This window comes from Bufo bufo, chromosome 1 (genome assembly GCF_905171765.1).
Source record: "Bufo bufo chromosome 1, aBufBuf1.1, whole genome shotgun sequence".
NCBI classification, from domain to species: Eukaryota; Metazoa; Chordata; class Amphibia; order Anura; family Bufonidae; genus Bufo; species Bufo bufo.
The window spans coordinates 722,397,123-722,685,480 of record NC_053389.1 but is presented as its reverse complement, the minus strand read 5'-3'; the positions used below and the strand labels follow the sequence as shown (position 1 = coordinate 722,685,480).

General features: G+C 45.3%; 2 protein-coding genes across 2 annotated transcripts in view; both read left to right on the top strand.

The window, feature by feature from the left end:
- Nucleotides 1–78,302, top strand: part of BLM (BLM RecQ like helicase) — a 128,405-nt gene extending 50,103 nt beyond the window's left edge. Inside the window, exons 9-22 of the mRNA XM_040414371.1 lie at nt 16,486–16,604; nt 31,443–31,556; nt 35,843–35,941; nt 39,552–39,700; nt 48,712–48,818; nt 58,719–58,879; nt 59,006–59,201; nt 61,862–62,052; nt 63,271–63,406; nt 63,497–63,696; nt 64,453–64,648; nt 77,549–77,671; nt 77,764–77,971; nt 78,084–78,302. Of these exons, the coding sequence (XP_040270305.1) occupies nt 16,486–16,604; nt 31,443–31,556; nt 35,843–35,941; nt 39,552–39,700; nt 48,712–48,818; nt 58,719–58,879; nt 59,006–59,201; nt 61,862–62,052; nt 63,271–63,406; nt 63,497–63,696; nt 64,453–64,648; nt 77,549–77,671; nt 77,764–77,971; nt 78,084–78,264 (2,180 nt within the window). The 3' untranslated portion in view covers nt 78,265–78,302. The remainder of the gene's footprint in view (nt 1–16,485; nt 16,605–31,442; nt 31,557–35,842; nt 35,942–39,551; nt 39,701–48,711; nt 48,819–58,718; nt 58,880–59,005; nt 59,202–61,861; nt 62,053–63,270; nt 63,407–63,496; nt 63,697–64,452; nt 64,649–77,548; nt 77,672–77,763; nt 77,972–78,083) is intronic.
- Nucleotides 78,303–136,737: 58,435 nt separating this feature from the next.
- WDR76 (WD repeat domain 76) lies at nt 136,738–277,475 on the top strand. The gene is given in 26 exon segments (XM_040415662.1): nt 136,738–136,875; nt 140,277–140,549; nt 147,295–147,498; nt 147,810–148,034; nt 149,383–149,616; nt 152,216–152,476; nt 159,333–159,500; nt 169,493–169,610; nt 169,694–169,824; nt 209,097–209,186; nt 209,491–209,540; nt 236,900–236,990; nt 239,675–239,701; nt 243,328–243,432; nt 243,528–243,566; nt 244,618–244,773; nt 246,925–247,074; nt 248,731–248,734; nt 250,075–250,213; nt 250,215–250,245; nt 250,247–250,287; nt 250,884–251,152; nt 275,708–275,953; nt 276,227–276,556; nt 277,023–277,253; nt 277,465–277,475. Coding segments are annotated over 25 exon segments (3,552 nt in total). The 5' UTR covers nt 136,738–136,875; nt 140,277–140,348.
- Nucleotides 277,476–288,358: the final 10,883 nt, after the last annotated feature.

Here is a 288,358-nt window from a genome sequence, read left to right as displayed (position 1 = left end):
TTGTTCGATGATCACGCTTCAGAAGCTTTGCAATTTTAAGAGTGCTGCATCCCTCTGCAAGATATCTCACTATTTTTGACTTTTCTGAGCCTGTCAAGTCCTTCTTTTGACCCATTTTGCCAAAGGAAAGGAAGTTGCCTAATAATTATGCACACCTAATATAGGGTGTTGATGTCATTAGACCACACCCCTTCTCATTACAGAGATGCACATCACCTAATATGCTTAATTGGTAGTAGGCTTTCGAGCCTATACAGCTTGGAGTAAGACAACATGCATAAAGAGGATGATGTGGTCAAAATACTCATTTGCCTAATAATTCTGCACGCAGTGTATATCGCATATCGCACATGCTTAAAATTATATCGCAATATAGATTTTAGGCCATATCGCCTACACCTAGTCCAGACGTTCCATAAAATGTGGAATGCATGCAGCTTTTTTGGCGTTTTTATTTTTTTTTCACGTGGTATCGAGTATCACAGTACTTTTTTTATGGTATCGAAATTGAGTCTAAATTTTGGTATCGTGACAACCCTAGGTAAAACATTTCTTTTTATTTTATTATACCGTAATTATATGTATTTTAAATTTGGCGACTAAATTTTTTAGGTTAGGAGCCAATGGCTCCTTGATATTTTTTTTTGTCTGGAGCCCTGCTCTAGATATGCAAAGCTGGTAGAGACCTATACCCCAAAAGACTCACAGCTGTAACTGCAGCAAAAGGTGGTCCTACAAAGTATTGACCCAGGGGAGCTAAATACAAATGCATGCCACACTTTCCAGATTTTTATTTATTAAAACTTTTGAAAAATCATTTTCTTTTTTTACTTTACACGTACTTACTACTTTGTGTTGGTCTACCACGTAAAATCCCAATAAAATACATTTAAAGGGAGTCTGTCACAAGTTTTCATGTTTTGGACTACTAGTTCTTGTACACGCACACGATTATAACAGTACCTTTCTTGTTTTTGTCCCATCTAGTAAGGCCTTATGCACACGACCGTATGTATTTTGCGGTCCCCAAAGAATATGGATGACATTCGTGTGCATTCCGTATTTTGCTGAATGGAAGTTTTTTTTTTTTTTGCGGACCCGTTGAAATGAATGGTTCTGTATGCGGTCCGCAAAAGAACTGAACTGACACAGAATGAAAATACATTTGTGTGCATGAGGCCTAAGGCTGAAAAAACGAGTTTTTAAAGTTATGCAAATGAGGGCACGATGCAGTGTGCATGCTCCAGTTAATACCACAGCTCGCTGTCCGCTGCTGGTGAGCCACGGCATTAACTGGCGCATGCCTGTTGCACACGGCTGTGCCTCTGCCCATAGTGGGCAGAACACTGCGCATGCCTTGGCCCGGCGGGCGTGGCAGACGAGAACTGAAGTGTATGACGCAAGCTCATTACGGGGCGGGCCAGAGAATACAATGGGGAGGGGTTAGGCGTGTAGATCGCTAAGAGACCTGGGCACTTCCAGCCAGAACACTGCCCCTCATTTGCATAACTTTACAAACTACGTAATTTTTTCAGCCTTACTAGATAGGACAAAAACAACAAAGGTACTGTTATAAACTACCCCTTGCTTATGTGATATTGAATCTGGGCAACTTGCTTAGCAAATTAATATGTAGTTGGAGAGCACCAAAACCTCAAATCCTGGATAATTATTGTATCGTGCAAATCAAAATTAGTCGCACAGAGGGCATTACCATTTAACCCGTAGAGGACCCGTGCCGTACATGTACAGCACTGTGATCGGGCGGGTGCAGGGAATGCGCCCGCCCTATCCACGGCAGGGGTCTGGCAGTCACTGATAGCCGGACCCCTGCTGCATGCCGGCGCATTAACCCTTGATGTTCCGTGGTCAGCGCTGACCGCGGCACATGCGATGTCCTCGCGGGAATCAGAGCGGCCATCGGGTCCCTGTGTTGCTGTGACGGGGACCCGATGGCATGGAAGGCAGCGTGATGCCTACCGGGGGAGAGCCTGTGAGATCCAGCCCCCTGGATCTCACAGGCAGGAAGCTGTATGTGTAAAGCACACTGTATTACACTTACAGCCAATGCATTCCAATACAGAAGTATTGGAATGCATTGTAAAGGGGATCAGACCCCCAAAATTTGAAGTCCCAGAGTGGGACAAAAAAATCAACTGAAAAGAAAGAGTAAAAAATGTATTTTTATTTTTTTACTTGAAGCTTTAAAAGTATCCTTTTGCCAAAATAAAGGAAAAAAGTTTTTAAAAAATAGGAGAAAAAAGAAAAGTACACATATTAGGTATCGCCGCATCCGTATCGACCGGCTCTATAAAACTAACACATGACTTAACCCCTCAGATGAACGCCCTAAAAAAAAAACCTGCTAAATAAACCATTTTTTGGTCACCTTACATCACTAAAAGTGCAACTCCAAGCGATCAAAAATGCGTATACCCACCAAAATAGTACCAATCTAACAGTCACCTCATCCCACAAAAAATTAGCCCCTACCGAAGACAATCGGCCAAAAAATAGAAAAAACAATGGTTTCAAAAATGCTGTTATTGTGTAAAACCTAAGTAAATAAAGTGTATGTATTAGGTATTGCCGCGTCTGTAACAACCTGCTCTATAAAAATACCACATGACCTAACCCCTCAGGTAAATACCATAAAAAAATAAAAACGGCCATTTTTTGTCACCCTACATCACAAAAAGTGTAATAGCAAGCGATCAAAAAGTCATATGCACCCTCTAACCACTCTAACCGTCACCTCATCCCGAAAAAATGAGCCCCTACACAGTCGCCCAAAAAATAAATAAAACTACGGCTTTCAGAATGTGGAGACACAAAAAAATCTATTTTTTTTCAAAAATGCTTTATGTAAAATTGAAACAACCAAAAAATTGTCATATTTGGTATTTTCGCGTCCGTGACAACCTGCTCTATAAAAATACCACATGACCTAACCTGTCAGATGAATGTTGTAAATATCAAAAATCATATGTACCCTAATATAGTACCAACAAAACTGCCACCTTATCCCGTAGTTTCCAAAATGGGGTCACTTTTTTGGAGTTTCGACTCTAGGGGTGCATCAGGGGGGGTTCAAATGGGACATGGTGTCAAAAAACCAGTCCAGCAAAATCTGTCTTCCAAAAACCGTATGGCGTTCCTTTCCTTCTGCGCTCTGCCGTGTTCCCGTACAGCAGTTTACGACCACCTGTAGGGTGTTTCTGTAAACTACAGAATTGGGGCCATAAGTATTGAGTTTTGTTTGGCTGTTTACGCTTGCTTTGTGACTAGAAAAAAAGGATTAAAATAGAAAATCTGCCAAAAGAGATAAAATTTCAGAATTTCACTTTATTTTTCATCAATTCTTGTGGAACACCTAAAGGGTTAACAAAGTTTGTAAAATCAGTTTTTAATACATTGAGGGGTGTCCTTTCTAAAATTAGGTCACTTTTTTGATGTTTCTACTCTAGGGGTGCATCAGGGGGTCTTCAAATGTGACATGGCAGCTTAAAATTATCCCAGTGAAATCTGCTTTCCAAAAACCATATGGCATTCCTTTCCCTCTACGCCCTGCCGTGTGCCTGTACAGCAGTTTGCGACCCCATTGCGACCACATATGGGGTGTTTCTGTATACTCCAGAATCGGGGAAATACATATTGAGTTTTGTTTGGCTGTTAACCCTTGCTTTGTAGCTGGAAAAAATGGATTCAAATGGAATTTCTGCCAAAATAGTGACATTTTGAAATGTTATCTCTATTTTCCATTAATTATTGTGGAACACCTAAAGGGTTAACAAAGTTTGTAAAATCAGTTTTGAATACCTTGAGGGGTGTAGTTTCTAAAATGGGGTAACATTTATGTGTGGTTTCTATTATGTAAGCCTCACAAAGTGACTTCAAACCTGAACTGGTCCTGAAAAAGTGGGTTTTTGGAATTTTCTGAAAATTTTTAAGATTTGCTTCTAAACTTCTAAGGCCCCTTTCACACGAGCGAGTATTCCGCGCGGATGCGATGCGGGAGGTGAACGCATTGCACCCGCACTGAATACTGACCCATTCATTTCTATGGGGCTGTGCACACGAGCGGTGATTTTCACGCATCACTTGTGCGTTGCATGAAAATCACAGCATGCTCCTCTTTATGTGTTTTTCATGCAACGCAGGCCCCATAGAAGTGAATGGGGTTGCGTGAAAATCGCAAGCATCCGCAACCAAGTGCGGATGCGGTGCGATTTTCACGCACGGTTGCTAGGAGACGATCGGGATGGAGACCCGATCATTATTATTTTCCCTTATAACATGGTTATAAAGGAAAATAATAGCATTCTGAATACAGAATGCATAGTAAAACAGCGCTGGAGGGGTTAAAAAAAATAAATAAAAATCATTTAACTCACCTTAATCCACTTGCTCGCGTAGCCTTGCATCTCCTTGTGTCTCCTTTGTTGAAGGACCTGTGGTGAGCATTAAATACAGTTACAGGACCTTTGATGACGTCACTCCGGTCATCACATGGTACGTCACATGATCTTTTACCATGGTGATTCACCATGGTAAAAGATCATGTGACGTACCATGTGATGACCGGAGGGACGTAATCACAGGTCCTTTACCCAGGTCCTAAAGAAAGGAGACAGAAGCAGATGCCGGCTGCGCTATCAGGTGGACTAAGGTGAGTTAAACATTTTTTTTTTTTTTACCCCTCCAGCGCCATTTTACTTTGCATTCTGTATTCAGAATGCTGCTATTTTCCCTTATAACCATGTTATAAGGGAAAATAATACTATTTACAGAACACCGATCCCAAGCCCGAACTTCTGTGAAGAAGTTCGGGTTTGGGTACCAAACATGCGCGATTTTTCTCACGCGCGTGCAAAACGCATTACAATGTTTTGCACTCGCGCGGAAAAATCGTGTGTGTTCCCGCAACGCACCCGCACATTTTTCCGCAACGCCTGTGTGAAAGAGGCCTAAGCCTGCTAACGTCCCCAAAAAATAAAATGGCATTCCCAAAATGATCCAAACATGAAGTAGACATATGGGGAATGTAAAGTAATTAATATTTTTGGAGGTATTACTATCTATTATAAAAGTGGAGAAATTGAAATTTGCAAATTTTTCCAAATTTTTGGTAAATTTGGCTTTTTTTTTTTTATTTTTATAAATAAAATAAAAAATTTAACCACTTAAGGACCACAGGTTTATACCCCCCTAAAGACCAGGCCCTTTTTTACAAATCGGCACTACACTACTTTCACCGTTTATTGCTCGGTCATGCAACTTACCACCCAAATGAATTTTACCTCCTTTTCTTCTCACTAATAGAGCTTTCATTTGGTGGTATTTCATTGCTGCTGACATTTTTACTTTTTTTGTTATTAATCGAAATTTAACGATTTTTTTGCAAAAAAATGACATTTTTCACTTTCAGTTGTAAAATTTTGCAAAAAAAACGAGATCCATATAGAAATTTTGCTCTAAATTTATAGTTCTACATGTCTTTGATAAAAAAAAAATGTTTGGGTAAAAAAAAAATGGTTTGGGTAAAAGTTATAGCGTTTACAAACTATGGTACAAAAATGTGAATTTCCGCTTTTTGAAGCAGCTCTGACTTTCTGAGCACCTGTCATGTTTCCTGAGGTTCTACAATGCCCAGACAGTACAAACACCCCACAAATGACCCCATTTCGGAAAGTAGACACCCTAAGGTATTCGCTGATGGGCATAGTGAGTTCATAGAACTTTTTATTTTTTGTCACAAGTTAGCGGAAAATGATGATTTTTTTTTTATTTTTTTTTTTCTTACAAAGTCTCATATTCCACTAACTTGTGACAAAAAATAAAAACTTCTATGAACTCACTATGCCCATCACGAAATACCTTGGGGTCTCTTCTTTCCAAAATGGGGTCACTTGTGGGGTAGTTATACTGCCCTGGCATTCTAGGGGCCCAAATGTGTGGTAAGGAGTTTGAAATCAAATTCTGTAAAAAAATGACCAGTGAAATTCGAAAGGTGCTCTTTGGAATGTGGGCCCCTTTGCCCACCTAGGCTGCAAAAAAGTGTCACACATCTGGTATCTCCGTATTCAGGAGAAGTTGAGGAATGTGTTTTGGGGTGTCATTTTACATATACCCATGCTGGGTGAGATAAATATCTTGGTCAAATGCCAACTTTGTATAAAAAAATGGGAAAAGTTGTCTTTTGCCAAGATATTTCTCTCACCCAGCAGGGGTATATGTAAAATGACACCCCAAAACACATTCCCCACCTTCTCCTGAGTACGGCAATACCAGATGTGTGACACTTTTTTGCAGCCTAGGTGGGCAAAGGGGCCCATATTCCAAAGAGCACCTTTCGGATTTCACAGGTCATTTTTTACAGAATTTGATTTCAAACTCCTTACCACACATTTGGGCCCCTAGAATGCCAGGGCAGTATAACTACCCCACAAGTGACCCCATTTTGGAAAGAAGACACCCCAAGGTATTCCGTGAGGGGCATGGCAAGTTCCTAGAATTTTTTATTTTTTGTCACAAGTTAGTGGAAAATGATGATTTTTTTTTTTATTTTTTTTTTCATACAAAGTCTCATATTCCACTAACTTGTGACAAAAAATAAAAACTTCCATGAACTCACTATGCCCATCAGCGAATACCTTGGGGTCTCTTCTTTCCAAAATGGGGTCACTTGTGGGGTAGTTATACTGCCCTGGCATTCTAGGGGCCCGAATGTGTGGTAAGGAGTTTGAAATCAAATTCTGTAAAAAATGACCTGTGAAATCCGAAAGGTGCTCTTTGGAATATGGGCCCCTTTGCCCACCTAGGCTGCAAAAAAGTGTCACACATCTGGTATCTCCGTATTCAGGAGAAGTTGAGGAATGTGTTTTGGGGTGTCTTTTTACATATACCCATGCTGGGTGAGATAAATATCTTGGTCAAATGCCAACTTTGTATAAAAAAATGGGAAAAGTTGTCTTTTGCCAAGATATTTCTCTCACCCAGCAGGGGTATATGTAAAATGACACCCCAAAACACATTCCCCACCTTCTCCTGAGTACGGGGATACCAGATGTGTGACACTTTTTTGCAGCCTAGGTGGGCAAAGGGGCCCATATTCCAAAGAGCACCTTTCGGATTTCACAGGTCATTTTTTACAGAATTTGATTTCAAACTCCTTACCACACATTTGGGCCCCTAGAATGCCAGGGCAGTATAACTATCCCACAAGTGCCCCCTTTTTGGAAAGAAGAGACCCCAAGGTATTCGCTGATGGGCATAGTGAGTTCATGGAAGTTTTTATTTTTTGTCACAAGTTGGTGGAATATGAGACTTTGTATGAAAAAAAAAAAAAAAAAAAAAAAAAAAAATCAGCATTTTCCACTAACTTGTGACAAAAAATAAAAAATTCTAGGAACTTGCCATGCCCCTCACGGAATACCTTGGGGTGTCTTCTTTCCAAAATGGGGTCACTTGTGGGGTAGTTATACTGCCCTGGCATTTTCCAGGGGCCCTAATGTGTGGTAAGTAGGTAAATGACCTGTGAAATCCTAAAGGTGCTCTTTGGAACATGGGCCCCTTTGCCCACCTAGGCTGCAAAAAAGTGTCACACATGTGGTATCGCCGTATTCAGGAGAAGTTGGGGAATGTGTTTTGGGGTGTCATTTTACATATACCCATGCTGGGTGAGAGAAATATCTTGGCAAAAGACAACTTTTCCCATTTTTTTATACAAAGTTGGCATTTGACCAAGATATTTCTCTCACCCAGCATGGGTATATGTAAAATGACACCCCAAAACACATTCCCCAACTTCTCCTGAGTACGGCGATACCAGATGTGTGACACTTTTTTGCAGCCTAGATGCGCAAAGGTGCCCAAATTCCTTTTAGGAGGGCATTTTTAGACATTTGGATACCAGACTTCTTCTCACGCTTTGGGGCCCCTAGAATGCCAGGGCAGTATAAATACCCCACATGTGACCCCATTTTGGAAAGAAGACACCCCAAGGTATTCAATGAGGGGCATGGCGAGTTCATAGAAATTTTTTTTTTTTGGCACAAGTTAGCGGAAATTGATATTTTTAATTTTTTTCTCACAAAGTCTCCCGTTCCGCTAACTTGGGACAAAAATTTCAATCTTTCATGGACTCAATATGCCCCTCACGGAATACCTGGGGGTGTCTTCTTTCCGAAATGGGGTCACATGTGGGGTATTTATACTGCCCTGGCATTCTAGGGGCCCTAAAGCGTGAGAAGAAGTCTGGAATCTAAATGTCTAAAAAATTTTACTCATTTGGTTTCCGTGAGGGGTATGGTGAGTTCATGTGAGATTTTATTTTTTGACACAAGTTAGTGGAATATGAGACTTTGTAAGAAAAAAATAATAATAATTCCGCTAACTTGGGCCAAAAAAATGTCTGAATGGAGCCTTACAGAGGGGTGATCAATGACAGGGGGGGTGATCAATGACAGGGGGGGTGATCAATGACAGGGGGGGTGATCAATGACAGGGGGGTGATCAATGACAGGGGGGTGATCAGGGAGTCTATATGGGGTGATCACCACAGTCATTGATCACGCCCCTGTAAGGCTTCATTCAGACGTCCGGATGCGTTTTGCGGATCCGATCCATCTATCAGTGGATCCGTAAAAATCATGCGGACATCTGAATGGAGCTTTACAGGGGGGTGATCAATGACAGGGGTGTAATCAATGACAGGGGGGGTGATCAGGGAGTCTATATGGGGTGATCACCACAGTCATTGATCACGCCCCTGTAAGGCTTCATTCAGACGTCCGGATGCGTTTTGCGGATCCGATCCATCTATCAGTGCATCCGTAAAAATCATGCGGACATCTGAATGGAGCTTTACAGGGGGGTAATCAATGACAGGGGGGTGATCAGGGAGTCTATATGGGGTGATCACCACAGTCATTGATCATGCCCCTGTAAGGCTTCATTCAGACGTCCGGATGCGTTTTGCGGATCCGATCCATCTATCAGTGGATCCGTAAAAATAATGCGGACATCTGAATGGAGCTTTACAGGGGGGTAATCAATGACAGGGGGGTAATCAATGACAGGGGGGTGATCAGGGAGTCTATATGGGGTGATCACCACAGTCATTGATCACGCCCCTGTAAGGCTTCATTCAGACGTCCGGATGCGTTTTGCGGATCCGATCCATCTATCAGTGCATCCGTAAAAATCATGCGGACATCTGAATGGAGCTTTACAGGGGGGTAATCAATGACAGGGGGGTGATCACCACAGTCATTGATCATGCCCCTGTAAGGCTTCATTCAGACGTCCGGATGCGTTTTGCGGATCCGATCCATCTATCAGTGCATCCGTAAAAATCATGCGGACATCTGAATGGAGCTTTACAGGGGGGTGATCAGGGAGACTATATGGGGTGATCACCACAGTCATTGATCATGCCCCTGTAAGGCTTCATTCAGACGTCCGGATGCGTTTTGCGGATCCGATCCATCTATCAGTGGATCCGTAAAAATCATGCGGACGTCTGAATGGAGCTTTACAGGGGGGTAATCAATGACAGGGGGGTGATCAGGGAGTCTATATGGGGTGATAACCACAGTCATTGATCATGCCCCTGTAAGGCTTCATTCAGACGTCCGGATGCGTTTTGCGGATCCAATCCATCTATCAGTGGATCCGTAAAAATCATGTGGACGTCTGAATGGAGCTTTACGGGGGGGTAATCAATGACAGGGGGGTAATCAATGACAGGGGGGTGATCAGGGAGTCTATATGGGGTGATCACCACAGTCATTGATCATGCCCCTGTAAGGCTTCATTCAGACGTCCGGATGCGTTTTGCGGATCCGATCCATCTATCAGTGGATCCGTAAAAATCATGCGGACGTCTGAATGGAGCTTTACAGGGGGGTAATCAATGACAGGGGGGTAATCAATGACAGGGGGGTGATCAGGGAGTCTATATGGGGTGATCAGGGGCTAATAAGGGGTTAATAAGTGACGGGGGGGGGGGGGGTAGTGTAGTGTAGTGGTGCTTGGTGGGACTTTACTGAGCTACCTGTGTCCTCTGGTGGTCGATCCAAACAAAGGGGACCACCAGAGGACCAGGTAGCAGGTATATTAGACGCTGTTATCAAAACAGCGTCTAATATACCTGTTAGGGGTTAAAAAAAACACATCTCCAGCCTGCCAGCGAACGATCGCCGCTGGCAGGCTGGAGATCAACTCTCTTACCTTCCGTTCCTGTGAGCGCGCGCGCCTGTGTGCGCGCGTTCACAGGAAATCTCGGCTCACGCGAGATGACGCCTATTGGCGTTATCGTAGCCTGGGGGAGCCGCCGCAATGACGCCTTTCGGCGTTAGCGTGGCGGCAAGAGGTTAAACTCAGTTTTATCACTGTCATGAAGTACAATATGTGAGAAGAAAACAGTCTCAGAATGGCTTGGATAAGTAAAAGCATTTTAAAGTTATTCACACATAAAGTGACACTGGTCAGATTTGCAAAAAATGGCTTGGTCCTTACTAATACCCTGAATCCGAAACTGACCTTATTAAATGTGCCTGTGGCTCTATTAGCATATAAAACAGGTTTTTATAACCTGTCACTCACGTACCAAATGTGTCCAAGGGGGCGTCTCATCATGCAGGGTGCCCGGCTGCAGCCGCCTTCCGACTAGAAATCGCCGGCCTCCCTTTCGATAGAGCCGCCTCCCTCACCTCAGCGCCGCCTCCGAAATCGTCCGCTCTCCTCAGCCAGATCCCGCGCGTGCGCACTAGGTATAACCTGATGCGCCCATGCGAACTCCTGGCAGCGGCCTCGTTGAGTGAAGTGCGCATGCGCCGGCCGGCGCACTTCGCTCAAACCTGCCTTGACCGCCCTATTGCAGCCATCCAACCTCTGACAGCCGGGTGCAAAGCTGTTCGGAGCGCACAGGCTGCTTTTCTACAGAGGCTCCCTTTTGATCTATTTCAAGTTATACCTAGTGTGCACGCGCGGGGTCTGGCTGAGGAGAGCGGACGATTTCGGAGGCGGCGCTGAGGTGAGGTAGGCGGCTCTATTGAAAGGGAGGGCGGCGATTTCTAGTCGGAAGGCGGCTGCAGCCGGGCACCCTGCATGATGAGACGTCCCCTTGGACACATTTGGTACGTGAGTGACCGGTTATAAAAACCTGTTTTATATGCTAATAGAGCCACAGGCACATTTAATAAGGTCAGTTTAGGATTCAGGGTATTAGTAGGGACCTGGCCATATGTTTAGGTTATAGGCCTCAAATCTCATGACAGAATCCCTTTAAGGTGAAAAATGGCAGGGTCCTGAATGGGTTAAAACTTAACTTTTAATAATAATCAACTAAGGCTACTTTCACGCTAGCATTTTTGCTGGATCCGGCAGGGTTCAGCAAAAACGCTTTCATTACTGATAATACAGCCATCTGCATCCGTTATGAACGGATCCGGTTGTATTATCTTTAACATGGCCAAGACGGATCCATCCCCATTGACTTGCATTGTGGGTCATGATTGATCTGTCTTGCTTCGCATCCCAGGACAGAAAGCAAACAGTAGCATGCTGCGGTTTGCTCTTCGGTATGAGAACGGAACGGAATGCATTTTGGAGTATTCCCTTCTGTTCAGTTACGTTTTGTCCCCATTGACAATGAATGGGGACAAAAAGGAAGCTTTTTTTTTTTCCCGGTATTGAGACCCTATGCCGGATCTCAATACCGGAAAATAGAAACTCTATTGTGAAAGTAGCCTAAGCGGCTTAGATTTGGGGTGAAAAGTAGCTCACATATCTGAGCCTCTTAGGCTACTTTCACACTTGCGTTCGGGGTTCCGCTTGTGAGTTCCGTTTGAAGGCTCTCACAAGCGGCCCCAAACGGATCCGTACAGCCCCAATGCATTCTAAGTGGATGCGGATCCACTCCGAATGCATCAGTTTGGCACCGTTTGGCCTCCGTTCCGCTCAGCAGGCGGACACCCGAACGCAGCTTGCAGCGTTTTCGTGTCCGCCTGGCCGTGCGGAGCCAAACGGATCCGTCCAGACTTACAATGCAAGTTTGACGTTGACACAATATGGTGCAATTTCAAACGGATCCGTCCCCCATTGACTTTCAATGTAAAGTCAGGTGTCCCTATTAACCAGCTCAGGACCGCCGTACGCAGGATTGCGTCCTGGCGGCGGCCCTGCTATTCTGGGTGGACGCATATACGCGTCCTCTCGCGAGAGGCGAGATTTCCTGTGAACGCGCGCACACAGGCGCGCGCGTTCACAGGAACCGAAGGTAAGTGAGTGGATCTGCAGCCTGCCAGCGGCGATCATTAGCTGTAGATGCGTTTTTTTTTTTTAACCCCTAAAAGGTATATTAGACGCTATTTTGATAACAGCGTCTAATATACCTGCTACCTGGTCCTCTGGTGGTCCCTTTTGCTTGGATCGACCACCAAAGGACACAGGCAGCTCTGTAATAAGTAGCATCAAACACCACTACACTACACACCCCCCCCCCGACACTTATTAACCCCTGATCACCCCATATTAGACTCCCTGATCACCCCCCTGTCATTGATCACCCCCCTGTAAGGCCTCTTTCACACTTGCGTTGTCCGGATCCGGCGTGTACTCCACTTGCCGGAATTACACTCCGGATCCGGAAAAACGCAAGTGTACTGAAAGCATTTGAAGACGGAACCGTCTTCCAAATGCTTTCAGTGTTACTATGGCACCCAGGACGCTATTAAAGTCCTGGTTGCCATAGTAGGAGCGGGGAGCGGGGGAGCGGTATACTTACAGTCCGTGCGGCTCCCGGGGCGCTCCAGAATGACGTCAGAGCGCCCCATGCGCATGGATGACGTGATCCATGCGATCACGTGATCCATGCGCTTGGGGCGCCCTGACGTCACTCTGGAGCGCCCGGGGAGCCGCACGGACGGTAAGTACACTGCTCCCCCGCTCCCCGCTACACTTACCATGGCTGTCAGGACTTTAGCGTCCCGGCAGCCATGGTAACCACTCTGAAAAAGCTAAATGTCGGCTCCGGCAATGCGCCGAAACGACGTTTAGCTTAAGGCCGGATCCGGATCAATGCCTTCCAATGGGCATTAATTCCGGATCCGGCCTTGCGGCAAGTGTTCCGGATTTTTGGCCGGAGCAAAAAGCGCAGCATGCTGCGGTATTTTCTCCGGCCAACAAACGTTCCGTACCGGAACTGAAGACATCCTGATGCATCCTGAACGGATTACTCTCCATTCAGAATGCATTAGGATAATCCTGATCAGGATTCTTCCGGCATAGAGCCCCGACGACGGAACTCTATGCCGGAAGACAATAACGCAGGTGTGAAAGAGCCCTTAGGCTCCATTCAGACGTCCGTATGTGTTTTACGGATCCGATCCATGGATCCGTAAAACACATACGGACGTCTGAATGGAGCCTTACAGGGGGGTGATCAGGGAGTCTATATGGGATGATCACCCCCCTGTAAGGCTCCATTCAGACGTCCGTATATGTTTTGCAGATCCGATTCATGGATCCGTAAAACACATACGGACGTCTGAATGGAGCCTTACAGGGGGGTGATCAATGACAGGGGGGTGATCACCCCCCTGTCATTGATCACCCCCCCTGTAAGGCTCCATTCAGACGTCCGTATGTGTTTTGTGGATCCGCAAAACACGGACACCGCGGATCCGCAAAACGCATACGGACGTCTGAATGGAGCCTTACAGAGGGGTGATCATCCCATATAGACTCCCTGATCACCCCCCTGTCATTGATCACCCCCCTGTAAGGCTCCATTCAGACATTTTTTGGGCACAAGTTAGCGGAAATGTATTTATTTTTATTTTTTGTTTTTTGTTACAAAGTCTCATATTCCACTAACTTGTGTCAAAAAATAAAATCTCACATGAACTCGCCATACCCCTCACGGAATCCAAATGCGTAAAATTTTTTAGACATTTATATTCGAGACTTCTCACGCTTTAGGGCCCCTAAAATGCCAGGGCAGTATAAATACCCCACATGTGACCCCATTTTGGAAAGAAGACACCCAAAGGTATTCCGTGAGGGGCATATTGAGTCCATGAAAGATTTTAATTTTTGTCCTAAGTTAGCGGAAAGGGAGACTTTGTGAGAAAAAAAATAATATAAATTCCGCTAACTTGTGGCAATTTCCGCTAAAAAGTTCTATGAACTCACTATGCCCATCAGCAAATACCTTAGGGTGTCTACTTTCCGAAATGGGGTTATTTGTGGGGTGTTTGTACTGTCTGGGCATTGTAGAACCTCAGGAAACATGACAGGTGCTCAGAAAGTCAGAGCTGCTTCAAAAGGCGGAAATTCACATTTTTGTACCATAGTTTGTAAACGCTATAACGTTTACCCAAACAATTTTTTTTTTACCCAAACATATTTTTTTTTATCAAAGACATGTAGAACAATAAATTTAGATAAAAATGTATATATGGATGTCATTTTTTTTGCAAAATTTTACAACAAAGTGAAAAATGTCATTTTTTTTGCATAAATTTCGTTACATTTCGATTTAATAACAAAAAAAGTAAAAATGTCAGCAGCAATGAAATACCACCAAATGAAAGCTCTATTAGTGAGAAGAAAAGGAGGTAAAATTCATTTGGGTGGTAAGTTGCATGACCGAGCAATAAACGGTGAAAGTAGTGTAGTGCAGAAGTGTAAAAAGTTGCCTGGTCATTAAGGGTGTTTAAGCTAGGGGGGCTGAGGTGGTTAATATACCATCGGATCGGAGTTTTCTCCAATCCGATGGTATATTTTAACTTGAAGCGTCCCCATCACCATGGGAACGCCTCTATGTTAGAATATACCATCGGATTTGAGTTAGATCGTGAAACTCAGATCCGACAGTATATTCTAACACATGGTGATGGGGACGCTTCAAGTTAGAATATACTAAAAGAACTGTGTACATGACTGCCCCCCCTGTTTTTAACTCATTGGTGGCCAGTGCGGCCTCACCTCTCCCCCCCCTTCCCCTTAGTTAAAATCACGTTCCGAATCCCCCATCACTGGTGGCCAGTGCGGCCTCACATCCCCCCCCCCCCCCCCCCCCCACTAGTTAAAATCACGTTCCGAATCCCCCATCATTGGTGGCCAGTGCGGCCTCACATCCCCCCCCCCCCCCCCCCCGCCACTAGTTAAAATCACGTTCCGAATTCCCCATCATTGGTGGCCAGTGCGGCCTCACCTCTTTCCCCCCCCAGTTAAAATCACGTTTCCCCATCATTGGTGGCAGTGGAGAGTTCCGATCGGAGTCCCAGTTTAATCGCTGGGGCTCCGATCTGTAACCATGGCAACCAGTACGCTACTGCAGTCCTGGTTGCCATGGTTACTTATGAATTTTTAGAAGCATTATACTTACCTGCGAGCTGCGATGTCTGTGACCGGCCGGGCGCTCCTCCTACTGGTAAGTGAAAGGTCTGTGCGGCGCATTGCCTATAGCACAGACCTGTCACTTACCAGTAGGAGGAGCACCCGGCCGGTCACAGACATCGCAGGTAAGTATAATGCTTCTAAAAATTGCTAAGTAACCATGGCAACTGGGACTCCGATCGGAACTCTCCACTGCCACCAATGATGGGGGAACGTAATTTTAACTAGGGGGGGGGGGGGGGAGATGTGAGGCCGCACTGGCCACCAATGATGGGGGATTCGGAACGTGATTTTAACTGGGGGGGGGGGGGGGGGGAGGTGAGGCCGCACTGGCCACCAATGAGTTAAAAACAGGGGGGGAGGGGGGGAGGCCGCACTGGCCACCAATGAGTTAAAAACAGGGGGGAGGGGGGGCGGCCGCACTGGCCACCAATGAGTTAAAAACAGGGGGCAGTCATGTACACAGGCCACCAATGATGGGGGATTCGGAACGTGATTTTAACTAGGTGGGGGGGGGGAGAGATGTGAAGCCGCACTGGCCACCAATGATGGGGGATTCGGAACGTGATTTTAACTGGGGGGGGGGGGGGGGGGGGTGTGGCCGCACTGGCCACCAATGAGTTAAAAACAGGGGGGGAGGGGGGGAGGCCGCACTGGCCACCAATGAGTTAAAAACAGGGGGGAGGGGGGGCGGCCGCACTGGCCACCAATGAGTTAAAAACAGGGGGCAGTCATGTACACAGTTCTTTTAGTATATTCTAACTTGAAGCGTCCCCATCACCATGGGAACGCCTCTGTGTTAGAATATACTGTCTGATCTGAGTTTTCACGAAGTGAAAAATCAGATCTGAAAAAAATAGTTATGCAAACGGATCTGTTCTGAACGGATGCAAGCGTTTGCATTATAGGAGCGGATCCGTCTGTACAGATACCAGACGGATCCGCTCCTAACGCAAGTGTGAAAGTAGCCTTAGTCGGTTATTATAAAAAGTTGTTGAACAACATGGAAAGTAACTGACATTATTTAAGCTTTGGGGAATGAGGTTGTAAGTTGATATAATCTGAATTTTTTTTCAGGTGGCGGGAAGAGTTTGTGTTACCAGCTGCCGGGCTGCGTGTCCCCTGGTGTCTCCATTGTCATCTCTCCCCTCCGTTCCCTGATAGTTGACCAGGTCCAGAAGCTTACCACTCTAGATGTAAGAATTTTAATATATTTAATCCCATCTGTGTGTCTGTGACTAAGAGGATCAGTGTAATATGCTAATACAGGTATACTAATGGCTAGAGTTGCATCCACTTAAGTGATCTGGTGTATCACATGATCTCTGTCAAGTGCAGAAGTCATGATCCTTTTCAGACCCGGCAGACAGGGATCAGGTGATACAACTTATGAAGAAGGTGCATCACATGCTTTCTTTCCAGACCCCCATGTTTGCCACTTTGGTGGTCTTTAGTGGATGCAGTTACACTTGTTACATATTTTATTGCATCACACCTATGCTCTAAGAAAATATGAAATTTAACTTTGAAGAGTTTGCAGATGTAATCATCGATTTTTATGACATTACATTGGGGAATATATCATGAGAGTAATATTTGAAATCAGCTTTCTCGCCCAATTCCTTGGGGGACACAGGAAACCTTGGTATAGCTCATCTCCATAGGAGGCGTGACACTAAGTGAAAGACTGTTAAGCCCCTCCTCCAGCAGCTATACCCTCAGCCTGGAGCGAGCGACTACCAGTTTTTTGCTTAGTGTCAAGGAGGCAAGACACTCTCTGCACTGCAGAGCTGTCTTTGCTAAAGATTTTATTTTTTTCTCTTTTTATTATTTTCAACTCTTTTCCCTTTTTCAACAGGGACAACAGAGTCGCAAAGACCTCTATGTTTTCCCGGGGTTGAGCTGCGCCAGTGCCGGCTATCCGCACTGCTGCCTCCCCCACAGAAGAAAAGGAGGACCAGGGCAGCCCAGCTCCCCTGCATCCCGCCAGCACAAGGGTCGCCCGCCTGCAAGCCCCTCTCCAGCTTCCTGCCACTTCGGTACCAGTGGCTGAAGGGGCGTCCCTGCTGGATGGACTGAGGGTGAAAACGTCGACTGGTGAGGTGGCTATACAGCCGTTCTCCTACCCCCCCCCCCCCCCCCCCCCCTCTGTTAGGGTTCTAACTTCTGTGTTCCCTCTGCCTAGCCTTGTCACATTACAAGGCTTACTGTCGGCTTCCCCCCTTTGTGTGTGGAGCAGGACGGAGCGGTGCTCGTGGGGGAGGGTTTACTGCACAAGTTTACCTCAGGTGCTGCGGCCATGTGGGGCCGCCTTTTGTTATCTCGGCCAGTGCTGCCGCTGTGTTCAGATGCCGGCTGACTTCTCTTGCCGGCTACCGGTGTGTCATTCGCCGCCGGTGTATAAGGAGGTGGTCGGGGGGCAATATTTTCTCGGCGGCATATTTGTTTGAATCGCGCGCGCGCGAAAGTTCCAGCGGGGGGCGGAGCTTCGTTCCGCTTCTCCTGTACATGTTAGACATTCAGTCGGGGGTGCGGACGTCTTCTTCCCGCTCCTCGCTGGCCCCGCCTCCTCTTCGTGCCAGCCTGCTCTCAGGACGGATCGTTTTTACCTCAGGTGTTGCCGCTGCTGTTGCCTCTGCTGTTGCCGTCCGCTCCCACTGTGACCTGGTAGGACTGTTGACCCCTTCTAGCTCTGCACCCCTCTGACCTGGACGCTTTTATATTACCTCAGCCAACATGTCTGACCCCTCAGCGCCGGCCGGTCCTTGGTATCACACCTGCACCGCATGTAAGGCGCCCCTTCCTCAAGGGCAGCCTGACCCGCATTGCTCGGCTTGCAAAGCCCCATTACAGGGTCCGCCATCTGTTGTGTCACCCCCTGGCCTCTTGGATCCCCCTGACTGGGCTAGATCCCTTTCCCAGGCTGTGGTCAGCCTCTCTAACGTTGTGGGCCGCCTTGCAGAGGTATTGCCCTTATCGCAGCCGGATATTTCCCCTGCTGGGCCCTCCGGGTTCGCTATCTTAGCTGACCCGTCTGAGTCCCTCTCTCCAGGCGACACCTCCAGAGCCCGTCAACCCCAGAAGCGGTCTAGGGCGGAGCGCCTATCATCCTCGGATGCTTCAGTATCACCCCCAAGGGTGCGCTCTCAGTCGGACCCTTCCTCGATACAGGATATGCCCTCTGAAGGGGAACTAGTTGATTCAGATTGTGATATGGACTCGGCCTTGCCTTCAAAACTGGCTTCTGCTGTGGGCCATCTTATTAACAATATTCGTGATACCTTTAAGATTCACGATGATCCTCCTAATTCTGAAAAAAAAAAAAAAAAAAAAACAGTGTTTCCTTTTTTCGCCATAAACAGACGTCTGCAGTTTTTCCCCTCCACACTGACTTCTCGTCGGTGGTTTCCAAGGCCTGGGCCCGCCCTGATGCCCGTTTTACCCCGCCTAAGAAGTTGGATATCTGTTATCCATTCCCGGCGGATTGCATTACAAACTGGGCGTCACCACCCAAAGTCGACCCCCCGGTGGCCCGTTTGGCAAAAAGCACGGCTATTCCCGTTGCTGATGGCTCTTCCTTACAATCCACTGAGGATCGCCGTATAGAGGCCATTACCAAAGGTATCTTTGCAGCCTCCGGTTCCGCCCTCCGGCCGGTCTTTGCTTCCGCTTGGGCTGGAAAAGCGGTTTCAGAGTGGGCTTCTCAGCTGGATCAGGAGCTTGAATCCGACGTCCCAATTCAGGACCTCCGTGCTCTAGCCCAACTTATCGTTCAAGCCGGCAAATTCGTCTGTGAGGCATCCCTTGATGCGGGGGCTCTCATAGCCCGTTCGTCTGCCCTGGCCGTTTCGGCCAGGAGGGAGCTTTGGTTAAAGGTTTGGACGGCGGACTCCACGTCAAAGCGGTCTCTTACTGGCCTTCCCTTTACTGGTTCTCGATTGTTCGGGACCCGCTTGGATGAAATCATATCCGAAGCCACGGGGGGGAAGAGTACGCATCTTCCTCAATCTAGGACTAGGACCACCACTCGAGGCCGTCCCACTTTTTCTCGCTTCAGGTCTTCCCGCAGGGCTCCCGCACCTCGCACCTCTTCAGGTCCATCCCCTAACTCTGTCCAAGACAGACGTAAGAAACCTTTTTTTCGGACCCAGCCCTCCTGGCGCAAGTCACAGCCTGCTCGCCCTCCCGCGACCAAGCAGAACACTACCTGAAGGTGCGCCCCCACCCACCCGGGTGGGGGGACGTCTCTTCCTGTTCAGGGACTTCTGGCAGGCGCACGTCTCCGACGCCTGGGCTCTCGAAGTTGTGTCTTCCGGGTACAAACTCGAGTTTACGTCCCTCCCCCCAGTTCGGTTCTTTCGCTCCCGGGTTTCCCGGGATCCCCAAGGGGCGGCCGATTTCTTTACTGCCACTCACACCCTTCTGGACAAAGGGGTCATCGCTCCGGTTCCCATGGAAGAAAGATTCAAGGGGTTCTATTCGAACCTTTTTGTGGTCCCCAAAAAAGAAGGCTCGGTTCGTCCCATTCTGGATCTAAAACGGTTAAACCGTTTCCTTCGTCTTCAGCGATTCCGGATGGAGTCTCTCAGGTCGGTGGTGGCCTCTCTGGAAAAAGGGGAGTTCCTGGCCTCTATCGACATCCAGGACGCCTACCTTCATATTCCAATCGCTCGGTGTCATCAGTGCTTTCTGCGCTTTGCAGTGGGGTCCGACCACTACCATTTCGTTGCTCTCCCCTTCGGGCTGGCGACGGCCCCTCGCGTTTTCACAAAGGTCCTTGCCCCTGTCCTCGCCTTACTTCGTTCCAGGGGAGTTTTTCTTCATATTTGGACGATCTCCTTATCAAGGCACCCTCTCTGTCACTGACATCCGCCAGTGTGGACCTCTCGCTACAAACCTTACGCCGGTTCGGTTGGATTATCAATCTTCCCAAATCCGCTCTTGTTCCATCCAGGCAACTGATCTTTCTGGGGATGCTGCTGGATACAGATGCAGCGGAGGTTCGGCTTCCGTCAGAGAAGCGCCAGCTCCTTCATCGGTCGGTTCGGAGCTTTCTGACCCACCGCCATCCTTCCTTCCGGTTCAGCATGCGGGTCTTGGGACAGATGGTGTCCTGTTTCGAAGCAATCCCCTACGCGCAGTATCACTCCCGCACCTTTCAGACTGCCATTCTGTCCGCATGGGACAAGTCCCAGGAAAGTCTGGATCAGCACTTTCCCCTTCCCCCCCAGGTTCGCTCCTCTCTCCTCTGGTGGTTACGGACCCCTCTCCAAGGGAAGTCCTTCCTGCCGATAACTTGGTTGGTGATTACCACCGATGCCAGTCTGCGGGGTTGGGGGGGGGGGGTGTTTCCTCCTCGGTCCGTACAAGGCACTTGGTCTCCATCGGAGTCCAAACTGCCGATCAACGTTCTGGAGCTGAGGGCGGTTCTCCTTTCACTCCGGCATTGGACTTCGCTGCTTCAGGGTCACCCTGTTCGTGTCCAATCGGACAATGCCACGGCTGTGGCATACATAAATCATCAGGGGGGCACTCGCAGCGCGGCGGCGATGAGGGAGGTGTCTCTAATCCTTCGCTGGGCGGAAATTCATGTTCCAGCCATTTCGGCCATTTACATCCCGGGAGTGGACAATTGGGCGGCGGATTTCCTCAGCCGGACGACGATCGACCCGGGCGAGTGGTCTCTGCACCCCGACGTCTTCGAGTCTCTTTGCCTCCGTTGGGGTCGTCCGGACGTGGATCTCATGGCCTCCAGATTCAACCACAAGCTTCCCACCTTCATGGCCAGAACCAAGGATCCGGACGCTTACGGCGCGGACGCGCTCGTCCTTCCCTGGACGGAGTTCTCTCTCCTCTACGTTTTTCCGCCCCTGCCTCTTCTTCCACGAGTCCTTCGGAAGATCGCGGCGGAGGGCACGCCTGCGATCCTAATAGCCCCGGATTGGCCTCGTCGTCCTTGGTACGCCGACCTTATGTTGCTCCTGGCAGACGCCCCCTTGCCTCTGCCTCTAAGAGAAGACCTCCTCTCTCAAGGGCCGATCTTCCACCAGCATTTAGGGTCGCTACGTTTAGCGGCGTGGCTATTGAGACCGCGGTCCTAACGCGGCGGGGGTTTTCTGCTGACGTGGTCCGTACCATGATTCGTGCGCGTAAACCGGCTTCGTCCAGGATTTATTACCGAACCTGGCGGGCCTATTTGAATTTCTGCGAGACCTTAGATGTTCATCCCCTTCGGTTTTCTCTCCCCACGATTTTATCCTTCTTGCAGTCTGGTCTGGACTTGGGTTTAGGTCTCAGTACCCTAAAGGGTCAGATCTCAGCGCTTTCGATCCTTTTTCAGCGACCTCTGGCTCCGCTCGGTCCAGTTAAGACTTTTCTTCAGGGGGTTGCTCACTATGCTCCCCCGTATCGCGCTCCCGTTCCATCTTGGGATCTTAATGTTGTGCTGACGGCTCTCCAATCTTCTCCTTTCGAGCCTTTGCGCAGGGTTTCCCTTCACTTGTTGTCTTGCAAAGTTTTTTTCCTCGTTGCCATCACGTCTCTTCGGCGTGTGTCTGAATTGGCGGCACTTTCTTGCGTAGAACCCCTCTTGGTTTTTCACCAGGACAAGGTGGTTCTCCGCCCGGCTCCGGATTTCCTTCCGAAGGTGGTGTCCGCTTTTCACCTGAATGAAGATATTGTCCTTCCTTCTCTGTGCCCGTCCCCGTCTCATCCTCGGGAACGGGATCTTCACCGTCTGGATGTTGTTAGGGCTCTGAGGATCTACTTGGATGTAACTAGACCCTTGCGGCACTCGGATTCTCTATTTGTGGTTCCGGAGGGTCCGCGCAGGGGGCTGGCGGCATCTAAAGTGGTTATTGCCCGCTTCATCAAGATGGCTATTGCTGAGGCTTACCGTGCTAAGGGCAGGGAACCGCCCTTTGGTGTTACCGCTCATTCTACCAGAGCGGTCGGGGCTTCCTGGGCTCAGCGAAATCGAGCTTCGGCTGAACAATTGTGTAAGGCGGCCACCTGGTCTTCTTTGCACACTTTCACCAAGTTCTACAAGGTGAACACTTATGCATCGGCGGATGCTGCTTTGGGCCGCCTGGTCTTGCAGGCGGCGGTGCCTTAATGCCTATGGTGCTTTAATTCATCTTGGGTTGTGGTCCCTCCCTATTTGTGGACTGCTTTTGAACGTCCCAAGGTTTCCTGTGTCCCCCAAGGAATTGGGCGAGAAAACGAGATTTTTGTATAACTTACCAGTAAAATCTCTTTCTCGCTCTTCCTTGGGGGACACAGCACCCACCCATTGTTTTGGTTACCCTGACGGGAGTTTTGACTTGGTGTTAATTTGGTTGATCCTTGCCTTTGTTTTAACTACTTGGGCACATAACTGGTAGTCGCTCGCTCCAGGCTGAGGGTATAGCTGCTGGAGGAGGGGCTTAACAGTCTTTCACTTAGTGTCACGCCTCCTATGGAGATGAGCTATACCAAGGTTTCCTGTGTCCCCCAAGGAAGAGCGAGAAAGAGATTTTACTGGTAAGTTATACAAAAATCTCGTTTTGCAGGAGGTTGCAAGTCTTTTTGCAGTTTTATAAAAAGTGCAACTCCTTAAAGGGTTTCTGTCACCAGAATTAACCCTATTAAACGGCGATGTGCTAATGTCAGCAGATCCGAACTCTCCTATTTTTATGCTTATGGGTGCCCCGTTTACTGCATGATTTTAATTTTGATATGCAAATTAGCCTATAGGAGCTGGGGGGGGCAGGGCGTGCCTTGAGGTGGGAGAATGGAGTCTCTAGGAGCAGGAACAACGCTCCCCCTGCTCCTAGAGCCTAATTTGCATATCATCAAAGTAATAATTGTGCAGTAACTGGGGCATCCATAAGCACAAGATTAGGAGAGTTAGGCCCCTTTCACACGGGCGAGTATTCCGCGCGCATGCGATGCGTCAGTTGAACGCATTGCACCCGCACTGAATCATGACCCACTCATTTCTATGGGGCTGTGCACACGAGCGGTGATTTTCACGCATCACTTGTGCGTTGAAGATCGCAGCATGCTCCTCTTTGTGCGTTTTTCACGTAACGCAGGCCCCATAGAAATGAATGGGGTTGCGTGAAAATCGCAAGCAAGTGCGGATGCGGTGCAAGATGGAGACCCGATCATTATTATTTTCCCTTATAACATGGTTATAAGGGAAAATAATAGCATTCTGAATACAGAATGCTTAGTACAATAGCGCTGGAGGGGTTAAAAATAAATAAATTTTTAACTCCCCTTAATCCACTTGATCGCGCAGCCCGGCTTCTCTTCTGTCTTCTTTGCTGTGTGCAGGAAAAGGACCTGTGGTGACGTCACTCCGGTCATCACATGATCCTTCACATGATCTTTTACCATGGTGATCGGGGGGGGGGGGGGTTATCGGCGATCGCAGCAAACCGCAGGTCAATTCAGACCTGCGGTTTGCTGCGCTTTTAGCCGATTCTGATCCCTGCAGTTAAAATGCCCGAAATAAAGTTTTATTACCCCCCCCTGCACCCCTGAATGATATTATGTGGGCGGGTGGTGCAGGGGGGGTGTCGCGGGAGGCGGGCGGTGCGGCAGGCGGGATCACGATCCCCCGCCCGCCTCCCCTTTTAATAATCGTTGGTGGACAGTGGTTATACCAGGGTGTCAGCACATTGCTAACACCCTGGTATAAACGGCTGACATCGGTGATGCAATTCTCAGCTCAGGGAGTACCCTCCCTCTCCTATCAGGGGGCTGCGGTGCCTTTGCAGCCCCCCGCTGGGAGAGGGAGAGAGCCCCCAGACAGCCCCGTCCTTACCCTTCCCCGTCTGCGCAGTTGTGGCTACAACTGAGCAGACGGGGAAGGTTCCCATGGCAACAGGACGCCTTCTCAGGCATCCTGCTGTCCATGGTGCTGAACAGATCTATGCTAAAGGCATAGATCTGTTCAGACAAAGTGTAAGTAAAATACAGTACAGTACCCTATATAGTGTACTGTACTGTATTATACAGACATTAAACCCACTGGATCTGGGTCTGGGTCAAAAAAATGTAAAAAAAAAGTTAAGATTAAAAAAACACTTATCACTGAATAAAAAAATAAAATAAAAAATACACTACACATATTAGGTATCGCCGCTTCCGTAACGACCTGATCTATAAAACGGTCATGTTACTTTCCCCGCACAGTGAACGCCGTAAAAATAAAAAAATAAAAACTATGAGAAAATTGAAATTTTGCCCACCTTACTTCCCAAAAAAGGTAATAAAAGTGATCAAAAAAGTCGCATGTACGCCAAAATAGTACCAATAAAACCGTCATCTCATCCCGCAAAAATCGTACCCTACCCAAGATAATCGCCCAAAAACTGAAAAAACTATGGCTCTTAGACTATGGAAACACTAAAACATGATTTTTTTTGTTTCAAAAATGAAATCATTGTGTAAAACTTATATAAATAAAAAAAAAGTATACATATTAGGTATCGACGCGTCCGTATCGACCCCGGCTCTATAAAAAATATCACATGACCTAACCCCTCAGATGACCACCGTAAAAAAATAAAAATAAAAACGGTGTAAAAAAAGACCATTTTTTGTCATCTTACGTCAGTGATCAAAAAAGTCATATGCACCCCAAAATAGTGCCAATCAAACTGTCATCTCATCCCGCAAAAAATGAGACCCTACTTAAGATAATCGCCCAAAAACTGAAAAAACTATGGCTCTTAGACTATGGAGACACTAAAACATTTTTTTTGTTTTAAAAATGAAATCATTGTGTAAAACTTACATAAATAAAAAAAATTGTACACATATTAGGTATCGCCACGTCCGTTACAACCTGCTCTATAAACTTACCACATGATCTAACCTGTTAGATGAATGTTGTAAACAACAACAACAAAAAAAACGTGCCAAAAAATCTATTTCTTGTTACCTTGCCGCACAAAAAAGTGTAATATAGAGCAACCAAATATCATATGTACCCTAAACTAGTACCAACAAAACTGCCACCCTATCCCGTAGTTTCTAAAATGGGGTCACTTTTTTGGAGTTTCTACTCTAGGGGTGCATCAGGGGGGCTTCAAATGGGACATGGTGTCAAAAAAAACAGTCCAGCAAAATCTGCCTTCCAAAAACCGTATGGCATTCCTTTCCTTCTGCGCCCTGCCGTGTGCTCGTACAGCGTTTTACGACCACATATGGGGTGTTTCTGTAAACTACAGAATCGGGGCCATAAATAATGAGTTTTGTTTGGCTGTTAACCCTTGCTTTGTAACTGGAAAAAAAATATTAAAATGGAAAATCTGCCAAAAATGTGAAATTTTTTAATTGTATCTCTATTTTCCATTAAATCTTGAGCAACACCTAAAGGGTTAACAAAGTTTTGTAAAATCTGTTTTGAATACCTTGAGGGGTGTAGTTTCTTAGATGGGGTCACTTTTATGGAGTTTCTACTCTAGGGGTGCATCAGGGGGGCTTCAAATGGGACATGGTGTCAAAAAACCAGTCCAGCAAAATCTGGCTCCCAAAAACCATACGGCGCACCTTTCCCTCTACGCCCTACTGTGTGCCCGTACAGTAGTTTACGGCCACTTATGGGGTGTTTCTGTAAACGGCAGAGTCAGGGCAATAAAGATACAGTCTTGTTTGGCTGTTAACCCTTGCTTTGTTAGTGGAAAAAATGGGTTAAAATGGAAAATTAGGCAAAAAAATGAAATTCTCAAATTTCATCCCCATTTGTCAATAACTCTTGTGCAACACCTAAAGGGTTAACGAAGTTTGTAAAATCAGTTTTGAATAACTTGAGGGGTGTAGTTTATAGAATGGGGCGGTTTCTATTATGTAAGCCTCACAAAGTGACTTCAGACCTGAACTGGTCCCTAAAAATTGGTTTTTTGTAAATTTCTGAAAAATTTCAAGATTACAAACTTCTAAGCCTTGTAACATCCCCAAAAAATAAAATATCATTCCCAAAATGCTACAAACATGAAGTAGACATATGGGGAATGTAAAGTCATCGCAATTTTTGGGGGTATTACTATGTATTACAGAAGTAGAGAAACTGAAACTTTGAAATTTGCAATTTTTTCAAAATTTTTAGTAAATATGGTATTTTTTTATGCAAAAAAATTAACTTTTTTGACCCAATTTTAGCAGTGTCATGAAGTACAATATGTGACGAAAAAACAATCTCAGAACGGCCTGGATAAGTCAAAGCGTTTTAAAGTTATCAGCACTTAAAGTGACTCTGGTCAGATTTGCAAAAAATGGCCAAGTCCTTAAGGTGAAATAGGGTTAAAGGCGATCAATTTTTTTTTTTTGTAGTGTTATTTTTGCATTGTACTCTTTTTGAGCCAAAAATAATTTTTTCATTTGGTCTTTATTAAAAAAAAATTGAATTTTTTCTCTGTATAGCTTTAATATTCTGTAGTAGCCTGCTGTCTGTTTTCACTCAGTACTGTCAGGCAGCTCAGCTGACGGCTCCTGATCTCTGACCTCCTAAACACTTATTGTAGCTCAATTATCTTACTGATAAGAATGTGGCTTAAATAGGCATTTTTATGACCTTTTAGTAATTAAGAGATAAGGTTTATTAGATGGCTGAGGAAGCACCATTCACACAGCTAGACAAACGGTTAACCCTTTGTGACAAAACGGCTCAATATTTTTAATAAAGACCAATTGAAAAAATGATTTGTACCTCAAAATAAATTAAATGCAATCAAAACAAATTGTGTACATAGCCTTTAACCACTTCCCGCAACTGTAACGCCGAAAGGCGTCATTGCGGCGGCTCCCCCAGGCTACGCTAACGCCAATAGGCGTCATCTCGCGTGAGCCGAGATTTCCTGTGAACGCGCGCACACAGGCGCGCGCGCTCACAGGAACGGAAGGTAAGAGAGTTGATCTCCAGCCTGCCAGCGGCGATCGTTCGCTGGCAGGCTGGAGATGTGTTTTTTTTAACCCCTAACAGGTATATTAGACGCTGTTTTGATAACAGCGTCTAATATACCTGCTACCTGGTCCTCTGGTGGTCCCCTTTGTTTGGATCGACCACCAGAGGACACAGGCAGCTCAGTAAAGTAGCACCAAGCACCACTACACTACACTACACCCCCCCCGTCACTTATTAACCCCTTATTAGCCCCTGATCACCCCTGATCACCCCATATAGACTCCCTGATCACCCCCCTGTCATTGATCACCCCCCTGTCATTGATCACGCCCCTGTAAGGCTTCATTCAGACGTCCGCATGATTTTTACGGATCCACTGATAGATGGATCGGATCCGCAAAACGCATCCGGACGTCTGAATGAAGCCTTACAGGGGCGTGATCAATGACTGTGGTGATCACCCCATATAGACTCCCTGATCACCCCCCTGTCATTGATTACCCCCCTGTCATTGATTACCCCCCTGTAAAGCTCCATTCAGACGTCCGCATGATTTTTACGGATCCACTGATAGATGGATCGGATCCGCAAAACGCATCCGGACGTCTGAATGAAGCCTTACAGGGGCATGATCAATGACTGTGGTGATCACCCCATATAGACTCCCTGATCACCCCCCTGTCATTGATTACCCCCCTGTAAAGCTCCATTCAGATGTCCGCATGATTTTTACGGATCCACTGATAGATGGATCGGATCCGCAAAACGCATACGGACGTCTGAATGAAGCCTTACAGGGGCATGATCAATGACTGTGGTGATCACCCCATATAGACTCCCTGATCACCCCCCTGTCATTGATTACCCCCCTGTAAAGCTCCATTCAGATGTCCGCATGATTTTTACGGATCCACTGATAGATGGATCGGATCCGCAAAACGCATACGGACGTCTGAATGAAGCCTTACAGGGGCGTGATCAATGACTGTGGTTATCACCCCATATAGACTCCCTGATCACCCCCCTGTCATTGATCACCCCCCCCTGTCATTGATCACCCCCCCTGTCATTGATCACCCCTCTGTAAGGCTCCAGACATTTTTTTGGCCCAAGTTAGCGGAATTATTATTTTTTTTTTCTTACAAAGTCACATATTCCACTAACTTGTGTCAAAAAATAAAATCTCACATGAACTCACCATACCCCTCACGGAAACCAAATGCGTAAAATTTTTTAGACATTTATATTCCAGACTTCTTCTCACGCTTTAGGGCCCCTAGAATGCCAGGGCAGTATAAATACCCCACATGTGACCCCATTTCGGAAAGAAGACACCCCAAGGTATTCCGTGAGGGGCATATCGAGTCCATGAAAGATTGAAATTTTTAGAAAAAAAATTAAAAATATCAATTTCCGCTAACTTGTGCCAAAAAAAAAAAATTTCTATGAACTCGCCATGCCCCTCATTGAATACCTTGGGGTGTCTTCTTTCCAAAATGGGGTCACATGTGGGGTATTTATACTGCCCTGGCATTCTAGGGGCCCCAAAGCGTGAGAAGAAGTCTGGTATCCAAATGTATAAAAATGCCCTCCTAAAAGGAATTTGGGCACCTTTGCGCATCTAGGCTGCAATAAAGTGTCACACATCTGGTATCGCCGTACTCAGGAGAAGTTGGGGAATGTGTTTTGGGGTGTCATTTTACATATACCCATGCTGGGTGAGAGAAATATCTTGGTCAAATGCCAACTTTGTATAAAAAAATGGTAAAAGTTGTCTTTTGCCAAGATATTTCTCTCACCCAGCAAGGGTATATGTAAAATGACACCCCAAAACACATTCCCCAACTTCTCCTGAATACGGCGATACCACATGTGTGACACTTTTTTGCAGCCTAGGTGGGCAAAGGGGCCCATATTCCAAAGAGCACCTTTAGGATTTCACAGGTCATTTACCTACTTACCACACATTAGGGCCCCTGGAAAATGCCAGGGCAGTATAACTGCCCCACAAGTGACCCCATTTTGGAAAGAAGACACCCCAAGGTATTCCGTGAGGGGCATGGCAAGTTCCTAGAATTTTTTATTTTTTGTCACAAGTTAGTGGAAAATGCTGATTTTTTTTTTTTTTTTTTTTTTTTCATACAAAGTCTCATTTTCCACTAACTTGTGACAAAAAATAAAAAATTCTAGGAACTTGCCATGCCCCTCACGAAATACCTTGGGGTCTCTTCTTTCCAAAATGGGGTCACTTGTGGGGTAGTTATACTGCCCTGGCATTCTAGGGGCCCGAATGTGTGGTAAGGAGTTTGAAATCAAATTCTGTAAAAAATGACCTGTGAAATCCGAAAGGTGCTCTTTGGAATATGGGCCCCTTTGCCCACCTAGGCTGCAAAAAAGTGTCACACATCTGGTATTGCCGTACTCAGGAGAAGGTGGGGAATGTGTTTTGGGGTGTCATTTTACATATACCCATGCTGGGTGAGAGAAATATCTTGGCAAAAGACAACTTTTCCCATTTTTTTATACAAAGTTGGCATTTGACCAAGATATTTATCTCACCCAGCATGGGTATATGTAAAATGACACCCCAAAACACATTCCTCAACTTCTCCTGAGTACGTAGATACCAGATGTGTGACACTTTTTTGCAGCCTAGGTGGGCAAAGGGGCCCACATTCCAAAAGCACCTTTCGGATTTCACTGGTCATTTTTTACAGAATTTGATTTCAAACTCCTTACCACACATTTGGGCCCCTAGAATGCCAGGGCAGTATAACTACCCCACAAGTGACCCCATTTTGGAAAGAAGAGACCCCAAGGTATTTCGTGATGGGCATAGTGAGTTCATAGAAGTTTTTATTTTTTGTCACAAGTTAGTGGAATATGAGACTTTGTATGAAAAAAAATAAAATAAAAAAAAAATCATCATTTTCCGCTAACTTGTGACAAAAAATAAAAAGTTCTATGAACTCACTATGCCCATCAGCGAATACCTTAGGGTGTGTACTTTCCTAAATGGGGTCATTTGTGGGGTGTTTGTACTGTCTGGGCATTGTAGAACCTCAGGAAACATGACAGGTGCTCAGAAAGTCAGAGCTGCTTCAAAAAGCGGAAATTCACATTTTTGTACCATAGTTTGTAAACGCTATAACTTTTACCCAAACCATTTTTTTTTTACCCAAACATTTTTTTTTTATCAAAGACATGTAGAACTATAAATTTAGAGCAAAATTTCTATATGGATCTCGTTTTTTTTTGCAAAATTTTACAACTGAAAGTGAAAAATGTCATTTTTTTGCAAAAAAATCGTTAAATTTCGATTAATAACAAAAAAAGTAAAAATGTCAGCAGCAATGAAATACCACCAAATGAAAGCTCTATTAGTGAGAAGAAAAGGAGGTAAAATTCATTTGGGTGGTAAGTTGCATGACCGAGCAATAAACGGTGAAAGTAGTGTAGTGCCGATTTGTAAAAAAGGGCCTGGTCTTTAGGGGGGTATAAACCTGTGGTCCTTAAGTGGTTAAGAGTTGACATGATACTTTTTTGTGACACAGATTTTAAGTCTGCACATGGAATTATCCAAGCCATATGCGCTACATCATAGATCCCCACTGGAGGCATTATACATGGAGTTTAACATGGAACACAAGCTAAAATCCATGCTAGAAGTTATCATCTAAACATACCCTCACCTGGCCATACTCAGTGACCATTTTCAGTCAGCATACTTTGGTGGTATTGCTACCCAAACGCCGTTTAATGAGCTGCAGTACCAGACACTACCCATTGACTGATGTGGCAGTGTTTTTGAAAGGACCTTGCCAGGTTGTTCTAATACTCAACAGAAAATCCTGCTAATGTTTGGTACCAGTCATTTCAAAAACAGAGTATGCAGCAGATCTTTGTGTCTGATGATGCTTCCCAGCAATGGGCAGACACTTGTCACCCTCTGTTGAAATCAAATGCCTGTTCAATCGAGTTGTGTGTCATATGAGTAGCAACGAATGCATCTAATGTCTGTGGCTTACTTGTAAATAGGATATTCAGATTCTTTTCATTTGAAACTGCAGAATGGTAAAGACACACACGGCCCTGATTTAACTTAATATCATATTAACTGTTAGTTGGTTCTATCTAGATTCCAGCCACGTATCTTACTGGAGATAAGACGGATGCCGAAGCTTCCAGTATTTACTTGCAGCTCTCCAAAAAAGATCCAATTATAAAGCTGCTGTATGTTACCCCAGAGAAGGTAAGTATATGCCAGTAAATATATATGGCAATACAGTAGAATAACTTTATTTTGTTTTTATTATTATTTATAACAGTTTAATGGGTTTAGTATCAAATACATAATCAGTATCTGATCTGGAGGGTTCCAACACCCAGAATCGCCACTAATTAGCTGTTTGAAGAGACTAGTGAGCGTTCTGGCCTCTTCACAGCTCACCAAGTACAGCGCTGTACATTTTATAGTTGCTGCTCTTGGTACTGCAGCTGAGGTCCATCCACTTGAATGTGACTGAGCTGCACATAGGCCATGTGACCGATGGATGTGATATCAGTGGCCTAGGAAGACAGCTGATCAGTGTCACAGTCCCTCAGGTGACTGTCAGGAGATCGAGGAAACTGGCTGAGCGTGGAGGAATGTAACAGCCTCCTTGATTTCTCTTTATTCAGTGTTGATAGGGTTAATGACCACTTGCCTTTTCTCAGCTGTTGCTCAGTGGTCATCACTTCTACCCTTGATAGTCTGACCCCACCCTTCTGACTGTGGTAGATGGCTTCATTTGGGTTTGGCTGAGCTGGTGTGAGTTTGTCTTTGGTGTTCCTGCTCGTCCGTCTCTACAGAAGTTAAGTGTCGCGTTTGTGTTTGTTATATTCCCTGTTATTTGTATCTGGGCCTGAGCCAGAGACTTCCATTTGTCTATCTGGGGAGGAATGGGCGGTCTTTGGTCCTAACCTTTTCCAGGGCCTTATAGGGATATAAAGGCTTAGGTATCCTGCTTATAAATAGTCCTACCTTCAGGGTCTGTTCATATTGATAGGTAGTTAGCGCCCGGATTAGGGTTGTTTAGGAGGTGACCTGTTTCTTCCCTAGGTTCCAGGCCCAGTTACTGTTCCCCCTTCCCTCCTGTATTCAGTGTGGAGTTTCCTCCCCACACTGATCGTGACAATCAGATATTGATGACCTGTCCTGAGGATAGGCAATCATTGTTAAACTCCCTGAAAACCCCTTTAATATAGATGAATAAGGCTGTTTTCACATCTGCATGGTTCATGTCTGCATCCGTTATGAACGGATCCGGTTGTATTATCTCTGAAATGGCCATGACGGATCTGTCATGAACACTATTGAAAGTCAATGGGGGACCGATTCATTTTCTATTGTGTCTGAGAAAAAAGGATCCGTCCCCATTGACTTTACAGTGCCTTGCAAAAGTATTCACCCCCTTGACTTTTTTCTTGTTTTGGTGCCTCACAACCTGGAATTAAAATGGATTGTTTGAGGATTTGCATCATTTAATTTACAGGAATTAACCACAACTTTGAAGATGGTTGTTTTTTTTTTTTTTTTTAATTGTGAAGCAAACAACAAATAGGACAAAATAACAGAAAAAGTCAATGTGCATAACTGTTCACCCCCTTAAAATCAATACTTTGTAGAGCCACCTTTTGTGGCAATCACAGCTCCAAGTCGCTTTGGATAAGTCTCTATGAGCTTGCCACATCTTACCACTGGGATTTTCGCCCATTCCTTCTTGCAAAACTGCTCCAGCTCCTTCAAGGTGGATGGTTTGCACTTGTAAACAGTAATCTTTAAGTCTGACCACAGATTTTCTATTGGACTGAGATCTGGGCTTTGACTAGGCCAGGGATGGGCAAAACTGCGGCTCTATAGCTGTTTTAAAACTACAACTCCCAGTATGCCCAGTCTGCCTACAGCTATCAGCCTACATCAGGGCATGATGGGATTTGTAGTTTTACTACAGCTGGAGAGCCGCAGTTTGCCCATTATTGGACTAGGCAATTCCAACACATTTACATGTTTCCCCTTAAACCACTCAAGTGTTGCTTTAGCAGTGTTCTTGGGGTCATTGTCCTGCTGGAAGGTAAACCTCCGTCCTGGCCTCAAATCACGCACAGAGTGGTACAGGTTTTGCTGAAGAATATCCCTGTATTTAGCACCATCCATCTTTCCCTTAACTCTGACCAGTTTCCCAGTCCCGGATGGGGTTCTTTGGGTGATGTGATGTGTTGGGTTTGCTCCAGACATAGCGTTTTCTTTGATGGCCGAAAAGTTTAATTTTTGTCACGCCCTGCCCTGTGGGTGTTCTGAGGAGATCTGTTAGAGTTGCTGCACGTGACTCGATTTGACAGTTTGTTTTGTTGTGGGTTTGAACTGAATCCCACCTCCTCCCCCCAGGTGTTGTTCTTTAGGTAATTGGTGAGGCTATTTATTCCTCCTTCTCCCTATAGCCTATGCGGGTTTTAGTTCTGCCTTGTGTGAGCTCTGGAAGTTTGGTGGATCGTCTGCTCCAACACATCTCTAGATAAGTCCTTTTCCCTTTTTCCTTCTGTGTCTGTTTTTACTAGGCCTCTAGGGTGACGCTAGCTCCTTCGGTTGTTGAAGAAGCTGGGTGTCTCTTTCCCTCTTCCCTACAGCTGAGGGTTTGGTTCAGTTTGTTAGTCTTAGGTACGTGGGCATGTGTATATCTACTATTGAGATATGCACATGGGCATAGCAGCTTAGGGAAAGTGTTTTAGGGATTTCTTGGAGGTTACCCCTTTTGTTCCCTAGCATTTGGGGCCTAGTCAGTTGTTTTGTTTGCCTTGTCGTGTTCTGTTTCCTTCCCTTATCTTACCTACCGTGACAATTTTAGTCTCATCAGACCAGAGCACCTTCCTCCATTCATTTTGGGAGTCTCCCACATGCCTTTTCGCAAACTCACAACGTGCCTTTTTGTTTTTTGCTGAAAAATATGGCTTTATTCTGGCCACTCTGCCATAAAGCCCAACTCTATGGAGCGTACGGCTTATTGTCGTCCTATGTACAGATACTCCAGTCTCTGCTGTGGAACTCTGCAGCTCCTCCAGGTTACCTTTAGGTCTCTGTGCTGCCTCTCTCATTAATGCCCTCCTTGCCCGGTCAGTGAGTTTTGGTGGGCGGTCGTCTCTTGGCAGGTTTGCTGTTGTGCCATGTTCTTTCCATTTCGCTATGATAGATTTGATGGTGCTCCTGGGGATCATCAAAGATTTGGATATTTTTTTATAACCTAACCCTAACTTGTTCTTCTCAACAACATTGTCCCTTACTTGTTAGGAGAGTTCCTCAGTAGTCTTCATGGCAGTGTTTGGTTAGTGTTCCCTCTTGCTTAGTTGTTGCAGCCTCTGGGGCCTTTCATAAAAGGTGTGTATATGTAATGACAGATCATGTAACACTTAGCATCGTTTCACTAATTATGTGACTTCTGAAGGTAATTGGTTGCACCAGAGCTTTTTATGGGCTTCCTAACAAAGGGGGTGAATACATAAGCACATTCCAATTTTCTATTTCTAAACAATAGTTTTATTTATATTTTTTTTCTCATTTTAATTTACCAACTTAGTGTTCTGATCCATCACATAAAATTCTGATCAATAAAACATTGAACTTAATGCTGTAATGTAGCTAACAAAATATGAAAAAAGTCAAGGGGGGGGGTGAATACTTTTGCAAGGCACTGTACATTGTGAGTCATGACTAATACGTCTTGCTCCGCACCACATCGCGGACAGAAAAACGCGATGGGGATGCAACCAAACTGAACGAAATGCATTCTGCTGCTCTCTGTTTCGTTCAGTTTTGTCCCCATTGACAATGAATGGAGACAAAACGGAAGCGTTTCCCTCCACTATTGAGATCCTATGACTGAGCTTACTAGCGGAAAAAACGCTGGTGTAAAAGTAGCCTAAAATTCAGTTATGTAAAAGCATTGTCCAGCTTTTTTTCTTTTCTTTTTTTTTTTTTTTACTTTTTAAAATTTCAACCCCAGCCTGCTGTATCTGGGAAAAAAAACGTTCTCCCTGCAACTCTGTTCTGGCTTCCTTCACTTGTCTTCAGTCACTGTCTGTAAACTTCCAGATGCATGGTGTCAGGTCACGTGCGCCATGACTAGCCTCAGCAGTAACCTGTCTCCATGTTGCCTGTGACCCGTCAGAAACATGTCACTTGGGGGCACATCACCGCTGAGGCCAGTTATTGGCTGCAGCAGGACATGTGACCCAGTTTATCATGAAGTTTACAGATGCACACTGGAAGACTAGTGAAGGGAGCCAGAACTGGACGGGGGGCAGAGGGTGAGGTTTGTTTTTGTGTTTTGTTTTTTTGTTATATATTTATTTATTTTTCTGTGGGATGAGACAGTAGATCAGTTGATCGCAAGTCCAGCTTCAAACTGAATAGAGGTTATCATGGGGAGACACTGGAAGAAAAAAACTTTGTGTCTGAACCCTGTATTGTTTATGTAAAAAAGTTATTTTGTGTTTTTATCAAAGGTTTGTGCAAGCCCCAGGCTTATCACCACAATGGAAAACTTGTATGAACGTCAACTGCTGGCACGATTTGTCATTGATGAGGCTCACTGTGTAAGCCAGGTAAGCTATGCTGTGCATTAGGGCTCATTCAGACGACCGTATTGCAAATTGCAGTCTACAATACACGGGCACCGGCCTTGTGAACTCCGTGCTGCGGATGCGAACCTATTGACTGGAAGAGCTGAACAGATTGATATATACACTTATGGGAAAATATTCTGTATACAACCTGTAATGTAGTCATTTAAATTCCTGCTCATTCTGGGCTTTGAAGTCCAAGAGATGGTCCTATCAGTGATTGACAGCCTTCCCTCTATGACTGTATATAGAGATAACTGTCAATCACTGATAGGACCGCCTCCTGGACTTCAAAGCCTAGAATGTGCAGCAATTTCAGGGCTCCAGATGGCGACCAAAATGGTCGCAAATGCGACCTAGAATTGCTAAATGGCTTTGTAGTCTTGTCGCTATTTGCGCCTAGACCCGCTGCTGCTCTGCCGCTTTCACAAACTGACATGGCACGCGCTGCTCTCAGCGCGTGCCATGTTCTCAACAACACAGGGGAGGAGGCGGCAGTCCCTCCCCCGTGTACTGCTGCTGCCACCAATGGGCTGATGGCAGGGAGGAGGAGGGGAGGGGCTGTGGCCACTGCTCCACCAAAGAATATGGTTTATGCTTAATACAAACGCAGGCTGCGGGTGCTGGACATATCCCATACCCGGCACCCAGCCTCTATGACTGCACGTTGCGATCCGCCGCTATTAACCCCTCAGGTGTGGCATCTGAGGGGTTAATAGCGGACGATCGCACAACCCCCCCCCCCCCTCCCTCCCAACCCCAGTATTATAAAGTAGAATCATTTGTGGCGCAGTGCGCCCCCATCCCCCCCCCCCAAGTATTATGATTGGTGGCAGTGGCAGTTACGATCGGAGCCCCAGCAGTGTAAGCCTGGGGCTCCTATCGGTTACCATGGCAGCCAGGACGCTATTGAAGCCCTGGCTGCCATAGTCTGCTCCCTGCTGCTGTGTGCACAAAGCACAGAGCAGCAGGGACAGTGTGAGGTCCTATTCACCCTGATAAAGCTCTATCAGGATGAATAGGACAAGGGATGAAAGATCCCAGGTTCTAGCCCCTAAGGTGGTAAATAGGTATTAAATAAGAAGTAAAAAAAAAAAGAAACACCAAAATATTAAGTTTAAATCACCCCCTTGCCCAATTTTACATATAAAATATAAACAATAAAAAAAATTGCATATCGCCACGCCCGAAAAAGTGTGAACTATTAAAATATTTAAAAATATCTCCTATGCGGTGAATGCAATAACAGAAGAAAAAAAAGTGCTATTTGTCTTTTTTCTTTTTTTTTTTTTGACATCTTGTCCCGACAAAAATTTGGATCGGACTGTTCTATTATGGTCCAGACGTTCCATAAAATGTGGAATGCACGTGGCTTTTTTTTTTTTTTTTTTTTTTTCCCGCGTGGTATCGAGTATTGCAATACTTCTTTATGGTATCGTTTAAGCCCTAGGTTTTTTTTATTTATTTTTTAGTTTCAAAAAACATTTATTTGGTTTTTGAGAAAGTAAGCAAGAAAACTTACAGAATAAAAAACTTTCAAATGAAATACAGAAAGAAAAATAGGCATTCAAGGCATATATACACTTATTCAAATATCAGTATATTCATAGTAGATGAAGTTCCGTCAAACCCAGGTGAGGGCAACAAGTATCAGAGAGGAACCCAGACATCAAGTGGGACTCGACAAAAAAGGTCACAAGGAAATACTGTAGCGCAAATCTGGGGCATAGGAGGAGGACAGCCAAGGATCCCAAACCCTTTCAAATGAACAGAATGTGTCGGTGCGTATGGCAGATGGTTTTTCACATTGGAGAATTTTGTTAATCCTGTCGAGCACCATTTGGAAGCTAAGAGTATCCGTACGCCACTTAAAGGCTATATGGATCCCGGTAGCCATCAGTATGTGCTGAGAAAGTTTAAACTTGGCAAACGTCAGCCAATGTGGTTTATCACCCAATAGGCACAAGGGGAGTGTCATAGGGTAGTTACATTGTAATACTGTAGACAATAGTGTGGTTGTTTGGGTCCATAGCCGTCTTACAATCGGGCAAGTCCACCAGATGTGGAGCATAGATCCCTCATCCCCGCAGCCTCTAAAGCAATTAGGAGAAACCTCCGGGTAGATACGATTGAGTCTAGTAGGAACCATATAGGTTCTGTGGAGTATTTTAATTGAGGTTTCAGCCAATGTGACCTGCCAGGATCCTTTTGTAAGGGTTTGAGATCTTTGATACCATTTGGGGAATGAGGATTCCTGTTGCATGTCCTCCTCCCAGGCCTTCATATAGGGCAATTTGACCTCTTCAGGCACGTAACAAAGCAAACCATAAATGCGAGAAAGTAACCCCTGTCTATATAGGGAATAGGTAATTGATCGCTCAAAAGGGGAGAACGAGATGTTCCCATCTGACGCTTGTAAGGACTTTAAGAAGGAAAACACTTGATTCATACGCATATATTCCCCAGATGGTGGAGAGTGAACCTCCTTGAAGTTGTCAATTGATAACAATTTACCTCTAGATAGGAACTTGTGAAGCGAACATAATCGATTGTTTAACCACCATGAGAAGTTGCGATGTTGTAGACCCGGGTAGAACAGTGGATTTCCTAATAGATAAACTAGGGGGGAGGGCTTGGACTGAAGATTATTCTTAAATCTAACAGATCTCCACAGGAGCAGTGAGTAATGTGAAAGTAATGAGGACGATTTTATAGTATGCGGAATGCTGCCAACATTCCAGATCAAAGCTCTCCAGGAGTAGGGGGAGAAACTAGAGGCCTCCATTTCAATCCACAAAGGATGTAGTTTCGGGTCTAGATGGGTTAAGAACATTTGGGCTAATCTAGCAGCTTTATAATATTTTATAAGATCAGGGACAGATAACCCCCCCACTGACCTGTGCCTACACATAATAGATTTGGCAATGCGAGTTTTTTTTTTTTTTTTTATTATGCCGTAATTTTATGTATTTTAAATTTGGCGACAAGTTATAATTAATCTTTTCCCTAAACTATTCATCAATCTGCTCAGCTCCTCCTTCCTCCTGCTCTATAACATGCTGGCTGCCTTCAGCTCAGATACCATGTTCAATGCAACAGGTTCCCTTTTTTTTTTTTTACGCACTTATACAGCGCTGTACAGACATTAGCATCAAGCTGTCCGCAATGGGGCACACAATCTAAGTTCCCTATCAGTATGTCTTTGGAGTGTGGGAGGAAACGGAGTACCCGGAGGAAACCCACGCAAACATGGGGAGAACATACAAACTCCATGCAGATGTTGTCCTTGGTCAGATTCGAACCACCGTGCTGCCCAGTCCCTTTAACCAAAACCACCTGAACTCAGCATTTTTTTCCCCCAGATATATTAGTGCATATAATGTCCATCATTAAAATAAAAATATTAAATATGCCATTTAATTGGCAATTATTAATTACAATTGCTGAAATAATTTCCTTTGAAGCAGTTAATTTGCAATCAACACATTCACTATGTAAGTTTCAGTATGCAAACACTATGAGAAGAAGGTAAAAGGTTTTACAATTTTCTCACTTTTTTTTTTGTTTTTGTTTGCATTTTTGTATCCAACAGTGGGGCCATGATTTTCGTCCAGACTACAAAAGACTCAACATGTTGCGTCAAAAATTCCCTTCTGTACCAATGATGGCTCTTACAGCAACAGCAAATCCCCGTGTCCAGAAAGACATTCTTAATCAGCTTAAGATGACCAGACCTCAGATGTAAGTCTGGCATGAAGTGGATGTTGTGTGTGTTAAGGTGAATTTACACGTGCAGAGGTGAAGGTGCTTATTTAAGTGGAGGTGAAGTGCTGCATTTATATGTGACTATCACCTCCACTGTATGAGAATGAGCGATGGCTGTTGCGATCACTCGGCCTCATACAGCTGTATTGTTTCTGGACAGCAGATCTCTGTTTAGACAGCACGATCTACTGCCCAGAAAAATGATAATCTACTCGTCTGCACGAATGACAATTTTACCCAATGAAGAGGAGTGTTGAAAAATATCTCCGTTCAAGGAGTACGGTCACGCGAGGAGCGATCCCTTCCAATCAGTGTTCTGGAGTTGAGGGCGATTCTGCTCTCTGCGGCATTGGGCCAACCATCTCAGGGGTTGTCCGGTGCAGGTTCAGTCCGACAATTCCACGGCGGTGGTGTACATCAATCGCCAGGGCGGCACCCGGAGCCCAGCAGCAATGACGAAGACGTCATTGATTCTCAGCTGGGCGGAGAAACATGTCGGCAGTTCACATCCCCGGTGTCGACAACTGGATCGCAGACTTCCTCAGCCGGGAGCGTCTCGATCCTGGCGAGTGGGCTCATAACCCGCGGCCATCTGCGAGAGGTGGGGTCGGCCGGATGTGGATCTCATGGCCTCACGGTTCAACAACAAGGCTGAGGACTTTGTCGCGCGGCCTCTTCCTCTCATTCTACGTCTTCTCTGAAAGATCAGGTCCGAGGGACTGCTGTCATTCTCGTGGCCCCAGATTGGCCGTGCAGGGTGTGGCACCCATCCCTAGTCCCCCTTCTCACCGATTAACCTTGGCATCTTCCTCTTCGGGAGGACCTGCTGTCGCAGGGGCCGATCTTCCACCCGAATTTAGGGTCGCTACATTTAACGGCATGGTTGTTGAAGCCGCCGTACTAAAGCTTGTAGGTTTTCGGATGCAGTGGTCTAGACCATAATTCGGGCCAGGAAGCTGTCGTCTTTCAGAATCTACCACCGGACCTGGAAGTCCTACTTTAGTTGGTATGAGCAGCGACAGCCGTCTCCCGTTCGCTTTTCTTTGCCGCGTATCTGGTCTTTTCTGCAGACGGGCATGTATTTGGGGCTGGCTCTCAGCTCTCTCAAAGGGCAAAAGTCGGCTCTCTCCATTCTTTTTCAGTGGAATTTAGCTTTGCTTTCGGCGGTTCGGACTTTTCTGCAGGGGGTGGCACATGCTGTGCCCCCTTTCCGGCCTCCGTTGGGTCCTTGGGATCTTAATCTAGTGCTAAGCTCTGTCCAGTCTTCACCCTTTGAGCCTTTGCAGCAGGTGTCGCTGCACTTCCTGTCTTATAAGGTGGCTTTTTTGGTTGCAATTACTTCTATCCATAGAGTGTCGGAACTCTCGCTTTGTCATGTCGGTCGCATTTCTAGATCCTCCATCAGGATAAGGTGGTCCTTCGCCCTGTGCAGTCCTCCCTGCCGAAGGTGGTGTCGGCATTTCATCTAAATGAGGAGATTATTCTCCCTTCATTTTGTCCGGACCCGTCTCATCCTCAGGAGCAGTTGCTCCATACCCTGGATTTGGTACGAGCCGTTCGTGTCTATCTGTCCCAGACGGCATCTTTCTGGTGAACGGATTCCCTGTTCGTGATTCCAGAGGGGCCAAGACGAGGGCTGGCAGCTTCAAAGACTTCCATTTCCCGATGGATTAGTTTGGCTATTGTAGAAGTGTACCGTCTTAAGGACTGGGCCCCGCCCTTCCGGATGACTGCTCATTCGGCACGGCAGTGGGGGCCTCTTGGGCGGTACATCGCAGGGCTTCAGCCCTTCAAGTGGGCAAGGCGGCTACTTGGTCGTCTTTGCATACTTTTTCCAAGTTTTATAGAGTGCACACTTTTTGCGCATCAAATCAATACCGCTAAAAAAGTATTGATTGGGTATCGATAATTCGATACCCGCTACAACCCTAGAGTGCAGTACTCTACTATCTTCGTCAGTCCCATACAAAGTGATTGTAGCAGCAGGGCACATTCTTTACCAGTTGCCTCATTCATTTTGGATTATGAGTAGAGTTGAGCGAACACCTGGATGTTTGGGTTCGAGAAGTTCGGCCGAACTTCCCGGAAATGTTCGGGTTCGGGATCCGAACCCCATTGAAGTCAATGGGGACCCAAACTTTTCGGCACTAAAAAGGCTGTAAAACAGCCCAGGAAAGGGCTAGAGGGCTGCAAAAGGCAGCAAAATGTAGTTAAATCCCCTGCAAACAAATGTGGATAGGGAAATGAATAAAAATAAAATAAATAAAAATTAACCAATATCAATTGGAGAGAGGTCCCATAGCAGAGAATCAGTCTTCATGTCATAGATGAGAATCAGGCTTCACGTCACCCACCACTGGAACAGTCCATTGTCAGATATTTAGGCCCAGGCAGAGGAGAGAGGTCCCATAGCAGAGAATCTGGCTTCATGTCATAGCAGAGAATCAGGCTTAACGTCACCCACCACTGGAACAGTCCATTGTCAGATATTTAGGCCTAGACAGAGGAGAGAGGTCCCATAACATAGAATCTGGCTTCATGTCAGCAGAGAATCAGGCTTCACGTCACCCACCACTGGAACAGGCCACTGTCAGATATTTTTAGGCCCCGGCACCCAGACAGAGGAGAGGTTCATTCAACTTTGGGTTGCCCCGCAATATAATGGTAAAATGAAAATAAAAATAGGATTGAATGAGGAAGTGCCCTGGAGTACAATAATATATGGTTAAGGGGAGGTAGTTATAAATGTCTAATCTGCACAAGGGATGGACAGGTCCTGTGGGATCCATGCCTGGTTCATTTTTATGAACGTCAGCTTGTCCACATTGGCTGTAGACAGGCGGCTGCGTTTGTCTGTAATGACGCCCCGTGCCGTGCTGAATACACGTTCAGACAAAACTCTGGCTGCCGGGCGGGCTCCAAGGCATAAAAGGCTAGCTCTGGCCACGTGGACAATTTGGAGACCCAGAAGTTGAATGGGGCCGAACCATCAGTCAGTACGTGGAGGGGTGTGCACAGGTACTGTTCCACCATGTTAGTGAAATGTTGCCTCCTGCTAACACGTTCCGTATCAGGTGGTGGTGCAGTTAGCTGTGGCGTGGTGACAAAACTTTTCCACATCTCTGCCATGCTAACCCTGCCCTCAGAGGAGCTGGCCGTGACACAGCTGCGTTGGCGACCTCTTGCTCCTCCTCTGCCTTCGCCTTGGGCTTCCACTTGTTCCCCTGTGACATTTGGGAATGCTCTCAGTAGCGCGTCTACCAACGTGCGCTTGTACTCGCGCATCTTCCTATCACGCTCCAGTGCAGGAAGTAAGGTGGGCACATTGTCTTTGTACCGTGGATCCAGCAGGGTGGCAACCCAGTAGTCCGCACACGTTAAAATGTGGGCAACTCTGCTGTCGTTGCGCAGGCACTGCAGCATGTAGTCGCTCATGTGTGCCAGGCTGCCCAGAGGTAAGGACAAGCTGTCCTCTGTGGGAGGCGTATCGTCATCGTCCTGTGTTTCCCCCCCAGCCACGCACCAGTGATGGGCCCGAGCTGCGTTGGGTGCCACCCCGCTGTGAACATGCTTCATCCTCATCCTCATCCTCCTCCTCGTCCTCCAGTAGTGGGCCCTGTCTGGCCACATTTGTACCTGGCCTCTGCTGTTGCAAAAAACCTCCCTCTGAGTCACTTCGAAGAGACTGGCCTGAAAGTACTAAAAATGACCCCTCTTCCTCCTCCTCCTCCTGGGCCACCTCCTCTTCCATCATCGCCCTAAGTGTTTTCTCAAGGAGACATAGAAGTGGTATTGTAACGCTGATAACGGCGTCATCGCCACTGGCCATGTTGGTGGAGTACTCGAAACAGCGCAACAGGGCACACAGGTCTCGCATTGGAGGCCCAGTCATTGGTGGTGAAGTGGTGCTGTTCCGCAGTGCGACTGACCCGTGCGTGCTGCAGCTGAAACTCCACTATGGCCTGCTGCTGCTCGCACAGTCTGTCCAGCATGTGCAAGGTGGAGTTCCACCTGGTGGGCACGTCGCATATGAGGCGGTGAGCGGGAAGGCCGAAGTTACGCTGTAGCGCAGACAGGCGAGCAGCGGCAGGATGTGAACGCCGGAAGCGCGAACAGACGGCCCGCACTTTATGCAGCAGCTCTGACATGTCGGGGTAGTTGCGAATGAAATTCTGCACCACCAAATTCAGCACATGCGCCAGGCAAGGGATGTGCGTCAAATCGGCTAGTCCCAGAGCTGCAACGAGATTTCGCCCATTATCGCACACCACCAGGCCGGGCTTGAGGCTCACCGGCAGCAACCACTCGTCGGTCTGTTGTTCTATACCCCGCCACAACTCCTGTGCGGTGTGGGGCCTGTCCCCCAAACATATGAGTTTCAGAATGGCCTGCTGACGTTTACCCCGGGCTGTGCTGAAGTTGGTGGTGAAGGTGTGTGGCTTACTGGATGAGCAGGTGGAAGAAGAGGAGGAGGAAGCTGGGTAGGAGGAGACAGGAGGCAAAGAATGTTGCCCTGCGATCCTTGGCGGCGGAAGGACGTGCGCCAAACAGCTCTCCGCCTGGGGCCCAGCCGCCACTACATTTACCCAGTGTGCAGTTAGGGAGATATAGCGTCCCTGGCCGTGCTTACTGGTCCACGTATCTGTGGTTAGGTGGACCTTGCCACAGATGGCGTTGCGCAGTGCACACTTGATTTTATCTGATACTTGGTTGTGCAGGGAAGGCACGGCTCTCTTGGAGAAGTAGTGCCGGCTGGGAACAACATACTGTGGGACAGCAAGCGACATGAGCTGTTTGAAGCTGTCTGTGTCCACCAGCCTAAATGACAGCATTTCATAGGCCAGTAGTTTAGAAATGCTGGCATTCAGGGCCAGGGATCGAGGGTGGCTAGGTGGGAATTTACGCTTTCTCTCAAATGTTTGTGAGATGGAGAGCTGAACGCTGCCGTGTGACATGGTTGAGATGCTTGGTGACGCAGGTGGTGGTGTTGGTGGTACATCCCATGTTTGCTGGGCAGCAGGTGCCAACGTTCCTCCAGAGGCGGAGGAAGAGGCCGAGGCGGCAGCAGCAGAAGAGGTAGCAGGGGGAGCCTGAGTGACTTCCTTGTTTTTAAGGTGTTTACTCCACTGCAGTTCATGCTTTGCATGCAGGTGCCTGGTCATGCAGGTTGTGCTAAGGTTCAGAACGTTAATGCCTCGCTTCAGGCTCTGATTGCACAGCGTGCAAACCACTCGGGTCTTGTCGTCAGCACATTGTTTGAAGAGGTGCCATGCCAGGGAACTCCTTGAAGCTGCCTTTGGGGTGCTCGGTCCCAGATGGTGGCGGTCAGTAGCAGGCGGAGTCTCTTGGCGGTGGGTGTTCTGCTTTTGCCCACTGCTCCCTCTTTGTCTTTTGCTACGCTGTTGGCTCGGTCTCACCACTGCCTCTTCCTCCGAACTGTGAAAGTCAGTGGCACGACCTTCATTCCATGTGGGGTCTAGGACCTCATCGTCCCCTGCATCGTCTTCATCCCTGACCTCCTGTTCAGTCTGCACACTGCAGAAAGACGCAGCAGTTGGAACCTGTGTTTCGTCATCATCAGAGACGTGCTGAGGTGGTATTCCCATGTCCTCATCATCAGGAAACATAAGTGGTTGTGCGTTATTGCATTCTATGTCTTCCACCGCTGGGGAAGGTCTAGGTGGATGCCCTTGCCAGCAGAGTCTTCAAACAGCATAAGAGACTGCTGCATAACTTGAGGCTCAGACAGTTTCCCTGATATGCATGGGGGTGATGTGACAGACTGATGGGCTTGGTTTTCATGCGCCATCTGTGCGCTTTCTGCAGAAGACTGGGTGGGAGATAATGTGAACGTGCTGGATCCATTGTCGGCCACCCATTTGACTAATGCCTGTACCTGCTCAGGCCTTACCATCCTTAGAACGGCATTGGGCCCCACCAAATATGGCTGTAAATTCTAGCGGCTACTGGGACCTGAGGTAGTTGGTACACTAGGACGTGTGGCTGTGGCAGAACGGCCACGTCCTCTCCCAGCACCAGAGGGTCCACTAACACCACCACGACCATGTCCGCGTCCCTTACTAGATGTTTTCCTCATTGTTACCGTTCACCACAATAAGAAAAATATTATTTGGCCCAATGTATTGAATTCAAATTCAGGCCTTTTTTTTTACAGACACCTGACACTATCTGGCTATCTATTTAGGTACCGTATTACACTAATACAGGCACAGCAGTAATGACAGATTTAGCTGAATATAAATTTGAGGCCTATTATTTAGGCGCTGGGTGACAGGTATACGTTTACGGACAGAATTAGACTTGGATCTGCACAGTAGCGTGTGTGTGAAGTTATTGAGAATTACCCGATCAGCACCTTGAATCTAATATACCCTTTTAGGGATAGATTTAAAGTAGGCCTGATACAGCAGAAACCACTAATTTAGAGAATTGCAAAATTGGGAATTGTATTTCAACCCAGAACAAAAACTGTGCTTTGACGGATACTAAATAAGGCTTCTTTCACACTTGCGTTCAGAGCGGGTCCGTCTGGTATCTTCACAGACGGATCCGCTCCTATAATGCAAACGCTTAGATCCGTTCAGAACGGATCCGTTTGCATTACCATGAACAAAAAAAAAATGATGTTGTTCATGATAATGCAAACGGATCCGTTTTGACTTTACATTGAAAGTCAATGGGGGACGGATCCGTTTGAAAATTGAGCCATATTGTGTCAACTTCAAACGGATCCGTCCCCATTGACTTACATTGTAAGTCTGGACGGATCCGTTTGCCTCCGCACGGCCAGGCGGACACCCGAACGCTGCAAGCTGCGTTCAGGTGTCCGCCTGCTGAGCGGAGGATAAACGGTGCCAGACTGATGCATTCTGAGGGGATCCGCCTCCACTCAGAATGCATTAGGACTGGACGGATCCGTTCGGGGCCGCTTGTGAGAGCCTTCAAACGGAGCTCACAAGCGGAGCCCCGAACGCAGGTGTGAAAGTAGCCTAACTTGACCAGCTAAAGCAATAATGACAGATTTGGATGAAAATAATTGCACAGTAGCGTGTGTGTGTGAAGTTATTGAGAATAACCCTATCTGCACCTTGAATCTTATATACCCTTTTAGGGATAGATTTAAAGTAGGCCTGATACAGCAGAAACCACTAATTTAGAGAATTGCAAAATTGGGAATTGTATTTCAACCCTGAACAAAAATATATCCTTTGCCAGACAGCAGACAGTATTACAATTGGCTGGCCACAGCTGAAACACCAGATTTAGGGTACTGCTATTTTGGCAATTGTATTTCACCCCTCAATAAAATAGCAAGCACAGCCAAGCCCCATATGAAGAATATAGCCAAAAAATAACCACACTATTGATGGTTAAATGCACTTGGTGTGACAGCTTGCCCCATATGTAGGATATAGCCAAAAAACAACCACACTATTGATGGTTAAATGCACTTTGTTACAGGCTCAGCTTGCCCCTGATGTAGTATATGGCCAAAAAATAACCACACTATTGATGGTTAAATGCACTTGATGACCGCTTGACCCTGATGTAGGATATAGCAAAAAATAACCACACTATTGATGGTTAAATGCACTTGGTGGCAGCTTGTGCTGGCGCACCACAAGACACAAAATGGCCGCCGATCAACCCAGAAAAAAGTGAATGAAAAATGCTCTGGGCAGCCTAAAAACAGTGAGCAATTGAATAGCAGCAGTTCAATGATCCACAGCTGTAGATCGATCACTGAATGAAGTCTTTTGGAGGAGTTAATCTGCCTAATCTCGCCCTAACGTCGCAGCTGCAACCTCTGCCTACACTTGTATCAGCAGAGTGACGTGCAGCGCTACGTGACCCAAGCTTATATAGAGGCTGGGTCACATGCTGCACTGGCCAATCACAGCCATGCCAATAGTAGGCATGGCTGTGATGGCCTCTTGGGGCAAGTAGTATGACGCTTGTTGATTGGCTGCTTTGCAGCCTTTCAAAAAGCGCCAAGAAAGCGCCGAACAACGAACCCGGACTTTTACGAAAATGTTCGGGTCCGTGTCACGGACACCCCAAAATTCGGTACGAACCCGAACTATACAGTTCGAGTTCGCTCATCCCTAATTATGAGATCTCAGTTTTCATGATCAGTGGGGGTCCAAACCAATCTATTAGTTATCTCCTCTCCTATGCATAGGACAAAACTTCTTATAACCGGAAAACCCCTTTAAGGACACTGATTTTTATTTCTGTTTTTCATCTCTGTATTTCAAAAGCTGTAATTTATTTTATCTTTCTGTCGATGTAGCCACATGAAGGCTGTTTTTTTGCAGAGAGAATGTCACCTCTCCTGACATGTCTATTTTAGTAACTACATTACCTATGCAATTACAATTTTAGAGCATCTGTCCATATAACTCTCTGATGTGCCTCTGTTATTCCTGCTAGAAGTTTATGGATGAATTCCCAGCAGTCTTCAGTGAGGTCCTGATAGGTGTTGGGGTGGGGTGTATCATACCGTGTATATATGTGTATGTGTATATATATATATATATATATATATATATATATATATTATATTTATTAGATGCGTAAAGGAGTTGTCAAGCTGTTAATATTGATATGACCTATCGTCAGGATAGGTCATCAATATCTGATCGGCAGGGGTCTGACACAGCACCCCATGCCGATTAGCTGTTTGAAGAGGAGGCGGCGTGCCATGTAATTCAAGTACTCGCTTCATTCAAGTGAATAGAGCGAGTGCTTGTAATTGCACTTACGCCACCTCTCCACTGGAGACGAGATATAATGTAATGACAAGGAAGCGCCTCTCGTATGGATCGTTGCCTCCTCGTCTCGCAACAGATCGGCGGGGGACCCGGGTGTCAGACCCCCATCGGTCAGATATTGACCGTATTTAACCATTTTAGTGTAAACTATTAACAAATTGTGAGATTTATTGTATGTGTTATTTATTTCAGATTTTCAATGAGCTTCAACAGAGACAATCTTAAGTATGAAGTTTTACCCAAAAAGCCCAAGAAGGTGCCTTTAGATTGTGTGGAATGGATAAAGAAAAATCACGCCAGTGAGTGTCACAATAACAATGTCTGTGATACAAAAATGATTAAGTGATATTACAGTCTCTAGTAGGCCTGCACGATATATATCGCCAAAGCAATCGTATCGCGATAATCGCCGATTGCGATTTGGCCGACCCAAAAATGCTGCGATTATTTTTCGCTTTATAAGACGCACTGTGCGTCTTATAAAGCGATGGTTGACTTTTTACGTGGCTGATACTGATGTTTCAGCGGCCGCTATGCTGCACAGCACGGCCGGCGATACATCAGTTACAGTGCGGGGAGGGGGTAGGGGCTGGAGGCAAGTCGTGGCGGGCCCCGCACACATAACTGTCTATGTATGCAAAGTCTTTCTTTACTGCTAAAACAATCGCTCTCCTATTGATAAAATCGCCAGACTCTGTACTCACTATGAATGCACTGCATCGAGCGGGCCGGCCGGCGCATGACTTCAGTCAGTCGTGCTCCTGCTTCATTAATGAAGTGGGAGGAGCGAGACTGACTGACTGAAGTCATGTGCCGGCCAGCCCGCTCGTTGCAGTGCATTCATAGTGAGTACAGAGGCTGGTGATTTTATTAATAGGAGTTTATCAATAGGAGAGCGATTGTTTCAGCAGTAAAGAAAGACTTTACTTACAAAGACAGTTATGTGCGCGGTTTAGGACACATGAGGGGACATTAATAAAGTAATGCTATGACACATAGGGCCATGAGGGGGACCAGCATAATATGCTATATGTATGTCATCCACACATATAGCATCTTACACTGGTCCCCCCCCATTGGCCCTATGTGTCATAGCACACATCCCCCATAGCAGTGCCATCCAAAGAATCCCCCATAACAGTGCCATCCAAAGAATCCCCCATAACAGTGCCATCCAAAGAATCCCCCATAACAGTGCCAACCCAAAAATCCCCTATAACAGTGCCATCCAAAGAATCCCCCATAACAGTGCCATCCCCAGACCACCATTAGTTCAAAATCCACCAAAAGCACACCTGGTTCAAAATTTTTTTTTTTTTTTTTTTACTCAAAAACCTAGGTGCGTCTTATAAAGCAAAAAAATACAGTACCTGGGTGACGGGTCATGGCAGGGGCTCCTGTGGCAGCGTCATACGGGAAAATCCAAGCAAATAGACCTCTAGCACAATTCCCTTAAAATATCGCATCGCATATCGTTATCGCAATTTTTAGGGCCCTAATCGCAATCGCACAAAATTCAATTTCTCGCCCATTCCATTGGGGGACACAGACCATGGGTATAGCTTAGGCCATTACTAGGAGAAGACACTATGCAAATAATAAAAAACAGCTCCTCCTCCACTGGCTATACCCCCATGCTCCAACAGGAGGACCTCCGTTTTAGCTTAGTGTCTGATAAGGAGGCTACACTCCTGCTCCTGCAGGGTTGTCCCTGTAGTTTTGTCTTCTCCTGTTAGTTTTTTTTTCTAAACAGAGGACGCAGGGTCGCATGGTGCGTCCCTGGTCTCTCAGTGGAGCGAGCGCCTGGGTCGAATGACCGTCCCCGGCTACCTCCCCTTACCCCTAGAAGATAAGTGGAACCGGTCTCGACCTGCAGCTCCGGTGGCCTACCAGATCCGGGGTCACCTAGTCCTGCCCTCTATCCAGTGCACTGCCACTCCTTGTGCCAGATGACTGAAGAGGTGACCGCCTGCTGGTCCGGAACAGAGGGTGAAGACTGCAGGACTCAGATAAGTACAACGGCTCTCCTGCAAACTTCCTCTCCCCCCGTGCTCACACTGTGACACGGTTCTTTAGGGCTTACCTGTGGATCTGGGAGGGCCGGCTGGTTGAGAGGGAGGAGGGATTCCTTCTTGTCCCATGCATCCTGGAGGTGGGCACCATTTTCGGAGTCGGGGTCTGCCTTTTTTTTTTCTTATTTCCCGTGCGCGGGTTTTTTTCCCCACAATTTTTATTTTCCTGCAAAAAAAAATTTCCGCTATTTTTTTTAACGCTATTTTTTTTAACGCTATTTTTTTCACGCGATCTGTGACACGTCTGGGGGGCGGAGCCTATTGCGTCAGCTTCGGCTCTTCCGCTTTGCCTCAGCGCCTCTCCACGCTTGACTGCTACTCCAGCTGTTCACAGGTCACGGTAGGACAGGCAGTGTTCTGCAAAACGAGACCCTGACTCTGGGATTGCCGCCATCATGCCTAAACCTGGGGCCCCCCAAAAATCGAAAGCGACACCTCAGGTCCCACTGGGATCTTGTAAGGTCTGCTGCTTGCCACTGTCGGTTACAGGCTCCTGTGACTCTTGCCTTGCCTCGGGACGGGATCACCCACCTCCTCCTCCCCCTCCACCAAACCAGCCCAGTCCCTCCTCCGCCCCTTCGGAGCCCGCGGAGCCCTCCTGGGCCTCTGCCATAGCTAGGGCGGCCGCCGACTTGGCCCAAGTCTCGCGCGCGGCCATGGCCTTTATGGAACACATGGCAGCCACTGATCCACCGCCTGCGGTGCCTGTGGTTAGCACCGCTCCAGCTCCCGGTGTCCCCCACAGAGGACGCTCGACCGTTAAGAGGCAGCGTACGCAGCAGCATCCCTCCTCGGATGGCTCTGCTTCCACCCCTCGCCTGGAGGCGTGTTCAGCCTCTCCCTCTCGCAGGGATTACAGGTCTGAAGGGGAAAGGTCCGGCTCGGACGAGGACACTGAGCCGGAATCCTCACCTAAGCTCTCCACCATGGTGGCAGACTTGGTCACGGCAGTACGTGACACCTTTGACATTCAGGGGGAACCTCCTTCTACTAGTAGCCAGGAATTCCCCCTCTTGCACTCCAGAAAACCGGAGGCAGTCACATTCCCCATTCATGGCGAGTTCGCCAAGGTCCTTTCTAAGGCTTGGGAACGCCCTAATCACCGTTTTTCTGCCACAAGGCGCATGGATACTCTCTATCCTTTCCCGGCAGATAACGTGCAGCAGTGGTCTTCTCCTCCTAAGGTCGACCCGCCGGTGGCCAGATTGGCTAAGAATACGGCAATACCAGTCCTGGACGGGTCCTCCCTACAGGACTCCGTTGACAGGCGTTTGAACTCTCTTTCCAAAGCCATCTTCTCTCTGGCGGGCACAGGTCTGCGGCCGGCGTTCGCCTCGGCCTGGGTAGCAAGGGCGCTTTCGGTGTGGTTGCAGCGCCATCATCAGGACCTCGCGGAGCAGGATGCCTCTGCAGACACCCTAAACTTCATCCTCCAGATGTCCCAGGCGACAACATTCCTCTGTGAGGCCTCATTGGATGTCAGCACTCTCTTTGCGCGGATTTCGGCCCTCTCGGTCGCGCAGTGCAGGGAGGTCTGGTTGAAGGTCTGGGACGCCGACGCTTCCTCCAAGCGCTCCCTCACTAACCTCCCCTTTGCGGGCTCCAGGCTTTTCGGGGCTAAGCTGGATGAGATTATCTCTGACGCTACGGGGGGGCAAGAGTACACACCTGCCCCAATCTAGATCTAAGCGTGCCTTCAGAGCTCGCCCATCTGGCTCTAGAAACCAGTCCTTTCGGCGCTTCTCCTCCTCCAGGTCTGCGACAGCCCCTCCGGCGGCTCTCAGGACTCCCGCAAGAAGCCTTCCTTTAAGCCTCAACCTTCCTGGCGCCCGCGGGCACAGTTCCAGGGGAGTTCTGCCCGCCCCGCGATTCCCAAGCAGTCCTCCACCTGAAGGGGCGCCCCCACCGCTTGCCGTCTGCTCTCCTTTCAGCATGTCTGGAGAGCTCACGTTCAAGACGCCTGGGCCCTGGAAATTGTAACTTCCGGTTACAAGATAGAATTTGTTTCCAGACCTCCGGAACGTTTCTTTCCGTCTCGTGTTCCAGGGGATCCGGCCAGAGCCTCGGCCCTTACAAGCGCTTTCTTCCCTTCTGGTCAGGGGAGTAGTTGTCCCAGTTCCTCTGGAGGAACAGGGGGCAGGTTTCTACTCAAATCTCTTTGTAGTGCCAAAGAAGAAGGGATCAGTGCGTCCGGTCCTAGACCTGAAGCTGTTAAACAAGTCCCTGCGGGTGCGGAGGTTCCAGATGGAGTTCCTCCGCTCCGTTATTGCTTCTCTTCTTCCAGGGGAGTTCCTCGCGTCGGTGGACATTCGGGACGCCTATCTGCATGTCCCTATCGCAGAATCTCACCACAGGTTCCTGCGCTTCGCCATTGGCGACCGCCATTATCAGTTCGGCGCCCTTCCCTTTGGGCTGGCGACAGCCCCGCGGGTATTCACAAAGATCTTGGCGCCGATCATGGCGCTTCTCCGTACCAGGGGCATATCTCTGCTGCCCTACCTGGACGACATTCTGATAAAGGCTCCCTCTCGTCCCCAGGCCGAAGACAGCGTCAGGATCACTGTTCAGACTCTGCAACAGTTCGGCTGGCTGATCAACTTCCCGAAGTCCTCTCTCCATCCTTCCCAGAGGGTGACCTTCCTAGGGATGGTTATGGACACTACTGCAGCCCGGGTATTCCTCCCGGATTGCAAGTCCTCGCGGATACGGGAGTCGGTGTCTCGCCTTTTTCATTCCCCGTGTCTCTCCATCCCGGGAGTGCATGCAGGTTCTTGGGCTTATGGTGGCCTCCTTCGAGGCAGTCCCCTTTGCCCAGTTTCACACTCTGCCTCTGCAGCAGGCGATCCTGTCCTTCTGGGACAGGACATTGAGGGGTCTGGACTCTCGGATCCGCCTTCCTCCTCGGGTTCGCATGGACCTAGAGTGGTGGCTGTTCCCTCAGAATCTGACATCGGGGAAATCCTTCCTCCCAATCTCCTGGACAGTCGTCACCACCAATGCCAGTCTCCTGGGTTTGGGCGGCGTTCTCCGGGCTCGGACGGTTCAGGGGGTGTGGTCAGAAGTGGAAGCCTGCCTTCCGATCAACATATTGGAGCTCAGAGCAATTTTCCTCTTTCTGTCTCATTGAACCCCCCTCCTAGCGGGTCTCCCAGTAAGGATCCAGTCGGACAATGCCACAGCCGTGGCCTACATCAATTATCAGGGCGGAACCCGCAGCCGGCCGGTGATGCAGGAGGTGAAGAGGATCCTCCAGTGGGCGGAGGCTCACGTTCCAATATTGTCTGCAGTGTACATCCCAGGGGTCGAAAACTGGACGGCGGACTTTCTTAGCCGCAACAGGGTGGATCCGGGAGAGTGGTCTTTGCATCCGGACGTATTCGAGGACGTCTTTCGCCGTTGGGGCCGCCCGGACGTGGACTTGATGGCGTCCAGGCTCAACAACAAGGTTCCCACGTTCCTGGCCAGAGCTCGGGATCCGGAGGCGTACGGGGTGGACGCTCTGGTGTCTCTCTGGCAAGACTTCGCACTCCTCTATGTCTTCCCACCACTGCCTCTACTCCCAAAGGTTCTTCGCAGGGTCGCGGCAGAAGGAATCCCGACTATCCTCATCGCTGCGCCTGGTTCTCGGAGGTCACTCGGATGTTGGCGGACATTCCGTGGCCTCTTCCTCTCAGGGAGGACCTGTTGTCCCAAGGACCTCTCTTCCACCAGAATTTACAACCACTTTGTTTAACGCCGTGGCTGTTGAGACCACCATCTTGATGAAGAGGGGTTTCTCGGACTCTGTCGTGAAGACCATGATCAAAGCCAGGAAACCAGCTTTCTCCCGGATATACTATCGTACCTGGAAGGCCTTTCTCGCCTTTTGCGAGAAGATATGCGTTTTTCCCCTTCATTTCTCCGTCCCAGTGGTCTTCTCCTTTCTCCAGTCGGGTCTTGAGATGGGAATGTCCCTGAGCTCTCTGAAGGGTCAGGTCTCTGCTCTGGCCATTTTCTTTCAGCGCTCTCTGGCTCTGCTAGGTCCGGTGAGGACCTTCCTGCCGGGGGTGGCACATTCGGTCCCTCCTCTGCCCCCCTGGGATCTGAACCTGGTTCTGTCTTCTCTCCAGGCCGCTCCTTTTGAGCCCCTGAGGGACATTTCCCTGAGTTTTCTCACCTGGAAGGTGGTCTTTTTGGTGGCCATCACCTCTATCAGGCAGGTATCGGAGCTGGGCGCCCTTTCCTCTAAAGAGCCCTTTTGGTCTTCCACAAGGACAAGGTGGTACTGCGCCCTGTCCCTTCCTTTTTGCCCAAGGTGGTCTCCGCCTTCCATCTTAATAAAGACATAATCCTGCCATCCTTTTGCCCCACCCCGGCGAACCCCAAGGAGCGCGCTCTCCATTCTCTGGATGTTGTCCGTGCTTTACGGGTGTACCTGTCGGTTACTGCCCCATTTCGGCGCCTGGACTCCCTTTTTGTGGTTCCCGAGGGGCCTCGGAAGGGTCTGGCGGCCTCCAAGGTCACTGTGGCTCGGTGGATTCGGTCGACTATTGCCATGGCCTATCGATCCTGGGGTAGGGTTCCCCCAGCGAGGGTTACCACGCACTCCACCAGGGCGGTGGGGGCCTCCTGGGCTAGGCACAATCGAGCCTCTACATCACAACTTTGTAAGGCGGCCACCTGGTCGTCCTTACATACCTTTTACAAAGTTCTACCAGCTGCACTCTTTGGCGTCGGCTGATGCTGCTCTAGGGCACAAGGTATTGCAGGCTGTGGTCCCTGTTTAACCGTTGGACGTTTTCCCTCTGGAGGTGCTGGTCTTCCCACCCCATGGACTGCTCTAGGACGTCCCATGGTCTGTGTCCCCCAATGGAATGGGCGAGAAAAGGAGATTTTTTGTGAAACTCACCTGTAAAATCTTTTTCTCGTCTTTTCCATTGGGGGACACAGCTCCCACCCATTCTTGTCTGTTGCAGGTGGGGTTGGTTCTATTCTAGTGGGACCTTATGGTTAATGGCCCGATGGCAGTGTTCCTTGGTTCTGCTCCTATTTGTTCAGCATGGGGGTATAGCCAGTGGAGGAGGAGCTGTTTATTTATTATCCTAGTAATGGCCTAAGCTATACCCATGGTCTGTGTCCCCCAATGGAAAAGACGAGAAAAAGATTTTACAGGTGAGTTTCACAAAAAATCTCCTTATCGTGCAGCCCTAGTCTCTAGTCTTATACACATTTTATATTTTCAGTGCCATATTTCACTTCCTATGGTACAGGTAAGGACACGTTCACATATAGTGATTTCCATTGTTATATAACCTTATAATAATGGAAGTGACGGATCTGGCACGTAACTGAAACCAACGAAGACTATAACGGGGTTTGTTTGGTTTCCGTTCACGTGGCTACTTTCAGCTGGAAAAAAAGTCCTTCATGCAGGTCTTTTTTTCCCGCTCTCTTAGGCAGAACAAAGTCTTTAACGCAGATGTAAACAGTCCATTAGGGTATCTGCACCCAGTGCAGATTTCTATACAGAAAATATGCCTGAAAGACGCATTTAAATCTGCACTTTTTATCGCAATGTTTATGCATTTTTGTTGCATATTTTAGTGTGGATTTTCTCTTTATGTTAACAACCCCATTAACCCCTTCACTCCTGATGACATACATGTAAGTCGTCGGTCCGGTCTTTAAACATGGCTCTCGATTGCGGGCGCCATAGCCGCGGGTGGCTGCCTGCTTCTTATAGCAGACACCCGCGGCTCATGTCCGCAACTGGCAGTAATGCCAATCGCGGACATTTATCCCCTTTTCGGTTATGCTCCGGCTCCCCCGTGTGACGATTAAAGGAGCCGGAGTGTGTGCGCAGCAGCCCCTGTCTTTATGAATGACAGGAGGCTGCTGCATACTATGGAGCCCTTGCCTGTAATTGGGCTCCATAGGAAAGTAGTAAAATCATCATAGACTCCAATGCAAGTGGAGTTTTCTACAAAAAAAATTAAGTGGTCAAAAACACCCCAGAATGGTATCAATGAAAAGTTCAGCTCCCCCCGCAAAAAATGAGCCCCCATGCAGCTCCGTACACATAATTACAAAAAAGTTATAGGGGTCAAAAAAATGAAACAGATTTTTCCCACTTTTTTAAAACATTTTTATCACTATCAAAACTAGAAAACTATACATATAAGGTTTCTCCGGAATTTTGCAATTTCACCCCATTTGGAATTTTTTTCCCGCTTCCAACTACAACATATGCAATATTGATGGAGTTGGAAAGTACAACTTGTCCCGCAAGAAACAAGCCCATATATAACCGATAACCATATTAAAAAATGTATCACAATAAATTCCCGTTTAAAAGAAAAAAACACGAGACGTTATACTGTATGGGGGCAGCCACAAGGAGACGTTATACTGTATGGGGGCAGCCACAAGGAGACGTTATACTGTATGGGGGCAGCCACAAGGAGACGTTATACTGTATGGGGGCAGCCACAAGGAGACGTTATACTGTATGGGGGCAGCCGCAAGGAGACGTTATACTGTATGGGGGCAGCCGCAAGGAGACGTTATACTGTATGGGGGCAGCCGCAAGGAGACGTTATACTGTATGGGGGGGGGGCACAAGGAGACATTATACTGTATGGGGGCGGCCACAAGGAGACGTTATACTGTATGGGGGCGGCCACAAGGAGACGTTATACTGTATGGGGGCGGCCACAAGGAGACGTTATACTGTATGGGGGCGGCCACAAGGAGACGTTATACTGTATGGGGGCAGCCACAAGGAGACGTTATAATAAAGTCTTGTGGCCACAGGCCACCATACATACAATAATACTTTACAATATACTTTTCCAGCGGCTGCCTCGCTTGTGTGCTCCAATTCTGACATCAGATGTCGGTGGGCGGAGATTTGAATATGGAAGCAAGGAGGAGGGAGAGCCAGGGGCGGCCCGCTGCGGGAAGTAATAAGTTTGTAATTTTGTCATCGGAGCACACGAGCGAGGCAGCCGCAGCAAAAGTCTCTCCAGAGACACCCAGTACTCACACAGAGTTCGCCATATAGAACCGGCACAGGTGGGTGACGGACATTAATGTCAGATGGTGGCTGGAGTCTGGAGACTTGACTTAAGGGAGGCGGAGCAAGAAGGAGCCAGGAGCGATTGGAAGTAATGTTTGTACTCAGCGCTATGCAAGGTGCAGGGGCGGGCGGACGCAGATTTAGAAGCGGTCAGCGCACATGACCGCTTTGATGTCACAAAATACTGCAGTAAATAGGAAACGGCGATATCGCCATATCGCTGTTTTTTTTAATACCGCGGTATATCGTTATACCGGTATATCGCCCAACCCTAATATGGCTATGTGAACAGACAAATAAAAAAAAAATTATGGCTCTGGGAAGGCAGGGAGCGCAAAACAAAAACTAAAAAAAATAAAAATAAATAGACCTCCGGGGGTGAAAGGGTTAAAGTCTACGGGGAAATCGCACAAATAATTTGTACACTGCAGATTTTAAAATCCACACAGGTCAATTTCCACACAGAATAAAAATTTAATGTGTACATGAGATTTGTCAAATCTCATTCACTTCGCTAGTACTGTATTATGTTGCGGTTTTTCCACACACTAATCCATGTGGAAAACCACACATAATCTGCATCGTGTGCAGGCACCCTTGTACTTAGTGTAAGCTTAGTGTATGTTCCTGTTCCACTAAAGAAACAAGAGAGAAGTGCTAAGATATGATTTTATAGAAAAAAATTATCAAATATTTATCTAGTGAGAGTGGAGTTCTCATCAGAGCTGTTGCCCACCTGTAGCAATTGTAATTTGGGAAATATTTAATGTTGCTGCGGCTCTTTTAAAAAATATAAACCGTTACTTTTGATGTTTTCTGCTTCAGTATGATTTAGATTAGTCGCTCTAAGGGTCCATTCACACGTCTGCAAGTGTTTTGCGTTCCACATTTTGCGGACTGCATATGGCCGGCCCTGTGATAGAAATGGATAGAACGGAAGTGCGGATGCAGACAGCACACCATTGAAATTAATGTGTCCGCACCCATTCCGCAATTTACGGACGTGTGAATGGACCCTTAATATACATTCTTAAAGGTACTTGTGTTTAACGCTTATTATAATTTTCCAGATGACTCTGGGATAATTTACTGTCTGTCAAGACATGAGTGTGACACAATGGCCGATACCCTGCAGAAGGAGGGCCTGTTAGCTCTGGCCTATCATGCTGGGCTCAGTGACTCTAATAGAGACTACGTACAACATAAGTGGATCAATCAGGATGACTGCCAAGTAAGTCTAGATTGAATTATGTGACATAAGTTCCCAGTATGAATTACCCTTCTGAAATTTTTTTCTTCACCATATGAGTACCTTTTGGTTCCTACAGTGCTTTTGTTCCTCTTCCTTGTCTCTTAGGTGATCTGTGCTACTATTGCTTTTGGAATGGGCATTGATAAGCCAGATGTAAGATACGTTATTCATGCTTCTTTGCCAAAGTCTGTGGAAGGATATTACCAAGAGTCTGGAAGAGCTGGACGAGATGGAGAAATTTCCCACTGTCTTCTTTTCTATAGCTACAGCGATGTAACAAGACTCCGTCGAATGATTCAAAGTAAGCATGTTATTTTTAAAAATTGGTAAAGTTAAAGGGGTTGTCCCATCTCAACATTGATGGCATAGTGCTAGGATCTGCCACAAATGTAAGAGAGGTGCAGGTCCCACCTCTATCTCTAGAACAGGCCTCCTGAAATGGAGGAAGATCAGTGACCACACTCCATTCACTGGCAAGTGAATCTGAAAATAACTGAGCACTGCCTTGCAAAATAATTGTGGAGCCCCAGTTATGGGTCTTCAACACAGTGAAAGCCAGATATCCCTCAAAGGAAGGAAAACCGAGCAAAGGGGTGTCCCCATTACAGAGATCACCAAATCCACCATATTAAGTGGCCCCTATGTCAAGATACCGCTCTTTTACAAGCTTTAAGGATAAGCCAGTTATCCATCCACAGACAGCTGTTTCGGGGTGCCACCCCTCATCAGTGTGGAGTAGGATTCTGGCTAACCGGGAGCAATGCCTTGGAGACTACTGTTTGAGCACTGCCTTGGCTATTTCTGGCAGTGCCATAGTGGAGAATGGAGACATGGTTGCACTTTAGTGGCTCTACATTCACTTCTATGGGACTTCTGAAAACAGTCAAGCCCGCTTGCTCAGCTATTTTTGGAAATCCGATAAGCAGTGAATGAAGCCTTTTTTTTTTTTCTTTTTTTTTTTTTAAACTTCAGAGGCCCTGTCCTGGAGATAGGAGCAGGTCCCAAATTTAACTACAGCTCAGCTCCCATTTACTTGAATGAGAGCTGAGCTGCAGTAACTTTGCACGGCCACTACACAGTGGACCGAGCTTTCAGCTCCGTTCTCTGTATTAGTTACGGCACTGGCGGCTGCAGAGAACAGCTGATCTACGCTGATCCACTTAAAGTGGATAGGGCTGAGCTGTGCTACGAAGCTCAGCCACTGTACATTATAAGTTGCTGCACTTGCTAAGCGCTGCTTCCTTCTCAAAACAGCTGATCGGTGAGAGTCCCACATGTCAGACCTTAGACCCCCAATGATCTAAGATTGCCGTTATGGATTCCGCTACCATGGACCATAATGGAATTCTATGAAGGCATGCAACACGGAAGCCTAGAAGAGGCATTCTGTATTGCATTCTGTCATAAGAGAAGTCTATGGCCAGCACAGACTTCAATTATGACGGAATGCAATATAGAATGACTCTTCTAGGCTTCCGTGTTGCATGCCTTCATAGAATTCCATTATGGTCCATGGTAGCGGAATCCATAACGGAATTCTTAGATAACCCAAACCTTGTATGCCGAACTTGAAAACACAAGCTCGCTCATCTCTAGTCAAGTACGTTTCAATAAATCTCTGCCATTTACTGAAGAATCTTAGTTGTTTGTTCTCTATGTTTGAGTCTCCATCCTCTCTCTAGATACAGGTCCTTCGTGATTTGTTCCACTACTAGATGTATTTCCTGCACCGTAGATATAAACCAGTTCCTCAAGAAACACTTTTTTGCCACCATCAGTACCACGTGTCCTATGCCTGGGATGGAGGGGGCGTTATCCATTGAACCCTTGGGTATAAATCCAGAATGAAAGAGCACCATGGTCTCTTGGATTAGGCCCTGGAACTTAAAAAACTTTCCCAAAAAAATGCTAATGTGGGACATAACCACAGGCCGTGCCTCAAGTCTGATGCCCTCAAACCACACCTTGGGAGTTTTGTCAGGTAGTCCAGTCCAGTTTGGCTGAGTTATAAAGGAGATAGAAAACACTTTTAACTTTAGAGACACGCTGCACACTGGTTGCTGCTGCCCTCACTGCCTTTTTCCAAGCACACACACACACACACACACACACGAATTATATGGGGCATTATGAAAAATATAAGCATTCCTTGGACCTGTGGAAGAAAGATGGATTCATTAATACCTGTCCGCTATGCCGCCATCCCTGCTCCATCCACACAAGCTGTGAACTCCTCCACTTGGGTCCTGACTGGACCAGATAGTAGTAAATGCAGCTGAACAGGGAAAGAAACACATTCATCGGCATTGGCAGCTCGCCGGATGGGTAAGTATAAACTAAACCGTCTTTCATCCACAGGTCTGAGGAATGCTTGTATTTTTCATAATGCCTGGAGAACCCCTTTATTCACATAGTGGCATATGTGGATGCACATATTTAGTTAAAGATGAGTGTGCTCAGGCTCTTTTTACATTGTTAATTTGTTCTAACTTTTACTGTTTAATGCTTAAAGGGGTTGTCTAGCTTTTTGGACTTTCACTACCAGCCTGTTGTACCTGTTGGGGGGGGGGAATCATACTCCTCTGCTCTTCACTCTCCGTTCAGGTTCCCTTCAGCGATCTTCCATTCCCCATCCTGTAAACTTCCAGTCAGATGTGGTTACGTGTATCCTCTCAGCGGTTACCTGTGCCCAAGCAACATGTGACCCAGCAGTGATGTATTACTTGGGGGAAAACATCACTGCTGAGGTCAGGCATTGGCTGCAGCAGGACAATTGATCTCCTCCATCATGAAGTTTACAGGATGTGGATTGGAAGACCATTTTAGGGAGCAGAAACAGAGCGGTGGGGAGGAAGTGACTGTTTTTACACAGGTACTACAGACTGGTGTTGGAATTTTAAGTCTGGAAAAACTGGACAGCACTGGTGAACGTTGTTAATATTAATTATCTTTTTCTTTCAGTGGAAAAGGATGGAAACAGTCAGACAAAACAGACACACTTGAATAACTTGTACAGCATGGTGCATTACTGTGAAAATGTGCTGGAGTGTCGACGCATGCAGCTTCTTGCTTATTTTGGTGAGAATACATTCAATCCAAAGTTTTGTAAGGAGAACCCAAGATTTGCTTGTGACAACTGCTGCAGAACAACGGTGAGAACTTCAGTTACCTCTTTTGATCTTTGATGTTTGTTATATGTTGCCTAAATAAGTGAGTGCTGGATTTGCTCATTCTGTTGAAATGGTTGGGTTATATAAACAAGCATTAAGTACTGAATCCTAAAAAAAATTTAAAAGTTACTGATGTATTAATTACTGGAAATCCGAGAAGATTACTGTATTTTCTGGACCGTAAAATGCAATTTTTAGCAAGAAAAAAGTACATCTTATAGTCTGCAGTCAGGGTGGTCCAGCAGTGCCTTCGTTGATCATCTAGCAGAGCGCTCATTCAGTGATCTGCCCATCCAGTGAGAGAAGTCTGCGTCTTCACTTCTCTCCATGCCCAACCCCGATATGTATGATATCAATGCAGGAGCGAAGGCTGAACTGATCATTAAGCAGATGCAGCAGAGGACCTCCCCAAGCTGCGAGATGAAAGCTCTGTACTGTAAGGGCTTTCCATGATGTCACCGGTGGGTGGGGACAGACGGGTAGTGCAGGAAAGGGAGTAAAGATGTACCCCTATGTCTGTGTGTGTGAGAATGCATGTAGCAGTGCATATCTGTCTTTGTGTGCATGTAGTACAGCTGTGTTTGTCAGGTGCGTACACGGTAATGCTGTGTGTGTAAGTTACTGACATTGGCCCCTCCACTTCACCAGGGAAAACATGCTTTTCTAAGTTTTTGTTGTCTAAACCTGGGGTGCGTCTTATAGTTCAGTGCACCTTATAATGTGGAAAATACGTTAAATAATAAATTGTAAAGTTGTAAAAACTGAACCTCCCCTCTTGGTTCTTTATCTAATTTTTTGTGTATAGAGGGAAATCAGTAGCAGTTACCCCAAGCTACATGCATAAAGCTGGCCATACATTAGGGATTTCAGACAGCTGTTTTCTAAATAACTTGTCCTTCATGGTTGGTCAATCGATCTCTTGTGGTGATTTGTAACCTGGTTTGGGATTTCATACGAGGGTGCAGATCTGTTGTTTAGCATGAGTGGCTTCTCTACTGCAGCAATCCCAAAAAATTCCAACATGGTAGATTAACTTTTCAACAGGTATCAGCCATTAGTCGGCAAATGGTTAGTAAAACGTGGTCTAAATCCGCCTTTTCAGCCTTCCAAAATACAGTGTATTGCCAGCATAACCTGATTCACAAAATATGTTGTTCAGGTAATTGGTAAACTGACGGCCGTCTTTGCATTGCATTTCAGGAATACAAGTCTAGAGATGTGACCGACGAGGTGAAGACTATTGTGAGATTTGTCCAGGAGCACTGCACTTCTCAAGGAAGAGGGAAGGGTGTCAAAAATCGCTTAACTCTTAACATGATGGTAGATATATATTTAGGTAGGTATCCTGGACATTACAGACTATCCGTGTTTGAAACAGAATTTCCTAAGCAGAATGTATAGTTAATCTTTTTCTTTCTCATACCAGGGAGTAAGTCTGCAAAAATCCAGACAGGAATATTTGGAAAGGGAGCAGCGTATTCACGCCACAATGCAGAACGGTTATTCAGGAAACTGGTTCTGGAAAGGATTCTGGATGAGGAACTATATATTACAGCCAATGACCAGGCTGTAGCATATACAAAAATTGGAGAGCGGTCTCAGGCTGTGCTGAATGGGTTCACAAAGGTATGCAGTGCTCCAGACCCCAAAAAAATACCTAGTAGCCATTGGCTCCTGAACTGAAAAATTTAGGAGCCAAATTAAATTTTTAGTCTCCAAATCGAAACCGAATAAAAATTTTGGTATTGTGACAACGCTACGCCGATCACGATAAAAAAAAATTTGATTCTCTTTCGACACCATAAAAAAGTATTGCGATACTCCATACCATGCGGGGAAAAAAAAAAAACACCAAAAAAAGCCACGTGCATTCCGTATTTTATGAAACGTTCGGGCCATAATAGAACAGTCCTAGCCTATTTTTTGGGGTGACAAAAAAAATGGTGAATCGCGTGTTTTTTATTTATTTATTTATTTCTGTTACGGATATTTTTTTTTAGAATTTAATAGTTTGGACTTTTTGGACGCAGCACTATGTAATATGTTTATTTATTTATTGTTTATATATTTTATATGTAAAATTGGGAAAGGGGGGTTTAAAGTCAATATTAGTGTGTGTTTTTTTTTTTTTTTTTTTTTTTATATATACCCGACCTCCTATAGCCGACACCCGCGATCCGGTGCAGTTAACCCATCATGACGCCTGCCTGCCCCTGTTAAAGTGCAGAGGGCACAGCAGTTTCAGGTTACACAGCAGCTGACCAATGCCAATTAACTTCTGAGAATAATTTATAATAATTGGACTAAAAAAAAATCACTTCTAGTTATATACATCTGAGATCTGGTCTGCAAATAAAACATTTGACCTTCAACCACTGACAGGTTCAGTTCCAGGACACCGAAAATGCCAGCAGCCTCAGGAAACAGAAGGCATCGGTCATGGCAGCTACATCCCAGAGGGAGGAAATGGTCAAGAAATGCCAGGCTGAGGTGACAGAGCTCTGTAAGCGTCTGGGAAAGATATTTGGCGTGCACTACTTCAATATCTTCAATACAGCGACCATCCGTAGGATTGCAGGTATGGCATGGTGTAGTGGCTTATGTGAAGCATTCTTCCAGGATGTTACTATCTTCATGAATCATAACATAAAGATTTGGCCACATTATGACAAGATTGTTCGATAAGGGCCTTGAACTATTTACTCCAATACAAATATTTTTCTAAAATAATTGAGTGTATACTACAATGAATGAGAAGAATTTTGACGGATGAATGATAAGATCTGACATACCATTGTTCTTAGCACCATAGACAATGGGTACATCTGTTGGACAGCCAAAAATAGCAAAGGTTACCTATGTTCCATGATTAAATATTAATGCATTCTATAAAATCACACAAAACATAATTTCACTGATTCCTATTGACTGGCCTGCACAATAGCAGGAATCGCCACCCTGCTTGTGTGAGCTACTGAGCATGTGCGACTCTCGGCGCTGGACACGTTATGAGCAGGTAACAAAAGATCACCAGGGGCCTTCATGACAAGCATGGGTTGGCATAATCTAGACAGAGAAGCGTTGTTTTCCCTTCCATCCACCATGACGGCCACAAGTGAGAGATGACCCTTGACCTCTGTAGGGGCAGGAATATACAGAGAGAGTTTAAATTGCCCCCACCCCTCCACACCCTCAGTGTTATTCCTGCTCTACGGGGTAAGCATACAGAGAGAGGCCTCCCTGTGGGGAGGTGAAGATTCCTATGCTTTTTTACCGTCATCATCCCCCGCTGCCTTCCTGCGGCAGGGGCTAAGGCTGGGCAGTGGGGGTAACATGGACGCTCGCTCTGGCTCATGCTCGGGCCTGCGCTCCTTTCTATCGCGGTCCTCCTTCCACTTTGAGGTAGGAAGCAGACCGCTGATGGCGAATCCACGTGGGACGCGCGTGCATGCTGTGAAAGCCGTCACTGCATTGATCCTCCGGGCTGACAGGTGGGGGAGGCGGAGCTACATCGCAACATGTACGCCAGGAGAAATGAAAGTGGTGCTCATGCGGCTCAGAGGCAGCATCTCCACCACTATGTCAGCGTCTGAGGCTCCAGCATCCTGTCAGGAGGGCCCTGATCCCTCTCTGGCTGCACCTTCAGTGAGTTCCCCTATGGGGAGTATGATTTTTCTTACCTGTATGTTTAATGGGTTTTCCAACTTGTGATATTTGGTTGCTCTTCTCTGTTCCCTAGGGAGCAAAGGAAATAAAAGCTAAATCTTGATCTCTAAAGTGCGCTACTTGTGCCAAGAGACTACCAGATAACTACAAAAAGAAGTTATGTAACGTCTGTATATCTGACATCTTAAAAGCAACCATCTATCTTTTCCGAAATAAAATCATTTATCCAAGAAGAAATCAGATCTTCCATGGCCACTTTGAGAGCCCCTAGCCCTCCTATCCCGCCAAGTAAGAAACCTAGACTATCCGTTCAATCCTCCTCTGAGCCAGAGGACATTGATGAGGATGCCTCCACCTCTAGACAGATTTTTGAGGAGGACCTTATTTCGGAAGGAGAGATCATGGAAGATAAGACATATTTCTTCTCCTCAGATCAAATGGAAGAATTACTCAAAGCCAGAAGATCTACAATGGGTATTGAGGATATCCCTAATCCACGTACAGTACAGAATTAGATGTTTGGGGGTTTACGTGCTAAAAAATCAAAAGTATTCCCCATGAATGAAAATATTAAGGATATGATCCTGTATGAATGGATCGAATTGGGAAAAAAGGCTAGGTGTATCAAAGGAATTTAGGAATAGGTTAAGGTTTGATCTAGCCAAATGTAAGATATTTGATGAAATCCCCAAAATCGACGTTCAGGTGGCGAAAGTAGTCAAGCAAGACGGCTTTACCATTTGAAGATTCTTTGCAGTAAAGTGATCCGATGGAACGCAAAGCGGTGATGTTTTGCGTCAAGACGAATATTGCAGCCACATCTGTGGCTAGAACTATGTATTTCTGGTTATCAGAATTGGAGGAGCATCTAAAAAATAAGACTCCCAGGGAAGATATTATAAACTCTATCCCACTATTAAAATCCGAACCGCTTTCCTGGCTGACGCATCGGCTGAGTCCGTACGTTTTTCCGCCAAGGATGCAGCTTTATCCAGTGCTGCCAGAAGAGCCTTATGGATGAAAGCTTGGTCAGGGGACAAGGCCAAGTTATGTTCAATCGCCTTTTCAGGTGAATTTGTATTTGGGCCAGTATTAGATAAAAAGCTGCCGACAAAAAGAAGGCGTTTCCGGAGGAGAAAGATGCTAAAAAGAGACCCTTTCGACCATTTTCTTCCCAGTCTAGACCCTATAGAGCAGGGGTGTCAAACTCAAATTCATCGGGGGCCGCATCAGCAGTTTGGTCACCCTCAAAGGGCCGCTTGTATCTGTAGGACTATGTGTCCACTCTTTATTATCATAAATTATTGTCACTGCATTCAATTATTACTGTTTTTTGAAATAATGTAAGTAATAACTAGCTCTGAAAGAAGAAACATAGTCAGAATAATGGCAAGTAGATATTCAAATGTACAATTATTGTACAATTTATTGAAAAATGATTTTTGGTAACAGACAGTAATTTTTTTTTTTTTTTAAACATCTGTGGATGACTGACACTGTTATGGGGGGATCTGTGGATGACTGACACTGTTATGGGGGGATCTGTGGATGACTGACACTGTTATGGGGGGATCTGTGGATGACTGACACTGTTATGGGGGGGGATCTGTGGATGACGGACACTGTTATGGGGGGGATCTGTGGATGACGGACACTGTTATGGGGGGATCTGTGGATGACGGACACTGTTATGGGGGGATCTGTGGATGACTGACACTGTTATGGGGGGATCTGTGGATGACTGACACTGTTATGGGGGGGGATCTGTGGATGACGGACACTGTTATGGGGGGGATCTGTGGATGACGGACACTGTTATGGGGGATCTGTGGATGACGGACACTGTTATGGGGTGATCTGTGGATGACGGACACTGTTATGGGGGGATCTGTGGATGACTGACACTGTTATGGGGGGATCTGTGGATGACTGACACTGTTATGGGGGGGATCTGTGGATGACGGACACTGTTATGGGGGGGATCTGTGGATGACGGACACTGTTATGGGGGGGATCTGTGGATGACGGACACTGTTATGGGGGGATCTGTGGATGACGGACACTATGGGGGGATCTGTGGATGACGGACACTGTTATGGGGGGATCTGTGGATGACGGACACTTATGGGGGGATCTGTGGATGACAGACACTGTTACGGGGGGGGGGGGGGGTCTGTGGCTGGCAGTGTTATATATGTGCCATCCACAGACCCCCCCCCCCCCCCACCCCATAACAGTGCCATCCACAGACCCCCACCCCTTAACTGTGCCATCCACAGATTCCGTGTAAAACCCCCCCCCCCAGTATACAAATATAAAATGTATTATTAAATTAAAAGTTATTAAACATGCCCCCCTCACTCCTGATTGTACCGTTTATCCTAATTGCTTGTGTATAATGCCGGCAGGCAGGAGGGGCGGCCGGCGCGTCACTCACTGACGTCACTTGCCTGCGCCGCCTGCTTCATTCATAAAGGAGGCGGTGCAGGCACGTGACATCAGGGAGTTACGCTGCCGCCCGCCCGGCCTGCCTGCTTGTAAGCTGCCGCGCATGCGCTGAAGAGGCGGCTTTCTTGTGTAAAAAAATAAGCGAGAATAAAAGGTGAAGGCCGGCGGCGGCTGCGCGGGCCACATGACGAGGTCTGGCGGGCCGGATTCGGCCCGCGGGCCTTGTGTTTGACACCCGTGCTATAGAGGGAAGGTTAAGACAAGTCGGTGGATCTACAGTAAAGGAGGCAAAGGTAGGGGGTTTATCCTCAATCATCAGAACAACCAAGGAAACAAACTGACGCCAGAGTAGGAAGAAGGTTGAAGAATTTTCTAGAGCGATGGACTCTCGTCACATCAAATCCCTGGGCCTTAAACATCTTAGCACCGGGTTACAAGATAGAATTTTCTTCAACCCCTCCAAAGAAATTCACCATTACGACCCACAACAAGGGGGTTCATGAAAAGATCTGGCAGGGGGTTCAGGATCAGATTAGGGGTTATAATAAGGGTACCAAATGCCGAAATGGGCAGGGGTTTTACTCAAGACTCTTCTTAGTCAAAAAACTTGTAGTCAAAAAACGATTCTTACCACACAATAATAAATCTAAAACCCTTAAACAAATTAATTGTGTACAGGAGGTTCAAAATGGAGTCAGTGGCCTCTACCATTGCCCTGATTCCAGAGGGCACCTTTTTGGCCAATCCATCAGGCTTCTCAGAAGTACCGGTACTTAAAGAGGACCTTTCACCGATTCTTACCCTATGAACTAACTATACAGATATGTAGAGCGGCGCCCGGGGATCTCACTGCACTTACTATTATCCCTGGGCGCCGCTCCGTTCTCCTGCTATGCCCTCCGGTATCTCCGCTCACTAAGTTATAGTAGGCGGAGATACCAGTCCCTAAGTTATGGTAGGCGGAGTCTGCCCTAGCGCTGGCCAATCGCAGCGCAGAGCTCACAGCCTGGGAGGTTATTTTCTCCCAGGCTGTGAGCTCTGCAATGCGATTGGCCAGCGCTAGGGCAGACTCCGCCTACCATAACTTAGGGAACGGAGATACCGGAGGGCATAGTAGGAGAACGGAGCGGCGCCCGGGGATAATAGTAAGTGCAGAGAGATCCCCGGGCGCCGCGCCACATGTCTGTATACTTAGTTCATAGGGTAAGAATCGGTGAAAGGTCCTCTTTAAGGTTTGCGGTAAGAGATCCCAAAGGTTCCCTCCACCACTTTCAGTATGTTGCACTTCCATTTGGCATATCATCAGCCCCAAGGACCTTCACCAAGTTGGTGGTGGAAATGGCGGCGTTTCTACGCAGAAAGGGAGCAAATATCATCCCCATTTAGACGACTTTCTAATAATAGGAAGCTCAAAAGAGACCTCCAAGGTAATAAAGGATTTTATAGGCACCCTCTCAGATCTGGGCTGGTTGATGAATCTAAAAAAATAGGATTTCTGGGCGTAGTGTTAGATTCTGAACCCAGGACAAGATAAGATCCCTCAAACAGAAAATAACAAGGTTTCAGAACACTCACAAATGCTCCATTTGAAAGGCGATGAGTCTGCTAGGTATCCTTACCTCTTGCATAAATTCAGTCCCATAGAGTTAGGCCCACACCAGAACCATGCAATCATGGATCTTAAAAAACTGGAACAGGAAACGTTCGTCCCTGGATAGGATAATCAGCATTCCACCTGCAGTCAAAATAGACCTGAACTGGTGGAGAGAGGAAGAGAAACTTCTTCAGGGCACAGACTGGCTCAGGACCAAAGAGGTTCAGATAATGACTAATGCCAGTGCTTCAGGTTGGTGAGCAAAGGTAGGAAGCTATTACTTCCAGGGAGACTGGTCAGTCATAAAAAAACAGATCTTCAAATTACAGAGAACTGTATGCAGTCCTTATGGCCCTTACAAAACCTTTTAAAGAACAGACATCTGAAAGTCCTTTCAGACAATATCACAACAGTGGCATACCTAAAACATCAGGGCGGCACAAGATCCAATCCTTTGGCAGAAGTAGCAAGAAGAATATTTTCTGGGGCAGAAGAAAATGTTCTCTCCTTAACGTCTGTTCATCTGGAAGGGTCAGAAAATCTAGAAGCGAACTTCTTAAGTCGGCAAACTTTACATCCAGGAGAATGGAATCTAAATCGAAAAAAATTTCAGGAAAACACGTCCAGATGGGGACTGCCAGAGATAGACCTGTTCGCCTCCGGAGAGAATGCTCAGGTCTTTAAATTTTGTTCTCTAGACCCCAGAGACAGACCTTGGGCAGTGGACACCCTGTCAATAAGATGGTTCTAGGACCTTGTTTGCACATTTCCACCTTTTCCACTGATTCCTCGCCTAATACAGAAGATCCAGCAGGAACCAACAACAGTAATTTTCATAGCTCCTTACTGGCCCGAAAAAAAGGTGGTTCTTGGCTCTGAAACAAATGACATCAGAAGAACCATAGAAAATACCCTTCCAGGGGGAGATCCTCTCTCGGGGGCCAATAAAACATCCAAACCCACAGATCTACGATCTAGCTATCTGGATCCTGAGAGCAAGTCACTCAGAAGACAGGGTCTCTGAGTAATCCTTACTCTCAAAGCAAGTAGGAAAAAGGTTATATCGGCCATTTATCTTAAAATATGGAAGAGGTTTTGCAGTTGCTTGGGAGAAGAACATCCGGACACCTCTTCTCCACCCATAAATAAAATTCTAGGTTTCTTGCAGAATGGGTTAGACCCATGATTGAGGCCTAGCACCCTTAAGGTCCAGATATTGGCTCTAAGCACATTTTATGATACAAGCCTGACTGAACACCGATGGGTAAAGAGATTTGTTAGGGCAGCCTCTACACTAAGACCAACCTTGTCTTCTAGGTTTCCTCAGTGGGATGTTAACATTGTATTAAATGGTCTGACTAAGCCCTCCTTCTTCCCTTAGCAGAGATTTCTATCAAACACCTGTCCTTCAAAACTGCTTTTCTGATGGCCATAGTAAAATTCTGGCACTTTCCTGTAGAGAACCATACCTGAAGGTTTTTGAGGACCAAGTAACATTGAGGCTAGATCCAGGGCTCCTCCCCAAGGTGGTATCAGATTATCACCGTGACCAGAAAATCGTTTTACCATTTTACAATATCTAGAAGTTTCTAAGACTTTTTAAAAAAGACGATAAAATTTTACCAGTTCGGGGGACGAAACATGGGAAAAAGCTTTCCAAAGCCTCTATAGGTTGCTGGATTAGAGCTACTATAGGTTGCTGTTACTCCCTTGTCCTATGGGTATTAAAGCTCACTGTACCAGGGTAACTGCCTCTTCGTGGGCAGAAAAAGGTGTCTCATTAAACCAGATTTGCAAAGCGGCTACTTGGTCAAGTGTTAACACCTTCGTTATACATTATTGCCTTAATCTTTCCGCCTCCGCAGATTTAGCATTTGGCCAAAAAGTACTGCAGGTGGTTTCCAACCCTATGTAAATATTTGTTAGTTCTCACTTGTGGCCGTCATGGTGGATGGAATGGAAAACCGTAATTAGACTTGCCAGTAATTCCTTTTCCTTGAATCCACTATGACGGCCCAGATATATTCCCCCTCCCCCCAACCCCAAAAAACAACTATAAAAAAAAAATATATAAGAGTTTAGTATAACGTATCTGTGACAAACCACCCGCCAATCCTGTCCTACTATGCCACAGTTGCCACTAGAGACTTCTGGAGGCTAATCCACTGTGAGCACAGTAGACGTTTAAGATTGGTTGGTGTGCCCATACATGATACAATCGGAAAAATAAAATTATCGATTTCACGCTGGAAATCAGATTCATTTGCTGCCACCACTCTTCGTATTGAATCGGGGTGAAGAGACCCCGGCTAGCTAATCCTAAAGGGAAGAAACGGTTATTTGAAACCTAGCTAACCAATTAACAATTTAGGAAAATAAGACAATGCGGTAGTATGTCTCCTCTGAGGACAGAGTACTTAGCATAAACCAGATAATCAAGGAACAAGGGCAAAACTGGAACGATGCAATTGTTAGTTTTATTCTAAAAACTATACACAAAAAATATATACATTAAAACTGACAGATAAATATACCTGCCAGTCGAACAGATTGGTTGGATAGAAATAGGTAAGAGGTGGAAGGGAATAGAATGTCTAAGTTTAGAATTACCGTGGTATAGTCCAGTAAAAGATGATGGCGGGGTGCCCGTGTCCAGCGGGCGGTCGTGATGTTAGTCGACGTCAGATGGTAGGTGAAGGACCCAGGACCTGAGTGTTTCACAGTTTTTACCCACTCTGAAGCGGGGAGTGGTTATGACCCGTACAGGTCCAGCCTTGTGTAATTAGAACAGGGGCAGTCCTTTGCCCCATAGGGAGAAAATCTGGCAGAATCTTTGCTTTGCCTGTTTCTCCGTACCCATAAGTCCAATCAAGAAATAGAGTTTATATTTATAATCTGTACAATTATACGCATCATCTGATACTAAATATAGTGTGCCTAAGAACCTTTATATCTCAGAGCGGGAATCTCTGATTTGCCCGTGGGTTTCCTGGAAGGTGGGTTATAATAATCTGAACAATTCCTGAAGAGATTATTTATTTTGTATTTTCCTATCCTACGAAATATGAGGGAAATATGGGAAAATATGAGATCTATGGAATGGAGAGTGACTGCAAGGTCACCTTTCTCCCTGTATCATCCAGCTGTCTGATACAGATCTGTCTTTTTTTCTTTTGAAGTGCTCTGACGAGGCTTAACCACCTCAGCTCCCCTAGCTTAAACACCCTTAATGACCAGACCACTTTTTACAATTCTGCACTACACTACTTTCACCGTTTATTGCTCGGTCATGCAACTTACCACCCAAATGAATTTTACCTCCTTTTCTTCTCACTAATAGAGCTTTCATTTGGTGGTATTTCATTGCTGCTGACATTTTTACTTTTTTTGTTATTAATTGAAATTTAACGAAATTTTTGCAAAAAAATGAAATTTTTCACTTTCAGTTGTAAATTTTTTTTTTTAAAAACGACATCCATATATAAATTTTTCTCTAAATTTATTGTTCTACATGTCTTTTGATAAAAAAAAAAATGTTTGGGTAAAAAAAAAAATATGGTTTGGGTAACAGTTATAGCGTTTACAAACTATGGTACAAAAATGTGAATTTCCGCTTTTTGAAGCAGCTCTGACTTTCTGAGCACCTGTCATGTTTCCTAAGGTTCTACAATGGACAGACAGTACAAACACCCCACAAATGACCCCATTTCGGAAAGTAGACACCCTAAGGTATTCGCTGATGGGCATAGTGAGTTCATAGAACTTTTTATTTTTTGTCACAAGTTAGCGTAAAATGATGATTTATTTTTTTTTCCTTACAAAGTCTCATATTCCACTAACTTGAGACAAAAAATAAAAACTTCCATGAACTCACTATGCCCATCACGAAATACCTTGGGGTGTCTTCTTTCCAAAATGGGGTCACTTGTGGGGTAGTTATACTGCCCTGGCAATTTAGGGGCCCTAATGTGTCGGAAGTATTTTGAAATCAAAATGTGTAAAAAAAAAATGACCTGTGAAATCCTAAAGGTGCTCTTTGGAATGTGGGCCCCTTTGCCCACCTAGGCTGCAAAAAAGTGTCACACATCTGGTATCGCCGTACTCAGGAGAAGTTGGGCAATATGTTTTGGGGTGTCATTTTACATATACCCATGCCTGGTGAGAGAAATATCTCGGCAAAAGACAACCTTTCCCATTTTTTTATACAAAGTTGGCATTTGACCAAGATATTTATCTCACCCAGCATGGGTATATGTAAAATGACACCCCAAAACACATTGCCCAACTTCTCCTGAGTACGGCGATACCAGATGTGTGACACTTTTTTGCAGCCTAGATGCGCAAAGGGGCCCAAATTCCTTTTATGAGGGCATTTTTAGACATTTGGATCCCAGACTTGGATCCCAGAAGGTATTCAATGAGGGGCATGGCGAGTTCATAGAAAAAAAAATTTGGCACAAGTTAGCGGAAATTGATTTTTTTTTTTTTGTTTTTTTTTTCTCACAAAGTCTCCCTTTCTGCTAACTTGGGACAAAAATTTCAATCTTTCATGGACTCGATATGCCCCTCACGGAATACCTTGGGGTGTCTTCTTTCCGAAATGGGGTCACATGTGGGGTATTTATACTGCCCTGGCATTTTAGGGGCCCTAAAGCGTGAGAAGTCTGGAATATAAATGTCTAAAAAATTTTACGCATTTGGATTCCGTGAGGGGTATGGTGAGTTCATGTGAGATTTTTTTTTTTTGACACAAGTTAGTGGAATATGAGACTTTGTAAGGAAAAAAATATATATATATTTCCGCTAACTTGGGCCAAAAAAATGTCTGAATAGAGCCTTACAGGGGGGTGATCAATGACAGGGGGGTGATCAGGGAGTGTATATGGGGTTATCACCCCCCTGTCATTGATCACCGCCCTGTAAGGCTCCATTCAGACGTCCGAATGTGTTTTGCGGATCCGATCCATGTATCCGTGGATCTGTAAAAAACATACGGACGTCTGAATGGAGCCTTACAGGGGGGTGATCAATGACAGGGGGGGTGATCAATGACAGGGGGGTGATCAGGGAGTCTATATGGGGTGATCACTCCCCTGTCATTGATCACCCTCCTGTAAGGCTCCATTCAGACGTCCGTATGTGTTTTGCGGATCCGATCCGTGGATCCGTAAAAAACATACGGACGTCTGAATGGAGCCTTACAAGGGGGTGATCAGGGAGTCTATATGGGGTGATCAGGGGTTAATAAGTGACAAGGGGGGGGGGTGTAGTGTAGTGGTGTTTGGTGCTGCTTATTACTGAGCTGCCTGTGTCCTCTGGTGGTGGATCCAAGCAAAAGGGACCACCAGAGGACCAGGTAGCAGGTATATTAGACGCTGTTATCAAAACAGCGTCTAATATACCTGTTAGGGGTTAAAAAAAATCGCATCTCCAGCCTGCCAGCGAACGATCGCCGCTGGCAGGCTGGAGATCCACTCGCTTACCTTCCGATCCTGTGAACGCGCGCTCCTGTGTGCGTGCGTTCGCAGGAAATCTCGCGTCTCGCGAGATGACGCATGGATGCGTCCAGGAGGAATGAATCGACCGCCTCCAGGACGCATCCGTGCGTTAGGCGGTCGGGAGATGGTTAAAGGGCTTCTGTCACTCCACTAAACTCTTTTTTTTTTTTTTTTGTCTCCTTAAAATCCTTATGCTGCGATTTGTCAATATATAGGGCTATTACTCAGTTTGGTTTAGTAGTTATATAAAATAACTGACTTTTATAATATGCAAATTACCTCTCTAGCAGCAGGTAGGGCGGATACCTGCTGCTAGCAGCCGCATCCTCCATTCATAATGACGCCCCCTCCTCATGTTGATTGACAGGGCCAGCGGACGCGCTCGTTCTCTGACTGGCCCTGTCTGCGTTTTAAATCTCGCGCCGGTCTTCAGTTGGCGCAGGCACACTCAGTGGAGGACGCTCACTCGGCCGCTCCATCCTCAGTGCGCCTGTGCCGATGATGTCACATGTACACCCGATGCAGGCGAACGAGCGCGTCTGCTGGCCCTGTCAATCAACATGAGGAGGGGGCGTCATTATGAATGGAGGATGCGGCTGCTAGCAGCTGGTAGCCGCCCTACCTGCTGCTAGAGAGGTAATTTGCATATTATAAAAGTCAGTTTTTTTATATAACTACTGAACCAAACTGAGTAATAGCCCTATATATTGAGAAATCGCAGCATAAGGATTTTAAGGAGACAAAAAAAAAAATGAGTTTAGTGGAGTGACAGAAGCCCTTTAAGGTGTGAGGATTCCTGCTGGGGTTGGAGCCGCTCCGACTACAGAAAGGGAGTTTTTATGAGGTTCTGTCAAGAAAATACCAGATTGATGAGTACTTAACCTGGCATGGGGGCAGGAAGAGTCTTTTTGGCAAGGAGGTGCTAATTGTACCTCTGATCTGTGAGCTGTGCTAGCAAGGGTGAATTAATTTGGGTTAAAAAAAAGATTTTAACTCTGTGTACAGGCGAAGGCTCTGGTGACTTTAAAACCGTACGCATTCGCGATTTCTTCGTGTTGCTGAGATCGCGAATCGTCAGTATCTATATAATATCTAGTTGGGTGTGAAGTAATACTCAAATGGGGACACGCATAGATTGCTCACCTACCTTGGTAATTTGGAAGAACACTGAGGGTGAGCTGGGTTGGGGGCAATTTAAACTCTGTGTATTCCTGCCCCTACAGAGGTCAAGGGTCATGGTGGATTCAAGGAAACTGAATTACCAGTAAGTCTAATTTATGGTTTGTTTGTTTTTAATTCGTTCCCATTGAAAAACATGAAGAAAAATCCCTTTTAACTAAAGTTTCTCAAGGCCAATGGCTTGTGTCAATAGAATAATGGTTTCGTTCTCTTTATATGTAATGCAGTTTTTGGTCTGTTAGAGACAGTGTGGTGTTATGTCTCTGAATAATCAACAGCGCTTCTTCCCACACTTTGATGTTACCGATTTCTCAAGAATGTGCAGTTTAGGAGGTGCAGTCGTCACTGCATCAACTAAAGATGCCCACATGTCTCAATCTGCATTTACACAAGCCAATAATCGTCCAGATTATCGGGAATGACCGTTCCTGCGAACGCTCATTCCCGACAATCTGCCCGTCTAACTGTGCTGCCGATTACCCGATGAATGAGCGAAACTCTTGTTCATCGGGTAATCCTGTCGTTCATACAGGCACCACTGATCATGGCTTCTGGGCAGCAGATCGTGCAGTCTAAACAGCGATCTGCCGCCCAAAAACAATGATTCTGTATGACGACGAGGGATTGCTATAGTGATACCTTGTCTTCATACATGTAAATGCAGCAGTCTCCTTCACTGAACGAGACTGTCGGGAAGGAACAATAGGCTGCAGAATCGTCCCGTGTAAATCCAGCTTCACTTTCTGTCAGCAATGTACCTGCATGTCCCTTGAACTATTGTCCTCTCTTTTGTGCCTCTGGTGCCAGCAGTGCTGCAGAGTTTTGCTATGAGAAGAGGAAAGATTTACATTGCTGTGACAGACTGCGAGAAGACGAGTGCTTCTGATATTCTAGAAGAGCTCCTTACCAGTCCTCTGGACTACCCAATTTCTCAGACTGAGGGCATCTGCAGACCAGTAGTATATAGTGAACCTGTCAGTGAACACACCACAAGGTCTTGGTAATTTCTGTAATAGGATTGGTTGGTAGCTTTTGTGCTCTTTTCAAATACAACATCCCATTCTGAGGGTTTCCACCTACTTGTGCATTGCAGAATCCCTGTCTCCAGAACCTGAAGTTTTATTACAGATTGATGGGGTGACCGAAGATAAGCTGGAGAAATATGGCGCTGAGCTAATAGATGTTCTACAAAAGTACTCCGAATGGACGCTTCCAGGTGCGGCCTTTAGTCTAATGCAGACGCTTGCATTTTCTCTATGCATTTCGGCGACATTTTAACTAATTTATTTTTCAATGTTTCTCTCGCAGCCGAGGAGGTTTCCCAAAAGTCCAGTGGGTCAGCAACCCACACTACCAGGATTTATCACAGCGAGGAGGATGAGGAGGATGCAAAGACAACTTCCTCTTATTTTAAATCATCCCGTAAAAATGGCACAAAGAGAAAAAATTCCTCATATGCTCATAAAGCCAAGAAAAGAAAAACGTGGGGAGACGGTCAGCAGTCCCGTGCCAAAAGGTAACTTGTACATAGCGCTGTATCAGATGGGGAAGGGGGCTCCTACCTGTTTTTGTTCACAATTTGCAGTAAATAATATTCTGTCCTTGATGTTTTTTTGTTTTTTTTTCAGCAGTGGTACCAATGCGTCCTACGGCAGGAATAAAGCTGCTTCTGCTAAATCAAGCAAAGGACATAATGTAGATTACAGCAGTGGATCTAGACAAGGGGCAGTGAACAAACCTGGCTTCATGGCAGTTCCTATGCCCCAGAACAACCGTCGTTTCCTGAAACCCTCCTACAGTTTTCTTTGATATTCACATTGTTTGTTAATACGTTTATTTTTTATTGTAATAAATATATATATATATATATATTTGTTTTTTTTTGCATTTTAAAAAGTTCAAATATAGTTTCTGGTTTATCTATAACACACAGCATTGTGTATTACGGACCCCAATGCGGAATTATATTGTGCTTTCTTATTGTTGAGTCTTGTGTGCTGACTGGGGGAGACCATTGCATGATATATGTCTCCTGCGGTGCATGCTGTGACTTATTTCAAATCCACATGAATGCATTACCAGCCTTGTCAGGCTCTTTATCACTGGTGATACACTAACTACCATGTGTCACATACATCTATGAGATTCACTGTTTATACTAAGCGTCTCTGCAGTCCTTCAGTGCCATATGCAATACCCTTTCATATTGGGTTTTCACTGTTTGCTTCTCAATGGCCAAAAGTTAGTTGTCCTAGAATATTTCCTTTTACAGGTGTTTCTTTATTCCTATAGGATGTATCCTAGAACGACATGTTAGTTACCTGAGGCCATATGAGGAGAAACATCCACACAGTTTACTATGCTTATCTTACAAAAAATTTGATTCCAGAAGTCTGATCTTAGGGACTGGGGATGGTCCGTGTTTGCTGACCTATGCAAGGTTACATAGACTGCTACATACAGTACGAGTACAGACACTGCAGATCCTGCTGTGATTTGTTGTGGATTTCACATTATGCATTCTAGAGGGTGAAATCCGTGGTGGAGGTTGACAATCTAAAAATCTGCATTGCAAGTAAATTTAAATTCACAGAAATTTCTGGGAGCAAATCTGCAGCATTCACTCTGCATGTGGATGTACCTTTAAAGTGCAATTGTAGCAAATGACCAACTACCGCCTTTGTTCATTTTCTTAGTCATGTGTCGCCGAAACCTGCTGGGACGTCACTATAGAAATTATGCAAAAGACTTCCAGTACCACGCCATCCTGTACAAATGGAGATATTTGAAGGGGTTATCCAGGAATTTGATATTGATCCTCAAGATAGGTCATCAATATCAGATCTGTTGGGGTCTGACTCCTGGGAGACCTGCCGATCAGTGAGCACTTAGACCTCTTCCTAGGCCAGTGATGTCACCGTACATCACTCACATGGCCTAGGTGCAGCTCAGCCCCATTCAAATTAATGGGTCTGAGCTGTAAAATCAATGAAATGCCACTATACAAGATAAGCATTGTGCTTGGTATGCTGTGAAGAGACCACTCCTGAGGATAGGCCATCAATATAAAATTCCTGGATCACTCCTTTAAGCAGATTTAGAATAGCATATGGCATGTAAATTATGCATTTTTTTTACCAGATATACAGACATCAACTTGTATAGAAAAAGGTGTCCGCTCAGCAGGAAAATCTGGGGTCTCAAACAATTCAGGAGTCACAACAATTAAGCAACCAGAATTTTAAAGGCTATGAACACCTTCGGGGCAATTTTTTTTATGATTGCATTTTACTCATTTGGGGCTATAAATAATTTTTCAATTGGTCTTTATTAAAAATGGTCAACTGTTCTGTCACAAAGTGTTAACTGTTTTTGGTTGTGTATATTGTACTTTCACTTTGTGCTTGTGTAATAACCCTTATGTCTAAATTACTTGTCCCTCAAAAACGTATTTAAGCCACATTCTAAGGCTGCTTTCTCGCCCATATTCATTGGGGGACACAGGAACCGTGGGTATAGCTATGTCCTCTAGGAGGCGTTGACACTAGATAAAGCTGTTAACTCCTCCCCTGGCAGCTATACCCCCTCCAGCCTGGAGAGAGAGCTTCAGTTTTTTCTAGTGTCAATAGGAGGCAAGACCTCCCTGCTCAGCAGGGTAGCTCCTGAAGATTTTTTTATTTTAGTTTTTTATTTTCCTTTTCAGTTGGGAAACAGTGGTCGCCTCGCCTCCCTGTTCTCCTGGGGGAGCACACCCGCGTTGGTCCGCCACGCTGCCTCCTTCCCCATAAGAAGACAAGGTGCCTCCTTCCCCATAATGCATCCCGCCAGCAGAAAGGTCACCTAGGTCCGCCAAAGAGAAGACCCTCCCGCCATACCAGACTCCTGCCACTCCAGTGCCAGCTGCTGAGAAGGTGACCTTGCGGGTCCACTTAGGGAGGGTGAAGATGAGGTGAGTACACTGGATTAGGTAAGTATTTTTTAACCCTCTTCTCCCTCCCTCTTTGGTGGCAATAGTTTCCTAGGGTTGGGCACCAGGAAACAGGCTCGAGGCTTTATTTATTGTAGCACCAGGACCCCCTCTCACTTTCCCTCTAGACTGACGGCTACGCAGCCACTTAAGGGGTTAATAACATCCTGGCAGGCGCTGCTTAACTCATCGGGATGCCGTGCGCAGGGGATCAGTGATTCCGGTGCGGACCGGGAGCTGGTGTCAGGTGAGTGCGCTGCCCTCTTGGCCGGCCACGGTCATGCACCGTTGTGTCCCCGGCCGGTCCCGCAGCTACCACCAGGATCCACCCTTTTCGAGAGCGGGCACCAGGAAGCGCGGCTCCGGAAGGAATTCCGCCCCACGATCTTCCCAGTCCGGGGTGGGCGCAAGCGGCCGCTCTCTGCTCACGGTCCCTCTGCGCCCCGGCTGACCGACAGCTCCCGGTTGCCTGTGCATGAAAGCTTAGGCCTGGACGCAGCTTCATCCCCTGCTGCGGACCGGGAGCATTTACTGGTCGGACAGGCAAGAAAGGGAGCAGAGGATGCTCCCCACTCCCCTATATGTGATCTGCTGGTGTCAGGGCACTTAGAGGGTTAATCACTTCTCTAGGCAGGCGTACGCTCTGGTGCGGATTCTTTCCACCTCACTTTCCCTCCCCCACAAGCCGATGGGCCCCGCCCCAGGTCTTCAAGACAGCTTAACCCCTTCTGGCCAGCCACCTTTTGAGGCCGGCACCAGATTATCTGAGCATCCTATCTCCAGTGCAATGTGCCTTAACGTTAAAACAGTTAACCTCTTCCTGCCTCTCTGTCCACTTGATGCTGGGCATCCTAGTTTCATAAAAAAGAAAAATGCGCGTTCATATGGGCCCCCCTCCTCAGCCCTCATCACCGCAGGACCACCCTGTCTGTGTTATACCAGGCTGGGCCCGTGTCCTATATCGGACAAAGGAGGACCTCTCATATTTCCCAATCTGCCCTATAGGGTCGTTGGTGGATAATCCTCCACCTGTGCAGATCCAGGGAGGACAGCGGATGTATTCCCAATCCACCCTCTGGGTCGTGTGGTTGATAGTTCTCCAGCGCACTCCAGTACAGGACCTCTGGATTTCCAATCCGTCCTCCGGGGCCGTTTGGTTGATAATTTACCTGCATGATCCAATGCAGAACCTCTGGAAGTTCCCACTCCATCCTCCGGGGTCGTTTGGTTGATAAAGCTCCACCTACGCAATCCGGTGGATGGACCTTTAGATTCCCACTCCACCCTCTGGGTAGTTTGGTTGATATATCCCCACCGGCATGGCCTACAACTGCCACGGGCAAGTTTCTGAGAGGTAGAACTGCGCGCAAGCGGGCCAGAGCAGAACATTTTCTCCTCGGTCACCTCCACACCCCCAAGGGTCCCGCTCAGATGCACTCCATTCTGGAGAGGTTCGGGGGGGGGGGGGGGAAATCAGTGATTCAGGCTCTGACTCAAATCTGTTGCAATCTTCCAAGATTGCATCCACGGTAGCCAGCAGTTCTTGTTGTCTGCATTACCCCCTTTCCTCAGGCGGAGTATTTGCACAACTGCTGCATACAATACTTACCTTAGGCATTACATCCTTCCAACTAACTGCTAGAGCGCTGTTTTCAGTGACGCCCGTAGGCGTTTCCCCTTCCATAGGGGACGGAATTGCATTTCCACTGGGTACAGTACGTACCGTATGCATTAGCCTCTTCCATAGGTGGTGTTATGGCATTATAACCGGTTACAGTGTTTACCGTAGGCATTACCCCTTCCTTAGGTGGAGTAATTGCACTCTCACAGGGTACTGGATTCGCCATATGCATTACCCCCTTCCATAAATGGCGTAATCTCTCTACCGTTGTATTCAGTTCCTGCTGTATGCATGACCACTTCCGCTAGCAGTATTTCCATAGGCAGAGTAATTGCACTACTACAGTTACAGTACTTGCCTTATTTATTGTCCCCTGCCGTACGTGGACTAAGTACAATTACACTGGTTTCAGTGCTGGACGTATGCATCCCCCCTTCAGTAGGTGGCGGCATTGCATCTACACTGGGTTCTGTACCTGCCGTATGCATTAGCCTTCTCCCATCAGCGTGCTTCCTGTTGCATTTCCCCTTTCCACAAGTGATCTGCTTACAGGGGAATACCTAAGCATCTTGGGTTGCTGCAGTTCAACTACGCCATGGCTCTAGATGCCTTAGCTTCTTTCACAGTGGGGGCGTGGCAACAGTCGATACCTGCAGGTGCCGGTGCTCTGCATCTGTGGTGTATGGGTGCCGCCAGTGGATACGGTAGCTGTTTCCACATGAGATCCTTCTTATCTTTCGGTGCTGGTTGGAGCATGGTTGTGACATCCTATGTCTTCTCAGAGGGGTTGCTTAGCAACACTTATGTGTCCTAGAGACCATTCATCCCCATGGGCCTCCTCGGTTCCAGTAGGTCATGATATTGTCCTCATCAATACGTAGTGCATACGCCATTGCGAATAATATGGGGAGTACGTTCCAGCGAGTCGAGTGTTCACTGACTCTGTAATCCCCCTCAGCTGGGGGTTCTGCCCTGATGCTAGCTTGATGTTGCTCCTGTTCAGAGCCCTTCCAAGGTAAAGTGTTTAAGGCTAGCTCTACTTAACTGGGGCAGTATGGTACCATGACTTCTACGGGATAGCCTCACTCCTCCCCCTCAGTTTTGCGCCAACGGGGAAGCCGCTGGCTACTTCTGGGGGAGTGGTATTTGCATTACCACTACATACTATGGTTCTTACTGCACAGCTCCTTCGTCAGGTGGCGGATTCTTCTAGCACTAAATTGGTGGCCTCTACGGTGTGGCCCCTCCTCCGCTGGGGTATGGGCTAGCGACGCAGTTGTGGCTCCCCTTGCTTGGCTTCCTCCTCAGGCGGAGTTTTGGCACAGCCACTAAATGCCTGGTTGCATCTGCATTTGCACGGGGTATTCTTTTGTGGCCTTCTATTCCAGAGTTCCGGACCCGGCTGGTGGACTGTGGCACACTCTACATCTCTCCTTCTACAGGTGAACCCTTCTCATTGGTCCTGGGTGTGCTACCTGTATCTACATTACCACTCTTAAGACATGACTAATGTCTAGGTCACGTCAGCCCTTTGGTGATCATACTTTCCACCGCCCATTCCGTGGGTAGGCTACGAGACTCCCCACACCAGACTGAGCGGGGTTGCTGTCACATCTTGCCACACTGATAGACGTTCCATTCCTGGAACGGAACACCCTTCTATTTCTTCTTCCCCCTCGAACAGACCCTGCCTTACGAATTTGATAAATATATTTTCTTTTTTCTTAGCGTGATTAATCACCGACAAATTGGACTACTTTCGATTGAATTTTTTTTCGATGACATAGAGTGGATTCGATTTATTTAACCACCTCAGCCCCCAGTGCTTAAACACCCTGAAAGACCAGGCCACTTTTTACACTTCTGACCTACACTACTTTCACCGTTTATTGCTCGGTCATGCAACTTACCACCCAAATGAATTTTACCTCATTTTCTTCTCACTAATAGAGCTTTCATTTGGTGGTATTTCATTGCTGCGGACATTTTTACTTTTTTTGTTATTAATCGAAATTTAACAATTTTTTTGCAAAAAAATGACATTTTTCAGTTGTAAAATTTTGCAAAAAAAACGAGATCCATATATAAATTTTGCTCTAAATTTATTGTTCTACATGTCTTTGATAAAAAAAAAATGTTTGGGTAAAAAAAAAAAATGGTTTGGGTAAAAGTTATAGCGTTTACAAACTATGGTACAAAAATGTGAATTTCCGCTTTTTGAAGCAGCTCTGACTTTCTGAGCACCTGTCATGTTTCCTGAGGTTCTACAATGCCCAGACAGTACAAACACCCCACAAATGACCCTATTTCGGAAAGTAGACACCCTAAGGTATTCGCTGATGGGTATAGTGAGTTCATAGAACTTTTTATTTTTTGTCACAAGTTAGCGGAAAATGATGATTTATTTTATTTTTTTTCTTACAAAGTCTCATATTCAACTAACTTGTGACAAAAAATAAAAACTTCCATGAACTCACTATGCCCATCAGCGAATACCTTGGGGTGTCTTCTTTCCAAAATGGGGTCACTTGTGGGGTAGTTATACTGCCCTGGCATTCTAGGGGCCCAAATGTGTGGTAAGGAGTTTGAAATCAAATTCTGTAAAAAATGACCAGTGAAATCCGAAAGGTGCTCTTTGGAATATGGGCCCCTTTGCCCACCTAGGCTGCAAAAAAAGTGTCACACATCTGGTATCGCCGTATTCAGGAGAAGTTGGGCAATGTGTTTTGGGGTGTCTTTTTACATATACTCATGCTGGGTGAAAGAAATATCTCGGCAAAAGACAACTTTTCCCATTTTTTTATACAAAGTTGGCATTTGACCAAGATATTTATCTCACCCAGCATGGGTATATGTAAAATGACACCCCAAAACACATTGCCCAACTTCTCCTGAGTACGGCGATACCACATGTGTGACACTTTTTTGCAGCCTAGATGCGCAAAGGGGCCCACATTCATGAGGGCATTTTTAGATATTTGGATCCCAGACTTCTTCTCACGCTTTAGGACCCCTAGAATGCCAGGGCAGTATAAATACCCCACATGTGACCCCATTTTGGAAATAAGACACCCCAAGGTATTCAATGAGGGGCATGGCGAGTTCATCGAATTTATTTTTTTTGGCACAAGTTAGCAGAAATTGATATTTTATTTTTATTTTTTTCTCACAAAGTCTCCCTTTCCGCTAACTTGGGACAAAAATTTCAATCTTTCATGGACTCAATATGCCCCTCAGCGAATACCTTGGGGTGTCTTCTTTCCGAAATGGGGTCACATGTGGGGTATTTATACTGCCCTGGCATTCTAGGGGCCCTAAAGCGTGAGAAGAAGTCTGGAATATAAATGTCTAAAAAATTTTACGCATTTGGATTCCGTGAGGGGTATGGTGAGTTCATGTGAGATTTTATTTTTTGACACAAGTTAGTGGAATATGAGACTTTGTAAGAAAAATAAATAAATTTCCGCTAACTTGGGCCAAAAAAATGTCTGAATGGAGCCTTACAGAGGGGTGATCAATGACAGGGGGGTGATCAATGACAGGGGGGTGATCAGAGTCTATATGGGGTGATCACCCCCCTGTCATTGATCACCCCCCTGTAAGGCTCCATTCAGATGTCCGTATGTGTTTTGCGGATCCGATCCATCTATCCGTGGATCCGTAAAAATCATACGGACATCTGAATGCAGCCTGACAGGGGGGGTGATCAATGACAGGGGGGTGATCAGGGAGTCTATATGGGGTGATCACCCCCCCTGGAAGGCTCCAGGGAGACGCTTGTATGTGTTTTGCGGATCCGATCCATCTATCAGTGGATCCGTAAAAATCATGCAGACGTCTGAATGGAGCTTTACAGGGGTGTGATCAATGACAGGGGGGTGATCAGGGAGTCTATATGGGGTGATCACCACAGTCATTGATCACGCCCCTGTAAGGCTCCATTCAGACGTCCGTATGCTTTTTGCGGATCCGATCCATCTATCAGTGGATCCGTAAAAATCATGCGGACATCTGAATGGAGCTTTACAGGGGTGTGATCAATGACAGGGGGGTAATCAATGACAGGGGGGTGATGAGGGAGTCTATATGGGGTAATCACCACAGTCATTGATCACGCCCCTGTAAGGCTCCATTCAGACGTCCGTATGCGTTTTGCAGATCCGATCCATCTATCAGTGGATCCGTAAAAATCATGCGGACATCTGAATGGAGCTTTACAGGGGTGTGATCAATGACAGGGGGGTGATGAGGGAGTCTATATGGGGTGATCACCACCGTCATTGATCACGCCCCTGTAAGGCTCCATTCAGACGTCCGTATGCGTTTTGCGGATCCGATCCATCCATCAGTGGATCCGTAAAAATCATGCGGACATCTGAATGGAGCGTTACAGGGGGGTGATCAATGACAGGGGGGTAATCAATGACAGGGGGGTGATCAGGGAGTCTATATGGGGTGATCAGGGGTGATCAAGGGGTTAATAAGTGACAGGGGGGGGGTGTAGTGTAGTGGTGCTTGGTGCAACATATTACTGAGCTATCTGTGTCCTCTGGTGGTCGATCCAAACAAAGGGGACCACCAGAGGACCAGGTAGCAGGTATATTAGACGCTGTTATCAAAACAGCGTCTAATATACCTGTTAGGGGTTAAAAAAATCACATCTCCAGCCTGCCAGCGAACGATCGCCGCTGGCAGGCTGGAGATCCACTCTCTTACCTTCCGTTCCTGTGAACGCGCGCGCCTGTGTGCGCGCGTTCACAGGAAATCTCGCGTCTCGCGAGAGGACGCGCCGGCGCGTCCACCCAGAAGAGCAGGGCCGCCGCAAAGACGCAATCCTGCGTACGGCGGTCCTGAGGAGGTTAATATCGATATATTCGATTAGAAAATTTTTTGATGTTATAATGACCTTTTGTTTAATGAGGGGGAGGAGCTTTCTTGATGACGTCAGTTCCTTTGTGTTTCATTTATGTATAAAAAGCCTGAAAGTAAGATGTTTATTTGCAGTCTGATGAAAGCACATTAGTGCTGAAACGCGTCACTATGCCATTGTAATATGTGACCAATAAATCATTTTCTTGATTTACATCTCTGTGAAGTGCCGGTCTTCTCTATTACTACGTTTGTTTGGACGCCATTCCACGGACACGTGCACCGCTAATTTCTCCAGGTAGTGCCGCCCTGCTTCTCACCAGAGTCCCACAGTTCCTGTCCCCCCCAATGAATATGGGTGAGAAAAGGAGATTTTTGTATAACTTACCAGTAAAATCTCTTTCTCGCTCTTCATTGGGGGACACAGCACCCACCCAGTATTGTTGTTCGACCACAGTTGGGCAGTTGCTGGTTTGAACCCCGTTGGGTCCTTTGGCATGGTTGGTGTTCCATGTTTTTTCTTTTGTGGGCTTGCTTCTCCTACTGCTTGTACACAAACTGAAGCTCTCTCTCCAGGCTGGAGGGGGAATAGCTGCCAGGGGAGGAGCTAACAGCTTTATCTAGTGTCAACGCCTCCTAGAGGACATAGCTATACCCACGGTTCCTGTGTCCCCCAATGAAGAGCGAGAAAGAGATTTTACTGGTAAGTTATACAAAAATCTCCTTTTCACACTAGCGGTTTTTGCGGATCCGTCATGGATCTGCAAAAACACTTCCGTTACAATAATACAACTACATGCATTCGTCATGAACGGATCTGGTTGTATTATGTCTTCTATAGCCATGACTGTTCCGTCTTGAACGCCATTGAAAGTCAATTGGAGACAGATTTGTTTTCTATTGTCAGAGAAAACGGATCCGTCCCTATTGACTTACATTGTGTGTCAGGACGGATACGTTTGGCTCTGCTGCGTCAGGCGGACAGCAAAACGCTGAAGGCAGCGTTTTGGTGTCCGCCTCCAGAGCGGAATGGAGACTGATCTGAGGCAAACTGATGCATTCTGAGCTGATCCTTTTCCATTCAGAATGCATTAGGGCAAAACTGATCCGTTTTGGACTGCTTTTGAGAGCCCTGAACGGACCTCACAAACGGAAAGCCAAAATGATAGTGTGAAAGTAGATTGCTATTCGGAATTAGTGACTTTTAAAAATACCTTTATTTTGTTATAGTGCGGGTATAGGTATGTTCATACCAAAAAAGGTGTACTACAATTTCAAAAGGATTTATATATAAATTTCTTTTGACAGGGGAGTAGTGACCCCTGGTAAACACATATGCTAGTGACACAGAAAAAACTGTCAATCGATTCAGGCGGATCGAGGATCAAATTGAAAAATAGTACACGGTCTGAGGAGGGCAGGGCAGACAAGATGCTTACCCTAAAAGCCCTAAAAACTGCTCAGCCCAGGGTAACCCCCTGATGGTGGAGGTTCCCTGTCCCCGAACCTAGGACTGTCAAATCCCTAGATTAACCCTGACCAGGGAAAGATAATGGAAATACAGTGACAGTATCAAAAAATAAATGTATATATACCGGAGGGGACCGGTGGTTCAGATGACCAGGGTCACCACCCCTCCTCTCCGGAATTCAAAAATAAATACAAACAAGTGGGTGGCAGGGGGTCCAGATGCTCTGGGGATCACCATTCCACTCCAATACACAGTACGCACGTTTTAAAATATGCCCATCTTATAACACAGACCTCAACGCGTTTCACCTGTATACAAACAGGCTCATCAGGAGGTGGGTAAACATTTGGACAAAGTCCAGCAAAGATGTAGATGTGACCAATGATACAAAAATGACAATATAATTAAACCGATACTTAGCTATAGATGGTCAATGGAGGGAGCGTAGATATAGTATTACCAAGGGCAAGATAACTACATCAACACGTGATACCTAGAAAAAAATACGTATAAAGGGGACACTTCAGTATAAAATAAAATAATATAATCAGTCACAGCTCAGTAGATAACTCTCAGGAGATTTAAGAAGTATAGCAAAACTTACATAGTGCTGGTGCTGGCCAAAACTCCCCCAGTAGCCTGCTTTGGGCCCAGGTAAGGTGCCAGTCAATATAGAACCCATTTATAGGGTCTGGTCGATGCGTCCGGACGCCGGAAAAAGCACTTCCGGTCTCCTGGAACGCATAATGGAACGCATAGGACTTCCGGTCTGCGTCACTTCCGGTGCCGTGGAACGCATCGTGAGCCGCATAGGGCCCGATGCCGGCACCGGAGGACAGCAGAGGCCGTGCTATCAAAGCAGAATTGGTCATAGGGGGTTTAGATTGGAAGAACGGCCAGTATGTTAACACTGAGAGTGACGGCTGTGAGTAAATATGTCCGAAATAAAACTGTGCTAACGGATCAGGAAAAATATACCCTGGGGGCACAGTTATTTAAAGAAACCCACAGTAACAGCCTCCAAAAAGGACAGACAAGAATCACAGAGCAGACAGTATATATAGGATATCAATCATGATGGATGACAACCTGCCTCTTTATTAATATTGATAAAATTTAGGAGGTAACAGGTAGTATTTACAGATATGGGGGAATCAGTCTTGAATATCCCCCTTTTTTTTTATAAAATGTGGTGCTTTTCGCACTGATCGGCACAGAGACCATGGGTCACATACCAGTGATACTGAGAAAATAAACTTACTGAGGAGCGTCATGGATTTAAACACAAGACAAGGAGGATATTAAATAAAGCATGCGAAATTGAGTCTTTCATTGAGACCGAGGGGGGGACTGGGATTGGAAACGGTAAATCCAGGAGGACTCCTTTTGAAGAATCCTTCTGTCCCAGTCGCCCCTCCTCTCAGGAAAGGGGACCACCTCCAACACCGAGAAACGAGCAGAGCTCACATCTCCTCTGTGGCAATTATTGAAATGATAAGCCACCGGGGTATCCTTTAATTTTTTAATATCGTTCAGATGTTCACAAATTCTTCTCCGTAATTCCCTCTTAGTTTTACCAATGTAGTCGAGGGGACAGCTACATTGGCAAATGTATACTACGCCTTTGGTTTTGCAATTGGCGAAGTCACGAATCGCAAAGGATCGTTGAGTTACCGAGCAAGTTATTGTTTTAGATGGGTTTATGAAGTTACACGCTTTGCAGGAACCACACTTAAAGACACCAAGGGGCCTACGGTCTAGCCATGTGCCTTCTCTCTTTGGGCCTTCATAATGGCTATGGACTAACCGATCTCGCAGGCTTCTCCCTTTACGGTAAGTTACCTGCGGATAGTCCCTAATTACCTGTGTGAGGTCAGGGTCCATAGTTAAAATTGCCCAGTGCCTTCTAAGTATAGACACCACTTCACCATTACCAGAGTCAAAGGTAGAGATGAGACGTATCAGGTGGTCGTCTGTATCTCTCAATCTTGGTATCAGGAGCTCGTCTCTTTTCTTCGACTCTGCAAACTGAAAGGAGTCCCTAAGGATCCTGGCAGGATAACCCCTTTCACTCAGTCTCTTCCTGAGCTTTGCTGACTCTTGATAGAAGTTGCCTCCCGACGAGCAATTTCTGCGGACTCGCAGATATTGTCCCCTTGGGATACCCTTTTTGACCGCGGTGGGGTGATGGCTCTCCCAATGGAGGATACTGTTGGTTGCCGTGGGTTTCCGAAAAACAGATGTATTTAAGGTACCCTCTACTTTACTCACCACCACGTCCAAAAAGGTAATCTGCTCTAACTGGGTTTCATAGGTGAAGCTCAGGCCGATCTCATTATGATTGAGGGTATCAATGAAACTGTGGAAAGCTGGAATACTTCCTTCCCAGATCAGGAAGACATCGTCTATATAACGAGTCCAAAAAGAGATGTTCTCACTCCACCATGGGTGCTGATCTGGGAAGACGACGGTATCCTCCCACCAGCCCAGGAGGAGATTCGCATACGTGGGGGCACAGGAATTCCCCATCGCGGTCCCCCTGAGCTGGTGGTAGAAGGAGCCCTTAAAAAGGAAAAAATTATGTGTTAGAATATATTCCAGTAGTTGCAAGATGAAACCATTATGTGCACTAAACTGGGTTCCTCTCGTATTCAGATAGTAATTCACAGCTAAGATTCCCTTGTCGTGTGGAATCGAGGTGTAAAGCGATTCCACATCGATGCTCGCCAAAATGCTTTTCGGATTTATCGTGAGGGTTTCAATTTTGCGGAGAAAATCCATTGTATCGCGGGTGAACGATGGAAGGCTAGAGACTAAATCACGGAGTACCTTATCTAGGTAGATTCCACCGTGATGCGTCAGGGAGTCGATACCCGAGACAATGGGACGCCCTTTCAAGGGGTGTATCCCCTTGTGGATTTTTGGAAGACAATAGAAGGTGGCCGTTTGAGGGGTTTTTGGAAGAAGAAAATCAAATTCAGTCTTACTGATGACACCCTGTTGAAGACCCTGACCGAGGATCCCAGTAAGGTCGGTACGGAATACCTCCGTCGGGTCCGCAGGGATTTTTTTATAATTATTTTTGTCGTTCAGTAAGGTCAAACACATGGATTGATATTTGTGGTGGTCCAGAAGTACCAGGTTCCCACCCTTGTCTGATTGTTTGATAATCAGGTCCTTGTTATTTTCTAGGTTCCTCAGAGCCTGGAACTCTGATGCCGAGAGGTTTGAATGAAGGGGCATGCCCTGTATTTTCTCGATATCGGCAATAACAAGGCGTAAGAAAATATCAATATGCTCCGTACTGACCGGGGGTGGCAACCTAGTACTTCGTGGCCGCAATTCAGTAAAGGGGCCTTTTCCTGGGACCCTGGTTCCCTCTTCGCTGAGTTCCATTAGATTTTGGAAATCTCCGAAATCATCAGGGTTAATTCCCAGGTCCAAACATGTTTTTTTGTTGTGATTTTTAAAGAATTTATGCCATTTCAATTTTCTGGCAAATAAATTCAAATCCTTTACCCAGGTAAAGGTATCATGTTTGGTTGTCGGCACAAAGGACAGGCCCTTCTGGAGTAAAATGGTCTCAGCGGGGTTCAGGTGATACTCTGACAGGTTAATTACCTGCAGCTGATCAGTCAGTTGTTTCGACTGCGGTCCCTCAGTTGATACGCGGCCTGGCCCTTGGCTAAAAAAGAAGAAGAAGAGGAAGATGAGGAGGAAGCTGATCCTTTGCGATTCGTGACTTCGCCAATTGCAAAACCAAAGGCGTAGTATACATTTGCCAATGTAGCTGTCCCCTCGACTACATTGGTAAAACTAAGAGGGAATTACGGAGAAGAATTTGTGAACATCTGAACGATATTAAAAAATGAAAGGATACCCCGGTGGATTATCATTTCAATAATTGCCACAGAGGAGATGTGAGCTCTGCTCGTTTCTCGGTGTTGGAGGTGGTCCCCTTTCCTGAGAGGAGGGGCGACTGGGACAGAAGGATTCTTCAAAAGGAGTCCTCCTGGATTTACCGTTTCCAATCCCAGTCCCCCCTCGGTCTCAATGAAAGACTCAATTTCGCATGCTTTATTTAATATCCTCCTTGTCTTGTGTTTAAATCCATGACGCTCCTCAGTAAGTTTATTTTCTCAGTATCACTGGTATGTGACCCATGGTCTCTGTGCCGATCAGTGCGAAAAGCACCACATTTTATAAAAAAAAGGGGGATATTCAAGACTGATTCCCCCATATCTGTAAATACTACCTGTTACCTCCTAAATTTTATCAATATTAATAAAGAGGCAGGTTGTCATCCATCATGATTGATATCCTATATATACTGTCTGCTCTGTGATTCTTGTCTGTCCTTTTTGGAGGCTGTTACTGTGGGTTTCTTTAAATAACTGTGCCCCCAGGGTATATTTTTCCTGATCCGTTAGCACAGTTTTATTTCGGACATATTTACTCACAGCCGTCACTCTCAGTGTTAACATACTGGCCGTTCTTCCAATCTAAACCCCCTATGACCAATTCTGCTTTGATAGCACGGCCTCTGCTGTCCTCCGGTGCCGGCATCGGGCCCTATGCGGCTCACGATGCGTTCCACGGCACCGGAAGTGACGCAGACCGGAAGTCCTATGCGTTCCATTATGCGTTCCAGGAGACCGGAAGTGCTTTTTCCGGCGTCCGGACGCATCGACCAGACCCTATAAATGGGTTCTATATTGACTGGCACCTTACCTGGGCCCAAAGCAGGCTACTGGGGGAGTTTTGGCCAGCACCAGCACTATGTAAGTTTTGCTATACTTCTTAAATCTCCTGAGAGTTATCTACTGAGCTGTGACTGATTATATTATTTTATTTTATACTGAAGTGTCCCCTTTATACGTATTTTTTTCTAGGTATCACGTGTTGATGTAGTTATCTTGCCCTTGGTAATACTATATCTACGCTCCCTCCATTGACCATCTATAGCTAAGTATCGGTTTAATTATATTGTCATTTTTGTATCATTGGTCACATCTACATCTTTGCTGGACTTTGTCCAAATGTTTACCCACCTCCTGATGAGCCTGTTTGTATACAGGTGAAACGCGTTGAGGTCTGTGTTATAAGATGGGCATATTTTAAAACGTGCGTACTGTGTATTGGAGTGGAATGGTGATCCCCAGAGCATCTGGACCCCCTGCCACCCACTTGTTTGTATTTATTTTTGAATTCCGGAGAGGAGGGGTGGTGACCCTGGTCATCTGAACCACCGGTCCCCTCCGGTATATATACATTTATTTTTTGATACTGTCACTGTATTTCCATTATCTTTCCCTGGTCAGGGTTAATCTAGGGATTTGACAGTCCTAGGTTCGGGGACAGGGAACCTCCACCATCAGGGGGTTACCCTGGGCTGAGCAGTTTTTAGGGCTTTTAGGGTAAGCATCTTGTCTGCCCTGCCCTCCTCAGACCGTGTACTATTTTTCAATTTGATCCTCGATCCGCCTGAATCGATTGACAGTTTTTTCTGTGTCACTAGCATATGTGTTTACCAGGGGTCACTACTCCCCTGTCAAAAGAAATTTATATATAAATCCTTTTGAAATTGTAGTACACCTTTTTTGGTATGAACATACCTATACCCGCACTATAACAAAATAAAGGTATTTTTAAAAGTCACTAATTCCGAATAGCAATTTATGTTTAACTCTTGTGATAAATTAATCCAATAAAAATCAAATTATTAGGCAATTATATAGTGTGAAAGTAGCCTTAACCGTAAGATAGGAACTGTGCTTTAAAGAGATAGGATCAGAGATAAGGAGCCTTCAGCTGAGCTGCCTGATAGAACAGAGTGAAAACAGACAGCATGCTACTAGAGAATCTCAAGGCTGTACAGAGAAAGGGGCTCATCATTTTTTTTTTTATTAAGACCAATTGAAAAAAATGGCAGAATTTTTTTTCCCCCCCAAAGGTGTACATAGCAAGCAAAAAATTGACAGGGGAGAATTGGGGGAGGGTCAATATAGAGGTTGGAAAACCCCTTAACGCATTATGCCATGCATGTACAGCGGGGAATGCTGTGCCAGACCGCACTCCGCCGTTAATGCACGGCATTCATTTAAATGTTCCCCGGCCGAGATCGTGCGCATGAAGCGCCACTTACCCCACTGTGTCGGGGACTGAACAACTCCCGCTTGACGGCCAAGGACCAATCAGCTGTGGTCCCGGCCGCAGATCACTGATACATACGTCTGTTCCTCACTGCAGACGAATCACAATGCATTTAAGTTGTATTTAAGCGATCGTGTGCCCTAAACTCCACTTACCTGCTGTGTCCATGACCAAACATCTCCCGCTTGCCGGGCAGGGACCAATCAGCCGTGGTACCTGCTGCAGATCACTGTGATTGGTCTCTTCCTCCCTGTCAACAATCGTGCGCATGTGCACACATCTCCTCCTGTAGTCCCATCCAGCTATCATTGTGATTGGTCCACTGTCAGGAACAGACCAATCACAATGAATTATGTAACAAAAAGCTATCTCTCCGCTTCGAACCTCTCATTTCTGTGAGGGAATTGTCCAGAGACCTGTCAAAAAAAAAAAAAAAAATTGCACCGTCATCACCCCTACTACAGTATATGATCTGTCACTGTGTTCTGTCAGTGATTTACCAATAGTGACAGTACATCAGCAGTAAGTTAGACTAACGTTTATAAAAAAAAGTAAAATAAAATTATTGGAGGACCTCAGTACTTGTCTCTGCGTTTCAAATCCCCCCCCCCCCCCTACCTCTGAACCTCTATCTGTGACCAGTCCTTATCACTGATTTTGCCAGCAGTGACAATTTCTGTCACCAGTGACTGATATAAACCTCCACTGCTTTTGGAGCACTTTTTTTCTATTTTCTTCTGAATAAAAATAAAATAAAAATTGGGGCTCATTTAGCATACTGGGGAGAAAGCGTGTTTGGGTCCTTATCTTAGTATTAGGAATTCATCAGGGTTAGTGCTCTATTTTTAGGATAGGTTAGATAGACTAACATTTATTAGTAAAAATAAAATTTTAAAAATTACTTTCCAAGTTAGTATTAGTTAAAGTTACAAAATGTCTCAACGGGTGTACAGCGCCGAGAAGAACCTTTTCTTATGTATACCTCTTCTGTTTCATCAATTGACGAATCCTCTCACAGACGCACTAGAGTTAGCAGCTAATCAGCTTCCACAAATGACCCCAGCTGGACTTCTGCTACCTCAGGTGCCAGACTTTACGGCCACGACAGGCATTCATGTGAACACTGCAGCTGTTCACGGAAGCTGATTTTCTCCACCTTTTTCTTTCTGATGAATTTATAGGCATGATGGTGGAGCAAACTAATCTTTATGCCAATCAATTTTTAGCCGCCCACCCCAACTCATACTATGCAAGACCCCTTCAGTGGACTCCCACGACCCCTGTAGAAAAGAAAAAATTTCGGGGTCTAATACTTAATATGGGGATAGTTAAAAAAAAACATCACTACGGTCATATTGGAGTAATGACCGTTTACATTACATGCCTTATACCGCACCATTATGCCCAGGGCCCGATTCAAAGTTCTTCTGAAATGTCTACATTATAACAATAATGCAGATTGTCCACCCCCTAATGATCCTGGATATGATTGTTTATACAAAATTCGGCCCATTATAGATTATTATAATCTCAAGTTTGGCCAGGTATACACCCCTCAAAAGCATCTGTCCATTGATGAATCCCTTGTGCATTTCAAGGGCAGACTACATTTTTGCCAATACCTTCCCAACAAACGGGCCAGGTATGGCATCAAAATCTACAAATTATGTGAAAGCCAAAGTGGCTATACACATACATTTAGAGTTTACGAGGGAAAAGATTCAAAAATTGAACCCCCAGAGTGCCCCTCTGTCCTTGGAATAACAGGCAAAATAGTATGGGACTTGATTCACTCCCTGCTAGGTCAAGGGTACAACTTGTACCTTGACAACTTCTACACAAGTGTCCCACTACTGAAATGCCTGTTTTCCAGAGACACTGTTGCATGCGGAACTATAGGACAAAACCAAAAACATCAGCCTAAAAATTTTATAGACCAAAGAAAAAAAAGGGAGGGAAAGCAGGGCAGTTTTCAATGATTACATGAAGCTTGTTGAGTACAAACACAAGCATGATGTCTTTGTACTTACTACCATACATGCTAACAGATCCACCCCTGTCCCAGTTCATGGATCCACAGAATTAGTCCCCAAACCTGTGTGCATCCAGGACTATAAGAAGTTTATGGGAGGGGTGGATCTGTCAGACCAGGTACTGCAACCATACACTGCCCTGCGCAAAACTCGGGCATGGTATAGAAAATTGGCATTGCACCTGACGCAAATAGCCCTCCATAATGCTTTTGTAATATACAGAAGTGCAGGAAACAGAGGAAAATTCCTGCACTTTCAACAAAAAGTAATAAAGACTAGGGTTGAGTGAACCCGAACTTAAGAATCTTTTGACCCCGAACCCTAACATTTCATTAAAAGTTCGGTGTTCGGCGATTTAATGGCGCATTTTGAAAGGCTGCAGGGCAGCCAATCAACAAGCGTTTAATTTGTGTGTCCTTAGAAGCCATCACAGCCATGCCTACTAATGGCATGGCTGTGATTGGCCAGTGCAGCGTGTGACCCAGCCTCTATATAAGCTGGAGTCACGTATAGCCGCACGTCACTGCTCTTACTAGTGTACGGATAGGATGCTGCTGCTGTTAGGGAGAGAATAGGAAAGAATCTATCTGATATCAGAACTTGTTGTTAACTCTGCGATCTACAGCGTTTTTTGTTTTTTTTGTGGGTGCAGTGCAATATTTTTGTACCCTGCCCTGAGCCCAGTGACACAGAAAAATAAGTTATTTTTTTCCAATATAATTTTTATTAATTTTCTCCCCAAAAAAAAAGAATAACAATCACAGCATTGTCAGCGATATTCCATCACATACATGACATTGATCATAAACACAGAGTGCCAAAAGGATCTTGAATAAGATTATACAACATATCGCATATTAGTGTACAATACATTAACTCCTCCCCCCGCCCCCTTCCCCTGCATCAGCCTAAACTCCATATCCAGTCACCAAATTGTATAGGCGTGTCATTGGGTTTATATCACCTTTAACCCCAGCTTGTCCCTCAGATCTTCCAACAAATACCATTCCGTCAACTTGAAGGGAGACATAATTCTTGTATATTCACAGGGTTCTATATGGCTCAGCACAACCTTGCGCCATGTTAGGTATAGCTTTTTCCCCAGAATTTCCTTTTGTTGTAGTGCCTCAAGCCACTCTAGGTGAAATGTGTGCTTGAGTTGCGCAGTGACCATGGCAACAGAAGGGACCTGAGGTTGGAGCCATCATTTCAGTAGACACTTTTTGGCCCCTAGCAGGATTTTATTCCCCATTAGCGTGACAGACGCCGTTGTATAATCGTCTGACTGTTCGGATCTGATAATTTGAACATGTAGTATTGCCATTGCAGGGGAAATGTCTGCCTCACTCCTGCCACATTTCTTCAGTAGAGTAGTAATGTCATTCCAGTATTCCTTCAACTTCGGACAACTCCATAATCCATGGAATAAGTCCGATTTTGAAAGACCACATTTTGGGCATGCAGTCAACCTATCTTGTCTTGCATCAGAACTGGGGATGTCAAAACCATATATTGCGTGATGCAAAATCTTTAAATGGGTCTCTCTCCATTGCTCACTTGGAATGGCTTTGTATAACGCCCCTATACCTGAACATATAGGTTGATGTATATCTTTCACCCCCAAAAGTGTCTCCCATCTCCGGAACATCTTTTTGGGATCCACTCTCTCTCCCATTTGTCTTTAAGCGATTGATACAGAAGTGAGATTGACGGCCTGGTTTTCATTCTAATGAACGAGTCAAATTCATTCGCTCTCCATTCCCTAGTTAGGTCCTTGCACAATCCCTTACCGTAAGACATAAGCTGTATATACGGCAAAAAGGTTGGCTCCTTCAAATTCCACTTCTCTTTCAATTCTGTCTGCGTCATCCACCTAGGTTCCGTCTCGTGGAATAGGTCACCCATTCTTCTAATTCTTTTTGTGCCCAAGTAAGCATAAATTTGCCATTCCTACCTGGTTCAAAGTTACGATTAGCTACAATTGGGAGATGTTTAGACATTTGATAAGGCAAACCATACATCTTCCGTAATATTTTCCACACAATAATTGTGTCCCTCAATACCAGAGATTTTTTGATTGACCCTGGCAGTCTAGAGATACTGGTGTGCAACAATGCCACCAATTCCCAAGGCTTTGCTAGCTGTTTTTCCAATCCAAGATTGGAATAGAAAGACGTCTGGTTTGCCCAATCCAATATATATCTGCTGTTACAAGCTATATTGTAGCCTCGAATGTCTCGGAAATTGATGCCGCCCAAGTCCTTCCTCACTTTTAGTTTATCCAAAGCAATCCTTGGTTTTTTGCCCTGCCAAATAAACTGTACAAACCTACTCTCCAGGAGTTTAACGTCTGCATGACGTAATAAAAGTGGGATCATCTGCATGGGATATAACAATTTGGCAACCCCCATCATTTTCACCAAGCAGCTCCGCCCCACTAAGGAAAGAGGGAATCCCTGCCGTCTGTCCAAGTCAGTTCTGATCCGGGATATTAAAGGTGGAAAATTGAGCTGATATAAGGAATGAGAGTCTCTCCCTATTTTCACCCCCATATACGTTATATATGATTTGGCCAAAGTGATCCCCAGCACCCTGTTCAGTGTTTTTAGGACATCACTCACGGGTGTTAGAGGTAGGAATTCACACTTAGATATGTTTACCTTGTATCCAGATTAGCTTCCAAAGGCCTCCAAAGCCTTAAAGACACCTGGAATGTGCTCCTCCGGTTTTGCCAGAAATAGGACCACATCATCAGCAAAGAGTGCTTCCTTCACTTGTGACGATCCCACCTCTATTCCCTCATACAGATCCGATGAACATAAGAGCCGTGACAGAGGTTCCAATGCCAAGTTAAACAGCAGAGGAGAAAGTGGACACCCCTGCCCTTCTTCAATTCGAATGGTTTTGAAAGATAGCCCTGAGTGTAAACCGTGCCCTCGGATTCTTATATAGATTCGTAATAAATGTTCTAAAAGCTCCCTTGAATCCTAGTTTATCTAACACTGCCTCCAGCCATGCCCACCTTACATTATCAAAAGCGTTTTCTGCATCCAAGGTGAGCATGGCTGGGGCTTCCCCAGATTGAGGTCTGTGACGGACCCTATCCAAAACTGCCAAAACCGTCCTGATGTTCATAACCGCCGAGCGACCCTGAACAAACCCCACTTGCTCGATCCCTATCAGGGACGGAAGAAAGGAAGCCAGCCTGTCAGCCATAATTTTAGACAAGATTTTTGTGTCTACATTAATTAGGGATATAGGCCTGTAAGAGCTAGGTAATAAGGGATCTTTCCCTGGTTTGGGTAAAAGTTTGATGTAAGATATATTCTCTTTATCCGGGTGGATCTTGCCTTTCAATATGTCATTGTAAAGCTGCAACAGTATTGGGGATACTTGTGAAATCAACATCTTATAGTATTCCCCCTAAAACCTGTCGGGTCCCGGGGCTTTAGCATTTCTCAGGTTTTTAATGGCCAGTTGGAGTTCTTCCATGGTTACATCTGCATTTAATCTCTGAAGTTGGTCAGATTTTACCGTGGGTAACTTCACTTGTTCTAATAGGGTATTAACTAGTGGGGATGAGGGGCTGTCCCCATATAATGCCGCATAGTATTGACTTACCACTTCATTTATACCTGCCGGGTCTATAACCACCTTCCCCTTATTATCTTTAAGACTGGATATATACTGAGGCATTCTCTGGCCTTTAGCTAGGTTAGCTAATAAACGGCCAGCTTTGTTCCCATATCAATACAGTTTGGCTTCAAATTGCGTTTGTTTGAGAGATTCTCTGTCCCTTTCACTTATTTCAAAGGCCTGGCACGCTTCCACCCATTTCGCCTTATTTTCTGCTGAGGGTACCTCTGTAAATTACCTGTACATTTGTCTGACTTTAACACTCGCCTGTTCTAACATTTGTTGGTACGCTTTCTTTTTGCTAAACACATAGCCCATGATACGTCCCCTCAAAACCGCCTTAGATGTGTGCCAGAAAAGTTCTGGTGTATCCATATGGGCCTTATTACTCTCCTCCCACCAGCCCACTAGTTTATTTTTGAAGTCTTCATTTTCTAATAGGTTCGAGGGAAATCTCCACAAATAATCCTTGCCTTTTAAGAAAGAGTCCCTCAAAACCAGGGTTATCGGAGCATGATCTGATATAGTAATATCTCCAATATAAGCATGTTCCACCAAACCTGATAGGGAGCCCTGAATGAGAATATAGTCAATACGCGACCATGAATCCCTAGCGTGGGAGTAAAAGGTGAATGCCCTTTCATCTGGATGATATTGCCGCCAAGGATCTATTAACCCTACCGAGTCCATCATGGGCCCTAGAACTGCGTCTTGAGCCATGTTTGCCCTATTGTCCGCTGACTTGGTCCTTCTAGCCTCTTTCCCTACCACGACTGAATTGAAGTCGCCCCCTACTATTAGGTTTGAGGTCTTATCTGTGAGTAGGTGTCCCTCCAGAGCCCTAAAAAATTGTGTGTTATTGGAATTCGGGCCATAAACATTAAAGATGGTATATTCCATATTCTGGACTTGTATCGATACCTTAACCCACCTCCCTTTGTCGTCTGCTACCGAACCTAACAGAGCAAAATTAAACGCCTTATTAAACAGTATCAGGACTCCCGCTCTACGCTCAGAGGAAGCTGATCCAATCACCTGTCCTACCCACAATTTTTTCATTCTCCCAAAGTCCCCAGCTAACAGGTGGGTTTCCTGAAGCAGTGCTATGTCAGGTTTCATCTTCTTAAGGTGGCGGAGGATCATCCACCTCTTTTGCGGCGAGCGTAAGCCCTTCACATTCCAGCTAACTATTTTCATATATCCAACTATTCTCAATATATGACATTCTAATGACAAGCGTTGCTATTGGATAGATATAACCCATGGCTGAATGAATCTGGAAGCGAGCGTCGGCTGATGCATGAAAATGAACTTTATCTTTAACAACATAATAAACTAACCCCCTCCCTCCCCCCCACCTCTGCTAGGATTACCTCCTAATACTGGCCTCCTTCTGCAACACATTAACCTATGCATTACCCTCTCACTTTTCCTCCTGACTTCTCTTTTTTCTGGTCTGCATAGACTAACTACCTATCCCCCTTAACCGCTATAGTGCAAACCGCATAATATGAAAAAAACATATATACATACGGTCAGTGCTGTAAAATCTACCCCCTTGTTTATCCCTGGATCTATCTAGCCCTTTACATCACATCCACCTCAAAACGCAGGCATTAGCTGAACTGCATGAGTCCTGCGCCAAGATTCAATTCGATCACCTGTAGTGACCACTTTATCGTGACCATGAGTCCCTTCTTCTTGAACGAGGGATCCGCTTGTCCACCTGGACCAGCTCCCAATCACGCCTCCACCTGTCTGTAAATGGTGAACGTCTCCATTCTGGGCTCGAGAAGTCTCTGAGATTTTCCTCTTTGTCTTGGCTCTCCCTCTCGGTGATTTGTACGGAGGAACTCCAGCGTCTGGATCTTGGTAGGTTTTAATTTCGCCATCTAATGTGGTAACTCTTAGAATCGTCGGGTACAACAGCTGAAATCGAATTTGCTGCCTATAGAGCTCCGAGCAGACACTGCTGAATTCACGCCGTCTCTTTACCACCATAGCAGAGTAATCTGCGAACATCAATATGGTGTGCCCTTTGCGAGCGCTAAAGGCCCTTAGGATGGACTCTGTCGGTATAGTCCAGAAAACGCATGATGACTTGGCGCGGTTTTGATGACAAGTTCTGGGAGTTAGCGTTACTTTGCATTTGAGAGTCCATAGCGGGCCCCACTCGGTGAACCCTCTCCACCCTATGCCTCCCACTCAAATTTAGGACTTGTGGTATCTCAATCTCACAGATTTCTTTTAGGGCCGGTTGCTTGATGCTCTCTGGTAAGCCCACTATCTGTAGATTGTTCCGCCTAGACCTGTTTTCTAGGTCTTCTAGGCGATCTTTCAATACTATATTCTGCTTAAAAAGATACCGGGCATCGCGATTATATCTGGAGACATCCTCCATTGTTGCAACCCTTTGCTCCAGCTCCTCTATGCTCGCCTCATGTCTCGCTACGGTATCATGCAGATCGTGTAGAGACTGTGAGAGAGTTTTAGCGAGAGTCTCCTTAATGTCCGGAGCTAAATACTTGGCCACTTCAATGGCTCAAGTTTTGTAATCGATTTTGAGCAAGTCCTCAGTCGGCTTACCACTGTCATCTGCTGCTTTATCAACTCCCTTGCTGCTATTCGGAGATTCAAGGCGGGAGTCCGCCATCTTGCCCAGCGCGGTACTTGCGGTCTCCCTTGCCCCGCTCTTAATTTGCCGTCTGCCACTCCGCAATAGATAACGGTCCTGGACCGAGGACCGCCACTGTGTGGGTACTCCCAGGTGATTTTCGGAGCCCCTTGATGCCGCTGGGAACGGAGCGCAAGTGATATTAGAGGGTCAGGCGCCGGAGCTCACTCACTCCGCGTCCTGCATACCAGTGCCAGAACCGGAAGTCGAAAAATACGTTTTATTCGTCTGTTAGTTAGGTGGGCATCGGCAGCCATTTTGTGCAAGTTCAGTGCACCAGCACTGCATATGTGCCAGGGACAATAATTTAACCCTGTTCTTTTAGTTCAATGGGCAACATATACCCATTTTTTAAGTGTACCTGCACTGCATATGTGCTAGGGGAAGGGAAAATAATATAGGTAATCCGTCTGTGAGTTCAGTGACCCAGGGGGTGACATATTCTCATTTTTTTTCTGTAAAGTACAATCCAAGTAAATCCATCTGTTAGATTCTGTGGGGACAAATTATTATTTTTTTGCTAAAAAGTAAATTTGCGCCCTGCACTGCATTTGTGATAGTGAAAGAAAATCAGTTAAATCCATCTGTTTAATTGTGGGTGAAAAAATCATATATATTTTTTTCCATAAAGTACCTTTGCGGCCTGCACTGCAAATCTGATAGTGAAATAGAATCAGTAAATCTATCTCTTTTACTGTGGGTGAAAAAAACATATATTTTTTTGCCAGAAAGTACCTTTGTTATATTGTGGTTTTAAAAAAAACACCCATTTTGTGCAAGATACTACATTTGCGGCCTTTGCTGCAATTCTGACAGTCCAATACAAGCGTTAAATACTGCTGTTATATTTTGGTTTTAAAAAAAATACCCATTTTGTGCAAGATACTACATTTGCGGCCTCTGCTGCATTTCCGACAGTCCAATACAAGCGTTAAATACTGCTGTTATATTCTGGTTTTAAAAAATACCCATTTTGTGCTAGATACTACATTTGCAGCATTTCCGACAGTCCAATACAAGCGTTAAATACTGCTGTTATATTCTGGTTTTAAAAAAAATACCCATTTTGTGCTAGATACTACATTTGCAGCATTTCCGACAGTCCAATACAAGCGTTAAATACAGCTGTTATATTCTGGTTTTAAAAAAACACCCATTTTGTGCAAGATACTTCATTTGCGGCCTTTGCTGAATTTCTGACAGTCCAATACAAGCATTAAATACTGCTGTTACATTGTTGGTTGACAAATTAAAAAATTTTGTGACTGTGAAGTAATTATATAAAATTTGCCTGTCACACTGTTGTGTGATCTCAATAAATTTTTCCTCTTTATGACACCGGCACTGCCTTATGGTCAGTGAACTTAATTGTTGACTATTGGCGGTTACATTGTTGCCTGACATAAATCAACTGTTAGTTTGGTGGGTGAACGCAAAGAATGAGGAGAGCGTCAAATAAGGGACGTGGCCCTGGTCGTGGTGCTGCTGGTGTTGGTGGAGCTCCTGTTGCAGGGAGAGGACGTGGCCGATCTGTGCCAGCTACACGCACAAGTGAAACACCTTTCTCAGGTGCAAGTAGGCGATAGAACCTTCAGCGTTATTTGGTAGGGCCGAATGCGGCTCTACGAATGGTGAGGCCAGAACAAGTACAGGCGGTAGTAGATTGGGTGGCCGACAGAGCCTCCAGTTCCTTCACATTGTCTCCCACCCAGTCTGTTGCTGAAAGATCAGAGTTGGCACCTGCAGCCCATAGCCAACAGTCTTTCACCTCACCCCCTTCCAAATCAGCCAAGCAGTCTGAGCCCCAAGTCATGCAGCAGTCTCTTCTGCTATTTGATGACTCTGTTAGCAGGGTTTCCAAGGGCCATCCACCTAGCCCTGCCCCAGAAGTGGAAAAAATTGAGTGCACCGATGCCCAACCACTTATGTTTCAGGATGAGTACATGGGAGGACCACCACAGCACATCTCGGATGATGACGAAATACAGGTGCCAACTGCTGTGGCTTTCTGCAGTGTGCAGACTGACTAGGAGGGCAGGGGTGAAGACTGGGTGGAAGATGATGTGGAGGACGATGAGGTCCTCGACCCCACATGGAATCAAGGTCATGCGAGTGACCTGTCTAGTTCGGCGGAAGAGGCGGTAGTCGCACAAAGCCACCGAATTTTGAGAAGATGAAGAACCGCACTCTACTTGTTAGGTTCTGGTGCCAACCAAGGGCTGCAAGCAGCCAATATACACGTAGTAAAGTTGAGGCACATAGTTTTCAGTATTGCAATTTCAAAAGGGATTTATTCATTCAAATCATATAGTAGTTTCATCCGTTTGCCCAATATTTATTTTAGTGAGTATGAACAGTATTCTTAAACCGCAGAGAGCCACCAGCACAGCAAAAGAGGGAGCAGGGTGCAAAAGCGGAGCAGCCGTCCCCTAAACAGTACGCCTGCTACTGCCCACCGCACCGAAGGACCGAGCACACCAAAGCTAGCTCCAAGGAGTTAACTGGCGTGGCAGTTTATCATGACAACCAACCAAAAGGAATGGGTCAATTAGGTACAAAAACACTTATAATACTGAGGTAATCAAAAAATAACATAATTTTATGGAAAATCACAAAAGGACATAATTGGCACAAGTCACAAACCACATTTAACACAGGTCACAATACATAAGGGTATTAAAAACCAAGGGGACCGATGGTGGACTGTTGGTATATATTTATAAAGTGCAAGTGCAGTAATTATGATTGGTCACTAGTAGAGAGGTATATTACACCAAACCACTATGACTTAAAAATACATGGTACAATAAAACCCATATGCAAATGTATACAACAGATGCCAAGGCATGTGGGTGATAATACACACCACAAGGGCTGACTGAGGCAATAGAGCAACTAAAAATGTAATAGGCACATAGAAAATACTGACCAACCAACCTAGTATACCATACACGAACACCACCGGTCCACTCCCCAACGCACGTTTTGCGTTTAGCTTTTTCATGGGGTACTGGCTGATGTGGTGAGGGTGGTCTCTTAAATAGGTGGAGCGGCTATATCGTGTTTGCTGATAGGTTTGAATTCATTCCCTCGCTGATATTATTGGCTGTCCTGTCGTCTATCTGTTTCAACTCACCTAAATTATATAAAGTGGTGAATGCTCATTATGTGGCGCCCGGCACTCTGCCATGAACGCCGAGCTCGCAGCCACGCCCAGCCGGTCCGGAGGAGGAGAGTCACGCAATTACTGCGCGATCATCGTCATCCAGGGGCGGCGGGCGCACCGCAACCACCATATTAGGTGACAGCAATCTGGACTGGCGACTACTATCAGTGTAAGCAATGGGGTTATTTTACCAAATCTCAACCCCAATACAATTGGGGTATAGAACACCATCCCATACACATATACCACCATAATTAAGCAAGTTTTGAATGCAAGTTCACATGTGTACATGCAGCACCCAGGGAACAACAAAAGAAAAGACAACAGGGCGGGAAGAGAGAGACGGAGGAGGGGAGAGGAGCATAATAAAACAAGAATAGAAACATATTATCTATCCTGCTTAGAGGACAATCATATTTTAGAAAAAACACTGATGTGATATATGTGTGCATAATGCAAATACACTACGCACACAACATATAACACCAAGTTGAAATGACAATTATCTATGTGGTGATGCCCAATGGCATAGTGTATGTAGATTACTTTCTCAATTATTTACTGACTGGTCAAGTGATAAACCAAAACAACAAAAATAAGATGAAATAAAATGCACAAAAAAGAAAGGGACATCGTGAAAAGAATATTTTTTGGCGTGCTCACAGAAATATATATAATGCTGTGAAAAATTTGAGTGACATGGTGAAAACCTGTGAAATTTTTTTTTTTGTTATACCATATGAGTGTTAACACAATATACAGTCGTGGCCAAAAGTTTTGAGAATGACAAAAATATTAGTTTTCACAAAGTTTGCTGCTAAACTGCTTTTAGATCTTTGTTTCAGTTGTTTCTGTGATGTAGTGAAATATAATTACACGCACTTCATACGTTTCAAAGGTTTTTATCGACAATTACATGACATTTATGCAAAGAGTCAATATTTGCAGTGTTGGCCCTTCTTTTTCAGGACCTCTGCAATTCGACTGGGCATGCTCTCAATCAACTTCTGGGCCAATTCCTGACTGATAGCAACCCATTCTTTCATAATCACTTCTTGGAGTTTGTCAGAATTAGTGGGTTTTTGTTTGTCCACCCGCCTCTTGAGGATTGACCACAAGTTCTCAATGGGATTAAGATATGGGGAGTTTCCAGGCCATGGACCCAAAATATCAATGTTTTGGTCCCCGGGCCACTTAGTTATCACTTTTGCCTTATGGCACGGTGCTCCATCGTGCTGGAAAATGCATTGTTCTTCACCAAACTGTTGTTGGATTGTTGGAAGAAGTTGCTGTTGGAGGGTGTTTTGGTACCATTCTTTATTCATGGCTGTGTTTTTGGGCAAAATTGTGAGTGAGCCCACTCCCTTGGATGAGAAGCAACCCCACACATGAATGGTCTCAGGATGCTTTACTGTTGGCATGACACAGGACTGATGGTAGCGCTCACCTTTTGTTCTCCGGACAAGATTTTTTCCAGATGCCCCAAACAATCGTAAAGAGGCTTCATCGGAGAATATGACTTTGCCCCAGTCCTCAGCAGTCCATTCACCATACTTTCTGCAGAAGATCAATCTGTCCCTGATGTTTTTTTTGGAGAGAAGTGGCTTCTTTGCTGCCCTTCTTGACACCAGGCCATCTTCCAAAAGTCTTCGCCTCACTGTGCGTGCAGATGCGCTCACACCTGCCTGCTGCCATTCCTGAGCAAGCTCTGCACTGGTGGCACTCCAATCCCGCAGCTGAATCCTCTTTAGGAGACGATCCTGGCTCTTGCTGGACTTTCTTGGATGCCCTGAAGCCTTCTTAACAAGAATTGAATGAACCTCTTTCCTTGAAGTTCTTCATGATCCTATAAATTGTTGATTGAGGTGCAATCTTAGTAGCCGCAATATCCTTGCCTGTGAAACCATTTTTATGTAACGCAATGATGGCTGCATGCGTTTCTTTGCAGGTCACCATGGTTAACAATGGAAGAACAATGATTTCAAGTATCACCCTTCTTTTAACATGTCAAGTCTGCCATTTTAACCCAATCAGCCTGACATAATGATCTCCAGCCTTGTGCTCGTCAACATTCTCACCTGAGTTAACAAGACGATTACTGAAATGATCTCAGCAGGTCCTTTAATGACAGCAATGAAATGCAGTGGAAAGTTTTTTTTGGGATTAAGTAAATTTTCATGGCAAAGAAGGACTATGCAATTCATCTGATCACTCTTCATAACATTCTGGAGTATATGCAAATTGCTATTATAAAAACTTAAGCAGCAACTTTTCCAATTTCCAATATTTATGTAATTCTCAAAACTTTTGGCCACGACTGTACAATATCATTATAAACCAAAATATAGAGTGGATAACATCCGTATAAATAAAATCCATCCGTCTGTGATTACTATGGTAAGAACCCCAAATATCAACTATTCGTGGTTACACAATTATAATTATGCCACATTCAAAGTCATTATATCTCCCCATCACCCAATGATAGAGCCCATACACATCTTACCCGCCTCAATAGTCCCTAAAGAGACACACTGTGTGCGCCTACCATAGATGCTACATTCACACACATGAAAATGAGTTGGCCTTTTACATGATTAATAGCCCATTCAGGACCCATACTCACACTACCATCACAATTACAATAAAAGAACCTGGGCGGAGTCTTGCAGCCGAGCCGGATGCAGGCTGTGTGAGGATCTCTGCTGTGGACCGAGCCCTTCTTGAGCAATTATAAGCATTTTTCAAAGCTAAAAATGGGTAAAACTGGCAAAGATAGACCCAAGGACACTCCGGGTAAGCTGAAAATACCAGCTAGCCAGAGCGATTTAGATAAATTTGTAAGAAGAACGGACACAAGATCCGAATCCAAGATGGCGCCTGTGCGCCGCGCGGGCTGGCTGGAGGAGAAGGAAGCTGAATTGGAAGGAGACGGTGACAGTGAACAAGAAGAAAACAGCTTGCCTGAGGACTTACCTCTATCCAGGTCCTTCATGAAGGTTCTTTTACAGGAGTCTCTAGAGCCGCTCCGCCGCGATCTGTCAGAAATAAAGCAGGACATGCGTCAACTACATGACAGAGTGGAGGAAGTGGAGACGGCACAACAGGCTATATTATGCTTTGGTGAACAGGTTTCACACAGCCTGGATGATACGCAGGCTCATGTCAACTATATATACTCCCTGGTGGAGGATCAAGATAACCGGGGAAGGAGGAATAACATACGCCTGAAAGGTGTACCAGAGTCAGTGTCTCAGGACGCGCTGCTACAGGAGGTGACTCAACTGTTTGTCCGCTTAGCTCCAGACACCCATCCGGATTTATTCGCAATGGACAGAATTCATAGAGCCCTCCGTCCAATACCAAAACCCCAAGACCCTCCCAGGGATGTGATCTGCCAATTAACCAGCTTTGCGGCTAAAGAAGCTATCCTGGCAGCTGCCCGCACCAACAAAACGGAGGAAATTGAAGGCTCTATAATCGCATTGTATCAGGATCTCTCTCCAATGACCCTGAGGAAGCGACATCATTTAAAGCCTTTCTTGGAGTTCTTACTGCAGAAAAAATTACCCTACCGCTGGCTCCATCCATTCGGGTTATTAATTAACACTCCGGTACATAAGCAAGTCATACGGAGTCATGCAGACTTGATCAGAGTGTGCAAAGTTTTGGACATTAAAGGCCTGGAGATACCGGATTGGTGCCCTGTTCAGAACTTAGCTGATTTACCTGCCCTGCCGGTGAGAGATGAATGGCGTGGAGTCCCTCCAAAGAAGCAAAGACCCAGGAAATCTGGCCGCTTCCCCACCTGAAAAAGAAGATCTACATTAAGTGGACGTTAGTTTCTTAGTTTTTTCAGTCTAACCTATCGGCCTATCCGTACTACTGGCTGATAGGACTTGACCATAAAGGAAAGAGAGAATCGAGTTAATACATACTTAGTTTGTATGAAAGTTATATATACATTTATATGTATGTTTTACTTATAATTAATGCATTTACCATCCTCCTAAATTTGATCTTGTGATTATAATATTTCTTAGTTTTCTTCATTTCATCCTGTTTTCTTTTTTCTTTTTCTTTGCTTCCTGTACCTTTTCCTTCATAAGCATTACCTATAAGACAGTCTTCTGTTTCTGAATATAGCTTATCACGGGTTTCATTGTTTATGGAGCGACATCTAGTGGTGGTGGTGGAGATGGCTCCCTAAGAATATTTTTACTTTAAGGTTTTTCTTTATTTAAGATGTTATTTATAAACCATGATAGCAAGCTCAATTAGGTCCTCGGTCAGTTGTGACCTATAGGGACTGTACGTGGGCCCCACGTGTTCTGTATAGCTTATATTTCTCTTATAGCTGTATAGTTAACTACAGTTGTTTTATTTTCTTCCCTTTAAGGTTTTTCCCAGACTATGTTCTTTTCCCCTACTCTCTTACATCCATTTCCTCGAAGTTTGCTCAGGATTCCATTGAGACGGTTGCTGGTACACATGGAGGTGGTATGTCTATATAGTAATGTCTAGTATACAAATATGTGCTTACAATGTTAGAGGTCTCAATGCCCCCACTAAAAGGAGCCAAATTTGCCATTTCTTACATAAAAAGAAAGTTCAAATCGCTCTTTTGCAGGTGACTCACTTTCGCAAAAATCATATCCCCAGACTATCCCATTTGTTATATAACCAATGGATACATAGCACCTCAAATTCCTCAGCTTCTAAAGGTGTAAGTATAGCAATTCACAAAAATGTACCGTTTGTACACCAAGATACTCTGAGAAATGAAGAAGGGAGGTATCTTTTTGTGAAAGGCAGGATCGCAATTATTTAATAGGATCGCAATTATTTACTTTTGGAAATATCTACGCCCCAAATTCAGCGCAAGCTAATTGGCTTAAAGATATCATTAGTAGATTTAGGAGTTTCGCTGATGGAATTATTTTCTTAAGGGGTGACTTCAATGTTACTTTGAATCCCCCCCTAGACTCTTCCACTGGCTCGTCTTCACTCTCTGGTGTAGCGTTGGATAAAATAAATTCAGCTCTTTCCCAAGGGTTAGTTGATGTGTGGAGAGCAATGCACTCCAACGAGAAAGGTTACACATACTTCTCAGCTGCTCACAAATCCTACCAGAGGTTGGACTACGTCTTTATTGGTGCAAATAATCTCCAGCATTGTGTCATTTCTACTATTGGAAATATTCTTCTATCTGATCATGCTCCTGTTTTTGTCGCATATAAAGTGTCGACTTTACCCAAAACTGAGTTCAGATGGAGACTAAATGAGACCTTATTGAACGGATCTAATATTCCGAAAGTGACAGAGATACTTGAAGAATATTTCCGATTAAATGAGGTTGCTAATACATCTCCGTTAAGCATATGGGCTGCCCACAAAGCAGTGATAAGAGGTCATCTTATAGCTCTGGGTTCTCATGTTAAAAAACAAAAACAGAAAAAGATAGAGGACCTCATTTCTGAGATCTCCAAATTAGAGAAACAACACAGGAGAAAGATATCAGATGACGTGTTGGCGCACCTGGACACCTTACGTTCGGAACTAAAAAACATATTAAATAACAATACAGCTAAGTTATTTTTGGCTAATCAGTATAAATATTATGCCCACGGCAATAAAGCTTCAAAGGTTTTATTGGCTCAGACTAAAAAAAGGAGATTGGCTGCGTTTATTTCATGTATTAAAACAAGAGATGATCGGGTTATTCATAAAACAGATCTTATTGCGGATCAGTTTTGTAGGTTTTACAGTCAATTGTACAATTTACAAGACATTTTGTCCCCTTCACAAATATCATCTAAGACCCAACTTATACAACAATGGTTAGACACTTTAAATCTACCCGAATTAAAACCAGAGCAAACTGCCATCTTAAATTCTCCATTCACTATTTCGGAGCTAAAAACAGCTCTAAAAAACTCACCACTTCATAAGAGCCCGGGTCCAGACGGTCTCCCAATTGCTTATTACATCACCTTTCAAAACATACTTCTACCACGCTTCCTCAAGGTTTGCAATGGGGCGAGAGGAGGGGGGTCATTCACCAGTGACATGCTAACAGCGCAAATTACCATTATTCCCAAACCTAATAAAGATCATTCACTCTGTGCGAACTATAGGCCTATCTCACTCCTCAACAACGATCTTAAATTGTATGCTAAAATGCTAGCAAATAGATTAAAACTATACTTACCAGATCTTATATCTGCTGAGCAAGTTGGTTTTATACCAGGTAGAGAGGGGAAAAATAATATTATTAGGGTTATCCAATTGATGCAATGGGCTCAACATTCGAAAATCCCCCTAGCAATTCTCAGCATGGACGCAGAAAAGGCGTTCGACAGAGTGGATTGGTTATTCATGACCCAAACCCTGGCCAAATTTGGTATTCCGGACTCTTTCATTACGAGCGTAATGGCAATGTATCAAAAGCCAACGGCGCGTGTGCTGGTGAATGGCACACTGTCTCCGTCATTTAGTATATCGAATGGGACAAGACAGGGTTGCCCTCTCTCTCCATTGCTCTTTGTGTTGGTAATAGAAACCCTTATGCAAGCATTTCGGAATAATTCTGAAATTAAAGGTATTAACCACCTCAGCCCCTAGGGCTTAAACACCCTGAAAGACCAGGCCACTTTTTACACTTCTGACCTACACTACTTTCACCGTTTATTGCTCAGTCATGCAACTTACCACCCAAATGAATTTTACCTCCTTTTCTTCTCACTAATAGAGCTTTCATTTGGTGGTATTTCATTGCTGCTGCAATTTTTACTTTTTTTGTTATTAATCGAAATTTAATGATTTTTTTTGCAAAAAAATGACATTTTTCACTTTCAGTTGTAAAATTTTGCAAAAAAAACGAGATCCATATATAAATTTTGCTCTAAATTTATTGTTCTACATGTCTTTGATAAAAAAAAAATGTTTGGGTAAAAGAAAAATGGTTTGGGTAAAAGTTATAGCGTTTACAAACTATGGTACAAAAATGTGAATTTCCGCTTTTTGAAGCAGCTCTGACTTTCTGAGCACCTGTCATGTTTCCTGAGGTTCTACAATGGCCAGACAGTACAAACACCCCACAAATGACCCCATTTCGGAAAGTAGACACCCTAAGGTATTCGCTGATGGGCATAGTGAGTTCATAGAACTTTTTATTTTTTGTCACAAGTTAGCGGAAAATGATGATTTTTTTTTTTTTTTCTTACAAAGTCTCATATTCCACTAACTTGTGACAAAAAATAAAAAGTTCTATGAACTCACTATGCCCATCACGAAATACCTTGGGGTCTCTTCTTTCCAAAATGGGGTCACTTGTGGGGTAGTTATACTGCCCTGGCATTCTAGGGGCCCAAATGTGTGGTAAGGAGTTTGAAATCAAATTCTGTAAAAAATGACCAGTGAAAACCCGAAAGGTGCTCTTTGGAATATGGGCCCCTTTGCCCACCTATGCTGCAATAAAGTGTCACACATCTGGTATCTCTGTATTCAGGAGAAGTTGGGGAATGTGTTTTGGGGTGTCATTTTACATATACCCATGCTGGGTGAGAGAAATATCTTGGCAAAAGACAACTTTTTCCATTTTTTTATACAAAGTTGGCATTTGACCAAGATATTTATCTCACCCAGCATGGGTATATGTAAAAAGACACCCCAAAACACATTCCCCAACTTCTCCTGAATACGGAGATACCAGATGTGTGACACTTTTTTGCAGCCTAGGTGGGCAAAGGGGCCCATATTCCAAAGAGCACCTTTCGGATTTCACTGGTCATTTTTTACAGAATTTGATTTCAAACTCCTTACCACACATTTGGGCCCCTAGAATGCCAGGGCAGTATAACTACACCACAAGTGACCCCATTTTGGAAAGAAGACACCCCAAGGTATTCCGTGAGGGGCATGGCAAGTTCCTAGAATTTTTTATTTTTTGTCACAAGTTAGTGGAAAATGATGATTTTTATTTTTTTTCATACAAAGTCTCATATTCCACTAACTTGTGACAAAAAATAAAAACTTCCATGAACTCACTATGCCCATCAGCGAATACCTTGGAGTCTCTTCTTTCCAAAATGGGGTCACTTGTGGGGTAGTTATACTGCCCTGGCATTCTAGGGGCCCAAATGTGTGGTAAGGAGTTTGAAATCAAATTCTGTAAAAAATGACCAGTGAAATCCGAAAGGTGCTCTTTGGAATATGGGCCCCTTTGCCCACCTAGGCTGCAAAAAAGTGTCACACATCTGGTATCTCCGTATTCAGGAGAAGTTGGGGAATGTGTTTTGGGGTGTCTTTTTACATATACCCATGCTGGGTGAGATAAATATCTTGGTCAAATGCCAACTTTGTATAAAAAAATGGGAAAAGTTGTCTTTTGCCAAGATATTTCTCTCACCCAGCATGGGTATATGTAAAATGACACCCCAAAACACATTGCCCAACTTCTCCTGAATACGGAGATACCAGATGTGTGACACTTTTTTGCAGCCTAGGTGGGCAAAGGGGCCCATATTCCAAAGAGCACCTTTCGGATTTCACTGGTCATTTTTTACAGAATTTGATTTCAAACTCCTTACCACACATTTGGGCCCCTAGAATGCCAGGGCAGTATAACTACCCCACAAGTGACCCTATTTTGGAAAGAAGAGACCTCAAGGTATTCGCTGATGGGCATAGTGAGTTCATGGAAGTTTTTATTTTTGTCACAAGTTAGTGGAATATGAGACTTTGTATGAAAAAAAATAAAAAATCATCATTTTCCACTAACTTGTGACAAAAAATAAAAAATTCTAGGAACTTGCCATGCCCCTCACGGAATACCTTGGGGTGTCTTCTTTCCAAAATGGGGTCACTTGTGGGGTAGTTATACTGCTCTGGCATTTTCCAGGGGCCCTAATGTGTGGTAAGTAGGTAAATGACCTGTGAAATCCGAAAGGTGCTCTTTGAAATGTGGGCCCCTTTGCCCACCTAGGCTGCAAAAAAGTGTCACACATGTGGTATCTCCGTATTCAGGAGAAGTTGGGGAATGTGTTTTGGGGTGTCCTTTTACATATACCCATGCTGGGTGAGAGAAATATCTTGGCAAAAGACAACTTTTCCCATTTTTTTATACAAAGTTGGCATTTGACCAAGATATTTATCTCACCCAGCATGGGTATATGTAAAATGACACCCCAAAACACATTCCCCAACTTCTCCTGAATACGGAGATACCACATGTGTGACACTTTTTTGCAGCCTAGGTGGGCAAAGGTGCCCAAATTCCTTTTAGGAGGGCATTTTTAGACATTTGGATACCAGACTTCTTCTCACGCTTTGGGGCCCCTAAAATGCCAGGGCAGTATAAATACCCCACATGTGACCCCATTTTGGAAAGAAGACACCCCAAGGTATTCAATGAGGGGCATGGCGAGTTCATAGAAAAAAAAAAATTTGGCACAAGTTAGCGGAAATTGATTTTTATTATTTTTTTCTCACAAAGTCTCCCTTTCCGCTAACTTGGGACAAAAATTTCAATCTTTCATGGACTCAATATGCGCCTCAGCGAATACCTTGGGGTGTCTTCTTTCCAAAATGGTGTTATTTGTGGGGTGTTTGTACTGCCCTGGCATTTGAGGGTCTCCGCAATCATTACATGTATGCCCAGCATTAGGAGTTTCTGCTATTCTCCTTATATTGAGCATACAGGTAATGAGATTTTTATTTTCCGTTCAGCCTCTGGGCTGAAAGAAAAAAATGAACGGCACAGATTTCTTCATTCGCATCGATCAATGTGGATGAAAAAATCTCTGCCAAAAAAAGAAAAAGGAGGGGAAAGGCGTCTGCCAGGACATAGGAGCTCCGCCCAACATCCATACCCACTTAGCTCGTATGCCCCGGCAAACCAGATTTCTCCATTCACATCAATCGATGTGGATGAATAAATCATTGCCGGGATTTTTTTTTTATATATATACAAAGTGTTTGCCAAAGTATATGAACACCGCCACCTCCTCAGCTCATATGCCTCGGCAAACGTATCTTTTACTGCAGAGGAGAAATCTCGTCTTGCAGCGCCGCATACACCGACTTGCGTGTAATCTGACAGCAGCGCAATGCTTCTGTCCGAATGCACATCAGTGCTGCAGCTAGTCGATCGGTTGGTCCACCTGGAAGGTAAAAAAAACAAAACAAAAAAGAAAAAACCAGGCCGCAACGCAATAAATTTATTAACTTTTGAACAGAACATATTAAACTTTTTTAACTGAACGTTAACTTTTTTACTTACCGGTATTTTTTTTTTTGTTTATTTTTTTTACCTTTATAGAACAAACCTCTCCTTCCCCATGGGACAATGTGCAAAGCGCAAATCGCCCAAAGATGTGGCGAAGTACGTTATGCACTTTATCCCAGGTGAAAGGAGAGGTTTGCAGCAGCTGTGAGTAAAAGGGCCCTAATAGCCCTGTGTGCCTGTCCTGTGACAAGCAATCCCTATGCTAGGTGTACTTGTGTGTGGTACTTCCGGAAACACTCACCAAAGCATAGGGCAGGGTGGTCAGGACAGTCAGGACAGAAATAGCGGGTGTCACGCCTTATTCCACTCCTGCTACAGACACGACATCTTTTTCGGGGTGACGGTTGGGTTGAGGTACCAGGAACGACACTGGGGAAATGTCGCTCGTGTAGACGGCTAACTACACTGGTGGATGGGGCCACGGAACCTCCTGGATACAGGAGGTTATCGATGATCTCTTCCTGGAATTTGAGGAAGGATCCTGTTCTCCCAGCCTTACTGTAGAGAACAAAACTATTATACAGCGCCAATTGAATTAAATATACAGACACCTTCTTATACCAGCGTCTGGTTCTGCGGGAAACTAAATACGGAGACAACATCTGGTCATTGAAGTCCACCCCTCCCATGAGCGCATTATAGTCGTGGACACAGAGGGGCTTTTCAATGACACGGGTTGCTCGCTCAATTTGGATTGTCGTGTCTGCGTGAATGGAGGAGAGCATGTAAACGTCACGCTTGTCTCTCCATTTCACTGCGAGCAGTTCTTCGTTACACAAGGCAGCCCTCTCCCCCCTTGCAAGACGGGTGGTAACGAGCCGTTGGGGGAAGCCCACGCGACTAGTTTGCGCGGTGCCACAGGCGCAAATCCGTTCTAGAAACAAATGCCTAAAGAGGGCCACACTTGTGTAAAAATTGTCCACATAAAGATGGTACCCCTTGCCGAATAAGGGTGACACCAAGTCCCAGACTGTCTTCCCACTGCTCCCCAGGTAGTCAGGGCAACCGACCGGCTCCAGGGTCTGATCTTTTCCCTCATAGATCCGAAATTTGTGGGTATAGCCTGTGGCCCTTTCACAGAGCTTATACAATTTGACCCCATACCGGGCACGCTTGCTTGGGATGTATTGTTTGAAGCCAAGGCGCCCGGTAAAATGTATTAGGGACTCGTCTACGCAGATGTTTTGCTCGGGGGTATACAAATCTGCAAATTTCTGGTTGAAATTGTCTATGAGGGGCCGAATTTTGTGGAGCCGGTCAAAAGCTAGGTGGCCTCTGGGACGGGAGGTGGTGTTGTCGCTAAAATGCAGGAAACGGAGGATGGCCTCAAATCGTGCCCTGGACATAGCAGCAGAGAACATGGGCATGTGATGAATCGGGTTCGTGGACCAATATGACCGCAATTCATGCTTTTTAGTTAGACCCATGTTGAGGAGAAGGCCCAAAAAAATTTTAAGTTCGGAAACTTGGACTGGTTTCCACCGGAAAGGCTGGGCATAATAGCTTCCCGGGTTGGCGGATATAAATTGTGTGGCATACCGGTTTGTCTCTGCCACGACTAAGTCCAAGAGCTCCGCAGTCAAGAACAGCTCAAAAAAGGGCCGAACCGATTTGAGCCGTCTCAACCCGAACTCCAGACTGGGCGGTGAAAGGGGGAACTAATGGTGCGGCTGAAGTTGGTGACTGCCAATCAGGGTTTGCCAGCAGCTCAGGGATTCTAGGGGCTCTACGGGCCTGTCTGTGCGGTGGCTGCGACGGGGTAACTACTGCACGTGCCACCGTACCAGCTTCAACTGCCTTTCTGGTGCTCGCCACGTCACCATGTTGTACGGCAGTGCTGGTACTAGGTCCAGGGAGGGCTGCGCTGCTGGTGTATGCCTCACCACGTGATCCGGCAGCGACAGCCCCACTCTGCTGCTCTTGAAGCGGATCCTGCATAACCTGTGGTCTAGCGACACGGGGCCTGGTACGCCTGGTGCTATCAGGGACCTCCACCTCCTCGTCCGAACTTTGGGTCAGAGAGCCACTGCTTTCCACAGGTTCATATTCTGACCCGCTAGATTCGTCAGATGAGGGTTCCCACTCCTCATCCGACTGGGTCAGAATCCTGTAGGCCTCTTCAGAAGAATACCCCCTGTTTGACATTTTGGACTACTAAATTTAGGGGTATTCCCTGAGACTACCCAAGAAAAAAAGCAAGCCTGTCTTACAAAGGGGAGGCTAGCGAAGTACCGGAGGCCGCTGCGGTTGATAAAAAATATCAAAACTGATTTTTTTATCGCCGCAGTGCGTGTAAAATGAATGTGCAGTGATCAAAAAAATATATATTTTTTATCACTGCGGTGGGGCGGGCGTGGGTGAACGCACGTGTGGGCCTGATCGGGCAAACACTGCGTTTTGGGTGGAGGGCGAGCTAAGGTGACACTAATACTATTATAGATCTGACCGTGATCAGTTTTGATCACTTACAGATACTATAAAAGTACAAATGCTGATTAGCGATACGCTAAACAGCGAATAAGTGACTGCGGTGCGGTGGGCTGGGCGCTAACTCACGCTAAACTACCTAACCAAGGGGCCTAAACTATCCCTAAAACCTAACAGCCAATACTAGTGAAAAAAAAAAAGTGACAGTTTACACTGATCACTTTTTTTCCTTTCACTAGTGATTGACAGGGGCGATCAAAGGGGTGATCAAAGGGTTAATTGGGGTGCAGGGGGGTGATCTGGGGCTACAGTGAAGTGTTTGGTGTACTCACAGTTCAGTCTGCTCCTCTGCTGGATCCAACCGACGAAAAGGACCAGCAGAGGAGCAGAGAAGCCATATAACAGATCATATTTACTAATATGATCTGTTATATGACTTGTGATTGGATTTTTTGAAAATCGCCAGCCTGCCAGCCAATGATCGTTGCTGGCAGGCTGGTGACGAACTTGTTCTTTAACTTTTGCCGGCCCGCGATGCGAATGCGCGGGCCGGCTTTGAGCGAAATCTCGCGTCTCGCGAGAAGACGCGTATATGCGTGACTGTGCGCAGCGCTGCCACCTCCGGAACGCGAATCTGCGTTAGGCGGTCCGGAGGTGGTTAAGATTGGTGCAGAGACCTATCAGACTGCAGCTTTTGCGGATGATGTGTTGCTGTTCATTACTAATCCTGATACGGCCTTTAAAGAGATTGAGTCGTTGCTTCATGATTTCCATGAAATGTCCAATTTCTTAGTAAATTTATCTAAATCTACGATCTTGAACGTCTCTTTACCGGTGACGACTATGGCTAGGTTAAAAAGCACTGTGGCCTTCCATTGGACAACTGACCATATCACTTTTTTAGGAATTAATTTGACCCCTAGTTTTTCCCGGGTATATCACGAGAACTTCCACTCTCTTTCGAAACGTATAGAGGATCTTATAAGTTCCTGGGATATCCCATTTGTGTCTTGGTTTGGCCGTAGAACTCTGATTAAAGCTATTCTCATGCCAACGGTTTTGTATTATATTCAGGCATTGCCTATTCCAATTCCCAGGGCCTTCTTTAAGAGAATCCAAAGCATCCTTCTGAAATTTTTATGGGGTAAAAAAAAAGCTAGGATACCTTTTAAACAGGTCAAGCAACGGTCAACTAAAGGGGGAATGGGGGTACCAGATGTATACCTATACCACAAAGCAGTGATGTGCATGCGCTGTTTGGAATGGCTGAGAAATTATTCAAACCGCTTAGATCTTTCAATTGAATCCAACATTGCTAACATCCCTTTGCACTCTCTGTTGTTTATGGATAGTACATTGGCTAGGAAGGCATTGAAGACAGTCAGCTCTATAACTTTATATTCGATAAAGGTATGGTCAGAATCTAAATGGCTTGCATCATTAGCCCCAAATTATCCTGCATTAATGCAAGTGAGAGATATATTATTTCAAGCGCCTATACAGTTTTTAGACACCCTACCGGTTAGAACGAAATCTCTTACATCGCCTATTTTAAGCTTATGTAAAGTAGATGATGTTCCTACATACGAAGATTTGCGTTCTCATCCGGCATTGTCTAACCTTTCCACTTTTCATCTAGCCTATTTACTCCAACAGACAAAAAAACACTTAACAATTTTCCCGATGGTAACAGCTCACACCCCATTTGAAAAATTAGCTTTACAAATAAAGGAACCAAAAGGTAAAATTTCCCAACTATAATGAAACCCTACTTTCCAATCAGGGTTCAGAGACTCCTATATTTATTAAGCAATGGGCGGCAGAGCTGAACATTCAATTATCCCCCTTAGAAGTAAAACATGCGCTCAGAGCGTTTCTTAAGGTGTCCAGGTGCGTCAAGCTGCAAGAAAACAGCTATAAAGTTTTAACAAGATGGTATTACACACCTCAAAGACTTCATCGCATGTTTCCTGAGTGTACTCCTAGTTGGAGTTAGTGCGAGACATTGCACTTTACGCCTGCCTCGATGGAATTTTGTTCTTTACAAAGCTACTTCCCCCTCCCCACCCCAAGTCACTTTTTTCTCCCTCTTGCTTTTTCTCCCCCCTTCCACCCCCTGTCTTTGTTTTTTCTTGCATTAGTGTGTTTAGGGTCAGTCCAAATAGATCTCTAATGGATATTAATATGTCTGTTATATTAAGTTGAGCAGATACATTTTCTTTGAAGGTATCATTTGGAAGACAATGAGCATGTTAATCTTTTGTATGTACAACTATACGTATATAATGTATGCTCAGGCTATGTGTATACTTCCAAAAGGTTGAAACAATGCTGACCTCTATGTTGGTGTTTATTTCTTGTTGGAAAACAATAAAAATAATTTTTAAAACAATAAAAGAACCTGAACACAGCAAGGAGATTCAAGGAGGAGTCAATCACAGAAAGGAGGCAAAGGGTACCTTGTCATTAAGCCCATATGGTACTTGGGTCTGGAGTTTGATTATCCATTTACTTTCAACCTGTTCCAGACATCTAAAGAGGTCACCACCCTTGGAGCCAAGATTCACTCTATCGATGCCACAGACCTTTAGGTCCTGACATCGATTATTATGTTTCAGGCGAAAGTGTCGCACAACTGGTTTGAGTTTCAATATCCGGTCTCTATCATGATCACCAATTTTGGATGCAGTGCGTATATCACTTTGATGTTCCTGAACCCGTATTCGTAGTTCACGTGTTGTCATGCCTATGTAGATTAATCCACATGGGCATGTCGCATAGTATATAACACCCGTTGTGCTACAATTGATAAAATGTAAAATCTTATACACCCTTTTTCCAGATGAATCACAAAATGAGTCAGTCTTAATCATAGCCTTACAAATGCTACAGTGCCCACAAGATATCGACCCCCACCTTGGTTCCCTAGCTTGAGACAAAAAATCTTGAGATTTTGGTGTAACATAATGGCTAGATACCAGAATGTCATTAATGTTTTTACTGCGTCGGGCCACCAAAGTGGGAGTGGAGGTAAGCACTGAGTCAAGAACATGATCGGTCTGCAAGATCGGCCAAAACTTCACAAAAGTTTTTCTGATGTTATTCCATTGTGTATTATAGTCCGTAATCATGCAGACTGATCGTGATCTATCAAACGTGCCGTCTGACACTTTACGATGTTTGGTTGAAAGCAAGGTCTGCCGAGATGTATTTCGGGCCCGTTGGTAACCCTGTTCAATGACCGTAGGATAGTATCCTCTTTGCCCAAAACGTTGCCGAAGTAACATTGATTCCTCTTCAAGGTCCTCCGTTGATGTACACAGTCTTTTGGCTCGCAAGAACCGTCCAATTGGTATAGATCGTTTTTGATGTTGAGGATGGAATGAAGAGGCATGGAGAAGGGCATTGACGGCAGTGTCTTTACGATGAACTCCAGTTAGCAGGGTGCCATTTGCAGATATCTTGATGTTGATGTCCAGAAACGTCATTTGATGTTGGGATATGGTCTGTGTCAGCCTAATATTCCAATCATTCATATTAAGCTGTATCAGGAATGTCTCCAGTGCCGTCCTAGACCCCTGCCAAATAAACAGAATATCATCTATAAAGCGCATCCAGGATATAACCTGACCATCTGCTTCATCCATTGCTCGTTGGCATAAGAGGGCGCGCAAGTCGCCCCCATCGCCACTCCCCGCAATTGTAAATAATACCGATCCTTGAAGAGAAAATGATTGTGGGTCAAAACAAAGTCCAACAGAGTCAGTAAAAACTCTATTAGATCAGGCGACAGGTTCCTCATCTGCAGGAAGAAAGTGGACGCTTTCAATCCAAGCTCGTTTCGAATGCAGGTATAAAGCGACTCCAGGTCGCATGTTACGAGAAACATGTTGCCTTCCATCTGGACACCTTCCAGACGTTTTAACACGTCAGTAGAGTCACGCACATATGATGGTAAGCATTCAACACATGGCTTGAGGTAAAAGTCCAAAAAACTGCAAATGGGTTCACATAGCCCCCCACACCCCGAGACTATTGGTCTACCCGGGGGTTTGGAGGGTGATTTGTGAACCTTTGGTAGTAAATACAATGTGGGGGTAATTGGATATTTCACCACCAAGCCATGAAATACAGTCTTGTTAATAATCTCTGACTCCATTGCTGCTGTCAAGATGCCCTGTATCTGCATCTGGAAATTACCAGTGGGATTGGATGTAAGTCTCCTGTAACAAGCGATGTCGCGCAGCTGACAATGCGCCTCTGCCTCATACATCTCCACAGGCCACACGACCACGTTTCCGCCCTTGTCAGCCTGTTTAAATACCACATTCTTCATTGCCCATAATTCTTTCAATGCCAGTCTTTGTGAGTGGCTTAAATTGTCATATGGACATTTTTCCGGGAGGGAGAATAATTCCTTCATCACCATTTTTACAAACGTCTCAATTGCTGGACTGAGTGACAAGGGCGGAAACGTGACTGACCGACTGCGAGTAAATGCTGGAAATTTTGACTCACCTATCTCTTGTTCCATAAGTAGATCTTCTAATACTCGAAGCGCCTCCAGTTCCTGCGGGGCTGTAAAGATATCAGAGCACGATTTAGAATAATGTTTCTTGAAGACAAGCTTTCTAGCAAAAAGAAAAGTATCTTTAATTGCTGTAAAGTTGTCATAAAGAGATACAGGGCTAAAGGAGAGTCCCAATGATAAAACCTCCAACTGAGATGTAGATAGTTGGATATTTGAAAGGTTAATTACCTTCAACTCCCCACTCCTAGAATCTTCCAGATTATTGTATTTCCGTTTTATAGGTGTTCTAGATGGAGCCGCAGTAGGGACGACTGAAGATGGTCCTTGTGCATGCTGGGAATAGTTACTCTGTGTAGAAGTAATCGAACCTGAAGTGGACCGATTGGTGTTACGCTTAAGATGCCAGCGAAATACACGTTGATTTTGATAATCAGAGATATCACGTTGAAATTTCTTCGCCTTCATCTCTTGGATCTCCTTATCCCAACGTGCTTGATCATTATTTAAATCGTGTTCAAATCGTGTCATTACATCAGAGTCTCCTATTGCTCGTAGTTTCTCCTGCAGCGGTGTGATTGATTTTTCAATATCATCCAATTGTTTCTTCTCGTAGCCAATCAGCAATTCAATGAATGTCGTGAACACAATTTACAAGCCTCCTCCCATCTTTGTTTGAGGACATCATCTTCTAAAGGGAAGGAAGGACATACCTGCACCCGAAGGCCCCTTGGAGCCAGGTCTCTAGTCAAGTACTGTTCCAACGCAGCCTTATTCCACCACATTTTTGTTCTGTTGCGGTGTAAAGTTTCTGTGTCTCCAATATATCTGGTTGTGTAGAGTTGGAATTACAGACATTCTCCTCCTTGAAAATCCTTGTAACCTGTGCCAGCCAATCCGTTTCTTTAGCATATAAATCCACATCGTAGGGCAAATCTGAAACACAGATAATAATAAGAAACCTATATATAGCCCAAAATAAAGTCCAGGACCCACCCCTAACTATATCATGAAAATCAACCAAAAGGAATGGGTCAATTAGGTACAAAAACACTTATAATACTGAGGTAATCAAAAAATAACATAATTTTATTGAAAATCACAAAAGGACATAATTGGCACAAGTCACAAACCACATTTAACACAGGTCACAATAAATAAGGGTATTAAAAACCAAGGGGACCGATGGTGGACTGTTGGTATATATTTATAAAGTGCAAGTGCAGTAATTATGATTGGTCACTAGTAGAGAGGTATATTACACCAAACCACTATGGCTCAAAAATACATGGTACAATAAAACCCATATGAAAATTTATACAACAGATGCCAAGGCATGTGGGTGATAATACACACCACAAGGACTGACTGAGGCAATAGAGCAACTAAAAATGTAATAAGCGCATAGAAAATACTGACCAACCAACCTAGTATACCATACACGAACACCACCGGTCCAGTCCCCAACGCACGTTTCGCGTTTAGCTTTTTCAAGGGGTACTGGCTGATGTGGTGAGGGTGGTCTCTTAAATAGGTGGAGCGGCTATATTGTGTTTGCTGATAGGTTTGCATTAATTCCCTCGCTGATATTATTGGCTGGCCTGTCTATCCGTTTCAACTCACCTAAATTATATAAAGTGGTGAATGCTCATTATGTGGCGCCCGGCACTCTGCCATGAACGCCAAGCTCGCAGCTACGCCCAGCCGGTCCGGAGGATGAGAGTCACGCAATTACTGCGCGACTATCGTCATCCAGGAGCGGCGGGCGGGGCCCGAGTCCGGCGCATGCGCAGACCGTCGGGCGCACCGCAACCACCATATTAGGTGAGGGCAATCTGGACTGGCGACTACTATCAGTGTAAGCAATGGGGTTATTTTACCAAATCTCAACCCCAATACAATTGGGGTATAGAACACCATCCCATACACATATACCACCATAATTAAGCAAGTTTTGAATGCAAGTTCACATGTGTACATGCAGCACCCAGGGAACAAAAAAAGAAAAGACAACAGGACGGGAAGAGAGAGACGGAGGAGGGGAGAGGAGCATAATAAAACAAGAATAGAAACATATTATCTATCCTGCTTAGAGGACAATCATATTTTAGAAAAAACACTGATGTGATATATGTGTGCATAATGCAAATACACTACGCACACAACATATAACACCAAGTTGAAATGACAATTATTTATGTGGTGATGCCCAATGGCATAGTGTATGTAGATTACTTTGTCAATTATTTACTGACTGGTCAAGTGATAAACCAAAACAACAAAAATAAGATGAAATAAAATGCCCAAAAAAGAAAGGGACAGAGTGAAAAGAATATTTTTGGCGTGCTCACAAAAATATATATAATGCTGTGAAAAATTTGAGTGATATGGTGAAAACCTGTGAAATATTTTTTTTTGTTATACCATATGAGTGTTAAAATAATATACAATATCATAATAAACCAAAATCTAGAGTGGATAACATCCATATAAATAAAATCCATCCGGCCGTGATTACTATGGTAAGAACCATGGTTACACAATTATAATTATGCCACATTCAAAGCCATTATATCTCCCCATCACCCAATGATAGAGCCCATACACATCTTACCCGCCTCAATAGTCCCTAAAGAGACACACTGTGTGCGCCTACCATAGATGCTACATTCACACACATGAAAATGAGTTGGCCTTTTACACGATTAATAGCCCATTCAGGACCCATACTCACACTACCATCACAATTACAATAAAATAACCTGAACACAGCAAGGAGATTCAAGGAGGAGTCAATCACAGAAAGGAGGCAAAGGGTACCTTGTCATTAAGCCCATATGGTACTTGGGTCTGGAGTTTTATTATCCATTTACTTTCAACCTGTTCCAGACATCTAAAGAGGTCACCACCCCTGGAGCCAAGATTCACTCTATCGATGCCACGGACCTTGAGGTCCTGCCATCGATTATTATGTTTCAGGCGAAAGTGTTGCGCAACTGGTTTGAGTTGGTGGCAGTTTATCAGACAATGTGCTGATGACAAGACACGAGTGGTTTGCACGCTGTGTAATCAGAGCCTGAAGCAAGGCATAAAAGTTTTAAACCTGAGCACAACCTGCATGACCAGGCATCTAAGTGCAAAGCACGAGCTGCATTGGAGTAGACACCTCAAAAACAAAGAAAGGTCTCTGGCTCCTCCTGCTTCCACTTCTGCTGCAGTCTCGGCCTCTTCATCCCCCTCTGGAGTGACAGTGGCACCTGCCACCCCGCAAACAGAAGATGTGCCAGCAACGCCACCACCTGGGTCACCAAGCATCTCAACAATGTCCCATGGAAGCATTCAGCTGTCTATCTCCCAAACACTAGAGCGAAATAGGAAGTACCCCCCTCCCCACCCGCGATCCCTGGCCCTGAATGCCAGCATTTCAAAATTCCTGGCCTTTGAAATGCTGTCAATTCCATCCGGTGGAGACGGAAAGTTTTAAAAGCCTTATGGCGTTGGCTGTCCCACAGTACGTCGTTTCCAGCTGCCACTACTTTTCCAGGCGAGCCATCCCTTCCCTGCACAACCAAGTGGGGGACAAAATCAGGTGTGCACTGCGCAACGCCATCTGTGGCAAGGTCCACCTAACTACGGATACGTGGACCAGTAATCATGGTCAGGGATGTTATATCTCCCTAACAGCACGCTGGGTAAATGCAGTGGCGGCTGGGCCTGAGGCGGATAGCAGTTTGGCGCATGTCCTTCCACCACCAAGGATTGCAGGGCGTTTCTCTTTGCCTCCTGTTGCTTCCTACTCTGCTTCCTCATCCTCTACCGCCTCCTCATCCGGTCAGCGTAACACCTTCACCACCAACTTCAACACAGCCAGGGGTAAACGACAGCAGGCAGTTTGAAAACGTATCTGTTTGGGGGACAAACCCCACACTGCGCAGGAGCTGTAGACGGGCATTGAACAACAGACCGATGAGTGGTTGGTGCCAGTAAGGCTAAAGCCCCGCCTGGTGGTGTGCGATAATGGGCGAAATCTCGTAGCAGCTTCGGGCCTAGCCAGTTTGGCGCACATCCCTTACCTGGCACATGTGCTGAATTTGGTGTTGCAGAAATTCCTGAAAAATTACCCCAATATGTCAGAGCTGCTGCAGAAAGTGCGGGCCGTCTTTGCGCGCTTTCGTTGTTCTCACCCTGCTGCTGCTCGCCTGTCAGCACTGCAGCGTAACTTCGGCCTTCCCACTCAACGCCTCATATGCGACATGCCCACAAGGTGGAACTCCACCTTGCACATGCTGAACAGACTGTGTGAGCAGCAGCAGGCGATAGTGGAGTTTCAGCTGCAGCACGCACGGGTGAGCACCACTTCACCACCAATGAGTGGGCCTCCATGCGAGACCTGTGTCTTGTTGCGCTGTTTAGAGTACTCCACCGACATGGCCAGTGCCGATGATGCCGTTCTCAGTGTTACTATCCCACTTCTATGCCTCCTTGAAAAATCGCTTTGGGCGATGATGGAAGAGGATGTGGCATAGGAGGAGGAGGAAGAGGGGTCTTTTACAAGGGTTTCAGGCCAGTCATTCACAAGTGGCTCCGAGGGTGGGTTCCTGCACCAACATACGCCAGGTACACAATTGTCCAGCCAGAACACAGTTCTGGAGGATGACGAGGTGGAGGAGGAGGAGGAACCGTGTTCACAGCAGAGTTGCACCCAAACCAGCTCATGGGCATCACTGGTGCGTGGCTGGGGGGATACAGAGGACACAGATAATATACCTCCCACAGAGGACAGCTTGTTGTTGCCTCTGGGCAGCCTGGCACACATGAGCAATTACATGCTGCAGTGTCTCCGCAACGACCGCCGAGTTGGCCACATTCTAACGAGGCGCGGCTGATGGCATTCCCACCTGACAGCGGGGGCACAGTGGAAGCACAAGGCGAAGGCAAAGGAGGAGGAAGAGGTCGCCAACGCAGCTGTAGCACCTCAAAATGTCAGGGTTAGAATGGCCAAAATGTGGAAAAGCTTTGTCAACAACAACCAGCACCATAATAAAATTCGTCTTTAATTGACGCTCGCCCCCCCTTTCATTCTATCCTTCCTCTTTAATAACTTTTCCCACATTTCCACCCGATCACATTACAGCCATTGACCTCCCTTGGATGTGGTATCCCTTTCTCACGCTCCCTCTCCAGAATGGAACCCTGATTCCCCGTTACCCGTGATCACCATGGTAGGCTCAAAAAAGAACATCAAAAGTTGATAGAGAAGATATCTAATTGGATCGTGGACGTCACAGGGACGTGCGATCAGGCAGAAGTTATCTAGAGTCAACAAAGCGACAGCAGGGCCTCTCCTGTCTAACGTTTCCTAATCCAGAATACCGCAGTGACATTCCCTGTAATTTATTAATCATTCCAATAACAGGGCTTCTTAAGAGTCCTCTATTGTTATTTATCGTCACTACCTCCACGAGTCGGGAGTGGGTAATTGCCGCTCGCCCCCTCCTTTACTTGGATGCTTCTGCTTCAATAACTTGTCCCACATTTCAGCCATTGACCTCCCTTGGATGTTGTATCCCTTTCTCACGCTCCCTCTCCGGCATGGAACCCTGATTCCCCATTACCTATGATCACCATGGTAGGCGCATAAAAGAACATCGAAAGTTGATAGAGAAGATATCCAATTGGATCGTGGACATCACGGGGACATGCGACATGGTGGAGCAGTATGTGTGCACACGTCTACACCTACTGACTGATGGGTCTGCACCCTTCAACTTCTGGGTCTCCAAATTGGGCACATGGCCTGAGCTTGCCCTTTACGCCTTATAGGTGCTGGCCTGCCCTGCAGCCAGTGTATTGTCTGAACATTTGTTTAGCATGGCAGGAGGGGGTTATCACAGACAAGCGCAGCCGCCTGTCCACAGCCAATGTGGACAACCTCACGTTCATTAAAATGAACCAGGCAGGGATCCCACAGGACTAGTCCATACCTTGTGCAGAATAGACATGTATACCGGCCTCACCCAGCCATTGTTTTACTCCAGCGCACTTTCTCTTTGTTTTATTTTTTATATTTCCCAATGTTTTGGGGTCTACCCAAATTTGAACAAAAATAAAAAACAAACAACAGTATTGGCTACCTCCTCCACCGCCGCTTCCACCTACACCGCCACATCCACCGCCTCCTCAATCTCCTACTCCATATGGACCTCGTCCTCCAAGATCAAAATTATTATTTTTGATTTTTACGTATTTTATGTTATTTGAAGTCATTTCCCTATCCACATTTGTTTGCAGAGCATTTCCCATGCTCTTAACCACATTCTGCTGCCTTTTGCAGCCCTCTAGCCCTTTCCACGACTTTTTAAGAGCCATTTTAGTGCTCCAAAGTTCGGGTCCCTATTGACTTCAATGGGGTTTGAGTTTGGGGTCAATTTCGGGTACCAAACTCGAACTTTTTTATGAAGTTCGGCCGAACCCAAACATCCAGGTGTCCGCTCAACTCTAATAAAGACCTTTTTATTTGGGGAACAGGAAGGGAGCAGGGCCACAGGGAGTGAGAGCAGAATAATACGAGGACAGCATTTTTCTGGGGTAGTTCCCCCCCACAGAGACACGGAGAAGGCCACAAAAAAGGTGTCGGGTATGCTCCAGAAATGGAATCAGGAAAGACACAATTCACCATTGTGAGACGTGCCCCCCAAAGCCGGGTCTTTGCATAAAAGATTGTTTTAGAATCTACCACACCTCTGTTGACTTTTAACTAAACCCACTTTGATCATTTTATAAAACACCCCCTTCAAACTGTATGCTGGTAAAAATTCTAATTTCCCTTTTCTCCACATTTCAATTGGCATTCTAATAAAACCCATTACAAAGCTAAAAATTTTCATTACACCCCTAGAGGAATGCCTTGATGGGTGTTATTTTATAAAAGGGGACTAGAACGTTGTATGTTCTGGTAGCTCAGTGCCTCTGCAATGTGATGACATATCATATACAGCATTTTCTTTGATATAATTTGAGACCCTTGTTTCTTTTAGCTGCTATAGTTAGCGACTATGTCCTACCATATAAAGCTTTTACATCTATATATATATATATAATTTGTAGGATACCGAATACATAAGCTGTTGCTTATCAGTACACTGAACTTTACAGTGTGCACATACAGCAAATCACGACCACATATGAAGTGTTGCCGTATTCAGGAGAAAATGGGTAACAAATCGTGGGGGGAATTAACTCTGTTACCCCTTGTGAAAATAAATAATGTGGGCCTAAAGCGACATTTTCTTGTAAAAAATGAAATTTTTCATTTTCACAGCCAAATATTTCTAAATTCTAGGAATCGCTTGTTGGGTCAAAATTCCTTGGGGGTGTAATTTCCAAAATGGGGTCACTTCTTGGGGGTTTCCACTGTAGGGGTATTTCAGGGTGTTCTCAATTGCAACATAGCACCTGAAAATTATTCCAGTGAAATCTGCCCTTCAAAAGCCATATCGTACTCCATTTGTTCTAAGCTCTGCCGTGCGCCCATATAGCAGTCGACAAACACATATGGGGTGTTTCTGTACACTGCAGAATCTGGGTAGTAGATATTGAGTTTAGTTTGGCTATTAACCCTTGCTGTATTACAGGGAAAAATTGATTAAAATTGAAAATCTGCCAAAAATTGTGAAATTTTGAAATTTCATCTCCATTTTCCTTAAATTCTTGTGGAACACCTAAAGGGTTAAGAAAGTTTGTAAAATCAATTTTAAATAACTTGAGGGGTATAGTTTCTAAAATGGGGTCATATTTGGGTGATTTCTACTATGTAAGGCCCACAAAGTGATTTCAGAACTGAACTTGTCCTTAAAAAAGTGGGTTTTGAAAATTTGCTTTAAAAATATAAGAATTGCTTCTAAAATTCTAAGCCTTCCAACGTCCTAAAAATTTTAAATGACATTTTCAAAATGATGCTAAAAATAGAAATAAGGGCGAGCACTCAACACTTGGACCAGGTAGCAATGGAATAAAATTTAATTAAATCACAATATTATAACACGTGTATATTTATACCATAAAATCTAAAATCTAAGGATAAAATACATGATATTAAATACCACAAATAGGGATGGTTGAATAGTATCGGTCTCTTGTATTCAGAACAGCTGTAGTATATATGTAACTGAATCAAAGAAGTTGTTAGTAATGTAGCGCTTCACTGTCCCGTGCGCACACTTGGATAATCAGTGAATTTGCAGACTCATATGCGCTGGTCCAATGTTAATATGGCAATTAGGCAGATAAGCCAAACAGTTCCTGCTCATATGAAAATGCGTGCCTCAGTGTCCTTAGATGCCGGTAATACAGTCAGGTTACCGTACACATTCAGATGGTTGCCTCATCACATGCGGTGCACAGATGCAATGTTCCTACCTTCCACTCAGTATGTCTCGTGGACGCCTCTACGGACGTGGGCGGTGGAAAAGCGGCGTGGAACAATTCCGGCGTCTAGCTTGTAGCTCCTGTGGTTCGCTGATCCCGGATCTCGCGGGATTTCGGAAGTGATATGTGTCCGGACAATGAAGAGCACTGCTAGGCAGATTCTGTACTCGGCGTACTGGAAATCCAAATTCTTCCGTTATATTAATATTTGCATGGCCATGCATAAGGTGCGGAGGAGCTTCTTTCACAGGTGTGCAGCCCAGACGCGTTTCGGGAACTCTTTCCCTTCGTCAGTGGTACAGCATCACCTGTCTTCCTCCGCCTTTTATATCCACAACTTGCACCAAATCCTGGATCACTGGATTCGCTTTCAGCAACAAAAAATCGCATGCGTTTTTTACATGCGTTTTCCATGCGGTTATTTTGCAAACATGCGTTTTTTCGTATTATGAATTCCTTTTAACATTCTATATATCCTACAGAAGTCCAATTTGTGGTTACGAATTGCATCTATGAATTATTAACGTTTTTCTGAGTCTACAACATAAAATCATACAGTGATGTCATTTTACTAAAACTCCAGCATAAAGTGAATTATATTCCACCATACTTTAACACTCAATGTGCCATTATTGGCCTGTTAATCATTACAGTCTCCATTCTTATGTGGTATAATAATACAAATCTAAAATAATAAATAAATAACAATGTAAACTAAAAAAGCATTACTTTTACTGCACAGCAATATCGAGTAAATATACAATAATGATGCCGATATATGTCTATGATGATACAATTTGATAATGGATTAAAATACATAAAATTTGGGATTCATAAAATAAGTAAAAATGTGATGGTTGAGAGAGAGAAATTAAAAATGCACATTCGGGTTTGATTCAAGCTGTACAGATATTGGGGTTCGGACTGAGTAGAAATGACTAGTGGTGTATGGGACTGGGGGCCCACAACCGAGTCCACGACTCAGTGTCGATAAACGGCCTGACTGAGTCGCAAGAGTCGGAATGGGGGCACCCAGTCTACAAAAACCCAAAAATTTCCAATTCGGCATTCAAGCCCACTGGCAACAATGATCCAAACTGATATATATGTCTGGATTCTGTCCTGGACATCTGTTTGATGTAGTTTCCACCCCGCCAGTGTCTGTCTACCTTTTCCAGGGCCGTGAATATCAGGCCGGAGGGATCTTTTTTGTGTATGTCTTTATAGTGTTTAGATAGACAGTGCTTATCATATCCCTTCCTTATATTGGCTATGTGTTCAGCCAGCCTGGTTTTCATAGGACGTTTGGTTCTCCCTATGTACTGTCTCCTACAAGGGCATTGAATCAGGTAGACGACCCCTGACGTATTGCAAGTTAGGCAATCCTTAATCTCCCATATATAATTATTTTGTGTTGAGGAGATGGTGGTAGTCTTTCTAGATGTGGGATTGACCTTACATGCCATGCACTTCCCACATTTAAAAAAACTTTTTAAATTCATCCAGGTGCCCAAGATTGTATTCTCCTTTTTCATTGTTTTAGATGTTTTAATCGATGGGGCTATTTTTAAACCTAGATTAGGTGCCTTAGTAAATATTAATGCCGGGGTAGTTGGTAATAGATGGTCTATCTTTTTATCACTTAAAATATGATGCCAGTGGGTTTTGATAATTTTCTGTAGCCGTTTGTGACTGTTATTGAATGGAAAGATGATTTTATTATTAATAGCCTCACTGTCTTGTATTACTTCAGTCCTACCTGTCTTGTTTGTGAAGAAGGTGCTTCTATCTAATTTTCTGTTTTTTTCTAACGCTATGTTAATCACCTTTTCGGGATATTGCCTCCATAAATTGATCTCTCATTTTGACCGCTTCCTCCTCAAAATCTTCATCTTGTGTACAGTTTCTTTTTATTCTGCGAAACTGGCCGTATGGCACATTTATCAGCCAAGTCGGCAAGTGGCAGCTAGAGAACTGTATGAAACTGTTTTTTGAGGTAGGCTTCGAGAATGTATTGCATATATACCTTTGTTCTACTGGTTTTATTTTTAAATCCAGGAATTCTGTCTCCTCTGCAATATTTACAGTAAATCTCAAATTCAACTGGTTTTGATTAATTTCTTCCAGGAATAAATCCAGTTCCTCTCTACTTTTATTCCAGATAAAGATGACATCATCTATAAATCTCCGCCATAGGACCAGATCCACCCCCAGCCGGGGCTCAATGATGTTGTGTTCCCATTCTGCCAAAAACAAATTGGCATAGCTGGGGGCGAATCTGGTTCCCATGGCGGTCCCGCACTTCTGCAGGTAGAAGTTGCTGTCAAAATAGAAATAATTGTGGGTCAAAATATAGTTTATACCCTCTAGAATGAATTCAATACATGCTTCATCCATTGTCCCATCTCTTCTTAATTGTTCCCCTACTGCTGATATACCTTGTTGATGGTCAATCACTGTGTACAGCGCTACATTACTAACAACTTCTTTGATTCAGTTACATATATACTACAGCTGTTCTGAATACAAGAGACCGATACTATTCAACCATCCCTATTTGTGGTATTTAATATCATGTATTTTATCCTTAGATTTTATGGTATAAATATACACGTGTTATAATATTGTGATTTAATTAAATTTTATTCCATTGCTACCTGGTCCAAGTGTTGAGTGCTCGCCCTTATTTCTATTTTTAGCCACATTTATTACTATATTGGGCTAGAAGCACCTAATCCAGAACCCCGCCTGAGGTGAGCCACCATTTTGAGTCTATAGATTTTCAAAATGATGCCAACATAAAGTAGACATATGGGAAATGTAAAGTAAAAACTATTATGTGAGGTATCACTATCTGCCTTAAAGGCAGAGAAATTCAAATTTAGAAAATTATAAATTTTTCAAAATTTTCTGTAAATCTTGGATTTTTTATATAAATAAAGGTGAAACATATTCGACTCAAATTTACCATTAACATGAAGTACAATGTGTCACAAGAAAACGATCTCAGAATGGCTTGGATAAGTAAAAGCGTTACAAAGTTATTACCACATAGAGTGACATGTCAGATTTGCAAAAATCAGTCTGGTCACGAAGGTGCAAAATGGCCCGGTCATAAAGGGGTTGTGCAAGCACCTGCAAAGGGATGAGGTCTTACTTGCTTCCCAGCTCCAACTCCCCGCTCTTTTCCTTGCCTACGATGCTCTGCTGAGCTCCACTGCTGTCATAATCCGGTTTGACATTGCCGCAGCCAATCACAGGCTACCCTTGCGACCATTATGGAAGTAGAGCCGGACACCGCTACAGTGATTGAGTGAAGGCTACACAGACATAAGGTATAAAAAAAAGATCTGCACCTATTCTGGTTTTGGCTCACCATCATTTTAGGCTAGGGCTACACCATGACGTCACATCTAATGATACTGAACGGTGTCACAGTGCAACGTGTGAACAGCACCACCCCTGTCCACAGGTTGTGTGTGGTATTGTAGTTCTGCCGCATTCACTTAAAGGGGTTGTCTGGGGTCAGAGCTGAACCCAGACATCCCTCCATTTTCACCCAGGCAGCCCCCCTGACATGAGCATCGGAGCAGTTCATGCTCCGATGCTCTCCTTTGCCCTGCGCTAAATTGCGCAGGGCAAAGGCATTTTTAGGAGTTCCGGTGACGTATCGGGGCTCTCCATGGGGCTGACAGGAACCCCGGTGACGTCACCGGCACTGATGGGCGGGATTTAGCTCTGCCCTAGCCAGTAAAACGGCTAGGGCAGAGCTAAAGCCCGCCCCTCAGAACCGGTGACGTCACCGAACACACTGCCGGGCGGAAGTTACCGCCCGGCAGTGTGTTATTGTAAACAAAAGAGCCCGTGCTCTGCGCTATTAAGCGCAGGGCACGGGAGCGCATCGGAGCATGAGATGCTCCGATGCTAGGCACAGGGATGCTGCCGGGGTGAAAATAAGGGTATGTCCGGGTTCAGCTCTGAACCCGGACAACCCCTTTAAATAGAGGTAAACTACAATACCAGATTACACAGAGCTTGGCATGTGGGTGTTCTCCTTCACCTCAGAGGCCCTTCTGGAGGTAGCAGCACGTCCCAACTCTGGCACCCGCTCCTATCGGACGCTGATAAAATATCCTAGTGATTTGCCATCACTGTCCCAGATGGGAATACCCCTTTAAGTTTTTTTTAAAACATGTATTTAGCACCATAATACAACTGTGCGTAGTGCAGAAGCATGGAGACTGACGCATGGCCATAGTAACATTGGGGGAGCTCTATCAAACTGGTGTAAAGTAGAACTGGCTTAGTTGCCCATAGCGACCAATCAGATTCCACCTGTTTTTTACAGCTCCTTTGGAAAATGAAAGGTGGAATCTGATTGGTTGCTATTAGGAATGGGCGAGTCGACTTCAAATGAAACAAGTCGATTCAAATAAAACTTAGTTTCGATACTGTACGGAGCGAGTATTGGAATGTATTGGCTCCTATGAGCCGAAGTTATTACTTCGCGAAGTCTTGCGAGACTTCTGGTAATAACTTCATAAATTGATTTCTACTGTAAAAAAAATTTTTTTACGTTATTATCCAAAGTCTCGCAAGACTTCGCAAAGTAATAACTTCGGCTCATAGGAGCCAATACATTCTAATACTGTACGGAGTAAGTATTTAAACGAAGTTTTACGCGAATCGACTTCGGATGTTTCATCCGAAGTCGACTCGCCCATCCCTAGTTGCTATAGGCAATTAAGCACCAGTTTGATAATCGCCCCCATAGCTTATAAAGCTGGTCCATCCAATTGTGCCTGCTATCCTTGTTATCAAGTACAAGAAAACAAAAAAAAAAAAAATTCTAGTGCAAGGGCTGGGAGAGGACCTGCCTACAGCAACCAATCCTCTCTGCATGACCTCAACTGTCTGCAGCATCGCAGGAAAGCGACAGCTTCCGGTGTAACTAAGCCCCGCCCACTACTGGAAGAACGTTCATTCGCGTAAGAATTAGTACGTCACTTCCGTTCTGCACGTGGTTCATTACGCAGCTGACTGGGCGGGAGATTGTAGTGAACGCTGCGTGTGTACCGGGAGCTAGGCACAGTCTGTTGCCGCAGGTGTACGAAGTCAATAAAATACGTCAAAAAGAAAATAGGAGGCCGGGTACCTCGGGTGAGTGAGCCCGCAGCGCTTTACTGCAACGTCGTGCAGTTGTTCCTGTTCCCACCCTGTTGTGTAACCTCCTCTGTGATGGATGTTGTTACATATACAGTGCAGCGTCCCTCCCACAAGACACCCCCTGCTGCCCCCTCTGCACTGGCTTCTATGGCCACACTGACCCCCCCTCTCCAGCAGTATTTGTAATTCCTTTTGGTATAAAGTGTGTCAAATTCTGTCCAAAATGATACATGTAGAGACCTTTTGAATTCCTCATACTTCTGGTTTTCTGCTGCCTCGGTTTACATTGACTGTCCAGCATGTCGCAAAGGGGCCGCAAAATGTGCAAACAGCCCACAGTGTGTGGCCCCTCAAAATAAATAAATCCCCAAGCAAACATGTCCTAATTGTTCTAACAAAGGGCGGAGCTTGCTAATCCGCAATTTGCAGGACGCACTCAGCCGGTGTCCGTGTTTTGCAGATCCGCAGTATGCAGACCACGAAACGCATAGACGCCATTCATGTGGCAGCATTGTGACCCATTCATTTCTATGGGCCTGTGTACATGAGCGTTGTTTTTCACGTGTCATCTCTGTGTTACGTGAAAATCGCAGCATGTTCTACAGTCTGCGGTTTTCGCGCAGCCCTGGCTCCATTGAAGTGAATGGGGATTCTGTGAAAAACACATTGCATCCGGATGCAAAGTGTTTTTCACTGATGGTTGCTCGGATTTTTTTTTTTTTTAACGCGCTTGAAAAACGGATCAAAACGCGCTGAAAAAACTGAACGCAATCACAGGAAAAACTGACTGAACTTGCGTGCAACACCTTCCGTTTTTTTCCTGAACAGATCCGGGCACAATATGTATCGTTTGTGTGACAGCGGCCTCACAGTTGTGTAAATGATTGTTTTGCATAATATAACACTTCCTCTGTTATTCCTCCTAGAAACATATATATATACATAGTTACAGGTTCTTCTAAAAAAATTAGCATATTGTGATAAAGTTCATTATTTTCTGTAATGTACTGATAAACATTAGACTTTCATATATTTTAGATTCATTACACACAACTGAAGTAGTTCAAGCCTTTTCTTGTTTTAATATTGATGATTTTGGCATACAGCTCATGAAAACCCCAAATTCCTATCTCAAAAAATTAGCATATTTCATCCGACCAATAAAAGAAAAGTGTTTTTAATACAAAAAAAGTCAACCTTCAAATAATTAAGTTCAGTTATGCACTCAATACTTGGTCGGGAATCCTTTAGCAGAAATGACTGCTTCAATGCGGCGTGGCATGGAGGCAATCAGCCTGTGGCACTGCTGAGGTGTTATGGAGGCCCAGGATGCTTCGATAGCGGCCTTAAGCTCATCCAGAGTGTTGGGTCTTGCGTCTCTCAACTTTCTCTTCCCAATATCCCACAGATTCTCTATGGGGTTCAGGTCAGGAGAGTTGGCAGGCCAATTGAGCACAGTAATACCATGGTCAGTAAACCATTCACCAGTGGTTTTGGCACTGTGAGCAGGTGCCAGGTCGTGCTGAAAAATGAAATCTTCATCTCCATAAAGCTTTTCAGCAGATGGAAGCATGAAGTGCTCCAAAATCTCCTGATAGCTAGCTGCATTGACCCTGCCCTTGATAAAACACAGTGGACCAACACCAGCAGCTGACATGGCACCCCAGACCATCACTGACTGTGGGTACTTGACACTGGACTTCAGGCATTTTGGCATTTCCCTCTCCCCAGTCTTCCTCCAGACTCTGGCACCTTGATTTCCGAATGACATGCAAAATTTGCTTTCATCCGAAAAAAGTACTTTGGACCACTGAGCAACAGTCCAGTGCTGCTTCTCTGTAGCCCAGGTCAGGCGCTTCTGCCGCTGTTTCTGGTTCAAAAGTGGCTTGACCTGGGGAATGCGGCACCTGTAGCCCATTTTCTGCACACGCCTGTACACGGTGGCTCTGGATGTTTCTACTCCAGACTCCGTCCACTGCTTCCGCAGGTCCCCCAAGGTATGGAATCGGTCCTTCTCCACAATCTTCCTCAGGGTCCGGTCACCTCTTCTCGTTGTGCAGCGTTTTCTGACACACTTTTTCCTTCCCACAGACTTCCCACTGAGGTGCCTTGATACAGCACTCTGGGAACAGCCTATTCGTTCAGAAATTTCTTTCTGTGTCTTACCCTCTTGCTTGAGGGTGTCAATGATGGCCTTCTGGACAGCAGTCAGGTCAGCAGTCTTACCCATGATTGCGGTTTTGAGTAATGAACCAGGCTGGGAGTTTTTAAAAGCCTCAGGAATCTTTTGCAGGTGCTTAGAGTTAATTAGTTGATTCAGATGATTAGGTTAATAGCTCGTTTAGAGAACCTTTTCATGATATGCTAATTTTTGGAGATAGGAATTTTGGGTTTTCATGAGCTGTATGCCAAAATCATCAATATTAAAACAAGAAAAGGCTTGAACTACTTCAGTTGTGTGTAATGAATCTAAAATATATGAAAGTCTAATGTTTATCAGTACATTACAGAAAATAATGAACTTTATCACAATATGCTAATTTTTTGAGAAGAACCTGTGTGTGTGTGTGTGTGTGTGTGTGTATATATATATATATATATATATATATATATATATATATATATATATAATTTGAGTAAATTCAAGTTGACAATGTATTACTAGTGCGATACCAGTAGAGTGGATCACACTGACAGTCCAATCAGTGTTACCAGTGTCAGACTATGTAGGCACACCCCCTTCCACCCAATTGTAACAGTATTCATACATTTTCTGGAAGAATAACATAGTCACAATACACAGTTATAAGAAAAGATACCCCTGAACTTTTATTTCATGTGTAACAAAAGTATTTAATGCAGCGGACATGTTTGGACTGGTGGCAGGTCCGCATTAAAGGAGTCTAACTGAATATGTCAGAAAACAATCACGAAAAATGTGTCTCCTGCCTTTCTTATGTCCAGTGGTCATGTGACCACACCGCACCCTAGCTCTAGCACAGGGATCAGCAACCTTCGGCACTCCAGCTGTTGTGAAACTACAACTCCCAGCATGCTCCTTCCACGTGTGTGGGAGTTCAGAGAACTGCCAAGCAAGTGTGCATGATGGGAGATGTAGTTTCACAACACCTGGAGTGCCGGTGGTTGCTGACCCCTGCTCTAGCACATTACACTACCCCTTAAAGGGGTTGTCTGGTTTCCTATATTGATGAGCTATCCTCGGGATAGATCATCAATATCAGATCGGCGGGGATCTAACTCCTGTCAGCCCCACCAGCCAACTGTTTGTGCTTAGCAAAGAAGCCACATGTATGTATGCAGTGTTAAAGGGGAACTTTCCAGCACCGTCAGATCTGCTCACATGAGCCTGAATGATCTGTTTTCTGATTTCACAGGATATCATCTCTGAGGACAAGTTGCCCAAACCTTCTCACCTTGTAGACACTTCTTTCTCCCCTCCTGATAAGATGGCTCTTCGGAAGAAACGTCCCTACGAGCAAGAGCTGGAAGGCTCCACAGTCAAAACCAAGTGCCTGTCCCTAGTGTCCGACCATGTAATGAAAGATCCTACAATGCAGAATATTAACTTGAAGTTGAAACTCGACCATCAAAACAAGTGGACAGTAAAGAAACCCGACCGCAGACATCACTCTGATCAGAGCAGACAGGTTGTGCAAAGTTCTTTTCTATGCTGAGCTTTGGGAATGGATAGACGAGGAGGGATTAAACTTCCCAAACAAACTATTTATCAGTCTACCTCTTAGGCTGCGTTCACCTCACGTTTTTGTCTTACATTTAACATGCACAGAAAACGTATACGTTAACCGGATGCCATACAGTGGCATCTGTCACCATAGAGCTCCATTGTAAAAAAATAAAAATACATGTTAAAAGGGTTTTTTAGAGATTTTTATACTGATGACCCATCTTCAGGATAGGTCATCAGTACCTGGTGGGGGTCAGCTGTTTGAGAATGCATTGGCACTCACAGTAGCGCCGTGGCCTTCTCCCTCCTCACCGAGCACAGTGCCGTACATTGTATAGCAGCTGTGCTTGGTATCGCAGCTCAGCCCCATTCTCTTCTATGTGGCCGAGCTGCTTTTAGGCCACGTGAGCGATAAAGGTAACGTCACTGGCCTAGGAAAAGCTAAAAGAGAAGGCTGCAGCCCTCACAGGAGTGCTGCTGCCTTCCCTAAAAGCTGATAGGCGGGGTCCTGGGTGTCAGAGCTCCACCGATCAGATACTGATGACCTATCCAGAGGATTCGTATTAAAGTATCGGAAAACCCCTTTAATGTATACATTTTTTTTTTTTACTGGACTAGACTTTTACTGGCAGGATGGAAAAGCGTGGTGTACTAAGCTTTTGTATCTTTTTTCTCCCCCCAAACATATATGTTAAACATAGGGCAAAAACATGATCTGAACCCAATCTTATTGAGATGAAGAATGGGAATGGCGCTCTGTTGTGCTTTGACCAAGTCCGAAGTTTTATCTAATCAGAATTTCATAACCATGCTGTCCTCAAGATGTTTATGGATTACTTAAACAGGGTTTTTCTATTGTAAAAAAATTATCTATCTGGAGCTGATAAATGTATGCTTGCAGAGGTCCAACCACTGGGACGCCTACTGGTCACAAGAAGGGAGGTCCCAGAATCCCATGTGAATGGAGCGGTAGTGGGCATGCATGACCATCACGCTATTAGCTGTCTATAGCACTAGCGGAGATTGCTGAGCAGATCATTGTATGGGCTCACAGAAAGTATATGGTTGTTACACCGCTAACACCCTCTTCCAGGATCAGTCCCTGTCTTCTCAGTCACTATATACACAGTGCTCAATGAGTTCAGGAAGCGGTAATCCTCCGTTCCTAGCCATCATGTGGGGGCCAGGTATGTGCATGAGCTGTTGAGCCTTAGCAGACCTAGACCAACTCTGCAGTGAACCTCAAAAGCCTAATTACTTAAAACCTCAGAGACTGTATTCACCTTGTACCTGGGGCTAATATGTAATTCCCAGTTTAAAGAGGCATCAGGAATCGGCAACTAAAAAAAATGTAAGGTTAAATGCCTCCCATAGGTCTTGTATGACATTATGGGGGGCACAAAGTGTAAAAAAAATAAAGATTAATTTTTTATTTTTTTTTAAAAAGCCACATAGGCCACACCACAGCTTATAGCCCCGCTCCCTAGCCACCAAAAACTACGGTAGATATCCCTGTATATCAAAACGACCATTAGAGAAAGGGGACGTAATTTTTAAATATTCTTTTGTTGCGCTTTGTGCTATTAAAGAATGTGAAAAAACATTTTCCAAGGTATGAATAAATGAAGAACAAAAAACACATCAAGCCCTATGTGACGCTGAAAAAAGGCACAAAAATGATTTATGTAACCGAACAGGGAAATAAAAGTTATGGCTTTCAAAGGTGCATGCACTAAAAAAGTCTGTTTGTGGGATGGGGGGTTGTAAATGATCCGAACTGGGTAATATTATGTATATAATTATATATTTAACCACTTAAGGACCACAGGTTTACACCCCCCTAAAGACCAGGCCCTTTTTTACAAATCGGCACTCCACAACTTTAGCGGTTTATTGCTCGGTCATGCAACTTACCACCCAAATGAATTTTACCTCCTTTTCTTCTCACTAATAGAGCTTTCATTTGGTGGTATTTCATTGCTGCTGACATTTTTACTTTTTTTTATGAATCGAAATTTAACGATTTTTTTGCAAAAAAATGACATTTTTCACTTTCAGTTGTAAAATTTTGCAAAAAAAACGAGATCCATATATAAATTTTGCTCTAAATTTATTGTTCTACATGTCTTTGATAAAAAAAAAATGTTTGGGTAAAAAAAAAATGGTTTGGGTAAAAGTTATAGCGTTTACAAACTATGGTACAAAAATGTGAATTTCCGCTTTTTGAAGCAGCTCTGACTTTCTGAGCACCTGTCATGTTTCCTGAGGTTCTACAATGCCCAGACAGTACAAACACCCCACAAATGACCCCATTTCGGAAAGTAGACACCCTAAGGTATTCGCTGATGGGCCTAGTGAGTTCATAGAACTTTTTATTTTTTGTCACAAGTTAGCAGAAAATGATGATTTTTTTACAAAGTCTCATATTCCACTAACTTCTGACAAAAAATAAAAGCTTCCATGAACTCACTATGCCCATCAGCGAATACCTTGGGATGTCTTCTTTCCAAAATGGGGTCACTTGTGGGGTAGTTATACTGCCCTGGCATTCTAGGGGCCCAAATGTGTGGTAAGGAGTTTGAAATCAAATTCTGTAAAAAATGGCTGGTGAAATCCGAAAGGTGCTCTTTGGAATGTGGGCCCCTTTGCCCACCTAGGCTGCAAAAAAGTGTCACACATGTGGTATCTCCGTATTCAGGAGAAGTTGGGGAATGTGTTTTGGGGTGTCATTTTACATATACCCATGCTGGGTGAGAGAAATTTTTTGGCAAAAAACAACTTTGTATAAAAAAACGGTAAAAGTTGTCTTTTGCCAAGATATTTCTCTCACCCAGCATGGGAATATGTAAAATGACACCCCAAAACACATTCCCCAACTTCTCCTGAATACGGAGATACCACATGTGTGACACTTTTTTGCAGCCTAGGTGGGCAAAGGGGCCCATATTCCAAAGAGCACCTTTCGGATTTCACTGGTCATTTTTTACAGAATTTGATTTCAAACTCCTTACCACACATTTGGGCCCCTAGAATGCCAGGGCAGTATAACTACCCCACAAGTGATCCCATTTTGGAAAGAAGACACCCCAAGGTATTCGCTGATGGGCATAGTGAGTTCATGGAAGTTTTTATTTTTTGTCACAAGTTAGTGGAATATGAGACTTTGTAAGAAAAAAAAAAAAAAAAAAAATCATCATTTTCCACTAACTTGTGACAAAAAATAAAAACTTCCATGAACTCACTATGCCCATCAGCGAATACCTTGGGATGTCTTCTTTCCAAAATGGGGTCACTTGTGGGGTAGTTATACTGCCCTGGCATTCTAGGGGCCCAAATGTGTGGTAAGGAGTTTGAAATCAAATTCTGTAAAAAATGGCCAGTGAAATCCGAAAGGTGCTCTTTGGAATATGGGCCCCTTTGCCCACCTAGGCTGCAAAAAAGTGTAACACATGTGGTATCTCCGTATTCAGGAGAAGTTGGGGAATGTGTTTTGGAGTGTCATTTTACATATACCCATGCTGGGTGAGAGAAATATCTTGGCAAAAGACAACTTTGTATAAAAAAATGGTAAAAGTTGTCTTTTGCCAAGATATTTCTCTCACCCAGCATGGGTATATGTAAAATGACACCCCAAAACACATTCCCCAACTTCTCCTGAATACGGAGATACCAGATGTGTGACACTTTTTTGCAGCCTAGGTGGGCAAAGGGGCCCATATTCCAAAGAGCACGTTTCGGATTTCACTGGTCATTTTTTACAGAATTTGATTTCAAACTCCTTACCACACATTTGGGCCCCTAGAATGCCAGGGCAGTATAACTACCCCACAAGTGACCCCATTTTGGAAAGAAGACACCCCAAGGTATTCGCTGATGGGCATAGTGAGTTCGTGGAAGTTTTTATTTTTTGTCACAAGTTAGTGGAATATGAGACTTTTTAATAAAAAAAAAAAAAAAATCATCATTTTCCACTAACTTGTGACAAAAAATAAAAAAGTCACGGAATACCTTGGGGTGTCTTCTTTCCAAAATGGGGTCACTTGTGGGGGAGTTATACTGCCCTGGCATTTTCCAGGGGCCCTAATGTGTGGTAAGTAGGTAAATGACCTGTGAAATCCTAAAGGTGCTCTTTGGAATATGGGCCCCTTTGCCCACCTAGGCTGCAAAAAAGTGTCACACATGTGGTATCGCCGTATTCAGGAGAAGTTGGGGAATGTGTTTTGGGGTGTCTTTTTACATATACCCATGCTGGGTGAGAGAAATATCTTGGCAAAAGACAACTTTTCCCATTTTTTTATACAAAGTTGGCATTTGACCAAGATATTTCTCTCACCCAGCATGGGTATATGTAAAATGACACCCCAAAACACATTCCCCAACTTCTCCTGAGTACGGCGATACCAGATGTGTGACACTTTTTTTGCAGCCTAGATGCGCAAAGGGGCCCAAATTCCTTTTAGGAGGGCATTTTTAGACATTTGGATACCAGACTTCTTCTCACGCTTTGGGGCCCCTAGAATGCCAGTGCAGTATAAATACCCCACATGTGACCCCATTTTGGAAAGAAGACACCCCAAGGTATTCAATGAGGGGCATGGCGAGTTCATAGAATTTTTTTTTTTTTGGCACAAGTTAGCGGAAATTGATATTTTTTATTTTTTTCTCACAAAGTCTCCCTTTCCGCTAACTTGGGACAAAAATTTCAATCTTTCATGGACTCAATATGCCCCTCACGGAATACCTGGGGGTGTCTTCTTTCCGAAATGGGGTCACATGTGGGGTATTTATACTGCCCTGGCATTCTAGGGGCCCTAAAGCGTGAGAAGAAGTCTGGAATATAAATGTCTAAAAAATTTTACGCATTTGGATTCCGTGAGGGGTATGGTGAGTTCATGTGAGATTTAATTTTTTGACACAAGTTAGTGGAATATGAGACTTTGTAAGAAAAAAAAAATAATTTCCGCTAACTTGGGCCAAAAAAATGTCTGAATGGAGCCTGACAGGGGGGGTGATCAATGACAGGGGGGGTGATCAATGACAGGGGGGGTGATCAGGGAGTCTATATGGGGTGATCACCCCCCTGTCATTGATCACCCCCCTATAAGGCTCCATTCAGATATCCGTATGTGTTTTGCGGATCCGATCCATGTATCCGTGGATCCGTAAAAATCATACGGACATCTGAATGCAGCCTGACAGGGGGGGTGATCAATGACAGGGGGGGTAATCAATGACAGGGGGGTGATCCGGGAGTCTATTTGGGGTGATCACCACAGTCATTGATCATGCCCCTGTAAGGCTCCATTCAGACGTCCGTATGCGTTTTGCGGATCCGATCCATCTATCAGTGGATCCGTAAAAATCATGCGGACGTCTGAATGGAGCTTTACAGGGGTGTGATCAATGACAGGGGGGTAATCAATCAATGACAGGGGGGGGTGATCAATGACAGGGGGGTGATCAGGGAGTCTATATGGGGTGATCACCCCCCTGTCATTGATCACCCCCCTATAAGGCTCCATTCAGATGTCCGTATGTGTTTTGCGGATCCGATCCATCTATCAGTGGATCCGTAAAAATCATGCGGACGTCTGAATGGAGCTTTACAGGGGTGTGATCAATGACAGGGGGGTGATGAGGGAGTCTATATGGGGTGATCACCACAATCATTGATCACGCCCCTGTAAGGCTCCATTCAGACGTCCGTATGCGTTTTGCGGATCCGATCCATCTATCAGTGGATCCGTAAAAATCATGCGGACGTCTGAATGGAGCTTTACAGGGGTGTGATCAATGACAGGGGGGTAATCAATGACAGGGGGGTGATCAGGGGGTCTATATGGGGTGATCCCCACAGTCATTGATCACGCCCCTGTAAGGCTCCATTCAGACGTCCGTGTGCGTTTTGCGGATCCGATCCATCTATCAGTGGATCCGTAAAAATCATGCGGACGTCTGAATGGAACTTTACAGGGGTGTGATCAATGACAGGGGGGTGATGAGGGAGTCTATATGGGGTGATCACCACAGTCATTGATCACGCCCCTGTAAGGCTCCATTCAGACGTCCGTGTGCGTTTTGCGGATCCGATCCATCTATCAGTGGATCCGTAAAAATCATGCGGACGTCTGAATGGAGCTTTACAGGGGTGTGATCAATGACAGGGGGGTAATCAATGACAGGGGGGTGATCAGGGAGTCTATATGGGGTTATCAGGGGTGATCAGGGGCTAATAAGGGGTTAATAAGTGACGGGGGGGGGGGTGTAGTGTAGTGTAGTGGTGCTTGGTGCTACTTTACTGAGCTACCTGTGTCCTCTGGTGGTCGATCCAAACAAAGGGGACCACCAGAGGACCAGGTAGCAGGTATATTAGACGCTGTTATCAAAACAGCGTCTAATATACCTGTTAGGGGTTAAAAAAAAACACATCTCCAGCCTGCCAGCGAACGATCGCCGCTGGCAGGCTGGAGATCAACTCTCTTACCTTCCGTTCCTGTGAGCGCGCGCGCCTGTGTGCGCGCGTTCACAGGAAATCTCGGCTCACGCGAGATGACGCCAATTGGCGTTAGCGTAGCCTGGGGGAGCCGCCGCGATGACGCCTTTCGGCGTTAGCGTGGCGGCAAGCGGTTAAAAATATATAATATAAAAATATTATTATATGTACATAATACAAATGATCCTTATTCAGAATGATTTTGTTTTCTAAGCAGGAACCTGCACCAGCTTCTACTACAGATATGACAAATACTCATCACCAGCAGCAAGGTACTATGGTGAACAGAGTTTGCTTGTCACCTCCAGAAGAATCCACAAAGGTTCCTGTAGTCCGACTGTTTCGCCTGAATATCCAGACTGAAACTAAAGAGGAAAAATCCTCAAATGAATTTGACACAGAGCAACATCATGAACAGGTATAGCCTATTTACTGTGACACAGTAACATCATGAACAGATATAGTCTCTTGGTTGGTTGTGTGTTTTAGAAAACAGTCCTACCTCCGTCTGTATCTGGCCCACATGTATACAGTGAAATATCTCTTTGAAAAGAGCACTCCCATATCCGGACCACATTTCTTTCGTAGCTCCATCATGTATTATGCATATTGGCCATATTCCTTCGTCTTTTTAGACCGAGCTGCATTTTGCCAGGGTTTATTTAAAATCATATCCTATAAAAATATAAAAAATTCTGCATATTCAGAAAATTTTTGTTATCTAAACAGGAACCTGCACCAGATAATGAGTCAATGCACAGTAAATCCTCTCCATCTTCTACTACAGAGAAGACAAATACTCATCACCAGCTGAAAAGTACTACAGCGAGCAGAGTTTGCACATTTGAATCTTCAAAGGTTCCTGTAGTTCATCTGTTTCGCCTAAATATACAGACTGAAAGTCAAGAGAGAGAATCCACAACTGAATTTGACACAGTACAACATTATGAACAGGTATAGCCTCTATACTGTGACACAGTACAACATTATGAACAGGTATACCCTCTTTACTGTGACACAGTACAACATCATGAACAAGTATAGCCTCCATACTGTGACACAGCTATATCATGAACAGGTACAGCCTCCATACTGTGACACAGCTATATCATGAACATGTACAGCCTCCATACTGTGACACAGCTATATCATGAACAGGTACAGCCTCCATACTGTGACACAGCTATATCATGAACAGGTATAGCCTCCATACTGTGACACAGCTATATCATGAACAGGTATAGCCTCTATACTGTGACACAGCTATATCATGAACAGGTATAGCCTCCATACTGTGACACAGCTATATCATGAACAGGTATAGCCTCCATACTGTGACACAGCTATATCATGAACAGTTACAGCCTCCATACTGTGACACAGCTATATCATGAACAGGTACAGCCTCCAAACTGACACAGCTATATCATGAACAGGTATAGCCTCCAAACTGACACAGCTATATCATGAACAGGTACAGCCTCTATACTGTGACACAGCTATATCATGAACAGGTACAGCCTCTATACTGTGACACCGCTATATCATGAACAGGTACAGCCTCCATACTGTGACACAGCTATATCATGAACAGGTACAGCCTCCATACTGTGACACAGCTACATCATGAACAGGTACAGCCTCTATACTGTGACACAGCTATATCATAAACTGGTATAGCCTTTTTGCTGTAACACAGCTACATCATGAACAGGTATGGGACTCTTTACTGTGACATAGCTACATACTGAACAGGTATAGCCCCTTTACTGTGTGACACAGTACAACATCATGAACAGGTATAGCTCGCTTACTGTGACACAGTACAACATCATGAACAGGTATAGCTCGCTTACTGTGACACAGTACAACATCATGAACAGGTATAGCTCGCTTACTGTGACACAGTACAACATCATGAACAGGTATAGCTCGCTTACTGTGATACAGCTACATCTGGAACAGGTATAGCCTTTTTACTGTGACATGGAGCAACATCTTGAATGAGTATAACTTCAGTCTGTATCTGGCCCACGTGTATACAGTGATACATCTCTTTGAAAAGACCACCCCCTTATCTGGACCAGATTTCTTTAAAGAGATTTTTAGCTCCGCTGTGTATCATGCACATTGACCATCTTCTTTCATCTTTTTAGGCAGAGCCGCAATATCTTGTGACTTTGCACTGTATGTTGTTGGGGTTTATATTAAATCAGATAACTTTTATTTGTTTATCTTTACTAAACAATTGGATGATCTAAAATAAATGATCCTTATTCAGAAGATTACGTTCTGTAAACAGGAATCTGCACCAGATGAAGACTCAGTCCACAGCAAATCGTTGCCATCTAATCTTGCACAAAATGAACTCTCAGCTTCTACTCATCATCAGCAGCAAGGTACAGCGACGGGAGTTTGCCTATCGCCTCCAGAAGAATCCCCAAAGGTTCCTGTAGTTCGACTGTTTCGCTTGAATATAGAAACTGAAAAGGACGAATCCACAAATGAACGTGAAGCAGAGCAGCATCCTGAACAGGTATAGCCTCCTTACTGTGACACAGCTTCATCATGAACAGGTATAAGCCTATTTACTGTGACACAGAGCTACATCGTGAACAGGTATAGCCTCACTGTGACACAGAAACATCATGAAGAGGTAAAGCATCCTTACTGTGACACAGAGCTACATCATGAACAGGTATAAGCCTATTTACTGTGACACCGCTATATCATGAAGAGGTATAGCCTCCTTACTGTGACACAGCAACATCATGAACAGGTATAAGTCTATTTACTGTGACACAGAGCTACATCGTGAACAGGTATAGCCTATTTACTGTGACACAGCAACATCATGAACAGGTATAAGCCTATTTACTGTGACACGGCAACATCATGAAGAGCTATAGCCTCCTTACTGTGACACAGCAACATCATGAACAGGTATAGCCTATTTACTGTGACACAGCAACATCATGAAGAGCTATAGCCTCCTTACTGTGACACAGCTACATCATGAACAGGTATAAGCCTATTTACTGTGACACAGCAACATCATGAACAGGTATAAGTCTATTTACTGTGACACAGAGCTACATCGTGAACAGGTATAGCCTCCTTACTGTGACACGGCAACATCATGAAGAGCTATAGCCTCCTTACTGTGACACAGCTACATCATGAACAGGTATAAGCCTATTTACTGTGACACAGCAACATCATGAACAGGTATAAGCCTATTTACTGTGACACAGCAACATCATGAACAGGTATAGCCTTACTGTGACACAGCAACATCATGAAGAGCTATTTCCTCCTTACTGTGACATGGTACAAGATCATGATCAGGTATAAGCCTATTTACTGTGACACAATACAATTTACTGTGACGGGTCTCCGTACAGCATTCAAACACGCTCTTCGCTCAACACTAGTAGAGATGTGTGAAAAACAGGTACACAGACCCATGGAAATGATTGGGTCAGGATTCAGTCTGGATGCTATGTGTTCACTATATGCATCGCATCCACGTGGAAAACGTGCTCGTGTGAAAGAGGCCTAAAGAAAATTTCCTTTGACTAATTGATCTCTTTGTCCGTTCTTTCTGTCCTGGGAATAGGTAAACACAAGCACCGTACCTGCGATTACTTCTACATTTATTGTTAGGTCCCTGGTGCTCTAATTTTTTAGGCCTCTGGTGGAATCTAATTAGTTGAGGTCATATGCTGTTTTTTAGCCCTGGTGGTTTGTTTTGGTGCAAACACGGGTGGAGAGAAGCTCAATGCTGTGACTTCATGTTTTGTGCTTTGGTGGATTTTCAGTTAGACTTTGGCCACCGGTCCTGGTGAAAACTACAGTTACACTTACTGGTAATTGCTTTTCTAGAAGCCCATGACACCATCCCAACGTTTTTCCCACCTTATTTTTATGTGGATGAATTGTTTATTACCCCTTAAAGGGGTTGTCCGGGTTCAGAGCTGAACCCGGACATAGCCTTATTTTCACCCAGGCAGCCCCCCTGAGGCTAGCATCGGAGCATGTCATGCTCCGATGCGCTCCCTTGCCCTGCGCTAGATCGCGCAGGCCACGGGTTCTTTTGTTTTCAATAACACACTGCCGGGCAGAAACTTCCGCCCGGCAGTGTGTTCGGTGACGTCACCGGCTCTGATGGGCGGGCTTTAGCGCTGCCCTAGCTGTTTTACTGGCTAGAGCAGCGCTAAATCCCACCCATCAGTGCCGGTGACGTCACCGGGGTTCCTGTCAGCCCCATGGAGAGCCCCGGTACATCACCGGATCTCCAAAAAATGCCTTTGCCCTGCGAGATTTAGCGCAGGTCAAAGGAGAGCATCGGAGCATGAACTGCTCCGATGCTCAAGTCAGGGGGGCTGCTGGGGGGGAAATGGAGGGATGTCCGGGTTCAGTTCTGAAAGGGGTTATCAAAGATCTATCATGCCCCCCATATGCCCGGGCCCCTCACAGAGGTTGTACTTCCCCGGCACTGCCTCCCCTCATACCGACACGGCCGCCACTGCATCTCCCTCCATCATCTGCGTGGTGGGGAGGGGGGGGGCATAGCAGGCTGCAACGGGAACATCACCTGCAATGCTACGGAGGCTCTGTCCCATCACGGCCTGCTATTGGCTGTTATACGCACGACAGGGTTGCTGGGGAGCGAGGTAAGTACAACCTCTGTGAGAGGCCCGGGCATATGCGGGGGCCTTATAGATCTTGGATAAGCCTTTTAAGCAGACAGCTAGGTCGTTGCATTAGTATTATGGGGGATTAGTTTACTTTTTGTTTTTCTCTATATATTTTTTGGGATGCCTTATTTTTTACTTTTTCTTCTTTTTACTGACTTTCTGTCTAAGGACCTCATCCTTGCAAATCACAGAGGTGTGGAGGGGACATGAACCTGTCTTGGATGGAAGGTCGTCCTCGCATGCCTGCTGTCATGAGCTTCCAGAAAAGCAATTACCGGTAAACGTAATTGTCATTTTCTTGTTAGAGATTTTTAGCTCCACCGTGTGTTATACACACTGGCTATCTTCCTTCATCTTTATAGCCAGAGCCGCAGGGTTTATTTTAAATCATTTTTTTTATGACCCTTATTCAGAATGATTTTGTTCTCTAAACAGGAACCTGCACCAGATGATCACTCAGTAAACAGCAAATCCTCTTCATCTCCTCTTGCACACAATGAACTCTTAGCTTCTACTACAGAGAAGACAAGTACTCATCACCAGCAGAAAGGTACTAGAGCGAGCAGAGTTTGCTTGTCACCTCTGGAAGAATCCTCAAAGGTTCCTGTAGTCCGACTGTTTCGCCTGAATATGCAGACTGAAACTCAAGAGGAAGGATCCACAAAGGATTGTGACACAGAGCAACTTTATGAACAGGTATAGCCTCTTGGTTGGTTGTGTGTTTCAGAAAGTGGTCCTACCTCAGTCTGTATCTGGCCCACATGTTTACAGTGAAATGTCTCTTTGAAAAGACCACCCCCTTATCTGGACCAGATTTCTTGTAAGAGATGTTTAGCTCCACCGTGTATTATGCACATTGACCATCTTTTTAGGCAGAGCCGCAATATCTTGCGACTTTACATTGTATGTTGCTTGGATTTATTTTAAATACGATCTTTTTTTTTAGTTTTTTTTTTTTTCCTGTTGTTTTTACTGCTGGGGTTTATAGGAGAACCACTGGTCATGACTGGAGCTTTTGGACAGGAAGTTCTGACATGCCTGACTCCTGCAGTGAGTTGGTGATTTACATAATCTGCATGCAGCATATAAAGCTTTTTTTTTTTCTTTTTTTTTCTTTCCTTTATTAGTTATATTTAATTTTTTGTCAGTTAAAGCACATGATTCTCCATGTGATCTGTCCTATTTAAAGAGAACTTGTCATGTTGAACATGGTCTGTTTTGTAGGCAGTACGATATGGGGGCTTGTTTTTATGTGGGGCAAGTTGTAGGTTTCAGCGGCACTGTTGTGATAATCATAGGTCTTAATAAATTGGGCGGGGGGTTTACAAAAAAAAAACATTCACTGTGTAGCGTAAGCAATAAATTAACTTTCTCGCCCATATTCCTTGGGGGACACAGGAAACCATGGGTATAGCTCTGCTCCCTAGGAGGCGTGACACTAAGTGAAAGCTGTAAGCCCCTCCTCCATCAGCTATACCCTTCAGCCTGGAGAAGAGACTGCCAGTTTTTGCTTAGTGTCCAAGGAGGCAAGACACCCCCTGCTTATGCAGGGTTGTTTTCCTATGATTTTTTATTTTTACGTTATTTGTTGTTTTTAATTCGGTTTTTTTCTACTTACAGGGACAACAGAGGCGCATTAGACCCCTCTGTTTCTCCCGGGGTTGAGTTGCGCCAGTGCCGGTAATTCCGCACTGCCGCCTCCCCCACAGAAGACAAGGTGGACCAGGGCAGCCTCGCTCCCCTGCGTCCCGCCAGCTCAGGGTCGCCCGCACGCCAAGTCCCTCCCCCGGCTTGCTGCCACTGCGGTGCCAGAAGCTGAAGGGGCGACCCCGCTGGATGGATTGAGGGTGAAGACAGCGTATGGTGAGACAGGCTGCTCCAGCCTCCCCTTCCTCCCTCCCACCGCTGCTACAGGCCTCCTGGGCTCCCATGGCCACTGTTACTACATGGCCACTGCTACATCGTGCGCCCACCCCTCCCCCCCCCCCCCCCGATATCGGACCGTTACCGGGCAGGGGAGTTTATCTGGGCAAGTCCTTGGCAGGGACGCTGCCTTCTGCCACATCCAGGCGCGGAGGGGGCCGCTTTCTTGGCGTGAACGGCGCCATTTCAGGCCGGCACTTCATTATCCTTGGGGGTTAAGTTCATTTTGCCGCGCGCGCGCGGCTCTGCTTCAGAGCGGCAGGGAGGGGGCGGAGCTTCCTACATGCGCTCCGCTACTTCCGGGTTCATCGCACAGTGCTGCGTGGAATCCTCTCTGCAGTGCGATCCGAAGCCGGTGCTGCTGCCTCTCCTCCACAGCCTCCTCAGTCTGTTCCCCCTTACCGCTGCCGCTTGCATCATCCGGGTCTGGTAGGACTTTTAACCCCCTCCGTGCCACAGTACTGTCGCTTGGGTGTTATCCCCGTTTCTTTCCTTGGGGTCTCCCACTTTAAGTGCAACATCTTTGTTCCACCATGTCAGACCCTTCTGCAGCCGCCAAGCCTTGGTACCATGCCTGTACTGCTTGTAGGGAACCCTTTCCCCGGGGGCAGTCTGATCCGCACTGTACTGCATGTCGGGCTCCACCGCAGCCTCAGTCGCCCGCTGTGTCGCTCCCTGCTGCCTCTGACCCGCCTGACTGGGCTAGATCCCTGTCCCAGGCCGTGGAAAGCCTCACTCATGTCGTGGGCCGCCTAATAGACAGGCCGCCTACCCCGCAGGACGCCACTCTTACTGTCGCGCCCTCCGGGTCCACCGCTTCTGCCGCTGCAGCGGGTTCACTCTCCTTTAGTGACCCCTCCCGAGCTAGGCACTCTCAGAAGCGTATTAGAGTAGAGCGAGCCTCCTCCTCGGATGCCTCCCTCTCCCCGCCACGCGTGCACACACAGACGAGCCTCTCCTCCCCAAAGGATTCGCTCTCTGAAGGTGAATTGGCGGTTTCAGATTTGGAAATGGACTCGGCCCTGCCGTCCAAGCTAGCCTCAGCGATGGGTCAACTCATCTCTGATATTCGTGACACCTTTAAGGTGCAGGATGATCCCCCTAGCTCGGACGCAGCTAGCGTCTCATTTATCAGACCCAGGCAGGTCTCAAAAGTCTTCCCAATCCACTCTGATTTCTCCTCTGTGGTGTCTAAGGCTTGGGCTCGACCGGACGCCCGTTTTGTCAGCCCCAAGAAGCTGGACATTTGCTATCCTTTTCCAGCAGATGTCGTGGCCACATGGTCTTCCCCACCCAAGGTGGACCCCCCTGTGGCCCGGCTGTCGAAGAACACGGCCATCCCTGTTCCCGACGGGTCCTCTCTTCAGTCAGCGGAGGACCGTCGCATGGAGACCCTTTCTAAGGGCATTTTTGCTGCCTCCGGTTCGGCTCTCAGACCGGTTTTTGCCTCTGCTTGGGCAGGGAAAGCAATCTCTGCTTGGGGTGCGCAGCTGGAACAGGAGTTGGACTCGGACGTCCCTATCCAGGACCTGCGTTCCTTGGCCCAGCTTATTGTTCGGGCCGGGAATTTTGTTTGTGAGGCCTCCCTTGATGCGGGAGCCCTTATTGCACGCTCCTCCGCCCTGGCAGTTTCCGTCAGGAGGGAGCTCTGGCTGAAGGTTTGGAAAGCGGACGCTGCCTCCAAACGTTCCTTGGCGGGGCTACCGTTTGCGGGTTCCCGCCTTTTCGGGGTCCGCCTAGACGAACTTATTTCGGAGGCCACGGGTGGTAAAAGCACCCATCTTCCTCAACCCCAAGCCAGGGGCGCCCCCCGCGGACGCCCTGGTGCGTCTCGTTTTCGGTCCTCCCGCAGGGCCTCTGGGGCTCCCACCACAGCTGCCGCTTCGGCTCCTCCCCAGGATAAGCATAGGAAGCCGTTTTTTCGGGCGCAGCCCTCCTGGCGCAAGCCGCAGGCTGCCCGCACACCCGCAGCAAAGCAATCCTCTGCCTGAAGGCGCGCCCCCACCCACCCGGGTGGGGGGCCGGCTCCTCCTTTTCAGGGACGTCTGGTTGGCTCACGTCTCCGACGCCTGGGCCCTCGAGATTGTGTGCTCCGGATACAAAATCGAATTTGCATCCTTCCCTCCAGATCGGTTCTTTCGCTCCCGCCTGCCACGGGACCCGAAACGCGCGGTTGCGTTCTCCGCGGCCGTTCAAGCCTTACTGGACAGGGGGGTGATTACCCCCGTTCCTCTAGAGGAAAGGTTCCAAGGGTTCTACTCGAACCTCTTTGTAGTTCCCAAGAAGGGAGGTTCCATGCGGCCCATTTTGGACCTCAAAAAGCTCAACCGTTTTCTCCTCCTTCGACGGTTTCGGATGGAGTCCCTCCGTTCCGCGGTGGCTTCCCTGGAGCAGGGAGATTTCATGTCTTCCATCGATATACAGGATGCCTACCTCCATGTTCCGGTAGCCCGGTGTCACCATCGCTTCCTCCGGTTCGCCGTGGGGGACCTCCACTTCCAGTTTGTCGCCCTTCCCTTTGGGCTGGCAACAGCCCCCCGGGTGTTCACCAAGGTCCTGGCCCCGGTTTTGGCCTTACTCCGTTCCAGGGGTGTTTTTCTGCTACCGTACTTGGACGATATCCTCATCAAGGCTCCGTCCCTTTCTCAAGCGGTTGCCAGCGTGGATCTCACTCTAGAGACTCTGACGAGGTTCGGTTGGGTCATCAACTTCCCCAAGTCCTCCCTTCCCCCCTCCAGACAACTGGTCTTCCTGGGAATGCTTTTAGACACGGGAGCGGCGGAAGTACGTCTTCCCTCGGAAAAACGTCTGATCCTCCGTGGGGCGGTTCGGGGTCTCCTTCTCCACCGTCGACCGTCCTTCCGCTTCTGCATGCGGGTCTTGGGGCAGATGGTTGCCTGCTTCGAGGCGATCCCGTTTGCGCAGTTTCACTCCCGCCCTCTCCAACGGGCGATCCTCTCCTCCTGGGACAAATCGCCGCAGTCTCTGGATCATCCCTTCCATCTATCGCCTCCGGTGAGGTCATCTCTCCGCTGGTGGTTACAGTCCCCTCTTCTGGGCAGGTCTTTTCTGCCACTCAACTGGTTGGTGGTTACAACCGATGCCAGTCTCTTGGGCTGGGGAGGCGTGTTTCCTCCCCGATCCGTCCAGGGCATTTGGTCTCCATTGGAGTCCAAACTCTCGATCAATGTCCTGGAGCTGAGAGCGGCCCTTTTGTCTCTACGACACTGGACTCATCTGTTGAAGGGTCATCCAGTTCGTGTACAATCGGACAACGCCACGGCTGTGGCGTACATAAACCACCAGGGGGGCACTCGCAGCGCTGCTGCAATGAGGGAGGTCTCCAGCATTCTCCGTTGGGCGGAAGCCCACGTCCCGGCCCTATCGGCAATTTTTATTCCAGGGGTGGACAATTGGGCGGCGGACTTCCTCAGTCGCACCACTGTCGACCCCGGCGAGTGGTCTCTTCACCCGGAGGTATTCGAGGCCATTTGCCTTCGTTGGGGCATACCGGACGTGGACCTCATGGCCTCCAAGTTCAATCACAAGGTCCCCGCCTATCTGTCCAGGGCCAGGGATCCGGGAGCTTGCGGAGCCGACGCCCTCGTTCTTCTTTGGCTAGGCTTCGCGCGTCCATACATATTCCCTCCCATCCCACTCCTGCCCAAGGTCCTTCGGAAGATCGCGGCGGAAGGCGTCTCGGTGATTCTGGTCGCTCCGGACTGGCCCCGCCGGTCTTGGTATGCCGACCTCATGCTGCTCCTGGCAGACGCGCCCTGGCCGCTGCCCGCCAGGGAAGATCTTCTCTCTCAGGGACCGATCTTCCACCCGCGTTTAAGGTCCCTACGTTTGACGGCGTGGTTGTTGAGACCACCGTCCTGACACGTAGGGGTTTTTCTGCGGACGTCGTCCGCACCATGATCCGCGCCCGTAAGCCGTCCTCTTCTAGGATCTATTATAGGACCTGGAGGACCTATTTGGGGTTCTGTGCCGATCTAGGGATTCCTCCGCTCCGCTTTTCTCTCCCCACCGTTTTGTCCTTCCTGCAGAGCGGACTTGCCCAGGGTCTGGGTCTTAGTTCTTTGAAGGGTCAGGTGTCTGCGCTGTCCATTTTGTTTCAGCGCCCACTGGCCCCCCTTGGTCCTGTCAAGACCTTCCTTCAGGGCGTGGCTCACGCGGTTCCCCCGTACCGGCCTCCGGTACCGCCCTGGGACCTGAACCTGGTTCTCTCAGCGCTCCAGGCTTCTCCTTTCGAGCCTCTGCGGACGGTTTCCTTGCGACTTCTGTCCTGCAAGGTTATTTTCCTTGTAGCAGTCACCTCTCTTCGGAGGGTGTCCGAATTGGCTGCACTCTCCTGTCTGGAACCTTTCCTAGTGTTCCACCAGGACAAGGTAGTTCTTCGTCCGGTCCCTTCCTTCCTTCCTAAGGTGGTCTCCGCCTTTCATCTGAACGAGGACATCGTTCTCCCCTCTTTGTGTCCTTCCCCTTCCCACCCTAGGGAGAGGGAACTTCATCGCCTGGACGTTGTCAGGGCGCTCAAGGCTTACCTGGAGGTAACCGGCTCTTTCAGGCGTACTGACTCGCTCTTTGTGGTTCCGGAGGGGTCGCGCAGAGGGTTGGCGGCATCCAAAGTTGCTATCGCCCGTTTTGTCAAGATGGCTGTTACTGAGGCTTATCTCGCCAAGGGCAAGGTTCCGCCCCTCGGTGTTACCGCTCATTCCACTAGAGCGGTCGGGGCTTCCTGGGCTCAGAGAAATCGGGCTTCTACGGAGCAGATTTGCAAGGCGGCCACTTGGTCCTCCTTGCACACCTTCACCAGGTTCTACAGGGTGCATACTCATGCGTCGGCTGACGCTGCTTTAGGCCGTCTGGTGTTGCAGGCGGCAGTTGATTGATGCCTCCGGTGTTGGTCTAGTTTGTTCTGGTCCCTCCCTTCTGGGACTGCTCTGGAACGTCCCATGGTTTCCTGTGTCCCCCAAGGAATATGGGCGAGAAAAGGAGACTTTTGTATTACTTACCAGTAAAGTCTCTTTCTCGCTCTTCCTTGGGGGACACAGCACCCGCCCTTCATTTGGGTTTACAGTTGTGGTTCCGGCTTGGTTGCCCCCGTTGGGGCTTGACGGTTCTTTTTCCGGTTGGTGGTTATCTTTCACTACTTGGACACGCAACTGGCAGTCTCTTCTCCAGGCTGAAGGGTATAGCTGATGGAGGAGGGGCTTACAGCTTTCACTTAGTGTCACGCCTCCTAGGGAGCAGAGCTATACCCATGGTTTCCTGTGTCCCCCAAGGAAGAGCGAGAAAGAGACTTTACTGGTAAGTAATACAAAAGTCTCCTTTTGTTCTATGGTTCACACATGTCATTATATATGGTACACTTTTTTACCCAATTTTTATTTAAAAAAAACTTTATTTCACATTTTAGGCCGTTGTCTTTTATTTAGTATTCCAAAGCATGATTGTCCATCTTTTTTAGAGAATGCGATATCTAAGTTTTTTTGTATTTAGTGTAACATTTCATCACATAATTGTACTTTTTAATTACCAATGCAATTAATACCCAGCACTTTTTGTTTTCTTCCCTTGTGACCCTCTACTCCTGACATATTTTTTATTTTTTTTTGCGACAAAGGAGCACCGGAAGACAGACAAGCAGGAAAGGCCACATGGGAACACGACTTACACATCACTTGAAGAAATCTGTAGGGGAAAGCAGCCTGTGGTTAAATTATATCGCGTAGAGAAACAGCTGGAAGAAAAGGAATTGAGTAAATTGGACAGTGAACACAACTCGGCTCATGTATGGCTTTTCAGACCTGATTGATATTTTTCATTACTAGTTACTAGTTTTGCTCTAGAATTTGCGTTATGATTCTGCTTATGCTGCATTCAAGACTGGAGTAACTTTACCCTTTCTTTTACCCAGTTTCATTTGTGTTTCTTTTTCTATACGCATAGCTGCTAATTGCCCTTAGGAATAGCTAGTTTTTTTGTCTCAGGAGTAGAAGTGTAAAAAAAAAAGCTAAATAATGCTCCATATCCACTACTGTTGAAGTGAATGGGAACGGAGGAGCTGCACTTACACCAGATCGGCGCTACGATGTTGACGGGAAACAGATAAACAGTCAAGAGAAGGCAGCGCTCGCATTGGGGGACACAGCCAAAGACCTCGGGAGGCGGACACTCAGTAGAAAGTGTTCACTACTCCCACCAGTCATACCCCTCCTGAGCTCATCAGTTTTAGCTTAGTGTCCATAGGAAGCAGGCATCTGCTTTGCAGGTCTAGATTTTTTATTTTTTTCCCCCCTGTTTTCTGACAGGGTCCAGGGTGGAAATACAGGGAGGTTGGCTTAGCAGCGGGATGTCCCCAAACATCCCTAGCAGCCACACAAAAAGAAAAGGTGGCGTGGAGGATGACCAAATCCTCCAGAGCCTGCCAGCCATAGATCCCCCCCCCCCCCCCCCCCAAAAAAAGACCTAGAGGCTGAAGGATCCTTTGCTGGACTCTGCGCGCGCGCCAGTTCTTGTACTGAGCCCTATGCTCTAACCATGTTCCGGTGCCAGTCAGGCCTTCTGGCCACCTTGTAAGACATGTGCAGGGCGGCCTGGGATGGGGCTGCTCCATTGCTGGCGTTACAGCCCGGTGGTTGCATGCTTCTGAAGCCCCCCTTCTGGTTGACCGCTCACTCCACTAGGGCGGTTAGGGCATTATGGGCGGACATTGGGGGACAGAACACCCACCGCTCTTGTTCTTGCCGGGCTGTTGGGCAGGTTACCCTTGTTTAGTTGCTTCCCTTGCTAGGTTTCAGACATCTATTGTTTGCAGGTGGTGTGGTTTTCCTGTTTTGTTGTCCTTGGCTCCTACTGCTTTTCATACAAACTAATGAGCTCCGTGCCTGCAGGAGGGGTATAGCTGAGGGGGGGGGGGGGGGTTAACACTTTCTACCTAGTGTCCGCCTCCAAGTGGCAGCACCTATACCCAAGGTCTTTGGTTGTGTCTCCCAATGAACAAGACGAGAAAGGGATTTTACGGTGAGTACCTCAAAAAAATCCAGTTATTCCGGTTGGTTAAAGGCTACAATTTTTTTATTTTTATTACTGCATTGTACTTATTTTTAGCTAAAAATCATTTTTTCAATTGGTCTTTATTAAAAAGTATGGAATCCTTTTTTGTGTGCATAGCTGAGATGGTGTAGTAGCAGCCTGTGGATTTTCTGTCATTTTTCTTTCTCTGCTCCCTCACATTATAAACACTCATTATAGCTCAGTTCTTCTCTTACTGATAAGAGAGTGGTTTAAATAAGTGTTTATGACTTCTTAGTAGTTTAGAGTTAAGTTTTATTAGATGAAGGCACAAAATGAAAGTACCAGTCACACAAAAAAACTATTAATCCTTTGTGACAGAATGGCTCAATATTTTTAATTGAAAATATGATTTTTAGCCAAATGAGTAAAATGCAATAATAAACTAAAATTGCTACCGAAGTTGTACATGGCCTTTAACGTTATCCCCTAGCCACAGGATAGGGGAAACTATTAGATTGGTGTGGGTCCTACCGCTGGGACTCCAACCGATCACAAGAACAGGGGCCCCATACCCCCTGCAGCCTACCCTTAAAAGAACAGAGCACTGAATTCAGTTGTCTCTGGAACTCCCATACAAATGAATGGAGAGGCCACTCGCATGTGCGACTGGCTGCTCCGTTCTTTTTAGTGGGGCTGCAGGAAGTACTGGCCCCGTTCTCATGATCGGTGGGGTTCCTACCGCTGGGAACCCTATTTATCACGAGAACAGGTCCCTGTACCCCCTGCAGCCGCCCTGTGGTTAGGGGATAAGTTTAATCAACCGGAATACCCCTTAGATGCAAACAGACCTCCAGACGTGGCAAACCCGCAGTGGTGATGATACTCAGCTGGTCCCTGCCGCTGGACCAGCACTTCCGCTCCTCTCTGCACTGACATCAACATCCATCGACGAAGGGGACATGAGACACAAGGGGAAAAGGTCACCGCTGCAGCGGTTATGTCCCCCCCTAATCCTTCCCGTTGACAGATTTTGATGTCCACACAGAGGGGATCAAAAGTGCCCATTCAGGAGCTACGCAGATCAAATCCAGTGGCAAGTGGGTGTCCTGACCACTGTGGGTCTGCCACATCTGGAGGTCTGTTTGCATCCCAGATAACCCCTTTAAATGTGCCTGCATTACAGCTGTCTGAAAGCAGTAATTAGGCAGGATACAGGACCAGAATATATTTCAGCAAGTTTTTACAATTTTATGACTTGAGAAAGTAATAATAATGAATAATAATAATTAGTGTTGAGCAAAGCGAGCTTTGAATGCTTCATCCGAAGTCGCTTTGTTCAAAACTTTGGAATAATACTGTACGGAGATTCGTCTCCATACAGTATTAGAATGTATGGGCTCTGGTGAGCCAAAGTTAGTTATTCACGAAGTCGCACGTGACTTTGTTGAATAACTTCAGTAGTTGATTTTTAAAGTGGAAAACCACTTTAAATCTTGAAACCGAACTCTGCTTCGGTTCCAAGGTACTAGTCGGAACTGAAGCAGAGTTCGGTTTCAAGTTTTAAAGTGGTTTACCACTTTAAAAATCATTTACAGACGTTATTTAACGAAGTCACGTGCGACTTCGTGAATAACTAACTTCGGCTCCTCGAAGTCCATACATTCCAAGACTGTACGGGAGACGGATCTCCATGCGGTATTATTCCGAAGCTTTGAACGAAGCGACTTCAGATGTAGCATCCGAAGCTCGCTTTGCACAACACTAATAATAGTGATTACTGATAGGGCATGAATGACAAGGCTGCAAGGATTAGTACGCTGTATAATAACTACGGGAGTGATCTAATCACAGGCATCAAACTCTATAGCCAGCGCCAACGACATCTGTCAGTAGCTTTGTACCTATGACACTGGCTGACCTGTTACATGTGCGCTTGGCAGCCAAAGGCATTTGCGTTGGTCCCATGTTCATATATGCCTGCCATACCCTCTGCACTTTGATTGACAGTGCGAAGCTTTGAGATGTTTTCACTGCCTGGCCCTGTCAATTAAAGTGCGGCATTTGCAGAGAGAGCTGAGCCTCTAGGTGTGACAGCATTGTCCCGGTTGCTCCTAGACGCTTATTTGCATATATTAAAACTTAAAGGGGTTATACAAACTATAAAACATGCCCCCTAATGCCCGGGTCCCTCATATAGATTATCTTTATCCTGATCCCCACACGGCCGCCACTGCATCTCCCTAGTTTCTAGGAAGGCTCGTCCCTGTCATGGCCTGCTGTAGGCTGCTCTTCCCATTACCGTATGTTTTGATCCATGCGACGGGGGAGATGCGGCCATGCAAGGATGGGGAGTGGGGTAAGTATAATCTATATCAGTGGCATGGGCATTGAGGGGCATGTCTTATAGTTTGGATAACCCCTTTAAGTTTTCTCAGAAATGTATTATTCATTCCATGGCGCTGTACCTACGAAAAAGGGGTATACTTACATATACAGACAATTGCACTAAGCATGAACAAAAGACGAGTTACAAACTTGTACAGAAGGTGAGAGGGCCCTGCCTGCGAGGGCTTACAATCTACAAGGTATAGAGGAAGGACACGGTAGGTAAAGGTAAAGCTGGTAATGGCGGCATCACAGCAGCAGGGTTACTGGTTGTAGGCTTGTCTGAAGGGTTTTTAGGTTTCTTTTAAAGGATTCCACTTTAGTTGAGAGTCTGATATGTTGGGGTAGAGAATTCCAGACTATGGGGATAAGATAAGAGGTGATAAGAGAAGAGTAGAGAAGGAGGTTGTGTGGGGATGTATTGGTAAAGTAGCTCATAGATGTATTGAGGGGAGGCCTTATATGTATCTGTTAGTATCTTAAACTGAATTCACTGGGCAATGGGGAGCCAGTGAAGGGATTGGCAGACGGAAAGGCAGAGAAGTAACTGGGTGAGAGATGGATTAGTCTGGCAGCAGAGTTGAGGATAGATTGGAGGGGAGCGAGAGTGCTAGATGGAAGGCCACAGAGAATGTTGCAGTAGTCTAGGCGGGAGATGATGAGGGCAGGTACAAGCATTTCTCGTGCATGGCATTGGGGGACACAGCACCATGGGTATATGTCCAACTACCACTAGGAGGCACTAGACACAAAAAGTGTTGGCTCCTCCCCGTTGGGCTATACCCTCTCCACAGGCACAAGGCTATTCAGTTTTTGTCTAGTGTCCGTAGGAGGCAGACCTGTCCTGCTTTTTTGCAGGTCCTGCTGTTTATTTTTTATTCTTTTTTTCTCTCTTCTGCAGGTCTCGGTGATCTCCACCGTTATACCTGCTGCAGGCTGGGGCTCCATCGTGTTCCACTTTAGTTGCCCCCCCCTGCGGGCGCGTACTTCTGTACCATCGCCGGTCACCCAGTCCCCACAGACTGCATCCGCAGTGGCTTGCCGGCATTCCCACGGTTCCCGTGTTGAGTCTGCCGAAGGGGTGACCCTGCGGCGCCCGAAGACATCAGATGGTGAGTATAGTGAGTATATTCCCCTGTCCCTGCCCCAGGGTTAGGTTCCCTCCTGTGGCCAGGGGGGTGGGATCCACCTTAGCTGGGGGTCCTGGGAAGCTTCCATCTTCCTCCACCTTTCTCTTCCCCCTTGGTTGGTTTTTTCTCTCCTCCCTGGCCACACAGTCCAGGCGTCGCTTCTCCTGGGCCTTCCCCGCTACTTTAGTGACCGGCTTTTGCAGGGACTAGGCCTCATCTTCCATGGCCCGTTCCCGGCTCCCAGGTGCTCTGTTTGCCCTGTTCCGCCCACCCCCAGGCGTCGCTCCCCCCCACCCTCCTCACCTAGTTTTGTGGGTCCGGAGGCCCCTCGGTCGGCCGCGATTCGTCCCGCCCCCCTCGCTCCATTCCCGGCCGCCTCATAAATCGAGGCCCCGGCTTTTGGGCCTGCTAGGCCGCGATCTTCCCGGCCCCTCCTCCTTGCTTCCCGGGCTTTTCTGACCCCACCCGGCCCTCGGGAGGGGCTATCTCCTCCACCCTTTACTGGTCTAACGTGGGTTATCCATTCTACTTTACAGGTTGAGTACCTGTACCCTCCAAATGCAGTAGCATTCCCAGATTCTGTGGCTATGTTTCCACTCTCCTTAGACATGCAGCCACTTTCCCTATATTTTAGGCGTGTGGTTGTATTACTCAAGGTGCTGGGCCCTATGGTGCAATCTGTGGCCCATACAGTTTCTGTATTACTGGGTGCTTTCTGCCCCAGGTTCTAATCTGTGCTGCGGATGTTGGTTTCACCCTTTTGGTTCTTCCATACATCTCCACTCCGTTTCTGTCGTGCTCAATGGTCTCCTTGTACTTCTCAGGGCACTGTCTACAACAGGCCATCCTGGTTCTGCATGTGCATGGTTTCCATATCTGGCAGGGGTGGGCCAGCCCAACCCCAGCCCAACCCCCACCTTGTCGGTCTAGTGCTACTTATTGTAGCTCCAGTATATGGCTGATCTGTTCCGATCTGGCGGGTGGTCCACATACAACCATGCTCCCTACACCATGGCCAGGTGGTTGTTGGCCTTTGTGCTAGGGTTGCTCTTGCCATCTCTATAAGGTACTACGGTTTGCTGCGCTTCGCGTTACCCCATGTTATAGAGGAGTACTCGCGTTGTTTCCTATTACAGAGTGGCCTATTCCTGGTGGAGTACAGGGATCTCCACTGGATCTTCTACCTTGTTGGGGCACGTAGCTGGTGAGCATCGGCCGCTGCAGCAGTTTTCGGTCATCGCTGGATGTCCTCTGCCACATGGAATCCTTCTGGGGTCATCAGCATTTTTCATCGCTGGACGTCCTCCCTGACGGGTCAGGGACAGGACCACTGAGCGCCACACACCTGCCTGGTAGGTAATTTTTCAGCTGGTTGCTCTGGCATCGGACAGGGTCCCGTAGTTCCTTCTGGGTCCAGGTGTTCTCGGTATTCCCTTATATTCTCTGCTTAGTTGTACTACATGACAGAGGGGCAGTCCCCTTGGACCTTGCCGTCGTTTGCACCTGTCAGGTACTTTCTCCCCCCTGGGAGTTTTCAGTACGCCGGTCGCGGCTGGTTTCTACATTTCTGTGTAGTCTCACCCGGCTTTTTCATGGCGACTTCTGCATTCCTTATGCATATGGATGTCTGTCAATTTAGTGGTACATCCCGAGCTGCTGTACTTGTCCTCTCTGGGACAATGTATACAGTTTGCTAGTCACTGTTCTTGGAATGGGTAGTTGTCCATGGCCAATGTCCCTTCCCCTATGGTAGTTTCATCTCTCCTTTCCTGGATATTCTGGCTTGCGTTGTCTTCTGGTGGTTCAGCTCCTGGTTCCTTGTGAGCCCATCCCGGGTACTCCTTCTGGAGTCCCTGGTCCCCGTTTATTTGACCACTCAGGTTCTGCATGGCAATAGTTTTTTTGGGGGGATCGGGGCCTGGGTTGATTGTTCCCTTTATGGGTTCCAATAACCTTGTGGTCTTCTTGGGATTCGTGTCTCTTTTCCCATCCTCCCACGTCAAGTACCTGGTATTGAGTGGTTTAGCACAACGGTTTGCAATTCCGCCGTATGGTCTCCTTCGGGAGGGACCTCCTCCTGTTGTAGAACCTTTCCTCCTTAGGCGGTTGGAGTACTCTCCTTCTACTTCCATGTCTTTCAGTCCAGTGTGTCCTGCTGAGATTTCCTGGGCCTGTATCTGGTTCCTTTTTTCCCTGATGCTTCACATGCCCAGAGTTTCCTCTGGTCTTACGCTTCACAGTGATATCTTGTTTTCCGAGGCTCGGGCCTCATCTCCTGTTTTTGGGACGCAGGTCTTACTCTTTTTTCCTGGCTTTTACCTACAACCCCCTCCTTCTCCAAGGGTTGGCGGTTTCCTCTAGCAGCCTTGGGTTTTTGCCTTTTAAATAGGGCGCATAACTTCATCATCTGCCTTGCGGTGAGGGGAGACCTGCTCCCTTCACATGTGAGCCTTGCTACGGCTTCACTCACTCGTTTGGCTTCCAGTACTTCCTTGTTTCCTTTCTCCCCTGGCCTGTCAGGGGTTGGCCACAGGTTTTTTCGCTCTTTGGGTCTGAGACAATTTAGAGCGTTAGGTAGTCCCAACACGCGGTGCTGTCCTAATTTTTTTCTCCAGCCCTTGGCTGAGCTCGGTGTTCCCTTTTGCCGCCTTCTTGCATTTGGGATTTTCTTCCAGGCATTTTTCCTGGGGTGCTGACAGTCTTCTCTGATTCTTCCTTGAGGTTTCTTCCTTGTTATGGAACCTCTTGCCCATTCCGTGTTTTCTACTGTTGGGTCACATGGTTCTCCTGCACCTGTATACCCAACCGGTGGCATGGCTGTTCTTTTCCCACCCTCGGGGACTGCTTTGGGACGTCCCATGGTGCTGTGTCCCCCAATGCCATGCACGAGAAAATTGGATTTTTTGTACTCACCGTAAAATCCTTTTCTCGTAGTAGGCATTGGGAGACACAGATCCCACCCTATGTTTTTACTTCCGATTTTCCGGGCTGGTCTCTTGATCTTTCCCGGTACGGGAGTTGTTGGTTCCTTGTTTTTTTTTTTTTTCTCTCTCCTACTGCTTTTTGTACAAACTGAATAGCCTTGTGCCTGTGGAGAGGGTATAGCCCAACGGGGAGGAGCCAACACTTTTTGTGTCTAGTGCCTCCTAGTGGTAGTTGGACATATACCCATGGTGCTGTGTCCCCCAATGCCTACTACGAGAAAAGGATTTTACGGTGAGTACAAAAAATCCAATTTTTTGCAGACTCCTGGTTGAGCAATGTGTGGATGCAGGTGGTGAAAAGAGCTTGGATGTGCGGTTTGAAGGACAGGGCAGAATCTAAGGTAGCGGACTTGGTTGACCAGGGAGAGTGTGCAGCCATTAATTGTGATAGGGGAGGGGGTTGAGAAAGATGGGGGAAAGATGATAAATTCCATTTTTATCAATGTTAAGTTTTAGAAAGCGTGAGGAGAAGAAGGTGGATATAGAAGATATGCGTTGTGTGATTCTGGATAGTAAGTCTGGACCAGAGAGGTTAATTTGTGTGTCGTGAGTATAAAAGTGATACTAAAAGCCTTGGGATTCTATGAGCTATTTCAGGCAGAAGGTGTAGATTGAGAAAAGCAGGGGTCTTAGGACAGAGCCTTGCAGGACACCAACACAGTGAATGAGACGAGGAGGTGGTGTGAGAGTAGGAGACACTAAATGTCTGTGAGGAGAGGGCCAGGTCAGTGATGCTAAGAGATTAGAGAGTTTGTAACAGAAGGGAGTGGTTGACAGTGTCAAAGGCAGAGGACAAAATAATGTTTATTTTGTTTTGGCAGATAGCAGGTAGTTGGTGACTTTGGTAAGGGCAGTCTCAGTCGAGTGGTGGGGTTGGAAGCCAGATTGTAGCGGGTCAAAGAGGGAGCAGGAAGAGAGATGAGAGGACAGTTCCGAATGTACATGTTCATGTAGCTTTGAGGCATATGGGAGAAGTGATATGGGGGGATAACTGGACAAAGAAGATGGGTCAATGGAAGGTTTTTTGAGGATGGGTGTAATGGTAGCATGTTCAAAACCAATGGGGAAGACACCAGTGGATATTGATAGGTTGAAGAGATAGGCTGTAATGGTGGAGAAGCAGGTTTTGGCAGAAGAGGACTGAGTAGCTGTGTAGAGGGGCTGTGGGGACTGTGTACTGAAGCTTTCTCTGATGTTGACGATCTTTTGTTTAAAGTATCTGGCAAAGTCCTCCGCTGAGGTGAGGATGGGGGCGCTGGGGGTTGTTAAAAAGTTGTTTAGGGTTGTGAGACAGGGAAGATATGAGAGATGAGAATTAGGCCTGTTTTGCAGCAGTGAGTGAGGGTTTGAAAATGAGGAGGGATTGTTTGTATGTGGTGAAGTGCTCCTTAGAATGGGATTTATTTCACTGCCACTCGGTAGCCTTGGAAGCTTGTCTCAGTTCTTTGGTCAGGCTAGTGTGCAAGGGATGTCTGTTGATTTTTTGGGGTTTATAGATAAGGAACAGAGTTGGGTAAAGATCAGACCCAGGTTGTGACAATCTCTGTTGGTGGGAGTGGAGCACTGCGAGAGGCCGAAGGTGGAAGAGAGTGCTATAGAAGCTTGGAGGCGGCTGAGTGGCAAGTGTCAATGGGGATTTTGAAGTCACCCATGATGATAGTGGGCATGTCAGCAGAAAGAAAGTGTGCAAATGCGACCAACACAGATGCCTTTAGCACACATGCAACAGGTCAGCCAGTTTCATAGGTACAGATCTGCTGACAGATGCCCTTTAATATTACTTTCCAGTGAAAAAAATGTTGCAACTTTCTTTGTTTTGTCTAGAAAAGATATGTAAACTCAAACTGATGGCCCTCCAACTGTTGAAAAACTACAACTCCTATCATGCCTGGACATCTTACAGCTATCAGGATATGCTGGGAGTTGTAGTTTTGCAGCAGCTGGAGGGCCATGAGTTTGACATCCGTGGTCTAGAATATGTATTGTGTATTTTTTATTTTTTTAAAGCAAATCAACCATACAGTAAGCTACAAAAAGCACATATAAATATCTATCTTATTAAATTTTCACCCTATTTCACCCTACCCCACTATCTGCATATGACAACCTCTGTTGTCTGGATGGCAACAGCCTCAAACTTAAAAAACAGACAAAAAAAACCACTATTCACAAATAACAATTCAGTGTTCTCCATCATTGTATCTTGTGCCACTTTAGGATGATTCTAAACTAAAACTGAAACTTACTAAATGGTTTTATGCCATCAGGAGTTAGCTTCACCAAGTAACAACGATGCTCATGACGGAACGGATCTGCCTGCCCTTGCACAAAATGCCATACTCTCTCCTAAGACAGATGACACAAGGAAGCATGATCAACAGGAAGGTGACCAGAGAACAATGCTTGCACTTCACTTGAGAAACTCTCTTTAAAGCAGCCTATAGTTCATCTTATTTTCTTGAATACAGAAACCCTAAATGCTGGATGGGCTACAGGTGAAAGCGACAATGAGCATCACTACGATCATGTACAGCATGTGCAATCTGAAGATCAAGAAGAGCAGCCATTGGATGACTCTGATAGTGACCAATTTGAACAGGTACAGCCTCGATTGTTTCTGTACTTAAAACATTACTTCATAGTTGCATACAAGTGGATAGCAAAATTAAAATGATTGGTTGCAGATTAATTTCACATTTCAGCAGTGCTGATAGAGCCACAAATTCAATTTTTGTACTTAGCGTAAAATCTCTTTCTCGTTTGATCCATTGGGGGAACACAGCACCATTGGTATTACCCAGCTACCACTAGGAGGCGACACTAGATATATAAAAAAAAAAAAAAGTTGCCACTACTCAGGTGGGCTATACCCTCTACACAGTCACTAGACTAATCAGTTTGAAACAAAAGCAAAGAACCAACATGTCCTGGACCAGGAAAGGAAAGGAGAACAGCAGCCCGGTGACAGAAAGAGAAATTAACACAGAGAGTAGGATTTGTGCCCCTATTGAATCAAACAAGAAAGGGATTTTATGGAACAAAAATCAAATTTTTTCGTTAAGGTCATTGGGGGACACAGCACAATGGTACGTCCCGAAGCAGCCCCCGCGGATGGGAAGATAACAGTTATGAAAAAGGTTGGGCGCACAGGTGCAGGAGAACCATGTGACCCAACAGGACCAGTAGAAGCCATAGAATGAAATGGTAGGTAGAAAAACTAAGGAAATGGGCTGAGAGGCTACAGGACCAGGAAGAGTCCCAAGAAAAAATTTGTGGGAGACCGCCAGGATCCCAAGGACAAGTGGCTGGGAAAAAAGTCCATATGCAAGAAGCTGGGAAAAAGAGAATCTACAGCAAAAGGAGCAGAGCAAGATGTCCTTTTCAAGAAACGAGAGTTGAACAAGTGCGCACTAGAGAGCCAGAGGAAGGATCTGGAAGAACCAGTACTCCCCCTGAAGAAACAGGAGTGCAGCACAACCATAGGCACCTGCTGGTAATGGCCTAGCGCTCTGCACCAAGAGGAGAATCTATAAGAGGACAGACCCAACAAGAAAATAGGATGGTCCTAGGGGACCAGAGAACCTGGGAAAAGGACAGGAGCAGTCCTGACCCAAGGAAAATGCCTCCTCGAGACAAAGGTAAAGGAAGACCCTGAGGAACACTCACTGCAAAGGAATGCAGTTCCATATGGACTAGAAGCAGAGGAACCCAATCAATAAGAGGACCCGGTAAGGTAAAAAAAACTCTAAAATGTCTCAGACTGAAAACATGGCCTGCCGGTGGCAAACACCATGTGAAGGACAGGGTAGAGGAAACCAGGAAGCACTGGAGGCTGAATGTGTTGAGAGAAGGAATAGCAAGGACTCACTATGGGAAGGGAGCAAGCCAACTTCCACTGTAAGGTGGGTGGGAAAAGATAAACTCCCTATGAGAAGGAGAAGGTGGAAACCCCATCCTGCCAGGGAAAGCAGCCAATCCAAGGGGGTCCTTGGTAATGGCTAGGAGAAGGGAATGTAAAGACATGCTTCTCATGCAAAGGAAGTGAAAATCGAGCCTAAGGAAAACTGGAACAGAATATCGTTGTAAAATGTAAGACCTGAGAAATCCCTCGCCACATGACGTTTCAGGAAAAAAGTAGCCCTAGTAATACAAGTGGAGACATACTTGTCTGAGCGATATTGGAGTAGAAGAGAGAGGACAGTTCCCAAACCAAGGGAAAGCTCCATCCCAGAAGTGGCCAATGTAAATTGCAAATCGAAGCAACAAGCTCCTAGGTACTAGGACCTGAACCTGAGGAGACGGGAAGAGAGGTTAGAATCCAAGAGGGAAACAAGCTTATGTGTACCCAGGAGGGAAAAGAACCAAACCGGGCCCAAAAAAGCAGCTGTTATACAGAGCATGTGTGGACAGAGATGATATGGGTAGCTTCCCCAGAGGGAACAGGCCAGCTAGATGGTCTAAAGATCATTGGAACAAGGACTCCAAGCAAGATTACCCATCAGAGGCTCAAGTAGGGTCCACAGGACTGGGCCACATGAAGAGAGTAATAGCCAGATTATCAAAGGAAATTTTTTATGTAGAAACCATAGGGAGAAAAGCAATCAGTCATGGTTAATCAACCATCACAAGTGTAGTGACTAGCATACTGTATAACACTGCCCCAGAAGGGGCAAGTATAGCACCCTGGATTTTGTAAAAGAATTGCCAAACACCCATATGTCAGAAATGGATGCAGGATTCGCCAGCGACTCGCCACAGACATGTCGAAACCAGCTACCAGCAGAGCACAGTTAAAACCCCAAGAAAGCGGGAAGAAACTGAGAGGTGCAAACAACGGCAAAGCCCAAGCGAACTGTGTATCTGTGATGTAGCACAACTATGAGAAAATAAGAGAATACCGAGGATGCCCGGCGCATGGAAGAACTGCGGGACCGTGTACAATACCAGAGCCAGCATTGGAAAATTCCTCCCACCAAGTAGTTGTGTGGTGCTCACCAGTTGTGTTAAAGCCATATAAGAGAGGGCGTCCAGCGATGATCCGAGAACTGCAGTAGCAGCTGGACTCACATTGTTGTGTATCCCTGCCTGATAGAGCGTCCAGTGGTGATCCAGGTACTCTGTCAGGACTGGAGCATGTAACTTTGTGAAAACAAAGCAGAGACAGTAACAACAATGCTATTACTCCATCCATCAAATGGGGTAATGCGATTGCGGTGTAGAGCAGTACTTCATAGGGTTGTCAAACACACCTAGCATGATAGCCAACAACCTGCAAGGTGGAGGGAGTGTGGTTGGTGCATAACAAGACTGAGAAGTCTTGTCAGATAATGCATAAAGCAATAAAGTAAAAATCATGCCTAGTACAGGGGCAATCAGAGGACCTGATGCACTCAGAGGGCCTGGTTCAGGAAGTACTGCACCGGCTGTCAGACGCTGCAGCCAGCATTACTATAGAGAATCCTTATAAGGAAAAGTCCTATGGAAGAACTGCAGGGGTCTAACCAATAGAGTACACCGCCATGATTTAAATACAATGCAAAGACGGGTGTGACCTGGTAGGACTGGAATTGAACAGGCCTGCCATATACTGGATCTTACACTTGCAACACTACTCCGCCCAAGATGGGGGGAATAAATGGTTACCAGGTAGATACTACAACCAGGATGGTTTGTCAGATACAGCACCCAGAGATAGTACAAGTACACCGCCAAGGACGACGGTAATGGGGTGCCAGATGCATACTAGAACCAGAAAGGAGTGCTGAATACAGCGTCTGGGGATGGTACAATCACTTTGCATGAAGAGGGGCCGCATGGTTGCCCAGCACACATTAGAGCCAGGAAAGGGTATTGCGGGAGCCATATAGATCACAGTTTGTACCAATAGGGCACAGCGCTTGGTGATACTACAAATACACCGCCTGATAAGGTAGTAATCTGGCTACATGGTGTACACTAGAATGAGGGTGGAAACATCTGGAGATGGTACAGGTACTCTGCCTAATAAAGGAGTAAGGCTACTTTCACACTTGCGGCAGAGTGATCCGGCAAGCAGTTTCATCACTGAAGGTATGCCAACTGATGGCATTTGTAAGACTGATCAGGATCCCGATCCGTCTTACAAATGCATTAAAATGCCGGATCAGTCTTTCCGGTGTCATCCAGAAAAAAACGGATCCAGCATTTTATTTTTTAAATTTTCGGTCTGCGCATGCGCAGACTGGAACGACGGGTCTGGCATTCCGGTACTTTTAATGCACTAATACATTCCTACGGAAAATAATGCCGGCATTCAGGCAAGTGTTCAGTTTTTTTGGCCGGAGATAAAACCGTAGCATGCTGCGGTTTTATCTTTGTCCTGATCAGTCAAAAAGACTTAACTGAAGACATCCTGATGCATCCTGAACGGAATGCTCTCCATTCAGAATGCATGGGGATAAAACTGATCAGTTCTTTTCTGGTATAGAGCCCCTAGGACGGAACTCTGCCAGAAAAGAAAAACGCTAGTTTGAAAGTACCCTAATATGGCTGTGTGGTGCAGACTAGAACCAGACAGGTGTAATAGCTACAGCATCTGAAGATGGTACTGTTAAAGATGCTCTTAATCAGAGCTAAAATGTTTGCTTCTGCTGCTCAAAATTAGTAGTTTAATCCTAGGATTTTATGTGTACAGAAGAAGAGACTTGACGCCAGCAGGGTCAATTCAGTTCTCAGCTTTTATTACACAGCACATTCCTATACATAGTGGGGGAGGGGGAGGAGTACATTGTGTAATTTCCTCATTGGTCAGTAGTAGTACTACATTTATCACAAATGACCCTTCCAGAAGGGGAGTCTTCCAAGATGGGCTGAAAACCTCGTGCTGTTCTTTGTTTGAAGCAACAGGATATGGAAGCCATCTTGATTTCTGAAGAATGATATACATATATGCACATCTCTATCAGTCAGCCCTTGGATATCGAGGGGTTAGGTCATGTGATATTTTTATAGATCAGGTTATTACGGACGCGGCGATACCTAATATGTATACTTTATGTAAGTTTTACACAATAATATCATTTTTGAAACAAAAAAAAATCATGTTTTAGTGTCTCCATAGTCTGAGAGCCATATTTTTTTTCAGTTTTTGGGCGATTATCTTATGTAGGGGCTCATTTTTTGCGGGATGAGGTGACTGTTTGATTGGCACTATTTTGGGGTGCATATGACTTTTTGATCGCTTGCTATTACACTTTTTGTGATGTAAGATGACAAAAAATAGATTTTTTTACACCGTTTTTATTTTTTACGGTGTTCCCCTGAGGGGTTAGGTCATGTGATATTTTTATAGAGCCGGTCGATACGGACGCGGCGATACCTAATATGTATACTTTTTATTTTATTTACTTAAGTTTTACACAATAACAGCTTTTTTAAAACAAAAGAAATTGCAACTGTCACGTCCACACACACAGGGGGGAGGATAGTGACCACTGCGCTCCACCCTCACCCCTGGCCCTGCCTACTTGCCACACGAGTCCTGATGACAGGGGACAACTGGACGGCAGTCCCTAACTTAGGATAAGCGCGGGAAGGACAGACAAGACAAATAACGGATAGTGAACGGACCGGGTAAAAACCAAGAGAGCAACGCACTACAGAGGGATAAGCAAAGAATGGTCAGGAGAAGCCGAGGTCAAATACCAGGAGAGTAGAGAAGTACAACAGGAGTCTGCAAAGAATAGTCAGGTGGAAGCCGAGGTCCAAATACCAGGAGGGATGCGCAGTACAGGAGGAGCAGGCAAAGGATCGTCAGGGAACAGGATCAGGTAAGCATACAGGAATCAAACAAATCGCCAGGAACCTAAATTAACAGGCAACCTGTGGCCAGCAGGCTGCCTGTTAAATACTAGCTAGCTGGGGTCATGTGACATCCCTAGTTAGAGTGGGCCACCAATAAGATCTAGAAACCAGATCCTTAGTGCCCTCAAAACCCGGATGGCCATAAAAGGCAGAATCGTGACACTCGCCTAACAGCTGAAGACTAAATTGTACAGGAACAAACAACTTATCTGTTTGGGTGGATACTGGTGCCAGATGTTGATCAGCCTTAATGCGAGCCAAGATATCGTGGGTTAGAGCTGGTAGGATGGATTCAGGCGGTGCCTCAGTAGGTTGAAAAGCATGGAAGCTCCGAGATAATGCGTCCGCCTTCACATTTTTACTTCCCGGCCTGAACGTAATGGAAAAATCAAAACGAGTAAAAAACAGAACCCATCTGGCTTGACGGGGATTCAACCTCTTAGCAGACTCGAGAAACATTAGGTTTTTATGGTCAGTGACAACAGTTACACAATGCCTTGCCCCCTCCAGAAAATGCCTCCACTCCTCAAATGCCCATTTAATGGCCAGCAGCTCCCTATTCCCTATGTCGTAGTTTCTCTCCGTGGGAGAGAATTTCATGGAAAAGAAGGCACACAGTCTCAGGTTAGTGAGGCTAGCAGGACCTTGTGAAAGGACTGCTCCTGCGCCATCCTCGGACGCATCCACTTCCACAATAAAAGGTCTCTCCTGATCAGGCTGGATCAGAATAGGAGCGCTACTGAATGCCTTTTCTCGTTCATTCCATTGGGGGACACAGACCATGGGTATAGCTTAGATATTACTAGGAGGGACACTATGCAAAAAAAGAAGCTCCTCCTCCTCGGGCTATACCCCCAGGCACCTCCAGGAGAACTTCAGTCTTTGCTTAGTGTCCGTTCAAGGAGGTTGACATTTATTCTTCTCCTGTTTGTTATTTTTTTCTGGTTTCAGATGGGGACGCAGGTCAGCATTGCGCTTTCCTGGCCCCTGTGGAGGGTCTGCCACGGTCTTCTGAAGGTTCCTGGCTACCTCCCATTCCCCCACAGAAGAAAAGTGGATCCAGGCTCGACATGTTAGCTCTGGCATCCCACCAGCTGCTGGGACACCTGCTGCCTACCCTCCACCAGAGCACTGCTCTCCTTGATTGGAGTCAGACATCTGAAGAGGTGAATCCCTGCTGGTCTGGACATCGAGGGAGCATGCTGTGCAGATAAGTATTGCCTGCTTCAATCTCCCTCCTTCCCCCCCTCCCCCCACCCCTTCATGTCGTCTGTCTGGTGCTCTGTGACCTGAGGTGAGCTAGAGAAGGACCGGCTGGGGGCATTTTTTCCCGTTGGGAGGGGGCCTTCTGGGGAGGGCTGGTGATTCCACTGACTCTGGGAACAGGTTGCGTTTCCCTACCTGCCTGCAGCTCAGACTATGGCCGCATCGGCGGCAATCTTGGCACTGAAGGAGTGTTTTTTATTTTATCTTATGGCCGCTGCGCTCTCTGCAGCTCCCGCCGGCCTGCTCCTCCCGATATTAACCCCCGTTGCGCCGTATCTGGCAAAGGGGTGTATTTTGATATGCAATGACGCGTCCAAGGGGGCGGAGCCTCGGCGTCCAGCTCTGTCTCTCCCTACGCCGGAGACTCTGCTGGATTGCGGCCGTGCAGCTCCTCAGTTCTCGGTGACCGGAGACTTCTGCTGTTGCCTGGGTGGTAGGAATTGCAGCAACCTGGTAGGAAATCTTTTTTGGAATACCATCATGCCTAAACCTGGGGCCCCTAAGCCTTCCAAGGCTTCATCTCAGGCTCCACTGGAGTCATGTAAAATATGCCTTCGGCCTTTTTCTGTCACTGGTTCCTGTGACTCATGCCCTGCTCCTGGACAGGATCAGCCTCCTTCTCTTGCTCAGCCCGGTCCTCCCTCTGCCCCTGCGGATCCAGCGGTACCCGCCTGGGCCTCCGCCATGTCTAATGCGGCAGCTGACCTGGCCTTAGTTGCCAAGGCAGCCATGTCCTTCATGGAGCGCATGGCGGCTACTACTCCAGTGGCATCCACCACTCCATCCCCTCTCAGTGACTCTCACAGAGGGCGTCTGACTTCTAAAAGGCAGCGTGAGCGGCAGCATTCCTCCTCGGATGACTCCGCTTCTCCCCCTCGCCTTGAGGCATGCCCGGTTGACTCTCCCCCTCGCAGGGAGCGCAAATCCGATGGGGAATTGTCCGGATCGGACGAAGTCACGGAGCGGGAACCCCTGCCTAAGCTTTCCACCATGGTAACCGAGTTGGTGGCAGCTGTCCGTGACACTTTTAATATACAAGGGGATTCTCCTCCCTCCACTAGTCGGGAGTTCTCCCCTTTTCCACCCAAGAAACAGGAGTCCGCCGTGTTCCCTATTCATGAGGAATTCACTGCGGTCCTATCAAAAGCTTGGGATCGACCTAATCAAAAATTTTCGGCCACCAAGCGTATGGATACGCTTTATCCTTTTCCAGCTGACACAGTGGAAAAGTGGACTTCTTCCCCTAAGGTAGATCCTCCGGTGGCCAGGTTAGCCAAGAACACGGCCCTTCCCGTCCTAGACAGTTCCTCTCTGCAGGATGCGGTGGACAGACGTTTGGATTCACTTTCCAAGTCCATCTTCTCGCTGGCGGGCGCTTCCCTGCGACCGGCCTTTGCGTCGGCTTGGGTCGCCAGAGCCCTTACAACGTGGTTGCAGCGTCACCACCAGGATCTGTCAGAGCAGGACGCCTCTGCAGATACTCTGGATTTTATCATCCAGATGTCTCAAGCGTCTAAATATCTCTGTGAGGCTTCAATGGACATCGGCTCCCTCTTTGCCCGTATTTCGGCCCTCTCTGTCATTCAGCGCAGGGAGGTCTGGCTGAAGGTGTGGGATGCTGATGCCTCATGCAAGCGTTCCCTCGCTAACCTTCCCTTTGAAGGGTCCAGGCTCTTTGGGGCTCAACTAGATGAATTCATTTCTGCCGCAACAGGGGGCAAGAGCACTCATCTACCCCAGCCCAGGACCAAGCGTCCCTTTCGGTCTCGGCCTTCAGGTTTCCTGGGCCAGTCCTTTCGTCGCTTCTCCACTGCCAGGACGCCGTCGTCCTCATCAGCAGGGGGATCCCAGGACTCCCGCAAGAAGCCTTTCTTCAAGCCCCAGCCCTCTTGGCGGCCTCGGGCGCAGTCAGCCCGTCCTCCTGCTCCCAAGCAACCCTCCGCATGAAGGAGTGCCCCCATCCCTCGTGGTGGGGGGCCGTCTGCTCTCCTTTCAACAGGTCTGGAGGGCTCAAGATCAGGACGCCTGGGCTCTGGAAGTGGTGACGTCCGGCTACAAGTTGGAGTTCGCGTCCAGCCCGCCGGAACGTTTTTTCCCTTCTCGCGTTCCGGGGGATCCAGCCAGGGCCTCGGACCTCTTTTTTGCGGTCTCCTCTCTTCTGGACCGTGGTGTCATTTCCCCCGTTCCCCCAGAAGAGCAAGGGACAGGTTTTTACTCAAACCTGTTCGTTGTTCCAAAGAAAGAGGGGTCAGTGCGTCCAATCTTGGATCTAAAACTTCTCAACAAGTTTCTACGGGTGCGGAAGTTTCGCATGGAGTCCCTTCGCTCCGTTATTGCTTCTCTGCTTCCAGGAGAATTTCTCGCGTCTGTGGACATTCAAGACGCCTACTTGCACGTCCCTATTGCAGAGTCCCACCATCGCTTTCTGCGCTTTGCCATAGCGGGGCGTCATTACCAGTTCGTCGCCCTACCTTTTGGGTTGGCAACCGCCCCTCGAGTTTTTACGAAGATTCTGGCGCCTCTCATGGCGCTTCTTCGCACCAGGGGCATCTCTTTGTTACCATACCTAGACGACATCCTGATAAAAGCTCAGTCTCTTCCACAGGCCGAGGACAGCGTCCGAAACACGGTTCAATCCCTGGAACGGTTCGGATGGCTGATCAATCTCCCCAAGTCCTCTCTGCACCCCTCCCAGAGACTCTCGTTCCTGGGGATGATCTTGGACACCTCGATTTCTCGGGTGTTTCTTCCAGATTCCAAGGCTTCCCAGATTCGTCTGGCAGTGGTGCTCCTTCTACGCTCTCCACGTCCCACCATTCGGGAGTGCATGCGGGTGCTGGGCCTTATGGTCTCCTCTTTCGAGGCGATTCCGTACGCCCAATTTCACACTCGTCCGCTACAACAGATGATCCTTGCCCTCTGGAACAAGAACCCTCGGGGTCTAGACACTCCTGTTCGTCTGTCCCGGCAAGTTCGAGCGTCTCTCCCTTGGTGGCAGTCTCCCCTGAACCTATCGTCAGGAAAGTCCTTCCTTCCGTTCTCCTGGACGATAGTCACCACCAACGCCAGCCTCATCGGTTGGGGAGGTGTTCTCCGGAACCTCACAGTTCAGGGTGTCGGGTCGACGGAGGAATCCCGTCTCCCGATAAACGTTTTGGAATTGAGGGCGATTTTCCACTCCCTCTCCCATTGGACTCCTCTCCTTGCGACTCGCCCGGTGCGGGTTCAGTCGGACAATGCCACGGCTGTGGCTTATGTCAACCATCAGGGCGGGACTCGCAGTCGGGCAGTAATGCGGGAAGTAGCGAGGATCCTCTTATGGGCGGAGTCTCATGTTCCAGTATTGTCGGCAGTGTACATCCCGGGAGTCGACAATTGGACAGCGGATTTTCTGAGTCGCACCAAGGTGGATCCGGGAGAGTGGTCTCTCCATCCGGAGGTGTTCGAGGACATCTGCCACCGATGGGGCCGTCTGGACGTAGATTTGATGGCTTCCCGGCTCAACCACAAGGTGCCGGTGTATCTTGCCCGCGCTCGAGACCCACGGGCGGGCGGGGTGGACGCGCTGGTATTTCCATGGCAGCGGTTCAGCCTCCTTTACGTCTTCCCTCCGATTCCTCTGTTGCCGAAGATGCTGCGCAAGATCGAGGCGGAGGGGATACCAACCATTCTCGTCGCTCCGGATTGGCCTCGCCGCGCCTGGTTCTCCAGCGTCGCTCGTATGTTGGCGGACGTTCCGTGGCCTCTGCCCGACAGAGAGGATCTCTTGTCTCAGGGGCCGCTCTTCCACCAGAATTCACGGCAGCTGCGTTTAACGGCGTGGCTGTTGAGACCGCCATCCTGAGGAAGAGAGGCTTCTCTGATGCGGTGGTGAGAACCATGATCAGGGCTCGGAAGCCGGCTTCTTCACGAATCTATTATCGCACCTGGAAGGCCTTCCTGGTTTTTTGTGAGAAATCGGGCTACTCGCCCCCACGTTTCTCTGTCCCAGTGGTGCTGTCCTTTCTCCAGTCCGGCCTCGACATGGGTCTGTCGCTCAGTTCTTTGAAGGGTCAGGTTTCTGCTTTGGCTATCTTTTTTCAGAGGTCCATTGCCTTTTTGAGACCTGTCAAAAACCTTCCTGCAGGGGGTGGCGCATTCTGTTCCCCCGTATGTGCCTCCCTTGCCCCCCTGGGATCTCAACTTGGTTCTGCGCGCCCTTCAGGCGGCGCCTTTTGAACCTCTGAGGGAGGTCTCTCTGGTTTTACTCACCTGGAAGGTAGTTTTTCTGGTGGCCATAACCTCCATCAGGCGAGTTTCGGAGCTGGCCGCACTTTCCTGCCGGGAACCTTTTCTGGTCTTTCACCAGGATAAGGTGGTGCTCAGACCGGTGCCTTCTTTTTTGCCCAAGGTGGTTTCTCCCTTCCACCTTAACGAGGATCTTGTCCTGCCCTCTTTTTGTCCTTCTCCGGCGAACCCCAAGGAATGCGCTCTCCACTCCCTGGACGTCGTCAGGGCCCTGAAGGGCAGTGGGAGCTTCCTGGGCTAGACGCAATCGCGCATCCGTTTCCCAGTTGTGTAAGGCGGCCACTTGGTCGTCCTTACATACTTTCACAAAGTTTTATCAGTTACACTCTCTGGCCTCGGCTGATGCTGCTCTTGGGCGCAGGGTATTGCAGGCTGTGGTTCCGGTTTGACTACTGGACGTTTATTCCTGGCGGTGTTGGATTTGTTCTTTTTTCCCACCCCATGGACTGCTTTGGGACGTCCCATGGTCTGTGTCCCCCAATGGAATGAACGAGAAAAGGAGATTTTTGTGAAACTCACCTGTAAAATCTTTTTCTCGTAATTTCCATTGGGGGACACAGCTCCCGCCCCTTTTTTGGTTTACGCCTTATGGTGTGCTGTGTGATGGTTTCCATAGTGTTTTGTTTCCGTTCTCCTTCTCCTACTGCTTTTGCAACGACTGAAGTTCTCCTGGAGGTGCCTGGGGGTATAGCCCGAGGAGGAGGAGCTTCTTTTTTGCATAGTGTCCCTCCTAGTAATATCTAAGCTATACCCATGGTCTGTGTCCCCCAATGGAAATTACGAGAAAAAGATTTTACAGGTGAGTTTCACAAAAATCTCCTTTTTTAATGTTTCAAATGAAGAAATTGCCTCAGTAGACCAATTCTCCAAATCAGACCCTTTCTTAGTAAGGTCGGTCAACGGTTTAGCAATTACAGAAAAATTCATAATAAATTTACGATAGTAATTGGCGAAACCTAAGAACCGTTGTAAGGCCTTTAAGGATGAAGGCCTTACCCATTCCTTAATTGCTAGTACCTTATCAGGACCCATCTTGAAGGCGTGAGGAGTCAGGACATGCCCTAGAAACAGTATCTCCTGTACACCAAAGACACATTTCTCTTGTTTAGCCCCTTTCAGGTCAATCTTGGAAAACCAGGTTGCCCCCAGCACCTGGTTAAATAAATCCGGAATCAATGGGAGGGAGTATCTATTCTGGACAGTGATTTTATTTAATCTCCAGTAATCGATACAAGGCCTAAGACCACCATCCTTTTTCTTAGTGAAGAAAACCCCCGCTCCCATAGGAGAGACAGAAGGTCTAATATGCCCTTTACCAAGGTTCTCCTTAATATAATCTTCCATGGCCTTGCGTTCGGGCTTAGAAAGATTATAAATTCGCCCCTTAGGAAACTTGGCCCCCTCTACTAGCTCTATGGCGCAATCATAAGGTCTATGGGGGGGGTAGAACCTCCGGAGTTGGTGATGAGAATACATCAGAATATTCCCTAACGACTGTGGGTAATGTATCAGACTTTACTGAGACCCCAGCCTGTACCACGGACAAGCACGAGTCACACTTAGGTCCCCATCTCACCAACTCCCCCTTGGACCAATCTATAGTGGGGTTATGTAATCGGAGCCAAGGCAACCCTAGTACCACCTCAAGCGGTAAGTTCTCCTGGACTAAAAGGGAACATCTCTCTGAGTGGCACACACCCACGGTTAGAGAAACCTCTGAGGTGTAGGTAAAGCAAACATTGGAATACCCAATTTAACAGCGTACTCAGAGTCAATAAAGCTGGCCGCTGAGCCAGAATCAATAAAGACCTTACCTGCCCATTTATTTACCCCCAGAGAAATCGTTATGGGTACCAAAAGCTTACATTTAGTAAAATCAGGGTGTACCTGGTCTTTAGGTTGCCTTGCCTTAGGAGACTTGACAGAGAGGACCTTCTTAGGACACTGGTTGATACAATGGTCAGGATCTCCACAGTAGAAGCACTCTCCACGTCTGCGTCGAAGATTCCCTCGGGTCATGCCAACCTGCATGGGTTCCTCGGTGGAGACCTCAGCGTTGTCTCTGATAGGCCTCTGACTGGACCACCAGCTGAGAAGAGAACTGTCGTTCCTGTCGTCTCTCTCTAACCCGTCGGTCAAGTCGGACAACAAGGGTCATCATCTCCTCTAAGGTCTCTGGAAGTTGATAACTGACTAGAAGATCCTTTAAGTTATCGGACAGACCAGACCTAAACTGACTCTTAAGGGCTGGTTCGTTCCATCCTGAGGGGACACCCCACCTTCTGAATTGGGTGCAATACTCCTCCGCAGGTAGATTGCCCTGAACCAATGCCTTTAGAGCCGTCTCGGCTACCAGAGCCCTGTCTGGTTCATCATAGTGGGTACCCAGGGCCTGAAACAAAACCTCCACAGATGTTAAACAACTGACGCCAGCAGGTAAAGAGAATGCCCAGTCCTGGGGATCACCCTGTAGTCAGGAAATGATAATGGATCAAAAGAAAATTGATATTCACGTGTAATCACTCGCATAAATCAGAGAAGTCAGTAATAAGTGATTTGGATTTAGTTAATACTTAACTTTTACTTTTAAATATAAAATAAATGAGATATATCCCTCAAATAGACACAAACTTAATATACAGTGTCATTTCCAAAGCCCCACAATCAGAAAGGGGGAGATACGCTTAATGGAAACGACAGCAAATGTGTCCACACTTATTCAAATAGTGTCGGACACAAATGGTAACAAGTGCTGATATGCACTAGTGCCCAATCAATTGGGCCAGGCAGCAATAATAAATAGATGCCGGAACCAAAAATACGTGGAATAGCTGAATGCAATACCGCTTTCCCCAAGGTAGGGAAACAGAGGGATGCGGTGGCGGCAACAATTGTGTCCTCACTTGTGAATAAAGTATGGGACACTATCGGTATCAAAAATAGTTATGTATTTGTACCTAGGCCGCACAATAATTTTCACATGTGGGTGAAGGAGCCAGAGTACAAACTACCGCTCTTCCACTGCCCCAAAAGCAGAAGGGGCCAGCGAGAGGACGGCACCCGCTGTGTCCTCACTATTTGGTAATATGTGGGACACAGAAGGTGCAGACGGCAGATATGCACCGGCACCTAAACCACACAAGGACTGGGGTATCTGCAGGGATATGTGTCAATACCCCAGACGCTGATGGCAAACAATAGTACAAACAAGTGTTTCACAGCATAAACAAAAAATGCACAACGGCATACAACAAATCAACAGAAAACATATAATGATATGGGTGTAAAGATGGCACAATCACACCCCATACCATATGGTGCACGGCGGCACCACTAGACAACCAGGTGTCCTACCCTACTGATGATGGATACTCCGGACACCTCCGTTAGATGTTGATACTTCAGGGTGGTCCACTTGGGTGATTGTAGAGTCAGCACACTGTAAAGGGATCATAAGATAATATTCTTTACTGTCCCTAGTAGGCCCTCAGACCCTACAATAACCCTTTTAAACTAGCCACGGGGTGTCCCACTAGTTGGGCCCCCGTCCGGAACCTAACCCTGGAATTGTGGTCCCTGTTAGGCCCTGAGAAGATCCCTACATGAACGTTTCTGAGGTAAAGAAAGAAGCAGTCCTCTCATCAGGGGAGTAAATATAGATTGGGCCAGAAGATATAGGTTGATTGCTGGAGATGATGTTATCACCAGCAGGTACAGGAATCACCAGGAGAGGTAACTCACAGGTGAAATGCAAAGCACAGATAAGTGCGCAGCATACAGGGAAAAAGAAAGACAGGGGAACAGATGAACAAGGCCCCCTCTCTCCTTGCGGTACACAGGTTGAAGCCGCAGGCATAGATGTTACCTGGTGTTCGCACAGGCGCGCCTGTCTTTTAAAGCACTGCGTCGGCATGTTCGCATGACGCGCGCTATGATGACGTCGGCCGTCGCCCGATGTGGCAGCGGCCGCTGATGACGGATGCCCTCACACCATACAAAACACAGCGCATGCGCTCTGCGCGATGTGATGACGCGATTAGGGATCGACCGATTATCGGTTTGGCCGATATTGAGGATTTTGAACGTTATCGGTATCGGCATCTATTTTGCTGATATACCGATAACATGTTGGGAACACAGAACGCGCTGCTCTCAGCGCTCTCTGTGTTCCCTCCGCAGCACAGGGGAGAAGGAAGCCGTGTCTCCCTCCCCCTGTGCTGCTGCTGCCGCCAATGAGAGGAGAGAAGACAAAAGGGGAGGGGCTGTGACCGCTGCGCCACCAATAAAGATAAGCCTTTCATTCATTCATATACAGGAGGCGGGAGCTGGCTGCAGAATCACATAGCCGGCTCTCCCGACCTCTATGAGCGATAGCTGCGATCCGCGGTAGTTAACTCCTCAGGTGCCGCGGATCGCAGCTACCGCTCATAGAGGTTGGGAGACGGCTATGTGATTCTGCAGCCAGCTCCCGCCTCCTGTATATGAATGATTGAGAGACTTATCTTCATTGGTGGCGCAGTGCGCCCCCCCCCCAAGCCCCCCAGTATTAATCATTGGTGGCGCAGTGCGCCCCCCCATCCCAATCCCGGCCAATAGTAAAAACATTGGTGGCGCAGTGCGCCCCCCCCCCCCCCCCCCCCCCACCCAGTATTACTCATTGGTGGCAGTGGCCACAGGATCCCCTCTCCCCTGCTCCTCCGATCGGAGCCCCAGCTGTGTAAGCCTGGGGCTCTGATCGGTTACCATGGCAGCCAGGACGCTATTGAAGCCCTGGCTGCCATGATAAGCTCCATGCTGCTGTGTGCACTATGCACAGAGCAGCAGGGACAGTGTGAGCTCCTATTCACCCTGATAGAGATCTATCAGGGGGAATAGGACAAGGGTTCTAGTCCCTAAGGGGGCTAAAAGTTAGTAAAAAAACCCCACAAAAATATTAAGTATAAATGAAAAAGATTTATAAAAAAAAATACACATTAACAATAAACAAAAAAATACACATTAACAATAAACATATTAATTTTCAGCAGATTTGTGTAGGAATTTTTTTCTCAAAAATGAAAATTCCCAGAATATCGGTATAAATTATCGGCTATCGGCCTGAAAGTTCACAAATTATCGGTATCGGCCCTAAAAAATCAATATCGGTCAATCCCTAGACGCGATGTGGGCATGTGATTAACTGCAGAGTGTCTAGGCGGCGCATGCGTACAATATTAACCAGGATCCAAGGTCCGGCTTGTATGAAAAGATACTTATGCCTGCGCTATAGCTATGATAAAACGCTCTGCAGACGCATCTCACTCACTAACCATGCAGTGACCTAGGATACACTGCTGTTTAACAAGACATATTCGTTTTTAATGCTGCCAAAAAAGGAAAGAGGAAAGGATTCCACAGTGTAGACCATATAGATGTATGCTTTTTACACCAGATGTGCACTGTGGACCTATAAAGAAACTTTAAACGGACATGATGTGAATACACATTCTATCCTTATATACAGGCATATTGATATATAAGCACCGTATGGGAGTGCATCCATGGGCAACGGGACACATGTCCAGTAGATGCACATCCAATTACCCCGATATGGGTGTATTGATTTATTAGTGCGCATGCGCCGTGTTTTGTATGGTGTGAGGGCATCTATGTGAGGGCAGACGTCATCAGCGGCCGCTGCCACATCGGGCGACGTCATCATAGCGCGCGTGATGCGAACATGCCGAAGCAGTGCTTTAAAAGACAGGCACGCGTGTGCGAACACCAGGTAACCTCTATGCCTGCGGCTTCAACCTGTGTACCGCAAGGAGAGAGGGGGCCTTGTTCATCTGTTCCCCTGTCTTTCTTTTTCCCTGTATGCTGCGCACTTATCTGTGCTTTGCATTTCACCTGTGAGTTACCTCTCCTGGTGATTCCTGTACCTGCTGGTGATAACATCATCTCCAGCAATCAACCTATATCTTCTGGCCCAATCTATATTTACTCCCCCGATGAGAGGACTGCTTCTTTCTTTACCTCAGAACGTGCATGTAGGGATCTTCTCAGGGCTAACAGGGACCAACAATTCCAGGGTTAGGGTTCCGGACGGGGGCCCAACTAGTGGGACACCCCGTGGCTAGTTTAAAAGGGTTATTGTAGGGTCTGAGGGCCTACTAGGGACAGTAAAGAATATTATCTTATGATCCCTTTACAGTGTGCTGACTCTACAATAACCCAAGTGGACCACCCTGAAGTATCAACATCTAACGGAGTATCCATCATCAGTAGGGTAGGACACCTGGTTGTCTAGTGGTGCCGCCGTTCACCATATGGTATGGGGTGTGATTGTGCCATCTTTACACCCATATCATTATATGTTTTCTGTTGATTTGTTGTATGTCGTTGTGCATTTTTTGTTTATGCTGTGAAACACTTGTTTGTACTATTGTTTGCCATCAGCGTCTGGGGTATTGACACATATTTCTGCAGATACCCCAGTCCTTGTGTGGTTTAGGTGCCAGTGCATATCTGTCGTCTGCACCTTCTGTGTCCCACATATTACCAAATAGTGAGGACACAACGGGTGCCGTCCTCTCGCTGGCCCCTTCTGCTTTTGGGGGCAGTGGATGAGGCGGTAGTTTGTACTTGGCTCCTTCACCCACATGTGGAAATTATTGTGCGGCCTAGGTACAAATACATAACTATTTTTGATACCGATAGTGTCCCATACTTTATTCACAAGTGAGGACACAATTGTGCCGCTTACCGCGTCCCTCTCAGTTTTCCCCTACCTTGGGAGAAGCGGGTATTGCATTTCAGCTATTCCACGTATTTTTGGTTCCGGCATCTATTTATTATTGCCGCCTGGCCCAATTGATTGGGCACTAGTGCACATCAGCACTTGTTACCATTTGTGTCCGACACTATTTGAATAAGTGTGGACACATTTGCTGTCGTTTCCATTAAGCGTATCTCCCCTTTCTGCTTGTGGGGCTTTGGAAATGACACTGTATATTAAGTTTGTGTCTATTTGAGGGATATATCTCATTTATTTTATATTTAAAAGTAAAAGTTAAGTATAACTAAATCCAAATCACTTATTACTGACTTCTCAGGAAATGATAATGCCAACGCGTTGACTCTCGGGGCCAGAGGACACGGGGCGCAAACGGAAGTAAAGTTTGCAATTTTCCTTAAGGAGAGAAACCTCTTCCGGTCTCCAGAATAAGGGTTCTGGGAGCTTAATCTGGGGCTCAAAATGCGGACTGGAGGCCTGAGGAGTGGAAGAACTTGTCCTAGCTCAAAAAGACAGAGTTTCTCCCTAGCTTCTGCACCATCTGCGTCAGGTTAGAGACCTGGTCAGTCAGGGTCACAGAGGATTCATTATACAGTGGTTATTGGGCCCTGTTAATCTAACGGTCACGTCCACAACACAGGGGGGAGGATAGTGACCCTGCGCTCCACCCTCACCCCTGGCCCTGCCTACTTGCCACACGAGTCCTGATGATAGGGGACAACTGGACGGCAGTCCCTAACTTAGGATACGTGCGGGAAGGACAGACAAGACAAATAACGGATAGTGAACGGACCGGGTAAAAACCAAGAGAGCAACGCAGTACAGAGGCATAAGCAAAGAATGGTCAGGAGAAGCCGAGGTCAAATACCAGGAGAGTAGAGAAGTACAACAGGAGTCCGCAAAGAATAGTCAGGTGGAAGCCGAGGTCCAAATACCAGGAGGGATGCGTAGTACAGGAGGAGCAGGTAAAGGATCGTCAGGGAACAGGATCAGGTAAGCATACAGGAATCGAACAAATCGCCTGGAACCTAAATTAACAGGCAACCTGTGGCCAGCAGGCTGCCTGTTAAATACTAGCTAGCTGGGGTCATGTGACGTGGCCAGCGTCACATGACCCGCACCAGAAAGTACAGCTGAGCACCGAGTGCCCAGCTTGGTGCTCAGACCTCGTCTGGTTGCTGGGGCTACTGGGGATGCCGGCCGTCCCGCCCACTATCACCATGGAGACGAGGACGCTGTGCGCGACCTCGCTCCTGCACAGAAATGGGATGCCGGCGGCGCTGAGGAGGGTGAGCGCCCCGGCGTCTCGTGACAAAAATGTTTTAGTGTCTCCATATTCTGAGCCATAGTTTTTTTTTTTTTTTTTGGCGATTGTCTTAGGTAGGGTCTCATTTTCTGCGGGATGAGGTGACGGTTAGATTGGTACTATTTTGGTGGGCATATGCCTTTTTGTTCATTTAGCACAGTTTTAATTTTTTACGGTGTTCATCTGAGGGGTAAGGTTCATGTGATTGTTTATAGAGCCGGTTCGATCGGACGCGGCGATACCTAATATGTCAACTTTTTTTCCCCCCCCTATTTTCTACCAATTATTTTTAACTTTATTTGGGGAAAATTACGTTTTTGTTTATTTTTACTTGAAACTTTTAATTTTTTGGGGGGCAAACTTTTTTTTTTACTTTATTTTTTTCCCCACTTTGGGTCTTCAACTTTTGGGGGTCTAATCCCTTTTACAATGTATTCCAATACTTCTGATCTGATGGTATATTCTAACACAGAGGCGTTCCCATGGTGATGGGGACGCACCTCTATTAAATTCATTGGTGGGCAGTGCGCCCCCTCCCCAGTATTAAAATCATTGGTGGGCAGTGCGCCCTCCATCATTGGTGGCAGCGGCAGTTCCGATCTGAGTCCCAGCATTGTAACTCACAGGTCTGTGCGGCACATTGCTTATGCTTATAGCAATGTGCCGCACAGACCTGTGAGTTACAAGAAGAAGGAGCACTGGGCGGCCACAGCGCATGTAAGTATAATGCTGCTGAGCAACTGACCATGGCAGACAGGACTTCAGTAGCGTCCTGGCTGCCATGGTAACCGATCGGAATTGCCGCTGCCACCATTGATGGAGGGGGGAGGGCGCACTGCCCACCAATGATTTTAATACCGGGGGGTGGGGAGGGCGAACTGCCCACCAATGCAGTCCACGCAATTAACCCCTCAGGTTCCGCGGATGGCAGCGCTCTGTCAGAGGAGCGTCCCCATCACCATGGGAACACCTCTGGTTTAGAATATGCCATCGGATCGGAGTTTTCTCCAATCTGATGGTATATTTTAATTTCAAGCGTTACCTACCGAGGACCAGGAAGCGGTGAGTACAAAGCCTTCATCGCTTCCTGGTCCTTTTGTCCGGCGTTAAAGAGGGGCGGCCTTAAAATGTAACGGCGTTCCTGCTATGAAAAAAGTGCTACACTAAGCGCATACCTCGGGTCCATATGGATGTTCACCTCTTTTCCCTCATGCAGATTACATGTTGCAGTGATTGCCTTCATCTCCACATCTTTGTGAAATAACTAGAAGGGAGTGGTTTCTGTATCACTGCCTCACCATTTTGGACTATGGCATACCCGGTGACGAATCTTCCTTGGTCCTTGTCCCATGATCTTGAGCCATCTACAAAATACTAAGCATAAGGATTATTGAGTGGCACACCAGGAATATTTGCCAAACCCTTGTTTTCATACCTATCAATGCTTTGACAATCATTTTTGTGTCATGTTAAATGTTCATTCCTTACTGACTAGTTGGAAAATTAGAGACTGGATTTCGCCTTGTTCTCAGCTTTCTTGTTGCCCTCCCCCCTTTTCCATATACACGAGCAGCAATGTGTGAGCTCCTAATAAGCTCCTCCTCTGATGCCACAGATATAAGGAGCTATCCTATAAGTCAATGTTTCAACCCTTAAATAAGCCTTGAGACATGACTCTGATATGGGGAGTGGCAGGCTTCCATCAATGTTTGCACAGCTTCAGGATTTTTTTTTATAGGATTTCCATTAGAATCTGTGTATATTTTGAACAGATTCAGATCAAGGTTACCCAAAATTGTTTCAGTTATTGGAAGAGGCTCAGTCTCTCATTTAATCAAATCTATGCAATCATAGCAGTCTACAGAGTAGAAGTCATCACAAGAATATACATACCCCTTCATTGCCATCCCACCTTGAGTTAAAGGGAGGAGAGAAGTGGGGTTATGCACATCACACCTAATGATAGTAACAGTGTCTGGGAGGAGAAGTGAACATTGCATGCGGAGATGCCTAGCAGCCAAGAGGTGTTTTGGCTGAGTTTGTTGGAGGATTGCAGAAACCTTATGGGGGGGGGCCAGGATCTGCAAGATAGCTTTTTCCTCTCTTCAATGAGGTGTTTGGTGTCATGACTGAGGCAATGCTCGAGGAACACTACCTGTGGTTGGCACCACTGGATTTTGTCTTCATCCTGCAACACATTAAACTATAGCAAGGCACAGATATCCTTTTATGGTAAACTTTGTAACCAATTGCAATCTTAATACCACTGTTATTCATTACCCTTCTTAAGATACCCAATGCTGTTTGATGTTACTCTGCATTTAATACCCTTTAGCAGTGTGGTTTACTGAAGTACCTGACTTTTCTTAATGTGGAATTTAATAGACTGGAACACAGGACTTCTCATAGGGTTGTCTTGTAAATAGGGGATGGGCACAAGGGCTGTCTTTGTGTCTCTGACGTCTACCCTGTCGGTGTGATCCTCCCTCTTTTAATCAGTATTGTCTCAATTGTTCATGAGAACAGATCTCTGTTGTTAACAGAACATTTAACATATAACACGTAACTACAAACATTGAAAATGAACAGATCGGACAACACAGACATGAACACATAAAAGGCCCATAGGAAACATTGCATTGAATTTAAATTAAAAAAATGTAGTGCTCAATCAAAAATGTTGGCACCAATAAAAACCTAAAATCTTCGAAGAAAAATAAAATAAAAATTCCTAATGTGCATATGATAAAAACAAATATCCCACTCCATACGCATTCACATTTTCATTTGTGCATTTCTTGCTGCAGTATCATTTAGTCATTTCCACAAACAGCTCATAACCACGCCCTTATACTGCGCGCACACACACACACACACAACTCTGCTAAGCATACATCGGTCTTCACACATATTCGACTCAACTATAACTCGGAGCCACACCCATTCACATTCCACTAAATAATTTATGGATCCCATCCCAGCCACACAGTTTTGTTTGTTTCATCCTAAAACTTGCAGCACAAACAAACACAGCTTTCCTGGAAACAGATAGACACACCACACCCAGAATCGCTGATGAGCTCTGTTTTTGTTCTGCCGTTTTTTTTCGAAGCCTTCTGGTCTTTATTCTGTGATCAATCAAAATCTTATAACAAGACAGCATACAAGTTATAATCACACAATAATGTTTGTTAAACCCAAATCATCTTATATGCCACGTGGTCTTAATTGGTGTTACACATATACAATAATTTTCCTTTAAAACTGGATTCCCACATTCTGGTAGCTGCTTGGGAAAGAAGAAAGAAAATTATTAAATAATCTTCACTTTTCTGTGTCTTGTAAAATGTATTACACACATCATTAGCTAAACACATTCTATATTCTCTTTGATACTTCATACCCCTCCCCCCTTCTTCACAGTCACTTTTGCATTGCCAGCATTTGTTATCTCAGGAATGTTTGCCTAGCAGACTATGTCTCTTTGTAAGGCTGGGGGGATAGGATTCAGCCCACCACAGGCGTCAGCCCCCCTTTCCTCATTTTCAAGGATTCATTCAGCTTTTCTAAACTGGGGGTTTAACACAGACTATCAGGGGGGTGGGACTATATAATGCCACTATCTATTTGTCTTTATCCCTTAGCAGCCCAGACACAGGGGGGGTATTGTTCAATGTTCAAATTTCTTCAAACTCTTTAAACTTTTCACTGATACCAGACAATACTTTATCTTTCCTGACAAACATCTCACACTCTGGAAAGCAGAACTACTTCAACAGATATATCTTTCTAACACCTTCATATTCTTAGTGCCAGCCACACATCTGTTGGCACACACTAGGTACAATACTTATTCATTAATTGACCATCCTTTACGTCTCTGTTTTCAGAACTCCCCTCAACATCACAGGAGCTCTGATGTCCACAGTCTGCAGGCTCTAACTTCACAGGGTCTTACAGATTTTCACTAGAATCTGCTGAGTTTTAAAACTTTCCACGAACACTGTCTCATGAGTTTACACACTCAATCACAGACAAGACAAAGACAAGCAGCACCTCCCCCTCTCAACAGCAAGCAGAGTTCACCTCCACCAGCAGAATTTTTCCCTGGCTCCCACGTCTGGTTGCGCCAGCTCGGACTAATACATCTGCCACCGCCTCTGGGAATTCCCAGTCCCATTTATAGGCAAAAATGTATTGTAGCCCCCTAGGACTAATACATCTGCTGCAGCCTCTGGGGATTCCCTAGTCCCAATTACAGGCAGAAATTTATAGTAGCCCCCCTAGGACTAATTCATCTGCCGCAGAAATTTATTGTAGTCCCTCCTGCGCTTCCCCCTGCCGGGAGTCTTCATGCTCTGCTTGCCTGTTACCCAGGGAAAGGTGCCTGACACAAAAAACATAAAAAACCACAACAGAGCAAACTTTATCCAGCTCAGTTGAAAGTTCTAAAAAACGTTAGATTTCAACAATCAGCCGAGGGCTGCTACTTCACAGTGTAACAAGCGACCAGCAGAAAGATTACCACAGCACGGTGGGGTACAACATGAGGCAGGCAAGGTAACCTCTTTTAGACTGAACACGCCCATCTACCTTGGGCTTCTGAGCAGAGTATTTATGTAGCTGGTTCCTACACTGCCCTGAATATTGTAGGCTTAGGTAAGTCCAAAGAGAGGTGGTATACTAGTGTTAGGGACCCATCTGCGGAAGCCACCTTGACGCCTGGTAGATGGGCCCGACACACGTTTGATCAAATATGTGCGCTAAGAGCTTCCATTGACTCATTTATAGTAGGTATTGTACCACTTTTATTTAGCATGATCCCCATTTCTTAGCTCTATTGTTTGTATGTATAATGGTGTGCAGCCATTTTCTTTTTTATAATTATATTTGCTTCATGGATATGCACCTGTGATTCTGAAGGTTCTAGTCGAAATTTTCTTGAAATTTTTCGTAGCGAAAGGAGAAGGATGATATAGCACAGGCCATGCTCACCTGCGGCCCTCCAGCTGTTGTAAAACTACAACTCCCTCAATGCCCTGCTGTAGGCTGATAGCTGTAGGCTGTTTGGGCATGCTGGGAGTTGTAGTTTTGCAACAGCTGGAGGGCCGCAGGTTGAGCATGCCTGATATAGCAGATAGACATTGTGGGTTTCTGGATAATAAGGTGGTGATGTCTGGACCAGAGAGGTAGATTTGTGTGTCGTCAGCATAAGAGTGATACTGAAAGCCATGGGACTCTATGAGATGTCCCAGGCCAAAAGTGTAAATAGAGAAGAGCAGGGGTCCTAGGACAGAGCCTTGTGGGACACCAACAGAGAGGGAATAAGACGAGGAGGTGGTGTGAGAGTGGGAGACTCTAAACGTCCGCTCTGTGAGGTATGATGTGATCCAGGAGAGGGCCAGGTCAGTGATGCCAAGAGATGAGAGAGTTCGCAACAGAAGGGAGTCGTCAACAGTGTCAAAGGCAGAGGACAGAGTAGTGTTTTTTGGTTTGGCTGTTAGTAGGTCATTGGTGACTTTGGTAAGGGCAGTCTCAGTCGAGTGGTGGGATCAGAAGCCAGATTGTAGCCGGTCAAAGAGGGGGGAAAGTTGAGCGGATAGTTCCAAATGGACATATTGTTCAAGTAGCTTTGAGGCCTACGGAAGAAGTGATATGGGGCGATAACTAGACAAAGAAGATGGGTCAAGTGAAGGCTTTTTGAGGATAGGTGTAATGGTAGCATGTTTAAAAGCAGAGGGGAAGACACCAGAGGTTAGTGATAGGTTGAAGAGATGAGTTAGGGCTGGGATAAACACTGTGGTGAGGTTAGGGATGAGGTGGGATGGGATTGGGTCAAGTGCACAGGTGGTGAGATGTGATCTGGAGAGTAGAGTGGAGAGTTTATCTTCTGTAACGGTGGAGAAGTGGGTTTTGGGAGAAGAGGACCAAGCAGTTGTGTAGAGGGTCTGTGGGGACTGTGTAGTGAAGCTTTCTCTGATGTTGACGATCTTTGGTTTGAAGCATGTGGCAAAGTTCTCAGCTGAGATGAGAGGAGAGGGTGGGGGTGCTGGGGAACAGAGAACGGAGTGAAGTGTTAAAAAGTTGTTGGGCTGTGGGCCAGGGAAGATATGAGAGATGAGAAGTAGGCCTGATTTGCGTTAGCGAGTGAGGATTTGAATATTAGGAGGGATTGCTTGTATGCGGTGAATTGATCTTTAGAATGGGATTTCTTCCATCGCCGCTCAGCAGCCCTGGAAGCTTGTTTGAGTTTTTTGGTCAGGTTGTCTGATTTTTCGCGTTTTGTTGTGTGTGAGGGTGGCAACAGTGTCCAGAGCTGTACTTATTGTGGTGTTATATAGGGTGGTGGCAGCATCTGGGTCTTGGAGGGAACAGATGGTAGAGAGTGGGAGAAGAGAGTCAGAAAACAAGCGAAAGTCAAGATTTTTAAGGTTCCTGCAGGGGTGTGCTAGTGTGTGGACCAGGGGAGCAGCAGAAGAGACCAATAAAGAGAAGGTGAGTAGGTTCTGGTCGGATAGGGGGAGAGGCGAATTAGAAAGGTTAGATAGGGAGCAGAGGCGGGTAAAGATGAGATCCAGAGTGTGACCATCTCTGTGGGTGGGAGCGGAAGACCACTGTGAGAGGCCGAAGGAGAAAGAGAGTGAAAGGAGTTTAGAGGCGGCTGAGTGGCAGGTGTCAATAGGGATGTTGAAGTCACCCATGATGATAGTGGGGATGTCGGCAGAAAGAAAAGGGGGGGGGCGGTAAATTACAGCTACTTGAAGGTTGGGGAGAGAGTAGCTGCGAACAGAGTGTACTTCAAATGAGGTGAGCGTAATGGAGAGTGGCAGTGGAGTTTGGCTGTAGGAGCAGGTGTCTGATAGTATAAGACCAACTCCTCCAGCATGTTTGCAGCAGGGGGTGTGAGTGAAATGAAATCCAATATATGAGAGTGCAGCAGGGGAGGAGGTGTCAGAGGGTGTCAGCCATGTTTCTGTGAGACCCAGAAAGGAAAGTTTTTGAGAGATGAAAAGATCATGAATGTAGGACAGTTTGTTACAGACCGAGTGTGCATTCCATAATGCTCCTTCAAGAGTAACCAAAGGAGCAGGGGTCAGAGGAATTTTTTTTAGGTTTAAGGGGTTGAAGAAATTTGTAGAAGAAGATTTGTGATAGTGAAGGTGATAGTGGGGATTTGCTAAGGGGGGCCCTAGATTTGGAGAGATATCACCAGCAGTAAGGAGAAGCAGAGAAAGTGTTAATAGATGAGAATAAGAGAGGGCATGAGGTATCTGTGTGTGTTTGGGAAGGAAGTGTTTTACGTTGCCAAACAGGTTTGTGCAAGCGGTAAGATGGAGGAAGAAATGAATATATTCTATCCAGAGATGTTGCAAGTAAAACTTAGGACTAGGGATAAGACAATAAATCTCAGAAAAAGTTTGATATATAACAGTAATATAGATGTCGGCAGAGTAAGTATTAACCTAAAGTATTGGACCCTTTAAAATATAGCTTTTATTAATTCTCATTAAAAACAGAGTAAATCACCCTGTGATATCTGGGTGACCTAAAATGTATAAGGACAGGATGTCGCCCAGCTATCACCATGAAATGGTGAATTTGATGCCGTATAGATAGTACAAATTCCACAAGGGCACTTATGACGTTGGCGATGGGTATAAAGTAGGGGAAGGCTAGGGCACTTCAATAGGTGCTGGGGATAATTCTCTCTCTGTACCAGCCCTAGGTTAGCCTTTGCCCAGGGATGATCCCTGATGGTGGGATTTCCCTGTCCCTGTACCTGCCCTGTCTGGCCCTGTACAACCCTATATGGTGTGAATGTAACAGAAACAGTGATGTCAGCAATATTTTTAATCCCGATGCGTTTCCCCACCAGGGTTCATCAGGGGGTCGGTTAGAAATAGATAATTCATATAAATAACATCTTAAATCAAAACAGGATAAATAGATAAAGAATGTACTATGTCCTGGATGAGACAATGAGGCAGACCATGCTTGGGGCTGGATGTATCACACAGGCTCTCCTGTTGTTAGAGAGGGATGTCACCTAGAAATAAATCACAGAAGTGTGTATTTACTTACTGGATCGCAAATGTCTTAGCGCCCCAGAGGTGATAAAAACTTACTGGTGATGTGCCCCATCGATGTGTGGACTGCCACCTGCCAAGTTGTGTAAGGCGGTGGGGCTTCTCTGTACTGCCGATGTTTAAATATGTGCTCCAGCGCGTGTCCTCACTCCCGGGAAAAGGATATCCGGTGAGTGGAACGCACGCCGAGCAACCACTTCTGGTTCCCTGGAACGCATGCATTGCTTCCGGTTTTCTGTAACGCAGACGTCCCTTCCGGTTTAGTGACGCTGCGGCCCTCCAGACTTCAGCCGGGGATAGGGAGAGATGGTGCTTAAGGTAATTGCACTAATTCCAACTCTATCTGAATTAATATTTTACAGCACTACAAAAACAGAGAAAGGGAAGGTGTATATGGGGTCGGTTAATCACTTCTGGCTTATAACCAGAGGGATGGACATGACACGATTGGCATAAAGAATATAATATTATATGCCATGGTCCGGGTTACTCCATGATGTATATAAATTCCCCCCATGTAAAGAGACACCAAGGTTTTTACTCTATGCCCCAGGCTACTACAAATATAGAAGGACACATTTTCCACAATTCTAGCTCTTCTGATCAGGGGATGTATAATTAAATATTTACAATCATCGCCTGACAGGATCATGAGAATTTCTTAGATATAATACCATTAGGGGGATGCCAGGTATGTATCCCAGGGTAGCCATATTGTTTGGAATTGTTCCACAGTGTTGTTAAGGGACGCCGTGAGACATTTCATGGACCTGAAGTCACAGACCCTGGCTATAAGCATGGACTTAGTGGGAGGGGTAGTCTGCTTCCAGGATTTAGCGATCAAGGATTTGGGTGCAGTACATAGTGAGAGAAACAGCCTGGAGGAGTGCTTGATCAACCCTGGAGGTGGCAGGTTAAGTAAGTAGACCTTTGGGTCTAGTGGTACAGGGGATCCAAAAAGGGAATGAGCCTCGTCCCTTACCTCCCGCCAAAATGGGATGATACTGGGGCAGGTCCAGAAAATATGATACAAAGAACCCACGTCGTTTAAGCACTGACAGCAGACAGATGGAACAGTGGGGTTTATGTAATGTAGGCGTGCAGGGGTATGGTACCAGTGCATTAGCAGCTTGTACTGCGTCTCCTTATACATGGTGCAAATAGATGACTGGGCTGCCCTATTTCATACAGTCTGCCAAGGACTGCGAGAAAGAGGCGATCCGAGGGTGGTAGCCCATTTTTTCATGTAAGCATGATGTGGGGTCTCGCCCTCCTCAATTGTGGCCAGAAGGCGGTAGATAAGAGAGATCAGACCTCTCATCCCTGTACCCAGTCTGCACATGCGCTCAAATGGGGTAGGAAGTGACACCTTAAGCGAACCAAAAGTGGTGCTCACATAGTGACGAAGATGGAGGTAGTGGAGTCCCTCCGTCACCGGTAATTTCGATTGGTCCTGAAGTTGCGCAAAGGACCTCAATGTCAGAGTAGAGGCGTCTACAATGTTAGCCAGATGGAAGAGACCCAACGACAACCAGACCCGGACCATGGGGGCGGTCAAGCTAGAGGGAATAGCTGGGTTGTAGAGAAAGGAGATCATAGAGGAGTGCTGAGAAGCTAAGGCAAACCGTCGGTGGAAGATGTCCCATATTTATTTGGTAAAAGCCATAGGCCCCAGGAAGGGAGTGTGGGGAGCTACGGGGGCCCGCTGCCATAGCAGGGTATTCGGATCAACTGGGGCAATTCAGAGTTTTTCGATTTCTACCCGTTTGGTGTATGCTGTTGGGACGCCCAAAAAGGAACGACACGCAAATGAGAAGCCCAGTAATAGTGTATGATATTAGGGACCGATAGGCCGCCTCTATCTGTGGCTGCGAACATAACCTTACAGGGGATGCGGTGACGTTTACCTTGCCATATAAAGTCAAGAATGGCCTGTTGGAGGAGGCGTAATTCTGACATATGGATTCGTACTGGAAGCGTCTCAAAGTAATAAAGCAATTTTGGGAGGAGGGACATCTTCACTGCTGCTATGCGGCCTAGCAATGATATGTGTAGGGGTTTTTGTGAGGAGGGACTTAAGTTCCCGGAAGAGTGGAGGGAAGTTACTGGAGTACAATGAGGCATACAGAGGAGTAATATGAACCCCTAGGTACTTCAGCGTGGTGTCCGACCATCGATAAGAGAAATTGCTCTGGAGCAATGTTAGATCACGGGCGGGTATAAGGATAGGTAGGGCTTCTGACTCAGAAGCATTGACCTTGTATCCCGAAAGGTCGCTGTAGTGAGTTAAGGCTTTTTGTAGGTTTGGTAGTGTAATGTGGGGATTGGTCAGGGTGAGGAGGACATCATCCGCATAAAGGGAGATCTTAAATTCCCTGTCCCGTACTTTAAGTCCCTGAATGTCGGGGTTCAGTCGTATGTGTGCTGCAAGGGGTTCTATACACAATGCAAAAAAATAAGCCCTGAGAGCGGGCAGCCCTGACGTGTACCATTAGAAATATTGAAAGGAATATAGGAGCGTTGCAGAAAGGGTCCTGCGATACCAAAGGTTCGGAGGGTTTCGAATAAGAAGGACCAATCAAGTCGGTCGAAGGCCTTTTCTGCGTCAAGGCTCAAAAAACCTGTGGGGGTCGAGGTACACGTCGCCACATCAATCTGTTATCCCCGCCTTGTCGATAGGGGATAAACCCCACCTGGTCCTTGTGGACCAGGCTGGGGATCCACACATTTAGGCGAGCAGCGAGAATACGGGTGAAGATTTTCAGGACTGCGTTAAGAAGGGCGATCGGTCTATAGTTAGCGCAGTCCTGAGGGTCTTTACCCGTCTTGTGGATGACTACAATATGGGATGACAGCATAGACGGCGGGATTGGAGAACCAAGTAGGAATGAGTTGAGTAAGGCCAGGAGATGGGGGGGAGACTTCTGATTCAAACATTTTGTAGTACAGGTCTGTGAACCCTTCAGGTCCCGGAGATTTTCCTAGGGGGAGAGTTTTATTCACATCCCTGAGTTCCTCGGCTGATATAGGGCTGTTCAGAGAGGCGACTGCCTTCGGAGAGAGCTTGGGCAGTTTACAAGAGGCTAAGTAATTCTGTATGTGGGGTGGGGGGGGGGGGGGCGCGCAAGTGTTTGTCGGCAAAATTATACAATTTAGAGTAATAATCACGAAAGCATCGAGCAATCGCGTCAGGGTGGTATTGGTGACAGCCAGCTGTGTCTTTCACCGCCTGGGATCACGTTTGGAGGCAGCATCCTGTAATTGATGGGCCAAGATAGTGTGGGCTTTATTTCCTTTTTCGTAATATCGCTGCTTGGAGTAAAGCAGCATGCGTTCCACAGTATGCATGGAGGCATCTTTTAGTTTAGCGCGGGCCTCCACAAGCTCCCAGAGAAGGGAAAGACTCGACCTATGGCTTAACCACCTCAGCCCCCATAGCTTAAACACCCTTAAAGACCAGGCCACTTTTTACACTTCTGACCTACACTACTTTCACCGTTTATTGCTCGGTCATGCAACTTACCACCCAAATGAATTTTACCTCCTTTTCTTCTCACTAATAGAGCTTTCATTTGGTGGTATTTCATTGCTGCTGACATTTTTACTTTTTTTGTTATTAATCGAAATTTAACGATTTTTTTTGCAAAAAAATGACATTTTTCACTTTCAGTTGTAAAATTTTGCAAAAAAAAACGACATCCATATATAAATTTTTCTCTAAATTTATTGTTCTACATGTCTTTGATAAAAAAAAAATGTTTGGGTAAAAAAAAAATGGTTTGGGTAAAAGTTATAGCGTTTACAAACTATGGTACAAAAATGTGAATTTCCGCTTTTTGAAGCAGCTCTGACTTTCTGAGCACCTGTAGGTCAGAGACAGGATAAGGAAAAAAGAGAGGGTTAGTCACTGGGCCTTCAAAACGATGGTCCAGGGTTAACTGCGCAGGGCGCCAAAGGTAGGACAGAATGAGTATCTTTTAATTTCCGTGTACGGTGAAAGTGGTGGGGCAGATAAGGGCAGGCAGCCAAATGGTCTCAACCCACCTAAAGGACTCTCGGTGGGTGATTTGAAGATTGGGAGTGGGGTAGCGTGGAGACGCTAAAAAAGGACCACGGGAGCGGCGCCAAAATCCCTAATATCTAAATTTGTGGGGGTATATAACCCATAAAAGATAGCACTTATTATGTCGCTAATTGAGATAAAAGTATTATGTCGCTAATTGAGATAAAAACATATGGTTAAGACAATTATAAATTGACAAGTATAAAATTGAAATATAAAATCAAAATTTAAGTGACTCACTTCACCCAGGAGGGTAATGTGGGATAAAGCTCAAGACACGCCAGGCGCAGGAGGTGTAGTGTGGGTGTCTTGAGCTTTATCCCACATTACCCTCCTGGGTGAAGTGAGTCACTTAAATTTTGATTTTATATTTCAATTATTTTTACTTGTCAATTTATAATTGTCTTAACCATATGTTTTTATCTCAATTAGCGACATAATACTTTTATCTCAATTAGCGACATAATAAGTGCTATCTTTTATGGGTTATATACCCCCACAAATTTAGATATTAGGGATTTTGGCGCAGCTCCCGTGGTCCTTTTTTAGCGTCTCCACGCTACCCCACTCCCAATTTTCTGAGCACCTGTCATGTTTCCTGAGGTTCTACAATGGCCAGACAGTACAAACACCCCACAAATGACCCCATTTCGGAAAGTAGACACCCTAAGGTATTCGCTGATGGGCATAGTGAGTTCATAGAACTTTTTATTTTTTTGTCACAAGTTAGCGGAAAATGATGATTTTTTTTCTTTTTTTTTCTTACAAAGTCTCATATTCCACTAACTTGTGACAAAAAATAAAAACTTCCATGAACTCACTATGCCCATCATGAAATACCTTGGGGTGTCTTCTTTCCAAAATGGGGTCACTTGTGGGGTAGTTATACTGCCCTGGCATTTTAGGGGCCCAAATGCGTGCGAAGTAGTTTGAAATCAAAATCTGCCGGTGAAATCCGAAAGGTGCTCTTTGGAATGTGGGCCCCTTTGCCCACCTAGGCTGCAAAAAAGTGTCACACATGTGGTATCTCCGTACTCAGGAGAAGTTGGGCAATGTGTTTTGGGGTGTCATTTTACATATACCCATGCTGGGTGAGCTAAATATCTTGGTCAAATGCCAACTTTGTATAAAAAAAATGGGAAAAGTTGTCTTTTGCCAAGATATTTCTCTCACCCAGCATGGGTATATGTAAAAAGACACCCCTAAACACATTGCCCAACTTCTCCTGAGTACGGGGATACCAGATGTGTGACACTTTTTTGCAGCCTAGGTGGGCAAAGGGGCCCACATTCCAAAGAGCACCTTTCAGATTTCACCGGCCATATTTTACAGATTTTGATTTCAAACCACTTCTCACGCATTCGGCCCCTAAAATGCCAGGGCAGTATAACTATGCCACAAGTGACCCCATTTTGGAAAGAAGACACCCCCAGGTATTTCGTGATGGGCATAGTGCGTTCATGGAAGTTTTTATTTTTTGTCACAAGTTAGTGGAATATGAGACTTTGTAAGAAAAAAAAAAAAGAATCAGCATTTTCCGCTAACTTGTGACAAAAAATAAAAAATTCGAGGAACTCGCCATGCCCCTCACGGAATACCTTGGGGTGTCTTCTTTCCAAAATGGGGTCACTTGTGGGGTAGTTATACTGCCCTGGCATTTTCCAGGGGCCCTAATGTGTGGTAAGTAGGTAAATGACCTGTGAAATCCTAAAGGTGCTCTTTGGAATGTGGGCCCCTTTTGCCCACCTAGGCTGCAAAAAAGTGTCACACATGTGGTATCGCCGTATTCAGGAGAAGTTGGGCAATGTGTTTTGGGGTGTCTTTTTACATATACTCATGCTGGGTGAGAGAAATATCTCGGCAAAAGACAACTTTTCCCATTTTTTTATACAAAGTTGGCATTTGACCAAGATATTTAGCTCACCCAGCATGGGTATATGTAAAATGACACCCCAAAACACATTGCCCAACTTCTCCTGAGTACGGAGATACCAGATGTGTGACACTTTTTTGCAGCCTAGGTGGGCAAAGGGGCCCACATTCCAAAGAGCACCTTTCGGATTTCACCGGCCATTTTTTACAGATTTTGATTTCAAACTACTTACCACACATTTGGGCCCCTAGAATGCCAGGGCAGTATAACTACCCCACAAGTGACCCCATTTTGGAAAGAAGACACCCCCAGGTATTCGCTGATGGGCATAGTGAGTTCATGGAAGTTTTTACTTTTTGTCACAAGTTAGTGGAATATGAGACTTTGTAATAAAAAAAAAAAAATCATCATTTTCCGCTAACTTGTGACAAAAAATATAAAATTCGAGGAACTCGCCATGCCCCTCACGGAATACCTTGGGGTGTCTTCTTTCCAAAATGGGGTCACTTGTGGGGTAGTTATACTGCCCTGGCATTTTCCAGGGGCCCTAATGTGTGGTAAGTAGGTAAATGACCTGTGAAATCCTAAAGGTGCTCTTTGGAATGTGGGCCCCTTTGCCCACCTAGGCTGCAAAAAAGTGTCACACATGTGGTATCGCCGTATTCAGGAGAAGTTGGGCAATGTGTTTTGGGGTGTCTTTTTACATATACTCATGCTGGGTGAAAGAAATATCTCGGCAAAAGACAACTTTTCCCATTTTTTTTATACAAAGTTGGCATTTGACCAAGATATTTATGTCACCCAGCATGGGTATATGTAAAATGACACCCCAAAACACATTCCCCAACTTCTCCTGAGTACGGTGATATCAGATGTATGACACTTTTTTGCAGCCTAGATGCGCAAAGGGGCCCACATTCCTTTTATGAGGGCATTTTTAGACATTTGGATCCCAGACTTCTTCTCACGCTTTAGGGCCCCTAGAATGCCAGGGCAGTATAAATACCCCACATGTGACCCCATTTTGGAAAGAAGACACCCCAAGGTATTCAATGAGGGGCATGGCGAGTTCATAGAAATTTTATTTTTTTGGCACAAGTTAGCGGAAATTGATTTTATTTATTGTTTTCTCACAAAGTCTCCCTTTCCGCTAACTTGGGACAAAAATTTCAATCTTTCATGGACTCAATATGCCCCTCACGGAATAACTTGGTGTGTCTACTTTCCGAAATGGGGTCACATGTGGGGTATTTATACTGCCCTGGCATTCTAGGGGCCCTAAAGCGTGAGAAGAAGTCTGGAATATAAATGTCTAAAAAATTTTACGCATTTGGATTCCGTGAGGGGTATGGTGAGTTCATGTGAGATTTTATTTTTTTACACGAGTTAGTGGAATATGAGACTTTGTAAGAAAAAAAAAAAAAAATTCCGCTAACTTGGGCCAAAAAAATGTCTGAATGGAGCCTTACAGGGGGGTGATCAATGACAGGGGGGTGATCAATGACAGGGGGGTGATCAGGGAGTCTATATGGGGTGATCACCACAGTCATTGATCACGCCCCTGTAAGGCTCCATTCAGACGTCCGTATGCGTTTTGCGGATCCGATCCATCTATCAGTGGATCCGTAAAAAAATCATGCGGACGTCTGAATGGAGCTTTACAGGGGGGTGATCAATGACAGGGGGGTAATCAATGACAGGGGGGTGATCAGGGAGTCTATATGGGGTGATCACCACCGTCATTGATCACACCCTGTAAGGCTCCATTCAGACGTCCGTATGCGTTTTGCGGATCCGATCCATCTATCAGTGGATCCGTAAAAATCATGCGGACGTCTGAATGGAGCTTTACAGGGGGGTGATCAATGACAGGGGGGTAATCAATGACAGGGGGGTAATCAATGACAGGGGGGTGATCAGGGAGTCTATATGGGGTGATCACTACCATCATTGATCACGCCCCTGTAAGGCTCCATTCAGACCTCCGTATGCGTTTTGCGGATCCGATCCATCTATCAGTGGATCCGTAAAAATCATGCGGACGTCTGAATGGAGCTTTACAGGGGGGTGATCAATGACAGGGGGGTAATCAATGACAGGGGGGTGATCAGGGAGTCTATATGGGGTGATCACCACCGTCATTGATCACGCCCCTGTAAGGCTCCATTCAGACGTCCGTATGCGTTTTGCGGATCCGATCCATCTATCAGTGGATCCGTAAAAATCATGCGGACGTCTGAATGGAGCTTTACAGGGGGGTGATCAATGACAGGGGGGTAATCAATGACAGGGGGGTGATCAGGGAGTCTATATGGGGTGATCACCACCGTCATTGATCACGCCCCTGTAAGGCTCCATTCAGACGTCCGTATGCGTTTTGCGGATCCGATCCATCTATCAGTGGATCCGTAAAAATCATGCGGACGTCTGAATGGAGCTTTACAGGGGGGTGATCAATGACAGGGGGGTAATCAATGACAGGGGGGTGATCAGGGGGTCTATATGGGGTGATCACCACCGTCATTGATCACGCCCCTGTAAGGCTCCATTCAGACGTCCGTATGCGTTTTGCGGATCCGATCCATCTATCAGTGGATCCGTAAAAATCATGCGGACGTCTGAATGGAGCTTTACAGGGGGGTGATCAATGACAGGGGGGTGATCAGGGAGTCTATATGGGGTGATCAGGGGCTAATAAGGGGTTAATAAGTGACAGGGGGGGGTGTAGTGTAGTGTGGTGCTTGGTGCTACATATTACTGAGCTGCCTGTGTCCTCTGGTGGTCGATCCAAACAAAAGGGAACACCAGAGGACCAGGTAGCAGGTATATTAGACACTGTTATCAAAACAGCGTCTAATATACCTGTTAGGGGTTAAAAAAATCACATCTCCAGCCTGCCAGCGAACGATCGCCGCTGGCAGGCTGGAGATCCACTCGCTTACCTTCCGATCCTGTGAACGCGCGCGCCTGTGTGCGCGCGTTCACAGGAAATCTCGCGTCTCGCGAGAGGACGCACCGGCGCGTCCACCCAGAAGAGCAGGGCCGCCGCAAAGACGCAATCCTGCGTACGGCGGTCCTGAGGAGGTTAATTAGGCTTGTAGCGGAATAATTTGTGCCGAAAGTTCCCGAACCCGGAGTGTTCTGTTTTTTTAAAGCCACGAGGCCAGTGCAATACATTGGCCCCGAACTACCTCGTTTAGGCGCCAATGACAAGTGCGTTGTGGTACAGGTTGAGAAGAGAGGTTGAGGGTAACGGTGGCGTGGTCTGACCATGAGATAAGTCAAATGGTAACATCGCGCATCATCTTCAGAGTCAGAGCATTGCCAAAAAAGTAATCTATCATCTATCCGGGTGTGCAATTTATGGGGGGGGGTGTTATCCACCCTCCATGTGTCGTAGAGGGCAAACCGCCTGATCACGCTACGAAAGTTCCTAACCAGGCGACACGAGGGCGGAGGGGTGGAGAGAAGGGACAAGCGGTCCGCATTCTCTGAGAAAAGCATATTAAAATCCCCACCCAGGATCCACGCAGCTGGAAGCAGACTTTGGAGTTTGTGTAGGACCCGACGCACAAACGGAAGTTGGGAGGTGTTGGGGGCATACACATTACAGAGTACGATGGGGCGACCCTGGTAAATCCTTTCCAGAATGACCTAGCGACCCGCGGGGTCTATTTGGGAGGAGGATATTGAAATGGGACAGGAGGCTGACAACAATTTGGCAACGCCTGCCTTTCGACGACTATGGGCTGAGAAGGCGTGTGGGTAGTAGTTTTTGGCGAAGCCAAAGGATCCTGTCTGGTCGAAGTGGGTCTCCCGAAGGAAGGCCACATCTGCCCGTAGGTTGCGGAGCTCCCGGAGTACCAGACGCCTCTTGGCATTGGAGCCCAGACCCTTAACGTTCAAGGTGACACACCTAACCATTGAGGAGGAGTGAGTAGCATAGAGTCTTACCAGCTATGAAGGTAGTAACAGAAGCACAGGAGGTGTCCACTCCAGGGAGGGGGGTGGGGCCTCCTCCAGGCTGCTCTCTGTGGGGTAGGAAGAGCATGAGCAAGGGATAGACACGGAGGAGGGGGTATGGGAGAGGGGGGAAGACATGAACACCACAAGACTTCACAAAAAACGAACCGTAAACTAAATCTGTAGAATTAACAGACTAGAAAAAAAAATCTGAGAGGGGACCGACCCCGTCGGACCAATAGCCAGCAAGGCGGACTCACTGAGCCCCACTGTCTGGGGACCGAACCAGTCACGTCCCAAGAGGGGGGGCAAACCCAATAGGTCAGAAACAGAATAACAATTGTGACCAACAGGCGGCGACTACACCACCATCATAGTTTCCTAGGCCTTGAGTGGTCAAAAAACTGTGGAGTCCCTAAAGGGGAACAAAAAAAAAAGAGAGAACGTCCAGGCACGCCGATGAGCCCTTCAGCGATGGGGAGATGTTCTGGTGTCTCGCGGTCCTGTCCTTCCCTAGAGCACTGAGGGGGCGCTTCTGCAGGGACAGCCAGGTCGGGCGGGGAAGATGGCGGCGCTTGGGGGGTCCGGAGGAGGTATGACCCCTTGTGGGGGCTTCTTGGGCAGCTTCTTGCCCATGTGGGGGTCTGTGCTGAGGATTCAAAGCCACTAATATTGCGGCTTGATGGCGGAGCTCGGCGCTCATGCGTCCTGCTCCATGCGCTGCTAGGCCACGCCTCCCTCCATCTTGATTTCTGAAGAATGATATACATATATGCACATCTCTATGAGTACAGGTACTCCTTCTTGTAAGTGAGTAATATGGCTGTGTAGCGCACACTAGAACCATAATGGTGTATTGGCTACAACATCTGGGCCGATGCTGCAGAATGAGGGCAGGGAAAAGGGCCATAATATCAATCATAGCTGAGAATGGGCGCAGGCTACGGTGGAGAAGAGGAACCCACATGGGGAGACTGCGACCCCTGAACAGAGTTTAGGGCAACCCAACTGAGCCCAGGATCCAGTCACCGCACGCAGGCCAGCCAGGCCATTTGCACAGCAACTTCCAGCCACCACAGGGGCAGAAGCAACCCTTGGGGTAGGGATGGAGGGCAGGGGGACCCGCCCCAACACGAACCACCAAACAGATGCCCAAGATAATACGTCCCAACAAGAACACTATAGATGCGGGGAGGGCACCCTCTGGAAAGAAGGTAATCTCGCAAATTCCTTGCCGGACCAGGACTGGACAGTGAAGGACAGACCTCTAGAAGTCTATGAGGGAAGGCAACACCCCTAGAAAAAAATGGGAAGCCTGAAAAAATGTTGGCTAGGAGTGCGGCCCAGTACCGGCAAAAGCCGTGGGGCTAGAGTAGATACATTAGCTGAAAATGAGACAACCCTGGCGCACTGATGCTGCAGGGTGCTGGGAAGAGGGAAAGGGCTATGCATGGAAAAGGGGGTTCAAAGTGACCCCCATTGGTGAGAAAAATGGCCCAATAGAACCCTTGGATGGCAGGGGAAAAGCGGAATACTGATGCGGCCTAGTCACAGCCGGGAACTAAAGTAGAAGCCGTGGCCGAAAACGAAGCACCCCAAGCGGGCAGATACTGTGGGACCTGAGGAGGGGTGGAATGGAATGCCCTGAGGAGGGAGGGACTGAGGGTCATAGCGACCCCAATATAGAGAGAAAATGAGCCACACAGAGGCCCTGGCTGCCAGGAAAAAGGTGGGAACTGACATCGCCAAGTCCAGGCACGAGCTGGGCACTAAAGTAAATAGGAAGGCAAGGGGACTGCCAGTGGGAAGAGGGACCCCGATGGATGAAAGGAGTCCCTAACCAGGGTAGGAAGCATACTCGCCATCTGACATCTTCCGACACTGCAGGGTCACCCCTTTGGTAAACTCGCACTACAGTAGGATTACCGGTATTCCACTGTGGATGCAGTAATGGGGGACTGGGTGACCGGCGAGGTACTCCCCCACAAGGGCTGCTACTGAAGTGGTCATCCACAATGAAGACCCCTTGCTGCAGGATAATACCTGTAAAGTGAAGGAAAAAAATCAAGAAAAAGGCAAAAAAATAGCAGCAAGACCTGCAGAAGAAAAGCAGGGCGTGTCTGCCTCCTATGGACACTAGATTAAAACTGATTAGCCTAATGTCTGTGGAGAGGGTATAGCCCACCTGGTCAGAGCCAATTTATTTATTTTTATATATATTTAGCATCGCTTCCTAATGGTAGCTGGGCGTATACCCATGTGCTGTGGCCTCTCAATGACATTAACGAGAAATATAGTTTTGCAGAATGAGGCGATAAAGTGTAAAAATAAAACAAAAAATTTGAAAGTGGGGTAAAAGTAAAAACTAGAAATACATTTTAAAGACCATGGAAATTCTTGTCTTTTTAGAATCTTGAACAGTTCTCGGCATATGAGATTGAAAGGCTGAAGAACATAAAAAAGAATGCAAAATTTCTAAAGTCTCTGCGGTTGCTTGAGGTAGGTTGTATTTTGTGTGAAATCTCATACCATCATTGGTTCTGTGAATAGTAGGTGCAGTTTAATGATAATCACATATTGATGGCTTTATTTCAAATCCATAGTTGTGATGTACAGAAGTGAAGATTTGAAAATGTTTCAATCTCCAAACACTTTATTGAACCAAATGTATTGTGCATGACCCATACTTAGCTCTGTGTGCTTCAGAGAAGAAAAGCCAGCTGAGCAATGTTTGATGATTATGTTCTGTGTGATAAGTGGTTGGTGTGTGATTTTATCTCAGATTTGTTTTGCTGTTTTACAGATTGTGTCATCTCTTGGTCAACAGCGTAAAAGTAGGCCATGTGTCAAAAGGTAACGTTTAACATTGATGAGTCTACTGTTGTGCTGTGCGTGCTGAACACAGGGAGAGGCAGTGCTATCTGCCTTAGGCCTCATGCACAGAACCTCATGCATTTTTGCGGATTAGATGGGGACCCATTAATTTCAATAGGGCAAGAAAAGATGAGGATAGCACATTGTGTGCTGTTTGCATCTGTGTTTCTGTTCCGCAGCCTTGCAAAAAAGATAGAACATGTCCTATTCTTGTCTGTTTTACTGACAAAGATAGGACAATTTTTCTCTCTTATTCCCTATGTTTCCCTGATGATTCCAATGCTGTTTTTGTTTTCTTATTTGGCCCCCCTGTTGTCCCACTATGGCCCGGGCTCCATTTTGCACCCAGTATGGCAATCTGGAGCAGAGTTACAGGGGGGATGAGACATTTGTTCTCCAAATTAGACAGTGTTTTCTGCCTTGCTGTGACTTCGGCCCAATCGGTGCGAACCGCGTCACAGCCATGCAGAAAACTTGCTGACTTAGTGAGATCAAGCTCTTCTGGCCGTGGCTTCTTCCCTTTCATTCGCAGTGGTGGTGACTCTGGAATTGGAAGGTTGGAAGATAGATCAGATAATCCAGGAATTATAGTTTTGTCCCTCCTGGTCAAAATGACGGGCACCATGCAGGGGAAGGGTTATAGAAGCAAGTGGATACTGCTACGTAAGAATGCCAGCTTCCCCGGAAAAATGTCAGAGCATATCCCCAGAAAGATGAGATGCTGAGCAAGGAACATATAACTTTGTCGTTTACGATGAATGGATATGTATGGAGATCATAGCAGGAAGCAGCGTCTGATTGCTAAGTTACCACATTGCTTATAAGGGCTGTGAGTTCACGTGGTGATGGAACGCAAGGCTGCATGACAAACATGATAATAGGACACACTGTATGGGTAGTGCTAGGCTCTGAGGAGGTCTTCAAGAATCTCCAAATGGGGAGAAAGAATTGGTAAATTGCTGTACGATAGGTGACAGGGCACTGTTAGGAGATAATGAAAGGCGCATGTGTTGCAGGATGATGGTGCATGCATGTGGCAGGTGTAGAGATTGGCATAGGGATGGGACATTATCAAGGAAAGACCGAGCTGGGTGACGCACGCATGGTGTGATGGTGCATGCATGGTGTGATGGTGACGCACGTGTTTAGGGTTGTGAGCCCTGTTTAAGATTCAAAAACATTGTTAATACAGTATATGTATGTAATCATAAGCTGGTATGTGTGAAAAGGTGGATCCTATGATTCAGGATATGGTAGGGGTTAGATACAAATGATTCGAGTGCACATTGGAGAACAGAAAGTACACTGCTCAAAAAAATAAAGGGAACACAAAAATAACACATGAAATACTTTGTTCTTTACATAGTTGAATGTGCTGACAACAAAATCACACAAAAATAGAAAAATGGAAATCAAATTTTTCAACCCATGGAGGTTTGGATTTGGAGTCACACTCAAAATTAAAGTGGAAAAACACACTACAGGCTGATCCAACTTTGATGTAATGTCCTTAAAACAAGTCAAAATGAGGCTCAGTAGTGTGTGTGGCCTCCACGTGCCTGTATGACCTCCCTACAACGCCTGTGCATGCTCCTGACGAGGTAGCGGACGGTCTCCTGAGGGATCTCCTCCCAGACCTGGACTAAAGCATCTGCCAACTCCTGGACAGTCTGTGGTGCAACGTGAGGTTGGTGGATAGAGCGAGACATGATGTCCCAGATGTGCTCAATTGGATTCAGGTCTGGGGAACAGGCGGACCAATCCATAGCATCAATGCCTTCGTCTTGCAGGAACTGCTGACACACTCCAGCCACATGAGGTCTAGCATTGTCTTGCATTAGGAGGAACCCAGGGCCAACCACACCAGCATATGGTCTCACAAGGGGTCTGAGGATCTCATCTCGGTACCTAATGGCAGTCAGGCTACCTCTGGCGAGCACATGGAGGGCTGTGCGGCCCTCCAAAGAAATGCCACCCCACACCATTACTGACCCAATGCCAAACCGGTCATGCTGGAGGATGTTGCAGGCAGCAGAACGTTCTCCACGGCGTCTCCAGACTCTGTCACGTCTGTCACATGTGCTCAGTGTGAACCTGCTTTCATCTGTGAAGAGCACAGGGCACCAGTGGCGAATTTGCCAATCTTGGTGTTCTCTGGCAAATGCCAAACGTCCTGCACAGTGTTGGGCTGTAAGCACAACCCCCACCTGTGGACATCGGGCCCTCATATCACCCTCATAGAGTCTGTTTCTGACCGTTTGAGCAGACACATGCACATTTGTGGCCTGCTGGAGGTCATTTTGCAGAGCTCTGGCAGTGCTCTTCCTGTTCCTCCTTGCACAAAGGCGGAGGTAGCGGTCCTGCTGCTGGGTTGTTGCCCTCCTACGGCCTCCTCCACGTCTCCTGATGTACTGGCCTGTCTCCTGGTAGCGCCTCCACGCTCTGGACACTACGCTGACAGACACAGCAAACCTTTTTGCCACAGCTCGCATTGATGTGCCATCCTGGATAAGCTGCACTACCTGAGCCACTTGTGTGGGTTGTAGACTCCGTCTCATGCTACCACTAGAGTGAAAGCACCGCCAGCATTCAAAAGTGACCAAAACATCAGCCAGGAAGCATAGGAACTGAGAAGTGGTCTGTGGTTACCACCTGCTGAACCACTCCTTTATTGGGGGTGTCTTGCTAATTGCCTATAATTTCCACCTGTTGTCTATCCCATTTGCACAACAGCATGTGAAATTGATTGTCACTCAGTGTTGCTTCCTAAGTGGACAGTTTGATTTCACAGAAGTGTGATTGACTTGGAGTTACATTGTGTTGTTTAAGTGTTCCCTTTATTTTTTTGAGCAGTGTATATAACTAGATGATTAAAATATCAAAAGCATCAAATAAATAAATGTGTAAACTGATGAGTGAACAGACAATGAACAGTCAGCAGTATAAACAATATGAAATAAACATAACACTACCTTTATTTTAAATATATATATATATATATATATATATATATATATACAAACCGGATTCCAAAAAAGTTGGGACACTAAACAAATTGTGAATAAAAACTGAATGCAATGATGTGGAGATGGCAAATGTCAATATTTTATTTGTAATAGAACGTAGATGACAGATCAAACGTTTAATCCGAGTAAATGTATCATTTTAAAGGAAAAATACGTTGATTCCAATTTTCACGGTGTCAACAAATCCCCAAAAAGTTGGGACAAGTAGCAATAAGAGGCTGGGGAAAGTAAATTTGAGCATAACGAAGAGCTGGAAGACCAATTAACACTAATTAGGTCAATTGGCAACATGATTGGGTATAAAAAGAGCTTCTCAGAAGCCAAGATGGGTAGAGGATCACCAATTCCCACAATGTTGCGCAGAAAGATAGTGGAGCAATATCAGAAAGGTGTTACCCAGCGAAAAATTGCAAAGACTTTGCATCTATCATCATCAACTGTGCATAACATCATCCGAAGATTCAGAGAATCTGGAACAATCTCTGTGTGTAAGGGTCAAGGCCGTAAAACCATACTGGATGCCCGTGATCTCCGGGCCCTTAAACGACACTGCACCACAAACAGGAATGCTACTGTAAAGGAAATCACAGAATGGGCTCAGGAATACTTCCAGAAACCATTGTCAGTGAACACTATCCACCGTGCCATCCGCCGTTGCCAGCTGAAACTCTACAGTGCAAAGAAGAAGCCATTTCTAAGCAAGATCCACAAGCTCAGGCGTTTTCACTGGGCCAGGGATCATTTGAAATGGAGTGTGGCAAAATGGAAGACTGTTCTGTGGTAAGACGAGTCACGATTCGAAGTTCTTTTTGGAAATCTGGGACGCCATGTCATCCGGACCAAAGAGGACAAGGACAACCCAAGTTGTTATCAACGCTCAGTTCAGAAGCCTGCATCTCTGATGGTATGGGGTTGCATGAGTGCGTGTGGCATGGGCAGCTTGCATGTCTGGAAAGGCACCATCAATGCAGAAAAATATATTCAGGTTCTAGAACAACATATGCTCCCATCCAGACGTCATCTCTTTCAGGGAAGACCCTGCATTTTTCAACAAGATAATGCCAGAGCACATTCTGCATCAATCACAACATCTTGGCTGCGTAGGAGAAGGATCCGGGTACTGAAATGGCCAGTCTGCAGTCCAGATCTTTCACCTATAGAGAACATTTGGCGCATCATAATGAGGAAGGTGCAACAAAGAAGGCCCAAGACGATTGAACAGTTAGAGGCCTGTATTAGACAAGAATGGGAGAGCATTCCTATTTCTAAACTTGAGAAACTGGTCTCCTCGGTCCCCAGACGTCTGTTGAGTGTTGTAAGAAGAAGGAGAGATGCCACACAGTGGTGAAAATGGCCTTGTCCCAACTTTTTTGGGATTTGTTGACACCATGAAATTCTGATTCAACATATTTTTCCCTTAAAATGGTACATTTTCTCAGTTTAAACTTTTGTTCCGTGATTTATGTTCTATTCTGATTAAAATATTAGAAGTTGGCACCTCCACATCATTGCATTCAGTTTTTATTCACGATTTGTATAGTGTCCCAACTTTTTTGGAATCCGGTTTATATTTCGGAGGAGATTTGCCCCATAATCCATGGAAAAAAATACTACTGACCCCACAAGATGGTTAGAAAGAATAAATAAACTTATAAGTTGCTTTCTTTGAGACTATATGGTTGCAAGCCCTGCAGCATAAAATCCACTGTATTTTTAGGTTTCCATATCATTTGAAAGCTTTCATACCATTGGTAGTATTGTAAAACATGTAAAATCTGTTATGGACTTGGAGCAGGTGTTTTAACAGACTGTCCCACATTTACTAATCTGATTGACGTGGCATATCTAGGTTTAAAAAGTTTCTGTGTCTAGGCCAGAATAGGGGTATGTCCTAAAAGGTAAAGGGCGTGGCTTGATATTCAACATTTCGCACAACAATTCTGGTGTAAAATTCTGTCTCAAAGTAAGCCAACCAATAGTGTCTATCCTTGCACCAGATTTATCATCCAGCCTGAGCCCCTGTGATAAATGTGGCGCAAGTCTAGACAGTTCGTATAAGCTTATGCCATCTTTAGGATTAGTAAATGTGGGCCAGAATATAAAGACATGCTCCAAGTCCACAGTGATTTTTCATGTTTCACAGTACCACTAATACAAAGTATCCCTGCGTCCACACCAGGCTGTTTTCAAATTTTATGCAAAGCTGAGATGTTCTGTTTTTTTTGAGCTGCAGTGCTTGTAACCGTATGGTCTCAATGGCCTAGAGAGCAACTTTAAAAAAAAAAAAAAAAAAAACATTTTTATTAAGGGATAGACATTGTCCATAGATACAGTGAGCAAAATTAATACAAAAAATGCATGACATAGAATAGTTTTGCATCACTGTAAGTCCATACTTGTTATTAAAGAGCATCTGTCAGCATGATGAAAAATTAAACCAGACATATCGCCTATTAGGGTGGATCATGCTTAGTAAACTGATACCTGTTTTTTATTTGCAGGGTGAATCGCTGCCGAGATATATAACTTTTTATGCAAATTACTCATTTAGAGCACCTTTGGGGCTGGCCTCAGTCCTTGGAGCACCACTAATGTAACTCCTCTGTGCCCTCACCTTTCATTGACATGGCTAGATACTTTGGCCCAGTGTTCTACTTGGGAAGCAGCAGCAGGTCCGTTTTCAATCCATGGAGCAAGTACACAGGGCTAGATGAGATGTCTAGTACTGTCAATCAAAGGGAAATTGGGAGTGCGCACGGCACAAGGGCTTTGCATTAGAGCTGTCCCAAGGGCTCAGACCAGCCCCTTGTTGCTTAAAACAGATAATTTGGGTGAAAATAAAAAGTAATATATTTTAGCAGGAGTTCACCTTACAGACAAGACTGGTAACATTTTACTCAGTGTGATCAACTCAGTATGCCTGGTTTAGTAGGGTTGGTCATGCTGACAAATGCTCTTTAAACAGAGTCTACATTTAGAGCCAAAACCTCTTCCCCACTCCTAAAATTGAAAACATGTGTGACTGCTCACTACCACCATGTACCTAACACCTCCCTCAAAGCCTACCTAAAGAACCACATAGAGACTTTTTGTGATACCAAGTTGTTAGTTTGAATGGTTCCATCAACTTCTTCATTTAAAAAAAAAAAAACTTATTTCAGTCATGTCTAGTTTTATTTTACTCATGTATGACATGAATTTTTAAGAGTAGCCTTAACTTCTAATGAGGGAACCCGGGCCTGCAACAAGTGTCTCAAAATGCATTTTATCGCCACCAACCACACTTAAAGGGGTTGTCTCACTTCAGCAAATGGCATTTTTCATGTAGAGAAAGTTAATACAAGACACTTACTAATGTATTGTGATTGCCCATATTGCCTCCTTTGCTGGCTGGATTTGTTTTTCCATCAAATTTTACATTGCTTGTTTTCAGGGGTTATGGCCACTAATGCAGCGAAAATACGAGAATGCTAGGACAGGAGCTGTTGCACATGAGTGACTATACACACCCCCATGGTCCAGGCCACCAGATAGGTTGGTGTTTTTTCCTATAATGTGCAAGCACGACCACTGCTGCTGAATTTACAGGGTGGTCATGACCCTTGGAAATGAACAATGTATAATGTGATGGAAATTTGAATCAAGCCAGCAAAGGAAGCAATATGGACAATCACGATGCATTAGTAAATGCCTTGTATTAACTCTCTACATAATAAATGCCATTTGCTAAAGTGAGACAACCCCTTTAACCACCTCCGGACCGCCTAACGCAGGATCGCGTTCCGGAGGTGGCAGCGCTGCGCACAGTCACGCATATACGCGTCATCTCGCGATGGCCGAGATTTCCTGTGAACGCGCGCACACAGGCGCGCGCGCTCACAGGAACGGAAGGTAAGAGAGTTGATCTCCAGCCTGCCAGCGGCGATCGTTCGCTGGCAGGCTGGAGATGTGTTTTTTTTAACCCCTAACAGGTATATTAGACGCTGTTTTGATAACAGCGTCTAATATACCTGCTACCTGGTCCTCTGGTGGTCCCCTTTGTTTGGATCGACCACCAGAGGACACAGGTAGCTCAGTAAAGTAGCACCAAGCACCACTACACTACACTACACCCCCCCCCCCCCGTCACTTATTAACCCCTTATTAGCCCCTGATCACCCCATATAGACTCCCTGATCACCCCCCTGTCATTGATTACCCCCCTGTCATTGATCACCCCCCTGTAAAGCTCCATTCAGATGTCCGCATGATTTTTACGGATCCACTGATAGATGGATCGGATCCGCAAAACGCATCCGGACGTCTGAATGAAGCCTTACAGGGGCGTGATCAATGACTGTGGTGATCACCCCATATAGACTCCCTGATCACCCCCCTGTCATTGATTACCCCCCTGTCATTGATTACCCCCCTGTAAAGCTCCATTCAGACGTCCGCATGATTTTTACGGATCCACTGATAGATGGATCGGATCCGCAAAACGCATCCGGACGTCTGAATGAAGCCTTACAGGGGCATGATCAATGACTGTGGTGATCACCCCATATAGACTCCCTGATCACCCCCCTGTAAAGCTCCATTCAGATGTCCGCATGATTTTTACGGATGCACTGATAGATGGATCCGATCCGCAAAACGCATCCGGACGTCTGAATGAAGCCTTACAGGGGCATGATCAATGACTGTGGTGATCACCCCATATAGACTCCCTGATCACCCCCCTGTAAAGCTCCATTCAGATTTCCGCATGATTTTTACGGATGCACTGATAGATGGATCCGATCCGCAAAACGCATCCGGACGTCTGAATGAAGCCTTACAGGGGCATGATCAATGACTGTGGTGATCACCCCCCTGTCATTGATTACCCCCCTGTAAAGCTCCATTCAGATGTCCGCATGATTTTTACGGATGCACTGATAGATGGATCCGATCCGCAAAACGCATCCGGACGTCTGAATGAAGCCTTACAGGGGCATGATCAATGACTGTGGTGATCACCCCCCTGTCATTGATTACCCCCCTGTAAAGCTCCATTCAGATGTCCGCATGATTTTTACGGATGCACTGATAGATGGATCCGATCCGCAAAACGCATCCGGACGTCTGAATAAAGCCTTACAGGGGCATGATCAATGACTGTGGTGATCACCCCCCTGTCATTGATTACCCCCCTGTAAAGCTCCATTCAGATGTCCGCATGATTTTTACGGATGCACTGATAGATGGATCCGATCCGCAAAACGCATCCGGACGTCTGAATGAAGCCTTACAGGGGCATGATCAATGACTGTGGTGATCACCCCCCTGTCATTGATCAACCCCCTGTAAAGCTCCATTCAGATGTCCGCATGATTTTTACGGATGCACTGATAGATGGATCGGATCCGCAAAACGCATCCGGACGTCTGAATGAAGCCTTACAGGGGCGTGATCAATGACTGTGGTGATCACCCCATATAGACTCCCTGATCACCCCCCTGTCATTGATTACCCCCCTGTCATTGATTACCCCCCTGTAAAGCTCCATTCAGACGTCCGCATGATTTTTACGGATCCACTGATGGATGGATCGGATCCGCAAAACGCATCCGGACGTCTGAATGAAGCCTTACAGGGGCGTGATCAATGACTGTGGTGATTACCCCATATAGACTCCCTGATCACCCCCCTGTCATTGATTACCCCCCTGTAAAGCTCCATTCAGATGTCCGCATGATTTTTACGGATGCACTGATAGATGGATCGGATCCGCAAAACGCATACGGACGTCTGAATGAAGCCTTACAGGGGCGTGATCAATGACTGTGGTGATCACCCCATATAGACTCCCTGATCACCCCCCTGTCATTGATTACCCCCCTGTCATTGATTACCCCCCTGTAAAGCTCCATTCAGACGTCCGCATGATTTTTACGGATCCACTGATAGATGGATCGGATCCGCAAAACGCATACGGACGTCTGAATGAAGCCTTACACGGGCGTGATCAATGACTGTGGTTATCACCCCATATAGACTCCCTGATCACCCCCCTGTCATTGATCACCCCCCTGTCATTGATCACCCCCCTGTCATTGATCACCCCTCTGTAAGGCTCCATTCAGACATTTTTTTGGCCCAAGTTAGCGGAATTTTTTTTTTTTTTTCTTACAAAGTCTCATATTCCACTAACTTGTGTCAAAAAATAAAATCTCACATGAACTCACCATACCCCTCACGGAAACCAAATGCGTAAAATTTTTTAGACATTTATATTCCAGATTTCTTCTCACGCTTTAGGGCCCCTAGAATGCCAGGGCAGTATAAATACCCCACATGTGACCCCATTTCGGAAAGAAGACACCCCCAGGTATTCCGTGAGGGGCATATTGAGTCCATGAAAGATTGAAATTTTTGTCCCAAGTTAGCGGAACGGGAGACTTTGTGAGAAAAAAAATTTAAAATATCAATTTCCGCTAACTTGTGCCAAAAAAAAAAAATTTCTATGAACTCGCCATGCCCCTCATTAAATACCTTGGGGTGTCTTCTTTCCAAAATGGGGTCACATGTGGGGTATTTATACTGCCCTGGCATTCTAGGGGCCCCAAAGCGTGAGAAGAAGTCTGGTATCCAAATGTCTAAAAATGCCCTCCTAAAAGGAATTTGGGCCCCTTTGCGCATCTAGGCTGCAAAAAAGTGTCACACATCTGGTATCGCCGTACTCAGGAGAAGGTGGGGAATGTGTTTTGGGGTGTCATTTTACATATACCCATGCTGGGTGAGAGAAATATCTTGGTCAAATGCCAACTTTGTATAAAAAAATGGGAAAAGTTGTCTTTTGCCAAGATATTTCTCTCACCCAGCAAGGGTATATGTAAAATGACACCCCAAAACACATTCCCCAACTTCTTCTGAATACGGCGATACCACATGTGTGACACTTTTTTGCAGCCTAAGTGGGCAAAGGGGCCCACATTCCAAAGAGCACCTTTAGGATTTCACAGGTCATTTACCTACTTACCACACATTAGGGCCCCTGGAAAATGCCAGGGCAGTATAACTACCCCACAAGTGACCCCATTTTGGAAAGAAGACACCCCAAGGTATTCCGTGAGGGGCATGGCGAGTTCCTAGAATTTTTTATTTTTTGTCACAAGTTAGTGGAAAATGCTGATTTTTTTTTTTTGTTTTTTTTTTTCATACAAAGTCTCATATTCCACTAACTTGTGACAAAAAATAAAAACTTCCATGAACTCACTATGCCCATCAGCGAATACCTTGGGGTCTCTTCTTTCCAAAATGGGGTCACTTGTGGGGTAGTTATACTACCCTGGCATTCTAGGGGCCCAAATGTGTGGTAAGGAGTTTGAAATCAAATTCTGTAAAAAATGACCTGTGAAATCCGAAAGGTGCTCTTTGGAATATGGGCCCCTTTGCCCACCTAGACTGCAAAAAAGTGTCACACATCTGGTATCTCCGTACTCAGGAGAAGGTGGGGAATGTGTTTTGGGGTGTCATTTTACATATACCCATGCTGGGTGAGAGAAATATCTTGGCAAAAGACAACTTTTCCCATTTTTTTATACAAAGTTGGCATTTGACCAAGATATTTATCTCACCCAGCATGGGTATATGTAAAATGACACCCCAAAACACATTCCCCACCTTCTCCTGAGTACGGAGATACCAGATGTGTGACACTTTTTTGCAGCCTAGGTGGGCAAAGGGGCCCATATTCCAAAGAGCACCTTTCGGATTTCACAGGTCATTTTTTACAGAATTTGATTTCATCTCCTTACCACACATTTGGGCCCCTAGAATGCCAGGGCAGTATAACTACCCCACAAGTGACCCCATTTTGGAAAGAAGAGACCCCAAGGTATTCGCTGATGGGCATAGTGAGTTCATGGAAGTTTTTATTTTTTGTCACAAGTTAGTGGAATATGAGACTTTGTATGAAAAAAAATAAAAATAAATAAATCATCATTTTCCACTAACTTGTGACAAAAAATAAAAAATTCTAGGAACTTGCCATGCCCCTCACGGAATACCTTGGGGTGTCTTCTTTCCAAAATGGGGTCACTTGTGGGGTAGTTATACTGCCCTGGCATTCTAGGGGCCCAAATGTGTGGTAAGGAGTTTGAAATCAAATTCTGTAAAAAATGACCTGTGAAATCCGAAAGGTGCTCTTTGGAATATGGGCCCCTTTGCCCACCTAGACTGCAAAAAAGTGTCACACATCTGGTATTGCCGTACTCAGGAGAAGGTGGGGAATGTGTTTTGGGGTGTCATTTTACATATACCCATGCTGGGTGAGAGAAATATCTTGGCAAAAGACAACTTTTCCCATTTTTTTATACAAAGTTGGCATTTGACCAAGATATTTCTCTCACCCAGCATGGGTATATGTAAAATGACACCCCAAAACACATTCCCCACCTTCTCCTGAGTACGGAGATACCAGATGTGTGACACTTTTTTGCAGCCTAGGTGGGCAAAGGGGCCCATATTCCAAAGAGCACCTTTCGGATTTCACAGGTCCATTTTTTACAGAATTTGATTCAAACTCCTTACCACACATTTGGGCCCCTAAAATGCCAGGGCAGTATAACTACCCCACAAGTGACCCCATTTGGAAAGAAGAGACCCCAAGGTATTTCGTGATGGGCATAGTGAGTTCATAGAAGTTTTTAATTTTTGTCACAAGTTAGTGGAATATGAGACTTTGTAAGAAAAAGAAGAAAAAATCATCATTTTCCGCTAACTTGTGACAAAAAAATAAAAAGTTCTATGAACTCACTATGCCCATCAGCGAATACCTTAGGGTGTGTACTTTCCGAAATGGGGTCATTTGTGGGGTGTTTGTACTGTCTGGCCATTGTTAGACCTCAGGAAACATGACAGGTGCTCAGAAAGTCAGAGCTGCTTCAAAAAGCGGAAATTCACATTTTTGTACCATAGTTTGAAAACGCTATAACTTTTACCCAAACCATTTTTTTTTTACCCAAACATTTTTTTTTATCAAAGACATGTAGGAACTATAAATTTAGAGCAAAATTATCTATATGGATCTCGTTTTTTTTGCAAAATTTTTACAACTGAAAGTGAAAAATGTCATTTTTTTGCAAAAAAATCGTTTAAATTTAGATTAATAACAAAAAAAAGTAAAAATGTCAGCAGCAATGAAATACCACCAAATGAAAGCACTATTAGTGAGAAGAAAAGGAGGTAAAATTCATTTGGGTGGTAAGTTGCATGACCGAGCAATAAACGGTGAAAGTAGTGTAGGTCAGAAGTGTAAAAAGTGGCCTGGTCTTTCAGGGTGTTTAAGCACTGGGGGCTGAGGTGGTTAATGAATACCGTTAGCCACCAGTCTGGATATGCCTGCCTGAGGGTCCACAGAAATGTAGTGGAATATACAAGCCTGCAGTGAAATAGGATTCTCATTGTCCCAACCTGCCTTGATATGCTGCCTTACATGTTCCCAATAGGGCTTCAGTGGCTAACAGCTCAAAAAAAAAAAAGCATTAGTCCAAAGTAAAAGAATATATCGCAATTTTATTAATACATGAGTACAATAATACAAAATGAATACATGAAACAAATATTGCTGAAAACACGAAGGAGACAGAGTGCACTCCTCCAGACAGAGTGCACACTGATGTGGCCAAAACCACCAGATAGCGATCATAAGGTTCTCAACTGACACGATCGGCTTCTAAGCCAGAGGTGAAACGCGTGTTGAGGTGGTCTTTAGTTTGGTGTTGACGGACTCTGCCTATATCATGTCTCAGTGTTTATTGCACCCATTATGCCGATCAATATGTTTGCACCTTACATGTTTATAGACATGTTTTGCTTAATGGCATTGAAGGTGGTCATATTTATGGTTTGATCTTTGTAAGCCATTGTTTATTATTAAGTGTTTTTACACACATACAGTTGCAAGAAAAAGTATGGAACCCTTTGGAATGATATGGATTTCTGCACAAATTGGTCATAAAATGTGATCTGATCTTCATCTAAGTCACAACAATACCCAGCTCTGCATAATTCAGAAGGTCGATATGTACCTCCCCGGAGCAGGTGGTAGAGGTCATGTATTCCTTTTACTCCAATTCATATTCCTGCTAGACTACAGGTGAATGACAATCTTTCTGACTCCTTTGAATTGCACAGGGGGACTAGACAGGGGTGTCCTCTTTCACCGCTATTGTTCGCAATCGCGGTGGAACCTTTGGCAGAGGCTCTCCGAAAGGCAGATGCGGTGAAGGGTATCACTTGCGAGTCACTAATGGAAAAGGTCGCTCTCTATGCGGATGACCTTTTGTTATTTCTTGATGACTGGACTTCCTCTCTGCCAGCAGCTATGCAAATCATTAATGATTTGGGGCGTCTCTCAGGCTTGACTATTAATTGGGCAAAGTCAATGCTAATGCCTTTGGGAAATACTACACAGACAGATGATAGTTTTACTGCGGGTTTGCAGGTTGTACCCTCCTTTAAGTATCTGGGTATACAGGTATCGGCGGATCCTCGTATTTTATCCGTTTTAATTTATTACCGCTATTAGATAAATTCAGGCGGAAAGATCCAAGTGTGGATTAGACTCCCTTGTCACTCATCGGTCGCACCAACTTGTTAAAAATGATCCTTATGCCACAGCTCTTGTACATTTTACATAACTCCCCGTCCTGGATTCCCTTACGAATATTTAATTCTATTAATGCAATATTCCGAGACCTTATCTGGAAAAAGAAAACACCCCAAATTAAACTTGCGGTGCTGTGTAGATCCAAAACCCAGGGGGGTTGAGTGTCCCTGACCCACGGATGTATTATATAGCGGCCCAATTACAGCATCTTTGGGGATGGGGAGAGGCAGATAAGTTGAGCACTGCTGGGCGAGTCGTGCAACAGCTTATCCATACTAAGGATGTAATGGCAGCTTTGGAGGGTGGAGTTTTTTATGACAAGGGTAGGCAATATGATATCTTACGCACCATACACACAGTATGGTGGAAAGCTAAATAGATTGTAGGAATCCAAGGGTATACACCACTTACCCCGATCTGGCCTAACTACCTGTACAAAGAGCTAAACACGGTAACTAATGCGAAATTATGGGACGTCTATGGTCTTAACCAGTTGCCGCAACTGTAACGCAAAAGGCGCCATCGCGGCGGCTCCCTCAGGCTACCTAACGCGATTGGCGTCATCTCGCGTGAGCCAAGATTTCCTGTGAACGCGCGCACACAGGCGCGCGCGCTCACAGGAACGGAAGGTAAGAGAGTTAATCTCCAGCCTGCCAGCGGCGATCGTTCGCTGGCAGGCTGGAGATGTGATTTTTTTAACCCCTAACAGGTATATTAGACGCTGTTTTGATAACAGCGTCTAATATACCTGCTACCTGGTCCTCTGGTGGTCCCCTTTGTTTGGATCGACACCAGAGGACACAGGTAGCTCAGTAAAGTAGCACCAAGCACCACTACACTACACTACACACCCCCCCCGTCACTTATTAACCCCTTATTAGCCCCTGATCACCCCATATAGACTCCCTGATCACCCCCCTGTCATTGATCACCCCCCCCTGTCATTGATCACACCCCTGTAAAGCTCCATTCAGATGTCCGCATGATTTTTACGGATCCACTGATAGATGGATCGGATCCGCAAAACGCATACGACGTCTGAATAGAGCCTTACAGGGGCGTGATCAATGACTGTGGTGATCACCCCATATAGACTCCCTGATCACCCCCTGTCATTGATTACCTCCCTGTCTTTGATCACCCCCCTGTAAAGCTCCATTCAGACGTCCGCATGATTTTTACGGATCCACTGATAGATGGATCGGATCCGCAAAATGCATACGGACGTCTGAATGGAGCCTTACAGGGGCGTGATAATGACTGTGGTGATCACCCCATATAGACTCCCTGATCACCCCCCTGTCATTGATACCCCCCTGTAAAGCTCCATTCAGACGTCCGCATGATTTTTACGGATCCACTGATAGATGGATCGGATCCGCAAAATGCATACGGACGTCTGAATTGAGCCTTACAGGGGCGTGATCAATGACTGTGGTGATCACCCCATATAGACTCCCTGATCACCCCCCTGTCATTGATAACCCCCTGTAAAGCTCCATTCAGACGTCCGCATGATTTTTACGGATCCACTGATAGATGGATCGGATCCGCAAAAACGCATACGGACGTCTGAATGGAGCCTTACAGGGGGATGATCAATGACTCTGGTGATCACCCCATATAGACTCCCTGATCACCCCCTGTCATTGATTACCCCCCCTGTCATTGATCACCCCCCTGTAAAGCTCCATTCAGATGTCCGCATGATTTTTACGGATCCACTGATAGATGGATCGGATCCGCAAAACACATACAGGCGTCTCCCTGGAGCCTCCAGGGGGGGTGATCACCCCATATAGACTCCCTGATCACCCCCCCTGTCATTGATCACCCCCCCTGTCAGGCTGCATTCAGATGTCCGTATGATTTTTACGGATACATGGATCGGATCCGCAAAACACATACGGACATCTGAATGGAGCCTTATAGGGGGGTGATCAATGACAGGGGGGTGATCACCCCATATAGACTCCCTGATCACCCCCCTGTCATTGATCACCCCCCCTGTCATTGATCACCCCCCTGTCATTGATCACACCCCTGTAAAGCTCCATTCAGACGTCCGCATGATTTTTACGGATCCACTGATAGATGGATCGGATCCGCAAAACGCATACGGACGTCTGAATGGAGCCTTACAGGGGCGTGATCAATGACTGTGGTGATCACCCATATAGACTCCCTGATCACCCCCCTGTCATTGATTACCCCCCTGTCATTGATAACCCCCTGTAAAGCTCCATTCAGACGTCCGCATGATTTTTACGGATCCACTGATAGATGGATCGGATCCGCAAAACGCATACGGACGTCTGAATGGAGCCTTACAGGGGCATGATCAATGACTGTGGTGATCACCCCATATAGACTCCCTGATCACCCCCCTGTCATTGATTACCCCCCTGTCATTGATCACCCCCCTGTAAAGCTCCATTCAGACGTCCGCATGATTTTTACGGATCCAATGATAGATGGATCGGATCCGCAAAACACATACGGACATCTGAATGGAGCCTTATAGGGGGGTGATCAATGACAGGGGGGTGATCACCCCATATAGACTCCCTGATCACCCCCTGTCATTGATCACCCCCCCCTGTCATTGATCACCCCCCTGTCATTGATCACCCCTCTGTAAGGCTCCATTCAGACATTTTTTTGGCCAAGTTAGCGGAAATTTTTTTTTTTTTTCTTACAAAGTCTCATATTCCACTAACTTGTGTCAAAAAATAAAATCTCACATGAAGTCACCATACCCCTCACGGAATCCAAATGCGTAAAAATTTTAGACATTTATATTCCAGACTTCTTCTCACGCTTTAGGGCCCCTAGAATGCCAGGGCAGTATAAATACCCCACATGTGACCCCATTTCGGAAAGAAGACACCCCCCAGGTATTCCGTTGAGGGGCATATTGAGTCATGAAAGATTGAAATTTTTGTCCCAAGTTAGCGGAAAGGGAGACTTGTGAGAAAAAATAAATAAAATCAATTTCCGCTAACTTGTGCCAAAAAAAATAATTTCTATGAACTCGCCATGCCCCTCATTGAATACCTTGGGGTGTCTTCTTTCCAAAATGGGGTCACATGTGGGGTATTTATACTGCCCTGGCATTTTAGGGGCCCTAAAGCGTGAGAAGAAGTCTGGGATCCAAATGTCTAAAAATGCCCTCATAAAAGGAATGTGGGCCCCTTTGCGCATCTAGGCTGCAAAAAAAGTGTCACACATCTGGTATCGCCGTACTCAGGAGAAGTTGGGCAAAGTGTTTTGGGGTGTCATTTTACATATACCCATGCTGGGTGAGATAAATATCTTGGTCAAATGCCAACTTTGTATAAAAAAATGGGAAAAGTTGTCTTTTGCCGAGATATTTCTCTCACCCAGCATGAGTATATGTAAAAAGACACCCCAAAACACATTGCCCAACTTCTCCTGAATACGGCGATACCACATGTGTGACACTTTTTTGCAGCCTAGGTGGGCAAAGGGGCCCACATTCCAAAGAGCACCTTTAGGATTTCACAGGTCATTTACCTACTTACCACACATTAGGGCCCTGGAAAATGCCAGGGCAGTATAACTACCCCACAAGTGACCCCATTTTGGAAAGAAGACACCCCAAGGTATTCCGTGAGGGGCATGGCGAGTTCCTAGACTTTTATATTTTTTGTCACAAGTTAGCGGAAAATGATGATTTTTTTATTTTTATTTTTTTCCCTTACAAAGTCTCATATTCCACTAACTTGTGACAAAAAATAAAAACTTCATGAACTCACTATGCCCATCAGCGAATACCTTGGGGTGTCTTCTTTCCAAAATGGGGTCACTTGTGGGGTAGTTATACTGCCCTGGCATTCTAGGGGCCCAAATGTGTGGTAAGGAGTTTGAAATCAAATTCTGTAAAAAATGGCCGGTGACATCCGAAAGGTGCTCTTTGGAATGTGGGCCCCTTTGCCCACCTAGGCTGCAAAAAAGTGTCACACATGTGGTATCTCCGTATTCAGGAGAAGTTGGGGAATGTGTTTTGGGGTGTCATTTTACATATACCCATGCTGGGTGAGATAAATATCTTGGTCAAATGCCAACTTTGTATAAAAAAATTGGAAAAGTTGTCTTTTGCCAAGATATTTCTCTCACCCAGCATGGGTATATGTAAAATGACACCCCAAAACACATCTCCGTATTCAGGAGAAGTTGGGGGAAAAAAAAAAATCATCATTTTCCGCTAACTTGTGACAAAAAATAAAAAGTTCTATGAACTCACTATGCCATCAGCGAATACCTTAGGGTGTCTACTTTCCGAAATGGGGTCATTTGTGGGGTGTTTGTACTGTCTGGCCATTGTAGAACCTCAGGAAACATGACAGGTACTCAAAGTCAGAGCTGCTTCAAAAAGCGGGAAATTCACATTTTTGTACCATAGTTTGTAAACGCTATAACTTTTACCCAAACCATTTTTTTTTTACCCAAACATTTTTTTTTATCAAAGACAGGTAGAACAATAAATTTAGAGCAAAATTTATATATGGATGTCGTTTTTTTTGCAAAATTTTACAACTGAAGTGAAAAATTGCATTTTTTTGCAAAAAAAATCGTTTTTTAAATTTCGATTAATAACAAAAAAAGTAAAATGTCAGCAGCAATGAAATACCACCAAATGAAAGCTCTATTAGTGAGAAGAAAAGGAGGTAAAATTCATTTGGGTGGTAAGTTGCATGACCGAGCAATAAACCGCTAAAGTTGTGGAGTGCCGATTTGTAAAAAAGGGCCTGGTCTTTAGGGGGGTATAAACCTGTGGTCCTTAAGTGGTTAATCGAATGTGTCAGCTATATGAGAATAACTGTCTTAAATCCTTTAATATGTTACAGCAAGAGTTTGGACTGCCTAAGACGTTATTTTATGTCTACCTTCAGGTACGACATGCTGTACAAACACAAGACCGTAAGGAGAAAATAGTCTCTGCTGATTCACATCCGATTATTACTCATATTACCTCCCTGGGGGATACAAGAGGGGTGATCTCCTCGTTTTATCTGAGCTTAATTGAGGCGTTACACAAGGCCCATCCGCTACAGCTATATTCCAAATGGCAACATGATGTCACTGACTTAACAATGGAACAGTGGGAGGAGGTATTGGAGGATTTCCCGGTGGTAGCGGTAAGTGAGGCCAACAGGGTCTCACAATCGCTATTACTGCATAGAGTGTACAGAACTCCAGTCTTATTACACAAAATGGGGTATAGGACGGACGATACTTGCCCTAGATGTGGCGCACATAATGCTGATTTAATTCACTTAATGTGGAATTGCCCAAGGCTGCGAAGATATTGATCTGATGTGGGGAACTTAGTCTGTAATGTGTTTGATATAACTATTGATCTAACTCCTACAATCTGTATTCTGGGATATACCCAAAGAGATACCTGTTACCCTGAGCTTAGAGTAGCGATCACAAGAATCCTTTACCAGGCAAGGAAGCTAATTGCGTTTCACTGGATTGCCTCTGTCTCCCCGGCTATCCAGAACTTAGTGGATAAGATTCATATGCTGGTAAGACTAGAGAGTTACGTATACCAAAAACGAGGGAGTAATAAGAAATTCGAAAAAATATGGCCTCTTTGGATATCACATTATAATGTTGTGGTTTAATGTAGTAGACTTGTTGCTTTGAATGGTGATGGGAACGTACTGCATGATGATCTGTAAGTAAGGTTGGGAGATAGTTGGAGTGGATGCTGGATTTGCATATGGAAAATGAAGAACCAATGGGAAGTCAAACAATGGCTTATCCTGAAGATCTTCTAGGACTATGGTTCTGGGAGTAATACGAAGCCATCATTGATGCCTCTCCTATGGACTTTCTTACAACCGCGAACCCAGGACTCTTGGTGTGGGGAGGGGGGGAGAGGGAGGGTTTATGTTTTCCCCTTTTTGGGTTGTTTGCATAAAATCTTATTGAAAATCAATAAAAAAGATTTGATTTAAAAAAAAACACATTTATTTTACCAGTGGTACAGTCTCAGAGTTACATTTATTGCTTGTTGCGACGTTTCGGGCCCAGTTTGGTGCCCTTTATCAAGCTATAAATGCAAAAACAATGGATACATATAAATATGAGTATCAAAAAATACAAATATTGAAAAAATTGATCATAATGTACAGTATTTCATCCATAACATGAGGAAAGATATGGTATGTCCGTGTGGGTAACACGGGCTGAAGGGTAAGTATAATGGAAAAACATGATTGAATCAATAAGAAACTGAGAATTAAAATGACATGATTGGAGAGCCACTTTGACACTTAGTAGATGGGCCCGACACAAGTTTGATCAAAATGTGCGCTAAGAGCTTCCATTGATCAATTTATAGTAGGCATAGTACCACTTGAAATTAGAATGATCCCCATTTCTCAGCTTTACTGCTTATATGTGTCTGCAGTCATTATTTTTTTATTAATTATGTTTGCTTTATGGATATGCACCTATGACTATGAATAAGAATGTGCCAGTCTAAATTTTCTTGTAATATTTATTTGAGGGTAGCGCCTCTTTTAGACTGAGCACACGCCCATCTGCCTGGGGCTTCTGAGCAGTGATGGTCAGTTTGCAGTGTTCGCCAGCGAACACATGTGGGCTGCCATCTTTAGTAAGGTAACTCACCCGTCCGGCGATGCACAGGTAAGCCCTTACCTGTGCTTCGGCCCGGTCTGAAATCAAATGCGGTCCGCGGAGCAGGCAATTCCGAGAACAGCCCGATGAAGGCCCCCGGCGGTGGTTCTCGGAACTGTCTGCTCCCGGTGACCGCATTTGATTCCAGACCGGCTCCCGGCACAGGGTAAGGGCGTACCTGTGCATCGCCGGACGGGTGAGTGTACCTTACTAAAGATGGCAGCCCGCATGTGTTCGCTAGCGAACACTGCGAACTGACCATCACTGCTTCTGAGCAAAGTACAAATGTAGCTGGTTCCTCATAGAAACATAGAATGTGTCGGCAGATAAGAACCATTTGGCCCATCTAGTCTGCCCAATATACTGAGTACTATGGATAGCCCCTGGCCCTATCTTATATGAAGGATGGCCTTATGCCTATCCCATGCATGCTTAAACTCCTTCACTGTATTTGCAGCTACCACATCTGCAGGAAGGCTATTCCATGCATCCACTACTCTCTCAGTAAAGTAATACTTCCTGATATTACTTTTAAACCTTTGCCCCTCTAATTTAAAACGATGTCCTCTTGTAGCAGTTTTTCTTCTTTTAAATATTCTCTCCTCTTTTACCTTGTTGATTCCCTTTATGTATTTAAAAGTTTCTATCATATCCCCTCTGTCTCGTCTTTCTTCCAAGCTATACATGTTAAGGTCCTTTAATCTTTCCTGGTAAGTTTTATCCTGCAATCCATGTACCAGTTTAGTAGCTCTTCTCTGAACTCTCTCCAAAGTATCAATATCCTTCTGGAGATATGGTCTCCAGTACTGAGCACAATACTCCAAATGAGGTCTCACTAGTGCTCTGTAGAGCGGCATGAGCACCTCCCTCTTTCTACTAGTAATGCCTCTCCCTATACACCCAAGCATTCTCCTAGCATTTCCTGCTGCTCTATGACATTGTCTGCCTACCTTTAAGTCTTCTGAAATAATGACCCCTAAATCCCTTTCCTCAGATACTGAGATTAGGACTGTATCACTGATTTTATATTCTGCTCTTGGGTTTTTACGCCCCAGGTGCATTATTTTGCACTTATCCGCATTAAATTTTAGTTGCCAGATTTTTGACCATTCCTCTAGTTTTCCTAAATCCTTTTCCATTTGGTGTATCCCTCCAGGAACATCAACCCTGTTACAAATCTTTGTGTAATCAGCAAAAAGACACACCTTACCATCGAGGCCTTCTGCAATTTCGCTGATAAAGATATTAAACAATATGGGTCCCAGAACAGATCCTGAGGTACCCCACTGGTAACAAGACCTTGGCTGAATATACTCCATTGACTACAACCCTCTGTTGCCTGTCCCTCAGCCACTGCCTAATCAATTCAACAATATGGGAGTCCAAGCCCAAAGACTGCAATTTATTGATAAGCCTTCTGTGTGGGACAGTATCGAAAGCCTTACTGAAGTCTAGATAAGCGATGTCTACTGCACCTCCGCCATCTATTGTTTTAGTCACCCAATCAAAAAAATCAATCAGATTAGTTTGACATGATCTCCCTGAAGTAAGCCCATGCTGTTTTTCATCTTTCAATCCATGGGATTTTAGATGTTCCACAATCCTCTCCTTAAGTATGGTTTCCATTAATTTCCCCACTATTGATGTCAGGCTTACTGGCCTATAGTTGCCCAATTCCTCCCTACTACCTTTCTTGTGAATTGGCACAACATTTACTAATTTCCAATCTTCTGGGACGACTCCTGTTGCCAGTGATTGGTTAAATAAATCTGTTAATGGTTTTGCTAGTTCACCGCTGAGCTCTTTTAATAGCTTTGGGTGTATCCCATCAGGCCCCTGTGACTTATTTGTATTGATTTTAGACAGCTGACTTAGGATCTCTTCCTCTGTAAAGACACATGCATCAAAAGATTCATTAGTCTTATTTCCTAACTGAGGTCCTTTTCCTTCATTTTCCTTCGTAAAGACTGAACAGAAGTATTCATTGAGGCAGTCAGCTAGTTCTTTATCTTCTTCCATATACCTTCCTTCTTTTGTTTTTAATTTTGTAATTCCTTGTTTTAGTTTCCTTTTTTCATTTATGTATCTGAAGAATGCCTTATCGCCTTTTTTCCCTGACTGAGCTAATTTCTCTTCTGCCTGTGCTTTAGAAGCTCTTATAACTTGTTTGGCCTCTCTCTGCCTAATCTTGTAAATTAGCCTGTCATCCTCGTTTTTTTTTTTTTGTAATTCCTAAATGCTATATTTTTGTTTTTAATGATTTTGGCCACTTCTGCTGAGTACCACTGTGGTCTTTTCCTTTTTTTGCTTTTACTGACAAGCCAATTTTCTGTTGCCTTCAATAGTGCCTCTTTTAAGTAGTCCCATTTCTCCTGGACTCCAATGAAACTGTTCCAATCTGATAGGGACTCGTATACCACAAATCTAATTTTAGAAAAGTCAGTTTTTCTAAAATCTAAAACTTTTGTTTTTGTGTGGTGTGACTCAGTCACTGTACTTCTAGTAAACCACACTGACTGGTGATCACTAGATCCCAAGCTTTCCCCTACAGTAATATCATATACCAAATTCCCATTTGTGAATACTAAATCTAAATGGCCTCCTTCCGGGTTGGCTCCTCAACTACTTGCTGTAGAGATAATCCCAGTAGGGAATTTAGAATATCTGTACTCCTGGCAGAACTAGCTATTTTGGTTTTCCAGTTTACATCAGGAAGATTGAAGTCTCCCATAATGATAACTTCCCCCTTCAATGTCATTTTAGCTATTTCCTCAACTAGTAGATCATCTAGTTCTTTGACTTGGCTAGGTGGTCTATATATCACACCTAGACGAGTTACCTTATGATTATCAAGCTGCAAGGTAACCCAAACTGACTCTAAATTGTTCTCGCTAACTTGTATCAAATTCGATTTTATGCTGTCTTTCACATACAGGGCCACCCCTCCCCCCTTCTTGCCTTCTCTGTCTTTCCTGTATAGAGAGAACGCTGGTATTGATATATCCCAGTCATTACTCCCCTTGAACCACGTCTCAGTAACAGCCACTACATCTATATTCTCAGATGCCATTATAGCCTCAAGTTCATTGATCTTATTCCCTAAACTGCGAGCATTTGTAGACAAGACTCTGAGCTTGTCATTTCTTAACCTTTGTGCTACTGGCATTTTCTGGCATTGTTCCGGGGGGCAGTCGGACTGCTGGATTATCACTCTTTTGCCCCCCTTTCCTAGTTTAAATGCTCCTTAGCAAATACTTGGAACTGTTCACCGAGGACATTCGTTCCTTTGAGAGAAAGATGCAAACCATCTTCTTGTCAGTTCATTTCCATTCCAACAAGAGCTAACATGAGACACTAAGCATACCTTGGTTCCGACACCATTCACCAAGCCATACATTGAATTCCTTAATGCGCATCTTCATGTCATGCTGAAGGTTATGCACAGGCAAAACTGCAGAGAATGAAACAGTTGATGCAACCCTCCCGTATATCCTTTCCAAGTGTGTGAAAAGCTTCTTTCACCTTTGACTGCCCTGATAATGTGGACTTGGATAAGTCCAAGATAGGCGGTATATTAGTGATAGGGACCCGTCAGCGGGAGCTACCTTGCGCTTGGTAGATGGGCCCGACACAAGTTTGATCAAAATGTGCGCTAAGAGCTTCCATTGATCCATTTATAGTAGGTACCACTTGAACTTTAGAATGGATGCCCATTTCTCAGCTTTACTGCTTATATGTGTGTGCAGTCATAATTTCTTTATTAATTCTGATTGGAGAACATGACCGTACGTACTGAATAACATGATTACAGGAAATAGTTTCAGATACAGAATGGTATAGATTACATATACCAAGGAGTGACAGACTATATAAATTGATTGGAACAATGTGGCCAAAGAGGATAATATAAGTTGGTCTAGATGCTTATAGAGGGTTGTAATGACTCTAATATAAGCACTAGGCCAGCCAAGTAATATCATAATACAAATGAGAAATTGCCAGACTAGAGTAACCTTTTAGAGTTAATATATTATATGTAAGTCAAAGCTGATTGATAAGGGTGTAGGTGGTGCCCATGATAAGTATTATAATACGTAGAATCCAATTACACATAAGCCAGATATGACTAGATCGTAGTGCAGTATATATGCACTAATGTTTGGCTGCCATGGAATCAAAAGTGTACGACCCAACCATGCGTGGTGCTATAAAATAAAGTCCAGTGGTCAGAATGTAATAGGAGCATTGGTGGTGCCTTACTTGAGAAGGCCGGGTGTCAGAATTCCACAGCGTGCAGTGGATAAAAGCACGCCATGGGTTTTTATCGGGAAGTAATCCCGATCACGTGAAGGGCAGGACATTTGGCTCGGCAGGCGTGCGGTGAGCCGCGGTATGGCGGATGGGTTGGATGTTGAGATCTAAGGGGCGGTGTGCCGTCAGGCGCATGCGCCCCTATTGCGTGTTAGGCATGCGGCGCCATGTCGGATAATGGCAATGGCTGGAAGAAGATCGGCGCATGCTCAGTGTCGCCGAGGGATGTAGCGGCATCTTGGAAGCTGAAAAACCTTTGAATTACAGATTATTCTTAGGAATTTAATAGGAAGGTTATTGCCAGACAAATGCATAGCCAATATTGGAGTGTTCCTCAGGGCTTGGTGGATAGTAAGAGATATCTATGTAAGGCGCATCTGGTTTTGTGTGATTGGTGCAGCGTATATGTTATCATTGATTTCATAAATTCTATTATCTAGATACAATAAGGCACAGATACAAACCCTGGGAGCAGGAAAGAACATAATACCCACCAGCCTCACTATATAGTGAAGGCAGTAAATAATGATTGAGGGCTGTATATGGTTAATTCTTTAGTTGGGATCATGGGATTATGATGCGGAGGAAGGACCTATTGGAAAAACATTAAGAGGCATGTGAGACAGAGCATAGGACACGGTACAGTTATTACAATTAGAAACATTTGTAATCCTTATTAAGGCCTCCTGGGCCCAAGGTACCCAGGTGGCGGATCCATTGCATTTCCCTTAAATGTAAGATTTCCCCGCGATTACCCCCCTCTACGGGGGATCGGGACCCAGTCAATGATTTGGAAGTGGAGTTGTCTGGGTGTATGTTTAGATTCCTGAAAGTTCTGTACTAATGGAGCTTCCTCTTATTGGTACGAATATTGGCTTTGTGTTGACTGATCTGTTTTTGATTTTTTTTTTTTGTGTGGTTTCACCCACGTACCCCAGTCAGCAAGGACATTTGATGAGATAGATGACGAAACAGGTGGTACATGAAAAGTGGACCTCTGATATAGTATTTTTTACCTGACGATGGATGGGTGAAAGTGTTGCCATTGGTGACATTGCCCACATTGGGCACATCCAAGCATGGGTATGTGCCCAAATTGGGCGACCCAGTGATAGTTTGTTGTGGGTCATTTTTCCCAGATTCCGAAGTCGGACCTCACCAAGCAGTCACGAATGATGGAGGGGAGTTTGTATGACATGAGGGGTCTGGAATGAAAGACACTGGGGGCACTTCCTGTAGGATATGCCATGTTTGTTTAGAATCTTTTGATTGAGGGGCTCTAAGTGGAATAAGTGGTAACGCAAGGAATCCTCTTGTTAGGGTTATTACTCTAGCCTGGCAATTCTCATTTGTATTCTATTACTTGGCTGGCCTAGTGCTTATATCAGAGTTATTACAACCCTCTATAAGCATCTAGACCAACTTATATTATCCTCTTTGGCCACCTGTTCCAATCAATTTATATAGTCTGTCACTCTTGATTATGTAATCTATACTATTCTGTATCTGAAACTATTTTCCTGTAATCATGTTATTTAGTACATACGGTCATGTTCTCCAATCATGTCATTTTAATTCTTAGTTTCTTCTTACCCTTCAGCCCGTGTTTACCCACACGGACATACCTAATCTTTCCTCATGTTATGGATGAAAATACTGTAGATTATGATAAATATTTTAAAATATTTGAATAGTTGTATTTTTGATACTCATATTTATATGTGTCCCTTGTTTTTTGCATTTCTGCTTGATAAAGGGCACCAAACTGGGCCCGAAACGTCGCAACAAGCAATAAATGTAACTCTGAGACTGTACCACTGGTAAAATAAATATTTAATGAAGTCATATGCGTCTTCGGTGTGCTGTCTTCACACTATTGTCACAAGTTATGGAGGCTCATCTTGTGGCTTCCTACCTCACCATAAGATCTCGTAATTTATAGATTGTCATAATCATCCCCGCCTTGGGTTCACGTGATGTGTAGGTGTAGCTGGGCAACCAATAGAAATAAACCTGATCTATTTAGATAATTAATTTCCCTAGTTTCACCTGATCCTCACTACTGACACCCCCAAACCTACACCACAAAGGTTTGTTTTTCAAGAACTCGTACTCTTACTTGGGCTACATGCACACAGCTGTGTCCTATTGTGGTCGGCAAACCACAGATCCACAAAATATGCACCTTCCATGTGCAATCCACATACGGACAAGAATAGGACATGTCCTGTAATTTGTGGGTATATGATATATAATGTTACCTCCTGAAGAAGCCATGAGCGAAACGCGTTGAGAGTTTGGGTCCTTACTATAACGGATATTTTTCAACCTGGTCGGTATTCTTAAAGGGGTTTTCCCATCTCAGACAATGAGGGCATATCGCTAGGATATGCCACCATTGTCTGATAGGTGCGGGTCCCGCCTCTGGTTATTCTGTTGTCTTTGTAACTTGACAAAGGGGCCCTGGAGTCCTGAAACATGTTGTTTTATTGGGCTTGCCTAATAAACCAGATTCTGAACTGAATGTTCATGGTTGTGATGCCTTGGTAGTGTTGTACCTAGATGATCTGCACTCTAGAGGTCTAAATTAAGGTTATCGCATTACCTCCAGTACCATGGTTTGCATCCTTCTAGTAGGCTGGTAGGTTATTTCAAATCTTCATGTGAACATATTTTTTTCTTTTTATAAGAGAGAAGCCAAAAAGTGATATAGAGACACGTCGGTCCAAGAGGAATTCAAGGAAAAGTACTAATAGCAATGGAGGAAAAAAAAAAAAGTTGTGACAGACGTAAGTTGCATAGACTGTCCATATTGCACCCATACATAATTATCCTTATTAGAGGATACCTTAAATTCACCTACCTGCACCCTCTTTATTCATCTGATTAAGGGTTCAGGCGGCTGTGCCTGGTATTTCAGCTCAGTTCCATTTGCTTGAATGGGTCTCTCTGTAACACCAGACACAACTGCTATAAAATGTCCTTGTCCGTGTAAACAAAGGGGAATCTGGTGTGTGGCCATTTCAACCAGTTGAACGGGAAGTCAAAACCACCAGTCTAATATTGATGGCCTACCATAAGGATGGCTTCTATGCTACTGTCATCTGTTTTGTAGATAGAAAACACCTACTGAAATCTCTGAAGGGTCAAAATGCTTCCATGTCTTCACCATAGCACCTGCATTCCAAAGAAGCAGACACCCAACGGTATTACGCACATTTAAAGGGGTTAATGGGAAATGATAATGATGAGGATAGACTTATTGTCTACTGAGGCATGGCATCCCACTCTTCTTGAAGGGCGGCCCTCAGCTCATTATGGTTCTGGGGTACAGAGTTACGACCCTCTACACAGCGACTCAGCTGATCTCATAGGTTTTCAATGGGATTTAGGTCTGAGAAAGTGCAGGCCACTCCATTTGAGGTACCCTAGTCCTCCAGCAGCTGTTGCCTAATAATGCGACCTCGATGAGCTGGAGCATTGTCGTCTATGAAGATGAAATTAGGCCTATGTTGTTCATGCAGAGGCACAATGACTGGATTAATGAGGTTATTCAAGTAGTATCTCACTGTACCATTCACAAAGTGTAGGGCAGTTCTGTATTGACTCGACACACCTGCCTACACTGTAACACCACCACCACCACCAAAGGCAAACAGTGGCTGATTCATAGCGCTCTCCTTGACATCGTTGACGACCATCATTTCTGCTCAGCGTGAATCAACTTTCATCAGTGAACATCACTGATGCCCACTGGTCCCTCATCCAGCATAGATGCTGACTAGCCCATGCAAGACGATGACGCCTGTGGTCATGTACCCTTGCAGGTCATCTAGCATGTAGACAATGCTGATGTAAACGGTTTCAAATGGTCTAACGTGACACTTGGGTACCTCCGTTAAATGTGCCTGGAGTTGTGTAACATTCATCATCTGATTCCGCATAACACTGTTCACAATGAAGCGGTCATCAGTGTGGGATGTGGCCAAAGGATGTCCACTTCTATGCTGTGACTCTTTCAGTCTCTATCTCTGTTGCAAGCTGCTGATGACACTCTGTGACACTCTTAGGCTACTTTCACACTTGCGTTCGGGGTTCCGCTGTGAGTTCCGTTTGAAGGCTCTCGCAAGCGGCCTCGAACAGATCCGTACAGCCCCAATGCATTCTGAGTGGATGCGGATCCGCTCAGAATGCATCATTTGGCACCGTTTGGCCTGCGTTCCGCTCAGCAGGCGGACACCAGAATGCAGCTTGCAGCGTTTTGGTGTCCGCCTGGCCGTGCGGAGCCAAACGGATCCGTCCAGACTTACAATGCAAGTCAATGAGGACGGGATCCGTTTGATGTTGACACAATATGGTGCAATTGCAAACGGATCCGTCCCCCATTGACTTTCTATGTAAAGTCAGGAGTCCCTATTAATATACTATCAGATCGGAGTTTTCTCCAATCCGATGGTATATTTTAACTTGAAGCGTCCCCATCACCATGGGAACGCCTCTATGTTAGAATATACCATCGGATTTGAGTTAGATCGTGAAACTCAGATCCGATAGTATATTCTAACACAGAGGCGTTCCCATGGTGATGGGGACGCTTCAAGTTAGAATATACTAAAAGAACTGTGTACATGACTGCCCCCTGCTGCCTGGCAGGTGCTGCCAGGCAGCAGGGGCAGACCCTCCCCCCCCCTCCCCTGTATTTAACTCATTGGTGGCCAGTGCTGCCCCCCCCCCCCCCCTGTTTTTAACTCATTGGTGGCCAGTGCGGCCGGCCCCCCTCCCTCCCCCCCCCTGTTTTTACTCATTGGTGGCCAGTGCGGCCGGCCCCCCCCTCCCCCCTGTTTTTTAACTCATTGGTGGCCAGTGCGGCCGCCCCCCCCCCCCACCCCCCCCTGTTTTTTAACTCATTGGTGGCCAGTACGGCCGCCCCCCCCCCCCCCCCCTAATTAAAATGACCGACCCCCCATCATTGGTGGCAGCGGAGAGTTCCGATCGGAGTCCCAGTTTAATCGCTGGGACTCCGATCGGTTACCATGGCAGCCAGGTCGCTACTGCAGTCCTGGCTGCCATGGTTACTTAGCAATTTTAGAAGCAGTATACTTACCTGCGATGTCTGTGACCGGCCGGGGCGCTCCTCCTACTGGTAAGTGAAAGGTCTGTGCAGCGCCTGGCCGGACACAGACATCGCAGGTAAGTATAATGCCACCAATGAGTTAACCTTTCTTTCCCATTCTGACATTCAGTTTGGAGTTCAGGAGATTGTCTTGACCAGGACCACACCCCTAAATGCATTGAAGCAACTGCCATGTGATTGGTTGACTAGAGAATTGCATTAATGAGAAATAGAACAGGTGTTCCTAATAATTCTTTAGGTGAGTGTATATTATAGATTACTATGTTGCATCTCTCTTATTAGCAGTTTGACAATGCAACACTTCCAACACTTTTTTTTATTTTTTTATTAGGAGGTCCTTCCCAGTGGTTGGAGAAAGGTAAGTAATTTTCTTATAATACACTTATCTTATTTTGAGCAATCCTCTTTGTGAATCATTGATGATTGTGGGTACACAGACCACGGCTCTAATGACCAAGATATTGCGATAGTAATGTGTTCTCTTATTTAATATCTCTATTGATTCTGCCGATCTTTTAAACATAATTACAAAAAATGAGGCAAATGAAAAGCCCTCATTGAGACCTTTTGGGCTGAGGCTTTCTAAGGCTACTTTCACACTGGCGTTTTGGCTTTCCATTTGTGAGATCTGTTCAGGGCTCCCACAAGCGGTCCGAAACGGATCAGTTTTGCTTTGCCCTAATGCATTCTGAATGGAAAAGGATCCGCTCAGAATGCATCAGTTTGCCTCCGTTCCGTCTCCATTCTGCTTTGGAGGCGGACACCAAAACGCTGCTTGCAGCCAAACGGATCCGTTCTGACACACAATGTCAGTCAATGTGGACGGATCCGTTTTCTATGACACAATAGAAAACGGATCCGTCCTCCATTGACTTTCAATGGTGTTCAACATGGATCCGTCTTGGCTATGTTAAAGATAATACAAATAGATCCATTCTGAACGGATGCAGACGTTTGTATTATCTGAACGGATCCGTCTGTGCAGATCTATGACTGAAACGCGTGTGTGAAAGTAGCCTAACCGATATATCCGTCTGGATTCTTCTTGGAGAAGCATTACATCAATGTTGCCACGTCTAGGTCCAAGTTATTTCTGCGTTACTCCCCGCGTTATCCTCAAGATTTCAAGCATTTAGTATATTCTCCATTAAAGTATCTAATGTGTCTTGATAGGGTTGTATCATCTTTAGGGTTAGTTGTACTCGGGTGTTTTGAAATACGTCATCTTGTTTAGTCTTGCCAACATTTATATCTTAGGGTTCATTCACACGTCCGGATACCACCCATATGCATTCTGTATAGAACATGCTCTATCTTATTTGTGGGGCCACAGAACAATGGATGCGGACAGCACTTGGCATGCTGTCCACATCTTTTGCAGCCCAATTTAAATGAATGGGTCTGCATCCGTTCTGCAAAATTTAGGCACGGATGCAGACCCAGAACAAGGATGTGTGAATGGACCCTTAGGGCAAGTACTTTGTGATATGTAACGTGTAAAATATAAGAGTGAAACTGGATCGCACATCCTCAATACTATGCTTTTATCTAATAACTGCTTCTCAGCATAATGAACATCGCTTCTCAGCACAATTTGTCGTATACCTACCCCTATGTTGCATGCTGTACATGAGGCATTAGTATACAATTTGATCAAAAAGCACAGGCCCACTCACCACGACAAGGTTGCCTCTTTGAATGGGAACCTACTCTAAATTGAGCGCAGCGCTGAGCAGCGACCACCGGCGCCGTAGCACCGCACCAGCAGGCAGTGGGACCCAGAATGAGCCTATGCTTTTTGATCAAATTGTATACTAATGCCTCATGTACAGCATGCAACATAGGGGTAGGTATACGACAAATTGTGCTGAGAAGCGATGTTCATTATGCTGAGAAGCAGTTATTAGATAAAAGCATAGTATTGAGGATGTGCGATCCAGTTTCACTCTTATATTTTATACAATTTGTGCTATGTAATCGACTTGAGTTTTCGGTAGCTGATTTTGAGCATTTCTCTCTCAAAATCAGCTTCAAATCAGCTCCAAAAACACCTCAAAATAGCCTCCTATTCATTTCATTGGGAGGCAGCACTTGCTTCTTTTATACACGCGTAAAAAGCTGCAGGGTGCCCTATCTTGCGGCAGAATCAGTGCGGAATCTCCCATTGAAATGAAAGCAGAAAAAAACAGCAAGGTCATGCTTTTTTTGTGTGTTTTCCACATGTTTTTTGGCTTCAAAAACCTCAAGCTAAAAATTCTAGTTTGTATTAAGTCAACACTTTTTTTCACGCTGAAAAAAGACGTGTATTCCACGCTGGTTTTTTAAGTGTGTATTTCAAAATAATTTGTGGTGAACCAGCCCATACTTGGTATTTGTGTTATTATTGGGGTTGATAAATTCCTTGGTTGTCTTGGTTGATTGCTTTAAAATAGAGAGGTGACCTATCCACCAGTTGATCCCATCCCGAAGGTTCCTACCTTGTCTGTATGTGATTGATGGCGTTGGTGTTAATGCTGCCTTAATTAAAGGCTACATGCACACAACAGTGAAAGAAAAGTCTGTTAAAAACGGACACAGTCAGTTTTTCATAGATATTTAGTAATAAAGTCCCCCATAGTTGATCCAGCAGTAATAATGTCCCCATAGGGGCCCCCAGCAGTAATAATGTCCCCCATAGTGGCCCTTAGCAGTCAGTAATAATGTCCCCCATAGTGGCCCCCAGCAGTAATAATGACTCCCATAGTGGTCCTCAATTTAAATAAAAAAAATTTTAGGCCGGAAAAAAAAACACCCCATCCATGGGTGTTAAAAGAGTCCCATTATTTCAATGGGGTCCCTCTGGCCATGAAAACGACCAAAAATAGGACAAAACGAAAATAGCCCCATAGACCTTAATTGGTGCTAAAAATTTAACATTCGTGTGCATGTTAACAATACCAGTGACGTCTCAATACCTTATTCATGGTTTGATGTTGTTGGTTAACCGTACCAACACAACATACATTTTAATCCTCAACTTGTGTTTGATTTTTACCTTTAATAAATCGATGCGGTTAATAGCCCAGGCCCTGGAATATGCCCTGTGCAAGACTTTTTTCGGATAGCCTCTTGCTCTTAACAGAAGATTACATTGTGTTTGAAACTATGACTGCTCGGAGCAATACCTGGTTGCTCTAAAGTATTGTCCTATTGGTATTCCTTTTTTCAGTGTTGGTGGATGATAGCTTTCCCGGCTATCCCAGTACAACAGATTATTAGTAGGTGTACACGAAGAAAAAGAGAAGTTCTAGCATTCAGGATAAAACCTAGATGTTTTCTTTATTCATAATGGTCACAATTCACATACATGGACAGCTTCTCCCTCACCTAGCGGTGTGACCATTATGAATAAAGAAAACATCTAGGTTTTATCCTGAATGCTGGAACTTCTCTTTTTCTTCGTGTTTCAAGTGAGGACTGGTCCGGTCTGTTTCGTGCATGGAAAAAGATATGGTGAGCTGGAAAAATATGCTTGTATATGCTTATTAGTAGGTGTAGGTTTCCTGAAAATCTCAGTATGGACACTGTCACCAGGTGCAAGTATTATCCTCAAATCCAGGCACGTAATTGTGTTCTCACAAATTTATTGAAGTGCGAAATCCTATAGTGCCTACCCATAAAAGTAATACATCGATTCATCTACCCCAAAATAAAATGTGACTGGTGTACAACCTCAACTCCTCCGTGAATACCTTTGTGTCTTCTCACCAACCTAAAAATAAATTTGCAAAATTAGGTGCGCATGCCGTCCCCATGGCTGTTCCGGTGACCTGGTGATAACACTTCCCATTGCAAATGAAATACTTTTGCGTCAAACAAAATTGAAGCAAAGAAATTACAAATGAATTGTGACTCTGGAATTTTACTCTTTTGGTGCTCAAAAAAATATTGAATTGACGTACACTCAACGATTCCAGATGATTTGACTTTTTATGTTATTTGCAGCCAGAGATTCCTACGGGACCTATCAAGATGTTTCCCACAAACCAGGTGGATCATTGTGCTTGGAAATCTTTCCAGGACACGTGGAAATCCATTAGTATAGGCAAGGTGTGTACAATTGGCATCTAGTTTATGACTTACAGTATGTACTTAGTCCTGGGAAACTGTAAATAACTACTTTTATTCTCTCTCCCTGCATTTAGTTTGCCAGTCCTTTAAAGTTTAAATGCCAAAAGCTCAGAAGTAGGACCTAATAGTCTGTATAATGCTTGTCACTCTTAGGCTTACTGTACATTGGGCACATTAATAGAAATTTGCCTTCATATTTACATGTATGATGAGAATTTTCCCTGAACTCAGACATGGGAATGCTTTTATGTCATGGCTGCTACACTGTTTTTATTGGTCAAGGCTATGTTCACTTTTTGTTTTTTCTTCACATTCGGCATATGTCATGGGAAAGCTCTCTGCTCCCACTGAATAAATGTGTAAGCCCCATGCATCCATTGTATGCCAAAAGAGTATCCTTTTAGGTAATAAGAATATTATATTATATTATGCTTTCCTATACAGAGAGGCAAATACACAATTAAAAAGAAAATAAAAAAGCTTTACCACACAGTATACATTTTTAAAGGGGTTATGCTATGATTGATTGTTCAAATGAGCCATTGGAGCACCAAGAGACGGGCTTTAGCACTTTCAGCACCACTCCAGCGACGCCCCTGGTGCTCAATACAGACTCCTCCATTACTTCAAATGCACCTCCTTCCCTCAACCTGCATGAGCCCACCTCTCGGTGCTCCAATAGCTCATTTGCATAGAAATAAAAGTGTAAATTTCTCCACAACGCCACCACCCACAAGAAAAAAAAATACAGGTATTGTTTTTAACTCAGCGACATCAACCCTAGTAGGCTATATGCCTGGTTCATTAGGGTTGATCCTGGTGCCTCTTTAAACTGAGCACGTTTAACCAGTGAACGTGAGACGGACAAAAAATAAGGAAAAGACCAAACAGCAGGTGGCGCTATACAGATTTATTTTATTGAAAAACTCAGTGGCTATGCTACGGTAATTACAAAAGTATTCAGATCCAGGTGCTGGTTGGAAAAATGTAGAATTTTGTTTTGTGGCAGAAGTTGGGATCCTGGGAAACATATGCCACTGTATACATTGCAGTCTTCCTTCGAAGGTCTAGGATGTGGATTACTCCTGACATATGCCTCCAGGGCTAGCAAACAGCAGAGATGTGAACAATGCCATATTTGTTATAACTCTGCTTTCTGATTTTAGCTATAAAAGCAGTCTGAAATGTCTGACACTGGAGAAAGGGGCTGTTGCCCAAATTCATCCTGCTGCCGTTTGCTCTACAGCAGTTCACCCATCAAATGCACAAACACTTGTAGCAGCTGGAGACCTCTACGGTAATGTTGGGTTGTGGGATTTGGTGAGTATTAGTCTCATTACATTTCTAATGTTGGCGTTTTGTTGTGTGTGAATATAGCAACTTGCTCTTTGTAAGTACTAAAGCTTGCCGAACGTGCAGACAGAGATTGCGGCAGTGTATCTGCAGAGAAGAAGGCTATTGGATGTATATAAAGCGTACCTTTACTTTCAGTTAACTGTTTAGAATGAGCTGCCCTGTGTGTACATCAGGGACACCACTAACCATTATATTCTAATCACTGTGAGACCTCAGGACACGTCTTGTCGAGCGGCTTTTGTGGGTGCACATGCCCTGACAGATTCCTTCCACCCAAGGAGTTAAATCAGTAGCTTGTATTAGTGGTTCGGAGACAGCACACCTGGGACAGCAAATAGCTTTGAATTCAATCTTTATTTTACCAGTGGTACAATCTCATATCATTTATTGCTTATTGCAACGTTTCGGGCCCAGTTCGGAGCATTTGTCAAGCTGTGAAGGCGCGGTCATATCATTTCCACTGCAAGGGCACCGAACTGGGCCCTAAACGTTGCAATAAGCAATAAATGTTATGAGATTGTACCACTGGTAAAATATAGATTGAATTCAAAGCTATTTGCTGTCCCTGGTGTGCTGTCTCCGAACCACTAACCATAATATGACTTGCATCTGATATTTTTAGCAGTTTTTTCGCTCTGCAGACTACATGTATTACATGAGCTGGAGGCTGGCTGTCACGATGTCTGCCCAAAGAATGCACATAGGCACAGGAGATTCTGCTCCCTAACTCTATCTTAGGCAACATTCACACGACCGTATGTGTTTTGTGGTCCGCAAAACACTGATCCGCAAAAAATACGGATGATGTCCTTTTGGCATCCATATTGCATCCTTTTTTTTGCGGATCCATTGTAACAATGCCTATCCTTGTCCGCAAAGGGGCTACTGAATGGACATATACGGATGCATGAATGGGTCCCCATCCAATCCGCAAAAAAAACCGGAACGGACACTGAAACAAAATACGTTCGTGTGAAAAGAGCCTAATTCAGAACCGTGGTTCCGTAGACCGTGGTTTAGGTCCACATCTGATCCGTACTTTTTGCGGATCGGATCCATTCACTTCAGTGAGGCCGCAAAAAAAAAAAAAATAGAACATGTCCTATTCTTGTCTATATTGTGGACAACGATAGGACATCTCTACAGAGATCAGGATGTACAGTTCCGCAAAATGCGGAATGCACACGCCCGGTATCCTTGTTTTGCGGACCTCAAAAACGGCTACGACTGTGTGCGTGAGCCCTTACTCAGAAGCAGCATACAGGACATTATTGAGAAGTAGTGAGGAATATAGATTTGATGTACTGTATATATAAATACATATAGATAAGATGGTCAGCCAGTCCTGATGAAATCAGTGGGTTTGATCAATTTTATTATATGCATGGCCAGTGTAAGTACAGGGGTTTAGAGTAGGGCTATGCACAGTTTTCTGTTGCATGAATTTTTCCACTATTAATATTCACTCTACAGTTGTTGGTTTTTTGCCCTATGTTCCTTCATTTGAAATAATGTAAGAGTTGCGTGAAGTACATATACACGTAGTGTGTCCTTCTGGAATGCCTCTGTTTTATTTTGTGACAGTTGTTTCTGATGTTGCAAAGCAAAATAAAAAAAACCTGTGTGTGGAGCCTGTCTTGTATTTTTCGTCCGCATCCACTTTTTTTATTTTTATTTTTTTTGCAGTGGGGGCCAAATAAAATGCAGACATCACACAATGTCCGTATGTCCGTTTCACAGCCCTGCAAAAAAAAAAAAGATAGAATATGTCCTATTCTTGTCCGATTTGCAGACAAGAATAGGCATTTCTGACATAGGGCACCACACGCGGAAGGGGTAATTGCGGGATGCACACGGCCGGTATATGTATTTTGCGGATCCACATTTAGTGAACTGGAAAATACATACAGAGTCATGTGTATGGGGTCTAGATTTGGCTTTGAATACACATGAGTATGATACACCAGCAAAGCCAGGCCACCACAGCATAGACTGCTGCAGCTCCTTTACCATCACCTTGTACATACATACTTGCCTGGGCTCAGGATGTACATATATAATGAGTTGTTATATGATCTCCTTCCTCTAATTTTGCTTCTTGAAATAACTTTTCAGAAACTCCAGTCAGCAGGGGCTTATTTATTTCCACTCCATGCTGGCAAAACTTCCGTTGCTTTCTCTCCATCTGATCCAAGACATCTGGTGACACTTGGTCAGGAAGGGACAATCCGCTGTGGAGACATCTCTCGCTCTGTCTTTGATGAGGTGAATTTGCTTCATGTACTATATATAAAATATCCTATGGGAAGTTACAGTTCAAAATTCTTCTGCCTTCCACATTTCTTCTATTCCTAGCTACCATTCAGGCCTTCTGTGAGATATTTTGTGAATCAAGCCACTGAATGAAGTTGAACAGGGGCCACTTACCATAAAATGCCAGTCTATAAGGCTGGGTTGACATCACGTTTTATGCCTCTGTTTGACATATACATTACAAAAAAAAGGATTAAAAAAAGCTTCTTTTTTTTTTTAACAATGGAACTCTATGGTGTATGGCATCAGTCTGAGGCATCTGTTTAATGTATATGTTAAAAGGCAGGGAAAAACATGATGTGAACCCACCCGAAGATGCTCATATAGCTTACCTTAGACTGGTGTCTGTCAGCACCGCTCAGCTAATAAGGACACTGACAACCGCTGGGCTCCTTTTGCAGGATGGCGAAGGGACATTTTTATTTTGGCCACCTTTCATGCATCACTTATAAACCAGGAATATGTCACGCAGTCTTTCCAAATATGTAAAAAAATATAAATAAATTGCATGTATAGGTGAGCAGCAGAATAAAACGTGCGCGCGATTTTCAATTTTTTTATTTTTTATTGTTTCTTGCATACAAGTTGTACTTTCTAATGGCACCATTTAATATTGCATACAATAAAGTTGGAAGCTGTAAAAAAAATTCCAAATAGGGTGGATTTGGGGGAAAAAAAACAACACAATTCCGCCATTGTTTTAAGGGTTTCGATTTTGTGGCGTTCCCTATGCAGTAAAACTAACTTGTGCCCTTTATTCTCTAGATCAGTTTGATCATCGATACCAAATAAATACAGTTTTTTTGTGTCTTAATAATTGACCCCTTAGTGACCACCAATACGCCTTTTTACGGCGGTCACTAAGGGGCCTTAGGCTGGGATGCTGCCTTTTCACGGCGGCCCAGTCTAAGCGCTGCACGGGTCTCCCGAGGAGCAGGGGCTCAGCTCTCATATGAGAGCCGTGCTCCTGCTCTAACAGCCCTGACCGGCAGGAGTGCTGACCCGGGCTGTTTAACCCTTACATGCGGCAGGCAATGGCCACTGCATGTAAACGGTGACAGAAGGAGCAGACTCCCTCTGTCTCCCCATTGGCACCCTGAAAATGTGATTGCAGGGTGCCGATGTGTGTAAAGGCTGGCTGGGACCTGGTATAGGCCGGCCCCAAGCGAGCCTTGAGTATTTTACACTAGAGAGGCATAGCACTGACATTAAAATTCAATGCACTATAGCAGTGATGGCGAACCTTTTAGAGACTGAGTGCCTAAACTGCAACCCAAAACCCACTTATTTATTGCAAAGTGCCAAGACAGCAATTTAACCTGACTACTACAGTCCGAAATTGTTTACATATACATATTCCATGTACTTTATCATTTAGCTGTAATAGCCTGCCTGCTTTCAAACCAGACATCCCCCCCAAGCGGTTCAGAACCCCCAGCCAGGCCCCCTGTCCAACCAGCCAGGCCCCCTGTCCAACATTAGACATTTACTACACTTTTTTGACACTGTTGATATGCATATCAAAAGTGTTGATAGTGAGTGTCGCACCTCTGAGACCCCCGCTGATCTCTATAATGAGCACTGCTGCTTCTCCTTATTGTTGAGCAGGATGGTGAAGACATCCCATAGACTTTATATTGAGACTGTCTTCACTACAGCGCTCATCAATGAAGAGAAACACCATTCTGCTGAGTGCTTCAGACTGCTCGTTATAGAGATCAGTGGGGGTCTCAGAGCTAGGACCCCCTCTGAAGCCCACTGCCACCACTGAAACTATCAGGGAGCCCACTGCCCAGCAAGGCTGCTTACCCTGCCTGGCTGGGTGAAGATCGCGCACACTGCAAAAGTCTCCTCCCTCAACATCTTGAAAGCAGTGTGCCGAATGCTCTGGCAGCCTGCTCAAAGTGATCAATATCAAAGTTCTTTTCTGTATGGAGCTTTGATATTGGTTGTTTTAGGCACCATCGCTGCGCTGCCTGTGCCGCTGAATGGCAGGAAGTCTTTAGACTTTTTCCAGGGCGCGCGTGCACACAGCAAGGGCTCTGAGTGCCCCTTCTGGCTCACGTGCCATAAGTTTGCCACTGCTGCACTATAGGGATATGCACTTGTATTTTAAAAGCAATCAGAATATTGTCTATTATAGTCCCCTTTTGGGACTATTAAGTGTTAAAAAAAAGGTAAAGAAAAACAAACAAAAAACCCCCCATTTATTAAAGTTACAAAATTCCAATTAAAAACGCTTTCTTTTCCATTGAAAATATGCTTTTCAATGAAAACAAATGCAAAAATAAAATCTCCCCCATATGTTTTATTTAGCAAAACATAAAACAACTATATGTATTTGGTATCGCTGTAATTGTACTGACCCAGAGAAAGATATTATGGTATTTATAAAAATAAAAAAAAAAACACTGTAAAAATGAAAAAGTAAAAACTCAGTGTTTCTGTTTTTTCCCATAGCCCTCCCAGAAAAGAGTTAGAATAAAAGTTAATCAGAACGTTATGTGTACCCCAAAATGACACCATTAAAAACTACAACTTGTCCCGTAAAAAAACTAGCCCTCATACAGCAACATAGACAGAAAAATAAAAACTGTATATCTCTTGGAAGTAGTCGATAAAAAAAATGGAAGAAAAATGCTTGGTCAGTAAGGCCAAAACCGGCTGGTCACAAAAGGGTTAAAAAATAACATTTTGAATTTCTTTTTTCTTTTTTATCGCCATGTTCTGACCCCCATACTTTTTTATATTAGTCTGCAGAGCTGTTTGAGGGCTCATTTTTCACAGGATGATCTGTAGTTTTTAGTGATACCACTGTAGGGTGTTCATTTTTTAATCAGGTTTTTTTGGGGGGTAAAGCAATGAAAAACAGCAACAGCGTTCCACTGTATGGGATAAATATGTTTATTTCTTACACTACTTGTTTAATGAAATATTTGTGTTTCTTTATAGATTTACCGAAGGAAGAATATCTCACCTCGTTTGACTTCCTGTCAGCTAGCGGTTCTGTCCTGATAGTTAGTCACTCTAATTCAAAGCTGTCAGTGGGGGACCGTAGGACTCCGACAAATGCCTGCGATGTTCAGGGAAGCTCGCATGAAAAATACCCGTACTGTTAGTGTGCAATCCTCTCAATAGGGATCACTGTGCAGTAGCAGGATCAAGGTGAGCATGTCCCTATATAATTTCTTTGTATCATTGTCTTGAACTGATTTCCTGATTGACACTTTCCTGGCTCCTGCTACTCCCGCTATCTCCATCTTCCGGTCCAGGCGCTGTTTACATCTGGCTGGCTATGGATATACAGGCAAACAAAAAACAGGATGGCAGCACATCATTACACATGCAAACAATAGAACTAGGGATTTTGTCTATTACAGTGGTACTATATCTACGATATATTAAAAATTAAAGTTCTTTGCGCACATTTTTGATCAAACGTGTGTCTCCCCGCCCATCGGCCCAGGGCTACTGAGCAGTGGTATAAATAGCAGGATCCTACCAACCGCCCTGAACATTGTAGGCTTAGGTTAGGCCCAGCAAAGAGGCAGTTCTGTTAGTGTTAGGTACCCATCTGCAGAAGCCACCTTAACGTTGCTAGATGGGCCCAACACACGTTTGATCAAAAAAGTGCGCATGGGTGGGGGGGGCGTGGTCGGATGTGGAGCTAAGAGGACACACAGCGCACCAGCTCCGACAGGTACCGCACAAAAAAGCTGCACACAGCACTCCAGAACCCCCTAATCTGCTCCATAATACAGCCCAGCAGCTGACCCACACGCTCACCTCCACAATATGGGCCGCAGTAAACTGAAAGAAGCGGCACCCAGCAAGATAGAGGTCTTTGTTCGCCCCCGCACTGAAATCCAAGATGGCGCCCGCAGTTTACAGCACAGAAGCGCCGAGAGAGAGGCGAGCGCTCAGAATCCTCCCTGCCTTCCCCGCCAGCAAGCTGCGATTCTCCATGAAACCAAGAACAGCTACAACAATAAAGAGCAAGCAGCTCCCTCAATGAGAGGCTCTTTTGAATGTATACATGAGGCCACAGTGGGGATAGCCTTCCAGCAGCAGAGGCCATAATAGCCTCTCCAGTCACAGAATCTACACTGAGAAGCCTCTTATCTGAGCTGAAGCAGTCAATACATAAAGATATCACCACTGCCTTCTCAGCATTGCAAAAAGATATAGCACAAATTGGGGACAGAACCTCCAATATTGAAAATAAAATGGAGGAATTCACAACTGCACATAATCAATAAGTGGATGTGTACAATGAGGTAGAAGAGGATATTTCAGCACTTAAGCCTCATTCACACGTCCGTGTCTGTGCTCTAATCAGTGAGCAGGTGGTCAGTGATGAATCCGTGTATCCGTTTTTTGCTGTCCTTGCTGCATCCGTGTTTCACTGACACTGAACAGCTGAAAAATAATTTTCAAAGCATCTCTTGTTAACCAGCTCCCGACCGCCTAACGCAGGGATGTTTAAATATATTTCTGCTATTTGTATTTTATTTATTTAGTATTTTAATTTTTTTTTTATAATCACTTTATTACTTATTTTTAAAATATTTTTGTCACATAATATGTCCCCAAGAAGTCATAAAAAAAACTGTGAACAATTTTGCACTTTTTCCTTTTTATTTTCTTTTTTACATTTTGTTGTTAAAATTTTCTTTTTTTTTCTTTTTTTTTCTTTTTTTTATATATTTTTACAACACTGTTTTTTCCCCAAGAGGTCTTTTTTTTTTTTTTGGCTTCTTTTTTCTTTTATTTGTCTTTTATTTTATTGTGTCTTCAAATTTATTTATTTTTTTAATCTATATTTGCCACATAATTTGTCCCCAAAAGGTTCACTTTGGGGACGCAGACTTTTTGCACTATTTCCACTGTAACTGGGGCATCCAAAGGAGCACCAGTTACAGGGAAACCAGCCTGCTGGGAGGACTTTGTTTAAGGCAGAGCTGATCACTCACTAACCCTGCAGCTTTGCATTCCCCTGCCCCCGAGACACCCGGCGATCACGTTATTGCTGGGGTCTAAACTGCATAGCGCTCCTTGAGGAGAAGGCAGAAGCACTGATAAACCACTTCTGCCTTCTTCTTGGCTCCCCCACTGTCACTGACAGCCGGGGACCTGTCCTGCTACAGTGCAGAAGCTGCCATCCGTCACCATGCGGTACTCCGGGCAGAAACACAGCTGATCGCAACGATCAGCTGTGTTTCTGTCCAGCAGGACGGGGGCCGCAAACCATTGCTATATGGGCCGCAGGTTGTGCAGCCCTGATCTAAAGGATAAAAATGCTATATCACAGTAGATATAAGGGGAAATGTATCTCTTAAGCAAATTTGCCTCTGACTAGAAGGTAGAAGAAACTTTTGACCTTCTGTGGTAGCTGAAGCACTTCCATTTAGTTAGAACCCCCACCCCTGGTTGTATATAGGTAACTAATACTAACCGGATGAATAACCTCTTTAAGGTGGGGAAGTCCCCTTCTTCTCCACCAGATTTCTACCGGACCCAGCAGACTGGCTGATAGGGAAATGTTTCCTTTCTTTCCACAATAATTTCATAAAGTGCAGTATTACTTTAATGTTTGTTGTTTAATTACATTTATAGTTTCTCTTCTGTATGTTAATACTTTATTTGCACTATATTTTCTGCTATAAATCACAGACAGTTGTATCTACGATGGTACGATATGCTCAACATGACAAATACGAAGTCGGTGACGAACTTCCCTAAATACCCAAATAAAGTTTTATCAGCTTCTTCTCTCCAGTCACAGGAAAGGCGCATCCTTATGAGTTTGTTGGATGAAACTTAAGGTAAGAAGCCTTGACAGCTCTTGTGACGTGCAGGAATCACATCCTTAATGTCTGTCAAATATCTATTACTTATTGCCATGGTGGGCACATATTTGCAGATTTTGGCAGCCAGTTAGAATTTTTTTTTAGGGGCAAGACATAAAGAACTTCCACATGAATATCTGATCACTGGACTGTTGACAGGTAATCTAATGGTGTCTTTACGATGAACCAGGTAAAGGATATAGGAGGAGGTTGATGCAGCTTTTCACAAATCTGTCGTAGTTGTACCGCTGTACAGCAATACAACGCAAGGCCAAAGTACAGAAATTCATTAGTCCGATGTGAACTTTTTCGTGTGGGTTTCTATTTGTGCGTCTCTTTACCTGTTCATCTCAGGACACCAGACAGTCAGTGGGTTCCTTGGGGAATAAGGTAACTTTTGGGGGTGCAAGACGGAGGAGCTCTGGCACTATACTATACTGTAACTCTCTCATGGCATGGCCGTGAGGTTATATCTACTTATTATAGCAAAGAGGCTGCAGATTTTCCATTGGGATTTATAGGCAGATCCAAAGCTTATTACAATAGCAGCAAAGTGAATGAGATTTCAACAAAACTCATCCATACATTGTGGAAAACCTCCCACACTAAGTAACCTGCAGTGTGAACTTAAGTGTACCTATATTTTGAAATATACTTAATTAAAAACTAATCTAACCAACCAACTTTATTTTCACTATATCTGCACCTGAAGTTCAGGTGCCTATAGCGCTTTGAAATCCATACACTCATACAACAGTGACCTGTCAACCGTGTCCTGGTGTATAGATTCCACTGGGGCCAGTGAGCACTGTACAGGCAGAAGCACACATCGCTGCTCCTGCCTGTGCCAGCTCCACTCTGCTAAAGCCTGGCATAGCACATCCTAAGCCGCAGCAGCAGCTAAAGCCTTGTGTCCATACTTGTCAGCGATGTGTTTGTATAGATTCCAAAGTGCTATAGGTGCCTAAACTTCGGGCGCCTATTTTGGAACTAAATAGTAAAAAAAAGAAAGTACAGGGGTCCCTCAAGATACAATGGCCTTAGGATACAATATTTTCAACATACAATGATCTTTCCTGGGCCATCATAAGTTGAAACTAGACTCAACATACAATGCCTCAGACTCAGATCCAACCAATCAAGGCCACTTCTCTGGTAAAATAGCTGGATTAGTTGCTAGTTACCAGCTATTCCTGACTGTTATATGTAAGGACTTGTTTTATCTGTCTTAGTTATCTGCTTATTTTTCTTAAATCTTAATTTTCTCTTATCTTGGATGACATTTTGGGGCTTTGGAACCAATTACTCAACTTATAATGGTTTCAACATACAATGGTCGAACTGGAACCAATTAATATTGTAACTTGATGGACCACTTTAAATTACAAATTCATTTTAGGACAGTTAGACTAGTTTTAATATGGTATGTATCAAAGTTTATGAACACTTTAGTCCACAGATTGTCAATATTTTCTATAGAATTTCACACATTTGTTCAGTCTGTGCAATGCATGCAGTCAAATCTGCCACACAATCCACATGTAAAACATGCAGCTTTGGATTCACTATTGAATTTGCAGCTAAATCTGTGTTGGCTTTTTTTCAATCAGGTGTGAACTTACCCTAATAGTGACTTGGTGGTGTAACAATCTCAGAGAAAGTTCCATGGTTGTAGGTGGTTTTATGTGCTTCATGTTCAGTGTCAGACTATGATCCATTGGGCCCATCAGTGCAAATGATTTTGAGGGCCCACCGTCAGTCTGATCTGTAGAAAACAGTGGCGACTGCTTTGGGGCCCAAACTCAGAAGGGGCCCAACCAGGAGGAGGACTAAAGATTTTATTGTCAGGACCCTCTCAACAGCATTATACAATGACATTATATACAGTTACACTGCAGGAAACAGACGGAGCGGTTGCCGGGCCTGGTCTGAGAAAGCGATCTTGACCAGCCGCAGGAGTGAGAGTGGAGAGATAGAAAGTGAAGGAATTCAGTTAGAGACTAGGACATGTCTTTTATCTGACACAGGCTGCATAGCTATGACTACATACCAAGCCAGCATTGATAGTCCTAGCGTGCAACTTTAATATGCGCACTGTGCATGTGAAGCTACTCATTGATGCAATGTGGCCCACTGTTTTTTTCTTTTGTTTTCTTTCTTCTGTATTTGGATTCTTCCTGTCCTTCCATAAGTTGTCTTCTTGCTTTACCCTCACTTTGTTTCCTCCAATCCATTGATGTACTGGAATGTGGTAATGTATTTCATACTGAAGTGCGGTTTATTTTCTCTTTACAGGGTTTTTCGAGTTAAAGACTTTGAGAAGAAACCCGTCAAAATTTTTACGTAATATATGAGCACTCATTATGTTCAGTAATGATTACTATGATGTAAATGGGATTTTGGCTTGTTTTTTAGGTCTGTGTCCTTTTCATAAAGGGCATCTATCAGCAGTCGGCTCTCTTTGGAACTGCTACGCCCGCTGCGATTTATTGACAGGGCCAGGCAGTGAAAACCTCATCATGCATTGCCCTGTCAATCAAATTGGAGAGGGCACAGCAATTACATTGAGCTGAGCTTCCGTGTTTAGCCTCTGAATACAAACAAGAAGCAGCAAGCAGATATCTTAAAATGGTGTAGCATTAAGATGCAAGGGCTGATGTATTATTGGGGCACATCAATAAAACTAGATGCTGACACTCTATTGCGGACATAGGATTTAGTTGTAGGGGTTCCCCAGAATACATTAGTAGGGAATCCCCCATGGTAAACAGGTTGGGAATTAGTGCCCTAGACACAATACCTCAATTAGACCAATGTCCATGACTTACTGTTTTTGAGAAAACATTTGCCTACTTACCACCTACTGGAGAAAGAAAACAGAACATATATAGAAAAAATACCAGATTAGCGCTTCTCTTATAAAAGGAGATTTTCAGGAGTATAGCTCCATCGCAGATCACTCCGGTGACCTGGATAAATGTTCTAAAAGCCTTACCATGGACATAATCAATCACTGCTCTTCATTGCTAGGATCTTTTCCTAAATCATTCACACTCGGGGGAAATAACAAAAGATATCCAGTAGTGAAGTACTGCCAATCCAAAACTGCAAAGGTTAAACACAAGATCAACCAGAAGGAAGCTGAATAGACATTCTGGCTGGGCACCCTTCAATGGTCAATCTTAAAGCCTATGTACACCTTTGGGGACAATTTTTTGTTATTATTGCGATGTTCTTATTTTGAGCTAAATTTTTTTATTTATTTTTTTCGTTTTTGAACCCCTTTCTCTGTGCAGCCTTGAGTTTCTCCAGTAGCAGGCTCTGAATTTTCACTCTGTTCCATCAGGCAGCTCAGCTGACGGGCTCCTTACAGTATCTCTGCTTTCTGACCTCTTAAACACTCATTATAGCTCAGTTCTGATCTTACTGATAAGAATGTGGCTTAAATAAGTGTTTATGCCCTTTTAGTAATTTAGAGATAAGGTTTATTAGATAGGCACAAAGTGAAAGTAACATTTACACAGCTAGACAGTTAACTCTTTGTGACAGAACGGCTCAATATTTTTGATAAAGACAAATTGATAAAATTATTTTTAGCCCACGATGAGTAAAATGCAATTTTAAAAAATTGCCGCTGAAGGTTAAATTTGATTTAAAATCTTCTTTGGTTTAAAGCGGTTGTCTCATCTCAGACAATGGGGGCATATCGCTAGGATATGTCCCCATTGTCTTATAGGTGCGGGTCCCACCTCTGGGACCCGCACCAATATCAAGAACGGAACCCTGAAAGTGGTGGAGGGCGCACTGGGCATGCAGCCGCCCTCTATTCATTTCTATGGGGCCGCTGAAAATAGCCAAGTGCTGGCTCGACTATTTCTGTCGGGCCCATAAAAGTGAACGGGAGCGCTGGCCGCGTAAGCTTGGTGCGCTCCCATTCACTACCATGGGGAGAGTGCTTGGTGGTGGCCGGACCAGAGTCCTCCTGCCACCTTTTTGCGAGGCTTCATTTAGGGTATAGGTGTGGATCCCAGCAGTGGAATCGGCACCAATAAGATAATGGAGCGCATAGCCTAGTGATATGCCCCCCTTGTCTGAGATGAGACAACCCCTTTCATGCAATACTAATTATTGTTTCAGTTTGTCCTCCATTACAATGTAATAGGTGTCTGATAGAGAGGAAATCCCAGATGATGTAGTTGAGAGGGTAACCCAAGGTGATGGATACAGTTTTTTTTAATTGCCTAAAAGCGGTATTTTTAAATGTTTAAATTAGACATTAGGTCTTAAAGGGGTTATCCGGAAATAGTTATTGATGACCAGCGGGAGTCTCCAACCCCGGAGACTCCCGCCGATCAGCTGTTAGAAGAGGTCGGGTGCTCAGTAAGTGCCGTCCCCTTCCTAGGCCATGTGACATCACCATACATGGGTCACATGACCTTGTTGCAGTCCAGTCCCATAAAAGTGGATAGGGCTGAGCTGCAATACCAAGTACAGCCACTGTACTATGACCAGCGCTATGCTTCAAAAGCTCCTGGGAGTCGGCTGTGCTCATCAGAGCTACGGGGAGCGCAGCGCCTCCCAGAAACAGCTAATCGGCAGGGGTGCTGGGACTCTGACCTCTACTGATCTGATAATGATGAGCTATCCTCTATCCTGAGGATAGGACATCACTATCATTTACCGGATAACCCCTTTGATGGTTTTAGAATTGTGTGAGGGGCTATATGCGATCTTGTGTTTTAAACTGGTGAATTTAATAAATCCAATGGCTTTCAGCTTTGGAGTGACAGTCCTTCACTATTGGATATCATTTCTTTTTTTTCCCCCTGAGTGTAAATGATTTAGGCATCGACATTGAAAAGTGTTGCTTCTAGCAACGAGGAGCAGTGTTTGATTACAGTGTAAATTTTAGAGGATTTATCCAGGACACTAAAGTGATCTGCGTGCAGCGCGAATATGGTATTTTATCTATGTGTGAAGAGGGCCTAATTCATGGTGATTCTGCAGCTCTCATATGTGAAGGACTAAAATAAAGACACTTGGGGTCATTTATTAAGACCTGCATTTTAGGCTTTGTCCGCCTAAGTTATGTAGTCGACTTGCTTAAATCTACACCAGCTCCCTTTTTGGCACAGATTTAACTCATTTTCTACACCAAAAACAGGCGTAGAAAATGATAAATAAGACAGGCCGGCCTGCCCCCCTCCCTTGACCACGCCACGCACCAACGCGGGGAAAAAGTCACAGATTCGACCTCAAATCCCCTTTGCGACCAAATCTGCGACAGAAGTACGCCAAAAAGTGTTCTACTTCAAATCATAAATGACCTCCTTTATTTTTCTTACATTTTAATGTTCAAGAAAAAGGGACATGCTCATCTAGCATATGTCCCCCTATTACCAGGGTATGCCCATAGCCAATATACTGTGATATAATGATCTTGTTAGTTACTATTCCACTGGCACTATTCAGACAATTCTGCTGCTCCTCCCCTCTGCAGACACTGCTGTATTGCTTATGGCAGCCTAGCTGATCCCTACATTCATTTTAGGTTGCTATGAACAACCTCCAGTCCATGTCTGCACTTTCTGTTCTACATGAGGGTCCCTCTCTTTCGCTACACTGCATAATCTGTCTGTCTCTGGATGTCGTGTACTATGTGAATGTATTGCTCCCTACAGAGGTACACAGCAGTGCAGGCAGTTGACTTCTGTGCGAGCAATGGAATGTGCGGAGGGGCAACATGGAGCAGAAATCAGAGTTGTCCCGCTGGACGATATTCTATTTTCAGCCTTCTTGTCTCACATACTGAAATAAGAATAAAATACAAAAATGTGTTATGAACGCCCTGGTTGTGCAGCACATGCAATCTTACCAGACTCCTTCTCTTTTTCAGATTTAATAGCCAACTGAGCAATTATATGTATTTTTTACCAGCTACGTGGGACCCCAAGCAAGAAGACTGCTTTGGCCATGGCTGCATGGGAATTGAACAAATAGATTTTTGCAACATTAAGGGACAAAGTGTGCATACATTATCCAGCTCTTATCTTTCTACACGACCAAGTGCCATTTCCATTCATCCCACTAGCAACCTGGTGGTTGCAGGGACATTGAATGGAGAAGTGTGTGTGTGGAAAAACGAACCAGATGTACCTGAAGAAGACTCCTTTTAAGAATCCCTTTCATAGGGAAACACGAGAGATGTATGTTACCTTTTTCCAGTAATGCAGATGCTTCATTTAATGGGTGTTCCGGTTGTTAGTGGTTATCCCCTATCCACAGGATAGGAGATGACTATTAGATCCGTGGGGGTCTTACCGCTGTGACCCCCACTGATCACGACAACAGTTGCACCGTACCCCCTGCACCCTTTCTGAAATGAAGGAGTGACTGGTCGCACATGCATGAGGCCGCTCCAGAATAATTTCTGTGGGAGTTCGGTAAATAGTGGAGCGCTGTATTTGGCTATCTCCAGAACGACCATAGAAATGAAAGGACCAGCCACACGCATGTGCGACCGGCTGCTCCGTTCATTGCAGGGGGTTTGGGGCTCCTGTTCTCATGATCAGTGGGGGTCCCAGCAGTAGGACTCCCACAGATCTAATAGTTATCCTCTATCCCGTGGATAGGGGATAACTTGCAATAGCCGGAATACCCATTTAATATTTCCAGTTTGTTCACTATTATGTCAGCCAATACTATCAGCACTCCTACTGTTTCATCTTCTATACCTACGTGTCTCCATAATTAAAGCGTAAAAACTCTGTAGTAAAATCCTGCAGTCATACTCTCTTCTATCTGTCCTCGACTACCAAAGTAATATACATGAAGGAAAGGTCAGATGGAAGGGTTTATGACTTTAAAGTCAGCTACACCTCGTTTGTTTGTAGTTTGTAACCATGGAGACACATAGCTTTGTATTGGAGCTGTGTACAAGACTACTTGTCATTTTTATTTTTGATGCATTACAGCAATGAAATAATTGCTTGCCACACAATTGGTTGCAGGGGGACATACCCTTTAATTTTTATGTTGTGTTGCTTTTAACTGTCTTATTTTTTTGTATGATAAATATACTTTATTATATGTAATATAACTGTGTACACTGAGTCCTGACTGACATACTGTGTTCTGGTGCAGTTTCTTTTCCCTACATCACAATACTGTACAGTGTTTGGTGAATGCAAATTAGTACTGCAGGTTCTGACCAGACACTGAATGAATCGGGTAATGATGAAATATATGAGCTAAGAAGCCTGCAGAATTATGAATGCAGCTCTGAGTCTTGTGATGTCCATATACAGTGGATATAAAAAGTCTACACACCTCTGTTAAAATGTCAGGTTTCTGTGCTGTAAAAAAATGAGACAAAGATAAATCATTTCAGACTTTTTTCCACCTTTAATGTGACCTATAAACTGTACCATTCAATTGAAAAACAAACTGAAATCTTATAACTGGGGATGTAGCTGTGTTCAGAATTAAGCAATCACATTCAAAATCATGTTAAATAGGAGTCAGCATACACCTGCCATCATTTAAAGTGCCTCTGATTAACCCCAAATAAAGTTCAGCAGCTCTAGGTGGTTTTTCCTGAAATTTTCATAGTCGCATCCCACAGCAAAAGCCATGGTCCACAGAGAGCTTCCAAAGCATCAGAGGGATCTCATTGTTAAAAGGTATCAGTCAGGAGAAGGGTACAAAAGAATTTCCAAGGCGTTAGATATACCATGGAACACAGTGAAGACAGTCATCATCAAGTGGAGAAAATGTGGCACTACAGTGACATTACCAAGAACTGGACGTCCCTCCAAAATTTATGAAAAGACGAGAAGAAAACTGGTCTGGGAGGCTACCAAGAGGCCTACAGCAACATTAAAGGAGCTGCAGGAATATCTGGCAAGTACTGGCTGTGTGGTACATGTGACAACAATCTCCCGTATTCTTCATATGTCTGGGCTATGGGGTAGAGTGGCAAGACAAAAGCCTTTTCTTATGAAGAAAAACATCCAAGCCAGGCTACATTTTGTAAAAACACATCTGAAGTCTCCCAAAAGCATGTGGAAAAAGGTGTTATGGTCTGATGAAACCAAGGTTGAACTTTTTGGCCATAATTCCAAAAGATATGTTTGGTGCAAAAACAACACTGCACATCACCAAAAGAACACAATACCCAAAGTGAAGCATGGTGGTGGCAGCATCATGCTTTGGGGCTGTTTTTCTTCAGCTGGAACTGGTGCCTTAGTTAAGCTAGAGGGAATTATGAACAGTTCCATATACCAGTCAATATTGGCACAAAACCTTCAGGCTTCTGCTAGAAAGCTGAACATGAAGAGGAACTTCATCTTTCAGTATGACAACGACCCAAAGCATACATCCAAATCAACAAAGAAAAGGCTTCACCAGAAGAAGATTAAAGTTTTAGAATGGCCCAGCCAGAGCCTACACCTGAATCTGTGGGGTGATCTGAAGAGGGCTGTGCACAGGAGATGCCCTCGCAATCTGACAGGTTTGGAGTGTTTTTGCAAAGAAGAGTGGGCAAATGTTGCCAAGTCAAAATGTGCCATGCTGATAGACTCATACCCAAAAAGACTGAGTGCTGTAATAAAATCAAAAAGGGCTTCAACTAAGTATTAGTTTAAGGGTGTGCACACTTATGCAACCATATTATTTTATTTTTATATTTTTTTCTTCCCTCTACCTAAAAGATTTCAGTTTCTTTTTTTTATTGAGTTGTACAGTTTATAGGTCACATTAAAGGTGTAAAAAGTTCTGAAATGATTTATCTTTGTCGCATTTTTTTTTACATCACAGAAACCTGACATTTTAACAGAGGTGTGTAGACTTTTTATATCCACTGTATGAGTTTCATGGGACCTGATTTTCCATGATAGGTTTTCAAAATGAGGGAATCTTTTTTCAGAGGTTCTTCCATTGTAAAACATTTGGAAGTTACTGCTGAAAGATATAGGGTCAGTTGCTCACCAGAAAGGTCATATTTATTCCATAAAATTAATTGTGCACTGGACCTTTAATGACGTCCAAACTGTGTAAAGTATTAAAGCACCTCTGTCAGCATGATCAACCCTATATTTTTATTTTATTTTTAAAGGCATACTGTCTGGTAGGGTTTATCATGCTGATTAGAACGATACTTTTCTTTCTTTAGTATGTTGAACCGCTGCAGAGATATCTCAGGGTTTTTTTTATATGCAAATGAGCAAGTTCGAGCATCAGAGGGTCAGGCTGAACCTTGGAGAACTGCTTTTGTAATGCCCCTCTGCTCTGCACACTCTGCCCTCCCCTTGATTGATAGGGCTCGACATCTTAATATTACATTGAGATACTGTTAAAGCTGGTCTTAAGCAGACCTCCAAGTTCTCCCCTGGTGCTCCAAATCAAGGTACCCCCAAGGGGTTAATATCCACGCGTGGCTGAGAGACTAGATGCTGACACATAGCTGGTCAAGATAATCTCTCTGTTTATTATAATGAGTTAAAGCTGTATATACATCTTCAGAAAAGGGCAGTCCTTTCTAAGGCCCATGCATTATTTCATTGGCTAAAAAGGAAGATATAAGAGAACACTTGGCTTCTGCGCAGTATGCACCAGCTCATAAACTTTTGAATATAAATATCTATGGGTCCGTGCCATGTTGTAATGGCGGTCTTCCTAACTTTAATACTACATACGTCATATGTGACACTTCAAAGGAGGTGCTTTTCTATAGGCAGTGAATATTATGTGTCTATGTATCATCCAGCTAAGTGATTGGTTTAGGCATTCTTCCACAGTGCATACATCTTCCTTGAAGCATCTATACAAAGAGGAGAAGACAAACACTGCCTACAGCACAGCTCTCTGCCACCCCCCCCCCCCCCCCCCCCAGTGTGGAAGCAAAAAGGGAAAAAGGGAGGCACTTGTGATAAGAAGTAGTTTGTGACTACTTCAGAAAAGTTAACTAGTTACAGTCCTAGAGATACATAACATAAAATGAAATTCACACATCTCTATCAGTCCCCCCTTGAATTTCATTCTTTCCCTAAACATCTGTCCCAATGCTCCACATCTTCTTCACCATTTTCCATGACAAGCCATTCCTAGTGAACAGCCTCCCATGACACTGGATTTGAGCATGGGGAAGTCAGATGATCTTTCCCTAACTTGTTTTGACGTCATCAGTGCTTCAGATTTTTCTGGATCGAAGTCTTCATACAATTCTCCCATCATCCTCTCCGGTATGGTCTCGTCAACTGCCTTGCTGAGTCAGGATCAGCAGTCACACAAGGTAAAACAAGAAACATCATCCTTTCAAGTCTCCAGACTCAACACTTTCTTGAAATGAGTCCAATTATGCTTTCCTTTGAGCTTCACTGTGTATGTGGTCTGCAACACTTGGAATGGACCATCAAACCAGGGTTTGAGGACTTTTCTAACGTGTCTTTTTACTACCACCCAATCTCCAGACACAAGTATTTTATCAAGATAGGGAAGTGAAGCAAAAACTGATCACATAATCTGTCAGACAACCATGTTGCATCTGGAGCTGCTGTGCGAAATACAATGCTATCCTGGGGGTGACCCGAAAAGGACCTTTATGGGACTAAGGCCTGTCTTACTGTTTGGGGTATACCTTACTCAAAAGAGGACTACCAGCAGGCACTGTTTATAACTTTTTGAATCTTTAACTTTAGTGTCCCATTCAGTTCCTTTTTCCTTACCCTACTGCTGCTTTGTGGATGGTACGAAGCATGTAAGGCCTGTTCTACACCCAAAACCTTCATCATCTCCTGCATCACTTCACCTTTCAATGGTCTCTGGTACCCCATACCTGCATACAACTTCGGCCATAATCTTCTTTGGGTATGCTTTTGGCCATCTTGAAAACAAGTCATTACACATCAATACATATACATGCCCACCTTGGGTAGTTGAAGGTAGTCTGCAAGCGTTGAATCAGATACAAAGGGCAAAATGTGTGTTTCTGGGGTACCTTAACCACCTCGCCCACATTGTCCTGGGCACAAATCATAGATCCTTGAGTATATCTAACTGCTACAGTGCTGAACCCTGGGGCGTACCATACGCTATGTACTAAATCACACATAGCAGTTTTTGTCTGGTGTGTCTGTCCATGGGTTGCCTGTGCCATCGTGAGGTAGAGGGACCTGGGAAGGCAGAGTTTCCCTTGGAACTGTATTAGGCCTTCGTCATTCGTAGTCCCCCCTTGTTCTATCCACTAGTCCCTTTTCTCCTTCCCCGCCTGGTTCTGTAAGACCTTCCAGGGAGACAGGAGGAGTTATTTCAGGGACCTGAACTGTGGCCACTAAGGCAGAGGTCTGCCTAGGCAATTTGGCAGCCATTTTCGCCGCCTGATCTGCCATGGCTTTTCCCTTTTAACTCCTCTGAGTCTGTTTTACAGTGACCCTTTGTTGTTCTCACAGCCACTCAAGTTAGTGACATGAGAGATTCCATCAGAGACCTCACTGCTTCCCCCATTTTCGATGGGTTTACCTGAAGTGGTCAGAAGTCTCTGGCTTTCCAAATGGGCCCATCCCAAAGGCATAACTGGAATCAGTGTAATGTTAGCTGTTTTTCCCTCTACATCGCTGCAAGCCAACTTCAGCATCTTTAGCTCCATTTCTTGAGCAGCGATATGTGGTGGTAAGGTGGACTGTTGTTTTTTTTAAAGAGTGTCATGTGTACCTGCCATCCTGGCCATACCTCGATCATCCACAAAGAGGCACATGATCTGGATTACCTAATGGCTGATTTACCACATCCCGCTATCTCTTGTGACATAATCTGCAAACAGTCGTGAGCCTCTTCCTCTGGGTCTGGAAGAAAAGTTTAAGTGCAGTGCCCTAACTCTTCCCTCCCCCCTTTTCCAGAGGCAACAGGGTGGCTGGATTCAAAGTATTACACCTTTTGGACAGAAACATTGTCAGGCAACAAATGGAAACACTGCATTCTCAAATAGCTGGCAACAAAAAGATTTTTGGGTTGTACTTTTCATAGAATAGGATAGAAGTAATATCACTGTCACTTTGTGGTTCAGGACTATCTCAGAGCTTTTATCAAGCACAGCTTGTACAACTACTACAGCTCTGATGCAGAAAGGGGCACCTCTGGCCACGGGGCCAAGTCTGGCTGAATAATATGCCACAGGGCGTTGTTGCTGGCCATGCAGTTGGGTGAGGACAGCTGGGGCATGGCCATTGACTTCTGTACAATATGTAAAAATATAATAATCTGATAGGCCCAGTGCGGGGAGCACAAATTTCCAGGTTTGGGCATAAAAGGCATCTACCACCTCATCAATAAGGTGGAAGGGACTAAAGGACAATCAATCATAAAGAGGCTGCATCAAACCTGTGTATCCAAGGTCTGCGTAAAAAACAGGGCCCAAAAATGTCCTCAGTGCATTCATGTTCTTTGCAAAGGGATGTCCTCCACAGCCTTCTTACATTCAGGGTTGAGATGTTTCACCCCTGGGAGGTAGCAGTAATTTCCCCCCCCCCCCCTCTCACCTTGCCGCCATGATCAGCTAAAAAAGGACAGGAGTAACATGGCTGCAGTATACATACTTGGTGAGTTCCAGGCTTCCTGCGGCAGTACCACCCAGGTATACTGTTTTCCCCTATGTCTGATCGCAAACAAATACCTGCTGTCTAGATGTAGTGGTACTGAAAAGAAAACACTTGCTGAATCAATCACAGTGGAGTGGGTTTGCTCTTCTCACCTTTCTTTTTCACAAGGTACAAAAAAAGTGCATGGTCCAGGGAGTTTTATCACTAATGGCCAACAAACAAAGTTCCTGTTCATTGAGGGCACCTGTAAGCTTCACAGTGCTGTTATCCTGATATGAGATACTAGCATGTAAGGTTAAAACATGTAAAGTAGAAATACCGGCTCACTATTTCTGCGGTTGAGATGTATCTGCGTGCTCGGTGTCTTGGTTTTTCAACCTCCTTGGACAGGTACAGAGAAATAATGGGAAGATTCAGACTCCAGCACTCACTTTTTTGAAGTGTCAAGTTCTCCGTCTTTATTTAGCAATTGTGCACAGACAATACAGGACTCAAATTCCCTCTGGTGTAGGCTGTTGACGCGTTTCGAAAGATTCTTATTCGTAACAGTGGTGTGCGTCTGGTGTTCTCAGGTATAAGTAGGAGCTCAAATGTGTGTAATTAGCGCTATAGTCACTCCCACCTATGACTATGCAGAGGGTGGGGAGAGAGAATAGTATGGGGCAATTAGAGTTCCTCCCTTTGCGCAACACATGTCTCTAATAGTTAGCACCTGGAGCATCAGAATCATTCCATTCGAATATCTGACATACAGAGATTTACATAAAGTTACTTTAAAAACAAGCTTGTTTCTATACATACAGATTAACTCTTCTAACATAATAAAAGTTGGTAACATACAGATAAAATAATAGAAAAATAGGAAAGAAGAGGGACAAATGCGGAAAAACTCTGCTACAAGTCTGCTGCGTTAGATAGGATCCATTCACATTATACTCGCGTTACTTCTCAATTTAATTTTTCAGAAAATGTTGCTGAATATTTTAATAGAAGATATACATAATTGTTCGGCATGCGTGCCATGAGGAAAAAAGGAAGGAAGGAAAAATATCAAGCAACATTTAATAAAAGTGCATAATTTCCCTTCTCAGATTTAAACCTTTTGGATATCTTGTTTCCAGTTTAAATATCCAAAAGGCCTCTCTCAGATTGACTTGATTTTTTATATCCCCTCCTCTAATAGAGGTTTTAACCTGTTCTATGGCATATGTTTTGAAATACTTGGGGCTACGATTATGTTTTTCAATAAAATGTCTTGCCACATTTGATATGTTGGTATAGGAGGGATTGTCTATATAGTTTAGGTGTTCCAAGATTCGGTTTTTGAATTTTCTTATAGTACACCCTATATACATTTTGTCACATTGTTCACACCAGATCACATAAACTACTGCTTTTGTATTGCAGTTGATATAAGACTTGATATTAGGAGTCTGTGTGTGATCTGTGTTACAAAAGGTTTTTGTATTTTGTACATAATTACAGGTGCGGCAACGCTGGCTACCGCAGCGTGTGAACCCCTTGTATGTCAACCATGTATCTGTTTGTGGGCAAATTTCCCGTACAAACATGGACGGGGACAAAGAATTTCCTATTGTTTGAGGTCTTTACAAAATACAAAAACCTTTTGTAAAACAGATCACACACAGACTCATAATATCAAGTCTTATATCAACTGCAATACAAAAGCAGTAGTTTATGTAATCTGGTGTGAACAGTGTGACAAAATGTATATAGGGTGTACTATAAGAAAATTCAAAAACCGAATCTTGGAACACCTAAACTATATAGACAATCCCTCCTATACCAACATATCAAATGTGGCAAGACATTTTATTGAAAAACATAATCGTAGCCCCAAGTATTTCAAAACATATGCCATAGAACAGGTTAAAACCTCTATTAGAGGAGGGGATATAAAACATCAAGTCAATCTGAGAGAGCCCTTTTGGATATTTAAACTGGAAACAAGATATCCAAAAGGTTTAAATCTAAGAAGGGAAATTATGCACTTTTATTAAATGTTGCTTGATATTTTTCCTTCCTTCCTTTTTTCCTCATGGCACGCATGCCGAACAATTATGTATATCTTCTATTAAAATATTCAGCAATATTTTCAGAAAATTAAATTGAGAAGTAACGCGAGTATAATGTGAATGGATACCTATCTAACGCAGCAGACTTGTTAGCAGAGTTTTTTTCCGCATTTGTCCCTCTTCTTTTCCTATTTTTCTATTATTTTATCTGTATGTTACACAACTTTTATTATGTTAGAAGAGTTAATCTGTATGTATAGAAACAAGCTTGTTTTTAAAGTAACTTTATGTAAATCTCTGTATGTCAGATATTCAAATGGAATGATTCTGATGCTCCAGGTGATAACTATTAGAGACATGTGTTGCGCAAAGGGGAGGAACTCTAATTGCCCCATACTATTCTCTCTCCCCACCCTCTGCATAGTCATAGGTGGGAGTGACTATAGCGCTAATTACACACATTTGAGCTCCTACTTATACCTGAGAACACCAGACGCACACCACTGTTACGAATAAGAATCTTTCGAAACGCGTCAACAGCCTACACCAGAGAGAATTTGAGTCCTGTATTGTCTGTGCACAATTGCTAAATAAAGACGGAGAACTTGACACTTCAAAAAAGTGAGTGCTGGAGTCTGAATCTTCCCATTATTTATACTAGCATGTACTTTTGCAAGCAAATGTGTAGCCAGAAGGCAACAAGGGGCGTTATCGCTGACAGCAAACGGGCAAGCACTTCTTGGTTAAGGGCAAATCTAATACGAATGGGTTTTGTTAAAAAGGGGAGTGTACTACTTTACCATCCACTTCTACTCAAAGGCGGGTGTCCTTGGAGATTAAATCAGGGGAGGACATGTTTGCTGTGCACAATTGTCTTGGCTGCTCCAGTATCAATAAAAAAAAACAGGACTACTTCTGTATCACCCAGAGTGAGGGATATCATTGGGGTCGGACTTGAAGCTGCTAAAATGTTTTAAAGCACAGCCAATACTGGATTGCCTATTTCCTAATCTTGATCTAACTTTTCCCTCTCATCTGTCTTTGTGTTGTCCTTATGACAAAAAAATGGGTGTCTGTGGGGACGGACAGTGATCCGGGCATGGTCAACACAGAATACAATCCTCTTGTGTGGTGTGGACAAGGAGTACCACACACAGCACAACTCTCTCTCTCTTCTGGTTTCTGGGTCCCACATACTCTGCAGGTCCATCTCCCAGAACCATTATAGGGTGGCAAACTTGCTTTTTCCTCACTTCAATGAGCCGTTTGGCATCAGGGCTGGGACAATGCCAAAGGAACACTACCTGTGGTTGGCACCACTGAACCACCAATGCTGTTTTATGTTACTCTGCATTTTGGCTTACAGAAGTATCCAGCTTTTCCTAATGTGAAATGTTAATAGACTGAAACACAGGACTTCTCATCTTTCATTGGGGTGTCTTGTGTCTAGGGGATGGGCACAAGGGCTGTCGTATGTAACATCCACCCTGTCCTCCTCCCTCTCCTCTGAGTCATCTAAGTCCACCACTTTCAGTCGGACGGTGTGATCTTCCCTCTGTCCTTCAGTATTGTCTTAGCTGTTCATGAGGATAGATCGCTGATGTTAGCCAAAATATTTAACATATAACATTCAAACGTTTAAACGAACAGGTCTGACAATACAGACATGAACACATGAAGGGCCCATAAGAACGTTTCATGAACTTCGATTAAAAATGTAGAGCTCAATCAACATTTTTGGCACCAATAAATCCCCAAATCTTCTAAGAAAAATAAAATAAAGTCCCCAATGCGCATATTATATAAAGACAAATATCATACTCCATACATATTCTCATTTTCATTTATTCATTTTCACGAACGTCTCATAACCACGCTCTTATACATGATGTACGGATTGCGCACACAGCTCAGCTAAGTTTTCTTCAGCCTTCACTTCACACATACTCAGCTCAACTACAACTCAAAGCCACACCCATTCACATTCCACTGAATCATTTATGGCTTCCATCCCAGCCACACAGTTTTCTTTGTTTCATCATAAAACTTGCAGCACAAACAAACACAGCTTTCCTGAAAACAGACACACCACACCCAGAATTGCTGATGATCTTTGTTGTTGTTCTGCCTTGTTTTCCAACGTCTTCTGGTCTTAATTTGTGATTAATCAAAATCTTATAACAAGACAGTATAAAGTTATAATCATACAATAATTTTTGTTAAGGGTAAACTACTTGGGAAAGAAGAAAGAAAATTATTAAGCAATCTTTACCTTCATCTTATAAAAGATTATGACATTACTTTACTTTCTTGTCGATGAAGAGGTGGGACGACGAATCCCTCGAATCTTGTGGGATTCGTGGACTCGAATCCCAACATAATTTAGTGAAATTAGAATCCCAATATCTGCCGCCATGCCGCACAGCGCGGTGGGCGGGTTTATCAATAGAGGGAGGAGGGGCTGGGGTCCGGCATTTGGATTAGGAATGACAGTGGGGACCGGTGCAGTTTCTGTATTTTAATGCACCAGCCCCGCTCACTGTAGTATAAACTTATCTAACCTGCATTGTTAAGATATAATAATTATGTGTAATCCTTCTGTATTACTTACAACATTAAGTTCCGTAGCAGGGAGGAGGCAGGGCGGGCGGCGCATCACTCACTACGTCATGCGCCTGCGCCGCCCACTTTATGAATGAAGCAGGCAGCACGGGTGCGTGACGTAGTTAGTGACGCGCCGCCCGCCCATCCTCCCGTCCTGCCTCCTCCCTCCTCTCTGCTACGGAACTTAATGTTGTAAGTAATACAGATGAATTACGCATGATTATTATATCTTAACAATGCAGGTTAGATAAGATTATACTACAGTCCGCGGGGCCGGTGCATTAGAATACAGGGACTGCACCGGTCCCCGCTGTCATTCCTAATCCAGACGCCAGGCCCCTGCCCCTGTATTGGGGGTCATTCACACTGCAGGGATACTGTTATGGGGGGGATCTGTGGATGGCACATAGCATAAGATGCTATATATGTGTCATCCACAGATCCCCCCCCATCACAGTGCCATCCAGAGATCATCATAACTGTGCCAACCAGAGATCCCCCCCCATAACAGTGCCATCCACAGATCCCCCCATAACAGTGCCATCCACAGATTCCCCCCATAGCAGTGTCATCCACAGATCCCCCCATAAGTGTTTCGATCACTTTGTTTCTTACACCGTTCACACAATTCTTATGTACAGGATCCATAGGATTCGAGATTCAAAAGATTCAATATATTCGAGAACCTTTTCGGATTCGAAAAAAATTGGATTCCTCCCACCTCTAGTTTTTTCTTTCGATAATTTTTATCAAAATTATCTTTGCAGAATCATGTTTTACCATAAAACAAATATTACAGAAATACTGTTCACTAACTAACTTAAAGGGGTTATCCAAGACTATAAAAAGCTCCCCAATGCTTCTTTCTCCCCGTGTACGGGGGGGTTTGTTAACAGCAGCCAATGGCAGGCGGTGACGAGCGCCCTAGCATTGCGGGTGACGCCAAGGTGGCTGGTCCATGTCCCTGTTTTCATACACGCCAGGGGAGAAGCAGCAGCGGCGGTGCAGGGAGCCAGGTAAGTATATTCAGTGCGAGGGGCCCGGCATATGGGGGACATTTTTATAGTCTTGGATAATGCCTTTAAAATTCAACGTTCTTTTCTATAGAGTAGTGGGTAAGGCTGCTACATTTTATGCAGAAGGTTCATTGGTTCAATTCCCATTTTTATATGAAATATTTTTTTTATGCTTAGAAAGCTAATACATATTACTATATTATTCTCAAACATAATATTAAATATATAATACTATTTATTACTGAAAGGAAGGGGGAAAATTTATTTTTATTTTCACTGCTTACTAATTACCATAATGTGTTTTCTGTATTATATTGTACAGGTTATTGTTGATTACTGGAATACCAAATACTGTTCTCTGATATGTAATATTAACCACTTAAGGACCACAGGTTTATACCCCCCTAGTGACCAGGCCCTTTTTTACAAATCGGCACTCCACAACTTTAACGGTTTATTGCTCGGTCATGCAACTTACCACCCAAATGAATTTTACCTCCTTTTCTTCTCACTAATAGAGCTTTCATTTGCTGGTATTTCATTGCTGCTGACATTTTTACTTTTTTTGTTATTAATCGAAATTTACCGAAATTTTAGCAAAAAAATGACATTTTTCACTTTCAGTTGTAATTTTTTTTTAAAAAAAGACTACATTTCTATATAAATTTTTCTCAAAATTTATTGTTCTACATGTCTTTCATAAAAAAAAAATGTTTGGGTAAAAGTTATAGCGTTTACAAACTATGGTACAAAAATGTGATTTTCCGCTTTTTGAAGCAGCTCTGACTTTCTGAGCACCTGTCATGTTTCCTGAGGTTCTACAATGCCCAGACAGAAGAAAAACCCCACAAATGACCCCATTTCGGAAAGTAGACACCCCAATGTATTAGCTGATGGGCATAGTGAGTTCATAGAACTTTTTATTTTTTGTCACAAGTTAGCGGAAAATGATGATTTTTTTTATTTTTTACTTTTTTCCTTACAAAGTCTCATATTCCACTAACTTGTGGCAAAAAATAAAAACTTCCATGAACTCACTATGCCCATCATGAAATACCTTGGGGTGTCTTCTTTCCAAAATGGGGTCACTTGTGGGGTATTTATACTGCCCTGGCATTTTTGGGGCCCTAATGCGTGAGAAGTAGTTTGAAATCAAAATGTGTAAAAAATGCCCTGTGAAATCCTAAAGGTGCTCTTTGGAATGTGGGCCCCTTTGCCCACCTAGGCTGCAAAAAAGTGTCACACATGTGGTATCGCCGTACTCAGGAGAAGTTGGGCAATGTGTTTTGGGGTGTCTTTTTACATATACCCATGCTGGGCGAGAGAAATATCTCTCTTTTTCCATTTTTTTATACAAAGTTGTAATTTGACAGAGATATTTATCTCACCCAGCACTCAGAAACAGACTCCATGAGGGTGATATGAGGGCCCGACGTCCACAGGTGGGGGTTGTGCTTACAGCCCAACACCGTGCAGGACGTTTGGCATTTGCCAGAGAACACCAAGATTGGCAAATTCGCCACTGGCGCCCTGTGCTCTTCACAGATGAAAGCAGGTTCACACTGAGCACATGTGACAGACGTGACAGAGTCTGGAGACGCCGTGGAGAATGTTCTGCTGCCTGCAACATCCTCCAGCATGACCGGTTTGGCATTGGGTCAGTAATGGTGTGGGGTGGCATTTCTTTGGAGGGCCGCACAACCCTCCATGTGCTCGCCAGAGGTAACCTGATTGCCATTAGGTACCGAGATGAGATCCTCAGACCCCTTGTGAGACCATATGCTGGTGCGGTTGTCCCTGGGTTCCTCCTAATGCAAGACAATGCTAGACCTCAAGTGGCTGGAGTGTGTCAGCAGTTCCTGCAAGATGAAGGCATTGATGCTATGGACTGGCCCGCCCGTTCCCCAGACCTGAATCCAATTGAGCACATCTGGGACATCATGTATCGCTCTATCCACCAACGTCACGTTGCACCACAGACTGTCCAGGAGTTGGCAGATGCTTTAGTCCAGGTCTGGGAGGAGATCCCTCAGGAGACCGTCCGACACCTCATCAGGAGCATGCACAGGCGTTGTAGGGAGGTCTTACAGGCATGTGGAGGCCACACACACTACTGAGCCTCATTTTGACTTGTTTTAAGGACATTACATCAAAGTTGGATCAGCCTGTAGTGTGTTTTTCCACTTTAATTTTGAGTGTGACTCCAAATGCAGACCTCCATGGGTTGAAAAATTTGATTTCCATTTTTTATTTTTGTGTGATTTTGTTGTCAGCACATTCAACTATGTAAAGAACAAAGTATTTCAGAAGAATATTTAATTAAATCAGATCTAGGATGTGTTATTTTTGTGTTCCCTTTATTTTTTTGAGCAGTGTATATATATATAGAAACATAGAACTTTATACTTTTATAAAGATCTAATGACATTTTTCTTTTTTAACAAAAAAAAAAAGCAGATGCTGATCAGGCACTTATCGGTCACAGCTCACACGCAGAAAAAGTGGTGCAGAGCTGAGAAACGGTTGGATTTAAAAAAAAAAGTTAATTCAGCTATTCCAGATGTTATTTCTTCTTTTCAGCAGGAAAGGGGTTAAAACAGCGCTGGCAGGGGACCAAAAACACTGGTGTCACCTGCCTGACCTAGGAGGAGACAGGTGCTGACTTGTTCAGCACCGGTCACCTCCAGATGACACCCCCGCAGCTCCGTGTCGCAGCCGGAGCTGCGATGCGCATGCCTGTGGAATCCGGCCAATAGCAGCGATCGGAGCTGCAAGGGGGTGGAAATACCTCCCGCAGCCCTTAGTTAATATGACTGCCTGCTCGGCAGAGCAGCCATCGCACCCCGGTTCCCGAGTGATTATGCCCGGGAGCTCGTCGCGCCGTAGTAGTACGCTGGGCAGTATGTCACATCCCGCTGCGCCGAACTATTACGGCGCTGGTCGAGAAGGGGTTAAGCATATTACAAAAACACATTTATTGTAATGGTTTTTGCTGCAGTATTTTTTCAGCAACATTAACTTTGCAGAAACCTGTAACTTAAAAAAAGAAAAGCTGGAAAATAAAAGTTCTATTTTTCTGCCAAAAGTTTTGATAAATATAATATTCTCATCATGGTATTTCTATAACCTGGGGGGACGTCTTCTGCCTTCCATATAGATGGGTCTCAGGTTCAAATCCCAAAAGAGACTTTTATAAATTTGTTTCTTCAGTTAATTTTCTTCCCCCTCATTTAACACATAATAAAAGTTGATAGATATTAAAATCATATGTGTATGGCAAAATGACCTGGTGCAAAAAAAAAAAAGGATGAATGTGAGAACTTACCTACTTGCTCATTTGCATATAAATAAAAACGCATATGTCTTTACATCTAACATACAGACAAAAGAAAGGTATTCTTTTAATCAGCACGATCAATCCCACCAGATGGTGTGGGAGATTTAGGCCTCTTTCACACGGGCGAGATTTCCGCAAGGGTGCAATGCGTGACGTGAACGCATTGCACCCGCACTGAATCCGGACCCATTCATTTCTATGGGGCTGTGCACATGAGCGGTGATTTTCACACATCACTTGTGCGTTGCGTGAAAATCGCAGCATGTTCTATATTCTGCGTTTCCCTTACGTCCTAACCAGTGGCACAAATGGGGTATTCTGCCCCTGTGGACTGGTTAGGACAGGTGGAAGTTTAATGAAACAATAAAAAAAAAAAACACTGGCATGCACACGCCCTCCCTGCCCCCAATAAAGAGGGGTGTGACCCTCAAACCCATGTGTTTTTTTCTGTCCTGCGGACAGGACGGGACGGGTGGTGCACTCCTCCATCCCTGCGGTGGAGAGAGTGTCTTTCCCCTTTTTTATTTAATCCCTTGGGAACTGGGCCGCTCCTCCGATGCGGCCTGAGGATGTCCTCCGGCCTTAAGCTGTTGTTGGCTCCCTTGTACAGAGCCCTGCCACTGTGGGGCTTACCTCATTTACGGAGCTGGAGCGGCGGTGGCGGCGTCCCGCATGTTCGGCTGGGCGCCGCCATCCTGCGTAAGTGACGTCAGGTGACGTCACTTCCGGGTTTCGCTCCGGCCGATCGGATCGTTGGCCGGAGGTGTATTTTGATGTTATAGGGCCGTGGGGGGCCTTTAAATGTTTCAGGGTCCCTCTCTGGGTCCATAATATAGAGTTTTTTCTTTTAGTTTTAGAGATATAAACTTAGAGGTTTACCCCGCCCCTTTTGTGGGCGGGGCTTTCTTTTTGGCGCCAACAACCCTATTTAAACTGGATGAAGCTCCAGGTTCAGTCTCCTGGAGCGCAGCTTGCTGTTAACCTTGAGTGTGGTTTGGTGCTAGAGTGTTTGCTAACCTCTGTGTGCTGAAAATCTTCTTTTGACTTATTATAAGAGCTTGCTAGGATCTTCTGGGTAAAGATCCTGAAGCTTGCGATTAAGCTCTGTTTTCTTGAATTTTGCTAAATTCATGTCTCTTTTAATTTTCAGCCATGTCGTCTACCGGTGACGGTGAGCGAGAGCCCAGCAGGAAGTCTGCGGGCAAAAGGCGCCACCTGCAGTGCCATGACTGTCAGATCGTCCTGGAGGACTCTTACGATTTCTCCCGGTGCCCATCCTGTAGGGCCAAGACACTCCCCCAGCTGGAGCCATCTGTCCACGACGTGGTCGATTGGGTGAAGGGGTACATGGAGTCCAACATGAGCCAGGTCAACGCCTCCATACAGGAGCTGAAGAGTACCCTGGTCTCCAAACGTCATCGTCCCTCCTCCCCCCATCGTGCGATGGAGGTCTCGGGGGGTCAGGAGGCGAGAGAGGGTTCAGCCTCTTCCTTCTCGGATGAGAAGGATGGATTCGCATATTTTTTTCCGCTGGAGAAGGCCCAGCGGCTACTAAAATCCGTCCGGTCGGGGGACCAGGACGTTGATCCGGGGGAAGCCTCATCCTCTGCCTCTAGGGGGCCTAGGGCCTTTAAAGCAGATGATTCTCTCCTGTCTCTGATGAAAACAGAGTGGAGAAAGCCAGAGAAAGGTCCAGTGTTGACCAAAAGGTTCAAGGCTGTGTTTCCGGTTAAAGAGGATCAGGTATCGTCCTGGGGGCCTGTGGACATGGCGATCGCAAAATTATCCAGAAGGACCCTGATCCCTTCAGACGACGGGTCAAGTTTGCTGGACCCAATGGACCGGAAGGCGGACTGCGCCCTTAGGCACGCTTATTCCTCGGCCTCCGCCTCAGTCGCAATTTCCTCGTCCGAAGTGGCGAATTTTCTAAAATCTAGATTTTCCCAAATCCAGTCTGACCTGGACCAAGGGGTCTCTAGGGACGACATTCTGGCCTCATGTAAGACGGCCAGCCTTGCCATTGACTTCTTGTGTGACGCAGCTCCACAACAATTGAAGCTGGCATCCAAGTCCATGGCTCTTTCAACCGCGGGCAGGCGTCCGCTTTGGTTGAAACCTTGGAAGGCCGATACGACCTCAAAACATAACCTCTGTGCCATGGCATATGAACCCGGCAAACTTTTTGGTGCAGAGCTTGACCACATAATGGAGGGGCTGTTGGACAAGAAGGGCAAGTCCCTTCCCCAGCAGTCCTTTCGTGGTCGGGGCAAGGGGTATAGTTCCAGAGCGGAACCGCAACCCAGACCCCAGAGGAATTGGGGTTCCCGTAGAGGAGGGAGATCCTCTCGGGGTTCTAGACCCCCCAAGAAGTGCTCGGCGCTCTGATTGCGGGCCTCCTTGAGGCTCTTGGTATTTAGCCGGTCTGACTGGAGATCTCGGGCTCCCTTCTCCCCACATTCCCGTAGGCGGTCGCCTACAGCACTTCCTACCTTGTTGGCAGGATCATATCCAGGACAGTTGGGTCCTGCGTGTAATTTCTCAGGGCTACCTTGTAGACTTGAGCAGTTTGCCTCTGGACAAGTTTGTCCAAACAAGGCTTCTTCCCAGCAACAAGCAGAAGATTCTAGAAAGTTACGTGCTAGAATACTTCCAGAAGGGGGCCTTAGAAGAGGTTCCTCTCCAAGAGAGGGGAACAGGTATCTACTCCCCAGTTTTCCTGGTACCCAAGAGTACCGGTGGTTGGAGGATGATTATAGATCTGAGGTTCTTCAACCGTTTCATAAAACAGAAGAAGTTCCGTATGGAAACTATCCAGTCAGTGACCAATCTTCTTATGCCGGGAGATTTCTTGGCAACCTTAGACCTCAAGGATGCTTATCTCCATATTCCCATCCATCCTTGGTCCAGAAGATTCTTAAGGATCGCGGTAAACATCGGACGGGGGTCCTAAAACATTTTCAGTTTGTGGCCCTCCCGTTTGGGATTTCTTCAGCCCCACACACTTTCACCAAAGTAGTGGTCTCTGTGGTGGCCGCACTAAGGCTTCAGGGCCTGAGCATAGTTCCATACCTGGACGACTGGCTCCTCAGAGCTCCTTCCCAAGCGATCCTGTCCCAACACATCCAACAGGCTGTTACATTCCTACATCAGTTAGGATGGATAATCAATTGGGACAAATCCCAACTTCAACCAGCCACCTCGGTAAGGTTCCTGGGGTTCATGGTGGATTCAGTCAGGATGACAATTCATCTCACTCCCGAAAGAAGGCAATCCGTGCAACAGACAGCCCGTTCTCTCTCTGTACCAAAACAGGTAACGATTCGAAAGTGGATGAGGATGTTGGGACTAATGTCTTCAACCGCAGAGGCGGTACCTTGGGCATTATGGCACTTACATCCGCTCCAGTCGGAAGTATTAGCCAAGTGGAATCACAGTCCGGCGGGACTCAATTCCGTGCTCTCCCTGCCTTACAAAGTCCGATCCTCTCTGAGGTGGTGGTCCCACCTCACGGACGGCAAGTCCCTGATCCAGCCCTTTTGGATCATACTTACTTCAGACGCATCCCTAGTAGGCTGGGGTGCGCATCTTCAGGACAAGACAGTCCAGGGAACTTGGACACCTCAGGAGAGGTTATTGTCATTGAATCTCCTGGAGATCAGAGCAATCAGACTAGCTCTTCTTCATTTTGCTCCCGTCATTCGAGGGAAGGCAGTGAAGGTACAGTCAGACAGCATGACCGCTGTACTGTATATCAACAAGCAGGGAGGCACGAGGTCACAAAGTCTCCTGAGAGAGATAGGGGTGATTTTGGATTGAGCAGAACTGAACCTCACCCACTTATCAGCCGTTCACATTCGCGGAGTTCACAATGTGATTGCGGATCGCCTGAGCCGAGGTCTTCCAACCGGAGAATGGTCACTTCATCCAGAGGTCTTCAAGGAGATAACGCTCAGGTGGGGCATGCCAGAGATCGATCTCATGGCAACGAGGTTCAACACCAAGGTGGAGAGGTATTGCTCCCTTTACAGGGAGGACAACCCGGTGGCAATAGATGCACTGTCAATCCCATGGAGGTTCAGGCTGGCCTACATCTTCCCTCCAATTTCCTTGATACCAAGGGTCTTGATGAAAATCAGGCAGGACCAAGCGTCAGTTATCGCCATTATCCCATACTGGCCGAAAAGAGCTTGGTTTACCCAACTCTTACAGATGAGTCGGGGTCAATTTCTGAGGCTTCCCCCAGAGAGAGTACTGGTGTCAGGGGGCACCCAGGTCTCCTCAAATTTTCAAATGTTCAACCTGACGGCCTGGAGGTTGATCAGTCCCTTCAAGGGATAGAAGGGCTATCGGGGTCTGTCTTGAGAACCCTGGAGCACTCCAGATCAGAAGCTACCAATAAGGCCTACTCCAGAGTCTGGAAGATCTTTTCATCCTGGTGTACAAGACATCAGCAAAGATCCGCTGAAGCTTCCATCCCGATGATCCTCCAATTTCTTCAGGACGGTCTGGACAGGGGGCTATCACCAGCTACCCTTAAAGTGCAGATTTCAGCAATCTCTGCTTGTCTCAACAGAGCTATTTCTCAAGACCCCCTTATCAAGAGATTCCTGAAGGGAGCCTCAAAATTAAAGCCTACAGTAATCAGACCTATCCCGGCTTGGGATTTGTCGGTCGTGCTCAGGGGGTTATCATCTCTCCCCTTTGAGCCCCTAGAGTAGGCGGGATTCAGGTTCCTGACCTGGAAGATCACCTTCTTGTTAGCTGTGACCTCTGCAAAGCGAGATGGGGAACTGCAGGCTTTTTCTGCCTTTGAGCCATATACGAAGTTCCTACAGGATCGGGTACTTCTAAAAATTTTACCTACCTTCATCCCAAAGGTTCCTTCCTTTGACAATATCAATCAGGTGATCTCCCTACCAACATTGGCTCCACCCCCCTCCTCTGAGGAAAGAGGGCTCCATACCCTCGATATTGCGAGATGTCTTAGGATTTACCTGGAACGCTCCAAGGTATTTAGGAAGGATGAAAACCTCCTTATCCTTTTTTCCGGTACCCATAAGGGGAGGAAAGCCTCTAAGCCCTCCATCAGTCGCTGGATTAAAGAGGCAATTCGGGAGTCTTATATGTCTCAGGGCTCGGAGCCCCCTGAATTTGTAAGGGCCCACTGTACTCGAGCAGTGGCCACTTCTTTTGCAGAGAGAAGCTCGATCCCATTGGACGTGATCTGTTAGTCAGCTTCTTGGAGTTCTCACTCCACTTTTATCTCACACTATAGAGTGGATACCAGAATACATAGTTATTCCTCATTTGGCCGGACAGTGTTATCTTCCGCCAGGCATGAGGACCCTCCCATGGGGGTTTCTACTTGCTAAATCCCCATTTGTGCCACTGGTTAGGACGTAAGGGAATCGTTAATTTCTAACGATAATTTTTTTCCCTTAGTCCTAACAGTGGCACACAAATTCCCCCCCCCCTGTTTATTAATTGTGATTATGTTTGTCTACTTGTAATTACACATGGGTTTGAGGGTCACACCCCTGTTTATTGGGGGCAGGGAGGGCGTGTGCATGCCAGTGTTTTTTATTTTTATTGTTTCATTAAACTTCCACCTGTCCTAACCAGTCCACAGGGGCAGAATACCCCATTTGTGCCACTGTTAGGACTAAGGGAAAACAAATTATCGTTAGAAATTAACGATTTTCACGCAATGCAGGCCCCATAGAAGTGAATGGGGCTACGTGAAAATCGCAAGCATCCGCAAGAAAGTGCGGATGCGGTGTTATTTCACGCACGGTTGCTAGGAGACTATCGGGATGGGGACCCGATTATTATTATTTTCCCTTATAACATGGTTATAAGGGAAAAAAATTGCATTCTTAATACAGAATGCATAGTACAATAGGGCTGGAGGACTTAATTTTTTTTTTAACTCACCTTAATCTACTTGTTTGCGCAGCCGGCATCTGTTCTGTCTTCTTTTTTGAGGAATAGGACCTTTGATGACGTCACTACGCTCATCACATGGTCCGTCACATGGTCCGTCTCCATGGTGATGGACCATGTGATGAGCGTAGTGACGTCATCAAAGGTCCTATTCCTCAAAGAAGATGACAGAAGAGATGCCGGCTGCGCGAACAAGTGGATTAAGGTGAGTTAAAATCACAGAAATATAGTGGCAAATATGGGGGAACTGCTCAAACCCCAAACACTGTAGCGTGTTTCTCATTGGGGGAGCAGTCCCACCGCATGTGGACTGCAGCAAACGACCATCCCCAGCAAAAAATGCGTACAATGGAGGATGCCGGCGCGGTCCACATGCACCACAAAGGCATCCTACCGTGTTCACACCATAGTTAGCGTAGTGGTAGGACCCCTTGCCATGCTGAGAGACCGTGACGTGGTGCATGATGGGCTCCGATGTGTTCTTGACAGGAATATATTGGCAAAAGTCTCAGCTTTTAATATCTGCTTGTATGACTAGCTAGTATAGACAGTGGCATATCCGTTTGGTGCATTTTTTTCTGTGATTTATATAATTATATTTTCATCCGCACAATGCTCCGTTTTGTGTAGGATGCCTTTGTGGTGCATGTGGACTGCGCCGGCATCCTCCATTGTATGCATTTTTTGCTGGGGATGGTCGTTTGCTGCGGTCCACCTGCGGTGGGACTGCTCCCCCAATGAGAAACACGCTACAGTGTTTGGGGTTTGAGCAGTTCTCCCTTATTTGCCACTATATTTCTGTGATTTTGTTTTATATGTATTGAATGTGCCTTTACCGGGCATTTAAACACTCTTTTGCACCTGGTAACCTCCATCACACGGTCTGATATGGGTGTGGCGCACAGTCTTGCTTTATTCACATTGCATTAGTTGTCCTGCTAGGCGGTTGTGTGGAAGCTTGGCTGTGAGCTGGATTACATCACCTTCAGACGGTGCTCACACCATAGTTAGCGTAGTGGTAGGACCCTTGCCATGCTGAGAGACCGTGATGTGGTGCATGATGGGCTCCGATGTGTTCCTGACAGGAATATATTGGCAAAAGTCTCAGCTTTTAATATCTGCTTGTATGACTAGCTAGTATAGACAGTGGCATATCCGTTTGGTGCATTTTCTGTGATTGATTAAGGTGAGTTAAATTATTTGAAATTTTTTTTTAACCCCTCCAGCCCTATTGTACTATGCATTCTATATTCAGAATGCTATTATTTTCCCTTATAACCATGTTATAAGGGAAAATAATACAATCTACACAACCTTGAACCCAAACCTGAACTTCTGTGAAGAAGTTCGGGTCTGGGTACCACATTTAGTTTTTTATCACGCGTGTGCAAAACGCATTGCACCCGCGCGATAAAAACTGAACAATGGAACACAATCGCAGTCAAAACTGACTGCAATTGCGTACCTACTCGCGCGGGTTTGCCGCAACGCATTCGGACCATATCCAGACACGCTCGTGTGAAAGAGTCCTTATCAAAACTGGTGTAAAGGAAAACTGGCTTAGTTGCCCATAGCAACTAATCAGATTCCACCTTTCCAAGAGAGGTCAGAAAAATGAAAGGTGGAATCTGATTGGTTGCTATGGGCAACTAAGCCAGTTCTACTTCACACCAGTTTGGATAAATCTCCCTCAGCATGTCTAGTTTAATAGGAGTGTTCATGCTGACAGATGCTCTTTAACCGCCTCAGGATCGCGTTCCGGAGGCGGCAGTCTCAGGCAGAGTCACGCATATACGCGTCATCTCGCGAGATTTCCTGTGAACGCGCGCACACAGGGGCGCCCATTCACAGGAACTGCAGGTAAGCGAGTGGATCTACAGCCAGCCAGCGACGATCGTTCGCTGGCAGGCTGTAGATGCAATTTTTTTGACCCCTAACAGGTATATAAGACGCTGTTTTGATAACAGCGTCTAATATACCTGCTACCTGGTCCTCTGGTGGTCCATTTTGCTTGGATCGACCACCAGAGGACACAGGCAGCTCTGTAATAAGTAGCACCAAGCACCACACTACACTACACCCCCCCTGTCACTTATTAACCCCCTGATCACCCCATATAGACTCCCTGATCACCCCCCTGTCATTGATCATCCGATCCATGGATCCGCAAAACACATACGGACGTCTGAATGGAGCCTTACAGGGGGGTGATCAATGACACGGGGGTGATCACCCACCTGTCATTGATCACCCCCCTGTAAGGCTCCATTCAGACGTCCGTATGTGTTTTACGGATACACGGATCGGATCCGCAAAACACATACGGACGTCTGAATGGAGCCTTACAGGGGGGTGATCAATGACAGGGGGGTGATCACCCCATATAGACTCCCTGATCACCCCCCTGTCATTGATCACCCCCTGTAAGGCTCCATTCAGAGGTCCGTATGTGTTTTGCGGATCCATGGATCGGATCCGCAAAACACATACGGACGTCTGAATGGAGCCTTACAGGGGGGCTGATCACCCCATATAGACTCCCTGATCACCCCCCCGTCATTGATCACCCCCTGTAAGGCTCCATTCAGAGGTCCGTATGTGTTTTGCGGATCCACGGATCCATGGATCGGATCCGCAAAACACATACGGACGTCTGAATGGAGCCTTACAGGGGGGCTGATCACCCCATATAGACTCCCTGATCACCCCCCCCCTGTCATTAATCACCCCCCTGTAAGGCTCCATTCAGACGTCTGTATGTGTTTTGCGGATCCGCAAAACACATGCGGACGTCTGAATGGAGCCTTACAGGGGGGTGATTAATGACGGGGGGTGATCACCCCATATAGACTCCCTGATCACCCCCCTGTCATTGATCACCCCCCTGTAAGGCTCCATTCAGACATTTTTTTGGCACAAGTTAGTGGAAATAGCTTTGGGGTGTCATTTTACATATACCTATGCTGGGTGAGATAAATATCTTGGTCAAATGCCAACTTTGTATAAAAAAATTGGAAAAGTTGTCTTTTGCCGAGATATTTCTCTCACCCAACATGGGTATATGTAAAAAGACACCACAAAACACATTGCCCAACTTCTCCTGAGTACGGCGATACCACATGTGTGACACTTTTTTGCAGCCTAGGTGGGCAAAGGGGCCCACATTCCAAAGAGCACCTTTAGGATTTCACAGGGCATTTTTTACACATTTTGATTTCAAACTACTTTTCACGCATTAGGGCCCCTAAAATGCCAGGGCAGTATAACTACCACACAAGTGACCCCATTTTGGAAAGAAGACACCCCAAGGTATTTCGTGATGGGCATAGTGAGTTCATGGAAGTTTTTATTTTTTGTCACAAGTTAGTAGAATATGAGACTTTGTAAGGAAAAAAAATAAAAATCATCATTTTCCGCTAACTTGTGACAAAAAATAAAAAGTTCTACGAACTCACTATGCCCATCAGCGAATACCTTAGGGTGTCTACTTTCCTAAATGGGGTCATTTGTGGGGTGTTTTTACTGTCTGGGCATTGTAGAACCTCAGGAAACATGACAGGTACTCAGAAAGTCAGAGCTGCTTCAAAAAGCGGAAATTCACATTTTTGTATCATAGTTTGTAAACGCTATAACTTTTACCCAAACATTTTTTTTTTTATCAGAGACATGTAGAACAATAAATTTAGAGAAAAAGTTATATAGAAATGTAGTTTTATTTGAAAAAATTTACAACTGAAAGTGAAAAATTTCATTTTTTTGCAAAAATTTCGATTAATAACAAAAAAAGTAAAAATGTCAGCAGCAATGAAATACCACCAAATGAAAGCTCTATTAGTGAGAAGAAAAGGAGGTAAAATTCATTTGGGTGGTAAGTTGTATGACCGAGCAATAAACCGTGAAAGTAGTGTAGTGCAGAATTGTAAAAAGTGGTCTGGTCATTAAGGCCTCTTTCACACGGGCATTGCGGGAAAATGTGCGGGTGCGTTACGGGAACACCCGCGATTTTTCCGCGCGAGTGCAAAACATTGTAATGCGTTTTGCACTCTCGTGAGAAAAATCGCGCGTGTTTGGTACCCAAACCCGAACTTCTTCACAGAAGTTCGGGCTTGGGATCGGTGTTCTGTAAATAGTATTATTTTCCCTTATAACATGGTTATAAGGGAAAATAATAGCATTCTGAATACAGAATGCATAGTAAAACATCGCTGGAGGGGTTAAAAAAAAATAAAAACATTTTTTTAACTCACCTTAGTCCACTTGTTCGCGGCCCGGCATCTCCTTCTGGCTTCATCTGATCTCTGTGCAGCAACAGGACCTGTGGTGACGTCATTCCGGTCATCACATGGTACGTCGCATGATCTTTTACCATGGTGATTCACCATGGTAAAAGATCATGTGACGTACCATGTGATGACCAGAGTGACGTCATCAAAGGTCCTTGACCTATAACTAATGCTCACTACAGGTCCGATTCAGTAAAGGGGACAGAAGGAGATGCCGACATCGCGATCAAGTGGATTAAGGTGAGTTAAATGATTTTTTATTTTTTTTAACCCCTCCAGCGCTGTTTTACTTTGCATTCTGTATTCAGAATGCTATTATTTTCCCTTTATAACCATGTTATAAGGGAAAATAATAATGATCGGGTCTCCATCCCGATCGTCTCCTAGCAACCATGCGTGAAAATCGCACCGTATCCGCACTTGCTTGCGGATGCTTGCGATTTTCACGCAACCCCATTCATTTCTATGGGGCTTGCGTTACGTGAAAAAACGCACAAAGAGGAGCATGCTGCGATTTTCACGCAACACACAAGTGATGCGTGAAAATCACCGCTCATGTGAACAGCCCCATAGAAATGAATGGGTCAGGATTCCGTGCGGATGCAATGCGTTCACCTCCCGCAATGCATCCGCACGGAAAACTCGCTCGTGTGAAAGGGGCCTAAGGGAGTTTAAGTTAGGGGAGCTGAGGTGGTTAAAGGGGTTTTCTGGAACTTTAATATCGATGATGGGCCATCAATATCAGATTGGTGGGGGTCTGACCTTGCCAATCGATTGATGGGGACATGGTGCTCTGGCAGTGTATATGATGTTTGAAGGAATCGACAGCAGGGAGGATTAATAAGCCACAGAGTCCAAACAGTTTAGAAGTTTCTTTTTTATTGAAAAATACTGTCCATCATCAGGACTGTTATACATGTCACTCCTCCGTACCACGTGGGAGGCGATGTGGACAACATGACTTGGTATTGGCACAAGGATGTCATTTTTTTTATTTTTTATTTTTTTTTGTCTATGAAGCCTAAAAATTCACAGTTGCAGAATGTTTCCTCAGCAAATGCTTCATGTGGTCTACTGACTCATGCTCGACCACACTATATGTGTGCAAATCAGGAAACAGGCAAAGCAAATATTAGGAGAACACATAACTTCTCTATCCCAAAAAGACAGCTATGGGAGATGCCCTGTATGGCATTTTTTTTTATTTTTTTTTTATAATGCTTGATACAGTCACAAAGCAACTCAGCACCAGAATACATTTCAAATGTTCTAGATTCTTTTTTTTCTAGAAAGATAACTGCATAGAAGGTTTATAATATACAATGAACGTGACTTTTCTACCACTAGGTAACTCTCCGTCAATCAGTTTGTGAGTTATTCAGTATTGGCACAAGATCAGGCGGGATTGTTTGATTAGGTCAGTGCATAGAGACCAGCTATGCATGAGGAGGAGGCAGTCAGGCAACATGGAATGCTGAATAACATGGAAAAGAACATGGATCCTTTCTTTTGAGAAAGTAATGTGCTGGTTGGTTACCATTGCTGTTTTTACTGTTCTTGAGTTAGAACTACTGGGCACTATGCTGATAAATGCCTTCCCATGTGCCAGTCAGGGCTAGAAGTGAGTCTACATCGCTCCACCTTTAGCATTATGGTGCAATACCCAGACTGATATAAGGCTTTATAGTGGTTATCCCATGACTAATGTAAAATAAAATGAAAATCAGACATCATATAGTACATGCTCTGCTAGATTTATATCAAATTAGTCCTTACACTAGTTATATAACTGCACTTCGCTTGCAGTCCTGACTTGTTTTGCATAGTCCAGGCTTGGCCACAATAGTGTGGATGGCAGGAGTTCTTGCATCTTTACAGGCACCTGTATTCATTGCCATGCCAAACATCCAAAGGTGCCAGCTGCAAGAGGCAATGGCCCAGGAAGGTATCTGACGTTGAGTCTGTTTGGCTTTAAAAAAGCTACAATAACGTACTATGTAGTTAAAGACATTAATGGGGGGGGGGGATTGTCCTGTAACTCAGCAGTTAGGCTTTCCATTGCGATGTTAAAGCAGAGCACCAGTTGTCACATACGTAGCTTATAGCTCACCAGTGATAATATGGCTTGAAAATCATAAAAGTAATCAACACTGGGGCTGAGCTAACTAGTAATGACCTGCTGACACCTATGAAGTGCACATTTATATAGGGGACAATATACACCATGGAGAGAAAAAGAAAAAAAAAACTGCTACAATGTGGAAACAATATTGCAATAGTATCAATATTATATGATGCTTTTTTTTCTTCTTAAAGAATGGACTAGAGATTTCCTTTAATTTAAAAGACTTTTAGGAAATATGTACCCCCTATGGTGCTTTCACACTGGCCCATCCCAGGGATATATTTTTAAAGTTCTTTCGTTTCTGGGCTGCCTGGATATTTTTTTTCCATGAAGTTGCTCTGTGACTATAAATAACTACAATTCTACTTTTCCTTTGTATTTTTCCATATAGCACACCAACAAAACAAAGTCTAAAAAGCAATAAAAAAAAGTAAAAGGTAATTTTGATAACAAAATAATACTATTTTCTTAAAATATAACCTTGAAACAGTCTCTGCAATACAAAAGTAAGGTACAATAAAATGTTTGGAGGCAAAGAGATCCCCGCTTCTGCAGGGAATGGGTTGAAGGTCCATTGATGATGTTAACAGGCATTTAGCTACTTAGCACAACATAACAACTAGAGGTATGGGGGGGAAACAACACAACAGTCATTCCATTATGGACTCCAGGCTTCTGTGCCTGTTAAGGGTTATTCTGCATCTACAGAATAGTTCTAACATCCAGGCCATATACATGACCCCTGCAGATCACATAATCAGCGATCCTTGGTACTCTATACGTTAACTTCTAATGAAGTACTTGGGGCACATCTCTTAGGACAAGTGACTGAAATGGTAAAACATATGGCAGGTACAGGAAGCAGATACCCCACTCTTCTTATATGCAGCTATCACCCCCGACTGTATACAGCTGTTTGACTACTCAGATCCATATAAAGCGCATACATATAGACCAACATAAGCCCAGCTAAACACACAGATCCCAGTCCAGCGTAGATGTATGCATCACAGGCACTGGCCATACACATTCAATAGTATGACCAACAGCTATCTCTCCCATCTGCTTATCTTCCCCGGAGAACAAAAGGATCGGGCAAAAATATTGATTTCACCCAATCCTTGTCTCACCCAACATCATCTGTCGGGGGACAGTCAGGAACTCCCACACACATTAGTGTGGGCCAACAGAAGTATAATGTGTATGGCCAGCTTCAGGAACACAGGTATCCAATACATAAGCTTGCATGCACAGAACAGTTGAGTCTTTGGAGTCCCCACCTTATAATATGCACCGTGTGCTGTCTGCATCCATACATAAATTCTGTGGCTTACGCAAATATACATAACGTCCTATTCTTGTCCGCATTATGGACAAGGATAGGACTGTTGTATTATGGGCCGGATGCGCAATTTGTGTATGTCAAAAACTGCTACAGCTGTGTACATGA